At 44.2% G+C, this 253,233-nt stretch overlaps 75 protein-coding genes across 75 annotated transcripts in view; 44 read left to right on the top strand and 31 right to left on the bottom strand.

The window, feature by feature from the left end:
- Positions 1-1,929: 1,929 nt before the first annotated feature.
- On the bottom strand, positions 1,930-3,753 carry DSM5745_03702 (putative GABA permease; the record flags this gene model as incomplete). Its single annotated transcript, XM_026745718.1, has 6 exons — positions 1,930-2,720; positions 2,777-3,154; positions 3,204-3,286; positions 3,333-3,446; positions 3,505-3,575; positions 3,634-3,753. 6 exons carry the CDS (start codon positions 3,751-3,753, stop codon positions 1,930-1,932), a joined length of 1,557 nt encoding a protein of 518 aa, XP_026606584.1.
- Positions 3,754-4,153: 400 nt separating this feature from the next.
- DSM5745_03701 (uncharacterized protein) lies at positions 4,154-6,180 on the top strand (the record flags this gene model as incomplete). The annotated part of the gene is made up of 7 exons (XM_026745717.1): positions 4,154-4,420; positions 4,495-4,646; positions 4,715-4,923; positions 4,990-5,135; positions 5,183-5,401; positions 5,453-5,595; positions 5,664-6,180. 7 exons carry the CDS (start codon positions 4,154-4,156, stop codon positions 6,178-6,180), a joined length of 1,653 nt encoding a protein of 550 aa, XP_026606583.1.
- Positions 6,181-9,923: 3,743 nt separating this feature from the next.
- DSM5745_03700 (uncharacterized protein) lies at positions 9,924-18,003 on the top strand (the record flags this gene model as incomplete). The annotated part of the gene is made up of 11 exons (XM_026745716.1): positions 9,924-11,463; positions 11,510-14,166; positions 14,814-15,425; positions 16,137-16,419; positions 16,481-16,601; positions 16,769-16,890; positions 17,019-17,106; positions 17,153-17,246; positions 17,295-17,354; positions 17,404-17,640; positions 17,698-18,003. The coding sequence occupies 11 exons, from the start codon at positions 9,924-9,926 to the stop codon at positions 18,001-18,003; spliced, it is 6,120 nt and encodes a 2,039-aa protein (XP_026606582.1).
- Positions 18,004-18,147: 144 nt separating this feature from the next.
- Positions 18,148-19,149, bottom strand: fmaE (monooxygenase fmaE; the record flags this gene model as incomplete). Its single annotated transcript, XM_026745715.1, has 1 exon — positions 18,148-19,149. One exon carries the CDS (start codon positions 19,147-19,149, stop codon positions 18,148-18,150), a length of 1,002 nt encoding a protein of 333 aa, XP_026606581.1.
- Positions 19,150-19,806: 657 nt separating this feature from the next.
- On the top strand, positions 19,807-20,716 carry DSM5745_03698 (Rieske (2Fe-2S) protein; the record flags this gene model as incomplete). The annotated part of the gene is made up of 3 exons (XM_026745714.1): positions 19,807-20,052; positions 20,134-20,310; positions 20,459-20,716. The coding sequence occupies 3 exons, from the start codon at positions 19,807-19,809 to the stop codon at positions 20,714-20,716; spliced, it is 681 nt and encodes a 226-aa protein (XP_026606580.1).
- A 150-nt stretch (positions 20,717-20,866) lies between these two features.
- Positions 20,867-22,180, bottom strand: DSM5745_03697 (glycoside hydrolase 5 family protein; the record flags this gene model as incomplete). Its single annotated transcript, XM_026745713.1, has 3 exons — positions 20,867-21,663; positions 21,731-21,872; positions 21,932-22,180. 3 exons carry the CDS (start codon positions 22,178-22,180, stop codon positions 20,867-20,869), a joined length of 1,188 nt encoding a protein of 395 aa, XP_026606579.1.
- Positions 22,181-23,131: 951 nt separating this feature from the next.
- Positions 23,132-24,064, top strand: DSM5745_03696 (putative DSBA family oxidoreductase; the record flags this gene model as incomplete). The annotated part of the gene is made up of 5 exons (XM_026745712.1): positions 23,132-23,168; positions 23,217-23,295; positions 23,346-23,386; positions 23,471-23,595; positions 23,651-24,064. 5 exons carry the CDS (start codon positions 23,132-23,134, stop codon positions 24,062-24,064), a joined length of 696 nt encoding a protein of 231 aa, XP_026606578.1.
- A 170-nt stretch (positions 24,065-24,234) lies between these two features.
- On the bottom strand, positions 24,235-24,578 carry DSM5745_03695 (CFEM domain-containing protein; the record flags this gene model as incomplete). Its single annotated transcript, XM_026745711.1, has 2 exons — positions 24,235-24,272; positions 24,344-24,578. The coding sequence occupies 2 exons, from the start codon at positions 24,576-24,578 to the stop codon at positions 24,235-24,237; spliced, it is 273 nt and encodes a 90-aa protein (XP_026606577.1).
- Positions 24,579-25,121: 543 nt separating this feature from the next.
- Positions 25,122-25,905, bottom strand: DSM5745_03694 (glutathione S-transferase family protein; the record flags this gene model as incomplete). The annotated part of the gene is made up of 2 exons (XM_026745710.1): positions 25,122-25,682; positions 25,756-25,905. 2 exons carry the CDS (start codon positions 25,903-25,905, stop codon positions 25,122-25,124), a joined length of 711 nt encoding a protein of 236 aa, XP_026606576.1.
- A 6,253-nt stretch (positions 25,906-32,158) lies between these two features.
- On the top strand, positions 32,159-33,280 carry DSM5745_03693 (uncharacterized protein; the record flags this gene model as incomplete). The annotated part of the gene is made up of 1 exon (XM_026745709.1): positions 32,159-33,280. The coding sequence occupies one exon, from the start codon at positions 32,159-32,161 to the stop codon at positions 33,278-33,280; it is 1,122 nt and encodes a 373-aa protein (XP_026606575.1).
- A 72-nt stretch (positions 33,281-33,352) lies between these two features.
- Positions 33,353-34,177, bottom strand: DSM5745_03692 (uncharacterized protein; the record flags this gene model as incomplete). The annotated part of the gene is made up of 2 exons (XM_026745708.1): positions 33,353-33,856; positions 33,914-34,177. 2 exons carry the CDS (start codon positions 34,175-34,177, stop codon positions 33,353-33,355), a joined length of 768 nt encoding a protein of 255 aa, XP_026606574.1.
- An 885-nt stretch (positions 34,178-35,062) lies between these two features.
- Positions 35,063-36,052, bottom strand: DSM5745_03691 (uncharacterized protein; the record flags this gene model as incomplete). The annotated part of the gene is made up of 1 exon (XM_026745707.1): positions 35,063-36,052. One exon carries the CDS (start codon positions 36,050-36,052, stop codon positions 35,063-35,065), a length of 990 nt encoding a protein of 329 aa, XP_026606573.1.
- An 828-nt stretch (positions 36,053-36,880) lies between these two features.
- Positions 36,881-37,859, top strand: DSM5745_03690 (ankyrin repeat domain-containing protein; the record flags this gene model as incomplete). The annotated part of the gene is made up of 2 exons (XM_026745706.1): positions 36,881-37,052; positions 37,108-37,859. 2 exons carry the CDS (start codon positions 36,881-36,883, stop codon positions 37,857-37,859), a joined length of 924 nt encoding a protein of 307 aa, XP_026606572.1.
- A 16,079-nt stretch (positions 37,860-53,938) lies between these two features.
- On the top strand, positions 53,939-55,536 carry DSM5745_03689 (Zn(II)2Cys6 transcription factor; the record flags this gene model as incomplete). The annotated part of the gene is made up of 3 exons (XM_026745705.1): positions 53,939-54,302; positions 54,352-54,799; positions 54,852-55,536. The coding sequence occupies 3 exons, from the start codon at positions 53,939-53,941 to the stop codon at positions 55,534-55,536; spliced, it is 1,497 nt and encodes a 498-aa protein (XP_026606571.1).
- A 332-nt stretch (positions 55,537-55,868) lies between these two features.
- DSM5745_03688 (putative MFS multidrug transporter) lies at positions 55,869-57,532 on the top strand (the record flags this gene model as incomplete). The annotated part of the gene is made up of 3 exons (XM_026745704.1): positions 55,869-56,036; positions 56,086-56,903; positions 56,953-57,532. The coding sequence occupies 3 exons, from the start codon at positions 55,869-55,871 to the stop codon at positions 57,530-57,532; spliced, it is 1,566 nt and encodes a 521-aa protein (XP_026606570.1).
- A 669-nt stretch (positions 57,533-58,201) lies between these two features.
- On the bottom strand, positions 58,202-59,599 carry DSM5745_03687 (BTB/POZ domain-containing protein; the record flags this gene model as incomplete). The annotated part of the gene is made up of 1 exon (XM_026745703.1): positions 58,202-59,599. The coding sequence occupies one exon, from the start codon at positions 59,597-59,599 to the stop codon at positions 58,202-58,204; it is 1,398 nt and encodes a 465-aa protein (XP_026606569.1).
- A 1,581-nt stretch (positions 59,600-61,180) lies between these two features.
- On the top strand, positions 61,181-62,422 carry DSM5745_03686 (uncharacterized protein; the record flags this gene model as incomplete). The annotated part of the gene is made up of 1 exon (XM_026745702.1): positions 61,181-62,422. The coding sequence occupies one exon, from the start codon at positions 61,181-61,183 to the stop codon at positions 62,420-62,422; it is 1,242 nt and encodes a 413-aa protein (XP_026606568.1).
- A 1,306-nt stretch (positions 62,423-63,728) lies between these two features.
- DSM5745_03685 (Phosphotransferase family protein) lies at positions 63,729-64,679 on the top strand (the record flags this gene model as incomplete). The annotated part of the gene is made up of 1 exon (XM_026745701.1): positions 63,729-64,679. One exon carries the CDS (start codon positions 63,729-63,731, stop codon positions 64,677-64,679), a length of 951 nt encoding a protein of 316 aa, XP_026606567.1.
- Positions 64,680-65,118: 439 nt separating this feature from the next.
- On the top strand, positions 65,119-65,382 carry DSM5745_03684 (uncharacterized protein; the record flags this gene model as incomplete). Its single annotated transcript, XM_026745700.1, has 2 exons — positions 65,119-65,258; positions 65,319-65,382. The coding sequence occupies 2 exons, from the start codon at positions 65,119-65,121 to the stop codon at positions 65,380-65,382; spliced, it is 204 nt and encodes a 67-aa protein (XP_026606566.1).
- A 192-nt stretch (positions 65,383-65,574) lies between these two features.
- Positions 65,575-67,078, bottom strand: DSM5745_03683 (flavin monoamine oxidase family protein; the record flags this gene model as incomplete). The annotated part of the gene is made up of 3 exons (XM_026745699.1): positions 65,575-66,326; positions 66,396-66,696; positions 66,758-67,078. 3 exons carry the CDS (start codon positions 67,076-67,078, stop codon positions 65,575-65,577), a joined length of 1,374 nt encoding a protein of 457 aa, XP_026606565.1.
- Positions 67,079-67,661: 583 nt separating this feature from the next.
- DSM5745_03682 (putative C6 transcription factor) lies at positions 67,662-70,338 on the top strand (the record flags this gene model as incomplete). The annotated part of the gene is made up of 7 exons (XM_026745698.1): positions 67,662-67,711; positions 67,779-67,901; positions 67,966-68,300; positions 68,360-68,925; positions 68,978-69,257; positions 69,314-69,489; positions 69,541-70,338. The coding sequence occupies 7 exons, from the start codon at positions 67,662-67,664 to the stop codon at positions 70,336-70,338; spliced, it is 2,328 nt and encodes a 775-aa protein (XP_026606564.1).
- Positions 70,339-71,241: 903 nt separating this feature from the next.
- On the bottom strand, positions 71,242-72,994 carry DSM5745_03681 (DUF3176 domain-containing protein; the record flags this gene model as incomplete). The annotated part of the gene is made up of 2 exons (XM_026745697.1): positions 71,242-72,335; positions 72,400-72,994. The coding sequence occupies 2 exons, from the start codon at positions 72,992-72,994 to the stop codon at positions 71,242-71,244; spliced, it is 1,689 nt and encodes a 562-aa protein (XP_026606563.1).
- Positions 72,995-74,344: 1,350 nt separating this feature from the next.
- DSM5745_03680 (uncharacterized protein) lies at positions 74,345-75,543 on the bottom strand (the record flags this gene model as incomplete). The annotated part of the gene is made up of 3 exons (XM_026745696.1): positions 74,345-74,695; positions 74,750-75,089; positions 75,158-75,543. 3 exons carry the CDS (start codon positions 75,541-75,543, stop codon positions 74,345-74,347), a joined length of 1,077 nt encoding a protein of 358 aa, XP_026606562.1.
- A 4,128-nt stretch (positions 75,544-79,671) lies between these two features.
- Positions 79,672-80,555, bottom strand: DSM5745_03679 (F-box protein; the record flags this gene model as incomplete). Its single annotated transcript, XM_026745695.1, has 2 exons — positions 79,672-80,059; positions 80,143-80,555. The coding sequence occupies 2 exons, from the start codon at positions 80,553-80,555 to the stop codon at positions 79,672-79,674; spliced, it is 801 nt and encodes a 266-aa protein (XP_026606561.1).
- A 673-nt stretch (positions 80,556-81,228) lies between these two features.
- Positions 81,229-82,965, bottom strand: DSM5745_03678 (Alternative sulfate transporter; the record flags this gene model as incomplete). The annotated part of the gene is made up of 6 exons (XM_026745694.1): positions 81,229-81,463; positions 81,517-81,729; positions 81,790-81,986; positions 82,039-82,703; positions 82,750-82,799; positions 82,856-82,965. 6 exons carry the CDS (start codon positions 82,963-82,965, stop codon positions 81,229-81,231), a joined length of 1,470 nt encoding a protein of 489 aa, XP_026606560.1.
- Positions 82,966-83,826: 861 nt separating this feature from the next.
- On the top strand, positions 83,827-85,172 carry DSM5745_03677 (uncharacterized protein; the record flags this gene model as incomplete). Its single annotated transcript, XM_026745693.1, has 4 exons — positions 83,827-83,959; positions 84,011-84,096; positions 84,147-84,935; positions 84,996-85,172. 4 exons carry the CDS (start codon positions 83,827-83,829, stop codon positions 85,170-85,172), a joined length of 1,185 nt encoding a protein of 394 aa, XP_026606559.1.
- A 517-nt stretch (positions 85,173-85,689) lies between these two features.
- DSM5745_03676 (uncharacterized protein) lies at positions 85,690-92,527 on the top strand (the record flags this gene model as incomplete). Its single annotated transcript, XM_026745692.1, has 4 exons — positions 85,690-85,828; positions 85,962-87,252; positions 87,307-91,323; positions 91,378-92,527. 4 exons carry the CDS (start codon positions 85,690-85,692, stop codon positions 92,525-92,527), a joined length of 6,597 nt encoding a protein of 2,198 aa, XP_026606558.1.
- Positions 92,528-93,166: 639 nt separating this feature from the next.
- Positions 93,167-95,108, top strand: DSM5745_03675 (bifunctional metallophosphatase/5'-nucleotidase; the record flags this gene model as incomplete). Its single annotated transcript, XM_026745691.1, has 2 exons — positions 93,167-93,416; positions 93,463-95,108. 2 exons carry the CDS (start codon positions 93,167-93,169, stop codon positions 95,106-95,108), a joined length of 1,896 nt encoding a protein of 631 aa, XP_026606557.1.
- Positions 95,109-95,371: 263 nt separating this feature from the next.
- Positions 95,372-96,472, top strand: DSM5745_03674 (HpcH/HpaI aldolase family protein; the record flags this gene model as incomplete). The annotated part of the gene is made up of 1 exon (XM_026745690.1): positions 95,372-96,472. One exon carries the CDS (start codon positions 95,372-95,374, stop codon positions 96,470-96,472), a length of 1,101 nt encoding a protein of 366 aa, XP_026606556.1.
- A 754-nt stretch (positions 96,473-97,226) lies between these two features.
- DSM5745_03673 (MDR family MFS transporter) lies at positions 97,227-99,035 on the top strand (the record flags this gene model as incomplete). The annotated part of the gene is made up of 3 exons (XM_026745689.1): positions 97,227-97,442; positions 97,505-97,891; positions 97,953-99,035. 3 exons carry the CDS (start codon positions 97,227-97,229, stop codon positions 99,033-99,035), a joined length of 1,686 nt encoding a protein of 561 aa, XP_026606555.1.
- Positions 99,036-99,600: 565 nt separating this feature from the next.
- DSM5745_03672 (uncharacterized protein) lies at positions 99,601-101,094 on the top strand (the record flags this gene model as incomplete). The annotated part of the gene is made up of 1 exon (XM_026745688.1): positions 99,601-101,094. The coding sequence occupies one exon, from the start codon at positions 99,601-99,603 to the stop codon at positions 101,092-101,094; it is 1,494 nt and encodes a 497-aa protein (XP_026606554.1).
- A 324-nt stretch (positions 101,095-101,418) lies between these two features.
- Positions 101,419-102,951, top strand: DSM5745_03671 (uncharacterized protein; the record flags this gene model as incomplete). Its single annotated transcript, XM_026745687.1, has 1 exon — positions 101,419-102,951. One exon carries the CDS (start codon positions 101,419-101,421, stop codon positions 102,949-102,951), a length of 1,533 nt encoding a protein of 510 aa, XP_026606553.1.
- A 680-nt stretch (positions 102,952-103,631) lies between these two features.
- DSM5745_03670 (uncharacterized protein) lies at positions 103,632-105,277 on the top strand (the record flags this gene model as incomplete). Its single annotated transcript, XM_026745686.1, has 8 exons — positions 103,632-103,840; positions 103,897-103,960; positions 104,024-104,100; positions 104,159-104,178; positions 104,235-104,445; positions 104,501-104,577; positions 104,632-104,658; positions 104,712-105,277. 8 exons carry the CDS (start codon positions 103,632-103,634, stop codon positions 105,275-105,277), a joined length of 1,251 nt encoding a protein of 416 aa, XP_026606552.1.
- A 2,318-nt stretch (positions 105,278-107,595) lies between these two features.
- On the bottom strand, positions 107,596-109,102 carry DSM5745_03669 (uncharacterized protein; the record flags this gene model as incomplete). Its single annotated transcript, XM_026745685.1, has 6 exons — positions 107,596-108,083; positions 108,137-108,204; positions 108,272-108,389; positions 108,444-108,625; positions 108,685-108,884; positions 108,953-109,102. The coding sequence occupies 6 exons, from the start codon at positions 109,100-109,102 to the stop codon at positions 107,596-107,598; spliced, it is 1,206 nt and encodes a 401-aa protein (XP_026606551.1).
- Positions 109,103-110,472: 1,370 nt separating this feature from the next.
- DSM5745_03668 (uncharacterized protein) lies at positions 110,473-112,161 on the bottom strand (the record flags this gene model as incomplete). Its single annotated transcript, XM_026745684.1, has 4 exons — positions 110,473-110,951; positions 111,021-111,832; positions 111,881-112,023; positions 112,075-112,161. 4 exons carry the CDS (start codon positions 112,159-112,161, stop codon positions 110,473-110,475), a joined length of 1,521 nt encoding a protein of 506 aa, XP_026606550.1.
- An 850-nt stretch (positions 112,162-113,011) lies between these two features.
- On the top strand, positions 113,012-113,857 carry DSM5745_03667 (SDR family NAD(P)-dependent oxidoreductase; the record flags this gene model as incomplete). The annotated part of the gene is made up of 2 exons (XM_026745683.1): positions 113,012-113,605; positions 113,663-113,857. 2 exons carry the CDS (start codon positions 113,012-113,014, stop codon positions 113,855-113,857), a joined length of 789 nt encoding a protein of 262 aa, XP_026606549.1.
- A 253-nt stretch (positions 113,858-114,110) lies between these two features.
- On the top strand, positions 114,111-115,060 carry DSM5745_03666 (SDR family NAD(P)-dependent oxidoreductase; the record flags this gene model as incomplete). Its single annotated transcript, XM_026745682.1, has 2 exons — positions 114,111-114,189; positions 114,252-115,060. 2 exons carry the CDS (start codon positions 114,111-114,113, stop codon positions 115,058-115,060), a joined length of 888 nt encoding a protein of 295 aa, XP_026606548.1.
- A 16,518-nt stretch (positions 115,061-131,578) lies between these two features.
- DSM5745_03665 (uncharacterized protein) lies at positions 131,579-133,062 on the top strand (the record flags this gene model as incomplete). The annotated part of the gene is made up of 3 exons (XM_026745681.1): positions 131,579-131,833; positions 131,884-132,306; positions 132,571-133,062. The coding sequence occupies 3 exons, from the start codon at positions 131,579-131,581 to the stop codon at positions 133,060-133,062; spliced, it is 1,170 nt and encodes a 389-aa protein (XP_026606547.1).
- Positions 133,063-135,977: 2,915 nt separating this feature from the next.
- On the bottom strand, positions 135,978-136,581 carry DSM5745_03664 (uncharacterized protein; the record flags this gene model as incomplete). The annotated part of the gene is made up of 2 exons (XM_026745680.1): positions 135,978-136,151; positions 136,222-136,581. The coding sequence occupies 2 exons, from the start codon at positions 136,579-136,581 to the stop codon at positions 135,978-135,980; spliced, it is 534 nt and encodes a 177-aa protein (XP_026606546.1).
- A 671-nt stretch (positions 136,582-137,252) lies between these two features.
- DSM5745_03663 (uncharacterized protein) lies at positions 137,253-137,863 on the bottom strand (the record flags this gene model as incomplete). Its single annotated transcript, XM_026745679.1, has 2 exons — positions 137,253-137,441; positions 137,519-137,863. 2 exons carry the CDS (start codon positions 137,861-137,863, stop codon positions 137,253-137,255), a joined length of 534 nt encoding a protein of 177 aa, XP_026606545.1.
- A 987-nt stretch (positions 137,864-138,850) lies between these two features.
- On the bottom strand, positions 138,851-139,447 carry DSM5745_03662 (uncharacterized protein; the record flags this gene model as incomplete). Its single annotated transcript, XM_026745678.1, has 2 exons — positions 138,851-139,033; positions 139,100-139,447. The coding sequence occupies 2 exons, from the start codon at positions 139,445-139,447 to the stop codon at positions 138,851-138,853; spliced, it is 531 nt and encodes a 176-aa protein (XP_026606544.1).
- A 793-nt stretch (positions 139,448-140,240) lies between these two features.
- DSM5745_03661 (uncharacterized protein) lies at positions 140,241-140,817 on the bottom strand (the record flags this gene model as incomplete). The annotated part of the gene is made up of 2 exons (XM_026745677.1): positions 140,241-140,408; positions 140,479-140,817. 2 exons carry the CDS (start codon positions 140,815-140,817, stop codon positions 140,241-140,243), a joined length of 507 nt encoding a protein of 168 aa, XP_026606543.1.
- Positions 140,818-142,134: 1,317 nt separating this feature from the next.
- Positions 142,135-142,685, top strand: DSM5745_03660 (uncharacterized protein; the record flags this gene model as incomplete). Its single annotated transcript, XM_026745676.1, has 3 exons — positions 142,135-142,212; positions 142,270-142,633; positions 142,678-142,685. 3 exons carry the CDS (start codon positions 142,135-142,137, stop codon positions 142,683-142,685), a joined length of 450 nt encoding a protein of 149 aa, XP_026606542.1.
- Positions 142,686-143,273: 588 nt separating this feature from the next.
- Positions 143,274-145,149, bottom strand: DSM5745_03659 (Zn(II)2Cys6 transcription factor domain-containing protein; the record flags this gene model as incomplete). Its single annotated transcript, XM_026745675.1, has 2 exons — positions 143,274-144,987; positions 145,043-145,149. The coding sequence occupies 2 exons, from the start codon at positions 145,147-145,149 to the stop codon at positions 143,274-143,276; spliced, it is 1,821 nt and encodes a 606-aa protein (XP_026606541.1).
- A 2,401-nt stretch (positions 145,150-147,550) lies between these two features.
- On the top strand, positions 147,551-148,564 carry DSM5745_03658 (phenylacetaldoxime dehydratase family protein; the record flags this gene model as incomplete). The annotated part of the gene is made up of 1 exon (XM_026745674.1): positions 147,551-148,564. One exon carries the CDS (start codon positions 147,551-147,553, stop codon positions 148,562-148,564), a length of 1,014 nt encoding a protein of 337 aa, XP_026606540.1.
- Positions 148,565-149,506: 942 nt separating this feature from the next.
- Positions 149,507-151,543, top strand: DSM5745_03657 (uncharacterized protein; the record flags this gene model as incomplete). The annotated part of the gene is made up of 4 exons (XM_026745673.1): positions 149,507-149,544; positions 149,598-149,804; positions 149,930-150,471; positions 150,534-151,543. 4 exons carry the CDS (start codon positions 149,507-149,509, stop codon positions 151,541-151,543), a joined length of 1,797 nt encoding a protein of 598 aa, XP_026606539.1.
- An 806-nt stretch (positions 151,544-152,349) lies between these two features.
- On the top strand, positions 152,350-153,816 carry DSM5745_03656 (uncharacterized protein; the record flags this gene model as incomplete). The annotated part of the gene is made up of 1 exon (XM_026745672.1): positions 152,350-153,816. One exon carries the CDS (start codon positions 152,350-152,352, stop codon positions 153,814-153,816), a length of 1,467 nt encoding a protein of 488 aa, XP_026606538.1.
- A 558-nt stretch (positions 153,817-154,374) lies between these two features.
- On the top strand, positions 154,375-155,155 carry DSM5745_03655 (methyltransferase family protein; the record flags this gene model as incomplete). The annotated part of the gene is made up of 2 exons (XM_026745671.1): positions 154,375-154,515; positions 154,595-155,155. The coding sequence occupies 2 exons, from the start codon at positions 154,375-154,377 to the stop codon at positions 155,153-155,155; spliced, it is 702 nt and encodes a 233-aa protein (XP_026606537.1).
- Positions 155,156-156,052: 897 nt separating this feature from the next.
- DSM5745_03654 (uncharacterized protein) lies at positions 156,053-157,816 on the bottom strand (the record flags this gene model as incomplete). Its single annotated transcript, XM_026745670.1, has 4 exons — positions 156,053-156,247; positions 156,317-156,636; positions 157,171-157,369; positions 157,442-157,816. The coding sequence occupies 4 exons, from the start codon at positions 157,814-157,816 to the stop codon at positions 156,053-156,055; spliced, it is 1,089 nt and encodes a 362-aa protein (XP_026606536.1).
- Positions 157,817-166,521: 8,705 nt separating this feature from the next.
- On the top strand, positions 166,522-167,129 carry DSM5745_03653 (uncharacterized protein; the record flags this gene model as incomplete). The annotated part of the gene is made up of 2 exons (XM_026745669.1): positions 166,522-166,811; positions 166,898-167,129. The coding sequence occupies 2 exons, from the start codon at positions 166,522-166,524 to the stop codon at positions 167,127-167,129; spliced, it is 522 nt and encodes a 173-aa protein (XP_026606535.1).
- A 14,981-nt stretch (positions 167,130-182,110) lies between these two features.
- On the top strand, positions 182,111-182,704 carry DSM5745_03652 (uncharacterized protein; the record flags this gene model as incomplete). Its single annotated transcript, XM_026745668.1, has 2 exons — positions 182,111-182,452; positions 182,525-182,704. The coding sequence occupies 2 exons, from the start codon at positions 182,111-182,113 to the stop codon at positions 182,702-182,704; spliced, it is 522 nt and encodes a 173-aa protein (XP_026606534.1).
- Positions 182,705-184,712: 2,008 nt separating this feature from the next.
- On the bottom strand, positions 184,713-186,547 carry DSM5745_03651 (uncharacterized protein; the record flags this gene model as incomplete). Its single annotated transcript, XM_026745667.1, has 3 exons — positions 184,713-185,254; positions 185,311-186,358; positions 186,428-186,547. 3 exons carry the CDS (start codon positions 186,545-186,547, stop codon positions 184,713-184,715), a joined length of 1,710 nt encoding a protein of 569 aa, XP_026606533.1.
- Positions 186,548-194,648: 8,101 nt separating this feature from the next.
- On the bottom strand, positions 194,649-195,445 carry DSM5745_03650 (O-methyltransferase; the record flags this gene model as incomplete). The annotated part of the gene is made up of 2 exons (XM_026745666.1): positions 194,649-194,860; positions 194,923-195,445. The coding sequence occupies 2 exons, from the start codon at positions 195,443-195,445 to the stop codon at positions 194,649-194,651; spliced, it is 735 nt and encodes a 244-aa protein (XP_026606532.1).
- A 906-nt stretch (positions 195,446-196,351) lies between these two features.
- DSM5745_03649 (putative Siderophore iron transporter mirA) lies at positions 196,352-198,525 on the bottom strand (the record flags this gene model as incomplete). The annotated part of the gene is made up of 6 exons (XM_026745665.1): positions 196,352-197,027; positions 197,096-197,773; positions 197,847-197,872; positions 197,935-198,030; positions 198,101-198,266; positions 198,341-198,525. 6 exons carry the CDS (start codon positions 198,523-198,525, stop codon positions 196,352-196,354), a joined length of 1,827 nt encoding a protein of 608 aa, XP_026606531.1.
- Positions 198,526-198,984: 459 nt separating this feature from the next.
- DSM5745_03648 (alpha/beta hydrolase) lies at positions 198,985-199,981 on the top strand (the record flags this gene model as incomplete). The annotated part of the gene is made up of 2 exons (XM_026745664.1): positions 198,985-199,142; positions 199,192-199,981. 2 exons carry the CDS (start codon positions 198,985-198,987, stop codon positions 199,979-199,981), a joined length of 948 nt encoding a protein of 315 aa, XP_026606530.1.
- Positions 199,982-200,348: 367 nt separating this feature from the next.
- Positions 200,349-202,460, top strand: DSM5745_03647 (fungal specific transcription factor domain-containing protein; the record flags this gene model as incomplete). The annotated part of the gene is made up of 2 exons (XM_026745663.1): positions 200,349-202,283; positions 202,335-202,460. The coding sequence occupies 2 exons, from the start codon at positions 200,349-200,351 to the stop codon at positions 202,458-202,460; spliced, it is 2,061 nt and encodes a 686-aa protein (XP_026606529.1).
- Positions 202,461-203,129: 669 nt separating this feature from the next.
- On the top strand, positions 203,130-204,866 carry DSM5745_03646 (fungal specific transcription factor domain-containing protein; the record flags this gene model as incomplete). Its single annotated transcript, XM_026745662.1, has 1 exon — positions 203,130-204,866. One exon carries the CDS (start codon positions 203,130-203,132, stop codon positions 204,864-204,866), a length of 1,737 nt encoding a protein of 578 aa, XP_026606528.1.
- A 581-nt stretch (positions 204,867-205,447) lies between these two features.
- On the top strand, positions 205,448-206,515 carry DSM5745_03645 (aromatic alcohol reductase; the record flags this gene model as incomplete). Its single annotated transcript, XM_026745661.1, has 2 exons — positions 205,448-205,516; positions 205,571-206,515. The coding sequence occupies 2 exons, from the start codon at positions 205,448-205,450 to the stop codon at positions 206,513-206,515; spliced, it is 1,014 nt and encodes a 337-aa protein (XP_026606527.1).
- Positions 206,516-208,123: 1,608 nt separating this feature from the next.
- On the bottom strand, positions 208,124-209,569 carry DSM5745_03644 (nucleic acid/nucleotide deaminase domain-containing protein; the record flags this gene model as incomplete). The annotated part of the gene is made up of 1 exon (XM_026745660.1): positions 208,124-209,569. The coding sequence occupies one exon, from the start codon at positions 209,567-209,569 to the stop codon at positions 208,124-208,126; it is 1,446 nt and encodes a 481-aa protein (XP_026606526.1).
- Positions 209,570-210,425: 856 nt separating this feature from the next.
- Positions 210,426-211,115, top strand: DSM5745_03643 (uncharacterized protein; the record flags this gene model as incomplete). The annotated part of the gene is made up of 2 exons (XM_026745659.1): positions 210,426-210,649; positions 210,725-211,115. The coding sequence occupies 2 exons, from the start codon at positions 210,426-210,428 to the stop codon at positions 211,113-211,115; spliced, it is 615 nt and encodes a 204-aa protein (XP_026606525.1).
- Positions 211,116-211,725: 610 nt separating this feature from the next.
- DSM5745_03642 (RTA1 domain-containing protein) lies at positions 211,726-212,689 on the bottom strand (the record flags this gene model as incomplete). The annotated part of the gene is made up of 3 exons (XM_026745658.1): positions 211,726-212,141; positions 212,209-212,451; positions 212,599-212,689. The coding sequence occupies 3 exons, from the start codon at positions 212,687-212,689 to the stop codon at positions 211,726-211,728; spliced, it is 750 nt and encodes a 249-aa protein (XP_026606524.1).
- Positions 212,690-213,286: 597 nt separating this feature from the next.
- Positions 213,287-214,457, top strand: DSM5745_03641 (FAD-binding oxidoreductase; the record flags this gene model as incomplete). Its single annotated transcript, XM_026745657.1, has 5 exons — positions 213,287-213,460; positions 213,516-213,940; positions 214,008-214,028; positions 214,073-214,244; positions 214,293-214,457. The coding sequence occupies 5 exons, from the start codon at positions 213,287-213,289 to the stop codon at positions 214,455-214,457; spliced, it is 957 nt and encodes a 318-aa protein (XP_026606523.1).
- Positions 214,458-214,517: 60 nt separating this feature from the next.
- DSM5745_03640 (uncharacterized protein) lies at positions 214,518-215,485 on the top strand (the record flags this gene model as incomplete). The annotated part of the gene is made up of 2 exons (XM_026745656.1): positions 214,518-215,255; positions 215,315-215,485. The coding sequence occupies 2 exons, from the start codon at positions 214,518-214,520 to the stop codon at positions 215,483-215,485; spliced, it is 909 nt and encodes a 302-aa protein (XP_026606522.1).
- Positions 215,486-215,857: 372 nt separating this feature from the next.
- DSM5745_03639 (uncharacterized protein) lies at positions 215,858-216,910 on the bottom strand (the record flags this gene model as incomplete). The annotated part of the gene is made up of 2 exons (XM_026745655.1): positions 215,858-216,432; positions 216,496-216,910. 2 exons carry the CDS (start codon positions 216,908-216,910, stop codon positions 215,858-215,860), a joined length of 990 nt encoding a protein of 329 aa, XP_026606521.1.
- A 2,224-nt stretch (positions 216,911-219,134) lies between these two features.
- Positions 219,135-220,113, top strand: DSM5745_03638 (lytic polysaccharide monooxygenase auxiliary activity family 9 protein; the record flags this gene model as incomplete). The annotated part of the gene is made up of 2 exons (XM_026745654.1): positions 219,135-219,431; positions 219,481-220,113. The coding sequence occupies 2 exons, from the start codon at positions 219,135-219,137 to the stop codon at positions 220,111-220,113; spliced, it is 930 nt and encodes a 309-aa protein (XP_026606520.1).
- A 7,812-nt stretch (positions 220,114-227,925) lies between these two features.
- Positions 227,926-228,710, bottom strand: DSM5745_03637 (uncharacterized protein; the record flags this gene model as incomplete). Its single annotated transcript, XM_026745653.1, has 3 exons — positions 227,926-227,955; positions 227,989-228,087; positions 228,255-228,710. The coding sequence occupies 3 exons, from the start codon at positions 228,708-228,710 to the stop codon at positions 227,926-227,928; spliced, it is 585 nt and encodes a 194-aa protein (XP_026606519.1).
- A 1,165-nt stretch (positions 228,711-229,875) lies between these two features.
- DSM5745_03636 (sugar porter family MFS transporter) lies at positions 229,876-231,839 on the bottom strand (the record flags this gene model as incomplete). Its single annotated transcript, XM_026745652.1, has 6 exons — positions 229,876-230,193; positions 230,258-230,658; positions 230,714-231,159; positions 231,209-231,289; positions 231,340-231,457; positions 231,515-231,839. The coding sequence occupies 6 exons, from the start codon at positions 231,837-231,839 to the stop codon at positions 229,876-229,878; spliced, it is 1,689 nt and encodes a 562-aa protein (XP_026606518.1).
- Positions 231,840-232,763: 924 nt separating this feature from the next.
- DSM5745_03635 (uncharacterized protein) lies at positions 232,764-233,810 on the top strand (the record flags this gene model as incomplete). Its single annotated transcript, XM_026745651.1, has 3 exons — positions 232,764-232,986; positions 233,042-233,709; positions 233,760-233,810. 3 exons carry the CDS (start codon positions 232,764-232,766, stop codon positions 233,808-233,810), a joined length of 942 nt encoding a protein of 313 aa, XP_026606517.1.
- Positions 233,811-234,217: 407 nt separating this feature from the next.
- On the bottom strand, positions 234,218-235,468 carry DSM5745_03634 (uncharacterized protein; the record flags this gene model as incomplete). The annotated part of the gene is made up of 4 exons (XM_026745650.1): positions 234,218-234,284; positions 234,319-234,806; positions 234,869-235,134; positions 235,183-235,468. The coding sequence occupies 4 exons, from the start codon at positions 235,466-235,468 to the stop codon at positions 234,218-234,220; spliced, it is 1,107 nt and encodes a 368-aa protein (XP_026606516.1).
- Positions 235,469-236,092: 624 nt separating this feature from the next.
- DSM5745_03633 (magnesium transporter CorA family protein) lies at positions 236,093-237,257 on the top strand (the record flags this gene model as incomplete). Its single annotated transcript, XM_026745649.1, has 2 exons — positions 236,093-236,631; positions 236,678-237,257. 2 exons carry the CDS (start codon positions 236,093-236,095, stop codon positions 237,255-237,257), a joined length of 1,119 nt encoding a protein of 372 aa, XP_026606515.1.
- A 915-nt stretch (positions 237,258-238,172) lies between these two features.
- On the bottom strand, positions 238,173-244,784 carry DSM5745_03632 (putative polyketide synthase; the record flags this gene model as incomplete). Its single annotated transcript, XM_026745648.1, has 1 exon — positions 238,173-244,784. One exon carries the CDS (start codon positions 244,782-244,784, stop codon positions 238,173-238,175), a length of 6,612 nt encoding a protein of 2,203 aa, XP_026606514.1.
- Positions 244,785-245,743: 959 nt separating this feature from the next.
- On the top strand, positions 245,744-247,674 carry DSM5745_03631 (GMC family oxidoreductase; the record flags this gene model as incomplete). The annotated part of the gene is made up of 3 exons (XM_026745647.1): positions 245,744-246,085; positions 246,136-246,218; positions 246,267-247,674. The coding sequence occupies 3 exons, from the start codon at positions 245,744-245,746 to the stop codon at positions 247,672-247,674; spliced, it is 1,833 nt and encodes a 610-aa protein (XP_026606513.1).
- Positions 247,675-248,755: 1,081 nt separating this feature from the next.
- Positions 248,756-249,685, top strand: DSM5745_03630 (uncharacterized protein; the record flags this gene model as incomplete). The annotated part of the gene is made up of 1 exon (XM_026745646.1): positions 248,756-249,685. The coding sequence occupies one exon, from the start codon at positions 248,756-248,758 to the stop codon at positions 249,683-249,685; it is 930 nt and encodes a 309-aa protein (XP_026606512.1).
- Positions 249,686-250,996: 1,311 nt separating this feature from the next.
- Positions 250,997-252,544, top strand: DSM5745_03629 (FAD-dependent oxidoreductase; the record flags this gene model as incomplete). Its single annotated transcript, XM_026745645.1, has 2 exons — positions 250,997-251,654; positions 251,715-252,544. The coding sequence occupies 2 exons, from the start codon at positions 250,997-250,999 to the stop codon at positions 252,542-252,544; spliced, it is 1,488 nt and encodes a 495-aa protein (XP_026606511.1).
- Positions 252,545-253,151: 607 nt separating this feature from the next.
- DSM5745_03628 (uncharacterized protein) overlaps positions 253,152-253,233 on the top strand; it is a gene marked incomplete at both ends in the record, with an annotated part of 1,034 nt that continues 952 nt past the window's right edge. Inside the window, one exon of the mRNA XM_026745644.1 lies at positions 253,152-253,214. Within this exon, the coding sequence (XP_026606510.1) occupies positions 253,152-253,214 (63 nt within the window). The remainder of the gene's footprint in view (positions 253,215-253,233) is intronic.

Here is a 253,233-nt window from a genome sequence, read left to right as displayed (position 1 = left end):
TTACTAATATATATTAGGCTTACTAATATATATTATTATAAATATAAATTATTATATAATAATGTGTATTATTATTAAATATATATTAATTTTAATAGTTTAAATCTTATTAAATATGACTTTTCGACTATATTGAGCTTTGATATGTATCAGCCGGCGGATACGAATGTGGGCGTGCTGATACGGTATCACAACCCCCCCCAGCGCCTGCATGGTTGCATGGTGAGGGTTCCGAGGAATTCGATTGTGTGAGGGGGGTATGTTTCGACGAGGGCGGACCATTTTGCCTGGAGGGTGTCCATTTGTGTTGCAAGATCTAGATTGGCGTAACTAGGTACGGGTCATTGCGCTTTGAGCTGGAAACTTGTTGCTTTATATGCATGGCCCTGCGGAATGCGGTCATTACTGTCAGATGATCCGCGATGTTGGTGAGGGGCATACAGAGGGCTGTCGTCCATTTAGACGTCTGCGGTTTACCTTGGTCAAGGGCTCTTGACAATGTGTGCAAGTCTAATTGGTTAAGTATGGGCTTCATGAACTTGACAGGTTACATATCAGTGGCTGCGTGCTGGAGGAAGAAAAGCAAATACAGAATCACTGCATTAGTTCATGCTGAGAAGGCGTAATCACACATTGCTTACACTGTATCAGGCATGATGACGTCTGGCAGACTGCCCACTGCCTGAATTCATAACCCGTCGCGGGGAAAATATCTATGGTTAACATAATACCAGCTGAAAATGCGGATGTCTATAGAGAAGGATATGTACAGGCTAGAAAGAGGCAGCTCTCTTGGGATATAGCAAATCAATGTTGAGGGAGGTAAAGAGCGTATATTAATAGACAAACAGCGTAGAAAACTAAAGAATATAGAGAGCAGAGTTGGAACACTGTCATAAGTAGAGGTTACCAGGGCAAATACTGGCGAACCAACAATGAACATCAAACAACTGAACCATAATAAACAAGCAAACTCTCTCACGGCCCCAATGTCCCAAAGGATATCCGGCATCTCCAAATCCCATTCAGCAACCCAACCGCATCCGAACAGTCCAACGCAAAGAAGCAATCCCACTTTGTAACCTTGACGCCAAAGCGGCTCCCGAGAAAACATTTGGTCTCTGGACGCAGAGAGCCGCGCCTTCAGGTCCGTACGTGCTCGAGCAGAAGAACGCCGACGATGCGCCGCGAAGCAGCTGGAGAGATGGGAGGGAGAGGTCCGGGTCCGAGGCAGCGCGGTGCAGGGCTGCTGCCAGGCACGAGCCCGTACGCCACCAAGACCGAGTCCTTCCTCCCCGCGGCCGTCAAGAGGTGTCCTAGATCCGGGGCTCCTCGCTGAAACACCCCCCTACCCCCCAGCTAGCCGCTCGGCCGTGGTGCAATACCCGTTCTGCATCCACCACCGCGCAGCCCTCTTCAGGGACCGCCGGCGCGTTAGGTATCCCCAGGTATACAGGCCGGCATTCGCCTCGTCAGTGCCGCCGCCCCGTCTCGGATGCAGGACGAGCCGCACCATCTGTTCTAGATGGTTATGTGGCGCTTCGTCATTGCATCGTAGGACGCGTCCTCCGGGGCGCGGGGGAACTTGCAGGGATCGAAAATCGGCTTGTCGGCGTAGTGCTCTTCGTAGATTGGAGTAGATATTCAATTATCAGGTGCAACTGTTGGAGGGACTTGGACGCTTATCATTTGAGTTACGGCGGCTCCTCGTGTGCGAGGCTCCATCTGGTCGACGTAGAAAGAGGAACGAATCTGTGAACTCTTGACCATTTTTGATTTTGCCTGAATGGCATTCCCTATCAAGTGATACATGACAGGCCCTTTGTAGCAAGTTACATGGTCTTGACTTTTGAAATGGGAATCCGGAAGGTCCGGAGGACTCCACGATACCTTGAACATTGAAGACTACCCAACGTAGGTTGCAGATTCCTACTCGACCCTCTCCCTCTGCACAATTACCACCGGGCCCGTGTACTCCTGACGCCCCTTCACCACATACATCACAAGACTAATCAAAAAGACGCCGCCGAAGATGACAACACTCCAGTTGAACGTCTCGGCCGTAACATGCCTCTCGCCAGGCCAAAGACTCCAAAAGAGCGCGAAGCACGAGTACACCAAACCGACGACATTCACCGGAAGTCCCCAGGCCCCCAGATCCCAACGCCGCGCAGGCAGTGTCTCAGGACACCACACCTTTCGGTAGATCACGCAGCTGATCGAGATGATATAGCTGTACATCAGCGCAGCGACATTCAGCGAGATAATGGCATTAAACGCAGTCTCGGAGCCGATGTTGATGAGCGAGAGGAGGCACGAAATCACGCACGACAGGAAGATCGCGTTGACGGGGATCTTGCGGCGGGGGTCGACGCGGGCGATCCACGAGGCGAAGGGGAGGCCGCGGTCTCGAGCGAAGGCGAAGGTCTGGCGGGACGTGGAGGCGTTGAAGAAGATGTTGCTGAAGATCACGGGGATGAGGATGATGGAGGTCAGGCCGTTGACGCCGGCGGTGGAGGTGGCGTTTTTGAAGACGTACAGGAACGGGAAGCCGGTTTCGTCGGACAGGGCGTCGTCGACGGACGGGATCGAGAACAGGTACGCGATTAGCAGGATGATGGCCATGATGCCGTTGGTGAAGTAGCCCCAGGCGATGGCGAGGGGGACGTTGCGGCCGGCGTTGCTGACTTCTTCGGACATGTGGGCGGTTGCGTCGGAGCCTGGAGGTGGGCGGGGGCTGTTAGGATGGATCTGGAGAGGTTGGGAAGGGACGTACTGAGACTCCCGTAGATGGCGCTGATCTGGCCGATCATGGCGCTGAGGCCGAGACTGCTCCAGCCGCCTTGGTTCGACCATTCGGTGAACACTGCTTTGGCGGTGCGATGCGGCGCCATGGCCCAGAGGACGATGAGGATGACGCACCACGAGAGCACGTGGAAGATCATGAGCATGTTATTGAGCACGGGCATGGCGTCGGCGGCGTAGACGTTGAAGATGTAGATGACGAGGATCATGGCGAAGACGAAGAGCGTGCCGTGCCAGCTCTCGGGGACGTAATCCGGGTTGCGGATCGTGATGAGGCCTTGGATGATCGTGCCGGTGAGGAAGGAGCCCGATGCGGAGCCGGCCTGCCAGGCGAGGACGGACATCCAGCCTAGACGAGAATGGTTAGTGGGCTCTCGGTGAGGAGGAGGGACTCGTACCGGTGATGTAGCTGAGGAACTTCTGGTAACGGGGCGACGAGAACTCGGAGACCCAGTGGTATTGCCCGCCAGAGGTCGGTGCCCTACTTGGTTAGTAGAGCAGAGGATACAGTAGACTGGCAGACGTACATCGAGGCCATCTCCGACAGCGACGCGATGATGAATCCAAAGCCGACGAATGTCCAGACCATCGACCAACACATCCCAGCGAGTCCGCCATTTTCCAAGCCCTGGGTGTTGGATCTATCGGCATCGCAAGTCAGTTGTCTCTATCCGGACGGGGAACGGGAAGAGGTCGCACATCAACACAAACTCCCAGGTCGCCTGTAAGACAGAGGCAAAGCTCAGTGCCGCGACCGGGCGGAGGTTCCTCTAGGAAAGAGTGTGGGGTTAGAATGGCATTGACAATCAGATTGTAATGTGAACACACCTTCAATTCCTGGACCTTTCCCATGCGGTGCATGTCGGTGTCGTCCAGCACAGTCCCTCTCTGTCTCATTCCATCCTGACTGTTGACCTGGGGATGGACCTCGATGTCCATGGCCCCCATCTGGGATGGCTTGGGGAGAGCCTGCATGGTAAGCAGTCAACCACGTTTTGTGCTGTGTTGCGACCAGAGGCAGGGGAGAGTAAGATAAGGACGGGGAGAAGAGCAAGGGGAACGGGGTCAGAATGGGACGGGGAGTCAGCCTGGAAGCAAGGGGCAGCCACACGGCAAGGAACGTGAATGCTCCGAGATAGGCGACTGGAGGCGAGTGGAGGCCAGTGAAGGAGGGAGAGAGTGAGCTGGCGAGGAGGCTGGCTCTTTGTATTGGCTGCCACAGCAACCGCCAAGGAAGCTTGGGTAACACAACTGGCTTGGAGCTGCAGCAGTCATCTCATTCCTGGTCTGATCAACCTGGCAAACTTCGCTAGCCTCTTATCAGGGCCGATCGCTGTGTCGCGGAGCCATGGCACTGCATCAGACATCCAGAGTTAGGGTTTGCCCGGGCGCGGAGTATGGATCTGGTCCAGGCCACGAGGCTCGCAATTTAACAGTCCTGGCCAAGTTGAAGATCGGCCTGCTCGAAAAAGACTACTTCTCCCCTTGCTCCGACCCTGTGCAACCATACGCTCAACAACGCAAGGCCGTTGGCTGGCTCAGCCACGCCCGGCAAGTGAAGGGATGCGAGCAAAGGAATGCGTGTCACCGTCCGGCTCATTTCGCAACCACCACAGTCCAGCTCGTGGCCCAACCCCTCTTTGCCCACGAGGACTCGACTCTTCAAGATCTCGATTCGCCCATCTGCAGGACCCCTCTTCGCAGTCCTACCTCGCCCCTGGCACTGGCACTGGCCCTGGCACTGGCAGTCAGCATGCTCGCAACGACGTAAAAAGCAAACCTCTCCCTGCAGAATCCATTCCTGTGCCTTTCCAGCCGGAGCGCTCCTGCGAGGCTGTGACGTGAGCCCAGCTGTTCGTTAAAACCTTGGCTGACCCTCCTCGTGCTATGCGTCTGTTCTCTTTTCCAGCTCCGCTCTCCGTCCATGCCACCAGGTAATTCGTCATGTCGACCTCCGTCTCCATCCCCATGACCTTCCCGCCCGGCGTGAGGGCCCCGCTTACGGCCGACAACGCGAACGACCACAGCGGGCTCGTCGTCGTCCTCACCTCGTTTTACGTCGTGCTGATCTTGGCGAGTGTTTCGGCGAGGGTGTTTTCGCTGCATCGGAAGCGGATCGTGCAGCGCGATGACTATGCGTTTGCTGTGCTGGTGGTAAGCTCCATCCTCTCACTATCTGGTCAGGTACGGAGTATGGGGTTGGGTCTGATAACCGAGACCGACAGGCTATAGCAGTCACCCAGGCGTCGGTTGTCTTAGCCCAGGTTCATTATGGCTGGGGGACTCGGCTGCGCCCTAGTTCGGGCCGGGATGTAGAGGGGATGCTCAAGGTATGCCCTTCTGTACCTGTTTGCTATGTCTTCTCTGATTTGTTCAGACCGGATACGCCGCCGACATCCTCTCCATCGTCGCCCTAGGCCTGTCCAAGATATCGACCTGCCTATTCTACGAAGCGCTCTTCTCCCAGTTACCGCGCCGCGTCATCCGAACCATCCTCGTCGCGATGATAACCTGGACGGCACTATCTATATTCCTCGTCGCGATCCGGTGCAGCAGTGACCCATGGTACGATATCAGTGCACGATGCGACGGCCTAGTATGTCCTTCCCCTTCATCTCTGTCGTTCGGGCTCTCTAAGAAACAACAGTGGCCCCGCTGGCAATCCATAACAGCCCTCGACATCATCACAGAAATCAGTCTGATCGCCTACTCCGGCTGGGCAGTAAGCACGGTCCAGATCTCGCCGAAGAAGAAACTCGTCGTCTTCCTGGCGCTGGGATGCCGCATCGTGTATGCCCCTTCCTCCCTCATTCTCCCGTCTTCCCTCTCCAGTTGCAACATACTCATAATGATACCAGCCTCATCCCCCTCTCCGCCCTCCGCCTCTACTACATCAAGCGCCAACTCACCGCGCGCTCGCCGGTCCTCATCGGCGCATACGCCACAACCAGCACCGAAATCTACCTCTCCCTCAGCATCGTGTGCCAAATCACCTCGTCGCTGAAATTCATCATCGCCGTCTACGAGGATAAAGACGGCGTCTCGTATACGGACCGGTATGCGCGCGCGTCCGGCTACAAGAGGTCCGGCGGGACGGGGGTGTCGAGTGAGTCCCCGTCGGTCGGGAAGAAGAGTCGGAGTTATAGCCATAGCCATAGCCATAGTGCTAGTTTTGGCCAGGGTGCAGGGGATCGGGCACGGCTTGTTGGGACTAGGGAGGAGAGCGAGGAGGGGCCGAGCGGGATGCAGATTCTTCGCTCTGTGCAGTGGACTGTGGAGGATGAGGCGATTGAGCTTGATGAGAGGACGTGTCCGAGTTCGAGGCCGGCTGTGCCGGTGGCGGCGAGGCCGGTTTATTCGTCGGCTAGGTATTAGAATGGTTGGAGGAAGAGTATAGCAAGTTAAGGTCACTGAACTGGTTGGGTGGATTGGGATGGTTGGAAATCCGTATCCCTCTTCTCGGGCTTGCTTGGCTTTGCTCTAGAGACCGAAAATATATAATTGTCACAAGGACGAAAACAATCCAATGACACTGCCTGGATTCAAGACCCGGACTCACAACCAATCAGTTCACTGCTGTAGTAAGCTGACCATAAAGTTTGGTGGATGGAAAGAGAACTGGGATATCCCTGCTAAGGAAATGACTACCTAATGAACACCAGCAGTCAAACGCCCATACAAACTTCTAGCAAGTTGATTCCGAGCCGTGGCGGGGCTGACAAACAGAGGCTCAGGCACTTTGCACCTCCAGATCTGTGCGAGATCCGACATTCTATACAACGGCCGTACATATGCACGGAGTTTTTGAGCAGGCAGAGTGCTACCTTAATGCTAACCTTCAAGTACCGCGGGATCCTGGGACTTGACTGCTCTGGAGCGCAAGGAATACGCCGGCATCGAAAGGCTCATCTGACTCAACAGCAAGTAAAGTTGCTGGTTTCGGCGGAACGGCTGAGGGCTCATTCATTTTTCTCCCACCTGCATTCTTATACGAGGTGATCCGTGGGCAAAACACTCTGTCCCACCTAGGGAAAAAGACGATTTCATGGATGTCGTGCGTGCCACCGCTTGGACCCAGCCTTTATGCTCGTGCTCATGGGGTTGGATTGAAACTTGACATAGTACACGCTTTGCATGAAGCATTTGAGGATGCAAGTTTCACCTTGTTGTTGAAGCGACGTTTGACCTTGATGCCCTGGGTATTCTACCTCTGCCCAGCCATGTCTTTGACGTACATTGTATTATCCTACAGCCTGGACCTTGCCTGTAGCCTGAGCAGAATCGATTCCACTCGTTGGGACTGATCTTTCCGAGATATCTCACTTCACGACCACTCAGAGGACGATTCTAGATTCTTGCACACTGTTATCTAGGTATGGTACCTTGGCGGCCATTGCGATTCCCGGAGATGCTTCACGATCTAATCGGCTATTCGGACGAAAGAGCTGGTTTACGGAGTATGCAACGCGTAAGCTGAATGCATCATCAAGCCTATTCAATGCACTGGCCCCTTGTGCAGTGTGCTGTACAATAAGCCGCAATCCCTGCTGTCGTGCAGGGTCAATGGTGTGGACAAGCGATAGGCGCAGGCCTAGCTTCGATATATGGGAAGTTTACGGTACACCCTTGTCAGTGCGGCTGGATTTCTTTGCTGTACGCGTGGTGCTTTTCAGTCCCGATGGTAGCCTGCCAGCGGCGCCCAAGCCACCGGGTTGAACAACCGTGTGACTAGCTCTACGCCCAGGTGGGGTGTCTTTACCCGGACTCCCTCGAGGCGTTGGGCTGAGTATCGACTATCGACACGATGGGTCGGCCGCGGGCTTAAGCAGTGCCATCAAGCTTGTCCTTGCAGTTGGGTCATTAGAAAATAACTAGTACTTGGCGCTACGTTCTTACGAGGGATTACTAAGGTCAGTGAGGTAGATCAACTAAGCCTCTTGGTCACTTCCCTGCATTCCGATGCCCGGGGATGCCCATCCATGTGTCATCGAGGCTGTGAGGAAATGATGTGGGTAGAACCACTGTGGTGGAAGATGCTGGAGGGGGATGGAACCAGCAGGACGGAAGTATGCGGAAAGGAGAATAAGGTTTGGTAGCTGGAGGATGACAGATCCAGCAGAAGATGCGAGAAGGTTGGAAGACCCGTGCCCGTCCCTACCACCCACCAGGGCATGCGAGGAAGTTGGAAGGGTCGGAAGAAAGAGAATAAGGATGGAGCTGGAGGAGGACGGAACCAGCAGGAGAGCAGGTGCGTGGAAGTGGTGAGATGGGCTGGAGGAGGACGGAACCAGCTGGTGAAGAGGTGCGTGGAAGTGGTGGGATGGGCTGGGGGAGGACGAGACCAGCAGGAGAAGATGTGCGTGGAAATGGTGAGATAGGCTGGAAGGAGGACGGAACCAGCAGGTGAAGATGTGCGTGGAAGTGGTGAGATGGGCTGGAGGAGGACGGAGCCAGCAGGAGAAGAGGTGCGTGGAAGTGGTGAGACCCAGGCCCGTCCCTGCCTCCCAACCAGGGCGTGGGTGAGGAGCTGGAAGGGGACGGGACCAGCAGGAAGGTGAGGTAAGCGTGGCAAAGGGTAAGCCGGTGGAGGACGGAACCGGCCGGAGTGTGGAAGGGTTTATCGGATTTCAAAGCATGCTGGAAGGGGACGGAACCAGCAGAAGAGGTGATATCGGATTTCAAAGCATGCTGGAAGAGGACGGAACCAGCAGACGAGGTGATATCGGATTTCAAAGCATGCTGGGAGAGGACGGAACCAGCAGAAGAGGTGATATCGGAAGACAGGAAACGCTGGAAGGGGACGAAACCAGCAGACTTAGGTGCTATAGGAAAGAAGAAATGCTGGAGGGGGTCGAAACCAGCAGCGGGAGGTGCTATCGGAAGGAAGAGAAACTGGAGGAGGTTGAAACCAGCAGCGGGAGGTGCTATCGTAATATAAAGAAGTGCTGGAGGGGGAAGACACCAGCGGAAAATGAGGTGGTCGTGGTAATAAAATGTAGAACCTGGAGGAGGACGGAACCAGGTATGGAAGTAGGGAGTTCGTGGAAGTGGTGAGACCCATGCCCGCCCAGCCACCCAACCAGGGCATGGAAGAAGAAGGGGAATGTAAGGGAGGGTAGGTGTAGGAGGAGGATGGTAAGGAGAGGATACAAAGGAGTGGATACAAAGGAGAGGATAGGAGGGAGAAGAGAGGAAAAGAGGATACAAAGGAGAGGATACAAAGGAGAGGATACAAAGAAGAGGATACAAGGGAGAAGATAGGAAGAGAGGATACAAAAGAGGAGATACAGGGAAGAGGATACAAAGGAGAGGATAGGGAGAAGGAGAAGGAGAGTCGTAGGATAGAAAGAAGAAGAGGAAGAGGAAGAGGAAGAGGAAAATAGAGGAAGGATGTAGGAGAGATGGAGGAGGGATGGAGAGAAAGAGAAAAAAAGGAAGATTTTATAGCTGGGTGTGCTGAGAGAGGCTTGCTAAGAGAGGATGGATTGGTAAGAGAGAATTACTAAGAGAACGTTGGTAATAGAGGATTGGTAATGGAGGATTATCAAGAAAGACTGGTTAGAAGGCTCAATGGAGTTGAGGTCTACTAAGTATACTTTCGCAGCAAACATCCGGTGCTAAGAATAGATTGGTTGGCAGTTGACGGAGGCTCGTCCCGAACCGCTCGGAATAGTCCTAATTCTCAGTATCTCCGGTACTATAGGCAATTGGACCGGTGCCTATACCGGCCGCCATTCCACGAAAGCCATCCCGTGTTGACCCATTCTCGAGACCTGGCCCTGCTGTATGCCAGAACGGGAAGGCGCGGTGGACTAGGTAGATAGGTCTACTAAGGAAGGAGCATCTCGTAATGGCCTTCCATGCTTTCCGCCACCGGCGAAGTGGTGATTTACCACTCTGCTCATGTTCGTCAACCCCCAGGCATGTCTGCCCCAGCGCTTACTTGTGCTATGATGGCCTCTCAACCTGATTGGTCAGTTCTGCGCCTCGTCGGCCAATTCCAGGAAAGGAAAATGACAAGGCTGCAGCTGCAGGACTCAGCCTCACATCTCGAGCTGTTTCCTTCCTTCTTGCTTCCTCCAACATCCAGCGATGCGGCAGAGACTTCGCAATGAACAATGTCTTCCTCCAAGCGACGACTAACGCGCAATGACTACACCATCGGCTGGATTAGCGCCCTGCCGCTCGAGATGGCCGCCGCGATGGCCATGCTCGACGACAGCCATGCCCCGCTTCCCCAGCCCCGAGGCGACCATAACAGCTACCACCTCGGCGAGATCGGAACCCACAATATCGTCATCGCATGCCTTCCGACCGGCGTCTACGGGACTACCTCCGCCGCGATCGTTGCAAAGCAGATGCTCCTCACCTTTCCCTCAATTGAGATCGGGCTCATGGTCGGCATTGGCGGGGGAGCACCAAGAGAGGGAATTGATATCCGTCTAGGAGACGTCGTTGTTAGCACACCGACCGATCGGTTTCCAGGTGTGGTACAATATGACCTCGGGAAAACGTTGGCAGATGGGGGTTTTCAACGCACGGGAACCCTGAACAAGCCCCCCGAGGCCTTGTTGACGGCTGTGTCCAATTTGCGAGCACGGCATAAAATCCGCCTGAACAAAATGTCTGCCTTCTTGAACAGCCCTCCGAGTACTGGAAACTCAACAAACGACATGTTTACCTATCTTGGCGCCTCTCACGATGTCCTGTTCCATCCGTCATATGTTCACCAAACGAAGGGCTCATGTGCCGGCTGTGATCGAACATTTGAACTCATACGTTCTTCACGAAATTCCACAGCGCCCGACATCCACTACGGTCTTATCGCTTCGGCAAATCAGGTCATGAAAGACGGCCAGTTGCGCGATAAGCTCGCTGCTGAAATGGGGATTCTCTGCTTCGAGATGGAAGCCGCCGGTTTGATGGATCGCTTTCCTTGTCTGGTCATCCGAGGCATCTGCGACTATTCAGACTCGCACAAGAACAAGCAATGGCAGGACTACGCAGCCGCTACCGCTGCAGCGTATGCCAGAGAGATATTGCTCTTGATGCCGAAGACAATTGCACATTCGGGGTCCGGTGGTGCGCAGAGCATCCGGTCAAAACTTCCCATCTCAACCTCTGTCTTCTTTGGCCGTCAATCTGAGCTCCAACAGCTTGACGAGCACTTTAGTAACTCAGCGTCGGCTAGACAGACTGTAACCATATGGGGCAATAGTGGATACGGCAAGACACAACTAGCCCTGCACTATATTACAGCCCATCAGTCAACGTACGGGTTCATACTGTGGATTGATGGTTCTTCGCTCTCGACGATCGAACAGACTTTCCGGGAATTTTCCGCTCAATTAAGGCCTCAGTATCAAAGTCAATGGGGTAGCGGCCTAGTACTGGACTGGCTCGAACAAGATACGAACCAGTCGTGGATAATGGTTTTTGACGGAATTGAAAGTGGGGATGAATCTGACCAGGCTGACGACTTTGACATACGTTCGTTCTTCCCTCGCTGCGCTCATGGCCACATACTACTTGTCACTACCTCTTCTGATCTGCATTTGCGACTGGGGCTTCCTGCCATTCATGTGGAAGGGCTCGATGAACAAACCGGAGCAAATATGCTCTTGAGATGCGCAAGAAGCAAAACTACAAACCCGGCTGGTCAGTCAAACTATGAGGTCTTGTTGAGCTTCACTAATCCATTCAGCCGAACGCTCGGCTAGGTACATATCACGCAAACTTGGAGGTATGCCACTTGCCATAGAGCAAGCAGGGTCTTTCTTGTCATACGGCCTGATACCTCTGGGTGAATACAACAAGGAATTTGAATCGCGGTATAGCAACATAACTCTAAAGACCCCTACGAGAAAGTTCATGGGCTCCTATGACAAGAACCGCACTGTTTGGACAAGCTTTGACATGCTTTACTGTGTGCTAGAGGACAAGTGCCCAGATGCTATTCGGATTCTTCACCTGATTGCTTTCCTTGGACGAGGACGGATACCGTTCGACATCATATACGGCAAGCAAGTCGACCAAGGGGATGTCGCAGAGCTCACAAACTCAATTCCACCGATTGTACCCTGGCTGACTAGTCTCCGCTCGGACGCCATCAGGTTTGCGACGGTGCTTGATGAGCTCGAGGTTACAGGATTTCTCTCACTCTATCGAACCCCAGATGACAGTATCATCGACAGTGTTTCTTTGCACGGCCTAGCATTGGCGTTCGTAAGATCCAAAATGACGCTGCAAGAGACGGTGGACATGTCAGCTGCGTCATATTTCCTCAACGGACAGGGGCTTTATGGTACTGGCTGCAAAACAAATGATTCTTTTTTGATTTCACACATGGCAAGATTAAGCTACGTGCTCGATCTTTTCTTGACTCACGTCCCTAATGAGATGATCCAGCCGCCCAACGGCAGATATTTTGAGCTTTGTGCCTCATTCGCCCACTTATACGCTAGGGTATGCCAAAGTCAAGGAAGGATGGATGCTGCGGCCGACCTTTGGACTCTTCTGCTGCAAGCCAGGTTTCTCGCGACTGGTGGATGCCCACCTACATGTGAAACGCACGTTCAGGACATGATGGAAGCCGCCGAGATCAGTTACAGAGTTGGCAACCTCCACAGTGCAATTGAAAGATACTCGTTAGCTGTCACCTGGGCCGAGCATCGGGGCTTCACTGAAACCGCCATTCGAGCCGCTGGTTTCCTGCGAGAAGTTCGTGAGAAGGAGGAACTTCTTCAGAGAAATGCCCAGCGAGCCATCACTGCACAGTCAGCCCCGAAAATGACTCCAGAAAGTGCCATGTGTCCGCCAGATTTGGATGATGAGGAATGGGGGCTCAAGGCAGCGTACGAAGAAACATTGAGTCTATTTGGGCAGAACGACCAGGAGACTATTGATAGAGCCCAGGCACTGGCTTCTTACTACCAAGCCCATGATCGCCCCGCGGACGAGTCTTCCTTCCAAAGGATCATCTGGACTTACTATAGCGATAACTTCGGGGAGCTGGATGTTCGGACCAAACAATGTTTCGAGAGGCCGTGCGATTGTTACGAAGCGATCGACGCCCTCGGAATCAAAATCAGAGAGAACTTGGCCTTTGCGCGGTGTTGGGCAGCAGCGCTTGAGTCAAGAAAATTGCGTGCGCTGCTTGAGTCGATATGCTCGCTCGACTTCTTGAAAGCTTACAGTGATGGTAAAGACATCATATACCACGTGCTCCACATAGGTGAAGCTGAAAACCCTCATCTTGCATTCTACTGGGCGGCGTTGCAGCCATTGCCTCTTAGAGGGGGATTGCTGGACCACATGAGGCTCTCAAGTGCAAATGGTAACAACCTTTCCCTCTGCAATGTGGTCCAGTTACCCTGGAGCCGCAGCGCGGTCAAGCTGTTATTGCAAATGGGCGCCGACGTCCACACCGAGAATGACGATGGCATGACGGCCCTTCAACTCGCCGCCGTTGCACGCAGCACATCATGCCTCGAGACCATGCTGTCGCATGGCGTGGATGTTTGCAAACCAAGCTCCGACGGCGAGACAGCCCTACATCACGCCGTCTCCAAGGGCCACGCGCAGGGCTCACTCGCCGCTTGCAGACTCTTGCTTGAACATGGAGCTGATCCATCACAGCGAGGTAGTTCCGGTATGACCGCTCTTCATATGTCAGCAGTTGTGTTGGACAGCGATGTGGTCAAGCTCCTCCTAGACCACGGTAGTTCTGTCGGCGAAACCGACGCTGCGGGTCGGACAGCCCTCCACATCGCAGCAGAGCAGGACGACATTGATGTTGCCCAGGCTCTTCTAACGCGCATCACCACCATCGACCAGCTCAACGCCGAAGCAAGTTCCGCCCTCCTCGCAGCAGCCGCCGCAGGAAACTCCCATTTCGTCCAATTTCTGCTCGACCGCGGTGTCAGCGTCAATGCAAGCGATCATTGGGATTGTAGAGCGCTGCATCTTGCCGCAGCGCACGGCCATCCCACACTCGTTCAGCTTTTGCTTAGCCGGGGGGCAAGTATATTTGATGTCGACAGTGATGGTAAAACGGTGCTCCACTATGCTGTTAGTACTGTCCACCAGGAGCACTATCGTTCCATGCCTGCTGGGCAGACAGAAGTCATCGAGCTTCTACTTAACGAGCAAATCGTCGGCACTCTAGGAACCCGCGCCTTGATGCGCTTGGTGGAATGCCGCGACAATGCAGGCAGGACGGCGATGGACGAAGCCCTGGCTTCCGGGAACACAGTCGCGTATCAGATTCTCCTTGAAGCTGCGAACCCCCGAGGCCGACATTTTGACCGTCGTGAGAGGCTGGAACCGCTGATTCTTGGTGTATTGCAGGACACAGAGCTGGTACGTACATCCATGTCCATAGGTTGGCGTTTCACTTGTGCCCAGTCACTCGTCACTTACTTTTTTTTTTGTCTTTTATGATATTGACCTTTATCAGCCTAGACCGAGTATCAGGCGGCGTCTTAAAGATTGGTTGGGGCCTGTTGTGAGATGAAGAGTTCATTGGTCTGGTTTGTGGAGACTTTCTCCAAGTAAAATCACGTTCAGATATGGTTATTCGCATGGCATGGGCGGGTCAGACTCCTGTTGCTATCGATCAGTAGATATATATTTCTGATTGAGAGTGGCATTCGTTCGCGTATACCACTAGACCATAAAAACCACCTGATTGGCTATATAGCCCGTCCATATACTCCAACAGCATTCACCCTTCCAACTTCCCTACCTTGACCAATCGATCTGAAATTAGACGATCGAAAAGCAATTATCTTTGAACACACGAAGGCTTATTATTGATATTGCGTCGTTGGCCGTGATGTTGACGTACCTTGATCCAGCCCGAGGCATGATCAGTAATCCGATTCCCTTCAAGGTTGGCGTCCAGCCTCGGCTTCCGACCGACCTATATCACCCCACAGTCCGCATCCTTACCTGCGATATCTAACACTACGACTGGAAGTCCATCTACGCACATACAACTATCTCAGATAATGTCGTCAAACCCCACCTCCAAGCCCGTCCTCGCCGTGATAGGCGTCGGCCCCGGAATCGGCGAAGCCGTCTCCCACCACTTCGCAAGCAAGGGCTTCGCCGTGGCTCTAATCGCACGGACAGAATCCAAGCTGGCCAAAATCCAGCAAACCATCAACGACGATCTCGGCCAGAATGCATCAAAGTACTACGTCGCCGACGCGCGCTCCGAACCCTCCCTCCAATCCACCTTCACCGCGATAAAGTCCGACCTCGGCCCCGTCGCCGTGCTCATCTACAACGCCGGCTCGCGCCGCTTCACACCGCGCACGATCCTCGAGACCTCAAGTGACGAGTTCGAGAACTTCACGCGCATCAACCTCTTCGGCGCTTTCTTCGCGGCCAAATGTGTCCTCCCTGATATGCTCGCCAACTCCGGCGGGACGATCCTCTTCACGGGCGCGACGGGCTCGATCCGCGGGAACGCGGGGGTGTCGTCGTTTTCGCCGGGGAAGTTTGGGCTCCGCTCACTGAGCCAGATTATTGCGAGGGAGTTTCAGGCGAGTGGGATCCATGCCGCGCATGTTATTGTTGATGGGCCGGTTGAGAGTGACCTTGTTGGTGGGGTTGTGAGGAGGCGCTGGGAACGCGAGGGGGAGGAGGGGGGGCGACGAAGTTGGCTGAGAAAGAGCTGTATCTTATGCAGCCGAAGGATTTGGCGGAGATTTATTGGTGGTTGTATAGCCAGCCACGGAGTACGTGGACGCAGGAGTTGGATGTTAGGAGTATGAGGGAGGGGATGGTTTCGAAGCTGTGAATCTGTGATGGAGGAGGCGGGGATCTGCCGGGCGGAGAGGAGATTAGTCAGAATGCTCGCTGACTGATTGCTCCACGTGACATTGGGATGAGGCTGCATTTCCCACTAATCAGATGCAGTGCACTCTAGCAAGGTTTGAGGTTAAATGAGCTCGAAAGTCAATCAAGAAAGCTACATCTATCAATTTAAATCTGTATCAAACTCGACGTATCTCGTAGCTCGCTCGCAGATTCAGGGGCCGCCAAGCCCAGGCAGACGGGCGGGCTAAGACAAGCGGACCAGGCCGCCCAATTGATTGCAGGCTCGTTCGCCAACCAGGAAGGCCCCTGACCCAGCGGGGAAATGAACAGTGTCCCCCCTTTCCCTCTCACTGGTGTTCTTGCCCTCCGCCCCATAGGGCCAGCCTATCGCCGATCGCGTCATCAGCTAGCGCTCTTCCTGATGGCCAGTCGCACTCGGACTCTCACTCGCTGGACCCTGACCTCCAGAAGTCGGGACTCCGCCATTGAATTTTCCCATTCAGTCCAGCTGGCTTCCTTCTCATGTCGCGCCGCCCCGTCCCCGTCGCCGACCTTCGCTCGTTTCCGACCGCTGCTGCACTGCGATAATGTGGTTTCGTTTCTTTTTGACGCTGGCTTGCCTTGCGTCGATGGCTTCGGCCACGATCATGGAGAATGGCCAGCCGCGTCTTGATCCGTGGCCCGGGCAGCTGTCGACCATCGACCTCGATAGCAGTTGGCGGAGTTATGATGCCGATGCGCCTGAGATCTCTTATAAGGGGAGGTGGGATAGCAAACATATTTCTTGTACGTCTCTTCCCTTTCCGATGATGATTGGGGTCCGCTAACTGACTGGTTGTTTGTCTAGGGTGGTCGTGTGTCTACTGTCTCTCCGCTCCCGCTCCTTACGTCCTCCGCTTCGTCGTTCACTCACTAACTCTCGTTGGTCCAGAGCACCGGGGCTCAAATTACAATTCTTGGGGAAGAAGGTTCGCTGTCATCCATTCGCTTGTTTCGAACCGCTCCGATAATAATGTTTCTGCCTGTCTAGCTTGCGCTGAGTTTCGGTGAACACACTAGCGAGGGAACGCTCGTCGCTTACCGGTACGCATTTCGGTGAAATCGGACGGAATGGGCTGGTAATAATCGGTTGCAGGATTGGAACGCTCGACTGGCTTTTTACCAATGTCACCGCGGACGCGACGTACCAATTTGTCGGAGAGGGAACACACTATGAAGAGTTACCCGGCGATGGAGACCACATCTTTGAGATGAGAGGTGTGTCTATTCCTGGGACATTGCTCTTTGAATGGAAAGAAAGTAATACTGACAAACGCAGTCACAAACTGGGGCATAGGATGAGTACACCCGACCGACGATCGCTTCTCCGCTTACCCCCCGCACAGTCCAGATCGCCGGAGCCTCCGTTGACGTCGACGACCACCTCACGAAACCGCCAGCGTTTAAGAGAAAAGTGGAAATCATCGGAGGATCGTATGTTCGCCTGGATGATCCGTGCGGGCCGCGCTAATGGTTCCAGGCTCACGGGCGGTCAATATGCGACGTACGAGACGATTTCGTCGTGGTCGTTTATCTATGCACAAGGGCTGGGAAATGTTGAGTTTGGAATCACTGTTGGTCCATCGGTTCGGCTGTGAGGAGATGATTGTTAACGTGGACAGGCCTACCCTGGCGCATGCCTGGTCGACATGCAGTGCTACGGTGGAGGTGTGCACGGAATGGTAAGCCCCTCGACTCTATCGGCTAGACGACGATTCTGATGCTTGGTAGATCTGGTACTGGCACCGCGCCTCCGACCCCGGTTCCCGCGCGCGCGACATGTACGGCCATGAGCCCGAGGAATGGGACGTGACCGCCGAACAACCCGCCGACCTCGTCATCATCCAGATGGGCGGCAACGACCATCGCCATCCGAACGAGATCCCTGGAGAGAATTTCTTCCAGGGATATGTTGACCTTATTGAGAACATCCACAAGCATTGGCCTGATGCGTCGATTGTGATTATGGTGCGATTCTTCTTACTATCTCAACAACTCATGATCGGCAACGCTAATTGGTGACAGACGCAATGGGGCCTTTGGAACAAAGAAGACACCGAGTACGTCCAGACAGTGATCTACGAAGAAGAGATCCAGCGCGTCTACGAGCACTTCAAGGACCGCAAGTGGCGCTTCGTCTACCTCTTCCACACAGACGGCATCCTCGGCCACAACGACATCAACCCCAAGAACCACCCGACGGACGTCGGACATATCAAGATTGCGAGCCATCTGTTGCAATGGACGAATCTGATGCTGGGCTGGGACCTGAATCCCCGAGGCGAGATGCAGCACGGCACGCTGTACTGGAACGATATGGAGCAATATTGATTTCTTTTCTTTTTTCTGAGGACGCGCTTAGTGGACATATTCTTGCATATCGCATATTTGCATGTTATTACCGTTGTATTTAGAATAGATCTCGATATGCCGAGATTCGAGGCAATGTACATTATGATCAACCACCACCTACCTTTACTGAGCAACCTCATCAAACGCTCCGCCCCCATCCGTCATATCATAATACCCCTCCAACTCTTTCTCCTTCTCCTCCAAATGCGCCATCCTCAACCTCCTCGACCCCGTCCTCAACGCACCACCCCGCGCATCCACAACCCCCCTCGCCCACTCCTTGACCTCCCCATCCCCCTCCTTATCAACAACCGGGAAAAACGTATCCCCCATCCCCGTAACCCCAGCCTGCGCATAGATATTCTCCCAGCACCCGCGCGGCACAACATACGTCTCATGCCAGATCGCCAAATGCGGATGCCGCTTCACGATGCCCGACCACCACCTCACACTCTCCGCATGCATCAAATCATGCGCAAACGCATGCAGCCCCTCATAATCCCGGAAATACATCACGCTCAGCGTCTCGTTCCCGCTCGCCTCCGCGGCGCCGACGAACCGCGTCATTCCCAAAAGTCCGTACTTGCTCGGGTTCACCCGCAGACTCTCGTAGAGTCTCTCCGCCCAGTCGCCGAGCTCTTTGAAGCCCGGCGCGAGGAGGCCAAGCGGGTGGTTGCATTTTGCGCCGAGGTGGAAGACCACGAGCGGGGTTGAGGCCGGGTCGCCGTCTTCTTGCCCGGTGTTTGGGTTTGTTGTGCTGGCGAAGGATCCGTTGGTGGGATACTGCGCGCTGTATTTTCGCATGATCACGTCGTCCATGTAGTGGTTTTTCTTTAGGGACAGGGTCATTAGGGCTGTGTCGAGCGCGCGGTAGCTTAGTATTAATGCGGCCGGGAGCAGCGACTTGTAGCCCATTGTGCGGATTGCGAGGCCTTGCAGGACGCCGCCGACCAGCAGCCAGGTTGAGAGGGTGAGGCCGTCGCGGAGGATCACGGTTGGTGAGGGGCGGCGGATTGGGAGGGGGGCATTTTCGCGGGGTTCCAGCTCTGTGGTGGAGGGTTTGTAGGTGGCTTTGCGGGCGTGTGAGGTTGGGATGTTTGGGAGGAGGGGTTTGAAGGGGGCCATTGTGACGGCTGCGATGGGTTGGAGTTTTAGGGGCAAGACTCAGACTCAGAGAAAAGGCGCGACGCCTGACTGGCAATAGAGCTATTTATATGCGCGAGGGGTGATTGGAAACGTCCACGTGGAGTGGGGAAGCGGCTGGTGCGCTGCTATAGTAGCTTGCCGTATATCCACTGTGTACGTATGGCCGGTCTCCTATTCGCGTCTTATCTATCCATTTTCCATGGGGTGATTGGACGCTATAATGCGCTTCTTAGCAACGCTTCATGCCAGTCAGCCTGTAATGCGAGGAGACCAATAGCATTGGGATCATCTGATATGGCCGGCTGGGCTTCTGCCAGGCGCTGGCCGCCTTACTTACGGTGATGCATGCTCCAAAGCAGCCCACGGCCTGGCGGTCTTCAGCTCCTCCAGAAACTGCGCCCAACGTCCAGGGTTTAACCCGCGAGCATTTAATCGCAGCATCCAATGGGTGGCATACAGCCGGATATATCCCCGAATACTCCGGAGTAAAGCCGAGACCCAAAGCGGACTAGCGCCTCGGGCGGAGTGGGTCAGGCACCGGCACAAAAATCCATTCCGGCCGGCATCGCTTCCGGACTCCGAACTCCCATCTTCAACCTCCAATAACGATCAAGATATAAACAATTTTGCTCAGACATGTTCTCGAACCCCTTCTTCCGCTCCGCAAAGGCAGACGCCGCCTGGCATCGCGTTGGTCTGCTCTCCGAGTTCCCCGAGATCTCCCCAGACTCTGATTGCACTGTGACGGCATCCTGCAAGGCCTTTCGCATCCCGGCTGGAACGACAAATAAACCAGAGGAGACGGATATTGACTTGCCAGGTGATTTGAAAGATCAGGTCCTTGTGTTTAGGTATAAGGGGAATGTTCATGCTATTGACCATGTACGTATATCTTTCAGTTTTACTCAGATAAAGAGTTAATTGAGACAGCAATGCCCTCACTCCTCGTATCCCCTGTCCCAGGGCAGCCTCTTCGACATAGAGGACTTTGGCATCACGCTCAGTGCGGGGATCACATGTCCTAAGCACGGCTGGGGTTTTGATATCTTCTCTGGAAAGGCGGACCGAGGGAATTACAAGTTGAAGATCTGGGAAGTGCAGGTGAGGGATGTGGCGGGTTCTGAGGAGAAGCAGGTCTTTGTGAGACGAAAGCAAAGGATTGGATAGATCCTGCAGGAGGAATCTGGGTTTGATCTTGATGGATGAATGTCCAGTCATGCCGCAAAGACCTCGACATCCATGTCGTGTACCTGAGCTCATGCAGCTCGCTCACCGGTGACTCCTATAGGCGCCAATCATCCTGTCGACATTCCACCGCGTCAGGCTCGAATCCATGACCAGTCCGACTCAGCTGCCACTGCTGACATCCGACCGTTCTAGCCCATACGGAGCCCATGATCACCGGTTCCGCATCGGCGCCGCGTCCTTGTGCGCTCAAACTGGTCAGTCGATTCTCGCAAAGCCTGATCTGGATCAATTGGTGTCTCTAGATGTCGTTTTACGGCCCTGGGCGGTACAATTCGTCATTGGGCTGATGGGAAAATGAAGGACATGGGCTGGGGGGCATAAATTGCATGCTCATAAAGCGTCTACCGGTTATTCCAAACATAAAGATTCCGATGGATCTGTCTCGTAGGTCACGCCATCATCAAGGGTGTTCTTTGTACCCCCGCCTGATATAGTATCATCTGCGCTGCTAATGCCTTCGCACCTTCTTCCTCTCCATCTCCTCCACATGCCCAAACCCAAGAACCTCATACTCCTCCGTCCCATAATAAATCGAATTGACATCCCCCCACTTGACCCCCTCAACCGGCAGCACCGTCCCAAACTGCCAAATAAAGTCCGCCGCCACCTGCGTCTCCTCCACAACCGTCACCTGCCACGGCCGCTCCAGCTGCGTATGGTTAATCGGCGTCCCGTACTCCTCGAAGACAACAGGCTTCCCAACCCTCTTCCCAATCGCATCGTGCTGCCGCACCCACTCGCTCCCCCAGCTATACTCGTACCCCCACGACTCGGGGTACAGATGGAAGGTCCCGTAGTCCAGCGTGTCGATCTCCAGGTTCTTGACAAAGTCAACGCCCTCGCTGCAGTCGTACGCGTAGCTCCCATCGCCCTGCGGCGGACACAGCCAGCCCTCGTCGCCGAGTGTCACCATGTGTTTTCTGTCAAGCCGCTTGATGTAGCGGCTGATCTCCTTCGCCCAGTTGTAGATGACGGACGGGTCGCACCCCTTGCAGCGCGGCTCGTTGCCGAGTTCCCAGGCGAATATCGCGGGGCTGTCCTTGTACCGGTTCACGATGAACTTGACGTACGCTCTATATGCGGCTTGGGCCTTTTTGTCCGTGTAGAAGGTCGTTGCGTTGCTGCCGAATGCCGCGCTGTAGATGTTTATCCCGCCGAAGTCGTTCCAGTTGTTCATGAGCGTGGGCACGAGCTGCAGGTTGTATTTTTCTGCGAGGGAGACGACCACGTCGAGGCGGTGGATTCCTTGTGGACGGGTCAGTGAGTTCGGTTCTGAGAGAAGGAAGGGTTGTTTTGTTAGGGAATAAGGCACCATTTGGACCGTAGTTTATCCCCAGTCCCCCTGTTTCTGGGTATAAGGTCTCGTTGAGGACTTGGTAGAATGTAGGCTGGCCTGGGTTCGTGGGGTCGTTGACGCCGAAGAAACCCCAGGTGCGGACGACTTTGTAGCCGGTCTACTCATGCTCTTTAGTCTGGTTGTACTGTTGATGTCGGATTGTGAACGGGGACATACATCAGCCATCTGAGAGATTGCCAGCTCGACTTCGAAGTCGTTAAGCAGGTTCCCGAGCCACCAGCAGTTCGTGCCTGCGAAGTACTGCACCTTCCCGTCAATCTCGAAATGCCGACCTACGGGCTTGGAAACTCGGTTGCGGCCATGACCGGCTGGGGGCTTATAGGGCGTAGGTGGTGATGCAGGGATTGCTGTGGTTAGGCCGGACAGTGAGGAGGCCACGAAGAGGAGGGTGCTGAGGAGCCTCATAATGAAGTAAAATAGGTCTATCGATCACAACAGTCCTTCAAAATATCCAATGGTCAATGCCTATCCACTTTGCGCACCTGGTATTCATCTTAAGTACGCAAGCTTTCCCCTCATTTCCCCTCATATACTCAGCCAAGATACAGCATGCAATTCTTCCGACATAAGACCACCAATTCAATCTCGAAGCTAGGGCAATGATCTGGGCCCATCTTGCACATAATGCTCTGGATCGGCGCTAGCTTGTTCTGGAGCGGCGTTTACCCGAATAGGAGCGGAGTGAGGCTATCCGGGATCTCTTCCCGAGCGGCAGCGATTATATAGGACTTGGAACAACATTCTCGAGAAGTGGGAACCTGTTAATGCCGGACTAGAATGGCAGCGCTTTTCAAGCGTCGGTCTTAGCAATACCCGTGCTTTCGGTGATTCGCAGGAAAATGCCGAAGGCCAAGTCTTCGAGCATGTAAGACAGCAATTTACTCAACCTGAGCAATACCTAGCTTATGGGTCATTTGGCGATCTCATGGGTAGAAAAGATGGAAGATTCGTGCTTCTTTCTTTATCAAACCGGTGTTTACATTTAATGGTCCCCATTCTCACCTCCGAGGTTTTATACGCGGCAATGATGCAGAGGGCGAAAATATATATCACGGGGACTTTGCTGGACAGGCCCCAGACAGCACTGTGGCCTGGAGTGCCTTCGATTAACGAGTCTCTTTCTTGCAGCCTACCGAGTAACGAGAAAATAAAATTAATCTCGAGAATGAATATGTTCTTTCGGCTCTCTCATCGCCAGTTTCGACTAATCGAAAAGACCGCGAAGGAACCTCGGCATGTCCCCGCATTTTCCGCACCTGGCGTCAGCAGGAGCCCCGGTATCTGTTGTTGAATAAATCATTGAAATAATCACCACGCCATTCGATCTTTCCAATTGTCTCACTGTCTGCATCGAAAATGGGCGGAAAGAAGATTGACTGCTATATTGACATCGGTGCGTCAAGCTGGAGATCCTTCTCACGCCCTTGCTGAAATTGCTTAGTGTCGCCATACAGCTTCTACGCGTTCTCATATCTCCAAGCGAACCGTGCTCGTCTTCAAGCTTTAGATGTGAAAGTAGAGTATGAACCTTGCACGCCAGCAAATTAGATATCATTGCTGACTGACCCAGGTACATCCCCGTCTTCCTTGGCGGCATCAACGTTGGTAGCGGTTTGTCACCCATTTATCAACCGATGACCGATAATCATCATAAGATGCAGGGTATCGTATCGCTCAGTATCTAATGTGATGTAGGGAACAAACCCCCCTGGACCCTCCCCGCCAAAGCCGCATACAGCCAATACGACGGCAAACGAGCGCAGCGCTACTTCGGCCATGATTTCCAGATTCCGAGTTTCTTTCCTATTCTTTCGCTCTTGGTATGGCTGCTTGTTCCTTGTTCTGTTATGAGAACTATTTGCTGAAACTTGACAGCCCCAACGTGCCTTGACGTTTATCAAGCAGACGCACGCAAAGGAGCAGTATGAAGCGGCGTTCCTCGCCTGTTTTGAAACGATGTGGTACAAGCATCTCGACATCTCAGTACCCGAGAACCTATCCATTGCGCTACGAAAGGTCTTTGATGAATCCAGTGTCCAAGACATCCTAGTCGGCGCAAACAAGCCTGAAACGAAGCAAGCGCTCACGGACACCACTGCCAAAGCCGTGAAGGAGCTTGGGGCATTCGGGTGTCCGTGGTTCTGGGTGTATGATGGAAAGGGCAATGCCGAGCCATTCTTTGGCAGTGATCGGTTTCATTATATGTGGGATTATCTTGATCTGCCGCATCGGGATCTGGAGCTGGTGCTGGGAGCTGGAGGGGATAGAAGAGGGAAGGGGAGGTTGTAGGGGCATTAAATCGAGGAGATGACAGGCGAGATGACAATCAGGTTGAGGAGTAAGATACAATGACATTGAGCGAGTTGACTACGGTACAAAATATACTTCTTCAGCTTAATTGCAGCCAACCGGCGAGTTAAAGCATTTAGACCAATACCAAACGATGAGTTTGAACGGGTTTATCCACAGATCTTCTGCGCCGCCGGAAGGACTTGATCTAATGGAGCTTCAAGTTAATACGCCAACCCAATCCATGCGGACAAGATAAAATGCAGTAGTGAAACTTACTCAACGCAGTATCACTCCCACAAGCATCAAGTACACAACCCGTCGCCGCACCCTGGACCTTGCTGAAGTTGTCGCCGCTGCAGACGCAGTTGGAGTCCGTGACGGCGCAGCTGGTCTTGCTTTTGATGGCGTCTTCGAGACAGGGGCGCGCGCATTGTGGGATGTCGTTGATTGAGGCGGCTGATGTTAGAGCTGTCAAAGAGGCGAGTAGAAGGGCGGAGATGGAGAGCTTCATCTTGGGATTTGGATGACAGAGGTTGGTACACAATGTAGTGAGGGATTGATAGCGAACGGTGGTGTCTATGGACTCCAGCTGCTGTATCTTACTCGGGGCTTTATACGTGGCTCATGGCCATGTGAACGGAGCAGCTGATGACGCGTATGTATATCGATCAACGGGTCTTTGGGCTTTCCCCGTGATCTGAATAGTTATTGGGACTTGCCAAAAAATTAGGTTGGATACTGGGGTATGCGCATGTCCGTCGGTGATCATCGCGATCTCCAGCTGCTGAAAGCCTGAAACAGCCGCCCTCCACACGTCACCCACGCTGCCGAATTTTTAGGACAGGGACTGAGGCTGGGGCAGAATGAACTTGACTGGATACTGGAATTGAAGGCCGTAGTGATCTCTCCTTGACATTACGCGTTGTATCCCCTGAGTCGTCAATGGATTGACTGCCTTCAGACAAAATAATAGAAATGCCATTTGTCCCATTGCGTCAAAAGAGCGATATGAAACTGCTCGTCCATCACCATCTCAATCCCACCAAGCAACACCCTACTTCTGCGCAAGCGCCTTGATCTTCTTCGCAGTCCTCGTCCCAACCCTCTCCTCATCCCAAATATAGTTCACACTCTCCTGCTTCACAACCTCACTCGCCCACTTCCAGAACCTCGGCGTGCGCTCCTCAAGCAAACACGGCAACTCCGCCGCCAGCAAACCATACCTATGCAGCGACAGCAACCTCAGCAAAAAGCTACCCGTGAGAACCTCCACCTGCGTCAATTTCTCTGCGCCGCGGAAGAAAGGTCCCGACCCCGCGCCCTCGGGGTACAAAAGGTCCTCGACGTTATTATTCTCGATAGCGGCAACGAGGGCCTCGGATGCAGCGGAGCGCTCTTCGTCGGAGCCTGCCTTCTGCGCGGCGAAGGCGTGCGGCCACACCTTGGTGAAGAAGGTGTCGACGAAGAAGGAGATGCGGGCGCGCTGGATGGCGCCGGCTTCGGTGTTTGAGGGCGGGACGAGGTGCGAGGGGTGTGCGTCGGCGAGGAGCTGGGCGACGATGCCGGACTCCGGGATGATGGTGCCGTTGTAGGAGATTGTGGGGACGAGGCCGCGCTGAAGGCATTGTTAGTAACTTTCCCTCCGACCCGGGGAAATTGCGCCTGGCTTGGTGAGAGAATGGGCGTACCGGGTTGATCTCGAGATACCACGGCTCGCGAGGCGTGTCGAGGTCGATGATGACCTCTTCGTAGTCGAGGCCCAGCTCCTTGAGGGCGATGTGGGCGCGGTGGGCCCAGGGGCAGATGTGGTTTGTGTAGAGGATGATCTTGGGGGCCATTGTGTTGGTGGTGGTCAGTGAGTGTAGAATTTGTGTGGACAGCGGATGGGTGAGCGGGAATATATAGAGGGTAGCACCGGGGGATTTCTAATAGTGTTGTGTCAGGTTGGACAAGAATGATGACATATGGGGTGCTGCATGCCACAATGAGGGGAAGTGGGAGGGGAATCCGGCTTGTATTCTCGGCTTTAGGCTTGGCCTCCTTATCGATAGGCGATAAGATAACAGGGTATATCGATTGCTGGCGTGGAAATACTTGATCTTTTTGTGTTGTTGGATCTTTCTTCCACATCCTTCGAAATGCCAAAAAAGCAAGACACTCGACATCAATTGATCTTGGCCAATCCATGCGTTGTCTCCACGCCGTAGCTGCCAAGGGTGCTTATGCAGTCTGATCCTAGTCACAAGATGAGGCAAGGCTGTACGGTACCTCAGCTTCAGCCTTGCCGCCCTCCGTCTTGAAATATGAATCGCCTCCAAGTTGCCGTTGTTGGTGTACACCTACCTACCTTCATCACCAACCCAAAAAAACTATAAGGCCCTTTGAATACCGTGCAAAGGAAAGCTGTTAATTAAATAGATACTAAAGAATTAAATAAGGAATGTAATAATATTTAAAAGCTAGAGTTAACTAGGGTTTTTATAAATAATTTAAGCTTTTAAAAATAGTAAAAATTTTAAATACTTTAATTAATACTTTATAATATTTAAAAAACTATAAATATTATAATTATACAAGCAAGTAATTTAGTAGTAAGTATTATAATATTTTAATTAAAATTATTTAAGGTATTTAAGCGCTATTAAAGCGCTATAATAGTTTTTTATTAAATTAAGTAATTTTTATTATTAGCTAATATGCCCCCTTAATACCTACTTACTTTTAAATTAGTTAAAAATAAGGCTAAAAATATTTATTAAACCTAGTATTTTAATAAATCCCTAGTATTATTATTTAATAAATATTTTTATAAAGCTATTTATAATTATTTAGTTAATAAAAGTTTATTTAATATAAAGGTTTTTATATTAAACTTTTTACTTAAGCTATAAATTATAAATATTAATATAATAAAGCTTTAAGTAAAGTTATATATTAATATTAATAAAAATATTAATTATTTATTTATTATTATATTAAATTAAAAGCTAGTATTAAAAATTAAATTATATAACTTTAAAATTTTTTTATTATTAATATATTACTTTAAAGGCCTTAGTAAAAGTAAGTAACTTTACCTTAATAATAAAAATAGTAATTAAGTGTTGCTTTATAGCCTTTTATTTAATTAAATTTTTATATAACTTATAAATATAGCCTATATTAAAAAATTAATTAAAGTAATTTATAAATATTATATTAAAGTATAACTTATAAATTTTGTATTTTTTAATAAAAACCTTATTTTTAAAATTATTTAAACTAAAGTATTTAAAAGTAAGAAAGCATGTATTATAAAAATAAAAAATAAGTTAATTTATTACGTGTTAATAATAATTTATAAAATTAATAAAATATTTTAATAAGTAGTTTATTATATAAAAATATTTAAATAAGTAAGGGTACTAGCGTATTTAATAAATTTAATTTTTAATTTTATTTTTTTAATATTTTTAAAGGTAGTTATGTTAAAATTTAAATAAAGCTTACTAAGTAATAAAAGCGGGGTAAAAGGTGGCTAAATTATAATATTTCAATAAAATTAATTTATAATAGCTTTAATATAAAAATCTTAAAAAGTTAAAGCTTGCGCTAAGGCCTATTTTAAAAAATTTAAATTTTTAAAAATTATTTAACTTTACTAAAATACTAAAGCTTATATTTTACTAAAAGTTTTTTTTTAAAAGTAGCTATTATAAAGCAGCCTTGCTTAGTAAAAAAATTTATAAAAATAAAATTATTTAAATATACTAGGAAAATTATTAACTTACTAGTAAAAAAATATTTTTTTTAGGTATTATAATAAAGCTAAATTTATATAAAGTAATAGTTAAATTAAATTATTAAAGGTAGGGAAACTTCCTAAGGCTATAAATAATTTTAAAAGCTTTTAAAAGCTTTTTTTTACTTATAGCTATTTAAAAATTAAAAGTATATAAGTTTATTAAGGCTTATATTAAAAAAAATATTAATAGTATTATATTACCTTATATTTATATTAAAAAAGGTAATAAGTATTATAATAACTTAAAAAAAATAGGTAAAGGTTATAACTACTTAATTATTTTTATAATTAATTAATTTAAAATCTTTATATATATAAATTTAAGCTTTAGCCTTAATAAAGTAGCTGTTTATATTAAACTTATATATAAATACTTATAGTAAGGGAATTAATTTATTTAAACCTGCTTTTTATTTATTAACTATTTTTTATATTTTTATTTTTTTAAGTTTATTTAATTTAAGGTTAATAGCTTTAAAAAACATATTTTTTAAAAAATAATTTTTAAGATTTTTTTAGTGCTTAAAAAAAGGTAATAATTTATTTTAATAAAGGCATTTTTTTTAGGGTTTTAATAAAAAGTAAAAAAGGTAAATTATATATAATAATAAAAAGTAAAATTAAAAGTAATTATAATAATAATATAGCTTATATAACTTATTAAAGTACTTAAATAAAACTTAAAGTTTTTTTAATTACTTTAAGGTACTAGTTTTTATTTAATTAACTATTTAAAAAAATAATAGGTTTAATTTTTAGTTTTTTACCCCTTTTTATATTTTTAGTAATAAAATAAATAAAAGTTTAAAAATAAGCTTACTTTACTTTTTATAATAATTATTAACTAGCCAGGTTTAAAAATAAATTTTTTTAAGTTTAAAAGCATGTAATTTATTATAAAGGCTATAATAGCTTATTAAAAAAACTAGCTAATATTAATTTTTATATAAAAATTTTATAGTATTAAGGTTTTAAAGTAGGGTTTAAAGTAAAAAAAGGTAAAAAACCTTTTAATAAATTAAAGGCCTTAGTTTTACTAAAATTAGGCCTAGGTATAATTTTATACCTAAATTTTTTTTATTTTTATTTTTTTTTTAATACTTTTATTTTTAAATATTTTTACCACCCTTGGCTTGCTTGTTATTAAAATACCCTTATTTTTTTTTTTTAAAAAAATTTAATAAAGTTTAAATTTAAGTTTATATTTTTAGTAATACAGCGGCGAGAGGGCGGTTTAAAAACCTTAATTAATAATTTAAAAAAATTAATTTAAATATTAATAATAAGAAATAGTTTTTATAAATTATAAAGCCAGAATTTATTAAAAATAATATTTTTATAAGCTTTAATATATTAATCTTAAAAAAACTAAATTTACTAAATATTTAAGGCTTAATAATTTATAAAATATTTAAATAAGGCCCTTAGCTTTATTTTATAAAGGCCTTTTTTTTAGGATCTTCTTGCCCAGGAAAAATACCTAATAATTTAAATACTTAAAATATAAGACTTTTTACTAGTAAGTTTTTTTATAAACTTATTTAATTAATAGCTTTAATAAAAATTTAATTATTAATATAAGTTATTACTTTTATAACCCAGGGCTATATATTAAGTAAAATATTTTTATATAAAATTATTATTTTAACTTTTTAAATTAAAATACCTTTGGAGCGCTTAGCTATATTATTTTAAAATAAAAAATATAAAGTAAACTAGTTTTAAAAAATATTTTTAAAGGTAGCAAAGTTAGGAATATTATTACTAAAAATAAGTTTATTATTATTAAATAAAAACTTTAAAGTAATTTTATAATAGTTTTATATAAATTATATAAATTATTTAATAATATTTTTATAATTACTTTTAAGCTAGTAAGTATAGGCCTAGTATATTTTAAAAAACTTATTATAAAAGTAAGTTACCTATTAATTTTTATTTATTACTAACTTTATAAAAATAAAATTAATATAAATATAAATAAATAGCTTAGTAATTAGTTTTTTAGGCTATTTAAATATTTATTAAAAAGCTTAATTAACCTAGCAAGTATTATAATGCTTAAGTAGTTAAAAATTAAAAATACTAATTTTTTATATTACTATAAAAATATACTTAAGCGCTTTATTATTAATATATTTTAGGTACTAGTAAAAAGCTTTAAAATTTTTTTTAAAGCTATACTTTTTAAGTTAAAATTTTAATTTTTTATTAAGTTAAAGTGTTGGCCTTTTCTAGCTTTAAAAAACTTTTTTTTTAGTTTTATTATTTAAAGGCCTAAAAAATAATTTTTAAGGCAGAAGACTAGTTTATTATTTTTAAGTATAAGGGTGTTAAAATTTTAGGTATATCTAGCTTTTTAAAAAGACCTTGTTATTATAATATTAAGGTAAAATTTAAAAATATATATAATTTTATATAATATAAATAATATAATCCTTTTATTAAATACTTTTAAATAAATAAAAACTAATTTATAGCCTTATATAACTATAATTATATTTTTAGCTTAAATATTATTACCTTAAAAGTAATTTAAAAAGGTAAAATAATTAAAATTATTATAAATATAAATAAAGGCACTAGTATTAAAAATAAAAATATTTTAAAGTTTTAAATTACTTAAAATACTAAATACTAGGGCTACTTTATAATATTTTTTAAAAATTATAAATTATATATTTTTTTAGCTATTTTACTAAGCTTTTTAGTTTTTAATATTTTTTTTTATTTTTAAAAAGCTTGGTATTCTTAACCTTTGACTTTTAAAGCTTTTTATTATATTTATTATTTTTTTTAAGTATTTTACTAWTTTTTTTTTTTTAGTTTTTTATTTATTTTATAAAACTTTAAATAGCGTGAATATATAAAGTTATAGTAAAACTTTATAATATATTTATATTTATAAAAATAAATTAATTTATTATTAATTAATACCTAGGAAGGTTTATTAGTAAAAAAACCTTTAGTATTTAAATTATTAGTAAAAGGCTAATCTAACTTTTTAATAAGTGTAGTAAAGGCTATTTTTTTTATAAAGATTTTAGTAAAGCTATTAATAATAAAAAAATACTATTAAAACTTAAAAATAAAGGTAAAATAATTAATTTTATTAAATTTTTTATAATTTAATTAATTTATATAACGCTTTGCATAAGCTATTAAATATTTATTAATAGCCTTTAAAAATATTATATTAGCTATTTTATTATTAGCCTTAGGTTACTTAAGGTATAAAATTTTTTAATAAGCATGCTTATAATTTTAAAGCTACTAGGTAACTTTTTTTTATTAAATTAATATAATAAGGGTAATAATATAGCTATTAAAGGCCTTAAATTTAATTTTAAAATTAATAAAAGTAAGTTACTACTTTAATTTAATAAAAACCTTTATAATAAGCTTATTTTCAATAAGTTACTAAATAAAAAGTGTAATTAACTTTTATATAATATTATTAATATTTTAAATTTTTAAAAAAATATACTTAGCATGGTTTTATTTTTAATTAAATATTTTAAATACCTTTTTATTAATATTATTTTTAAAAAGTTAAGGGAGCTTAAAAAAAGAAGTCTAGTAAGTTACTTTTAAATTAAGATATTTTTAAATTTTTATAATAATTATAATATATAAAATATAGTTATACTATACTAGCTAGTTTTTTTTATTTTTAAAAAAATTATTATATTTAAAACACTAGTAATAAAGCTTATAATAACTTTTAAATTAATAAATTAAGTATAAAAGTTAAGGTTTAATTAATATTTAACTTTTTAAATATAAATATAAGAAATAATTAATTATAAAAGGCTTTTATATAATAAAAGGGCTGGTACTTAGGGGATATAAATAGTTTTAAAAAATTTAAAAAAGGTAAGAATTTAATAAACTAAATTATTAAGTAATTTTTTAGGCTTATAATTATAAGGCCCTTTAAATATTATATAAAAAAAAGCTATTAATTAAATAAATACTAAAAAATTAAATAAAAAATATAATAATATTTAAAAGCTAGAGCTAATTAGGGTTTTTATAAATAATTTAAGCTTTTAAAAATAATAAAAATTTTAAATACTTTTATTAACATTTTATAATATTTAAAAAATTATAAATATTATAATTATACAGGCAAGTAATTTAGTGGTAGGTATTATAGTATTTTAATTAAGACTGCCTAAGGCGCTGTTAAAGCGCTGCAGCGCTTCCTTATCAAACTAAGCAATCTCCACCATTGGCTGACAAAAACAAATTGGTACATTCCTATGTCTGCTCTCACCATCCGCGGTGTAGGGTCCGCCAGCACCATGACCGCGACGGAGCAATGCTGCTCCTCTGAAATCGCATGGCCAACTCTCTTCTTCTGGATGGTCTGCTTCGCCATCAACTCAATGGCACAACCAACCGGGATGGTCCTGGGGCTGCGATACCGCCATCAAGCCATTCTACGGAGCTCTCCCATTCTCTCTGCATGTGATATTCTCGGTGTCATGGCGTCCATGGTCTACTCGGCCCCCAAGTCGGCTACGGATGTACGAGAGCAAGCAGGCCGTATCCTCATCGATCGAACCGCTGACACAGACGGCAATCCAGATACCCGAAAGATAGCAGATCTAGAACACCAGGCAATATCCCGCTGGGTGGGCTTTATTCTCGGCGCCCTGCCGCAGTTCATCAAGCTATTCGCCAGCAAAGGGATCCCTTTCTCGCAAGCCCTGGGCGCAATGTACTTGTCGTCTTGGTTGCTGTTTGAGCTCGTGATCGTCATCGCCAAGATAGACGCCGACAATCTGACAACGACGACCACATCGCCGGAGAGCAGGGGTACCAAGCGCCTCGCCAAAATCTGGGCGTTAGTCGCACTAACCCTCGACATCGCCATTTGGTCTCTACCAACCTGGCTCATGTGGACAAAGGCCACAGCCGATTATGTCTCTGGTCCGTCCGTTTCAACTCTGCATGTTGCAACCATCATAGGCAGAGAAATCGTCCGCATAGGGTGGATTCTTGTCTCGCTGTTTGCACTCTGCTGGCCTATGTGGACTGAAGTGCGCGCTATACTAGGTGACCTAGGTGTCCTCACCGTATCGGAATCGGCCACACACAACCGCCTGACTCCAATTTCGCTTTTTGGTAGGATGGCCATGTGCGCCCATTGTCTGTCCCCTGCGTGGGCGCTGCTTTATGGGTGGAATCACCTCACGCCTCGCGTGGGGACTACACTGCTGATAGCCTTGCCATTGATCTACATTCTCAGTCCGCTGGGCGCAGGGGCTCTGATGGTGCTTGAGTACAGGTATAGGACAAGGAGGGTTGTGGGTGCTGCGTTTAGGTTCTCAGCGCTTTTCGTTCAGCCGCTTGTTCTGTATGCGTTGGTTTACGACCCGGAGGGGACGGAACAGCCGGAGTGGTCAAAGTGGCTTGGATAGACCTTCAGGACTGGGCAATATGGGGTATTTTGTTACTGCTATTCCCGTTCCTATAAGTTCCCTTTTATCTCGTCATCTTGCTACACAACTCTGAACGGGGAACTCGATACCGTCAAACAACGCCTCCCATCCCCTCCACTGATGGCACATCCGGTGAATGGCCCTCCCACCCTCTGGGAAGAACGCGGCCCTCTCCCAGTCAATCACACCCGCTACCGCATCGAGATTCGGATGAAGTACGATATTGGACAAATCCCAGTCCATATGCGAGAAGACCGGCAGACAGGTCGCGTTGATCTCGTGGACAAACGGTACATCATTGTCCTTGTACGCGCTTAGGAAGTCCTGGGTTGAATCGAAGGGGCCTCGATGCGGAAGCTGGTTGTGGATGATCTCCCCCGAGTCCGAGAGTGATCGCACACTACCGGGGGCGTTGGGAATCTTGGCCAGCTGCTTGATGTACTCCTGGACTTGGAGTTTGATGCCTTCTTGTTGCCGGGGTGGGACGTTGTCCCATACTGATCCCTCGAAGATTGTTATTCCTAGAATGCGCTCGAAGACGTTGAACCTATGCCTCTATATTAGATTATTCCGATCTCACTAACATTGCGTTCAACCTTTTAGGAAAGGTACTTGCCTATCTCCCTCGTGAACAAGTTTAGGAACTGGGATGGTGGTATATTCCTGAACAAGCTCCAATGCACGTATTTCATTGACATCCCGCTGCGCAACAGTCGCGGTATCAGGGACATAGCCATCGAATCCACGCTCACCAGGTTGCAGGGCTTTCTTCACAACATGATTTTTGAGGATGTAGACGCATCGGTCAAAGGGCGGAATGGGAAGCGCCTCGGGCTTGCACTTCTCTAGCCAGATTTTATCGGAGGGAGAAGACATTTTTCTCGTAATGGTGACCAGGCATTGAGCACAGTCCCGAAGGTAGGGACCTGGGAATGTGAGAACCAAGAGACCCGGGGCGGCTAGGGGCCTCTGCCAATGCCCCTCCAAAGTCATGTGCTGGCTGGGTAGACACTGGCGGTTTGGGCATCCCTTGCAGGGTAAATGCATGCCCAGATTGAGTTCCTTCATGCAAGGTGATACAGGACATTACGCCGTTCTTACGGCCCAGGTGCATGTCACAAATCTGGCATTGACCGTGGACAAGTGGTCCCACAGCATTTTGTCCTCATTGGACGACTGACCTTGTTATCCAAGCTCCATGAACTTGATCCGACATATCAAACTATATGCTCTAGCGCCGAGGTTGACTTTCACTGGCTAAGGACTTCGCCTAGTCTTGACTACAACTGGTAACAGGTCCAGTGGTCTGGCACCCGTGAACGGGGGTTGACGTGGAGATGCGGGTAAGTATGTAGTGCTCATGGGCCTTTTCTGATATTGCTTGTTTTAAGTCACCTGTTTACTATGGGAAATTAATACGATTCATTTTCATCCTGCACAGGCCTCGGTCAATATCATGGTCCTCAATACTGTATTTATTGCTGCGCGGCCTTGTACCTGTCATCAGATGTCACTGATTTCCGGGCAAAATCTGCTATAACACATTGTGAATCCAGCACCAGTTACACTACTCTAGACATTTGAGATTCCTACAAGAGAATACACATTGATATTTAGAAGAGAATTGGAAACGCGTTGATTTTGATTCTGTGAAATTGTGGATTTATATAGAAACTGCCCTGTGAAACGACTGTAAGAAGAGAATGGGGCGTGTTTGACTGTTTGCTATTTGAGTAAAGTCCCCAAATATGCCAATCGAATTTAGGTGTGAGGAGTATCACGCACTCGAGGTGCTTTTGCCAGCTCCTGGGCAGAGGTAGTATAGATTAAGAACTTAGCGTAATAAGCTGCGGTGAAAGCAGCATAGCCCTCCCACTCCTCGTTCTTGTGGGTGTCGCCATAATCCGCTATACCCCGAATGACGAGCATGGGGTAATTGCAAAAGAACGATTCTGCCTCGCGGTCGTAGCAGATGCCGCCGAGGGTCGTCTTGATCTTGTCTCGGATGTTCCTCATACGGAAGGTCGAGGAGACAATGGTCCCGTAGTGGATGGCAGGCGCGTCGTAGTCGCGTTTCCACCTGTCCCTAGGAATGGCCTGGGTGGCGTTGCAGCTTGTGCAAGGCTTGCTTTCGTCGGCATGTTGGTAACTCGAGCGAAAGAGCTGATCGGTCGAGGGATCAGGCCGGTCACAGCCGTGTTGCGTCACCATGTGGTGGCAGTCCAGGTCTTGTTTAAGCAATGGACTGACCCGGGAAGCGGACGGCTCATTGCTCACTTGCAGTTTGTCAAGGGCCGCACGCAACGCAGTGGGGACGTTGTCCAGAGTTCGCTTCAACCGAAAGCCACTGAAGCCTTCGTAGTAGACACGCACGTCGCCGTCGACATGCTTACTTGGCGCGCCAACCACGACGTCGGCGAGTCGGATGTCCTGGACGGGCTCGGACTCATAGTCGGGCATTCCGGATGCAATGCCGACCACGAGGAGAACACGGATGTTGGGGAACGTTTCCAGCAATTCCCGTACGACGTTCTTTGGAGCCCCGGTCAGTGCCTGATTATGACACTGCACGATCGTAGCCGCAACCTTGTGTTCCCCAATTTCCCCCATCATAAAACCTTCCTGCTTACCAGTCGGACAAGTCTGGGTTAGAAGCCAGCTTCCTTGCTGCATTGCCGCGGCAGCAAGGAGTGATTTCTTTGAGTTGCATATCCAGCCCACGGTATAATCCTCATTGGGGAAGGGGGACATCGGTTGACGCTCCATCTGACTGGTGTCAATAAAAGCCGTCGTGATGAATAAGCTTGAGGTATATGAGGGAGACCTGAGAACTCTTCGGGCTGGCCTGCGTCGGTAGAAGGAAAGCAGGATCTGTATATCGACTAGGTGGAAAGAGAATGAAGAACAAACAGAAAAGGGTGTACTTATAGACGATGGAGAGGAAAGAAGGAGCCAATTAACAGTGCATTCCCTCACTCTTTCACAGCCCTATTTCGAAATCGAGTACAATGTCTTTGTGCCAGGCTGTCTGTGAAAGAGATCCGCATTTCCCTCGCATTGTATTTGGACTCGGCGCCCTTTGACAGGCCTGGCCACATCAACCGGCCCATTGAACTCCCAACGGTTAATAAGGGCGCAGAAACAACATCTGTTTTGGTCTGGGTCATAGTCTCAGCACCGCTGCTTTGTTAGCGGGACGACGTTTGTCATGGCTATGGTTCATTCCATAGCAAATTGTGGACGCTCCTGTCATCAAAGGATGTTCTTTGTCACTTCATGGCCATCACGGGCAATCAAATGTAAGACGGGGACGATTATGATGGAGCCTTTGATCATATAGCAGTATTGGCCTATTGAGAAAGTACACCAAGAAAGTCGGAGGAAGAAGCAGGGTTCTGATTTTCGGCCGAGGCAGGTACCATAGGTATCATCTTAAGGGGTACCCTGTGCCTGCCACATCCTGACAGTCACCATAGGCCGGGAATTGCACCTTTCATCCGTGCCGAAACTGGCTCATCGGACCGAGAATCTCAATCCCAAACATGACTTCCTCACAACTTCCAACGAACGACCGTCACCATGGGTTGGAGCAAATTGCCATTTGAACTACAGGTTCTCATCTTCTTGCACCTTGTGGACATCGACCTGGAGGTTGACACAGCCTATCCTGCATCTGCCAGTGAATCACGGGTTGCTATGAAACTTCGAAGGCGACTGTGGCACGAAGCAGTCGGTTACATGTCTGTCTGCCGTGAGTATCAGCCCAAACACCATGAGGGATACGAAGATACCAACGCCTTTTCTAGGATCATGGAGGCTGAATTTCCGGTGGGCCCTCGTCCGAGGGATCTGCGTCGACACGCTGCTATACCTCGGCCCCGAGGATCTCGCCTTCCAGGCACTACAGCTGCTTTACGACCCTGAGAAAGGAGACACCCCCCTTCATTACGCCACAACTCAACTTATAATGGCCACCCGACGAGGCTTTGCGCAATGCATGCGCCTGCTAATCGACGAAGGTGCCTGCGTCAAGGTCCTAACGTTCCCAGGTCCCCGCGGCCTTCTGTCGTTAGCCGTGGAGAGCAATAGCATGGAGGCAACAAGGCTTCTTCTCCAGTACAATGCGCCTCTTGAGGAAGGTGGTCAGATGTGTGGCGCTAGGTGGGGGTGGGGTAACGTGCTGGAAAACACTCCTCTAGGCACAGCAATCTTCCAGCGAAAATTGGCGATCGCAAAGATCTTGCTCGAAGCCGGAGCAAGCCTAGATATACAAATCGGCCACGTCGGTGGTGTCGATGATCCCGCACAGCTTTTGGCCGGCCGGAAGTACGAGACTGCTATGCTGAGTCTGCTCCTCCAGTATGGTTTGCGGATCGACAACGACAAGTACGATCCACTTAATGGACGAAATCACCCTCTCGCTACCGCAATTTTAGGTGACGCTGTGCAGCAAGCACGATTGCTCCTTCGGGCTGGGGCGAGACTGCTAGATATGAGCAGAGGGATTGATGCTGCTGTAAGCGAGGAAATGAAAGGGTTGCTGCGTTCGTACTGCTGATGGCGAGGGGTGTGGCAAGCTTCTGTCTCTCCAAGGGATGGACCACTTTTCAGACATGTACTTCCTATCCATCCCAATGGCCACCAAGTGTCATGGCCGTGCTTAATCGGGCCACTGCGGGTTGGATCTGCTGGAAGTGGGTGCCTGAGGCCACCGGCGGCCTTAGGGCTCCAGTAAAGGAAGGTTTTTCTGGCCTAAATGGCCACTATAAAACTCTTTATTTATTTTTAGAATACCTAGCTTAGTATACTATATAATATAAAAGACTTTTACTTACTATAACTAGTTATTTTTTTTAATAGGTTATAAGCCCGGGTTTACTTAACTTATATACCTAACTAAAAGTTTTTTTTTTAAGTTAACCTATATTAACTAAATATATAATATTTTTTTATTTTACTATTTAACTTTATTATTTTTAACTTTAGTAGTTATTATAGTAATTAAAAAGCCTTATATTTAGGGTAAGGCCTTTATTATAAGGGTATAAATATTATAGCTTTATTTTTTTTATCTTAAATTTTGTATTTTTTTTTTTACCTTTTTAATTAACTTTTAATTTTATAAACGCCTGCTTCCTAGGGCTATATATATTTAATTTTTTAATAAAAATAAGTTTTTTTTAGTGGCTAAAAAGTTTTAAAACCTTTAAAGGCATTATAACACCTTTAGGTTTTTTAATTTAAACTTTAACTTTAATTATTTTTTAAAAATTTAAACTAACCTTTAAATATTTAACTAGCTATTTTTAGTTACTAGCTTTTTTTTTTATAATTATCTTAGTATAGGCTTTAGCCTATTTAACCTTAATTTTATTATAATAATTTTTTAGGGCTTACCTTTTTTTATTTCTTAATTTTATTTTTTAAGTAGTTTAATCCCTGGCACCTAGATTGCTTTAATTTTTTTATTATTTAGTTTTCTTATATTTAGTTTTTTTATACCAAGCTAAGATAGGAGAAATAACCTTAATTAAAGCAAAGAATATTCTGGTTTTAATATTAAAAAATTAATAAGTTAAATAAAACTAGCAGGTATTCTTAAAGCTCTGGAAGGCTAGCTATAACCACCTTTTAAAATAGCTAAATTAAAGGCGCCCTATAAAAACTATTTTTATTATTTTAGCTTTTATTATATTAGCTTTAGTAGGCAAAGATATTAAAACCCCTAGCTAATAATTTATTATAAGTTAAGTTAAAAATATAAGTGTTAATAGCAAAGTTTTAGTTACTATTATACCTTTTACTTAGCTTATTATTAAGATTATTATTACTAAGGCTGTTATTATTAAGCCTACGCCCTTAATAAATTATAATAAGGCTAAGATTTAGTAGTAAAACTAGGACCGTGCTATGGCCTTAATTTTTAGCTATTTAAAATTTAATTTATAAAACCTTTTTATTAATAAATAAATAGTTTATAAGTTACTTAATAAGATTAAAAGCTATTTTAAACTTAATATTAATATTATAATTTTTAAGGCCTAGGCTAACTTAATATTTTTATTTTATAATAAAAATATTTTTAATTTTAATAAGAAACTTAAAAAAATTTAGTAAAAATTTACACGTGTTAATATTATTTTTTTAGCTAAATTTATTATTATTATTTTTTACTAAGCCTTAAATAATTAATTTAATTACCTTAAGGCTATATATTTTAATAATTATATTATTAAATACCTCCCGGGGGATATTACCACGCTAATTACCTTTTTAAATAACTTTATAATTATTACTAAGTTTATTAAATTAAACTAAAACTAGGGCACTGGTACCCTAGCACTTTTTTTTAGTAAGGTATTTAAGCCTAATATTAAATATTATAAAAATTACCTTAATATTATTTAAATATATAAAAACAAGGGTACTATAATGTCAGGGCCGACATTGATCCGGGTCACGCCATCAAGCGATGCCTGAGGCACCCAGGTCACGCCACCGCGAAGCATTAACGTCACCCGTGCGGGATGCCTTAGGCACCTATTTAGCTTAATAAACCTTATTATTATAAATTATTATATAAAACTTAATATAGTATTAAATTTAATATAATATTAGGTTTAATATAATATTAACTTTAACTAGGGACCTTAGCTTAGGAACCTTGGGTTTTAGGTATTATTTAAGTAGTAAAATAAAGGCACGCCTTATACTAAATTACCTTAATAATTAAAAAATAGTTATAAAAAGTGTAAATACAAAAATATTTAAATACCACCTATTTTTTAAATAAAAATAACTTAAAAAATTACTTAAAGGCCTTAAGCCTTTAGGCAAGGCCTATATAAAAAGGCTAAAGGCTATAATATATTTAGTTTTTTAAGTAATTTTTTTAGTTAAATTTATTAAGGTTTTAAATACTTTATTTTTATTAGTTAAAAATACTTTACTAAGCTTTATTATTATTAATAAAAAAATATTTAGGTGCTAGGGCGCCCTTATAATTAAAATTATTTTTTTTATTAATTTTTAAATATTATTAATATGGTATTTTAAACTAAATTTTTAAATAAATAAAAATAAACTAGAGCTATTTTAGTTAAGGTTTTTAAAATATAAACTTAAATATAAAAAAGCTTGGGATTATTATCCCTACCTAAACCTATATTATTAATATATAATAACACCCTTGTTATTAAGGTTAATAACTTAAATTATAAATTAAATAACTTATTTTTTTTAGTAAGTAAGGCTTAAGAAAATTTTTTATTACCTTACCTTTTTAAAAATCCTATATAGTATATTAACCCTAAATATATTATAATAAGTGCTATTTTAATTAAAAATATTACCTTAGGGATGCCTGTGGCTAGGCTATTTATTATAATATTATAATAAAATATATTATTAAAATTAAAGCCTAATAAAGGCAAGTAAATAGCTTAGTAAATTAAAAAAAATTAATAGCTAAATAAGCCACCTTTACCTGCTAGAAATCTTAAAAAGCTATTTAACTTATTAAGCTTAAATAATAATAATAGTATTATAAGTAAAATACTACCTGGCCAGGACTAAGCGTATAAATAACCTTAAATATTTATTAAAAATAAGGTTATTAAAGTATTAGCACGGTAATTATTATAAAATAAGCCTAAGTTAAAAAAATTAAAACCTTTAAATATTAAGATTTTTAATAGCAAGAACTTAATAAAATTAAAAATATTTTTTAATAATTTTAAAAATATATTTAATAAAGCCCTTATGTAGTATAGCACTAAAATAAGTAAAGTTATTTATTTAATAAATAAAGTTAAAAAAAATATATAATATAAATAATATATAAAATAAAAAAAGCTTATTAAGCTACCCACGTGGGCAATATTTAAGTAATTTATATATTAATAAGTTAATTTAAAAAAAGATTAAGCTGGTTAAAAAATAAAGTATTTTATAAATAACTAATAAAATAGCTAATTACTAAAAATATAATTAATAAAGTTTTAAAAAATAGTTCCTAACCCCCTCCGGGGCACTGCTAAAAAAGCTATTATTTATATTTATATATTAAATAAGCTATATTAATAGTATATAGCATGCCTGCAGAATTTTTTAACTATTTTTAAAGGTATTAATATAAAAATAACTTAATATAAGTTAATTTTAGCACGCGAAAAGTAAAGAGCGCCTAGAAATAATAGCTAAAAAAAAATAATAAAAACCCTTTTATTATAAAGAACAAGAATCCAGTAGAAGGTACTAACTAAAGCTAAAATAAAGGTATTTTAATAAATAGGGAAAACTAAAATTTATTAGGGCAGCCCTTAAAAAAGCAAGGTTAAAAAAATTATTATAGCTTTAAGAGTAAAACTAATAAGTAAAAGCTAGTGCAAGCCAAGCGTTAGCTCTTACTTAAAAAATAAGATAAATAAAAAAAAAATTATTATTATACATACAGCGCGGAAGGGTATTTTATAAAAAATTACTTAATTAAAATAAAAGTAAATAAAAAATTAAAAACTAAATAGTAATTACTAGGCCCTAAGTTATTAACTTTAACTAGTATAAATAAACCTACCGCATTCCCTATTTTAGTAAATCTATAAGTTTAAAAAAATAATTTAAATAAATAATTTAAAGCTTTACTAAATACTAGGGCTAGTGTAAATTTTTTTTTTAGTTTAGTTTTTAAAAAAGTAAAAAATTAAAATAGCTATAAACTAGATGCTGCAACTAGTTTAGTATACTAATAAAAAAATTACTTTATACTATAGCTAATTTAAGGCTAAAATATAAATTCGTGATTTTGTTAATAAGATAAAGATATTTAATATAATATTTTATATTATTAATCTTGTTTATAATAAGTATTAAGCCGTGCTTGAATAGCCTTAAATAACTAAAGTAAATTTAAATATTTTTTTAACTACTAGTTAATGGTGTTAGCGGTATTATACCCCATGCTTTTAAATTAAACTAGTAAAAAAATTTATTAAAATAATAAAAAAGGGTCCTGTGCTTTTAATTTTATATAAACTAAAAAAAATTAAAGGCGTACTAGTTATAGTCCTGCCTTTTTAATATACTAAATAAAATTAGGTCTTTTTTAAAAAAGGGGTGTTTTAACTTTTAAGTAAGAAAGTATATTATAAGATTTTTCTAAAAAAAGGCAAAATACCTTTTTAGGGGCTTATTTATAGCCTTTTTTATTATAAATTATTAATTTTAAAAAAGTATTTTAATAAAATGCTAGTAAGGGGTTAAATATAGCTATTTTAAAGTTTAGTAAAAGTACCTGTTTTTTTTACTTAAAAAGTAAACAAATTTTTGCATTTATGTATTAATTATTAAGGTTTAAATATAATAACCTAAAAAAATTATTATTTATTACCTTGTATTAATAAACTTATAAATTAATTAATAAATATATAATACTTTATTAAACTTAACCTTTATAACGCGTATTACTATATTTATATTAAGTAAAAAAATAAGTAAAAAATAGTATTTTAAACCCAGTATAGCTATTATAAATATATAATTATATTATTTAGTTTTATTAATATACCCGCGATATTTTAGTCCTATATTAATATAGTAATAAGCGGGGTTTTTAATAATTTTTATATAATTTACCTAAATAATATCCTAATTTTTTTAAAAACTAAAAAAAAGTATATTTAACATGTCCAAGAAGTCCTGGAATGCCTATAAAAGTATAATTTATATATAAAGTTATTAAAGTGTAGTTTTTATTAAAAAAAGGTAAAGTTTCTTAACTTTATTATTAGCCAGGGCGGAATATTTATTAATTTAGTGTAAAATTAAATAGTTATTAATTAACTAGTGCTAATATTATATTATAAGTTATAAGTTTTTTTAGGGTTTATAAATTACTTTAAATAATTTATTAAAAAATATGCTAAAGTAACTTACCCTATAATATAGCTTTTAAAAGGCATGGTTAAAAGGTATAAAAATAGCCCCTTTTTATAGCTAGATAATATATAAAAAGCTTTTAAAAAGGTTAAATTTACTTTTACCTAGCCTTTAGTACTGCAGCATTTTAACCTAAAAAAAAAATTTTTATTATTATAAATATATTAGGTTTTGCTATAGCTAGTATTATTATGTAGTTAAATTAAAAAAAAACGCCTAGTAAAAAAAATAAAACTAGTAGTAGCTTATTACCTTTTATTTTTAATAATTTTATAAACTAAAGCTAAAATACAAGATTTATAATTAAAAATTATTTATAATTATTAAATTTTTTAAAAAATAGTAATACTACCTAAAGGGCTTTATATATTTTATATATGTTTAATATAATTATAATAACTTATAATACTTTTTTAAAATAAAGGTCTTAAATTAAAAATAAGCTTATTAAATAAAATTATTAGTAGCTTATAACTTTAAGATTAAGTATAGGCTAGGAAGGTTTAATTTAATAAATATATTATTAAAGCACCTAAATTATTAAGCAAGAAATAAAAAGTATTAAGTTAGTTTACTTTTAACTTTATAAAAAAAGTTAAAGTTATTTTTTAATTAAATTAATACTAAATAGGTGCTAAAGGGCCTAGCTACCCTTTTAAAAAAAATTAAGAAAAATATTAGCTCCCGGGGCTAATATATCTTAGGTTATAGGTTATAAAGGCAGCCTATAAAAAAAAACCCGCCGGACTAGCTATAAAACCTTTTTAGTAAAAGCTACTTAAAGCTTAATATAAAAATACTCACGCTAGCTATATTTAATAGTAGCTAAAAAAAATAATTTTAGTTAAAATAGGGCAGGGCTCCTATTTAAAGTATTAATATATAAAAAATAACTTTTTTTTTTACTAAAAGGTTATTTATATTTTTTTTATATTTATATTATAGCATAAAATTATAAGAATATACTATAATAATTCTTATATAAGCTATTTTAATTATAGGTGTATTATTAAGTTGCTTAAGCGCAAGTTTTAATAAGAAAATCTTAATAAAAAAGTGCAAAAGTATATTAAAAAATATTCCTTATATTAAAAGTTTAAAGCTTTATAATAACTAGCCCAAGGCTAGCTTACCTTCTTACTAGTTTTAAATATATTATAAAAAATTTTTTTTATAAACTTTATTATTAACTTATTTTTATTAAAGTATAAAGGCCGCGTGTATAACACAATATTAGTAATAGTAAATTATTTTAATAAAAAAGTAAAATATATTTTTACTACCTAAAGAGTTAATACTAAAGAGCTAGCTAATAAGTTTATTAAAAAAATAATATATAATACAAGGGCGCCTAGGAGCCTAGTTATTAATTAAGGCTTATTATTTACTTTAGGTTATTAGTAATTATTTTATTAAGTATTATAAATTAAAAAATGCTTTAGTACTATGTACCATTTATAGTTAAATAATTAAATTAAATAATAAAATTAAATACTTAAAATATACTTATATATTTATTATAACTTTTAGTAAAATAACTAGGTTATATTTTTGCTAGCTATATTATTTACCTATAATAATTTAAAGTATAATATAATTAGGTATATACCCTAGATGGCCTTGCGCGGCCAGGAACCTATTATTTTCTTATTAAAAAACTATAAAAAAAAATATTATATTTTTTATTTAAAAAAATAGACTTTATTAATTACAAAAGTTATAAAATAAATTATAAAATTATATAAATAAGGCCTAAAAAAAGCAAGCCCTTTATTATAATAAAAAGCATACCCTTACTAAATTTAAGGTTAGGAATAATATTTTATTATTACTACGTAATATTAAAATAATCCAGCTAAGTAAAAAACTTAACTAAAAATTTAATAATTTTTTTAAAATTATTAAACCTATTAAAAAGCAGGTATATTAGCTCTAGCTTACTAATTATTATACTTAGTTAAAAATTTATTTAATATTTTATATATTTTTGCTAAGGCCTTACACCAAGCAACCTAAATTTAAAAAAAATAAAAAAATACTTAATATAAAACTTATTAATAAAGAGTAAGAATAAAAAGTTAAAGCTATTTTTACTAAATAACATGCTTATAAATTAAACTAATTTTTAGTTAAATAAAAAGGCTAGCCTAGCTATAAAAACTTATAAAAGCTATTTAAAAATTTTAAGCATGTATAAAAGGCTTTAAAAAACTATTATAAACTAGCTAAAATAGTGCTGGAACACCCCTGGTTTAAAAAAAAGTAGTAATAATTTTTTGCCTATTAGGTTTTTATATTACCAAAGCTAAAAAACTAGTAAAGTAGTTACCTTTTTTTTATATTTTAAAAGGTTTAAAGGTTTAATAAACTATTATTATAAATAAAACACCTTTTAACAGGATTTAGACTACCTGTAGCCCTAAAAATAATATTAAATTTATATATTAAAAACCTAGGTAAAAATAATTACCTTTCTTTTTTTATTTTATATAGTTTTAAGATTTAACAAACTATAACCTAAATAGCTTTAAATTATTAAAATTTATAAGTTATATTTACAAAAGTATATTAAAAAGGGAAAAGAGTCTTTTTTTAAAAATAAAAAATAAATAAAATATTAAAGTAGCATAAGGCCACTTAAAAGCTAATTATATAAAACCCTAAAAAGGGGCGCGAACAAAGATATAAAGCTTTTAAAAAGTAAAATCTAAGATTACTATAATAATAAAATTAGTTATATTAAATATATTTTTACTATATATTTTTTAATACCCTTTATTAAAAGCGGCCAGAAACTTACCGGCGGATAAGCAAAGCTTATTAACAAGTATAAAAATAATATAATATAAGTTATTTATAGATTAAACTTTTACCAGCACCTTATTAAAAGCCTTGGTAATATTTTTTACATGTTTATTAAATATTTTTTATATGCTTATATATTTTTTTAAGCTTTTATTAACAGGCAAGTATTATAAAATATTAATATTACTATATATATAAATAAAAATAGGCTCACACTTATTATTATTACTATAACACTAGACACACGCTAAACCTAGACCCTAAAAAATATAATTATAATAAGGCCCATGAAGGTTCCCCTTAGGGAACACCTTTAATTTATTACTAGTAGTAAAAATCCACTAATTATTTTTATTTTTTATTTTTTTATTATTACAAAAAATTACCTTAGCGCATTTAGGGCATATTTAAAAGCTATTAGCTATTTATACTAAAAGCTATTTAAAAGGGAATAAAAAAAACTTACCTTTATTAAAAGGGCGGGGCTGGCTATAATAAAAATAAAAAAAGTTAAAGTAAAAAAAATAAAACTAAAAAAGGTAATTATAAAGGGCATGGTATTGCTAGTATTATTATTAGTATTATTATTATTATTATTATTTAAGATATTATTATCTAAAACACTTAATAAGCAAAAAAAAAAAATTAAAAAATATATTATTAGGCTTAGGAAGCCTAAAATAATTATATATATTATTTATAAGTTAATTAATAACGGCCCGGCAGGGAATAAAAAATAGTAATAAAATAGGTTACTAGTTTTAATAAGTTTTAAGTTAGCATGCTTTAACAATAATATACTATTACTAAAATACCTTTAAATAAGCTACTATAAATAAGGGAACACTTACTATTAAAGTAAAACCCTATATATAAATGCGGGCTAAAAAAGGGATTATTTTTAAGATTAATAAAATAAAAAAATATTATTTATAGTTAGCTATTTGCTGCTACTTAAAAAAAAGCCTTAAAAAGCTTTATTTAAAATTATTTAGGGGACTTACTACCGGGGGAGTAACTAGGTAAGTAATTAAAAAAGGGTAATTTTTAAAAGCAAGGGGCCCTTAAGGTTTTATTTAAATTTTATTTTCTTAGTTTTTAATAAAAAAAGTTACTAGCCGTGCTTTTTTAGCATTAATAAAGCGCAGCGCCGCACTAAAAAAAATAATTTTATTTAAGTATAATTAAAATAAAAAATAAAATAAAAAAGTAAAATAAAAGCTAAAATAAAGTTATATAGTCTAGTTATACAAGAGTAATTTAAGGTTTAAAGTTTTAAAAAAACTAAACTTAGGTTAAATTAATAAAAAAGCTATTTTTATAGTTAGGCGCCTTTTTAAAAGCAAATAGGTAGTAAAGTATTTTAAATAAAGTATTAAATATTATTTAATATCTTAAACTAAGAATAATAAATAACAAGAATAATAATAATAAAAAACATTATTATATTATAATATAATAATAAGTTAGTATTATAAATTATTTATTTATTATTTTTTTAAGATAGCTAGCGCTAGATCGCGGACAATCTATTTTTTTAAAAGGGGAGGAATTATTAAGGCTAATATTAATCTAGGTTATGTTATTAAGTAATACCTAAGGCACCTAGGTTATACTATTATAAAGTATTAATATTACCCGTGCAGGATGTCTTAGGCACCTATTTAGCTTAGTAAACCTTATTATTATAAATTACTATATAAAACTTAATATGGCGTTGGATTTAATATAATATTAGGTTTAATATAATATTAGCTTTAACTAGGGACCTTAGCTTGGGAACCTTAAGTTTTAAGTATTATTTAGGTAATAAAATAAAGGCGCGCCTTGCACTAAATTACCCTAATAATTAAAAAGTAATTATAAAAGGCGCGAATATAAAAATATTTAAATATTACTTATTTTTTAAATAAAAATAACTTAAAAAATTACTTAAAGGCCTTAGGCCTTTAGGCAAGGCCTATATAAAAAGGCTAAAGGCCATGGTGTATTTAGTTTTTTAAGTAATCCTTTTAGTTAAATTTATTAAGGTTCTAAATACTTTATTTTTATTAGTTAAAGATACTTTGCCAAGCTTTATTATTGTTAGTAAAGAACATCTGGGTGCTAGGGCGCCCTTACATATAAATATTACTATATATTATTATTTTTATTATAACATGCTTTTTTATAGCTAAAAAACTTGCTATTAACTTTATTTTAAGCTTAAAATTACTTAAAAAAACTTTTAGGGTAGTAAGGGCGCTAAGCACTTTTAAAAAGATTTTAAATTTAGGGAAAATATAAAGCTTATGCTTAAGCTAGTACTTATAATTTAAATTAACTTAAATTTAAGTAAAAAACTATTTAAAATAGTCTTATTTAATAAATTACCTTAAATAATAGTTATATATAATATATTACTTATAATTATTTTTTATTTTAAAATTTTAAGCCTTATACTAGCCCTAGTATTAAAAATATTAATTTTAAAATTTTTAATACCTAGGGTATTAATATTATTAAAATCCTTTATTATATTAATAGCTAGCTTAAGATTTTAGCTTTAAATAATATTTTATATTATTTAAATATATTTTTTATATTAATTTTTATTTTTTAATTACTAAATAAGCATTACTTAGTTAGCTTTAATTAATAAAATATAAAAGCTAAAAAGCTATAAGGTACTAATATTATTACCTTATATAATTATAGTTTAATATAATATATAGCTACTAAAGTTTATAAAATATTTTTTTTTTAATTTTTACTAGGGGCTAGTAATACTAGCTATTTTAATATTAATAGTTTTTATTTTTTAAAATAAATTTTCCTAGCTTTAATACTAATAAATAAGCTATATTTTTAAAAATTAACTTAATAAAATAAAAAAAATAGTCCATGGCATGCACATGCCTAAAGGTTATATTTATAAATTTTATATTATTATATACTAGCGGGCTAAGCCTTATAAAAGTATTATAATATTTATTAATTAATTATTTAAACTTTTTTATATAAATATTTTTAGCCTTTATTTACTTTTATTTAATAAAAAGGTATATATTAACTTTATTATAAATAATAAATTTTATTATTACTAGGTTATAATACTAGCTAGCAAGAATAAATTTATTACCTAGGCTTTTTTTATTATTTACTAATATAACATGCCTAAACTCCCGCTGCGCCATGTATGTTATAATTAAAAAGGAAAAAATATTTATAACTTATAATATTTTATTTATAGCTTTAAAGCTATTATAAAAATATTTAATATAAACTAGTATAAATAAAATAGCTATATTAAAGTACTTATTAATAAGCTACTTAACCTTATATAATTTATATTATATAATACTAAAGCCCTAGCTAATATATAATTTAAGTTTTATAAAAATACTAGTTAATTATATAATTAAAATTTATATTTTATATTAAATAATATTATATTATTTAAAGCCTAGTACGGCCACTAACTAAATATTTTTTATATTTATATTTTTTAGTTTAAGGTTTATATTTTAAACCTATTAAAAAAGTAAAAAAGCTTTATAAAAATGGTAAAATAAGAACTAAAAGGCTAGTTAGTTTTAATAAAAAAATAAATAAGTTATACTAGGTTTTTTTAAATAATAGCCACGTGGTTTTAATGTATAATATTAATATTATTAAGAATTATTATATTAGGCTAGATTTTTTAAAAGTAACTACTTTAATGCCTTTAGGGACCTTTATTCCCAAGGTTTTAGTGCCTTTAAAAATTTCTATTTTTAAGGCCTTACCTTTAAGCCCTTTAGGGATTTTTATCCTTAAGGTACTGCCTAGAGCTTTAAAATTTTTAAGAATTTTTATTTTTAAGGTACCTAAAGCTTTAGTATCTTTAGAAATTTTTATTTTTAAAAACTTACTAGTTAATGCTAACCTAGATACTAAAAAAAACCTTAAAAATAAATTTTTAAAAAGCCTAGCTTTTAAGGACCTTTTTAGGTATATAAACCTTAAAAATTTAATAATAAAAGTTATTAACTTAGCTACTAAAGTTAATATATTTTGAAAAAACTTAAATTTTAACTTTTATAATACTAGCCTAGTATATTATATATATACCTAGCCTATTATTAATTTTAAAAGGGCTTTTTTAAATTTTAAATAAGCTAGCTTATTTATTTTATTTTTAAAATATTATTAAAGCTATATAAAATAGGATTACCCTAGTAAGTAAACCTTATTTAAATAATTTTTAAGTACTAACTAATAAGCCTAGCTTAAATAATATTTTAGTACTAGTTATAATACTTTATAAATAAATTTTTTAAAAAAAATAAATTAATAGTTTAGCAAGCTAAAGCTAAAAGTAAATAAAATAAGTAATTTAAAAGTATATAAAATAAATATAATTTTTTAATAAAAAATAAGACCTAAAATCTTATTAACTTACTAACTAAAAAATACTTACTTTCTAGTAAATAAGTTTTAAAAGTTAAAAAAAAACTAAAAGGCTAGATTTTTTATTATAAAGCTTATTAAGTAATTTATAATTTTAAGTAAGTTTATAGGCTTAACTATTATAAAACTTTTACTAAAATAATAAAGTTAATAAATTATAAGCTTTTTTTTATTATTACTACCGCGCTGGACCTTAAAATTAAATAAATAAATATAAAAATAGCTTTTTTATATAGGGATATTAATATTATAATTTTTATAAAGTAACCTTACCTTTTTATTAATAGTTTTAAGTATGTTTACTAGCTTTAAAAGGCTTTTTATAACTTAAAGTAAGTACTATAAATTTAGTACTAATTATTTATAAACTTTTTAACTATATTAGGCTTTTATTGTATTTATTTAAATTTAAAAGTTTTTATTAATAATAAAATTTTTATTATTATATATATAAATAATTTTTTGCTGGTTAGCAGGAATAAAATCTAGATTTAAAAAATTAAAAATACTTTAAGTAAATATTTTAAAATATTTAATTTTAGCCCGTGCTATTACTATCTTAGTATAAAGGTTTATTAAAATTAGGCTAATTAAATATTTTAGCTTTTTTAGCTTAGCTATATAAATAAAAATTTTTATTAATTTAATATAAATAACTTTAAAATTTATAGCATGCTAATAAATCCCTGCTTAAAGCTAAAGCCTGCTTTTAAAAAGTACTTAACTTTAATAAATATTTTAAAGTAGTATTAAAATACTATTAAGTTCTTAATATACCTTATATTAAGTACTTAAACTAATATTACCTACCCCGTGTTTATTTTAAGCTATTTTTTTACTAAATTTATAAAAAAAACATGTAATAGTTATTAAGCACGTGTTTTATTATTTTTAAGGCTTTATAAACTATAAATTAGTATTTTTTAAAAAATTTTAGCTACTAACTAGCTATACTAAAAACATGTAATAGTTATTAAGCACGTGTTTTATTATTTTTAAGGCTTTATAAACTATAAATTAGTATTTTTTAAAAGATTTTAGCTACTAACTAGCTATACTAATGCTAATTAAGGTAATAACCTAAAAATATATTATTTTACTTTTAAATATATATTTCACGTGGGCTTTATAATTATTAACTAGTTTTTTTAAGTATTAGCCTATTATAGCTTTATTTTTTTATAAAGCTAAATATATAAAAAAAACATAAGTTATTAAAAAAGCTATTTAACTTTATTACTTGCTAAAAAAGCTTATAAATACCCAGGAGGTAAATTTTATAGTTATTATAATTTATAAAAATAATAAAAGTATTATAGTACTAGCTAGTAACCCCTAGTTTTATATTTAAAATAAGTATATTAATATTTAGTATTACTTTATTTAAAAAAAAGGCTAAAGGTGTTATTAATATTTAATTTATTTTTATTAAAAAATAAATAATAAATAGCTTTACTAAGCTACTAGGGCCTAAGATATTTAAATACTTTAAAACCTTATTAGGGATTTTTTTTAAACTTATGTAAGTAGGTTTTTTAGTAATTTTTATACTAAAATTAGCCTTTTTTATACTAAATTTATAATAACTTATATATTATAAAACTATATTTAATTATTTTTATTTTTAGCTTATTATTATTTTATTTTTATTTTTAAGAATTAACCCTGCGGTAAAGGTAATATAATATTACCTTATTTTAAAATTTTACCCTGGTTTTATATAATGCCCTAACCATGGCATTAAAAGTTAATATATTTTTAGCCTAGTTTAATAAAATTCCTAGCGCTTTTTATGTTTACCCATGGGAAATATTATTTTTAAATACTAAAATATAAGCTTATTAATATAACTAGCTTATTAATTATTTTAATTAAAACCTTTATTTAATTTTTTTTTAGGCTTTAAAGCACGGTTATATTATATAATTAGTGGCTTTTAAAACCCTAGGACTTTTTTAAATTAGGTAGCTAAATAATATTATTAACTTTTAGTATATATAAGCTATTATAGTAATTTTATCCCCTAATAAAAAAAATATTATTATTTAAGATTATAATTCCTGCTATAATCCCGCTAGCTTATGCCTTAAAAACTTTATATTTAAGGCTTAATTATGCTTACTATAGCTGCTAAGCTAATGCTATACCCTTTAAAATATATAGTATTATACTAGTACTAAATTTTTTAAAAAAAATTAATACTTAAAATATATACTTTAATAGGTTTAATATATTATTATATTAAGTAATTTACCTTATATTAAGAATTAAGATCCCTGGATAGCTTACTATATACTAGTTTATTATTATTAATTAATAACTTTTATATAAACTAGGCCTTACTCTTACCCCTAAAATAGCTTTTATATATTTTAATATTTATTATTATTTTTTTAGCTATAAAAAAGTTATAAAATTTATAAAAAAGCTAGTAAACATGCTAGCTAGCCCTTAAATTTATAAATTATTTAATTTATTACTTATTATTTATTTTATTTTTAGGCCACCTAGTGCCTAAAGCTTTTACTAAAAGTTTATTATTTTATATATTTTATTATTATTTACTTATATTTTTAAGAACTACTCCGGCTTATTAATATCTAAAGCTTTTATTAATATTTACTTTTTTTATTATTTTAATTACTAGTTTTTTAATACTTACTTATAAATTATGCCTTTAGGGGAGCCTTTTTTTAATATTAATAATTTATAATTTATTAATTTAAAAAAGACTTTTTTTATACTAGCAGCTTATAGCTTATTAATTTAGGAAAGTTTTTAGTATAAATAAAAAAAAGTACTAAAAATAAATATTTAAGGCTATTAGCGGCCTTAGGGCTTTAGTAAAAAAAGGTTTTTTTAGCTTAAATAATTACTATAAAACTCTTTATCCATCCCTAGAATACCTAGCTTAGTATACTATGCAATATAAGAGACTTCTACCTACTATAACTAGTTATTCCTTTTAGTAGGATCCAGGTATAGCCTGGGGTTTCTATGGTTCTGAACCGCGGCGTTCTTTCTGCATAATTTACGGTCATGTAATACTATAATCTGAGTGCTTACTCTGACCATTCCCATGTGTCTGATAGCTTACAGTACCAACTCTCCGGACTTATTCCACCTCGGCTCACATGTCCTGATAGGAATTTCTGCATTTGACGGTTACCCACCAGAAGCTCAGAGACGAATATCTCCAGGAACCTCTGCAAACAAAGTGTCACAGCTCACTCTGGTCGATAACCTCGTATGCAGCATTGACTGAACCATTGTATGTACTCCGGTCTGTCCCAGTAACTTCGTTGTACTCCGTCGACTGGTTTGACACCTCAGGCACTAAGAAGCCCAAAGGGGTTAGCCTGCGCCGAGTCACGTGCGTGCGTTCCGTCCAGGCAGGCAAAGTTGCATCCATCCATCTCTTTCCATCAAAAATGACCGCATGATCATCAATTAGATCCTCAATCAATGCAGGAAGCGTGTTATACCTGCCGCCGACGCCATGTCCAATGCGATCGGTCCGGAAACCCGTGTCGGAAATGTGAAACCGCGGGGCTGAAATGCCTCGACAAGAGGCCCATCCGATGGGTACAGGGCGTCGCTATCCGAGGAGCTATGAGAGGCCGATCTCATCAGAACGACCTGGTCTCTGCAAACCCCGTTGCTACCCTCGACTTCCGCCAAGGGACATCGGGCAAACCTCTAGAACCGTTGGAGCAGAGCGCCTCGAACGAGCTGGTCCCCACAATTCCGCCATCAAGCATACCGGTCTCGCTAAAAGATAAGCCGCTCACCAAATTGGATCCGTCTGCTCAATACTACCTGGACTATTGTACGTTTCTTTTGCAGCATGGGTGTCTCGCTTAACTGATAAGACGCAGACAATGACCGGATATGCCAGCTCTTCATCGTATATGACAGCGTAAACAACCCGTTTCGAAGTCTTATACCACTTGCTTTGAACGACTCGGTCCTTCTTGATGCTGTTCTAGCTCTAGCTGCTCGTCATCGGGCGAACTTTGAGCAGCCGTTCTCTACGACCAGCAACAATGCTCTTACCATATCTCCGGCGGCTGATCGTGAGGCGCTTCGCTTCAAGTATCGTGCCATTCAGGGACTGTCAACATCCCTTGGTGCTGGAAACTCGTACCGGGATACAACCGTGGCTAGCGTGTTCCTTTTAGTGTTTCTTGATCTGCTCGAGTCTGGGTGTGATCGCTGGAACTACCATCTGGAAGGGGCGAAGACTTTAATGGCCTTGACCCCGAACCAGGACCCCGGCCGCACTGTCGAGCGGATACGAAGATTTATCATCAAACAACTCCACCTGTACTGGCTTCCCCTCCTTGACTTCACTCACGATAACTAATCTATCGTTCAGGATTGAGGCGCTTGGAGCGACCTTCGTCCGGCCAGACCTACTCTCGAAATCATCCTCTGTTGAAGAGTCCTACACCCTGTTGGAAGATGTCGTGGAGGAGTCATTTCTCGGATGCCCGGAGTTCATCCTCACAGCCGTGCAGCTCTTCTCTTTGCAACGTGATATTATCGCGCGGAATGATGCCTCTAATCGCTCTCCGACTGAAGACATCACCTCCGTCCTCGATGCCGTGCGAGACTTCGACTGCCGCACCTGGGCTTCGACACTGCCACGAGAATCAGTCAAACACGATATCAATGATTTGACAAGACTGGCAAAGGCGTACCAACTCGGTGGGATACTTTACGGCCAACGGGTGATCGACGCCGCTCAAAAAAGTCAAACTAGTCAAATGAGCGCGACATCTGAGCTCATCCAAGTCATCAATTTATTACAGCACACCAACCTCCTCAAGTGCACCCTCTGGCCGATCACAGTGGGAGGCTTGGAGTGCCAAGCACAGCCGGAGCGAGACATGCTGATACAAGCTCTGGAGAAGTTTTGGCAGGACACCAAGTGCTTGAACGTCACGAACGCCGCCAACATCCTGCAAGACTACTGGAGGAAAATCGACAGCGGCCCGAACGTGGCGAACGATTGGATCTTCGAGATGGGCCGGTCGAGCCATGACTGGCTGCTTATATAGCAAGACGCCCCACTCCCCTGAACTTCCTAAAACGGCTTACGGGATTCGACGTCAGCGTCCAGAATCCGGGTCTTCCCCACTGCACCCTTTGTTCGAGCTTCCGAGGTCCTTTCGCGTGGCCGGAAGCCAAGCCTGAGCCAGTCTTAGGTCCCTTCGCTCAACTACTCAAAGCAGAAGGTCTGGGGAGAACGCCGTTTTCATTACGAAACCTAAACATGACTTCACGCCATCGCGGACTATAAGACCTGCAAGTCTGCCGTTTTGCGAAAAAAAGCATCAACGCAAATTATGGATTGCCGCTTGCGTTCCCTCACACCTATACTAATCGGACGATGACGGTTCGTCAAAAATGCGAGCAGAGCTCGCCAACACGGGAAAATGGCGGGGGCTTCGACGAAATATCACTCGAGAGGCTTGGGCGTGAGCGACCGCCATCATTCTCGGGAGCATGGCCGGAAGTCGCATTTTGCTTCTCTATTATCATGTCGCAGATTCTGGCGGTATGCCCACTTGGAATTAATTGTGTCGAACAATGCTAATATGCTTCAGGAATACTACATATCAGGATCTAATGTCCTCCTTCCGACATTGATAGAGGAACTGGACTTTCCCGCTGCGTCTGCCATCTGGCCCTCGACTTCCTTATCTTTAGCAGTGACCTCTACTCTCCTCATCTTCGGCCGACTAACGGACATGTTCGGCGGCTATGCGATTTATATTGCCGGCGCCGGATGGCTCACGATATCTTCTATCCTATGCGGCGTCTCGCAGTCGTGGCTCATGCTAGTCATCTTTCGTGCGCTGCAGGGCCTCGGCCTCGCCGCGTTCCTCCCATCCGGTGTCATGATCCTGGGGAAAACCTATCGACCAGGCCCGCGAAAGAACTTTGTCTTTAGTCTCTATGGTGCCTGCGCCGCGCTCGGCTTCTTCATTGGCATCTTCTTCTCCGGTCTTTGCAGCCAGTACCTCACGTGGCGGTGGTATTTCTTCATTGGCGCCATTCTCTCCGCCATCACCACACTGTCTTCAATCTTATACATTCCGCGTGACTTGAAAGAGACGCGAGGGAACGGCGCCACCATGGATTGGGCTGGATGTGCATTGTCTGTCGCAGGATCCGTTCTTTTTGTCTTTGCTATCGCCCATAGCTCCTATGCCCCGGAGCAATGGCGCACGCCATATATCCCCGTCTGTTTCGTGCTCGGTGTTGTATTCCTAGGGGCTTTTACGTACGTCGAAGGATGGGTGGTCAAGAATCCACTTCTTCCTGGTGACATTTTTGCCGTCAAGTATATGAAGCCGCTAGCGATTGCTCTGCTATTCCTCTACGGCAGTCTCGGGGTATTCCTCCTCTACGCCGTCCTATAGTACGCTCCCCAGCCAACTTCCATGTTTTCATCGCTAACTAGCACAAAGTATGTCCGAGTACATGGGCGCAACCCCCTTCCAAATGGTCGCCTGGACGGTACCCATGGCCGTCGGCGGTCTCATCCTCTCCTGCATCGGCGGCCTAATCTTCCACCTTATCTCCGGCACAATCCTGCTAATGATCTCCTGTCTCGGATACCTCGGCTCAGGCCTCTTCTTCGCCGTCGTCCCCCTGGGCGGGAACTACTGGGCGTTCGTCTTCCCGGCCATGATCTGCGGCACAATCGGGATAGACATCTCCTTCAACCTAGCGAACATCTTCATCACGACGAACATCGCCAAAGCGAAGCAGGGTATCGCTGGCGCGCTGATCAACTGCACTCTTCACATGGGCATCGCGGTCATGCTGGGCTTCGCGGATATTGTGCACACTGAGACGGGGTATCTGGGTGCGAGGGATAGCTACAAGGCGGTGTTTTGGTTCGAGGTTGGGCTTGCGGCGTGTGGGTTGGTTCTTGTTGCGCTGTTTGTTAGGATTAAGGAGGCCAAGAGCGAGTTGACGATTGAGGAGAGGGAGGCGCTTGCTGCGGAGGCGCGGGGCGAGGATACAGTCCAGGATGGGGTTTGACGGCTTGTCGTTTGGTTCTGTTGAAAAAATTGACCAACCGACATCGGGACTCGTTGACAACGAGCTTATCTTTATTAGAGTAGAAAGATACCCACGTTTATCCATGATTTCTATGAAAGCGCGCTGTTGAGAACCTGCTGCATGACTACGACAAATAGTCATGACTCTAAGGAATAGCTGCATCCACCCTATCCAGTGATCTTTTGCGTATAGCATAACCCTGACTATGGGCTGGCGGGGATCTTGAGGATTCAAAGATCAAGTCCGGTCGATTATCATGGGAAACATGGCTAAATCTACAGCAACACCACGCCTACAGCAGTAGTAGGGGCGAGAAATGAACTAAACTGATTTGAATTTGAATGATCGTGAACTGGACAAAAAAACCTGAAAGTAAATGAACCCGAAATTGTAGTAGAAATGCTGTAACCCATATGACGGCCGAGCGAGCTTGAACCCAACAGCAGCCTAAACTGAAATCCGTATCGAAGACAATTGACCTCCGATACCCAATGGATGCCGTGTCATGTCATGTCATGTCACATAAGCACAAGCGTTCTGCCGAACACCATGCTGAGCAACATATTCAAGAAAAAAAAAGAAGAAAACAAAACCAAACATAGGAAAACCGAAACCCGCATTTCATCACCATCACTGAGCATCCAGGCCCTAAACCTGAGCGCCATCGGCAATCTCCTCTGCATCCCCAAATACCCCCAGCATCTGAGCAACCAGAACCCTCACGCCCGGCATATCCAAGACCTCGGGCTCCGCGGCATCCCAAAGATCATAAAGGTCCTCTCTACCCTGGGCCCCAACCCCAATCATCCCAAGGTCAATCTCACCGGTGTACATGTACTCCAGAAGAACACGCATAATCTTATGGTCCACACCCTCCGGCGTCCGCAACGGCACACCCGCAATGCGGCCAAGGAGCGCAAAGAACCGGCTATGGTGGGCCAGCACGTCCCAGTGCACGGGGTACTCGCGGACGGGACGGCCGGTGAGGATAGCAGAGAGCTTGGGGGTGGTGTTTTCGAGGACGTCCCGGATGACGAAGCGGAGGAGGCGCGGGAGGCGGGGCTCACAGAGGAGATGGAGGCATTGCTCGCGCGTGAAGGTGGTAGCGTAGACGTGTTTCGCGAGATTCTCGAGCACGTCGACCGTGTCGGATCCGTCTGTGTATTGGTTTGCCAGGGCGGCGCTGATGGGCTCGAAGAGCAGGGCTTTCACCATGCCGTATTTCTTTGCCGAGGCGTGCTGGAAGGATTGCGCGACGAGGCTGGCGCGGTGCAGGGCGTGGTGGGCTTTGATTTGGGCGGTTGAGGCGCTGGCTGTGAAGGGGGTGGGGGCTGCGAAGAGGTGTGAGATTGTGATTTCGGTTTTGTCGCGCGTGTGTGTGAGGCGCGGGATTAGGAGGGAGAGGATCTCGGTGTTGTTGTTTGTGGTTGCGGTGTAGATGGGGAGTTCGAGGAAGTCGATGCCGGTGTTTGTTTCGAGGGATAGGATCAGCCGGACGAAGACGACGTCGTTGAGTTGCGTTGCGGCGTCGAGGGCGGCGTTCAGGACGATGTTTGCGTGGCCGCGGTTGTTGAGCCTGTTGGCTTGTTCGATGAGGGCGCGGGCGTATCGGTACTGCTTGTTCAGGATGGCGTTGGTTAGGGTTTCGCTGAGGTTTTCCATGCCGCGGATCTCGGTGTCGGTTTTGACGGCGCCGGGGGCGACGATGTTGTACGCGAGGAGGTTGGAGGGTTGGTAGATGCTGTTCTTGTCAGCTCGTTGCGATGTCAGGTGTTTGAAGGCCTGGTGGACTTGCTCTGGGTTGGACGCGGCCTCGTCTTCCTCGGTGGTTTCGCCATCTTCAGCGCCATCGGAGTTTTGGAGCCAGTGGTTGTTCAGGTTGACTTCGCCGTCGTCCAGCATTTCCTCGTCGCTTTCGTCTTCGTCGACCTTGAAGACTGTGAGCTCATCGGATGGCTTCTCGCGATGCCCGTCAGTGTTGCTGTGATCCTTTATGGTCTGCTGGCAGCGGCGCTTGTAGAAGCGTTTCAGATTAAGCTCGCTCATCTTGATGGGCACTTTGAGCAACCTCAGAATCACGTTACTTGGATATGGAAGTATGTGATGAATGTGGAAAATGGAGTGATCAAAATTTGAATGGAACGGAGGCCAAGGGAAGTTGTAGAAAGGAAGTTGAAGAAGGCACCACGAAAGTATTTATACTTGCTGTTGATGCCGCCTTAGGACGGTGACAGCTGTTTTATTCACCGCACAGGTGAAGTTATCAGTGTTCCAGTGTTATTATTACTCCAGAACTCTTTATATCGTGCATGGGTAGATAAAATGCCGCATATGCACAGGGCTACCCTGACTCAGCCAGGCCCATTGGGGTCCAGCCACAAGCAAGGGATAAGGCTAGTGTGCCTACCAGTGAATTGACAGTGACTTAAAACCAATTAATGGCTTTGGAATCTTATTCACAGCTTTGGACATATCCGGGAGTGTCAACCTTGGCTTGCCTGGGAGACTTGGCGCTCCGCTCCGCTGGCAGGTTGAGGTATAGACAGGGCCCGAGGGAAAAGAATAGACGGGCATGAGAGTAACCGAAAGATCTACAAAGTTGATGCGATGGCCTGCCTCGCTAGTTGTCTTGCGAAAACCTGTCTTGCATTTTCAAGTTCTATTTCAGTACTCACCCCCAAGACTGACACGAGCCGCTCGTAAGAATAATGTTTGATCACCAGCTGAGCTGGCTTTGTAGGGGACTTTGCTATATCCAGTCACGGAGCTTTTGATTGGAGATGGTCAGTTTGAGTGCAAATAGGAGGGGCAAGTCTGTTGCGACTACCGGGATCGTTTGATACTGAAGCGCCAGGCTGGCGGGGAGAAATTGAGGTTTTCTTTTCGGCTCTTCGTAGAGGTCATTGGGTACGGAGTCATGTCTAGCCTCGACTACTGCATTCTGAGCCTGTTGGTGGAGGGTGTCGGATCTCGCACTGATGAGATCTGGAGGTCCAGGGTGCCTCTGTTTGACCCCCATTGCTTGGAGTCAACTTTGCTAATAGTTTCTATGGGCATCAGATTGCGCTGTATTGGTAGTCAGTCCCTACCAAGGATGTCCTGTTTCCCTTTCCAATCCATCGAATCTGGTAAATTTTCATTCTCTCCCTTGATTGATGGAGAGAAGGGGAGAGGCTTCGATGTATATATCTCAAAGCTTCGGGTATACTTACGACAGAATGGCCCACACTTGATTGATGCCGAGAAATAAAAGGATCGGAAGAATTCTAATAAAAGCTTAACTGTGTTTGATCTTGCCAATGATAGTCTGAATTTGAGAGGTCGATCCCGTGGACCGTGGATAAAATTAGGGCTTCCAATTAACAGCGAGGATCCCCCATCCAGCAATTATCTCGTATTCGTTGCCTGGAAGACCCCATTCGTTGATGCGTAGCGGGAAAGGCCCACGCTACAACCCTGGTCCCTGGATCAGCGTGCTATAAATATATGGGCTGTGGGAAAGGCTTTTATGATTTATCAACCTATAAATGCAGTCAATTGTCCCGAATTTGCATTCTGATCATACTTCATTCTCAAGCTCCTGAATATACCCTAGAAATCGCGACTCGCGGAGAGTCTGGACACAAAATGCCGCTCACAATCTACATCACCGACAAAAGGCCATGCTACTTCGGCAACGAAACGATCCGCGGGCGGGTTGTTTTCGAATCAACAAGTATAACAAACCTCCACGACATCCGAGTAACATTCACCGGCCGATCCAAAGCAAAAGTCCAGAAAGTCAAAGGCGCCGGCGCCCCGGCCGGGAATTACCGCAGTCGATGCGCGTTGTTCGAGAAGGAGAAAATCCTGCTTCATATGAACGGCGAAGCCCTTGCACCGGGCAAGTATGAATGGCCATTCGAGTTTGAGTTTCCGACTGCTGCTCAATCCTCGACGAAATGGCCCGTCAAGATTCCGTACAGAAGTGACGAGAATCATCCTTTGCCACCGACTTTCGCGATCCAGGCCGGTGACGAAGCGAGGAAGGTTTCCTGTGCGATCGACTATCGGATTGAAGCGAAAGTCATGAAGCCGCAACGAGGCCTCTTCCCAAGCAAGGCGCCTTTGTTCTCAGAGGAAGTCCGGCTGAATTTCATGCCTGATTTCGCAGTATCGGACCCTCGCGAAGACGATCAGACTGTTCAGTTATACCGACAGCAGAAAGAACAAGTATTTAACATCCGCAGCATCCTCCTCCTCCCAGAGAATAAAGGTCGCAGTCTAAGCGTTGGCGAGAAGATCCGGGGCTGGTTTGCGCCGGGCCAACTGCCCAAATTCAGTTTCACGGCTTCCCTCTCATATCCCACTCGCGTGGTCCAATCTACGCCTCTACATTGTTTCCTCAATATATTGCCTCATATGGAGGACTCATCTGTTACTTCCCATCCGGACATTTTTATTAAATCCGTATCCATCACGGCGATCAGTCAGACTGCGGCACGAGCCGCGCCATCGATAAAGGGTGCGATATCAGCTGAGTTGGACGATAAAATCGAGATCCTGTCACGGCCATCGCTGCATATGCCTGTCTCGGGGACGGTCAATCTGGGACAGGCGTTTGGCCCTCTGGTGCTTAGACACACGGATGTCTCGTTCCGGACGTTCAATATCTGCAGGACGTATAGACTCTGCACGTCTATTTCTTTCGAGTGCGCGGGGAAGACGAACGAGTTTAAGCTGGTGGATTTACCGTTCGAAGTCGTTGCTAAGGTTGAAGGGTCGGAGAAGAAGGATTTGGCGTATCAGTTCCCCAGGCCTGTTGAAGATGCGCCGCCAGCGTATGCGTCTTCGTCGGTTGACTCGCTGCGTTCGGTGGAGGAGGTGTGAATAAACAGGGTATAGATGCGAATCTTTGCTTTAGGAGTCATCCTAAGAAGAATAAAGCTTCCATCCTATGTGGTCTGGAGATAAACTAATTAGGTTCTCCGTTCAGGACAATAGAAGTTGAAAACTGATTTCTCGTTCATATATCCAGTTTACCAACTTCAGAGCTTGCGTTCAGGTCTTATATGCGTAAGCGGTGCAGGTACGTGTCTCGAAAAGCTACCCAAAACTACATATATGATGTAACATGGTGAATTCGTGATGACCGGCATACCTGGGTAGCAATAGCGTTGCCTTGCGGACCTTCCTGAATACATAGAGTATTTACCATAGATGCATGGATGACTCGAGCCTATAGCCCTGATAACTGACTCGAATGATGCTTTGGAAACCATGACATGTCTATCTTCCACACTATCGTACAAAGGTCACTAGGAAAACGCGAAGATAGGTGAAACATACCCGTATTTCCTTTCTCACCTAACGATTTGCTTCCAAGTTCCTCCCATCCCACCACCATCATATCCCTCTTTCCTCGCCGCTCCTGACCTAATCTCCATCTAAATTGCCTAATATTAATCTTTTCCTGCCCTACCCATCCCAACGCACCCACGATGCCCTTCCACACGATCATAAGAACCACCGGCCAGACCACCTTGGGCGTGGTGAGCAGCACATGGTGAGTCATATGAAAACCGCGGGAGTATTCATAGATGCTAGATTTAGAATGATTAACGCTGGGAATAGTGGGCGTGTATTAAACCTTTTAGATGTCTTTCATGCAGCACCCCGGGTTTGAACTGACTGCAGGCATTCCGTCCATGGATGCATATGCATTTACCATGCGAGTCGCCCCATGAAAATGTTTAGGGTTTGCATAAACTAGACACTCATACGGGAACAAATAATTGTCGAGTCACACGGCATATCTCAATGTGTTTTCAAGGGTTCTGTCTTCCCGTAGGATGCATGCCCCGGCAACGGTACCGCGGGGCCTTGGACGGGGAGCAGCATCAGGCCTCGAGAGTCTTTACACGACAAGGGCTTAGTAAGGCCAGGTAGAAATCCCAGGATGTCTCTCCAACAGCCTAACCCCCTGTGATAGGGGTACTGCTATACACTGTCCTGATTCCAGCCAATCATAGTCTCCCGTTGTGCCGTGCGGATCAACAATCATCCGGCCTGTTTGTTGTCCTTCGAAGTGGCTCATTCAAATCCCTTCATCATCTCCCGGCGGATCCAAAGCATCATTCCCTCCATAGTACAGCCCTTCAATCTTGTACCTGGAGTTCACAAAGCGTTTATGAGGATGGGGTGGTCGCTCGTTCCTTCCATTTTGACACCAGACTATACCTGGCCCGCACCACTGTTGTCTTCCGTCCAACGATCCACCCCGCCAGTCCCACCTATACCGAGCAGCGCCAGCAGGCGGATATGGGGAATCATACACAAGGGACTGGAATACTTCTCTCGCTGGTACTGTCATTGGTATGGCATCTATGACCCCTACATCATCCACCTACCCTTCGGCCTGGTTCTGAAATGGACAAACCGGACAAGTCTCGGCGAGGTTGCCGCGATGCAGATGGTCAGAGCTGCTGGCATTCCTGCTCCGAAAGTGATCAGCGTTGGCGAACACCCAAATGCTTTTCTCAACAGAAATATCTCCATCCTGATGACAAGACTGCCTGGTATCACGCTGGACTATTTCGACGACAATCCGTTGGACGACGAGATCAAGGACCCATGGCTGGAGGAACTGAAGATCTGCGTCGAAGCCATGCGGTGCTGGGAACCGCCCTGTCAGGACGCCATTTGTTCGCCTATTGGTACGGAATTGCGAAGCTCGAGGGTCCCCGACCATGTTATGGGCCCGTTTAAGAACCATACTGAGTTCTACGACCATCTTTTCTATCCCGCCTCGAGGCATGGATTCGACTCGGATGAAGAGTACGAGGAGGCTTTTTTGCTGGCGAGTCGGCTGCGACAACGTCCGTACCAGCTCAAGTTTACTCATGGGGACTTCAAGAGACATAATATCCTCGTGGATGACGACGGACATCTCGCGGGGTTTCTCGATTGGGAGTCCGGAGGCTGGTACCCGGAGTACTGGGAATTTACTACAGCGATGCGCTTTGGAAGTCTTGGCTGGTGGTATCAAGTTGCGTCTTGGATGGGCGGAGATCAGTACCTTGATGAGTTGGCGTCCGACAAGGCCTTGAATGCGCTGACCGTCGATTCCTATATCTTCATGCCCTGACTGTTTCCCAGCGCAGCTTGGGGTCAGATGTACCGGCCGTGACCTTGCCACAGTAATCACAGTAAAGTGCAGAGCTAGCTTTGTCATTGCTGACAGATGGACCCTTTCCAGGCCACCTGCATGATCCTGCGCCGAATCCCCATGCTTAGCGGGAATCCTTCTTAGCCCTGATGTTCGATGTCCAGTCACTGACGCCCCGAGGCCCTTAGCTCGCAGCGATAGGGTTGTGGTATCGATAGTGCTCACTTCTTCTGGGAAAAAGCAAATGTTCGCCCTGACTATAACCAATCGCCAAGTATGCCCAAGTTCATGATGTTGGGGGCGGATAGCCTTGTCCGCTGAAAAGAGGGTATAAATAAGCCTTTGAACGAACGATTGTAAAGGCATCAACAACAATAATCGCGCTCCATCAAAGCCTTACCCTCTACAGCCATCCATAATGCACATTTTCAAACTCCCTTTCGCCCCTGTTTGTCTTCTCGCGGCCCTGGCCGTCTCTGCACCGGTTCCAGGCCCCAATGCCATCATCGACGCCGCACAGCAGTTCGATAAAGTTGTGGACAGCACTGCAACCGCCAAGTACGCTTTTCATCCTCCGTCTCACCCTATACCAACTACACGCCTCTAACTCTCAAGAAGTGACCAAGCCAAGGCCCAAGTCGGGGTTGCCAATGCCCATGCCTATTTTAACTCAGGCCGCTGAAATTCCGGGGATGCGCCACAGTATGTCTCGTTACCTTAAGCTATAACCGCTCTATTTGATGTGCCCTGAGAGCTGACGGTCAAGCAGGGGGAACCCAATCAAAGTACTTTAAGATATCCTTGAACAGCAGGACCCTAGCGATGCAATACACAATAGAAATCTTGAAGATATGCTAGCACAATGATGAGTTCACTACAAATTCGCCCTCTCCCTCCCCTTCAACGCCTGCACAACCTCGCCCGCCCCAACCTCCCCCGAACAAATCGCCCCCTCCATATACCCCTTCCACTCAGGACTATATTCCGTGCCCACAAAGTGCAGATTCCCAACAGCCCTCCCATACACATCCACATACTCCACCAGATGGCCCAACGCCGTAATCGGCGCCAACGCCCCCCGACTATACCTCTCAGCCTGCCAGATCTGGTCAAAGAACTCAATCGGCTTGTACACCTCCTCCTCATGCCCGAAGATCTGCGCAAGCTGAGCAAGCACCGCAGCCCGCCGCTCATGCGCCCGCAGCCTCCCCCACCCCCGACCGGGCTTCCCATTCACAAAGCACGTTAGGCAGTAGTTGCCCACTTCGTCGACGGATGTATCGCGTGCGAGAATGACGGGCCCAACGTACGAGGCGAAGTAGCCGTTGAACCCGTGCTCGCGCCACCAGGGGCGGTCGTAGCACACGATCGCTTTGTTGTAGTCGCCGAGCGTGGTGGCGTTTGTGATGGCTTGTAGACGCGGAGGGAGAGGAGGCTGGATGTTGAGTTCTTTGTACATGGTGCTTGGGATGGAGATGATGGTTTTGCGGCCGGTGAAGGTCTGTCCGGTTGTGGTTGTTATGCTTGTGTAGGAGCCGTGGTCGGTTATGCTGGTCACGGGGGAGGAGAGGTGGATGTTTGGGGCGCCGACGAGGGCTGCGATGTTGGTGGCGAGGGATTGGGCGCCTACAGTCATTAGCTTCTCATTTCAACGGTGACGAGGGGTTGATATAGATCAGTGGAGGCTATACTCACCATCCCTGAACCGCAAATGCTGCCCTCCACTTGCATCGTCAGCCCGGATAGCCAACAGCCCCCGATTCTTGCGACAGTAGTCGATAAACCAGGCTGCCGAGTACTCCGTCGAGTCTAAGCCGTGCATGACCTGCGCCCAGATATTCACCATCTTGATGGTCCCCGGTAACGCACCCAGATCACGCACATACTGATCCAAACTGACGTTGTCGTCTTCGAGCCTCGGCGGTCCGGGCTTCAGCGACTCAGCCTGAATATGGTCGCGCACCATCTCGAGGCTCTTCTTTTCTTCAGGAGAGAACTGCAATCCATCAGCCTGAACCACTTCCCCAAGAATCGGCTGATTAGAACAGAGAGCATACATCACTCGGCGTAACGCCAAACGGAAACTCGAATCTCTCCCCGGGCGCCTGCTGCATGACGGCTTTGCCTTCCAGCCTCTGAACAACTGTCTTCAGACCGAATTTGTCCACGTACGCGCCCACCCTTTTTTGCAGCGACTTGTTGATCCATGCGCCTCCGAGATCAGCGTACCCGCGCCCTGAAGCAAGAGGCACACTCCAGATTTTGCCGCCGACGCGGTCGCGGGCTTCGATGACTGCGACGGTGAGGCCTGCTTGTTGGGCGGAGAGGGCGGCTTGCAGTCCGCTGAGGCCGGCGCCGACGACGAGGAGGTCGAACATGTTGGACTGTCAATATAAACCCAAGAAGATTCAGAATTGGGGGTTCAGTATGAAGGGGATGTTTATGGCGAGTATATATCTCGGCTTCTCCGCCGCGTCGGGTTCTGAAGCCGAGCGTCCAATGAGAACTGCATTTGCATCGCAGAGTACTTACGCGGAAGGGCTAGTCTAGCTCAGGCTTCTTGTCCACTATGATTCAAACGAGAGGAAGATAAGAGACGTGAGATAACGCTGTCTTTAGCGAACAGCCTTCTCTCTTGTCCCCTCTCTCGCAATCTCCCCTCGCCAGGATGCACCAAGCCCTACGACACACACCTTACATTAGTAGCATAGTCGGCCTAGCCTGATGCTTGGACACAACTAGCACCTTTCAAGCCAAGTCCGGGCTTCTTTGACTAGAATCGGCAAGACTTTCCCCACGCGGTCGATCTCCAACACGCCTCGTGCGGGGTCCACGCTCATCAAGCGAGCTGTCATCGGAGAACGCCCGCGATAACACGCTTTTCCAACCTCACTTCGTCATCTCCATGTCTCGTTCCTTCCCATATATCCTGTTCCCGCTGGTGCTACCGCTGCCTCCACGATGGCAACCGCCCGAACTGGCCCGCGCAAGCTGAAGCGCACTTCCAACGCGTATGCGCCGCCTCCAGCCTCTACGACACAGACAGCGGGGAAACACGTCACTAACAAGCTGTCGCAGATGCATCGCCTGCCGCACCAGCAAGATCAAATGCACGGGCGAGCACCCCTGCGCGAACTGCCAGCGCCGCCGCGTCGACTGTCGCTTCCTCGAGACTGTTAGCAAGGTCATGGTGTCTGAAAGGTGCGACAAGCTCTACCATCTGAATCCGTCGCCATGCTGAAGCTGAGATATGTTATCGCAACAGGTACTTGCGCGAGCTTGAGTTACAGAAGAGGGCCACCGCCGGTGAGCGACAGCGGCAACCGTTGCAGCAGACATCGCCATCGCAGAGCCATAGTCTCCAAGACCAACCGACGCGAACGTCCGTGAAGAGAACATCCACGTCGGCGTTTGGAGATGAGGTCGAGGTGGATATTGATGGGATTCTCGGGAGCACTGGCAACACTTGCTCTGCGAGCACCCTCACCTCGCCACCAGAGATACCGCTGGCCGTGGACTCGGAGCGAACGATCTGGACGAGCCCGTTCACACTGCCCTCTCGTATTATCAAGAAGAACCACAAGTCGAAGCGGAATTGGAGTACGCCGCACCTCTATCTTTCATTGACCCTACCAGAGGTATACCGCTAACGGTCGCAGCATGGCTAGCCCCAACATCAGCCTGGTCCTTCACTGCCCGGCTTAAACTTATGATCGCCGAGAAACTGCACGTCGAATCGCACTATAGCAGTGCGGAGCTCTTTGACGGCGATCTATATCCCATTCAATGGTCGCCCTTACCCGTGGGCTCAGTCCCGGACATCAGCAATCTCCCATCCCTCGACCACGCCCTCTACTTCTTCAACACGGTCAAGTTCCACCTAGGGCACAATTTCCGGCTTATCCATGAAGGCGAGTTTATCGAGCACATGCACGCGTTCTACTACGAAGACGCCATCAAGCAGGTGAAGGAATGCCGGTTGTGGTTCGTGCAGTTCTTGCTTGTCCTGGCGTTTGGAAATGCATTTCTCTTCCCTGGGCAGAAGGGGAGCTCAAGCTCTAGTACGGACAATGACCCGCCAGGCTCGAAGTTCTTTATCCGCGCGATGAGTCTGATGCCCGATCATACGAGCTTGTCGCGAGGTGGGTTTGTGGCCATTGAGGTTCTGGCGCTGACGGGGTTGTACCTTTACTCCATTGATCATCGGAGTTCGGCGCATGTTTATGTACGCCACCAGTTTCATTCTTAGGGACACAGGTATCTAACGAGTCGGGCAGGTCGGACACGCAATCCGCATCGCGCAAATGGACGGCATGCACACGCAACTCCCCGAAGACGAGCTGGGCTCTGAGACGGTCGCGCGGTGCCGCAATCTCTGGTGGACGCTCTACGTGCTTGACCGGCATATCTCCTCCTCTGTTGGCGCGTCCATGACGCAGGAGGACAGTGATATCACGACGTTGCTAGATCCGCCGACGGCTATTGCTTGCTCGCAGAATGACACGACGCTGAGTCTGTCGGTTAGGTTGAGTCATCTGCTTTCGTATATCCTCTCTTGTATGTCACACCCTTCATGTTGGGATCAAGGCAGTATGAGATCCTAATGGCCGCAGCTATCTACAAAGGCACTGAAACTCAGCTCGGCACGTTCCTGGAGACAACGCGGTCAATTCTGCATGTGCTTGCCGGACACGCGCGTGAAATCGAACGGATCATCCAGCTGAAGTTCCAGAACTCGGTCGATACCATGCCCAAGGGGACGAGGCACATCACATTGCTATACCACCAGGTGAGTCCCTTCCCAAACCTTTCAGCCGGAGGACTCTAACGATGTACCCAGTGCGTAATCGTCGCAACCCGGCCTCTCCTCCTCTCCGTCCTCAAAGAACGCCTGCAAAAGCTCGACCACGGCGCCGAAGACTGGCAGAGCATAGTCGCGCCCACAAACGCCCTCATCTCAGCGGGGATAAAATCCGCCGCGAAGACGCTGCAGATCCTCACGGACGAGGACAGCCTCCTAGGTATCGTACCTACCGCCAACCCATCATCACACACCCGCTCTAACCTCGATTCCCATGGATGCATAGAAGTCTTCCTCCCCTTCCACATGGAATTCACCTACGCCGCCGCGCTCCACGTCACAATGGCCGGCGCGCTCTTCCCCAACGTAACCGAAAGCCAAGAATACATCCAGATCGGCGACGCCTACGCGATTCTGGACCAGATGGTGTCGCGCGGGAATAAGCTCGCCGGCGCACGGAAGACGGAGCTCGTGCAGCTGGAGACCCTGTTCCGCGAGCTCTCGGCGCGGATTGAACGCCGGGGTCTGGAGACGCTTATCCTCCCCTGCCCTGCGCCCTCGGAGTACGGAGGCGTCACGGCGGCGGAGTACTTTGCGCGCATGGAGGGGGCGGAAGAGACCGGTGTGAATGTGGATTTGGCGGATGGTGCTGGCGACGGTATCAACATGGCCATACCCGAGTCGCCGTCTGTGTTGGCTGCGCAGGCGGCCAATATGGATATCCTGGATAGCATTGGGATCTCGTCGTATGAGTTCTTTTCGCTGGTGAATCAGATTGCGCCGGGGAGTTTGGGCGTGCTGGATGGCGGGGAGCAGGAGTGGGAGGGGACCATGTAATCAACCCTAGAGAAGAATACCATATGCACCTTCACTTGACAAGGGAACAGGAGGAATGAGAGCTCGGGCTGAATGGTACCATATTATACTCCTTATCTCGATCAAGCAGAAGTGTATGAGACGCTGTAATGAGGAGGGATAGCTACGTGCTCTCCGGTAGTCTTGGTAGTGCCTATCCCAATCTCTCCGCTTCCCATCGTCTCGGGATCTGTTCCCGATGCATGGATCTGTACCTACCCTAGGTGAGGGCTGTCTCCGCCCGTGGACACAGATGCACACTGACGACCAGGCCTCTCCCCGCATGCCCTGTCTCCAATTGACTCGACACATGACGAGCATCAGACTCCCGGTCAGATGGACGTGATGCGATCGGCGCTTGATATGAGGATTTCCCCGCATTCATCAACACAGCCTGGCGATCATTCCAAGCTTAGGCAGTTACGGCATATATAGTATACCTTGTAGAGTATGCTAGGCTAACAAAGACAAAAGGCGGGCAGCCAGTTGAACGGACAGTTGTCGTTTTCTTTTAACTCGGAGATATAGAGCATGGTAAGCGGGCGGGTTAAAACGTAGGCAAGAAATGGTCCGTCCACCAAGCAAATATATATTGGCCGATACTTTATCCAGGATAGACTCACAGATAACTTTAGACACAATGACGCATTCCATATACCAGGGGATAAGTTTACCTAGTGTACACGCTATGGTTATCATGGCTATCCGATGGCATCGAGGATCCCCTCTGTACTCAAAATGCAAATTTTTGGTGGCCACTTTGAAGCAGCATTGTCAGGACACGGCATTGCTATAGACTTAGGGAGAAGAGTCATGAATATAAAATCGTGAATAGAATGGCCGAAGAATAATCTCTACCTAGTACATGTTGACTTCCCAAATTGCCTACAGTAGCTGCACTTTTACCTTCTCCGCTGCCGTCTCAAGCTCTTCAACATCCTCACTGGAGCCACGCAGCACTCCAACCTGGTCGTCATAGTGGCAAGCCAGCACGGCCAGGGTTGAAGACTTCCAAAGCGGAATGCGTTTGCTCCCCCTGTTACTTAGGCAGGTTAAAGCAGCGAACAAGAATGCGAGTGCCTCCGTCAAAACAGGCACGATGAAATAAGGCCACCGGCATGACACAAACGGCACGCTTTCAACTCGATCTCCATGGGCCAGGAGTGCATTTGGCCCCGTGGATCGCAGATAGTCCGTCATGGCGCCGGCCATCTGCTCAAAGCGGGCGGGGATATCAACGTCCCCAGCCAGCGCCGCAGCCAGGCCGGAGTTCTTGTTCACGTAGTTCCCCTTGACCCACTCGGTGACAATGGCAGAGGACTCGAAGAAGTTCTCCAACGCAATGAGAGTTGGGTGGTTTGTTCCCAGCTCGGGAACCAACTTGTCGCCAAACTGTGTTTGGTTTGTCTTGTATTGAGGATAGTCCACACTCCCATCTGGAGCCCAGGGGTTCTTATCTTCGAAGTTGAGCTCACGGACACGGCCAAACGTGAATTCCTGCCCGTTGGCATTGGCATCGACATACTCGTATGCCGTAAGGAACAGCGAGCACTGGGTCACATTGATATTTGTTGCATTAAAGTTGTCGTCTGGTGTTGCTCTGTAGATGGCGAATCGCGTGAGCTCGGGGAATGTGTCCGGCAGGACGGAATATTGAACGCCTGATTTGTTGTCCAGGAGAGAGGTTGCATTCATGTAATAGCTCGTTGCCAGGTCGGTGTACCAGTATCTGGTGACAACGCCTACTCCTCCCGGTGTCGTCATAACACATGTCGAGTTGTGCAGCCTTGAATCAAATGTACAGTCTGCTGATCTCAAAGTAGCTTCGGTGACGTTTCTGCATGAGCTCTTGAAGCCAAGGGTGATGTATGAGCCTGTCCATCGGCACGTGCTGGGGCAGGTAAAGATTGCGGGCGAGATGATACCATAGAGGCCCTGGACTATGGCGGACTGCAGGCTAGGGTCTTGCGGAAAGGCCTCTGTTACGCCAGGGGGGACTTGTTAGTAGACAGGATACACGAAGGGTCTCATGGGGATGCTTACCGACACGAGTGTTGGCTAGTTCTCCGTCAAAGTTCCGACTGTAATTGTGCGTGTACCCAAACGTGACGGTATCGTCCGCAGTGATAGTATCCCGCTGCTCTATCAGGATGACCTGCTGTGCGAACGGCGAGAAGGCAAGTCTCAAGATGGTGATGACTGCCCCGATCGTGGCTATGTCCCATTTCACTGTCGTTAGGAGCAAGATGGATCCCCACACACCGCGACTTGCTTCATCGAATGTTTCAAGATGGGAGAGCTTTTGTGGGCTCTTCCTGAAATGGCGCCACTTGAGCTGACCGATGAACGTGCTTGCACCGTGCATTAGAGCCGTAGCGCACGTGGTGGTAAGGACGGAGATCGACGCACTGAGAGACACAGGGCCTCTCCATGCTGAAAGGGGCTTGTTGTCCATGTACCAGAATATATAAGCAATTCCGATCAATAACCCCAGAGCAAGAATGGAAGTGGCTGTTTCTAACAACCATTCGCTTGGCGAGAAGATGTGATGACGCTTGTACTCTGGTGGCTCGGGCGCCTGAGCAACATCAAGGGCCTCATAGGGGTACGACATCGGTTCATTCTGATCGGTGGCCATCATGAGAAACTCTCGACGTAGGCGTCCTTCTGAAAAGGCTGGAGCGGCAAACGCTACTTAGGGAACTGAAGGCAGCCGGTGGGCCCTTGGAGGATTTAAGCATAGGCTGTGAACCAACTCTGATGGCTTAGGGTCGTACATAAATCCATTGGCCATCTCGACAGGGCGGTTGCTGTGCCACGTCGTATTGACTCAGAAGAGTTCTGGTCTGGGTGAGAGAGGCAAGCAGGCTTTGGAAGAGGAAATTCAGCTCCCTTAAGGTCGCTCCTTCTCTGAGAGCCCCGTCGAGTAGCAACTTCCCAGTCCAACTCTGTAGTTTGGCAAACGGGTCCTACAATGGATCTCCAGACTTGTACCCGTTGGAGGTGAAGACGAGATGGCTGGGAAGATAATCGGACCCTCGTTTCAGCTCGCTCGTATTCCCCCTCCCAATCTCCCCATGGCAAACTGCAGATATACGCGCTACGCAGGGTCAAGTTAGCCTATCAGAGTTTTGTTGCTTACGATCATTATGACAAGCCAGGTGGACTCCTGAAATTTGGCGGCATGTGGGAGGATGTTGTCTTGTTTCGTGCTACGGTTCAGGTCGCCAATGTCAATGTAGCGCATGCATGTATATCTTCTGTGCGGAGCATGTACCACTGCCATACGCAAAGCTATTGCTAGTACAAAGACAGGTTGACTACGCGACCAACACCAGGTTGGACATCACGGCGGAGGTTCAAAGCTAACCCATCCCGTATCCCCTGTGAGCCAGGATAATTTCCCTGTGAGCCAGGATATTCCATCCATTCATCGAACTATCTCCGTTGCGATCTTCCCTGTCGCGGGAGATGTTTTGCCCACGGCCTTCTATCCCTCAAACTTTGATCCCAATCAGACAAGTGCCATAGGTCGGCGTTCAAAGACCTTATGGGATTCAGGGTTGCCGTAATTGCGCTTTTTACCACTGGCAAGGTACTCGGGATGGCAATTATGTGGCGGCAATGGAGGCACCTGCGCAGTCTTGCCAGGGACAAATTTCAGGATGAGTGCCCTCTTTTACGTACCGAGTTCAGAGAAAGCCTGCGACATGGACTGGAGACGTTGGAACCAGTTGCCAAGTGCGCTTCTCTCGCCAAAGGCTCTCAAACACAATGGGACACAACCAGTCTTCGAGGCGTAGACTGGGATGAAAGAGCAACGCATTCCCAGGTTTTCACCCCGAGCCAGCTTCCCAATGGGCAATATCAATTCCAATCGGGCCCTTACGACGTCGACGACGAAACGTACAAAAGCAAGTAGAACCAGGACAATTCCATTCAACGAAAAGGCTAAAAGCATAACACCCTTCCAATCCAATTCAATCAGCTACTCGGGGACGATCATCTCCCTCAGCATACTATCAATAAACCCCCTCTGCTCCTCCAACCACCTGCGCTTCCCCGCAACATCGAACGGCTTCCGCGCACGTTCCCTGTCCCGTTCTTCCCTCCGCTGCGCCCGAACCCGCTCTTCCAGCACATCAAGCCTGTACTCAAAGTACTGCGGGAACAGCTCGCCCAGGTTACTGATCCCCCGAACACCAACGAGTATCGACTCGTCGCGCGCAAGCGGGTCCTTAGGCCGGAACGCCGTCACCATGGAGATCCGCTCGCGTCCACCAAGCGCCTTGAGGGCTTGGTGGTACATGTAGCGGCCTTGCATTACGATCGCGTAGCCCTGCAGCAAGCACCATTAGATCTGCGTTTAAGATCGGGATGGGAAGTGACACACCATGGCCGGCCCTCGGACTTTCTTGATCTCGCCTGAGGGCAACTTGATCGCCGTCTCGCCGCCGACCATCCCGGTGCAGTCTGAGAGCATGGTCACGCAGACGAAGGGGAAGCTGTCGTAGTGCCATGCGAAGGCGGGGGCGTCGTCGTCTTCGCCGGACTTAGCGCCGGCTGGACCATCTGCTGCAACGGAGTTGGACTCGACTGGGTCGTCCTTAGCGGCGATGTTGATGCTCGCGATCTCGTAGTCGTAGGCCGGGACGAGGTCAATGCCTGCGATCGAGGATACCTTGGACAGGACCTCGGGGGACTTCCAGGCGTCGCAGATGAAGGGGGCTCGCCTGGAGTATCCTTAGCATTATTCATGGCTTTCTGTGTTTACTCAGGGAGTGAAAAGGAAGCCACATACGCATGCCCCATCCCCCTTATCATGTTGGTGCAAAAGCTACTCGCGTACTGACAATCCGCTAACACAGGCTCACTGAATACCTCAGCTCTCATCTGGCGAATCGCTCCCTCCGTGAACAGCGGGAAAGGCTCGGAGATGGCGTTGGGCGAGATTCCTGCGCCTTCGAGGCCGAGTTCAGCCATGGTATGGATCTTAGATGGCGGTTCGTAGATCAGGTCGTCCTGAGGGTTGAAGGGGCGTCGCTCGGTGAGTCTGGCATTGTCGATGATAGACTGGGGGATCTTCTTGGTTGGTCTGGTTGCTGTCTTTGTTGTTGGACCGACGACTGTTGGTGCGGTGGGAACTGGATCCGTGATGGTTTGAGAGAGGAGGGCTGCTGGGGCCATTTTGGCTGGAGGTATGAATTGAGTGGAGATGGTTTGGAGTTGTTGTGAATGCAGTCTGGAGGTTGTGGGATCAATGATGGAATCTGTTCCACTCCTCGAAGACTGACAGTCCCTTATATCTTCATCCTGTCCTTGATATCACTGATTTCTCTTCATCTGACCCCGGATATCCTTATCTCGACGGATGGAGCAGAGGGTCACAATCCCGAAGGATGCAAAGCTCTGCATGCATTGACACTGCTCTGGGGAAACACAACCCGTATTGGAAATCCTCCTGACTCGAGTAGGTTTGGGCTGTGCGCCGTCGACAGATTTGGGAGCCGATGGACGCCACTCGGATTTCTATCTAGATCATGTTGACGATATGCCAATGTTTGCTTCTAGACCCCGAGATAAAGGTGCAGGTGCCCTGGCATCCAATCATGTGCCAAAGACCCTCGGATCAGCCATGTATATCCCGAGCCGAGATGCAGCTCATGACACAACGCTACGATACATAGCTCGGGATTCGAACCCTAGCGTTTCCAGCTTCATGCCGTCCCTACGTGCTTGAGCAGATTTGCTCCGTTGTGCCGCTGTTGGAAAAAAGTCCCGAACGCGTCAGAGTACTATAGTATCTTATGCGTAATGTACGCAAACTGCCATCAGAACATTGAGCGCACTTTGGCAGCACCGACCGAGGGTTGCCTAGACTTTGGAGCCTTCTAGGGCACCTGATATCGACCCCGCAGCAAGAGGTCCTAGTCATACGCAAGCATAGATGGCAAACAAACAATCCAGGTTGCCATCTTACGGGTATCATGCCCGGTCAGTCCAGTCAAAGGACTCTCTTTCCCTTGCTGTTTATCTCGATGGGTAGATGTTCGCAGTGGGTTGGAACACGTCAGCTGGACAGTCGAGTCAGATATTTTGGCTGCAGTTTCATCATCACCTGCTGCTACAGACGTTGAGGGCTGTTTGCGCTATATGAATTGCCTTATCTGCGCCAGGAAGCCGCTGCCTGTTGCCCTTATTATTTGGTTGAAATTAGTAACGTATTTCTCAATCACGGTTCCAGACGGATGTTCTCGATGAAGTGCACTGATTAGTCCCATGACCAAGATGTCCCCCACGCTATCATTCGCAGATGAGCCTTGCTAATCCTGCCATTCCAGATAACGGGTCCTTTAAGTATCGGATGATAGCCGATATCACGTTGAGGATGTTAGTCACGAGTAGCACAATGGCACCCCGGTCTCAAACGCAACAACCACATTCTGGACGACTGAGCTCCACGAGCTGGACAGCCATCGCTCTACCTCAGATCCACCGAGCGAATGCGATGTACTTATTGTTGGAGTGGCTTTGCTGGGACCGCCTTGGCTTATTGTTTATATGAAGAGCCTGAATACATGAAGTACGGGGTGAAAGCTGCAGTCGAGGTCGCCAAGTTCAAAGCTTCACCAGTTCATGCCGTCAAGTAGCTTGTTGAGAAAGAGGATATCGACTGTGATCTTGTCCTTACCAGGTCCTGCGATGCGACGCTGGATCCGAAGCTCTCTGACGATACTCATCGCGCCTTTACAGAGCTGGGAATTCCCGGAGTTGCTAATCTCCAGGATGTCCTTTATGCCCACGGAAAAGATGCCGAGACCGTCAGTTATCGGAGGTCAAAGGCGCCCTGTCTTGCTATACATTCTCCGCAAGCTATATCTGACAAGATGGTCCTAAACCTACACCTGAACGCAGTCAAATAGGGGCAAATATGCGATCGCATACACCTGCAACCAGCATCTCAGAAAGTCCATTACCAGACGGACGTTGGGTCGTCTACACGGAACGAGGAGACATCACCGAAAGTGCTCTTAGCAACAAACGCGTACGCATCCCATCTGGCACCACAGTTCAAGAACCACATCATCCCTATCCGCGGCATATGCAGCCGCCACCGTCCCCAGGCACCAGTCTCCCCAGTCTCTGCCCTATACCTACAGCATTCGATACGAAGCTGGAGAGTACGACCATTTGATTTCCCAAGCTGACGGGAGTATCATCGTGGGCGGCGCAAAGCCAAAATTCTGGCATGATAAGTCGCAGTGGTACAATTCACCGATAATAGTAAGCTCTTTGATCCCGCGGTCTCGCACTTTGATGGCTTAATGCCGAGGATGTTCATCGGGTGGGAGGAGAGTGGTGCGAAGACGGACAGGGTCTGGACGGGGAGTAAGTTCAAGCTTAGTACCCCTTTACTCTACTATGATATATGTTAAGCCCTGTATTCAGCCATGGTTGGGCTTCTGACTTTATGCCGTATGTTCGCAAAGTTCGAGGGAAGCCTAACTAGATAATTCTCACGGTGTTGTCGGGATACGCTATGGCGTTGATTCTTCTCTTGCAAAGGGCCTTGTCCATATGCTGCGGCATGGGAGGATATTTGAGGAAACGGGCACTCCTGGGATATTGAAGGCTACGAAGGAGCGGCTCGCTTCTTCGAAGAGTGAAATTTTGAAGGGGCATAGTAGTAACCAAACGAAGCTATAGACAAATGCATGATAAGCGTGTTAAAGGACAATCGGAGCTTGTATGGAATAGGGAGATATCTTCATCAGCACCAACCTCATCATCGGCGTAGTCCCATAGGCTTGTCATCTATGGACACGGTTACGTTGAATTGATAAAGAAGCCCGGACCCCAACTTCTACAATACTATAGCAACTAGAAGTCACACATTAATGCGTCGTTCGAATGTTCCATATTATTCAAAATGTCCAGTCCGACCACATTCTATAGTTTCGAGAACCCAACTATACCGTCTGCCAATCCCGGAAGATCTTCAGCCACAACATCCATCCCTTTCAATATACACAAGCAAGCCTCCTTCTCCGAAACCGATATCCGGGCGCCCTGGAACCTGCAACTCACACAAATTAACACTCCTTGCTTCTCCCAAATAACACGGGATCACCCCTATCCTCGCCGGTCGGGAACTTATCCCCGATAAACCGATACGGAGTCGGCTGCGGCTTCCCGGCTCCAATCGCATCACAGCTCACGAAGATATCCTTCCTCGGGGCGATTCTAGAAAAAACTCTCTGTCCTCGTCGCTTGCGAGTTCCCTCTGTTCTGCGATCCCTGTTTGTCACAATGTCCCGTAGAATACGCCCCGGAGCACGTCGAATACCTTGACATACTCACCGGGTATCAGACTCAGATAAGCTGGAGGTGTATTCTTTCTGGGCGGCTGCCATCCAAGCGTAGCCGAAAATCCGAGACCCCATGTTTAGTGCTCGGAGGCGTTCGCAAGACGGGACCCCAGGCCTTGAAAGAAAACTTTGTATGTGATTTAACAATCCTGTTCATCCTTAAGAATCCAATTACCAATGAGTATGGAAGCTGCGACAGTGTTCTTATAGACGACGTCGAAGACGACGCGCCTTTACCGCGTGGCGGCCATTGCTCGGGGTTGAAAGTCGTGTTTGAACTGGGTCAAGAAAGAGTCCAGCTATCCCGACCATCGCTGGTGGGTTGGTTTAAATCGATTCGTTACCCCATATTGTTCACTTTCTGGGGGTTTGATCTCGTGAGTTGGAGACTTGGAGAACTCTGACATCCAGAATCCAGGCCCAGATACTGGCCCATGCGTCGTTGCAGCGGACAAAGCCGATCGATAAAGCCGCTTTGATCAATAAGATCAGTGCTAAATATAAGGTTTTGAAGCTTGTCTTATCTCTAGCTTTCGGGCCGCTTTGTGGGATATGGTGCGCACCAATCAGAATGGAACGGGATCTTCCCGTCGGGTTTCTTTCCGAAATGCCGTCGGGTTTCTGTCCGAGATCCCGTCGGGTTCCTCTCCGAGATCCCGTCGGGAATAACTACCGCACATCCCGTCGGGGCCGCCATCCCGATTCCCGAGATGAAACTGAGTGCCACGCGATCAAGACATGGAGAAAGCTTGACTTGACATACATATGGGACGTTTGCTGGACTATAGTTGCTTGACAGCAGCAGTATGAGTCTGAAGAGTGAGATACTTATTGCTATGCATCTCCTGTGACGTCCGATATCAAGCGAAAACCATCCCTGCAGAACGAGAGATACAATTCTCGATGTTTCTTAACTACCAGTAAGTAGTTCGCGTCGTACCTCCACTCACTCCGGCTCTTCCAGTCCATACTCCCACCCCCACGCATACACACTCCCACCAGGCATCACCATCTCATGCACAATTGTCTCATGCAGGAACGCATTGCCACCGATCCCCTGGACCCGCCGAAGCGAGAACGCAGGATACGTCCCCGACCCAAACGGCAGGTCGACAGCAACTTTAACCGAGACATTGTCATCTGGCATTCCTTCCAGCGTACCCCAATGGTATTCTGCCAGATAGTTCTCCCTCCATTGGACTATGCCGCCCGTGCGGTGCACCACACCAGCCCAACGATCAACGCCGGACTGCTGTCTCTTTTGGCATTCCGCAAGCACGGCCATGATGTCGCCCATGAGGAGAGGCTCCTTGGGAGATATGACCATGTACAACCTGGATCAAGGATATCAGCTAACTCAAAACTTCGCTTGGAAGGAAACAGCCAGCGTGCAGGAAACTTGGGATTTGGTCCGTACATTGTCGCGTCGTAGACACCTTGGTAGTCGTAACATTCGACCATTATTCGCTGGCACGGAGGGTTGGTGGCATGCATGGTCGCCCATGACCCCGGCTTGTGGTAAATGCGCCTCTGTAGGTCGAAATCACCCGAATGTTTGGATACCGAGACACCGATGTGGTTGAAGGCGGGGTTCAGCGACCAGGCTTGCTGGTCTGGAAGCGAACCAGGCTCCGTCTCAGCGTTTGTGGTTCTGTAGGGCTGAACTTGGTACCAGCAGGCGGTTCGGAGCGCCGGGGAAGATTGGATCACATCTCTCCATGTACGGCATACGCACTTGGCCCGAATGATCTCTACGGGGTCGTTTAGTTGTAGGAGGATTTGCTCCGTGATTTCGTAGATGCTGAAGGCTTCCGCGGCAGTCAATGGCATTTTCAGCGTTCCTTCGTGCTCGGCGGGGGTATGTCTTCACTTGCGGCTCCAGATGGGGCTGAAGGCTGCATTCCCACGCTGAATCTCATGGAGAGGTGTCAGACGTGGTCTATTTGCCTTTTCGATGTCATGTGGATGCTGTTCGACCAATGAGAGGAAAGTACTTTTCGTGTCCGTCCCACTGGGATGAATACTCCGTTGTTATTTTAAGGGTACCATAGGCAACTGGAAAGGTTGACGAGAGGCGAGGCGATATTGGAAGATACATCGCTTAATTCCATGATTTATGATGCATCTTCATAATATTTTATCCCAGTTGATCTTGACTTTTGCAAATATCAATGTGATTGAGAATGTCGCAGGTATATATTTATCATCACACAGCGTATAATCCTTGTACCAAAATATCCAGAGCCCCCTACAGATTCAAAACTATTGACCACGGAAAACTCGAATTATGCATACGAGACCAATCAAGTCTGATTAGGAGCATAAAGGCCGCCAAAACCTACTTCCGTTGGTAAGATATCCCAGTCTGGCGCCCAAGCGACAGATCCCGTACTGTCGGCAAGCATATCACCTCAGGGTACGCATAAAAGCAAATAACAAACCAGATACATTTAGACTCTAGCCGCCGGTCAAGATCGCCGGGATTCCAGTCTTGCAGAATGTTCTAGGTCTTGCTCGCACCAACAACACCCTCCTCCCCATGCTCGCTCTCACGCTCAACAGCCCGCAGCTTACGACGACGATGGATAAGCGTATCCACATACCGCACGATGGCAAGCAAAAGACCAAAAGCAAGCACGCTGATCGCAACACTAAAGCCGCGGCGGTACAGCGGCTTATCATCAGAGCGGAAGATCTGCGCTCCGTAGATGCCAGCGATGTTCGCGCCCATTATAACCCTAGACAGACCAAGATTAGCCAACATCCAAAGGACAGCAGGTTATCAACTCACCCAGCCATGGAAAGTGCTCTCTGCTCTGAATCATGGCACGTCAGCGACAACCACGCGATGTTCAGCGGGTGCGAGAATGTCCCGAAGATTTGCGTCCAGACGACGCCGAAGTAGCGCACGCCGCGGAGGTGCACGTCCGTGAAAGCTCGGTTGAAAATGTAGCCGAGTAGGTGGCAGAAGAGGCCGAGGATGACGGTTTCGCCGCGGCGGTTGCTATGAGAAGATTCCATGGTCAGAGAGGGAGTATGGTAAGAGTATGATAGGCGGATTCACTAGTTATCCGATACGTAGCTGAATGCAAACGACATTGGGACCTGTAGCCACAGACCAACAGACGCCATGGCGTTACTGATGAGGCTGCCGAAGCCGAAGCTGGTGACGATCGAGGGGGCGTAGGTGTCGAATGCGCGCTGCGGACCGTTGTTGCAGAGGGTGATGAGGAAATGGATCCAGATGCGCCAGTCCGTAAACTAGAAAGCCCATTAAACCACGCGCAATGAAGGACGTTGAAGTTGGCCTTACTGTTCGCTTGAAAGCATCCCCTCGAATCTTCTTCTTCTTCTTTCCCTTCATCGGATCATCGAGTAGGACCCTTGTTTGCAATATATGCAGCTCCCTCTCTGTGAACCGCGACACCTTCGGCAAGAACGTACTATGCGGGTTCTTGAACGAGTCAAGCAAGAAGAACCCAAAGATAAAACCACTGAGAACGGTGAACGAACCCATAAGGGCAAACAACCAGAACCAACCGGCCTTCCCGCCGACACCCCGCATATGCAAAATGCCATACGCAAGCAGCTTCGCACTGGCCTGCCCGATCTGGTTCCCGAAGTAGAAGATCATGACGCGCTTGGCTGTTTCGTCGCGGGTATACCATGTGGAGAGAGTCCACAGACCGCCGGGGATGAATCCAGACTCCGTGATGCCGAGCAGGAAGCGGGTTATGATAAACGCCGCGTATCCGTGTTGGAATGCTTGGAAGGTGCTCACGATTCCGAAGAGGAAGAGTTGCAGCGTGAGCCATTTACCGGGTCCGACGCGGTAGAGGATCATGTTGGAGGGGATTTCGGTCAGCACGATTCCGAGCGAGAGCATTTGTTGTCCGACGTTGAACTGGTCTTGGTCGATGCCGACGTCTTCCATGAAGTTGTCGGTGATGGCGTTGGCCATGTTGCCGCGGTCGAGTTCTGAAGGCATTAGAGAGTGTGGGAGGTATAGAGGGCTGGGGCTTACGGAGACAGAAGAAGCCCAACGTTAGGATGGGCATGATCATGAGGTCCAGCCTGGAGAGAAAATCTTATTACTTCTGGGTGGCACTGTAGGGTCTTCGCATACTCACTTGCGTTTCGCCTTCTTCTCCTCCTCGACAGTCCAATCCACCACATACTCGGGCACGTTGTCCTCGTCCCTTCCACGGACGTTGAGGCTAGTGGTCTTGAGGTCAACCATGTTTCTCGATGTTCGATTCGACGAGGACAATAGATCAACCGAGTACTCCCGACCGAACACCCGGAGATGCGGGCATTTTATCCCCAGTTCCCCAGTCGCAGCAGCCTCGCGTTAACGACGAATGTTATGGCGTGCTCAAGCAGAAAGAAGCAAAACGCTGGGTGGGATCCTTGGCCGTGGCCGCCAAGCAGGAAAGTCATGGCGGAATGGCGAGATTCGTGGATAAGGGCTGTGGCTTGCTCGGAACCGCTGGGCGCCCGGCCCGCCATTCGACCAAGCTTCGCCATAGCGCCTTTTGATGGCGACATCGGGTTACGCTCATGATATTGGGAAATATTAGCAGACGTGGTGGGCGAAGGAGGCTTTGTGCAGCGAGGTCGTGGGGGCTCGCATACAGCCCCGGGGATGAGGGGAGTGCATTGAAACGATGTTTGACCAAGAATCCCAGTGAGATGCTTTAGGTTCAGATGGCAGTCATGCACTCGTTTCCACGCGTGATATCTCTTAGCAACGCCTTATCATCTGCCTTGGGGTATCACGAACTACAACTCTTAGATGGCGAACTACGCCCCTTGAATGGCGTTTGGGTCTAGAGACATTGATGCCGCCTTGGTGGATGGGAGTAGCACGGGTACATGGACAAAGGAGAACGGTGGTGCCATGGTCACGATGACTTTGCCCAGATCCCTGTGCAGCTGGACCATGGCGAATACTGCGGGATGCTGCTTGGCAGGGTGTGCCAGCTGACGCGGTGCCAACGACAACGCCTCTGAAGCAGAACGCAGCCGGGTATAATGTCTTCGTTGGGGAACGATATGTGGCTTGTATTCGATGACCGTCGGGTCTCTCACTGTTGTCAAAATGGGAATCGAACTGGATGTGCAGGGACTTGACGATCACAGGAATTTTAGTCCTGGAGACGCCGTGGCCGGATCGGTCTTGCTGAAGTTGGACTGTTCGACTGTTATTTCAGCAATCGCTGCTCGCCTTGAAGGTCTTGCCGAACCGGTTATTTTGACGGTACCTAGCTGATTTTCCTCATTAGGCTGGGTGAGCACGTCGCTCGTCGAAAAGGGCTCGCCATTCGTTCTGGGGAATGATGTGCCCACGGTGGCGGAGGAGAGCCACCAGGTTCGTGCAAGCGATTGCGGTCTTTCTCATAGATTAACCGCTCGTCGTAGCTCTTTGCTATTTCTGAAATCGTTTTCCCTCCACCGGACATACCTCAGCTCTCTCGAGAATATACGCTCCCGAAGGCTGAATACAGGTTTCCATTCAAGATCACCTTTCCCCGGGCGCTCAACTCTTCGGGCCTCCAACTTCCCCCGTCGTTCAACGCTCACTCAGTAAAGCACCGAGCAACAGCGGAAATCAAATATGCCTTGACGATAGAGCTTACCCGTCCTGGCCGCTTGCGAAAATGCATCTCAATCCAACGCCAACTCCAATTTCGCCCGTCTGAACCCGATTCCTCCTTGCTGCCTTCAATGAGGCCTGTATCTCAGATCGGACAAGCCGCACTTTATATCGACTCGTCGGCAAATCATGTTGCAGATCCTGGAATCCCCGTCTTGATATTAGAGGGGGTATTACCATGCCCACCCGTCGTTCGCCCGGGTATGAAGTTGCCGTTATCATTGCGCATCCGTCATCTTCCTGTCCATTTGGAACATAGCATCCCGATCAAAATGCGGAGTCTGATACTGACTCTCCGAGGAACGACCACCATCACCGCTGGAACGCATCATGCCTCTTGGGTGTGTTCAGAAAAACTCCTTAGCCTTGACGCAATGAATCAAGACTGCAGCTGTATTCCCGGCGTAGAGAGCTTCACTGGGATAGATGCTGGGTTGCTCGACAATCTTGTCGTTCCAAGCGGCGCATCAAGCTTTCGTTGCAGTATAGTGGAACAGAAATACTCACTCGGGGTGGAGGCTGGGTTTGCTGTAGGCGTCGCGAGCAAGTTGAGAGTAAGTTACCGTCGGCCGGCTAAGTGTCGGGGATGATGCTGATTTTTGGTTTCTCTGTAGGCCATCGGTTTTGTCATCAATCTGGAGATCTGGTCTGGCATTTGTACCGATGTAGGCGAAGATCCTCTTGTTCTTGTTGATGGCAGGTCTCGGATTCCGGAGTTGTTTGATGGGTTTGTAGAAGGCGCTGGAGCGGAGACCTTGCCATGTTACTCGTCTGGCCTGTCATTCAGCTGAACATCGGTGGTTCACTTCATAATTGCACGCTTTGCTTTTGCGATTGCTGAAATGATGTTAGATGGCATTTGGGTATTATAATGAGTATGGCGCGGTCAGTGTAGGTGCACCGGTTACACAAGCCAGAGCATTCTGGCTCGAATATATATTTCCGGTACTGGTCGGGCGCGATAGTGCGGCTTGTCGCTCGCAGATAACCTGATAAACGCATTTTACCGGCAAGAAACAAGAATATACTCCGTAGACTCGAGCAATCGAGCCACCAAGTTTCGGTTATGCCCATCGGTCGATGAAGACGGAGAAGCAGAGACATCGCGAGATGGCATCATGTGACTGCTGTTCAGCCAGGTGGCACCAGCCACGCTCACATGATCGGGCGGTGCCAGAGCTCCCGAATCGGCGTAGCGTAGTGTGGCTTGTTATCGGAGGTTCCCCGCGTCTCCGGCGCTCTTTCCAGTGTCCACCTCCCTTCTCATCGAACACTTTCTCGTCCCTTCGTCTCATCTCGTGGCATAAAATGCAGATAGCCGCTTCCAAACCCTACCTTGAGCAAGTACGAACTGAATTGTCATTATTTCCGAACCCAAACGAGGCTATGTTGCCCATCCTGCTCGATGATTCGGCACAGTCCGATGCAGCCGCGGAGAGTGGCTGTGGTGCGCCAGCCCAGCGTATCAACGCAGCCTTGTCGAGGCAACTTTGACATATAACGCTTGTCGCTGCCCCCAAATCCCTGAAAGTATGTTTATGACCTACTTTCACACCCCACACTCATACTTCCGACTGCAGAGCAAATGGCTGACCCTCTGTCCATCGCAGCAAGCATAGCAGGTCTCATCGCGCTGACCGAAGAACTATTTCAAATTGTCTGCAAATTCAGCCGCGAAGCCAAGGACGCCAAGAAGGACATCACATCCCTCTCTTCCGAAATCCGAAGCCTATCCGTTCTCCTCTACGATCTCTCGTTGCTCGCTCGATCTTTCGAAGACGATCGGTTGGATACATTTTTTCGGCTTCACCATGTCAACGCCTGCCGCCAGACCGTGCAGGATGCGAAAACACGGTTGGAGAAGGCGGCTGCTGGAATGAACGGCAGCCTCACTCGGGCTGTCATCACCCGCTTGAAATGGCCGTATACGAGCGAGGACGTTACGAAACTGGTGGAGGAGATCTCGCGACACAAGGAAACTATGACCCTTGCGCTCTCGGCAGACTCGATGAAAACAATGTTGAAAGCCCTATCTAAGCAGGATGAGCTCGCCAACGGAATCGAACAGCTTCACAACGTACAAACTCGAATTGTGGTGGACAAGTACCGACTGGATATCTTGGACTTTTTCATGCGCTATAATCCCCAGCCGAATCTGAAAACGAACCTCCAGCTCCGACACCCATTGACGGGGTTATGGTTGACGGACGGGAATGAGTTTCAGACCTGGCTTCACTCTCAGAATGGCAAGCTCTGGTTGAGCGGTATTCCCGGGGCTGGGAAAACGGTCCTGGCGGGATCGATGATTGAAGAATGTCTCAAGAAGGCACTGCATGGGTGCAGGGCTTGCTGTTTCTTCTTCTGCGATTACCAGGAGCCTCAAACCCAAGACCCGATTAACATTTTGAGTTCCCTGGCCTCCCAGCTCGCCAGGCAGAATGATGAGGCCTTCGAAATCCTCGCAGCATACTACGCGTCTCTCCACCCTCAGAAGGGGCTTCCCAGTACACCGGATCTAGCCTCGCTCATAGACACGCTCAGCGAGATGTCCGCGGTCTTTGATCAGGTCTTGATGGTTGTCGATGGCCTGGATGAATGTGGTCCCGAGTCCTCAGTGACTGAGGATCTTTTCTCACTGGTGCAAAACTCACCGACCATCTCCATGGCGCTGCTCAGCCGCCCATTGCATGACATTCGCCTTGTACTGCAAGAAACGTTCAGCCATATCGAGATTGCCGCACAAAGCGGCGATGTGCAGCTTTATGTGCGAGCTCAACTAAGGGACAAAATTCAGAGGCGTAAGCTTTTCCTTCGGCGGGAGAGCTTGGAAGGCGAGATAGTCCAAGCATTGATTTCCGGGGCGCAGGGAATGTAAGTTCTCCAATCTTCTTGATGGAACGAGTCTGATTATAATGTCTTTACCAGGTTTCGATGGGTTAGCTGCCAGTTGGACTATCTCTCCAAGCTACACACCGATGGGGAAATAAGAGAGGCATTGGGAAAGCTGCCTCCGACCCTTAATGCAACCTATGAACGAATTCTGCATGACACCCCCCCGGCCTCAGTGCATGTCATGCAAATGACCCTCAGGCTTGTGGCCGCTGCCCCACCCCAACTTACCGTTGCTCAGCTCTGTGATGCGTTATCGCTCAGAGATGGTAAAACGTACATAGATGATGATGATTGCCTCGACGAAGAAGTAGTACTCAGGGTTTGCGGAAGCCTTCTCCGAAAGTCGAGCTACAAGGAGTCCTTTGAATTTGCCCACTTCACCGTGCGGGAGTTTCTTGAATCCACTTCGTTGCTGCAAACATCCCTGGCGTTGTATCATATCACGTCGAATGACGACTGGTTTCTCATCCAGTTCTGTCTTCGTTTTCTTTGTCTTGATAACTTCAGACAGCCATTTTTGTCACCTCGAGACGTTTTCGATCGTGTCCACAAGGTGCGCAGCGAGCATCCTTTCTATAACTGCGCAACTTGGATGTGGCCACCCTTGTTTCGATACAGTCGCGATCGGGTAAAGGCCTCATATGATCACCATCGGCCGGAAGGTTACGAGCCTCGCGCGTGCATCGTCGAGGCCTTGTCACTTGCCCACCAATTGTTTCATCCCGAGAAAACCCCAGAGTTCCTGCTATGGTCTGCTAATTATACCCGCATGTTCCGGGAGCGTCTCAATTTTAGCGACAGTTTTGGGTATTCGGAAATGGTCAGAAAGCTTTTTCACGGTGACTTCCAACCTTTACACATGGCCAGTATACTAACGCTGGAGGATCTCATCACCCCATACCTTTCTTCCCCTGAGTCCTTCATGGTCAAAAATACCTTCCCTTCCCCGGCACAGTGCTTTCTCCTCGGTACGCCTACGCTTCTGCCCGATGCGCCGGGCCACTTGGCCGATAAAGACGCCGAGAACCATCCCCCAGAATTGCTGAAGCCGTTCTGCGACGAGTGGATGGGTCCCTCGACATCAGCTCGCATTTGGATTGAGCTCTTGAAAGCGCTTGCCGAAGCAACTCCTATCACACAGCAGCAGGTCACGTTTACTTCAATGACGTACTCTGTCCTGGATCTGCTCTGCCACCGGTGCCGTGAAGATCCAGTCGACCTTGCTCAACAGTTTCTACATTTTCTGTTGCCTGGTAGCAAGGTCAACCACCGTTCGCTCCGGCATCTACGAAGCACATTTGCGGATAACTATTGGCGATACGAAAATGATGGCCTGGAATCGGTGTTATCGGAAACGCTAGATGGCATATATGAAAAGTCAAAAGCAATGAACTGGGACGATGGCACTTTATCGCTCCTGCGTGACCAGCTAGATGACATCCGAATCATCTGTCACCTGCCTGCGGACCAGGAATCACCCGCGAAGGGCTTGGACCTTGGTGACAAAGACTACGACTTGAGGCTCACCAAGTCTGTGAACTATGAGAATATATCCAGGCTTGATGAACTCTCTTCGGATCCCAGACTGAAGACGTATCATCAAAGGAACAGGCTAGGTGGGTCTTTATTGCACGTAGCTGCTGCCAAAGACTCCTTTCGAGCACTTCAGTATCTTCTTAACCTTGGCCTGGACCACGAGTACCAGGATAAGAGTGGAAAGCGCCCTTTGCATCTCGCAGGCCCGCAGTGCATACGCGTTCTCATCGACCTTGGCGCCTCGGATAGTGTACCAGACCACGAGGGTAATTCCGTTTGGCACCTGGCAGCGGAGGGTGATGGTGGGCAACTCAGTGCTCTGCTGGATTCTGGCCACTCATTGCCGATGGCAACTCGGTTGCAGGATATCAACAATGCAGGATACACCCCCATGGCGCTTGCACTGTCGAAAGCAAACGTTGAAAACGCGCTTCTATTATTACCTCATTGTCGTAGCCTTGCCTGCTTCGCCGGACCACTGAATCCGTACGTCGCAGCGCTCCAGGCCGGATTACATGAAGTCATGGAGCAACTTGTCGCAATGAACAGTCCTCTAGAAGAGGGTACATCGCCTATTCATCATGTTACCCCTGGGTCTTCTACAAAGTGTATTCGCTTATTGAAGACGCTTCGTGCCGATTGGACTAGCACACGGCATGGAGGTATACTCCCAATCGAGGGCCTTTTTCGACAACTGCCCAAGTTTCGTGGTTGCCTGGAACAAGATTTGTTGGTTGAGCTCCTCCCGGCGGTGGACTCCCTGAAGGTGGAATGTTTTGAGTACTTTTGCTCCCACGTCATTCCGAGGTTTGGCTTGGACAAGGACCAGGAGACCAGCCATGGCTCGAAGGACGATGGTGAGGACGACGCTGTTCTTGTCTTCGCTGCCTCGCTAGAGACTGTGTTTACTGTTTTTCTTGACCACGGCGTCCTTGATGCGTACGAGGACCGTCATCAGCAGCCGGCTTTCCAGCCACTGCTCGACATGCTGCTTGACTGTACTGGCAACAAGACTTTGGCCTGGGATACTATGAGCACTCTTGATTCCATTGTCCTTCGCATGTTGAAGTCATCTGAAGCCGAAAGTAACATCACACCATTGGCTAATCCCTTGACTTTGATCTGCGTCGCGGCTTATGCAGAGTGGGATGATGTTTTGAGTGAGGTGCTTGGTTCTGGCGCTAAAGTCCAAGGGCAGGTCAAAGGACAGTCACCTATCGAGTTCGTTTGTCAAGCGGGCAGCCAGTGCTCACTCTCGGCATTTGAACTCCTCCTCTCTCGGACTAATATCGAAGAATTAGAGAGACGAAACCCCCGCTCCGATCCTAGCTTGATTCATCTTCTCGCCACCAACGACGTACGAGGCAAGGTGAAGAAGCTGAAAGTGCTTCTAGACAAAGGCCTAAACCCAAACGTTTGCCATGATTATGACCTCACGCCGGCGGTTGTCCATCACGTCTGGGAATCTTCCCACGCGACCACCATGGCTCTACTAAAATCCGGCGCTGACCCGGACCTCTCCTGCACCGATGGGCTCAATGTGATGTTGGCCATGGTGTGGATGGACGATATTCGTGGACTCCGAGCACTACACGAGATACACCCGAAACTGGATTGGCACAGAACGGTCTCATTGCATCCGCGTTTCTGTAATGATAAGTTTTCGACCCTTGTTAAGGAAAGGCAGATTCCCCATTGCAATGCACTGCATCTTGCCGCGGCTGCCGACTCGCCAAGGTGCCTCAAATACTTAATTCAACAGGAGTTGTTAACCGACATCAATGCAACAACGGACCTTGGGTATACCTGTGCGCACTTGGCAGCTGGGCTTGACAAGGGCCAAAAGATCCTGAAGTATCTCGCTTCAAAATCATGCGATATCAATGCATTGAGCGACCTGCGGGAGACGCCACTTGACATAGCAATCCAATGCGACGTCCCGCAGGGTGTCATTGACTGCCTCTTGGAACTGGGTGCGAAACCCGGTGTCGCGACAGATGAAATGCTCCTACAGGAAGACGATGACGCGGACGACATGAGAGTGCTTGGACTACTTGAAGATGGCAACCTGGTTCAACTGTACGATAAACGATTTATTACCACGCAGAGGCTGCGTCTCTTGGGCAAGGCTATAAAAACCGCTGATATTCCCACATGCATACGTCTGCAGGCCCAGGGATGTCCGCTCAATGTTCCCCTACCGATACATGATCGTCTGCCGATCATGTGGGCTCTGCACTACGCGCAACCATCCATGGTCCGGTGGCTACTGAACAACGGCGGCGGCGATTGGGCACTTAATCCGAAACAGCCAGGTGAGGGTCCCGTTCAGTTTGCCTTGCGGGATCCCGAGATGAATGTGGTCCTCCCGATGTTGATGTCGCATTACGAGGACTTATGGCCCGAGTGGCTTAGTGGAGACTGGCCTGCTCTCAATTCAGCGATAGCAATGTCCAATATGGATGGATTGAAAGAGATCTTGCGGTTCCTTGACCAATTTCCTCACCGTCCTAGGTACAATGTCCCTCATCTCTGGTGTAGGCGAGGCTTGGCTAATTATGTTTGCAGGCGCATGAGCTCTATGGTTCCGAGCGCGGCGGAAATCATCAACGCATACGAGCCGCTTCCAGCCGTTCATGAAGCCGTCTATCGAGACGACGTAGAGGCCTTACGAATTTTGTTGAATCACGGGGCTGACATCAACATCAGGGACAAAGAAGGGCTAAGTCCTTTGCACAAAGCAGTCAAGCATAAGGCACATGAATGCATGCGGTATCTGCTCCAACATGGCTGCTCCTGGAACGTTTCTGCTGCAAGTTCAACCTTGCGACCTGGCACGCCTCTGGAGTATGCTGTCGTAGACGACGATCTGGAAAGTATACGGCTTCTGCTGGATTACGTGCCAAACTCCGCCTGGAGTCATGCCAGCGTTTCTCCCTGGAATTTGGTCATGTCCAGTGAGGCCCTGGCGCTCTTACTCAACAACAACCTTCCTCTCCCTTCGAACCTCCAGGACAAACAAACAGCCTTCGCTGCAGCCCTGCTAAAGCCCGAGTTACAAAACTATATCCTCCACAGTAATCTCATTGCGGAACTTGGAGTTGATCAGTACGAGATGCCCGAGCATTTCCACTCCTACGCCATTCCCTACATACCACGGATGCTCCGTGTCCTTGGAAAGCGCACAATGCGGACTATGTTCCCGACCGAGCGCCTCAATCGCGACAGCCTCCTCTGCGTGGCGTCTGCGCAAGGACTCCTCAAACCTTGTCAGGCTTTACTTTTAATGGACGCAGAGCTGGACTTCGAAGGCCACCAGCTCGGCTCTGCACTCATGGTTGCATGCGCGGGTGGCCAGATGGACGCTGTCAAATTCCTTGTCCGGGCCGGTGCCAAAACGCGATATTTCAGCACCAGAGACAACCAGTGGAAGTCGTCGCTCTCTTGTGCTGAGTTCTATCCGCTCATCCAGCGCTGGCTCCTGGTCGATCGGTATCTTGATCAACGGAAGCTTACCTCCGCGCCTCATTCAGCATCGCCTCGGGACATACGGCCCTGGAGCGGCGGGGCATATGCTGAGCTTCCTTGTGTCGGAGATCGTGTTTTGCGGGGTAATGAGTCGTGTTTTCATTACGCTGTTCGTCTTGCTGCGATTCGGCGCTCGTATCGCGGGAAGGTTGTTTATTATCCGGTGCGATTTGGTGGAATGGCTGGGTAGGACAATGCCCGTGCTCTTGGGCTCATCACTGTGGAACACTTGAGGCGACGAGAGATCTGACAATGGTGCTAGCAGTTCCGATGTCGGGTATTGGATCGCATCACGGAGCGGCGACAATCATCTCATCTTGGTCGAATGATCCAACTACAATGTAATACAGCAATTCGTCGCCAAACGCTGTCTCGAAAGCGACGACGGTCAACGACCAGCTTGCGGCAGACCAACAACGGACTCTACCTATTTAGAGGACCTTCTTCAAACGCATTGAGGGTATCGATGCAGTTGCTAACCCCTTGTCTGCGAAGCATTCTGCGGTTGTGCTGGCCTCAATCGAGCCTCATATCTCGATGAAATGAGCCCGCACCGTACGGCTCTTCAGTCGAGGGAGATAAGGACCGGAGTAGGGTTGTTTTCTCGCGAGACTGCGGGGACCTCCGCTGAATCAAGATCAGTAGATATGGTATAGATTAAGGAACAGTTGGGGTCGCCAGGGCTCTTATGAGTCTTATCACCCCTTGCATCCAGTTCCTGCATGCCAAACGCACCCTGATTGGTGTACAGGGGCCGGTGCCAAGCTCGTGCCAAGGCCAACCCAGCGCAAGGTTGCATTCGGGCTCCTCCGCCCTGCTGGGGGGACCAATGGCCGTTCCCACGTGTATCACAGCCAAGCCTGGCAGCCGGTGGTGGCTGGCGTATATCAGGCTTGCCGATCCCCCTCTTTTGCTGCACTCCAGCACCGTTCACCTAGCTGCAGGAGCTCTGCCAAACATGAAGTCCTCGCTATCACTGGCCGTCCTTGCGGTGGCTGGCACGGTTGTCGCCGACGACTACCTCTACAGCAAGCGCCTGGCTAAGCGGTTTGTCGACGATGACGGCAACTACAACGTTTGTACGTGGCCGTCTAGTGTTAATGATGCTTCAGCTAACCCGATCAGCCTTCTTCCATGTTAACGATGTCCACGCACACCTCGACCAATTCGCGTCCTCGGGAACAACCTGCGAGGACCCAGAGGAGGGCTGCTATGGCGGCTATGCGCGTATCAAGACCAAGGTCGACGAGCTCCGCGAGCAATACCCGGACAACTTGTGGCTCAATGCCGGCGATGAGTTTCAGGGCACGCTCTTCTACTCGTACTACGGAGGCGAGAAGATCGCCGAGACCATCAACGAGCTCGGATTCGATGCCATGACGCTGGGGAACCATGAGTGGGATGGCGGCGACGAAGCTCTCGGCGAGTTCTTGCTCAATTTGACATTTCCCGTCGTGTCGTGCAACGTCAAGAGTGAGGTCAAGTCGCTTAATGAGACGATCAAAAACTACGTCATCTTCGATGAGCATGAAATTGCCGTTATTGGCGCCACGACCACCACGACACCGGGGATTTCGAGTGTCGGTAACACGACCACCTTCCTTGACCCCGTCGAAGAGATCCAGAAGGCTGTCTGGGAAATTCGCAACGATACTAACGTCAACCGCATCGTGGTCCTCTCCCATCTCGGCTACGATGTAGACCAGGAGCTCGCAGCGCAAACCGAGGGTCTCAGCCTGATTATTGGAGGCCACACACATACTCTTCTCGGCGACATGGAAGATGCCCAGGGCGATTATCCGACCATTGTCGAGGACTTAGGAGGCCACGAGGTGTTCATTGTGACCGCCTACCGCTGGGGCGAGTACATCGGCGCCATCGACCTCACGTTTGATGATGAAGGCCATGCTCTCGCATACCACGGCGCACCAATCCACATGGACAACAGCACGGCCCTCGACAAAGAGCTCGACGCCAAGATCCAGGGGTGGGCTGAGGCCTTCGCCGGTTTCGCAGCCGAAGTCCTAGGCGAGACAGACGCTGAGCTCGTGCAGGAGACCTGCCAAGAGGGCGACTGTCTGCTAGGCCAGGTCATGGCGGACGCGATGCTCGAATACCGCCTCAACCAGACGGAGGGCATGGACGAGCGGCCTGATCTGGCGCTGATCAACTCCGGTGGTGTGCGTGCAACGATCGACGAAGGCGAAATCACCCGCGGCGAAGTCCTAACCGCATTCCCCTTCGGCAACGCAATCGTCGAGCTCGAATACTCCGGCTCTGATCTCCGCAAGATCCTGGAAGGCGCAGTTTCCTACGTCAATCAGTTCAACGACGCCGAGATCTCATCGTGGTTCCAGGTCTCGCGCGGCGTCAGGATCGAGTTCAACCCTGATAATGACCCCGGCAGTCGCCTGGTGAATGTTACCATCAACAACGACGCGATCGATGATGAGCGCGACTACCGCGTTGTCACGCTGGACTTTTTGGCCGGCGGCGGCGATAACATCTTTGTTGCGACGGATGACTTTATCTCTCTTGATACGCAGGATGAGGTGTTAACGCAGTATATTGAGGCGCGGACGCCACTAAGCCCGGAGCTTGAGCAGAGGGTTGTCGAGAGTGATGGGCAGGCGGGTGAGGGGAGTGAGGGTAGCAGCGAGGAGGGGGCTGGGGCTGAAGATGAGGATACACCTCCTGATGCTGCGGGCATGCTGGCTGTTCCTGTCTGGACGGCTGTTGTTGGGACTGTTGGGGTCATGTTGATGATGTAGACGTTTGAAAAGACACGAGACAATGAAATAGTTACGCGTTTCGACCTCGTTTCCATCGAGATTCCCTTTGAACCTTTCTAATCATCCCTAATATGGTTTCTCATCGTCGGCTCCAACATCAAAGGTCTTCTAGATGACCACCTGCTCTGTTCACCATAGCGATGCGGATGGTGCAGCCCGAGAACATTCTTCTTGGACTTGGACACCAGCCTTGGAGAAAGCATCCCAGCTCCGACCGTGATCATCGGGTATGAATCAGGTTCATGGCATTTGTGGACCTCAGCGTTGACTATCGGCTCGCGACTTCATCCCGAGTCGCCCTGCATCGGCTTCGAGATCCGATGTCCTGTCCAGTTCAGCAGCGGGCGTCAAGCCAGGTACCCTTCACCTTTCTAGCATTCCCTAAAACCGGTACCTTACCCATGTACCAAATTCGCAACCCAGCCTCAGGTCCAACATCCTTCCTCCCCAAATGCCTAAACCCGCTCTCCCAACCCACCGAACAACCACATTGCTGCGCCATAACCATGCAATCAGCAAACCACCTCCAAAAGACCCTCAAGTCCAACACCCCCGCCTTCGGCGCCTGGCAAATGCTCCCGGGCCCAACCCTCCCCCGCACAATCTGCCGCGCTTCCCCAAGCATCTCCTGGCTCCTCATCGACCTTGAACACGGCAACCTGCACGACGACAACATGCACGAGCTCGTTGCGGCCGCGGCCTCATGCGGCGTGTCGCCCGTTGTTCGTGTCGCCGATGCCCAGCACTGGATGATCAAGCGGGCGCTTGACGCCGGCGCACACGGGATCCTGGTCCCCATGATCGAATCAGTGGATGATGCAAGGAGAGTCGTGGAGTGCGCTAAATTTCCGCCCAATGGAAAGAGAGGGTTTGAGAGCCTGCTGGCCGTGGACAAATTCCGGAGCCATGTTTATGATCCCCCGACGGGGGGCGTGAGCGTCCACGAGCCCACCGGGGCAGAGTATCTAGCTCAAGCGAACGACGCGCTCGTCATAGGCGTGCAGATCGAGACGAGGGGGGCACTAGAGGACGTTGAGGCCATTGCTGCTGTGAACGGAATCGACGTCCTCTTCATCGGGCCCTTTGATCTAGCCGTGAATATTGGATTCCCGATCACCGGTCCTGGGGAGGAGAACTATGCGCCTGAGTTGCGGGATGCGATTCAGAGGGTTTATGAGGCGGGACGGAGATATGGGAAGGCTGTGGGGATTTATTGTGAGACTGGGGCTCAGGCGAGGAGTTATGCGCGCCGTGGGTTTGGGATGGTGAGTGTTGTTACTGATTTGGTTGGGCTGGGGATGCTGGTTAAGAGGGAGTTTGGTGTTGCGGCGGGTGTGGAGTAGTTGCAGTGGTTAGGGTTAGCATAGATAAGGTGATTGTATTGTTGAAGCTGGGAGTTGAATGCAAGGTGGCCGTGCTGCCATTGTATCTATAAGGTTACGACACCCAATGACATGCCTCGGTTAGGGCTTGGTTGGCTGGTACGGCCCGGCCGTGTGCAGGGGCCAGAGGCTGAATAGCTTGGCCAATACTTCAATAACCTACAGTGTATAGAGACATGATACAAGGATTATTATAGTCCTTGTGATACTCGACCTCCATTGAGACTGGAGGGACTCGAGGGAGGCGGCTAACTTGAAGCAATGATGAAGCGGATTTTGTCTAGTCCACGAACGTCGAACGCTATGCCGTTCTCGAATGGTTGACCAGTAAACTAAGCCCTTATTGACTAGTTGTCAGTAAGCTAGGCCCCTCTATACTAGTTTCGCCCTCGGGCCACAGACCATCCGCCGGTCGGACACGGTCGGGCTACAGTTGGCCCGACCGAGTCGGAAGGATCAGCCTCAGCCCCAACACACCACCGTCATCGCCCTGCTATGGCTCAGAGCTTGTCCCGCTGTCAGAATGGATGGCTTGTTCCTCCGCGGGTCGAATCCATCCGCTGGAGGAACTGAGAGCCGCGACGGATTTCCTCAGCACCATGGACGTATATATCAGCCCTTGTATGTCGGGCGTGAGGATGAGATTTACAACCCACAGATTACCTGCTTCTCTTCATTCTCCTCCCATAGGTAAAGCCAAACGATCGTCACAATTATGGTCAATCAGAAGGCGGGTGTCTTGGCCGACGCGGAGGCCAGCCAAACTATATCTCCCCCTCGACCGTCTGAATCCAAGTCCGAGACGCTGGACCTGGAAAACGAGAAGGATGAATTCGTGCTTGGCCGTCGCGGGATCATGGCGTTCTTTACACTGTCCGTGTTGACCCTCATGGTTGCGCTGGACGGGACGAGCATCTCCGTTGCGTTGCCGGTAGTTTACCCTATTTACCTGCTCCACATTGGAAACGTTGGCATTTAACGTTGTCTATGTAGATCATCACACGCGAACTGAAAGGAACAGCCATTGAAGCATTCTGGAGCGGCACTTCGTTCTTGCTTGCTTCGACAGTCTTCCAGCCGAACTTCGCCTCCCTCTCTAGCATCTTCGGGCGGCGACCGCTTGTCCTCGTTGCGCTGACGTTCTTCTTCGTCGGGACGGTCGTCTGCTCTGTTTCTAAGGACTTCACCTACCTCCTTGTTGGCCGGACGGTCCAGGGTGTTGGGGGTGGCGGCCTGATCGCCCTGAGCGAAGTCATTGTCACCGACCTTGTCCCACTAAGATTACGAGGGCAGTACTTCGGCATCCTCTCTGCGATGTGGAGTGTTGGCTCTGTGACTGGGCCGATTCTAGGTGGTGGGTTTAGTCAGGATGTTACCTGGGTACGTTTCCCTACCAACACATCACCCATACAAATCAAAGCTAATACCTATGCCCGGGTAGCGCTGGATCTTCTACATAAACTTCCCCTTTATCGGCGTCGGCCTCGTCACAATCCTCCTCTTCCTAAAGCTCAACATAATCCCCACCTCCCTGGCCGAAAAACTCCGCCAAATCGACTACATCGGGACCATCATCTTCGTCGGCAGCCTCTCCTCCTTCCTGATCCCCCTCTCCTGGGGCGGCATCCTCTACAACTGGGACTCATGGCGCACCCTCGTCCCACTGATGATCGGCGTCGTTGGTCTTGCCATATTCGCATTCTACGAGTACCGCTTCGCCAAAGACCCAATAATCCCACCCCGCATTTTCCAAAACCGCACAGCCTCCGTCTCCTTCGCCGGCTCGTTCCTACAGGGCCTAGTTCTCTGGTGTCTCCTTTACTACCAGCCGTTATACTACGAGGCCGTAAAGGGCTACACGCCCATCATGGCAGGCGTGGCCTTATTCCCCGCAACATTCACAGTCGCGCCCTCCGCAGCAGTCGTCGGCATCCTCGTCACCAAGTTCGGCCACTACCGCTGGGCCATCTGGCTGGGCTGGATCCTGTCGACGTTCGGCCTGGGCCTGCTGTGCTACATGGACGTGGACACCAGCATCCCGGCCTTCATCTTCATCAACATCGTGCCGGGCATCGGCCTCGGTCTGCTGTTCCCCAGCATCGGGTTCGCGATCCAGGCGTCAGCCACGAACGATACGCTCGCGATTGCAGTCGGGATGTTCAGCTTCTTCCGCGCGATGGGGCAGGCTGTTGGCGTGGCGATTGGGGGTGTGGTGTTTCAGAATCGCATGTTTGCGAACCTTGTTTCTTCTGCTATCCCCGATCTTGCGGCCAGAGCGTCAGAGTATAGTCAAGATGCCGCCGGACTTGTCGAGGTTATTAAAGCGATGCCTGAGGGCGCGGAGAAGTTGGCGCTGCAGACGGCGTATACGGATAGTCTGCGCATTGTGTATGCGGTCTGTTGTGGGGTTTGTGGGGTCGCTTTGGTGCTTAGTGCGGGTACGCAGAGTTATGATTTGAATCGGGCGCTGGAGAGTAGCCAGGGGCTGAGGAGGGAGAGGAATGAGGGTGGGGACAAGGTGTAGGTGGTTGCACTTCTGTTTGGTGCGCTTTATTGAGATAATGGATGGGGTGGGTGGGTAATGTGTAATGTGGTGGCATATAGATATCTCCTAGACTTGCAATAATGGTATCAACGAACCTTGGATCACTTGCCATTATTATTAACCCGAGCCACTCGCTGTCCTTCGGATTCGCTGTTGTTTGGGTATAGATAGGGATGGTTTGGGGATGGGTGGGACAAAAATATATATCTGACTTCAGTCCAGGCACAAATCGCTTTTTCAAGAGCCATGCCAAGTATGTGACAGGAATGCAAGTGAGAAGTAGTACCAAAACCACTTTGGCCATTGAGATCATATGCTCCTCCAACTCACGCAGTCCAGGCAAGAACAGGCAGATGGCAGCACGTGACGAGCGAGTCGGCGAGCCAATCAGGACTAGCGCTCATCCAGCAACTCCAAAAACCCTTTCGTTCGCCCGTCGAGGAGATTTCTAACTTGTAGACACTTCTGAATTGAACATCCGATCATATTGGCAGATATGGCGCATCAAGTGGAAGGAATCCGTTGGGATGCCCTGGTGGCCAACATGAGATACCAGGCGGGCAACATGCCCCGACCCTGCGACATCGTCTTCTGCTTCAAGCCAAACCAGGGAAAGCATATTGACGGTTTCGCCGAGTCATTTGTGCAAGCCCTTGAAGACCAAACCACAGCCGAGCGCGCAAAATACCCTGCAACATATCAACCCCCCAAGCCAGAAGACATCCTCATCAACGATGCAGCAGCCCAAAGAATCAGCCAGACAGTGTACAAATGGCGCAACTCATTGTCAACAGCGGAAGGAATCCAGCTCCCGCAAGCCACAACATGGGCCAGAAGCAAGCATCTCTGCCCGCACACCAGCAACATCAGCGAATGCCGCAGCGCCGACGACCCAGCCCGCGAAGAGGAGCAAGACGACGGATACATATTCGGCTGCCCCTGCGCATTACCCTTCAAGGAGCGCAAGGCATCTGCGTTCATGCGGAGAAGAATCTATCCTGACTGCTACACTTTCTACGAGGCCAACCGCGCCTGCTTCTTCCACATGGAGCTTGTCAAAACCCTGCTGCTCCACGGCGAGACAGACACCGTCCTGCGCGCTTGCTCGGACCCAGCCATCAAAGACGAGTACGCGAGATGGCACTCAAAGGGCGAGTGCAATTGCATGCCCCAAACGCTCGGTTGGGACATGGTCTACAAGTTCGCGCTGGAAGCTTATCTTGTGCTGAACATCATCAAAGTCTTTCCGGCCCTATGGGAGCCTGCGCCCCGTGGGAAGAAGAGAAATAACACACCCGGTGCCCTGAGGGAAGCCGATTACCGGAATACGGCCATGTACCAGTATATGCTGGGCCTTGTGACTATGGACATCACCACACCGGCCACTGTGCTCCCGCACCAGGAGTTCTTTGGCGTCCCGGACCGCCACTTCTCGGATTGCTTTCGCTTCCCCGCGGACATCGCGGTGAAGTACCCGGTCTTCAGGAAATTCGTAAAAGACGATAAAGCAACTGGATGGGCTGCGGGGACGGGGACAGAGGCGAAGAAATCCGGCTACGTCGCGGCATACAAGTTCCCCTACGGCCATCTGCCCTTCAACCGCTTTTTGAACTTGGAAGAGACAGTCCCGCACCTCCCGTCCTCGCAAGACATTGCACAGGTTACGCTGATATTATATGCAAAGCGTCTGCCCACTGAACTGGTCATCCCCATCCTTAAGCTCGCAGACTACGATACGCCGCGGCGCCGCCTGCCAATACCGCACGACCCCCTGCATGCTCAGAACCGCAACGAGCTCAACAAGTACCTAGAATTGTGTTGGAACCTTCTTGTCCGGTACAACCTCCTCGCACAAGAGCTGGGGGAGGAGATTGACTGGAAAGGCATGATCTTTAACGCGCTGCGTCGCCACGTCGGACGACCACCGCGCTGGGAACTCTATAAAATAAGATATCGCCGGAACCCGGAACGCAACGAGTATCATTTCCTCAATGATAAGAGGCAGACAACGCATGTAGCGTACGCCTCCAGCTGCTGATCAGACGGGACACGACACACGAGACCACGTTAGAACAACCATTATGCGGATCACGCATGAGTTGGTCATCTAGAGCTGCCATATCTTCTTAGCTACTAGAATGACTCATCCAGCCCAGCCCGGCTAATTAACAACCAGTCCGTTGCTTAGTTCCCTACCTAGTGCAGCCAAATGACTCAGGGCTGCAGGCTAATGCACGGTCCTCCGTGGCTGAGCCATCCTGGACTCACACCAACGTCCTCAAAACTCGTCGTTTTCCATCCAAAACCGGGATTTCGGGCCTGCAGAAACTTTCCGATCATATCTTATAAATTGTAATTTATCATGGCGCACCAAGCCCACAACATCGCGTGGCAAGTGCTGGCAGCCAATCTACGCTACCAAACGAGCAACGCGCACAAGCAACGGCCCTCGGATCTTGTCTGGCGCTATACACAAACACACGCAAACGACATTGAATACTTCGTCGAGTCGTTCGTCCGCAATCTGCACGATCACACTGTGACAGAGCGGGCAAAATACCCGGCCACATATGCTCCCCCCAGTCCAGACGAGATCCTGCTTGACGACGCCACCGCCAGAAAGATCAACCGCACCGTCTACAGATGGCGCAAAGCGATGTCAAGAAACTGGACAGTACGCGACGACCCTCCTGTAAAGTGGAATGGGAGCAGAGCGCTGTGCCCGCACGACAACAAAGCCAACTCCAACTCCGACTCAAACCCAACCTGCTCCTGCCCCCTCCCCCTCAGCGAACGAAAAACCCCGGCCTTCCTGCGCCGGTACACGCGCAACGACTGCTACCGCTTCTACAAGGAGAACCAAGACGCCTTCACCAACATCGAGCTCGCCAAGACACTCATCCTGCACGGGCAGATGGACCCCCTCCTACGCATCGCCGCGCATCCAGAAACCGACTATGCAACCTGGACCGGCGTGACCGCGTGCCCATGCACCTCTGAGCAGCTGGGCTGGGAATCACTGTACAGACGCGCGCTGGACGCCTACATAACCCTCAACATCATCGCCTGCTTCCCTGAGCTCTGGGACGCCGAGTGCCGGACGCAAAACGGGCTGTTGGGCGCGAGCTGGGGCAGTCTCATGGAAGACGAGTACCGCAATACTGCGCTCTACCAGCGCATGCTGCAGAATTGCACGGCGACCGCCGAGTCCGCCGTCTCTACGTACCCGCATCTGCAGTTCTTTGGGATTCCCGAGCGCCATGTGCGGCATATGTTTGAGTTTGATATAGGAGTTGCGATGCAGTGGCCTGCGCTCGTGCAGTTCGTCAACAAGGAGCAGGAGAAGAAGAAGAAGAAGAAGAAGAAGAAGAAGAAGAAGAAAGAAAAGCGCGTGCTCGTGGAGAAGAGAAAGTTCCCCTTCGGCCAGGTCCCCTTCGACGTCTTCCTGAACAGCACCGCGCCCCCGCCCCATCTCCCCTCAGACCACGACATCCAGCGCGTGTTTGAAATCCTCCACTCAAAGCGCCTACCCCCCGAGCTCGTGCAGCCGATACTGGAAATGGCCGAGTACGATACACCGCAGCGTCGACTCCCCGAGCCGCACGACCCCTTCCACCGCGCGAATCGCGACGAACTTACGCGGTATCTGACGTTCTGCTGGGTCACGCTCGTGCGGTGTACCATGCTCGCGCAGGAGCTCGGGCTGAGAATTAACTGGAAGCTTGAGGTCCTGGACTGTCTCGAGCGCGTGGTTAATGTGAGGCAGGGGAAGGGGCTGTATGGATACGAGTGGGTGGATAGGGGCACGAGGCGCGTGTTCTATTTTGTGGATGCGGGGGGGAACATGCTTCGTGAGTTTACGGTGCTGGAGGGGGATGTCCCGGGGTTCATGTAGCTGTAGCCGTCCCATAGGAAATAATGGTTAGTTCCAATGGTTGCAAGCCCGTTGATGGCTTGCATGGACGCGGGCGTCACCGTTCGGGTACAGGCTCTTCCCAGACGCCTTGTCAGCCCCGACCCCACCCTTATCTGTTAGGCCGGTCAAGCATTCAATAGTTTCTCATCATGCTGGGTATGATTGGTGGTGTATCAGGCTCGACCCACAGGCTATACACGATCGTCACGGCAAACAAGATCTGGATCAGGCGGCAGGGTTTGTTGTAGTAGGGATCAGCCAGTGAAGGGGACAGCCCTACGCGAGGAAAAGCTTGAAAACCCCTCTCTTTGCCATGGGCAGATATCAAAAGTGAACAACTAAGATTTTGAGGCAGGAGAGATTGAGAACAGACAGCATGCAAGACTGCTCCTTCACCTGCATGTCACCATCGCCCGAATTATAGCCGCCCCTTGCTGCATTGCTATTTATACTTGCAGCTGCTGTACCAACTTGGCTGCATTCACTCCTTGCTCCACTCACGTACCCGTTCAAAAAGGTGTTTGACACTTGGCCCTTGGTTTATCTCCCCCTGCAGCCTCAACCCTGATAGTCCCTGAATATCACCCACGCCCACACAGACAACCTCAACAGCTAGCATGCGCTTCTCAACCCTCACACTAGCCCTCTTGCTAGCCACCATGGCCAGTGCCACCGTTCCACCGGAATACCTGCAAGCAAACCACAAAAAAGGAGACCCGCCTCCTTTCGGGGCCGTTGACAATGTCCAGACAATTCGACTCAGTGGGCAGCCAGACGCAGTCGGCGAGACACAGCCAGCTGATTGTCCGACTATCATGATCAGCACTGCGACGCCGGCGGGAGACCATGTTAATGGGTGGAAGGAGATGTATGGATTCCTCCCCCACCTGGGCTTTTGCTGAGGCTGTTGCTGATAACATTTAGCCCAATAGTTGCGGGCTTTGACCTGAACAGGCTCGTGGTTGACCAAGACACGGATGCTACCCTGGTACGTTCTCGAGGGTACCACGCCCCGTGTTGTTCGAGGGACGGAGCTGATGTTCAACTGTAGCCATACTACGTCGAGAACACCAAAGACCTGACACAGATTAAACGCGTCGTGATTACGACGGCCGGTATATGGAGGAAGTATGTCTCCCCCTTGTCCTATTTGCATCGAAACCCTGCTAACCCGTTCCACACCCAGCGGCTGGAAATACGCCAACAGTAAAACCCCTGAAGCACACCCTCATCTATCAGCCCTATGCTAACATGGGGCTCAGACATCCGCAACGCCCTCATCTGCGCCGCCGGCCGCGAAAGCGTGAACGCAGACATGGACAAGATCCTCGTCGCCGCACCGCAGTGGCTGAATAAGGAAGACGTCGCTATGGGCGCCGCGCAGCCGGACGATGTCTACTACCATAAGAATACGTACCAGCGGGGCGGGCCTGCCGTTGGGCCAGGAGATGTGCGGATGTCGAGTTATGAAGCGTACGTACTGGTCGAAGATCGTTAAACGGGGTGTGGATCGTGCTGATCAGTGTAGGCTGGATAAGTTCATCGCAATGTTCTGGGATAAGGACGTTTACCCAGCGGTGGAGAGTATTGCGTTCGCGAGTCATTGTATGCCACTTCCCCTTCTATCTGTTGCTGATGTCGCATACTGACCTTCTATAGCCCTCGGTGCTCAGACCGTCCAACGCTGTACGAACCACTCCTCCCCGTCTCCAGAAGCTCCTAGCTAACAACCTATCCAGACGCAATGCTCCGCCCCTCCCAACCAGAAGACAGCCGAATAACCTACGGCATCATGAACCCCGGCTCCTTCGCCTGGCCCGTGGAATCTCGCCCCATCCCCCCCTCCTCCCAACCATCCTGCTCCGACCCGGCAGTCTACGACGCCTGGCACTACGGCATCGGGCCCGGAAAGCCGACCCGGATCCCGAAGTACGTGCGCGACGAGGTGCTCGAGAACCGCGGGCTCATCACGGAGCGGTTCGCGTTCAGACATGTCTTCTATGGCTTTGGGCTGGACGATCATGGCAAGGGCGATACGCATTGCGAGGCGCAGTTGCAGGGGGGGACGCACCTTGAGCGTGGGCGGAATTTCATGAGTATGCTGCAGAATCTGCCCGGGGGGTATCCGGTGAATCATTCTGTGGAGTATGTGGAGGGGGTTAGTCATTTGGATTATCATATGGTGTGTTCTTCCCTTGCTCTGCGAAGGGCTGGTTTGGGTTGCGTGGCTGACAGGGATGCAGATGGTTTCGGAGCAGATGCAGAAGAAGATGTTTCTGTTGGATTAGTGAGTCGAACTGGATGAGGAAGAGGACCTCGACTAGGGGTTGCCACATATTCACGGCCATTTTCAGAGACGGCTTGAGTTGGACTCTACTCGTCAATCGCCATCCCATCAAGCGCAACAATATCCCGCCAGACAAGGCCCAAGCTTCTGTAAACGGCAGACTCCCAGCCAGGAGGGAAGCAAACATAGTTCATTTTATCGTCGATTAGTGGTGCGACATGTTGGGCTTTGAATGGATAGCCCGGCCTTGGAAGTTGGAGGACTTGTGTCATTTCACTTACAGGAGATTGAACATGGATAAACACGTGGGATATGGGGGATCATATACCGTCCACTCTAATCCACGTCCCGGAATACTATCCTTTCCCCCGGGGCCAGAGATACCAAGCTTAACATACGATCCATCTACTAGTATTACGCACCCATTCTCCATCTGCAAATATTCTCAACATTTCACAAAGATCCCAGACTACCAGTTGGATGAATGGGGCCCAAATGGACCTGTTACAATATCCTTAGGCCCATTGGTGGACATCAAACAAGCACATAAAGTAACTGCACTATGCTGTAGGATTCAATGTTAATCGAAAGAAGCCTCTAAGGTCTGACGTTCTATGCTGTTGCTATAAGGTAAACGTGCCGCACCTAAATATTCATGGTCTGCTCAATGAGTGAGGAATATACAAGGACAGACCGTCTAAAATCCCGACGCCGTGCCTCAAAACCTCCAGTCCAAAGGCGAAAATGTGCTGTCTATACCCAGTGGGAATCAACAGGAGGTCAATAACCCTCACAGATCCATTACAGATCACAACTGCACCAACAATCAACTTCCAAGAGGTCCTACAAACCCCACGGAATAAACCTCGCCGTCTCCTCATGATACTCCACCCACTCCCGCCCAAATGCCTTACAAAGCAACTCTTCCTCCTGCGGGATCCTCGTCGGAATATTCCACGATATAAAAACCGCATAGTAGATCATATTCCCGCACAACAGGACCTTCCCCACTGCATCAAGTACCGGATGGTGACCTGGCGATAACAGCTCAACACGCCGCCATCGCGAAAGATCAGACCCATGAACCCAATAACGATTGCAATGCCGCCGCTGTACGAGGGGTGCTAGACGTGTTTATACAGGCCTGTCGTGATGAGTCTGCCTGGCTTGGCGACGGCGAATGTGAAATTTTTCTGGAGTTGGCGGAATGCGATGATCCGGAGTGTGGCCACGGCTAGAAGGTGGATAGGAAGAGGGTTGATTGTGGGGTGGATGTGAAGATGTGTTTGTTGTAGCCTGCTGGGCAGATAAAGGCTTGTGTTGGTTCCGGGGGAGTGGGAGGATGCCGTGGCATAGCCCGATAATGGCGATGATGCGGCCGTGAGCGCCGATCCACCAGCATAGTCGGGGCAGAATGTCAGCTGGAAAATTGAAGGAGTTGAGCTGTGAACGGTATGTATGTTACATTCTTGTTTCTTAATGGGTCTGCCTCGACTGTCTTGTCCGGGTTGCGGTTGGGATTTGGGGCTTGTAGGGCTAGTTGGATGAGGTAGGAGCCGTAGATGATAGCGAGGGAGAAGAGGAGTTGTAGCACCTTGATCGAGCCGACCCAGTATAGATAAATTTCGGTACGGTATGCTACAATATGTCAACAGGATAGGCTGCCTAACATGCTCTAATGCGTTAGGGAGCTACCCCGATTTCCCTCGGGGTTGCTGGACCTTTTTATACCATTCTAAACCGGACGCGTCTCCAACTCACCCTGTCATTTAATACACTACCTGGAAAGGTACGTTCGTGGTATTTATCCTATATCGTCTTATCCTGTATATCAATTTACCCCTGGTGTTTGATTGGCCTTCCACGCGGGGTACGACAGGGGTATACAGAGCCATAGTATGCGACACATCTGTCATACTGTTTACGTTCTGCTTGTCAACTGAAACTCTTGACTTGGAAACGTATGCTCTGACGGTGTCAAAAGGACCTCTGATGCATCAGAATGCTGCGCAAGGGGCGGCTGTCAACAAGCACGGACTACTCCCTATACTAGCTTGTCCACAGCGGACAATACCATATATATATATCACGCGACGACTTTGGAAGACTCGACACCATGCTATCACAACACACAAATTATATATTCTCCCTACGACTCAGAAACGCTTATCGAAATCAACAGTCAGCCATCCAACACAATCCTTTGATTACCAAGGGGTATATCCTAGAAAGAAGCATCGACAAGGCAGAAATAACGCTTTCAGAATAGATCTACCAGAGGCGACTGACAGCGTAAAGAAACACAGACCCGCGAGTGAACCGGAGCCGCTATAACATCAAAGATGCTGCCTCACCCTAACCGGCACAACGGGGCTCGCCAACCCCTCGTTCCCCAACGAGCCCACGGATCCCCCCTCCCCGACGTCCCCAGGCCTGCGCTCTTCATACGAAACAATGACCTCGCGCGTCTGGTAAATATTACGATTCTCACCAACCGCACCGGACGGCCTCGGTGACAAGATATGCCTCGTATCCACGTCCTCCTCGTCGCCCTTTACCCCGTCGCTGCTGCTATCGCCGCGCTCGTGGCCCTTCGGCACGACAGATGTCACCAGTGTATCCATCCCGTAGCTTTCCTTCCTTGTCCTGTTGCCCGTGGTCTTGCCGTAGGAGGAGCCGTTGATGTTGTTGTAGTTCGAGGCGTCTTTTGAGGAGACCTGGCCGCGGAGGGAGCGGTAGAGGGGGCGTAGGGCGGGGGCGGAGACGCAGAGGATTGTGGTGGTGAGCTCGGAGTTTGTCCAGATGACGGAGTCGGTTGTTGCGTCTGTTGACGGGTTTTGTTAGTGGATGGGTGTGGGGGAGGGAATGGAGACGTACAGAGGTAGTCCGTTGAGACTTTCAGGGCGCCTAGACTGGTTGTTCGGATGACGCCGCAGATTCCGGCACTGACGGGAGTTCCGGTTTAGCAGTTTCATTTGCAAAGAAATGAGGGGTTGATGTGGATGCACGTACAAGATTCCCAGACTCAGCGACATGCAGATTGTGATCTTCTCCTTGCGCTTGATGTTCAGGTTCCAGAGCGCATACCACGGGAACAGGGCGAGGACGAAGTCAAGGACGGCAGACCATGCTGGGTACGCGTTAGGCTTCATGGCAAACGCGGTGCAATGGGTGCGATACTCACCACACATCACCGTTGCAATCTGCGTGAGATCCAGCGGACAGCTCTGCTGCGGAATGGTCGAGTCCCAGATCGACTGGACAGGCGTGCATTGCGCAAAGACACTGATCGCCAGCAACAAGCTCAACGCCATGATCGTTATATTCCAGAACCACAGAAACGCCTTGTGCCTATTCCGGCGGACCCTGGGTCAGCAACCTTCACTTCGGTTCGCGGTAGCGATTGTCTCGGGCGGAAGACGCACCATTTATTGACAACAATCCTCATGAGAAACGCCGTCACCGCGCACTTGCTCAGGCCCATCGCGATCGCAATGACCGTCTGACCAACCAGAAGCAGCAACATGCCATGGCTGTTCTGGTGCAGCGAGAGCTCGTCGGCGTGCACGCCCATCCCGTACGTCGCGGATACGGTACAGAGTGCAGCAAAAGCGACCATCAGCACCTTGCCCACGAGCGAGTTAGTTGTGCTGCATGTGAGGCGCGATATGGTTGATTCGAGTTGGGGCTTACCCATGTCAACACAAGAAGCAAATCATCCCACCCCGTATTCCGCAGGATCATGAACCGCGTATACAATCGCGCACACAGGATGAGAAGACACAGGAATACTTCCATCCACAGGACGCCCACGAGCGTAGGGCCCTTCTGACGCAGCGCCATTGTGTGCTGGCAATTCTGGAGTGCAAAGGGCACAGTACCGAGTGTCTGGGAGATGGTGTTTCAACGGTCAAAGTTTAATATATCAGCAGTAGTACTAAACTGCCTTTGTGCGTGCAGCTGGCTTGGAAAGGGGTCAGGGGCCAGGAACCACGAGGCAGTTGGTTGGCTAGTCTGAATACTTGACCTAACGATCTTCAACCCTATGGTATGTGCATCCTTTCAGCACAGAGGGCTCCGTAAGAGATAGCTAGTTGGATGTATCATGTCAGAATTCTTCACGGCTGCGCTTGACCAAGTCCTGAGCCCGTGGCCCGTGAGCTGAGGAATTCAATGCCATGGTGGATGCATATCAGAGGTCGTGGCCTATAGTGATCACGCTGGAAGAAAAAGGAACCGGGACTGTCACAAAGTGCGCTTGTGAATGCTGGAAAGCTATACCAGCAGCTTGCTGAGACGCCATCACATGCTCCATATTCTTCATCGGGAAACGCAAGAGCAATTCCGACTACCCACTCGAAATCCTTGCACCTTAGCCCCGTGGGGGCATGTGGACCGGCGGCCCCCAGCCCGACAGCCAAGACGGGACGTCGTGTGACAGCTCACAAGCTTGACTGCCTTCTGCAGAGCCGGCTTGGTTTCATAATGAATCCTTGGGACCGCTAGACGAGCGTTGAAGGATTTCTACCCCTGTTAGTTGGGGACCAGCTACATCCCTAGGATGCGCCATTCGGCATTGGGCAAGCCCTGCAGAAGAAGCGACCCGTGTCATGGCGCTTCAGTGTGACAGGGGACGCAGCGCAGTATGGTTGGGTTATGAAAAAGTACGAAGTCTATGTCCGCAGTGGACACGATCTCGATGTGTCCCGACTCCCTAGCTGCCCTGTCCACCCTCCACCAGACAGAGACCAGGCCTTGCCCGGGGCAGATGGGATGTCCATACGGAGCGGGGTATACCTTCCTTTCCAAGAAAGAGGTGGGCTTCTGCAGTCCCATTCTGCGCAGTCTCGGTCCACAGATGCCCAGGCCATGGCCGGCTCTTCTGATGCGCGGCGTACCTTCCTCAGCAGGATCGGAAACGCGTACCGTGTCAGCCAAGGCGACTAGGATTGTCCAGACCGGGATTGATAGTGAGATCGGCGGGGCGGGCCGGCAACTGACAGCGGACGGTGGGGACACGTCCTCTGCAATGCTCGGAAAAGCTTCAATGAGTGTGCCAATTAGATTAATCACTATTTCCGAGAGCTAGACTAGACTACGCATCAACCAGGTTAGCCTGTCCACCACCATGTCCACACTTGTCTCGTCGCATGTCTCGTTTCGGCCTTCACACCTCATCCTACAAACGGCAATACTCACGATGCCCACTCTGCTCACACATTCGCCGAGTCAGAGCTTGAGCTCATCGGCCCCTCAGCATCCAGCGCATCTTTCAAGTCCAGCTCGACCCGGTCGCCGAACTTGGCGTTAATCTCCTCCAGACTCAGCCCCATGGTCTCAGGGAAGTAGAAGACAATCATGACCGTCGACACGACCGTCACAGCCACGAAAACCATGTAGTACTTCCAGCCGATAGTCGCAAGGGCCGTCGTAACAGGCGCCGTGTATGCGACCGCATTGCCGAAGAAACTGGCAAAGGCGATGGTGGACCCTTCGCTGCGCAAATGCGTAGGCCAGATCTCGGCGGCGTAGACATACGCCGTGCACTCGATTGTGGAGGTGAAGTACGCGCCGAAGATGAAGTAGAATGCCACGGCTGCGTTCACTCCGGGCGTATACGTGCTGTTCAGGTAGTACTTCTCGAGAACGCCCATGATGGCAATCATCGCGGCGCTACCAAAGCCACCAGCAACTATCCACGATCCTGTTAGCCCAAAGCCTCCAAAAAGGGACACAAGAAGATCGGAAAAGATAGACATACCAAGCAACTTCACCCTCCCAACCCGATCCAGCAACAAAACATTAATCCCACACCCAACAACCGCACAAACCGTCCACACAACCCCAAGCCCCAGCTGCATCGTCGTCCCAAACCCCAACGTCCCCATCAGCGTCGGAATCAGATTCGCAATCGCCGTGATCCCCGTCCCCTGCCCCATAACCCACAGCAGAATCGAGCACAGCGCCCGCTTCCGATGACTCGCGCTCTTCACAATATGCACATACCCGCGCCCCGCGGTCCGCTCAGCCTCAACCTGCGCCTTGATCTGCTTTGCCTCGGCGTGCGCGAACCTCGCGCCACGGTCGCTCTTCGTGCCGTGCAGGTACTCGAGCACAGCGCGCGCCTCGTCGTCGCGCCCCACCTCCGTCAGCCAGCGCGGGGACTCGAAGATGAAGAACAGCGAGGCGAAGAGCAGGACGCCGATGGCCGTGAGCACGATGTATACCAGCCGCCACTGGACATCGCTCGTGACGAAGCTGAAGGCTAGCGCGCACAGCGCGCAGATGATGTAGCTTGTGACAACGCTCACGCCGTTGAGCCCGACCAGGATCCCCCGTGTATGGGGCGGGGATACCTCGGCGAGGTAGACGGGGGTGTTGGCGAAGACCATCCCCGCGCCGATGCCGCAGATCATGCGGGCGACGATGAACATCGTTATGTTGACGGCGCTGGCTTGGAGCGCGCCGGAGATGGTGACGATTAAGGCGGCGGCCATGTTTGCGGGGCGGCGGCCGAGTTTCGTGGAGAGGGGGGCTTGCAGGATTGCGCCGACGAAGGCGCCGCCGAGGAAGCTGCTTGAATTGTTAGTTGGGTGAGGTTGAGGCGGAGATGTGGCATACCCGGAGAGCAGGCCATCCTGGATGTCGGTTGAGTCGGGGCCGCTGAGGAACTTGGCGATGAAGGTTGTTTGGGAGAGCGTGCCGGATGCGGCGTTGGCTGCGAAGCCGTAGGTGAAGCCGCCGAGGCAGGAGGTTATGATGACCTGGGTAGTGGGTTAGAATTATCAGGAGACTGAGGGTGGAGGGTGGTATACTAAGATGTTGATCAAGGTCGTCTCCGGAACCTCGCCCTTGATGCCGCGCACACCGACAACAGGGTTGTCTTTCTCTGAGACGAACATGGTGAAGATAGGACACCCCAGGCCTTGCCCAACAATGCTACCGAGACAAAGCTGAAGGAGAGAGAAAGGACACAAACCCAGTCCATCTCTGCCGCGGTAATTAAGTATCAGGCCGGTTGAAAATTCTGCAGATACCAGGGCTTACCCCTATCCTGTCCCCTTCCAGACATAGTACGGTATAGATTGTCAGCCCATAACTGTCCTAAGTTAGAACCGTGCGCCGTTCACAGAGCGACGTCCTCGCCGCGTGGCCACCGTGGACAGGGGATATGGAGATGGCGCCAGCAATGCCCCAGGGTGGTCGTTGAGTAGTCCGAGCTAGCTCCAGCGTCAATCTACGGGGCCCGGGCTGCAGCTGCCCCAACTAGCACCCTAGCTGCAGTAGCAATGTCAACGGCGGCTTCTTCTGCCTTGCTTGGTACATCCACGGCCTCTTGGCACGGCATAAAGCCATCAACTATCGCAGTCTGGTATCCGTGAACAGGCAGACTCCGAGACTAAGGATTTAGGGCTCAATGACTTATACGGCAATATAAGACATCCCCACAGGTGGCGCCGCCACGCCAGCGGGGGCAAGCTAGGGCAAGCCGTCCCGCCCAGGTAGCGGCACGCCACGCCCACCGGTGTCTCGCCCCGTGCCGCCTCTCCCCATCGGCCGCCAGGCACGGCTGCTGCAAATGTCGGTCAAGATGGCCAGGCCGCGGGGCACATAAAGTGCTTTCGCGGCCAGGGACAGCTTTGGTCGCGCTTTACCAGGCGATCCTTGTCTTACCTCCTCATATCCCGTGTTCTATCTGCCACATCCAACAATCAATCTACGCTCCTTCGAATTGCCCAGCAAACCAGAGCAATGGACTTCCCCGAAGCCCCCATCTTCCCGGTCCTCAAGGGCAAAGTCGCCATTGTCACAGGCGGCGCCCAGGGGATGGGCAAAGCCACCGCCAGCGTGTTCGTGCGCGCGGGCGCAAAAGTCGTCATCGCGGACGTAAAAGCTGAGGAGGGCGAAGCGGTTGCATCTGAACTCGCCAGCCTCGGCGAAGTGCGGTTCGTGAAGACAGACATCTCGAACTCCGACGACGTCCGGAATCTCATTTCCCAGACGGTCGCGTTCTTCGGGCGGTTGGATGTAGCCATCAACAATGCCGCCATGAGCCCGGATCAGACGGCGCTCGTTGAGACCGATGAGGAGTACTGGCGCCGTTTGGTCGACGTGAATCTTACGGGGACGGCGCTGTGCTGCAAGTATGAGATGCAGCAGATGCGCAGCCAGGGGACGAGGGGGTCGATCGTGAACATTGCCTCCATCAACGCGTTCATGCCGCAGCCTAATATGCCGGCTTATACGAGCACGAAGCATGCGCTGCTTGGGTTGACGAAGCATGCGGCGACGGAGGGAGGGCCGTTGGGGGTGAGGGTTAATGCGGTTGCGCCGGGGGCAATTTTTGTAAGTTGACTTCTTGCATTTGTTGTTCTTATGGTGGTGGTGCTAACGAGTGGTAAGAGCGAGATGTCTGCTAAAGCGCTCGAGATCATGGGCACGACGCACGATGAGTTTGCGCCCAGAGTTAGTAGTCTGAATAGGTTTGGTCAGGCTCATGAGGTTGCGCAGGCGAGTTTATGGCTTGCGAGTGATAACTCATCGTACGTCAATGGGATTACGCTGCCTGTTGATGGAGGGTTCTTGTCAAAGTGGTAGAGAGCATCATGTACGTAAACACGAGGAGATGAAAAACTATACCCGTATAAGTAATGCTCGCCGTGGCAGGGACACAGCCTGTGGGCCACGAGGCAGTGCCTAGAAGTCTCAGTAATGCAGGATTACATGCAATGAAGAGCCCATTCGGCTCGGGGATTTTAGATCCATCCAGACCGATATATCAGCACTATTCCCCCCCTAGATTGGTCTGCACTCTTTCTTCTTACTCATATCCTACGCAATCTCAGTCATCATGGGCAGCATCTCAAATGGCCACAACATTCCCCGGATCTACGAGGGCAAACTCGCTCTTGTCACTGGCTCGGCACGAAGTATGTCTTAAAGCCCACCATATCAACCCAGAAGTTCCTCGATCTAATCGATGAACGAGCAGGCATCGGCGCCGCCATCGCCCGCAACCTCGCCAGCAAAGGCTGCAACGTGATAATCAACTACGCAACAACGTCGTCCGACAAATCCGCCTCCTCGCTCGCGCAAGAACTCACCGAAACGCACAAAATCGCCGCCCTCCCCCTCCGCGCAGACATCTCCAACAAAGCCGAATGCGAGCGCCTGGTCTCCACCGCAAAAGAATTCTTCGCGTCCAACACTCCCGGTGCCGCTTCATCACCCTTCCAAATCGACATCGTCGTCCACAACGCCGCGATCCTCTCCCTCGGCCCCCTCGAATCCGTCGTGCCAGACGACTTCCACCGCATCTACGAGGTCAACGTCCTGGGCCCTATCCTCCTCACCGCCGCCTGCAAGCCGTACCTCCCCACCGACCGCTCCGGCCGCATCGTCATGCTCTCCAGCATAAACTCCAAGGTTGGGACGGAGAGCACCACGCTTTACGCCGGGACAAAGGGGGCCATTGAAGCCATGACGCGCGTGTGGGCTCGTGAGCTGGCTGAGCGTGCGACCGTCAATGCTATTAACCCCGGTCCGGTCATGACGGATATGTATCTCTCTGCGCCGGATGAGGTTAAGGAGGGGTTGGCGAAGTGGAACCCGTTGACGCCGCTTGTGGCCGTTAGGGAGAATGATAGTGCAGAGGTCAAGAAGTTGGGGGAGAAGTTTGGGGGGCGCGCGGCGTACGCGGAGGAGATTGCGGGACTTGTTGCGACGATCTGTAATCCCGAGTTTGGGTGGTGTACTGGCAGTATTATTTCGGCGAATGGGGGGTTGGCGTTTAGTATCTAGATGCTGCGCTGCTCCTATATACCCAGGGCTTGATGTATTCGGATGTTTTGTTCCAGGCCAATGCATCGATAGGTGCACTGTGAAGGGGAATATGGATGGGTCTAAATATGTCAGATTAACGAGATTAGAACGGCGCCCGGATAACGCGCAGAAACCGCAATGCCGTTATTTGTGTTCTTTTTTCATGCACTGGCTCTTGCCTTCTGATTACCGCGTCTTGATGCCAATGGCATGCATCATCGAAGTGATATCCTGTGAGGCCTCCTGTGACAGCTGGTCTGGGGCCTCACTCCCATATCCTGGATAGATAACAGTTATCTTTGCCACCATTCCACGGCAGGCAAATGGGAAAGTATCTGGTGCACCTGGAAAGCCCGGACACTATGACCAACTATCTATACCCGGATGGTGGTATTTCTAAACTACACCTGCAATATTCCCCGTCCGAGCCTGGTTGATATGCTTAGTTCGGTCCCAGAGCGACTGATTTGCATTCATAGAATCCGACGTGGACCTCCGTTCTGTAGCTGTCCCCCTCACCTCAAAACTCCTAGGGCGACCCAGAAGATTATCTCAAGCTTTCAAAAGACCGCGCTTTTCTGCGGTCAAAACTTGCTCTGCTGGTGCGACATCTACGGGGTTTGATGGTCGCTCGGGCTAATACCAAGCCACTTTGTATTCAGCTATTGAGCACGCAATGGAAATGTCACTCACCCTGATAAAAACACATATCAAGAGCCAACTGTCGGCTATATATCATCGTGTTACCAAATGCCTAGTATCCAACAGCCAAATCCCACCGTGTTGGCAACATCCCCAGACCGCCTCTGGCCTGCAGCGCGTGGACCAGAGTTGACCCGTGCGCCTGGGAGATTAGAGGGCACTGCGAGCTTTTATAAGAAGGCTCCCTACGGTCTAGATTTTGATGAGGCCTTGGTAAGTACTTCCGAGTAGCTTTCCTAGTAGTGCGATTGGCCTAAGCAGGGGCGGATGCACCGAGAAGTATTGGTGCCTACATGGATGTCTACCTACCATCTATGGAATATTCAAGTTATGATTTAATCTCCAGAGAGTAGAGCCCTAGAGGGGTTGGTAGACATATGCACCATCCAAGGTTCCACATGCAACGGTGAGAAGTGGGTAACTGGTATGTAGGTCCTGTTATTTCTTAGGCGCAAGCTTTAATACCGGGAGTAATGCGCGTGGCCGGAATAAAGTTTATCCTGCCTAAAATATTAAAAATACTATTATTAACAGCCTGTTTAATATTTAACACTTTTATTAATAACCTATTTTAAATAGTAACACTTTCTTTAATAACCATAATAATAGTAAATTTAATAAAGGTGTTTAAAAAATAATAAAAAAATAAATTATATAAGTAATATATAGCCTGCTTATATAAACCTATAATTTATAAACCCTTAATTTTTTATATTTCTTTTATTATAATAGTTAATACTAAAAATAATAATAATATTACCTTTTTTTTTACTTACTTACTTACTTACTTATTTTTACACTAACCTAGCTACTAGTAGCTTATATTATTAATATAGTAAATTATTTAGGCTATAAATTAGTAATTTTAAAAAAACTTTATAATTAATTGATGAGCAAAGAACTCTAATAGTATTAAGAGAGTACTAAGAAACTAAGAATAACATGGCTACTAGATAGTGGGCGGTAGCATGGGGTTACTTAACCTAAATAACTTATTTTTTAATTTTTAACTAGCTACCTTTAACATGGCCCCCTAGGTAAAAGGTTATAAGGCTAGTAAGATTTTTTAAATAAAAAAAAATAAGTTTTATATAATAATTTAAATATAAAGTATTTTTATATTATATTACATGCTATATTTTAAAATTAATATATATAAAAAATAAAATATTAAATTTTTTAATACTTATTATTTTTACTAACTAGCCTAAGGGCTTTTTAAAATTTATTAAAATTAATTATATTAAGTAGCTTAATAAAATTATTAGCAAGATTTTTTTTATTATTAATATAATTAAATATAATAATGCCCTGTTTATAAAGGTTTTTAATAAAAAAATATTAGTTATTAATTTATTTAATTATATTATTAAACCTAATTTTTTAAATAATACATACGCTATTAGCGCTATTTATATTAATAATTATTAATTTAAAGGTTTTTTTTTAAATGCCCAGCGCTATGGCAAGCTTTTAAATATAAAATATTTTTTTAATAACTTTATTAAATATAATAAATTTTATAATAATAAATAATAAAGTAATAATAGTTTACTTTTTTACACCCTAGTAAATTAGTAAACTTATATAATAAATAATAAATCCCTTAAATAACTTCCTATTTTTATAATTTTAATATAAAGTATTAATATAAATCTCCTTATTTTTATTAGGTTAAAGGTCTAAAACAAGGTTAAACTTTATATATTAAAGGTATTTAAAAAGTCCCTTTATAGCCTTTAAATTATAATTTAAAGGTAAATTTATATAATACTATAGATGGAATATTATATAAGCTATATTTAATTAAGTTTTAGTAACTAGCTAATTTAACAAGCCATAAAAAATTATATACTTTTTAAAAAACGCTTTTAATATATTTTTTATATTTACTTATTTAATTTTTATATTTTTTAAAGCAATCTTGCGGTAATATAAATAGTATATTAAATTTATAAAAATAGTAAAGTTATTATAGTTTTATAAACCTAACTTTTTTAAAAAATTTATAACATATAATTTTTAACTTATTAAAATTATTTTATTTTTATAGCTATAAGTAACAGCGTATTCTAAAAACTTTACTAGCTTATTAATTATTTTAATACTAAAAAACTTATTAAGTTCTTTTTAAATCTTATTAATAAGCTCCTTAGTATTATTAATAATAATTAAATTATTAATATAAACTATTATAAACGCTAATCCTTTATAATAAATGCAGGGTTTAACTAATAATAATTTAAATCTTATTTAAATAAGCTTTTTTTTAAGTTTTTTAAACTAAAAATAGCCTAATTAACATAAATTATAAAGTATTATAAATAATAGTTAAATATTACTTAATTTACCCTTAGCAAGGCCTTAAGGTTAGTATATATAAATTTTTTAATTTTTTAATACCGCGTGAAGATAGGTAATAATAATATTTATTTATTTAATATACTTATTAAGTATAATTATTATTATTTAAAATATTTGCATGGTAATATTTAAAAAAATTAAAATAATATTATTTATAAAGTTAATACCTAGCTATTATTAATTATTATATATAACCTAGCACGCCTTAAAGTATTTAACTTTATTATATTTATTTATTTTAAGCGCGAATACCTATTTATTATTAAAAAATTTTACGCCTTTTAGGCAGTAAATAACCTTATAAGCCTTTATACTAGTAATATTATTAATTTAATACTTTATTACCACTAGCTATTAGTTTATATACTTTAACTTTATAACTTACTTATAGTTATTTAGTATAATAATATTACTAGTATTAATATTTTTATTATTACTAATAAAATCTAACGCTGCGCCTATTATATATTTACATATTTTATACTTTTTTACTAGCTTAGTAACCTACTTAGCCTTATTAGCAGCCTAATTATTACCTAGCTATTACACCTTACAGCGCTAATAGCTTAAATAATAATTTACTAGTAATAATAATAACGCTAACAGCCTTTTAATAAGTACTAATACTTTAAATTTTTTATAGTATTATACTAATATAATTTTATTATTTTTTACCTAAGTAATATTAAATTATTAAAATCTAATTAAAAAATATATAACTATTTAAATATTTTTACTTTTTTTAAATAACTTTTAATATTATTTTTTACATGTTATATTACTTGTAATTTATAAGTTTATATTTACTAATTATAAATCTTGCTTTTATACTTTTTACTTAATACAAGCTTTAACCTTACCTAGTAGGTGTTTATAACCTTACTATTATAAGTAAATATTAAAATTTAGGTATTAATTATATAGCACTTCTAAAGTTAATATAAAATTTAAAAATAGTATTATAAAAGTAAAAAATTTAATAATAAATAACTCTTATATAGGTATTTAAAAAACTAATAGCCCTTTTATAAGTATTAGTTAAATTAATAACCCCTTTACGGGCGTTAAATAAATAGTAGGTGTAAAAAATAGCTTTAATAATATTTAACTTATATTCTTACTTAAATTATTAAGGATTTCTCGCGCTATATTAACCAAGAAATTAACTTATTTTTAAATTACCTTTTATAATAGCGTAGTTTATTATATATATATATTATAATTATAAGCGCCTAATTTTTTAATTTCTTAGGCGTATTTAAAGGTATTTCTAGCTTTAAAACTTTATAAATTATATTTTTTCCTGCTAAGTAATAATATATTAATAATTTACCTTAATAGCCTTTACCTTCTCGCGGGTAACTACATGCTTAAAATAATATATTATAAGCACCTCGCGGTTAATAATTTAAATAATTTTTAATATTACCTTATTAATAACTATAATAATAACGCCTGGATTTTTATTTATAGGTTTTTTAATAAGATTTGCGGCTGTTAGGCGTTTATTAATATAATTATTTTTATATATATAGCTTTTATTAATAATAATATCTTAAGATTTATAAAGCTTACACTTTAATAATATATAAACATGTTAAATATAGCTATAATTTTTTTATATTTTATTTAATATTTAACTCGCGCCCAAGGTATTATTTTTTTTAATTAAATATAATTTTTTTAGGAATATAAACCCAGGCGCGGTATTTAAAAACTTTAAATATACTTATTAAAGGCTTAAAATCTTTAATATATTAATACTCCTGCTAAATTTATATAAATAATTTAGGATTTACATGTTTTAGGCGCGGGAAGTAATTTACTAAATAAGTTATATTATTTATAATAAAGGGCTATAAATACTTTAATAAATTATTATTAATTATTATTACGCGGGTAATATTATTAAAATACCCTTTTAAGTACTTAGCTTTATTATTTAGCTTAGGTATACGCGGAGGTGTTACCTTGCTTTAAATACCTTTAGTTTTAGCCTAATTTAAAAAGTAAAAAAACTCTAATTTCTTGTTAATTTACTACTAATATAAATAGTAACTAGTTAAAGTTTTTAATTTTTTATTAAAGTTAATTATTATAATAAAAGCCTTAGGTTTATTTTTAAGTAGTACCTATATAATAAAAGTAGTTATATTATTTACTATAATTAGGTAGTATTTAAACTTATTAAAGCCTATTAAAAAAATTATTTAAAAATTTATATACTAAATTAATGCAGGATTATTATAATCTAGGTTATTTTATTATTATTTTTTTTATAAAACTTTACGCTTAGCGTTTGCCGTATAATAAATATTATAAATAAACTTTAAAATATTTTTTTTATTAGTTACACCGCGCAGTTTAAAAACTTTATAATATTTTAACTATTAATATATTTATATAATATCCTCGCGGACGGCTTTAATAATAATTTTTAACTTATTTTTATTAAATACCAGCGCTCCAGCAAATATTTTATTTATAAATATATTTAAAAAAATTATATTAATAATAGGAACTCCGTATTTAATATACGTTAATTTAATAATAATATTTATTTTTATATTATAAATAAAAAAATCCTTAAAACTTTACTAAATCCCTATTTTCTCTCGCGCTTGGGTTGTTAATAAAAGGTTAAAATTTAGGTTTAAATTAAAGTATACTTTAAAAAAATACTTAATAAAGCTTTTATTAACTTAGCATAGGCAAATACAAGCATTTTTAATACTATAAATAATAACATTACCTATACTAGTAATTTTATAAGTATAGGCTTTATTATGCGGCCTGTACTTATAAAGTATAAAAAATAATAAATAATTACCTATAAAATAGCGGGCCGCATTAAAGTTAAAAATCTAGCTTTAATTAATTAATATTAAAGCTTTAATAGCTATATAAAATATAAAGCTATAATTATAATTATTAACTGCCTATAAAGCAGTATTTTAACCTATATTTTTAAATATTAACACTTTTTTTTAGCGGCTTATAACACTAAATATATAATAATAGCTTTTATTTTTTAGTATAAATAAATAATACTAAATAAAAATACTTACTTAATTTATAGCTAATAAAATAATAATACATGTAATATTTATTATTTATACACTACTTTTTATACTTAATAAACTTATTTAAATATGCTTTTTTTAACTATCCCGGGCCGGGGCCCTTACACTTAAAAAACTTTTTTTTATTTTTATTTAATTTTTTTATAATTAGTTTCTTGTTATTTTTATTATTATTTTTATTAGGATTAGGCAAGGGTCTACCTTTAGGTACTATAGTACTAACCTTTAATACCACGGCTATATAAGTAATAATATTATTATAAAGCTTTAAGAAATTAGTTTAATAATAGCCCTTAAGTAACTTATTAATAAATATATATTAATAATTATTTACCTAGTTTAGAAGATTATTACAAAGATTTATAAAAAAAATAAAAAATAAATAAAACATGCTTGTTTTAATACTTAAGCGGGTATAAACCTTATTTACCTATTAAAATATATTAATATAATTAATTATATTAATATAGTTATTATATTTTATATTAAACACGCGTATACTAGCTATTTAAGCCTAAATTATACCTTAATTATTTACTATTTTTATAATAGCATTATATAAATTATTAGTAAACTTTAGGGTTTTAAAAATATTATAAATCTACTTATTAATCTTATTAAATACCTAAGTAAATAGCTAGTAGGTAATATATAAAAAAGCTGCCTTTTATTATTTATAAATATTATTATTTTTTTTTCTAAGGCAGGGAAGCATCTTGTTAATAATAATATTAATTTTTAATATTATTAAAAAATAACTAACCGCGTAGCTTTATTATTTATAATTTTTTTTATCTTTTAAGCGCTGCGTAACTCCTTAAATATTAAGCTAAGTAAAAAATAAAATAATTTTATTATAAAATATTTTTTAATAATATACTATTAATACCTAAAATACCTAAGTAGTTACTTTAGGCCAAAGGCTAGTAATACCTTTATTAATTATAAAAATAAAAATAAGAATAAAAGTATTAATAACTTTATTTTTTAAAAAAGTAAATATATTAAAATAATAATATAGCTAATAAATAAAAATAATAGTTAGTAAAACTTAAATTTAATTAATAAAATTTAAAAGTATAACTTTAACGCGTAAATATAGCCTTAAATTATAAAAAAAATAAACTAAATTAAAATAAAAAATAAAACTTGCTTAAAGGTTTTTATACATATTAAAAAATTAATAAAAAATAATAAAATAGTGGCTAACCGGGCTACATAACCTAATAAGTAAAAAACTTTAATAATATTAAAAAAGTACTAAAAAACTAAGAATAACACAGCCACTAGATAGTGGGCGGCGGCGCGGGGTCACCTGACCCGGATAACTCATCCTCCAACTCCCGGCTAGCTACCTCCAACATTAATTATATTATTTATAGCGTGAGCTTGTGCTCCGCAAGCCTATTAATAAAGTTAATATAATAAAAAAATTATAACCCGCCCTATTAACTAGGAAGCTGTTATTAAGTAGTGTGTTAGTATACTTATTAAAAATAATATAATTTATAGGTATTACGCCCAAGGCCACGGGCTATTTATAAAATATATTATTATATTAAGCTAATTTAGTAATAATTATATAAACTATTATTAAAATAGTTTTAGTACATGGTGCACTAATAAATATAAGTTATAACCCTTATTTACTTATAAATATATTAACTAATATATTTAGCTTCTATGCTAGGCAATAATAATAATAATAATAATAATAAAATAAAAAAGGAGGAGAAAGAAAAGGCCAAGAAGAATAAAAAAAAAGGCTAAAAAAATTATATAAAAAAAAAAAAATAAAAATAAAAAAAATAAAAAAATAAATATTATTACCCTGCCTATGTATATTATTTAGTTTACCTACCGCCTGTACTAGCTTATAATWATAATAATAATAAACTTTAATATTATTATAGCCGGGCTAGTTACCCTATCCCATGTTATAATTTTTATAATAAATAACCTTATTAATAAAGCTAGTTTTAAGGGTGTTAAATATAATAATAATAATAAATAAGTAGTTTTTTTTAATTTATTTTTTCTGGGGCTAGACCCTAGTAATAAAAAAGTTTAAATTTATTATTATTTATTAGGTATAATTAACCATAAATATTATTAAAAATAGCTTATATAAACCATAGGCAGAGATCTAGTGTTTAAAGGTAAGTATTTAATAAAGTATTAATATTATTTTAGTTTATTAATACCTTTTATTTAATTTTAAACTAATAAATTAACTACTTAATAACTTTAAAAGCCTTATATAAAGCGTGTTATTATAATTTATGGCCTATTAATTAAATACCATAGCCTTATTTTATTATTATTTAAGTTATATTTTACTTTTAATAGGTAATAAAGGGCTATTACCTTATTTATTTTTATAATACCTAAAACTTAACTTTATAATATTAAGTTATATATTAACATAGCCACCTCCCGGGATTAAACTTAATTATATTATTTTTTTAATATATTATTATAAAAAATAATTTATAATTATATTATTTATTATATTTTTATATTTTATTATAAAATTATTACCTGGTATGCTAGCTATATAATATATTATAAATTATATTAAAATTATAAGTAATTACTACTAGTAAGTACTAGCTAAAATATTATTAATATAAAAGCTAAAATTATAGGTTAAGCACCCGGAAGCCACCTTTATATTACCTAGTAATATAAAAGTAATTATAATATAAATTATTAAAAAGCGCCCTTTTACGCCCTATATTTAGTATATAAAAAAAATAAATTATTTATAAATTATATTATTATTAATAGGTTACTATCCAGCGCCTGTGCTAACTACTATTATATTTTAAAAGGTAAATATTATAACTATTATAATAAGTACCTTAACTAATAGTTTACAAAGCTAGTAACTAATTATAATAGCCTAAAAATTAATATTAAAAATATTACCGCCGCCGCCCGTGCTATAAAAAAAATATATATATAAAAAAAAAAAAAAAGTAATAACCACGCTGTAAAGTAGTTATAATATTATTTAATAAATAATTAAGTATTAGCCTAAATATTAACCTTAGCCTAACTATAAACCCACGGCCGCGCTAAGTAGCTTTATAACTTATTTAATATAATAGTTATTTAAAAAAACGCGTTTGCTGCTACCTAAAAGGTATTTACTAAAATATATTTTAATATTATAGTTAAGTTTATAAAAAAAGTGGGTTTATTAATAAAAAAAAAAGATAAGGATAAGTTTCCTAGTTTATTAAATAATTTTAATAAAAAGTTATTAAAAAATAATTAATATTTATAGGGCCGGACCCTAGTTAATAAAACTAGTTTAAATTATTATTTTATTTTTAAATTTATACTTATATTATTATTACTTTTATAGCAAGAGATATTATTTATAACTATAATAAATATATATTAATAGCGCCTTAAATAACTATTTTTATACCTTTATTTCTTGGTGTTAAATAAGCTGCTAATTAATTAATTATAGCTAAAAGGTTTTTTAAATAATAATTTTTTAAGTAACCGTACACGCGATATAACTATGTATATAAAACCTAGTAAAAACTTTTTATATATAATAGGGTTTAAAATAGCTTGCTTAATAGTAATACCCTAAGCTTTATAAATTATTATTATATATACTAATATAGCTAAAAACTACATGCAGGTATAAATAATATTATAATAATAAAAGTTTTACTTTATATAAAAAATTAATATTATATTATAGCTATTATTTTTTTTAGCATGTAAATTATTATATTAATTAAAAGCTATTATTAAAGCAAGCGGCGCCTTTTAAGTAGGATTTATAATTTTTAATAGCTATATAATATTTATTAACATGCTTATAGTATTATTTATAAAACCTTTTTTTATTTAAATATTTTATATTAATATAATATAATAATTAAAAAAAACTATAAGCTTTTTAGCTAGATTTCTAGCCTAGTTTATTTTTATAATTATAGTACTAAATTTAATATAATTAACTTATAAAATAATTATAGGTTTACTAAAGTTTAACACATGGTTATAGTTATACTAGTATATATTATTTTTTTTTATATATATAAATTATATTTATAAAAGTATTACTCTTGCTTATAAATAACTTAGCCTATACTTATATTATAAAAAGCTTTTAGTTTTTTATTATAGTAATATTTTTTAAGTACTTTAATATAAAAATAAATATATAAGCTATTTAAAAGCTTGCGGTTTAGTAATAAATAATATTTAGCTTAATAATAAGGTTAAATTAATTATATAAATATTAACTAGCCTTTTTTTTATTTATAAGTAAAGATATGGCCTTAAAAAAAGGGCTTTAGCTAACTAAAGGTAGCTAGTAAAAATTCCTAGTTAAAATAATATTTAAGTTATTAAAGGGTTTAGCTTTGCGGTCTAGGAAAATTTTATAATATTATTAATTAATATAATATAGCTATTTTAAACCTACTATAAACTTTTTATTAATAATTAAATATAACATGTTACGGAAACTTGCCTGCAAGGCTAATAATATTAAAAATTATAGGTAATTATAACCCCCTTACCTTTTAATATAACTAGTAATTAAAATAATAAATATAAGGTTTAGCTATTAATATTATATATAGTAATACTAGTTAAAGCAGCCTATATAATAATAAAGGTTTTATAATTACTAGCATAGGAAGCTATATATTTTAAGGTTATAAATAATAAATTAATAATATAAAATTTGCTAGTGCTAGCCTTGCTATTTAAATTAATTAATAACTATTTTAATAAGGGTAATAAATATATAAAAATAAATTATTATTTATTATTTAAATAAAAAACTAGTAAACCGCGTGACTACAAGATACTTTTATAATATTTAATTATAATATTATATAGCTAGTATTACTTAACCTTTAAATTATTTAAATAAACTAATAAATAAGCTAATATATTCACTAGGTAATTTACCTTTGCTAAATTTTAAAATTTTAAATTAAAACTAGGTTTTTTTATATATTAAGTTTAGTTATATTATTAATTAATATTACGCTGGCCCAGGCCATTAGGTTTTATAAAAAAATTATTATTATGGCCAGGCTGTTAAGCAGCCATGGCCTTTTAAAAAAGCACCTTAATAATTAGGCTAATATTATTATTTTAAGTTAGTAAATTAATTTTATTTTTTATATTTTTATTATCCTACATGTAATTATTTTTTTTATAGCTGTGGTATTTATAATAATATTTATATATATTATAAAAGTTATTAAATATTAATTTATTAACCGTACGCGGGTTATTTATTTTAATAAAAAAATAATAAAGTATTAACTTAACGCAGGTAAAATTTTTTAGGTTTATAACTTAGTTATATATTAAGTAATAATAAATAATATAATTTTTTATTTTACTTTTAACTTTTTTATATACTCTAGGCTATAAGGTATAGCAGCGCATGTAATATAATAATATTAAATTAATAAGTTTTAGCGGCTGCTATATATACTTTACTATTATATTTAAACCCTTTTTAATATTATTTTTTTTATTACTAGTATTATTATAGTCTGTATTTAATAATAAAAATAGGTTATTTTATTTTTAATTTATAAAATATAAAATAATAACCATGCTATAACTTAATATTTAAAGTAATAAGCCTAGTAAATAATAATAAACCTTTTATATAAATTAATCTTACTTTATAATTAGGGTATTTATTATTTTTTGCACTAGTAATAATAAAAAATAGCGTGTATTAATATATTTAAAAACTAATTTTATAACTTTTTTATATAACTTTGTTTTTTTTTAGGCTTTATAATATACTTAATAATATAATAAAGTAAAAAGCGCTTATTAATATATATAGCCATGTTTAAGTTTACAAGCTACCCTAAGTTAATAATTAAGTTAAATATATTTAGGGTTATATTATTACAGGTTAAAAAAAAATAATAATATATACTATTAGTTAGTTTTATTAACTAAGAATTATACCATGTTGCTATAAAAAAATAAAAGTAATAAATAACTTTTTTAGTTTACTTATTTATTTATTAATAATAATTTATATTATAATAATAGCGTAGTACATAATTTATAACTTATATAAAATAAGTAAGTATATTTTTTTACTAAAACTAGGGTAGCTAAATAACCTTATAATTTATATTAATAATAATAATTTATATATAAAAAGGGTAAATAGCTATAATATACATGCCTTAATAAGCCTTAAATAACTACTATAGCTTGTTAAACTATTAAAGATTATTAAAAATAAAAGTAAATTATATTTAATATATACTATAATTATAAATTAAACCTTAACCTTGCTATTTATAGCAAGACTAATTATTTATAATATTAAACTTAGGCTTAATAACTATATTAAAAAATATATAATAGTAGTAATAAAACCATGCTATAATAATATAAGGGTTATTTTATAAATTATATTATATAATTTATTTATAAATAGCCTTTATATTATTATATTATACTTTATACTTAAGTAATTATTATATTAGGTTATTTTAGTATAAATTAGTTATAAAAATATTAGGAACAGGTAAGCCATGCTTATTTAAAAAATAAAAAGTTAAAATAACACGCATGGTAACAAAAAACAGGCCGCTTATTAATATTTTTAATTATGGCTTTTAAGCTATTTTTTTTACTATACTAAAATAGCCGCGTACCGCGAATAATTTTAAAAAAACTAATAATAAAACTTAATAATATAAATAATTTAGCTATATTTAATTAAAAGGCTACCTATAACTTTTTTATAAAAATATCTTACTAGCTAGGCGCGTGGTTATAAATATAAAAACTAGCTTACTAATTTATTTATTAATAATAAATTATATTAAAATAAATATATTAAAACCAGGGATGCCGTGCAAAATAGCCACTTTTATATTTAAGTAGGTATTTAATATAATTTATAAATAATACCTCGCGCGGGCATGTTATAACTAGCTTTATATTATTATAAAAAAAAAAATAAAAAATACTAGTAATAGTAATTATTATAAGTAGTTAAACTTAAATAATAATATTATATAAAATAAAAAAAAAGTTAAATAAGGGTTATTATATACTAGCTTAATAATATTATTTACTATGGCCTGTAAAGCCTTAAGCTTTATAATTATTATAAATAAATTAAGTATTATAACTATATTAGGTGCCTGTATATTATTAGGGTTTACCTATTAATTATTATTTAAGGTAATTAGCTTACCAGCCAGCTCCTAGTTTAAAATAAAATAATTAACTAGTTTATTTTTTAGTAACTATATAAGGTTATAGTTATTTTTAATTATATTTTAGTACCCTAAATAGTTTACCTAAAGGTAATTTAGCTATTATTTAATTACCTAGTACTATATTTTAAAGTTATAATAAAATTATAAATATATTTTTTAATTTATACTAAAATTAAATAGCTATAAAATTAATATTTTAAGTTTTTTAGGTAAAAACAGGAGCTATTTATATACTTAATTAATATTTTATAATAAGTTAATAATATAGCCTTTATATAAATACTAGTAACTTTAAATATAATAAACCTTAATAAATATATAAACTCTTATTATTAGTATTTTTTTAATTTATATTAATTTTAAAAGGTAAAAAAAAATATTACTAGGATTTATTTTATTTTATAAACTAAATTTAAAATTTTTTTAATTTTAGTTAGCTAACACGCAACGCTTGCAAATATTATTTTTTTTTTAAAAAATTTATATTAAATTATTATTTTTAATAATAACTATATGTTTTTAGCTAATATATATTAAGCTAGTAATAAAAGTTATTTAATAACTTTTAATTATAATCCGCAATAACTAAATATATAAAATTAATTAAAAAAAATAAACATAGTAAAAAAGCATAATTTAAATTTATATGTATAAAAGGGCTGGAGTTAACTCTAGTAATTTATAAAGGTAAAAATAAATTATTTTTAATAATAAACTAGGAGCTTATAATAGTTAAGTTATTAATATTTAATTTAATATTATTTTTTATTAATAATAATAGCTAGCTATAGGTGCCTACCTAGCAGGCAAGGTATAAATAATAATAAAAACATGGCCATTGCAGGTGTGAAAAAGGGTATAAAAGTAATAAATATAATTAATAATAATAAACATGTTAAAGGTAAATAAAAAAGCTAGGGTTTACTAAAATTAATTATATAAGCTATTTAATTAATTACTTATTATATATACTATTATTTTATATTTTTATAATATTTTTTTACTTATTATAAGTTATTAAAGAAATATATACTATAGTATTAATAATCTAGCTTTAGCTATAGTAAGCATGCTTAATATATATTTAGGTTAATTATATTAAAAAAAGAATATTAAAAAGGTAAAATAAAAAAACTTATAATAATAATAAATTATTTACTTTTTTTTTATTATATATTAGTAGCTATAATATATATATAAGGTAGTATAAACATGCCTAATTTTTATAATTATTATAGGTTTAACAAGGTTTATAGCCCGGGTGTTATTAAAATTATAATAAAAAAAGTATAGTGCTATAACAAGTATAAATTATAATTAATTTTATAATTAAACTTATTTATATAAATTATAAGTAAAAAAGGGATTATAAACCTAAGGTTTAAATTATTATATTATTAAAAAAATTATATTATAAGGTTAAAGCAGTAAGATAGGGTTATGTAACTACCCTTTTTTTTAGCTAATTAATATTATTTAGCTTAAGTAATAAAAAAAGGTTATATAACTACCCTTTTTTTAATTAATTAGTATTATTTTACTATTTTACATAATCCCTAATAAAGCTCACGTGACTAGGAGCCGGGACCTACAATTAACATGCGCTTAGGCCTCCACTTTGTTTCAGCCACGCGCAATCATAATTTTGTTTTCAACGGCGGACATTTTGAAAGCTGATGGAATTATTCTTACAAGCTCTACTGGAAAAGGGAGATTGTTTCTGATGGTGCCTTTTTTTTGATGAGGATTCAGTGACATATACATGTATATATAGCTTAGCCAAGGACTGCGGTACATTAAATTGGGATGCTAATGGTTATCAGGATAGCACGGCGTTCATTGTCATATAGTCCAGTCCTCGAACTCTTCTTCCGCTGGTATTTCTATTTTTAACATACATGAGATTATTTACGAAAGCAGCATATTTCCGTTACTACCTTGGAGATTTCCTGGCAGGGGCATGCTGGAACGGTTACAGGTCATGTAACTGCCACCCGACAACGCCTATGGTTGTCAGCGCCTACCGTTATGGTAGGATGCACAATCCCCAGACCGCAAATGTCATGCCGGTTGGTATTGATGCTTTAGTTTAGGGATTCAAAAGGGCTCACGGGTATGGCCAATATACCAATTGTCACTGCTATGGCAGCATCCATTCAGTTTCATGGTAGCTTGTGGCACCAGCGGCTTCATAGCGGACGCCCTGTTGATCATTTTGTCGGATCAAGACTGCTTGGGCATTTTCGACGTTGTGTAACAGTAGTGGGCAAACTTAGCGCCCTAAGTGGCATGGTTATCACTTGCATACAGTACGTGAAAGCAGTTTAAGTGCGGGTCCTGACGAAACACCTATTGAGATTTCTAGTGAGTTAAGTGTTTACTAAGACACTTGCATTCAACTTTATATCTGCTTGAAGCCATACTTACTCTGAACACCAGTACTACCCACAGTAAGCTCTTCTAGGCCACCATTGTTGCTTGATTCCTCAGGCTACACATTATTAACCGTCCAAGGTAGTGTTTTATCTCGCCGTTTTTCACTCCCCATCAGTATTTTGTCTTGGTTACAGCAGTGATGGCTGGATGGTTGCGCAGGGCTCGGCACCTCGGGACTGCCTGGGTGTGTATCCTGTGTACCTCAGCCCTAGTTGGCCGGATGACCTAGGTATGGTAGCGTACGTAACTACAAGGAGCTGCCCGTAACCAAAGTGTCGGTGCATTAGTGGCAGAGTTCTTCAGGAGAGTGGCGTCTTTACGTTTCGTCCGGCGAAGGAACAGTTCTGGCCAGCCCTATGTGTGGTTCCTGCGGCAGGCCCGTCGATCCCTCGGAAGCTTCCCCTTCGCCGCACGATGGTAGCGTAGCCGGCCAACTTTTCAGCACAGGAGATCGCGGGAGAAAAGGAGATAAGCCCAGCTCGGCATTTGTCGTCTGCTCGCTGGGACGCCGCATCAAGTAGGTTGCTAAAAATGGGTTGAACACACACCTCCACCGCAAACACGGTGTCCGCTCGACTGTCAACTGCCAACATGTCGTCATTCGGTGCCAGGCGGTTCCTTATCGGATGGATCGGACTTGTATCCTCGGCATGTCCTATGGGCACCATTTGCGTGGTCCTCCACCTTTACGACGGAGAACCGAGCATAACACTCATTGTCGCAATTTAGTGGATCGCTACCGGCTCCAAGATCTGCATCATCCCGGCCAACTCGGAGATCTTGGGACAACTCAAGTGGGTGTGGTTTTCGGACAACGAGCGGGACATCCGTCAGCTTGGGACGTTCGACGCCGCCAGTCGGGGGGTGGTTGGCGCCGCGCAGTTGCTTTGGACTCTGCGAGGCAAGTAAGCCAGGCGGACCATGGTTGCGGAAGGCTTCGCTAACAATGTCGCAGGCACCTGTCAGTCCTGAGCGCTGTGGCCACAATCCTGGCGTACACCATGGACCCCTTTGCCCAGAACCCTATCTGGTGCGCTACCAGTCCGCCTCGATTCTCGACAGATCCCAATTTGCCCTGCTCGATGTACAGTTCAAGCCCACAGAAGCTCTGGGGAGTTCCGAAGTTCAATTGCCCGTCGAGCAACTGCACATGGCCGTCAACCGCGTCTCTGGAGGCCCAGTTCCTCTGTGCCAATGTCACCGACCAGCTCCGGTAGTGACGTGGACTATAACGGCCCTCGCGCTTGCTTGCACCATGCAGAAGACCAGGGGGAGGGTCCCGATCTCCGTCACAACCACCGGCGTGGCCATGGAGGAAGAGGATAGCCCGTCGAGAGACGACCGCCCGCCGTGGAGGCTGTTTGAGAGTGACGGTCGGGTGTTCTTTGGGGTGTCCTGAATGCCTTTCCTTGTGCAAAGAACTGTGCGTTCGGGCTGGTCATGCGGCCACCCATGGCTACGCCGCTTCCCTTTGACGCTTTGATACTTTGATGTTTGGTTACGTTGTTTTCAACCCTGCCTCCAACGGACCCTTCCACCATTTCCTTGTTCCTGATCCTATCCCCGTTTCGCATTCTCTTTGTCCCCTTACTGCCCCCCAAACACGCAATGGCCCGGTCGAGTATAAATGTGATGCCAGCAGGCCTCGTCTTCTGTTTCCCCAACTCGCATCCTCTTTCCTTCGATTACATACACGCCGGTCGTGCCATTCCGACAACCATTCACCATGGTTTCCATTCTTCTTCTCTCTCTTCTCAGCACTGCGAGCCTTGCATTTAAGGAACCTGCTGCCGATGTTGCTCCAAGTACGTTATCTGCTTCCACTGCTCCAGACACAGCCCCGACACCAATGGGTTCGACACCCACTGCGTGCCCCAATACATTCTCGACCTCCACTTCCAGAACTACGTCTACTCTGACGTCTACTGTGACATCTACGTTGACCTCTACGTTGACCTCTACGTTGACTGCTCCTTCTTCAACGACCCCATCCTCAACCCCCACTGCCTGCCCCAACACCTACACCGGCTCTGCCTCGAGCTCCACGCCTCCCACTACCAGCGCGCCAACTACCACCCCCCCTACTGGTTTCATTACGACTGTCACAGAGACATTCACCATCACCCTTGATTAAACTCCTGGCTTCCGGTCGTCTCTCATGATCGAGAGTTGTTCTTGCCGGTGTGAGACTCGGCACCTAGAATTCTTGTTTGGGCTCGGCGTATTTTCTTTATTATTCATTTTTTTGTTATGTACCTATCTTGTGATTTGACCTTGTGAAAGACTGCATTACATCTTGATCAACCCCCTTGCTGTTTGGTTCTATGTGGCATGAGATACCCTATTCCCTAGTTTCTGTTTATTCCACAAGAAGAGAATCCATGCATTGAACTGTTATTGCCCCTGTAGGTCCATTACACACCGTATCACTTTCTCCTTCCAACATACGCAGACAAAGCGGGATGCACAGGGACGAAACAATTTTTGTAGCTTCTTGCTCAATCCGGGGAAGGTCCGACATACTTATGGTATGTACCATCATTCTTTTGCCCATGATATTACCCAGGCCACGAGTGCTGCTGCCGCCACATCGTGCTGATGCACCCCTACCCATCATGTAGGGTCTTTCATACTTGTAGAAAACATGTATCAGTCGGTATACATGCTTGTTCTTATACTAATAGGAAGTAGCAGGCATGGCTCTGTGCACAAGGGCCCATGTCTGACTATTGCGTTCTAGCGCATGGGCTCAGGGCCCTATGGGGGTGAAGTGTGAATTGTAGTGCATTCAATAACTAAAAGATCAAAGGAGGCCCCATAATGTTGGCTCAAAGCCCGAGTCTATCTTTGATCAGGTTTCAGAGTACTGTGGTATGAAAGCAGAGACTTGATAACACCTCCGCCACGTGCAAGAAATCATGCTTTTAAGTTTATGCAACAATGGCAGCAGGAGTCGTCGCACAGGGCACACCAGCTCCTTGGCCTCCAACCGCACCTACCAATCCCACTGAATGGCCATTAACAGTCCTTTATTACGGTATGTATCCCCCCATTTCAAGGCGGGAACTCTGATATTACTGTCGGACTGTCTCACACTCTGTATACATAACCACGGGATATCCCTCCATCTTCTGGACTAAGAACACTTCCAAGGTTCTTGAACTGTCTAGGGGGTGCGTCCGTCACGCGCAGAAGGTAAATAACTTATAATTCGATGTCCAGAGAGCTGTCCTACCTCCACCGGGGATGAAAATGTGGACTCTATACTATGAACCTGCTGCCGTTGCCACGAGTTTTAGACACAGCTTCTTGTTGGCGTCTCCTACTTCAGTCTCTGCCAACCCTCTCCACACCAGCCACAACCCTGGGTAACTCGCTCATTTATCAGATTACTCTAGAGCTATAAGCACCGGCGTAGCTTCAGTCTCTCTACTGGACATTAAGCAGCTGTCCGGAGTTTAGCCCCGACTATGGGGGAGTTAACTGGCGAATGCTGCTTTGTATCAATGCGTTGGCATCCGCTCTTAACCTGACGCCCCTTGCCTCCAAGCCCAGCGAAGAGCAGGTCGGTTGTAGCATGGGTCAAGCAATCATCATTCGGGTTTGATTACCCCAGGGCCTCTGCATGACCGCAAATGGCTCGCCCTATAGGTACCTGTCATTGTTGATTGCCATTCCGCGGCTCGCGGCGCCAGCCAGCCAGGGTACAAACTGAGGGTAATATTTCTCAAACCATTCACAGTCATTTCTGAAACGCCCTGCGCCGTGAGATGTAGACGACGTTTATCGAGGTCGCCGACAACGCGTACTGTTCTCGAGCGTTGAACAGACTCACACGGGTCCGAGGGTCCGAGAACCTAAATAGCGCAGCCCCCCTACCTGTCGAGTACAACGTTACCCCGGCGCGTCATAAACAGAAGGCGCTTCCAAATTAAAGGCTGCGTTCTGTGCTCAGCGATTAGGGTACTGCAAACAGCCGGTGGGTGGCATACCCGTACCAGTTGCACGATAATAACTGTGGGCATCGAAGTTTAATACACGCGCCTTAAATAGTTCGGTTCAAACAACTGTTGCAAGTTTAGGTAGATGGGTAACTGTACGGGCAATTCACGGGATATAGGTAAACTGTTCCCTCCGCCCTAATCGCGCGAGTCCCTGTGCATATTTGAGTTTGAACATATCACCCTAATATCCCTGATCCAGCCCAGGCCAAGTTATTTTGTTTCCTGATTGTAGCAGCACCACCGGAATCAGTGGGAGGATTTTGTTTTCGATACCATCACCTGCATGTACTTGTCAAGGGCTTTGAAATTGCTCTAAGAAATTAGCACGGAACTACTAGGGCGCAATTCTCAAGTGCTTTGTCAGGCGAAGCCCGCGGCGCATAGGCAGGTTCATATGATAGCCATGTTGGAGGACAGCGGGCGCAGATCAGCGCATGGTCGGAGTGGGGTGCTGACATTCTGGCCCGAGATTGCACTACGACCCGGCGCGCTTCTTGAGGAGAGATGCCTGTGGCTTGGTTTGGATTGGACGCAGGCACAAGGGATTGATTGGGTATATTATGTCAGGGACGCTTTAAGTGGCCACCCGGTGCTCGTGGGGATGGGGACAGTCGGTGGAACTCATGTTGCCATGGTTGTAATAGAAGCGACGGTAGTTGTTTGGAAACCCCATTTCGGAGATCTGGGCTTGTTGCTTAGACACACTGAGCCTCGCACTCCTATACGTCTACAGTATAATCCCGCGCAGTCCGCCGGGTAACCACAGTGCCGGAGTCACTGCAATTGATCTCCAGGCTCATGGTTCCCCTGGTTTCGGACGCACTTACCAGCTGTACAGAGTCCGGGATGGGTTGCTTTCTTTCTACGGTTTTGAAACAAATAATGATAGGGAAAACACACTCCGAAGTCATATTGTAGTAGACCTTAGCTCCCTGGTATTAATCACCTCCGACTGATATTATTAATAAAAGCAACCCCCAGCACCTAGACGCAGTATGAGGCCCCAGCCCATTCCAAAGCCCGAGGAGGATAGGACCATGGAACATCACTCTGTGTCTCTCTCAATCAATAAAAGAGCAACAGTGCTTTCGACGTTGTCTCCTTCCACAACAGGAGCGAGGGTGGTGCCATCCGCCCGAACCCGCCAGTCGGGCCCGAAGCTGGAGCGAGGATCGGAACCATCAATACTGTAGTAGAGGCGGGGGTAAACCCCGTCGCCCTGGTGTCGGATGTGTCAGTAAAACAGAGAATGTAAACAAGAAAGCGCGAGTGGCAGTTGGCAAGCATACCAAGACCGCTTCATCATAAAACCACTGCGGCTGTATCTGGCCCCGCCTCGGCTGGATGAAGGAAAGCCGAAAGTTGCCGTTATTGTCCACGTCGAGGCCAAGATAGAGCACACCAGTGTCGTCGTTGTACTCGGCAGGGTAAATGTCGCCTTGGCTCGTGTTGATGCTAACGCAGTTTGAGAGGTCGTCATTGGGGACCACAAGGGAGGCGTCTGCGGCCAGACAGTTACCGTTTGACACACTGATGTAGGCGTTTTCGACCGATGGGAGGACGGTCGCAGTGTCCTGCGCCTGGGCGGATGAGAGGAAGCCGAGGCCAAGGGCGAGGGCGAGGGCTGGGTTGATGCGTGGGAGAGGCATTGCGTTTTGGTGTCGGAGTGGTCTATAACCTCGAGGGTGCAAGGGGTGTGTGGAGAACAGCTGGAGGCGATAGATATGGCCCTCAAAGTTAAGGAATTGATGTCCACGGGGACAAGGGAAACAGTTTGGACTTTATAAATCAACAGGTCGAATAGAAACTCCGCATCTCGGACTAATGGGGACGTCACAATCGGCTTCCAACAGTGGACCCGGTTGGTTGGGTTGGGCAGGCCTGGTCGTCTTAGCTCGATGCAGGAGAGGGCACATCGAGTCTCGCAATCCCAGAGGTACGTCAAGGGCATGGGTCCGCGCAGTCCGCCGTGTAACCGCAAGCCCGAGGGTACCAGGAGTCACTGCAATTGGACGCCGGAGCCCTTTGTTTCCCTAAGGTCAGACTCAAGAAGACCCTACGCATGGCGGAAGAATCGTCCCACAGCCTGGCCTGGTTTTGTTCCAATCAAAGAGTCGAAAGGAGCGAAGGAACACAGTGGAAAGGCATAAAATCGGAAACATTGATGTCGTAGTACTTGATTTGTAGTACCTACATACATATGTCGAGACCGCTCAGCCTACTGGAACAAACTATTCCATTCTCCAATAAACTGTGGCGGACCCTTTAGAATAGTCCCCTGCTCATGAGACCCTGGGCAAGAAGACCCTGGGCAAGAAAACTAAGCAGCCTCACCCCCCGCGGCCGCAGCCCCGCTCGGCTCAACCAGCGCAAGTCGCACTGGCTCATGAACGTTGTCACTCTCCGAAACAGGAACAAGGGTCGTGCCATCCACAACCTGCCAATCGGGGCCGTAGAGAACATCGTCACCATCAGCACTGAGGCAGAGGTCGATGTAATATCCCCCGCTCTGGTGCCCAGCTTGTTAGCAAAATGGAGAATGGACAATAACAATAAGAAACATAGAGTCGCCATCAACAAGCATACCGAATCAGGTACATTGTAATACCACAGCAGACGTGACTGGCTCTCTGTAAAGAAAAGACGATTGCTGCCAGAGTCCTCGTCGACGGTAAGATAGCGCACAGGGCCCTGGTCAATATCGCCGGTGTAGATGACACCGCGGTCAGTCCCGGTGACAATGATGCAGTTGGATCCGTTGTCGTTCCGTATTACAGGGGAGGCGCTTTCGTCCAGACAGTAGCCGGTTGATGTTGCGACGTAGACATTGTTGGTGAATTGAAGAAGGTTCACAGCGATGTCCTGTGCCAGCGCGGAGGAAAGGAGGCCGAGGGCACCTGCAAGGGCTGAGTAGATGCGAGAGAGGAGCATTGTGGTTTGTGGTGTGTCTGACGGCGGAGGTATGGTATATTGTACCGAGGGTGGAAAACTCACGTAGACAAGGTCAAGTGTGAAAGTGGTTGTCTCGACCTCTTATCTTTGCAGCACGAAGTAACGCAATTTCGCAGTGACCCCTTCCCTGAGCTCAAATTCGATGACCTACTGGAAAAAGGCCGTTGTTTCATCCCGAAAGTCTGCTTGAATCCAAAATCATCTCAAGGTGACATGCCTTCTTAATTTTTGGGCCCTGTTAATGTCTGAAAAAACAGACTTCGGGGTTACACACAAAGTATTGCTCTACTAAGCCGAACTACTCTCAGCACATCACTGGTAAGCCCGCCTCCAGGGTAAATTTTTACTTTTTGCTGCTCCGATTTTCTCAGTCTTCCCCACTGTCAGATGTGCCCGGTGTGTCTATACTCCGCAGTTTCCCGGCTGAAACGCAGGCATGACGCTATCTTGCAGCGCAGGGCGAGGATCTGTTTGCAGTATCCAATCTACACGGCTTACATGCAGATACCGTGGCACGACTCAGAGTTCCGATACAACCTGCCGTGCAGCGGAATATGGTCAATTTCACAATAATTACAACGCTCAGCGTAGATCTGGGCCTGACGCTTTCTGCAGGTGACGTCTGCATCATTGAGATCTGGACTTCAAGTCAGGGGAGGCTGCGATGTAGCACTGCTGGACCACAATCTGTCATACAATACTTACTGTCCCGAGTTGGAAGGGCAACCTCCAGACTTGGGGTACCACGTCTCAATTGCCGTCATATTAGCTTCCTCGTTGCCTGGCCCGGGGAAGGTGCCGTCGTACACTCTCTGATGCTTCCTCCCTGCGCAAACTCTACAGATTCCGCCATGAACATCACACAACATTGAAGGTGGAAAGGGTTGTTTTAATCCAATAGAACCTTAGGAAAAGACTTCATTCACTATAATAATGCATATATCAACTGACTAGTAGTTGACAGTCTCATAGGTCACTGACGGCCGCGGTCTCATCCTCGACGGGCAAAACCAGGGCAAGTTGCACGGGATCGTCAATGTCCGAATCAGGAGCGAGAACCGAACCATCCGACAAAACCTGCCAGTCGGGTCCAAAGACAGCGTAATCCTGATCGGCTTCGATAAAGAGGCCTCCGTAGTATCCCTCGCCCTGGGAACACAGCTCAGTTAGTGACAAACACAACTTAGAGGAAGAGCAGCCAGTGAGTACACATACAGAAGACTTGACAGTGTAACGCCACGACAGGCCCGGCCCGCGCTCGTTAAAGGAAAGGCGGGTATTGCCGTCAGCGTCCTGGGAGACAGCCAACCAGCGCACCGGGCTGTGGGTGGTAGCGCGGGTGTATATGAAACTACCAGGTTCAATAACGCCGACACTAACGCAGTTGGATCGGTCGTTGGTGGGTGATACAACGGAGGCGAACTCGTTAAGACAGTCGCCGCTCGCGATTGTAATGTAGGCTTCGTTGATGGATGGGAGGGGCTGAGTTTTGAGCTGCGCCGTGGCATAGGAGAGGAGGCCGAGGCCAATCGTCATGGCTGAGTAGATGCGTGGGGGGGACATTGTGGTTTATAGTGTGGTAAACAGTGTAGCTGCGTTGTGGTAGACCGAGTAGTAGTGAAGTGAAGTGAAGTCCTTGTCTTTGAGATTAACCTGCCGGACTTGAGAGCTGCTTTATAGCATTCTGCTAGTGGATCCTTCCATGATAACTCACGGACTGGTGTAACCGGTGTATCTATACTCCGCTGCTCTCTCTGTCAATTAGCACAATGACGTTATGCTCCCCGACGTGACAGGGCTTGGATCTAAAAGCACTGTCTGAAAAAACTTGCATGCAGATGCCAAGGAGCAGATCCTGGTTTGTGAAAAGGCATGAGCCTGCCTGACGCATCCACAGGGTTCTGTCCATTCTGCCGTGTAACAGCTAGAAGGTTATGATTGGAAATAAGTAAGAATGCTCAGTCCTAAGTCCTCACTGCGGTCAGCGTCAGGGAGCAGCTACTGGTCTGCGAGAAGCCTGGTCCGCCCATTCCACCGTGTAACTGGTAGAGGATCGTTGTACCCAAAGGTGCGCCGACATTATCACCAGGCTTGGTCTTTGCCCTCCTTGTCCATTATTCTATTTGATCCAAAACCTCTCTACGGGTTCGTGGGACCTTGCTGGCTAGTTACCGCAACCTTGACGTTAAATTCCTACTACTTGATGTACAGTACCTATGTACATCATGGAGGTATAGAGACCGCACCCGAAGCACGTTTGACTACCTAACAAATCCAGGCTCTCCTAATCGCTGATATACTGTGCCCTTCCTTTCAAACATTCCCCTGCACAGGAAATCCAAGCCAAGTTGGAACCTTAAGCAGCCGCAGCCGCGCTCCGGTCAACAAGCACTAGTTGCACGGGGTTCTGAGTGTCCGAATTCGCAGCAAAGACCGTGCCATCTGGTGAAACCTGCCAGTCTGGTCCATAGACAGGGTCATTGGAAGCACGCCCGAGGAAAAGGGCTCCATAGCGTCCGTCGCCCTGGAACAGAGCCGAGTTAATAAAGTGTACAAATCATAGGTAAATGGAGGGTGGGAGCAAGTAAACATACCGAAGATGTTCCGTTGTGAAACCACCACAGGGTCGGGAAGATCGGACCTGGATTGAAGATAAGGCGGTTATTGTTGCCGGTGTCGACATCCAAGTAGCGCGCCGGGTTGCCCTGGTTATCGCGGTCTTCAATGTAACTACGTTCAACTATACCGACAGTGACGCAGTTGGACCGGTCGTCGTAGGGTTGTCCCAGATCGGCAAATGCGTTGATGCAGTAGTCGCTCGCGATTTCGATGTAAGCTTCCTCGAGGGATGGGAGATTGGTGCCTTGTGCCAGGGCGGATGGGAGGAGGCCAAGTCCGAGGGCAAGGCATGGATAGATGCGTGAAATCAACATTGCGGTGTGTAGTATCGTTAGCAGTGTAGCTGTGTTGTAGGGTAAAGGTTTTGGGAACTTCAAAACTGTAGACCAAGAAAAGTGAAGTCAAGTAAATTCCAGGATTCTGCTTGCGGATATATCTATGGTTTATTAGCTGACTCGTGTGACCGGTGCATCTATACTCCGTCGCTCTTTCTTGTACCACTTGAAAGGCAAGTTTTGAAAGATGAACTACTTGGCAAGGACTGCCAAGTCAATAGTTCAGATATAATATTGATGAATCCCACCACATGACAGTGCTCGGACTCGGGGGGCAGCACCTGAAATGTCCCAATTGTAGAAGATCCCCAAAATAAGTGAAAGAAATACCCTGATAATGCAGTTCCCTCTCGCGGCAGCATCATGGCAGACCGCCACCTTTGACACAGCCTTTTCCTCCGTAGGGTGGTCCCTAAACACCTCACTATGATGGTCCAGCGTCCTATCCCAGCCCGCACATTGCTAAACCTGCATAAAAAGCAAGACTATCGTCACCATTGCCGGCTCGAAAATACTTACCCCGAGGTTCCCGAAAACACCTTGGACAGGGGACACCCCTGCACAGGCAAGACAGGTGTTTTCCAGATCGGTTCTCGTGTATGTACTTGACCCAGTGGACATTGTGTCACCGTACTCAGATCGCCTCTCCGCGTGGTTCACGCCCAGCAAGCAAATGACGCCAGTCTCCCGATTCCATCCTAGATATCGAGGACAAGACTAATCACAGCACGGGATCGAGATAGGTTGACCCCAGGCCCCTCACAAATATCTCCCATCAATGGAGGGATCTCCCTGCTCCACATATAGACCGACGTTCTCCGTACATTAGACAGAAACTGGGTTCTGTCGCTCACCAAGTCAGCGCTGAAAGAGGGATTGGCGGTAGAACTAGCTCCCTGTCCTCTGGTACGTCATCAGGAGCAGTACCTGAGAAAAGTAAACATAATCCATCGAGTGACATTGCCGTACAAAGTTTGCCGGCTAGTCTACGCCCCCGTCAGAGAACATAAGGAGATACAACAGTTTCCTGCTGAATAAGATATCCTCGGCGTTCGTTGCCTTGTGTGGGGTCTGATGTTGAAATCATGCCAGAATGCCGGATGTATTCCAGCGCTCCCGCTGAATGTTTCATCATGGGTATTATTTTCAGGCGGCGGTGGTACCAAGCCTGACCCTGAGGCCATTCCCAGCTTCTGGTATACGCGCCACGAGATCGCTCTCCGTCAATGCATCTGGTACTCCTCCCTTGGCTGGGCAGGGATAGTTGACTCATATTTGTTCTTTGGTATTACGAAGATGTCTCCCAACACGACGTCCGAATGCTGGGAGGTATTGACTGATATTCTTGGTGGCATCACCCCCCTGTGGGCGCTGGTATTCTTCGGTTCCCCGGACTCCCCATCAACCGAGTTCATCCTTAGCAAATAGCAGCGGGTCATCGCCGATAGGAGAGTCTCTGCCAACGAGACAGGAGTCAAGACCAAGGTTTTCAACAAGCAGGAGGCCCTCACAGGATTCATCGATCCCAAGGCCATCCTCCTCTTCATCTCCGCTTTCGCCGCGGCCATTCCCAACGCCGTGGTCAACTCCTTCTCCACAATCATTGTCCTGGTCATGGGCTTCAGTACCACCAAGACAAGAGAGCTCAAATCTGTCGGTGACGCTCTTCAGATCATTGCCCTTCTCATCAGCGGGACGATCACGCTTAACGTGCCAAACAGCCGTCTGCCCACGGCGACAGCGGCCAATATCCTCTGCACCACTGCAGCAGCATGCATAGCTTATCTTAGGCATGGTACTTGGGTGAGGCTGGCTTGCTTAGGGTTTGTTAGTTCTCAGTCCGTTGAGTTTACAGTGTCCCTACTGATGATTTGATCGAATGTGGCTGGCTACACGCATCGACCGATGCCGAATGCTATGGTGCTGTAAGTCTGCCTCTTCAGTCGGAAAACATGCAGAGTAACACGAGACTAATCTGGTCCAGTACTGCTTACTACTGGGGCAAGTGCCCTGGCCTATTCCTGGTCAAGCAGCCGCAAGCTACGAAGGTGCCACGATCGGGTTGCTCGTAGGGTACCATACTCGATGAAACCTGCATGCCACCTCACATGATTATGTATTTGCCCGGCCCAGGAATGATATAAGAGGACATTCCCTGAGATGTTCGTAGTGCAGCGTCTGTGTTTACTGTAAACCGCTACCGTGACCCCCACTATGGGCCAGCTGATAAGGCTCAGAACGATGAGGCTGGCATGGAGGACAAGACGGGGTTTGCGAATATTAACTTGCCATATGTTCTGTAGTTCTTCTGGAGTTTAAATTAGAAGATCATACACTGTCTCTTCGCGGGGCAGGGTATTAACCAGGGGTCATTCCCATGTGGAAATATATTTAGGGCTCGGCGCATGATTCCCTTACAATCAAGTCCTCTATCATCATAGGACATGGTCCAGCAATCCCAAAGCTCTAACGCATGGCCAATCCCTCGAGCCATCAATAGCAAGCAAATCAGCGACCAGCGCCTCATTCCGCTCCAGGACAACAACATGCTCTTTCTCCTCCCCATGAACATCATACAAAATCCGCGCCGTAACCCTCCCATCACCCCGAACATCAAAGCTCACACCCTCCAACACCTCCCCTGCCCCCTCGAATCCCCTCTGCAGCCGCATCCTCAACGCCTCCTCCAGAATATCCGCACACATACTCGCACTCAAGAACCCCTCCTCAGCACCCCACTCCCTCGCCGCCGTGATAGCACGACACCCCACCCCGATATCCGGACACCTAAGGGCCGCCAGAAAAAGCGCCGGCACGATCTCAGACTGCGGCGTCAACGTCGGACTGTCGCCATGCATATCAGCCTTCACATTGCGCATCGCGTTCTCCGCGGCGTCCAGCACGCCGATTGATTCGGCCGTGTACTGCGGCGGCTGGGCCTGCGCGGCTCCTAGCAGCGCGTTCTTGACGCTGAGGATCGAGCTCAGCACCGACAGACGCGTGAGCTCGGCGCCCCGGCGGGCCCGTCGCTCAGCTGTGTTCACCTCAGCTCCCGACAGACCCCGGCTGCACGCGGACTCGAACGTAGTCGTCCCATACGTGCTCAGGCAGAACGCATCGAAGACGTGCAGGAACCGCGTGAAGTATGTCAGGAGCAGATGCTGCTGGTTCTCGAGAGCCGTGTACATCGCAGCGCGCTCGGCATCGTCGGCATGCATGCACTTCGCGACGAAGAGCCACAGGGTATGCTGCAGCGGGCTAAGGACCTTTCGTGCTTGCTGGAGGCTGCTGAAACATGATCCCGCCCCAGCCCCAGTCCCGTCTGTGCAATCACCCAGATAAACGCCATACGGCTGCGTGAAGACAAACGACTGGTCGACGGGGAGTGGTTCCCTCGTGCCAAAGAACACGCTGCTCCCCTGCAGACTGAGGAAAGATTCCACGACCAACTCGTCGAAGGCGCTTGGGCCGGTGAGGTTCAGCCCGCACACATGGCGTTCGATCTTCAATGCGTTGAGGATCCGCAGCCCGCTCTGCACGTGTGTGATGGCGGTCGCGATGTTCCGATGGAGGAGTTCGCACATCACGAAGAGCAGACAGCAGACCAGGATCACGGTTTGGAGGTAGGGGTCTTCGGACATGCGGCGTTTATTGAGCAGCGCAAATGACCGGCCTGATTGTTCGAGCGCGAAGAGGTACCATTCCTCCTGACTCTGGAGGGTCTTCCGGTGTGCCGGACGAGGATTGTGCGCCAGGCGTCGTCTAGCGCTTTCATGGCCTTGATTCACGGCTCCTAGGGCAACGACGGCGTGGAAGACCGCGGGCTCATTGTAGCACAGTTGCAGAATCAGGCGCTGCCAGACGGGCGAGTCGAAGAACGCCACGAGCTGCGGGACGGAGCGGTATTGGAAGAATGAGAGGCACCGGCTTTCATCCGATGTGACTTTCCACTGCACCCTGGAGGAAATGTCTCGCTGCAGAGTGGCCAGGCTGGGATTTTGAATGCAGACGGAGGCTGCGGAGGCCTTGGCCGTTCGGGGGCCGCGCGCAGGTGGGATCCGGCAGACCTCGTACCCCTCGCAGATGCGTTTCGTGCTGGTGCAGTTGGTGCATTGCCCGGGGGTTTCGTCGCACTTGATTCGGCGGGCGCTGTAGATGGGTTTAGTTTTAAGCCACCTGCAGCAGGGATCGATGGTATACTCACCGACATGTCCGACAGCCTGTGCGGGAGCGTTTCGAAAATCGTTTGACTCGTCCATGGCCATCGACGTTATCTGAAGGTGTAGCGCTCTTCATTGTTACTGGAGCCATTGTGAATCCCTTGAGCGGGTATAAAAAAGTTCAACGTTGGTTGCAAGTGTCCCCTTAAATGGCATCTCCGGATCGACACTGACCCCAACGGGGCAGCCGATGGCGGGGACCTCGGGACAAGCATTGACACTGTGCGGCTGTGCCTCATTGCAAGATCTCCCAAACAGCCAATGACAGCTTCGACACAGACCTGCACTAAAGCTTGGTGTCTAGGCGGCCGGATTGTGCGCGATTTAGTGTCGATTACCACACGACGGAGCCTCAGCTTCGGCGAATCCGCCATGTCCGCCATGTCCGCGAATTTGCCGAATCCCGATGGCTCGCAGGGAGATACGATCTCGCAAATATCATAGGCTACCACCAGGCCATCGACATGGCTGGCTGAAATCCGTCTCGCGGGATGCACCCATGCCATGCCCTAACTAAGCCGGAGTAGGGATGGATCAGGCCTACCCCAATATATGTGGCCCACTTGGCATCTGAAATAGACGATGGAGCCAATGACAAGGACGCTTATCTGCTGGGCAGTATTCTAATCCCTCCACCTGGGTAGCGGCTCAGGGCAGGCTGCCATATAAACCGGAATCCCGCCTCTTACAGAATGGGCCAGACATCGCACCTAGCCCTACGCAGCCGGCAATCCCATAAACCTGTGCTGCCCGTGAGGGGCTTCACCTTTACTTCCTCCGTGCGAGACCTGAGTTCCCAAACTCGCCCGACCCCGTCGAAATCACAAGAGTTCCTGAAACTCGTCAAGGTGAGGGCTGCTGTGGTAGCCCGTGAGCTACCTATATTTATGGACGAGTTAACAGGCCTGCCCTGTTCCTCGATACTGAGTCCATTGACATTTCGGTATTGACTTGGCTCGCAATGTGACCCTGTCCTCATGCTCCGAGTACTACTGCCATGTCCGCTGTGTACCCTTACCAAGTCGCCGGGATGGTACTAAGGATTCCGAGACTTCGCCCCGACAGGGAACCATTGCATACGCAAAACATTTCGCACGATATATGTCGAGTCCTCCGACATGAATACAGATTAGCGCCACGCCTTGTAAGCTCTCGACCCTGGAAGGCGGATAGGGCCGGCCCGGCTGCTGCGGCGAACTCCGGGTCGAAATGCAGCGGCATGATGAAGCCTGCCCGGCTGCTGCGGCGAACTCCGGGTCGAAATGCAGCGGCATGATGAAGCCTGCCCAGGGGTGGGAATGTGACACGCCGAGCAATATTCTTAAGCACTAAGGGTTGGCACTTGGCGTCGGTGTCCGAGGACATACATGTCATGTCCTTGCTCGTTGGCAACGGCCAACGTCCAGCTGGAGCTGCAGTATCCCTAATGCCAGGCTCACGGGCCTCCATTGCTGACATGTGGGGGGAGGAGAAAATGAGCGGGGGCACCAACTGGCTTTAGCGTATGCGTAATCCACTTAAGCCACTCGCCCAAACCCTGGGACGGGGAGCGGGAAAATGAGAGACCTTACCTGCACGACGTGATGGAAGTCGTGAATACCCTCGCTGCCACAGATACGGTGTCCAAGCCTGTGCCATCGCAAAATCTCCAGAGTCACTATAGTAGGTAGGTAACTGCTTAGCCTCCACCGCCGCACGCGGCTGAGGCTATACCGGGCGCTTAGATTGCTCGCTCTGTAATGGTATCTCTTGATGCTGAATGTGTTGATCACCGCGGCCTATCTAGCCCTACCAGAGACCCTACTTAGGACTACCATGTCACGACGGGCTAGTGTGCAAGCACGGAGATGAATTTGGAAGACGAGTGTGCACGTTCCATCCAGCTTCGGGTTTCCGTCAAGTCCTACACCTTGGCTACCGTAGTACACATCGCTGCGGTTCAGGCACCGAGGTAGTTATATCCGGAGACGGTGGAATCCAGCTGTTACATTGTCTGGACCAAGGGCTGCAGTATAACTGCCATATTAGGAATACAAGTGCAGATACTCGGCCAGCGGAACGAGCTGTCAACGCCCGGTTATGGTGACGTTAGGCGATTGGCGTCCGTCGGCGTGTGCAACAAAGCCCGGAGTATGAGTGGATAGCCGAATCTGCAGCACAAGGATGACCCATGGATGCACCCCGTATGCGGGTTGTCCCCGGACCTACCATACCGCTGTCCTACCATCCCTTCATGCAGACCCAGGCTCTGCGTGTGCAGCATTGCTTGGAACGCTGTCAATAGCCTATTGGCCCCCGCCTGACAAGCGGAAGTCCAGCCGTCATCTACTTATAATGGCTCGGGTGCTCACCTTGTCTAGACAGGAAGCCTTGACAGCAACTCACCGTTGTGTCTTCTCCGTCTCTGGAACAGCAGGTACCATCCCCGACCGTGATCAGATATCGCACCGCCGAAGCCATAGACCAGCAAGTTCAAGCACACTCCAAGAACAATGTGGGGTCTCAAGCTCCCATCCGACACACCCATCGTCCTCGCCGTCTTCGGCATCCAGGCCCTGCCCTCGAACAACGCCGGGACTCTCATCGAAGCCTTCGACACCCTGATCTCCCCCCATGCCCCGTCCATCGAGAACCTAGAGCAAAACGACCCGGTCGCAACACGGCTCTGGCTCTCATACTGGCCGTCCCGCGCATCGTTCGACGAATGGTGGTCCAGCCCCCCCGTCGCATCCTTCTGGTCCTCACTCCCCGATGACGCCGGCGTATACCGCGAGATCATGACCGTCCCGCCCGGCCGCACACAGCACGGGACCAATGTCTTGAAACAGCACAACGGCATGGCAAAGCTGGGAGTCTTCGAGGATATCGGCGATAAGTCGGGGTACTGGGGGTGCTACTACGATCGGATGGCGGACGTGACAAGGGAGAGGAGGAACGAGTTCCGGTCGTCGACGGAGACCCGACCTGCCCGTGTCTCTGCTCTCGCTGGAACCCCAGCGAATCTTCACCGGGGCAGGGTCACGATCAACGACCTGCCAGAAAACATCGCCTTCGTCGTCGAAGGCCAGGACCACAGCCTTATCCAGTCCAAGGAGAAAGAATACTGGATGGAGCACTTTGATCAGCCCGTCACGAACTGGATAAGGGACCTCGTCGACGCAGGGCCGCAGGCAGGCATCCTGGAAACACGCCTCTGCTACGACCCCAGCAAGGGGCTCTACCGATCTCCAAAGGCACAGCCGCCCGCGCTCAACTACAACCGCAAGGTGCAGCTCTTCTATTTCCAGGACTTCGAGGCTATGGAGAAGATCGGGCGCGAGAATAAGGGGCATATCAAGTTGAGACGGGAGTTCTTGCAGTCTTATGGGCCTGGGGGTGCGATGGGGGAGTTGCCGGGGAAATTGTGCTTGTGGGTTGAGGCGAGTTTACTCAAGGCGTCGGAGATTGAGGCTGAGTATGTGGGCTGTGTTGAGGGGACCGGGTTTATGGGGTTGAGCTGGGAATGAGAAATATAGTCAGGACAATTTCGGGAATCAAGGGCTAGATTCGCTTGATATGGGAAGGGAGGGGATATATAGCCATGCGTGTCTAACTATGTTGTATACCGCCATTGCCCCAAATAGCTCTTGACGCGGCATATTTGAACACACTCGACGCACCTAGTAAGCGAATGCCAGAGGTAAGATATCATGACTCGTAGTTACGGAGTAGCCAGTTCCAAATAGCAAAGCAGCGGCGGCCCTATGTCACCATCCCTCTGTCGGCCTGCATGGCAACATCGTACCTATATGTGCGAGCAATGACTGAGACGAAGAACCAGATTCCCTGGGTAGGATGGCTGCAATGAAGAAGCGTCCCTGAGACGTGATGGTTCCTCGGCGCTTCAGCCCTTCCACCCCGCGCCCCCCTCCTTTCGGTCTTGGGCCGACTGCTGCATGAGCGGGCTTCGATAGCCAGTAGACGGACTCGACGAAAAAGCAACGCCATTACCACAGCGCCCAACTGTCCACGAAGGACACCCAATCATGTTTCGCCACGCCTGTGGGAAGTCACATTGCTCGGTCTCCGGGTCCACGGGTGGGAACCCTAGTTCCAACCTTACCTTTGGTATCAAGGCCAGTCCCCAGAGACTCCTGCTGCCTATTATCCAACCATATTGACCTGTTCATCTCTTTGTCGGTACCCAAGCCACTCCTGCCGGATGCTTTCACTGGAAACTGCATGTCGAATTAACCGACCCCTGCGGACGCCTTCGGGGTCGCGTCGTATAGGTTAGAGCTTAAACCACACCCATGGCGGCTGAGACAGTGGCTTGCCTTTGACTCACCTTATTTACATGGACTCTGCTTATACCTGCAGGATCTGTCACGTGCAAGGTGTTTGTTTACAGACGCGAGCCTTGCAATCCTTCGCTCATCCCCCGCCTTTTTACAATCATCCTGCTGATCATGGCCTCGCCGTCCATCCTATCCAGAGGCTGTCTTCGGTACGAGATCCACTCCCGTTCCATCATGAGCCTCGTAGCCTAACGTTCTATAGGACAATTATCGAAGATCCCTACTATGCATCATGGTTCTGGCAAACGCCCAGGGTACAGTGCATCCACGTCAAGACATCCCCACCGGGAGATGAGAACGCCGGCCGCAAGATCGTGGTCCTAAGCGACGGCATCAATTTTCTCTGGGCCATGCTTAGCTCGACGTTATGCACCCTCCTCGACAGGGACGGCGAGCATGTGGTCAAAGGGTGCATCTGCCGGATTGAGCATTGTACGGCGATGACCATCAAAAATAGAACGCGCGTTGGCCCACACATCCGCACCTTGGTCATTTCCATCCATCTCTCATGTTCTCCCGCTGACTTGTCCCAAGCGTACTGGTAGTCACGACCATGCACGTTGCCACGCGTTTCGGGGCCTTGCCTAAGATTGGCAGGCCTGGACGCCTGGATGTCGTGCTTCCACTGCTCGATGACCAGATCTGGTTTGACGCAAGGCGCACGGGTGCATCAGATGGCGGACGCTTGTTTTCTATGCTTCCGACGGAGGTTCTGCATTTGGTGCTTGCGCATCTGGACCAGGTTGATACACTTTCCCTTGCAATGACCGCGAAGATGTTCCATGCACTTGTGGGCGGCTTGATCCCCTCGCAGGTGAGCTTAACAAGCGAGCAGGGAATATCAAAGTTTGCAGAGGCTATGAACATTCAGCCTGGTATCCGCAATGTTGTCAGGAGCTATTCGGTGAAGGTAAACGGGGCAGCGCCAGCAGCTCATGTACAGATTGTGCAAGACCTCCCGTTGCTCCGTGATTGTCATATTGAGGTTGAGCACACATCTGGGAGCAGCTTCCTGGACATGCTCCCAGTCCTGCAAAGACTATTATCAAGCCAAACAAGCCAGTGCCTAAAGTCATGTACGCGCAACCACACCCCTTGCCCGGTCTTCTCTTGATCTAACGCCCGGCACCCGTGCTAGTCCACCTTGTTATCAATCCCAGCGGCACAACGGGGTGGACAGACGATGCGCAGAGCAACATCCTGCACACCCTCTTCCTAGCTCCATCCATCCCGCATCTAGCAGTATCCTATCGCACGCGCAGCGAGGACGAAGCCAACCATGTCCGGGTCCGACCACTCACTTTCAGGCCCCCAGTGGTCAGCGCCCACGTTGCCAATGCCACACGCCTGCAAAGCCTGAACCTGCAGTGGGAAGGCCTGCAGCTCCCCGCCCTGGCCATCCTCCTCAGGCTCCATCGCAAACTGCACACTCTCAAACTCGTATTCAGCAGCCGCGCCCGTCGTGTGTCTACCTCGCTCGACGCTGCGCTAGCGCCGCTCGCGGAAACACTGCAGACCCTCCATATTCGCATCACAGACCTCCCTTCCATAAAGCTGGTGGGACTGCGTTGGGGCCCACGCTTTCTATCCCCGTTCGGCACCCTGCAGCATCTGCGCCTACCAGCGGCGTTCCTGGCCTACGTCATATCGCAAGACCATGTCAACACCGTGGATGGCGATAGCGGTTCCATGGCCGAAACGGCGGATAAGACCAATGTGCCCCCTTTGTGGCTTCCCCCTTCGCTCATTAGCATATGCTTCAACACGGCCACGCTTGATGAAGCACCTGCAGACAGAGACCCAGGCAACGAGAGTATCAGCACGAGCTCGGCCACCAAGTCCCAGAATCGCTCTCGCCAGCCGCAGAGTGTCACCACCGACCCCGCAACCACATCGGCCCTGACCTACGTCTGCACCCTGCTGCACAATAACCTCCTCCCCCGTTTCCGCGATGTCGTCTTCGACCCGGACAGCCACCAGCACACGCTCAACCCCTTGACTCTGCGAGTCCGCCCACCAATACTGTGTCTGGAGGAGGGGCTACGGCCACTTGTGGACCGGGGGATCCGCACGGTGGTTGAGTTCGAGTCGTTCGAGGATACTGTGTTGCAGGTCAGGTGTGGGAGGCATGTGAATAAGCACCCATAGCTGGGAGCCCTGGCATATGACCTGTACAGTGCGCGGATGCGATGAACATGTGCTCTCTAGAAAACATCACTGAGTTCACGTGGTGTGCTGGACTTCCAGTGGCAGATATATATAATGTGGACTCTCGTCCTCAGATCTGGGAATTGCCTGTGTAAAGATCACTGTTGGGTACTAATCGAGTCGAGCTTAAACTCGAAAGATGGATGGATTGCTGAAACGACGTCATGGCCTGGGCGAGCTCAGATAGAATAGCGAGTTTAGTTTTACAATGTATCGTTCCATTCGCTCCGTTTTTTATGGAAGTGGAGACGGCCGCTGGTTGGGTTCAGGGTGCTACGGTTTGCCGTTCGAACTCATGCAATCCGATGCGCGCTCTCAGGCGAACCGTGGCTCTTTCCCTTTTCAATGTTTTCTTGATATTCGTTATTCTCCCTGTTCTGGGGCATCTCCCTGGGAGACTGATGCTTCTATTCATCACATATTGATTATCTGCATATATTGGCGTGTTCTCCTTAACCCCTGCAAAATATGGCAGGCTAATCAACTCCCTGAACACCAAGAATCACACGACTCTCTCCCAGTCCACCGCGCCTATGCTGCGGTAAATGACGAAAAGTTTCAGGGTGCATCTCTGCCCCTGTTTTGAATCATCCTGACACAGCTTGGCAGGGCGAAGCGGGCCCTCACCCTGAAACAGCCCTAACTCGGTATCTCCTCCGCCTTGGCTCATTCCACAAGCCTTATATAGATCAGGAAACCCCCAGGAACTGAAAGGACATCAGTGCAGGCACAGTCATTCTTTCAAAATGTCCCCTTCCACCAAATACCGCTACGCCCTCGCGGCCCTCTTCACCACCGGAGCGCTGGCCGCTCCAGCGCCCCAGTTCTGGCCTCCCCAGTGGTTCCCACAGGCACAGGCACAAGGTCAGGGTCAGGGCCAGATCACAACCCAAGCCCCAACCGAAGCAGCCAGCACAAGCACCCTCTCCACCGCAAACTTCGCCGCCGCAACCACAACTCCCACCGTCGCAACTTCCAGCACCCCCAGCAGCTCATCCTCCAACTCAAACGAACCCAGCGAATTCACAGCCAACCCCTCCATCGGCGGCGGCGGCACAACCTACACCGACTCCGCGCGCTTCCGCATCTACGGCGCCACCGGGTCCTCCGCCGACGCAGCCCTCCAAATGCTCGAGGCCGCATACACCTGCTTCGTGACCGACCTGGGCTGGCGCTCCTCAGGCCTAAGCTACAACTCCGACGCCGACACCGCAGCCACCTGGTACAAGGAGAACGTGTACAGTGTCTCTTCTCTCGACGGGAACGCCGCAGGCGTGATGAACTCAGATATGAGCAGCGGCTACAGCTACGTCAACGTGGTAAACACATACCTCACAGACCCCAGCGTGACAGTCCACGAATACGGACACGCGCTCACCTACCACGTGGGCAACTGGGTGGACCAGACGTACACGGGCGCGTGGTGGGAGCCGCTGGCGAACTGGTTCGCGGATACGTTCATGACGAGCGAGCTGTGTGCGCGTGCGCGCGCGGAATACGGGCAGAGCGCCGGGACAAGCGTCATTGAGCTCGCGAAGGTCGTTGGTGACAGCTACCAGGTTATTGTTGACGGGTCCACCGACACAGGCAATTACTACCAGGCGTGGCCGCTGCTGACGTACATGACCAACAACCCGGATAACTTCACGGGACTGGGGACCGACGCCGTCCTCCAGCTGAACAGGCAGTATGAGGTTGGGAGCAACGAGACGCCCCTGCATACGTTGCAGCGCTTGCTGGGGGATACGCCGATCGGCAGTGTGATTGGGCGGTATTGGGCGCATATGGCGTATGTGGATATCAGCGAGGCGGCGAATGAGGTTTTCTTGCAGCAGCGCGACACCCTCACTTATGGGAATCTTGAATCTTCGGGGTCGGGGAGCTACAAGGTTAAGAGCGCGCGGCAGCCGCAGTATTTCGGGGCGAACATTAACCCGCTTACGCTTGAGGGGTCGGGGAGTGTGAGTGTGGAGGTTTCGTCTGATGCGGCGTTTACGGCGACAATGGCGATTCGCAATACGGACTCGGGGGTGGTGCGGTATGTTGATTTGGAGGGTGGGAAGGGCGAGGTCACGGTGGGCGAGAGCGAGGAGGCGAGTCTTGTTGTGGTGAACACGCCCGAGGAGCTCATTCAGTATAACCCGTTTGAGCTGAGCAGTGAGGTGCAGGTTGGGCTGGACTATTCGGTTACGGTTACTGGGGCGAGCTTTTAGGTACGCCGCGGTGTGGTTGTGTATGTGGTATCTCCGATGTGTAGAGAAGGTGTGTGGTTGTGTTTATGTACTGTTAGAGATCTTCGGGAGACATGGCAGACGCCTGATACCATGTATGCCGATGGCAACAAAGTATCGCCTACTCATCGATAAACCCGTTGGTCTGAGTGTGATGAGCAACATAGGTAGCGGTGTTTATTGTCTTAACCAGGGGATATCTATCGATTGTCGGTGAGGTGTAGTCTATGCACCATCGATTAAAAGACCGCCCAGGCAAACGAGAGCTGGCAACAAACGCTTTGCTAAGATGCACGGCGCCTAGAGTCCGTGACGTGGCAGTCCTCTAGCGAGACCTATCCAATACTGAGTCATTCAGCGCCCACCCACTCGATGATCTGGATCTGCAATCGCGAGGATCCATTGGTCCGCAAGGGAAAGTCTATGACGACAATTGACGATCATGCAGGACCCCAAGTCAAGCCACCAGGGAGAGCATGGCTATAAAGAGACCAAGCCTCCCCTTGTTCGGCTGCGGTCGATCGACCCCCTACATCAACAATGTCTCCAGACATTCCCCAAACACTCTTCTCTGCCGGCGTCCTCCTCGCCTCATACCTCACCTACCGCTGCCAGCAACCGCCCAACCCGAATCCCAGTGCGGCGAAACAATCAAATGCGGACCCCTTCACCCGCACCAAGGTACGCCTCCAGCTTCATATTCCCGTCCGCAGACAGGGATAAAGCTCGGATGATCAGAACCACAGCTAACATACCACAGTTCACCCGTCTAATCGCCTACCAAGGCACCCTCTTCCTCCTCCTCGGCACCATCCACGCCCTCCTCCCTCTCCTCCCTCCTCAACCCCACGCATCCGTCTGCCCAGCGCAAAACACCCTGAACCCCTCCCTCTTCACCTGGTCGCCACGCTCAACAATCCTCCTCACCCTCACAGTCCTCGGCGGCACCCTCCGCCTCCTCTCCTTCGCCCACCTGTCACAGAACTTCACCTTCGCCGTCGCGCGGCCCTCGCGCCTAATCACGTCCGGCGTATACGCCTACATCCAGCACCCCGGTTATACAGGCGGGATCCTCGCGCTGGCTGGGTTCAGCAGGCTGGTTCTTCGCACGGACGGCGTGTTTGCTTGCTGGTCTGGCACCAAACTGTGGTCCTGCATATGGGTATTCGTGTATGCGAACAAGGCGTTTGTTGAAGTGTTTGTGTTCTGGGTTGTTTTTGTACGCGTCCCGAGTGAGGAGCGGATGCTACGGGATGCGTTTGGGGCGGAGTGGGAGGGGTATCATGCGCGGACGGCGCGGTTTGTGCCGTGGGTGTTGTAGGTGTGGATGAGTCGGGTGGGTGTCGTTGTTGCGTGCGCGGGTTTGGGGATGAGAGTCTGCCCGGTGATGAGGTCGTATTATTGTGCTTGATCAAGATGTCAGCAGTCTAGCCAGGTCAATCTTGCCAGTCAGGCAAGTGTTCTCCACTCCGTACTGGCCGTTTGTCCATTAAAGCTGCCAATCAAGCAGGCCATTATTCTGTTCAACATCCACGCCGGCTGTGATATGAGATCACGTTGATCTTGAGGACGAAATGAGCGGCTGGTTGCTGTTCTGCCTGCTCTTGGACTCTCAAAAGACCGGTACTGTCTGAGCGCTGTATGACTATAGATGGAGCATGTTGCACAGAAGCCCACCGAATCAGCTTCACGGATGAGCACAACCGAGATATGAAACCCAGGTACCTAGGCGCAATGACAATGTCACCCGCACTGCGGCTAAAAGCACAGGGGCTTGGACTCCTGTCCGTATGGATTCTTATAAACAAGGTAATGTTACGTCAAGGACGTTAAACCAGCGATGATTTCCGTATCCTCCAAGGAATAGAAGTAAGGTTTTCCTTGCTACAGGAGACAATCAAGACCATTATATATGGTACCATGGCTTCCGCTGACCCTGAGCAATTGTATAAGCGCCCAGCCTCTCCTATAACTGAACGACATCAAACATGATCTCACAGGCAGAGAGAAAACAGATATTTCATGTAATACTTCCAGACCTTGAAACAAAGACCACCTCCGGTCCATCCTCGGATAGATACCACTGGGGTATGGATGTATGCGTTCCAACATTGAATTCCTACACAGGTGTCAGAGAACATCGGCCAAGGTAGCACGCGATACATCCATTAAAGCTCCCAACGAACCAACCATCGCAACCTCCAATCCCCTTCGCCATCTACTCAACTTCCTCCGCCGTAAACGTCAGAGTAACTCGGCTAGCCCCCGAGATATCCTCATTGAAAGCATAGACGCGCCCGCCGTCGCTCCCATCCAGCCTCGTGGACCAGGCAGGTCCATAAACCGGCTGCGCGTTCCCACTCTGCCGGGCATCGAACAGCGCAAGCTCGCGGTACGTGTTGCTTTGCTCATCCTAGTCCATGCCTTCGCGTTAGCGTGTTCCTTGCCGTGCGATATACACAATGGTACCCACCACACGTACGCCTCTCCACTGCAGTCCATCTGCGCGGTTGTTGAAGACAAGCTCGTACAGAGCAGATCCGCCTGCTGAGGCCTCGACGGTGAGGAACTCGCGTTCGTCTTCATCACCACCAGGGTTGGGGCGGAGCTCGAAAAGTCCGCCGTCCGCGGTGTATAGCTCCTCGCAGACGGGCCCGTTGGTTGCGGTCGGTGAGATGAGCGAGGCGTTGCCGATAAGGCAGTAGGTGTTTCCGCTGGAGTCGGAGCTGACGGTGGCGGTGATCTGCCCGTCCAGGTCGGCTGGGAGAGCGATGAAACGGGGGGAGGGGCTCTGTGCGCTTGCTAGGGTGAATAGAGTCAGGACAGCGGTTAGGTGGGTGGGATGCATGATTATAGTGTTTAGACTTGGTACTGTTGTGGCTGAGTGGCAGGTGGATAATATGCGCAGATGCCGGTGACGGTAGGTAGGATTTCGGAGAAACGGTGGAGGGCCCTGCAAGTGGGATGTTGCTCTCCTATATAGATTGACAGGGGCGGCGTCCTGACGAAAAAAGCACTTAACATGTAGGTTCAGCAATACTGGGAAGTACGCATGCATTTCTGTGAATGATGGGCTTGCTTATGCTTTTGGATGTCAATGTTAATTTTGTCACCCAATCCCTGCACAATTTCAATCTGTGGCATGGCACAAGGGATAATAGCAGTAATAACTGGCATTAAACAAGATAACATTGCATAATCAGACATCAATATGGGCCTTCAGCTTCCTACACCTAGGTACAAGTTTAAGTGAAGGAACCCAGGAACCATCCATTCATGCAAACACAATACCAAACACAGCACACACAAAGCCCTCAACAAATCAAATATCAATACCTGGAAGTTGCAGCTCCCTAAATGTCAGACTAAGTTGTCTCATCCCCGGAATATCCCCAGGGTCATTATCATAAGCATAGACGCGCCCGCCTAGTCCCAGAGGCATGTACCAGACAGGTCCATAAACCGGCGCCGCTTCCTCGTCCAGGTTCTCGGTATTGAACACCGCAAGCTGCTGGTATGTATTGCTTCCGTCATCCTGTAGCCAGTGCCTTAGGGTTAGCCTTTGTTCTGCAGGTCCCGTCCGGTATGCACTAGGTAGGGTACTTACAGCGCGAATGCCCCTCCACTGCTGCACAGACGGATCAAACTGGTTGCTAAGGAAAATCTCGTACGCATTAGATCCGCTGCTTGAGGGGCGGACGGCAAGGTCGTTTGGCAGTAGATCAGGTATGATGCGTGAGATCATTCCGACAGCAGGGGTGTCAACGGGCGTGCAGACGAGACTGCCCGCCACCGGGATAAGATTGATACTGAACCTGCCGTCGGCAAGCAGGCAGTATTCAATTCCGCTCGAGTCGCTGGTCTGGCCACGAACCTGCCCGAAGATGCCGAGTGGGAGCGCGGTCCATTGGGACCAAGTCTGGGCTTTCGATAGAGCGCATAGGGTCAGGATTCCGGCCAAATAAGGGCGTGTGAAGAGCATCGCGAGGTTGTTCAGGTTTGGTGCTCCTGTCGCTGGGGGCTGGGTGTATCAACCGGCGTGGTTGGGGATGGTGCTATCTAGGTAACCAATGTGGAATCAAGGATCTGTGGGAAACAACTGGCTGTCATACCCACTGAGGTCTCGCCACTTTATATCTTGACTCCGGGGCGGCGGCCTGGGAAAAAGCACTTTTCATGGGCCTCATGACCCTTGCCAACTACAGGAGCCACATCAGATCAGGCCGTGTGACTCGATCTGACCTCGTAAGTGCTTACCCATGATCTGATCTAAAAAGTAATCTACTCTGTTGTTCATGGGCTTCCGCAGGTCATCATAAAAAGCAATGAACCAATCACCAACATCTCGTGACCCCCGTCAGACGTACCCCGGCTTGAAGGAACAGGTTGCACAATTGCATCACCCATGCAGGGGTTCCCCGGGGGCCCCGCTAAAGATTACCCTATCTCCATAAAGGTGATGCCGCACTATGCCCAAAGTGACAGCTCTATCAGTTGCATAGATGTCACCGACTAGCTCAGGGAAGGGTGGTCTGCTAGAAACTAGTTATCTCGTCGACGGCAGAATCACCCCTGGCTTATGTGGCAAGCATGTTGAGCTTCCAAGATTACGCAGTGCTGAAGTAGTGCTTATGTGCCATGCACAATTCAAGGCTATCTCACGGCGTTCAAACATGGCCTATCACGCCGTAAGGTAAGCGGTGCAGATCGACCAGTAGGTGAGCGTGATGAGGCGAGGGATAGATCTGTGAGACCCTGCAGACCCCGAGTTGCTGCCCCTAGACAAGGTGTCCGCAACCACCTTCCCTTAGCCACTATCCTTATCCAGCTGGAGATACGCAGGAAGTCACCTTTGCGATCACCCCTGTTCCCAGTGCCCAAGACTATAGTAGTGCCATGGATGAGCTCCTCGTCATCACTTGCCCCCCTTCGCAGGTCATATGCCCGTCTCCTTATTCCTGTTGCCAAAGAATCGGCTCGTATCGCCCAGCGGTAGATCCAGGAGCGAATCTTGCAGTAGTAGATGGAAGCCGATATACCACCCGATCAGACCCGCAACGAAACAGAAAGCACCCCCAGCTTTCTGCAGCGCCACAGCTGACCCCGCATGTCCGTCAGCTTCAGCGAAGTAGCTTGTAGCCACAGTCAAGAAGCCCAGATCCACAAAGAGAAAGACCATTATATACGCAATGTTACTCGGCAGCGAGGCAATCAGGAATGTGAACACAAAGACTTTCAATATGATCATAAAGAAGCCGACGGCGTTGTCGTACTCGGCTGTATCGGACCCGCCATATGCCGGCGCGACGCCGAAGGCAGGGGTGAGACGGGCGCCGTAGACAGTCTAGAATTACTCTCCATCATATTAGAAAGCGTCGGCTCATGTCCTCTTTCAGGCTCGCGCAATGCACGCACCAAACGCTGAACACTGTGTAGGCGAACACATTCCCAATGCTCGACCCCCACTGCGCTGAGATGACGAGGCCAAATGCCGCAATGCAGGAGACGGTCCGAGTGTCATGGGCTTTGCATGGTGACGCGGTAGCGGGTTACCCTGGCGCTCGACGTCCACCGTTGGGAGTTGTATCTTCACTAGGCCCTGTTGACGGCATCCTGATAGGTGGTATTGTGTGTGTTTCGAAGTAAATAGATTGGGCAACTCATAAGCAACATTTAGAGCAAAATCAGTGGGCGGTATATGGACACACATATGCGTAGGTATGCACGAGCGATGAGGTGCAGAAGCACCAATCTGATGGAATGTTCGGGCAGATTACCGGCGGAGTGGGGGACAAGGATACGATCCACGGCAGCAGATGCTGTTGGGTATGAAATCCTGAACATTGGACATCGGAATTAGCACAGGGACTTGGCTGTGTGCGGTATGATAAACGTTAGAATGAGATGCTTTGTCTTGGCCATGCTTCTGTTCTGTCCTAGCTTTGATATTAGCATGTTTCTCTTGGAGATAAAAGCTTAGAGATTGTATCTAGCTAGGCCACGATAGTGAAGCTATACTTAGTGTGACTAACTAAGCTAATAAGTAAGGGCTATAATAAGGCAAGTAATATATTATATTTTAATACCCCTTTTGTTATAAGCCCTACTAAAAAAATAAAGTTAAATATATTTTTTTAAATAAAAAGTAAATAATAAAATATAAAGTAATAAAAAATAAATAAGGTATTATAGTAGGCTATTATTATATATAAGTAAAATAAAAATTAAAATAAAAAATAATAAAGCTATTTAAAAATTACCTTTTTTATTAAAGTGTTTTATACTAAGTTATTTAATAAAATAAAAATATTAAACCTACTTAAGGGTCTTGGTAAGGTTATTAATAACTTATTTTTTAATAATAATATAAATAAATTTAATATTACTAGTAGCTATTTTTTTATAAATAAAATAATATTTAATTATTATATATTTTATATAAGTATAAAACTTTAAATTTTTTAATAAGGTAATCACGCCTTAATTATTTATATAAATAAGTATTAATTTAATAAAAAGTATTTATATAAGAGTAAGGCACGAGATATTAAGTTTAATAAAAAATAATTAAAGTTATAAAAGTTTTTAAGTTATAATTACTTAAAAAATATATTTTAACTTTATTAATAAAAAACTATAGCTAATTTTTTTAAAAAAAAAACTAGCTAATTAGCTTATTAGTTATTTTAAAAATATATTTAAAAATAAAGGTATAGTTATTAATATAAGCACTAGCTTAATTAATATTATAATATTTAATAAAATTTTTACTTTTATATTAATAAAAATTATAAGATTTTTTATTATTTTAAAAAAATAATAAACACATGTTAGGGCTATAATATAATTTTTTTAAAAAGTTTATTATATAATAAAATAAAAGTATAATAGTAAAAAAATATTCAGGCGTGTATTAATAAAAATTTAAATAAAAGTATTAATTTATTTTTAGTATAAAAATCTTTTTTATTAAGGCCTTGCTATTAAACTTTTATAATATAATTTTAAAATTATACAAAGTTATAAAGTTTTTATAGTTTTTAAAGCTAAATTACGTTAAAATATTTTTAATATAGTATTTTTAAAAAAAAATAAATACTATTATTTATATATTAAATATTAATATTAATAAAATAAGTTAGTACTTTATTATTAATAACTTTAAAAATATTTTTAAACACCTTAATAACCTTTATAATATTATTTATAAATAAAAGAAAGCATAATATTATTTATATAAAAAAGAATAAATACCTGGCCGCAGGTAAAGACTAAATAGATTATATATATTTTAGTAAATTTAAGTAAAATAAAAAGGCTAGTAAGTATTTTATACTACTTTTTTAGTAATTACTTTAGGTTATATAAGGTCTTTAAAAGCAAGCTATATTTACTACTAATTTTATTACCTTTAAGTAGTTTAATAAAAAAATTTTTAAAAAGATTTATATATAAAAAAGTAGTAATAATATTAAAAAAATATAGTACCTAGCTATAAAAGGCAGCTAGTATACTAAAAAGTTTAAATAATATTAATTTAGTAATAACTATATATATATTAAAAATTTTATAATTATAGCTAATAATTTAGTAAAAGCCCTTAATAATTAGGCAAGCTTTATAGGTACTATTATATTTAATTTTAAAATACTTATTTATTTTTAGTAATTAAAAACACGCTATATATTATTAAAAAATAATTATTAAGCTTTTTATAAAGAGCTATATATTATTTATTTACCTTTAAATAAAAAACTATATTTATATATATTTTTAGCTTATAACTAGTATTATTTAGGGTTTTAAAAGCAAAGTTTTATTTATTTAGTTTGCTAAAGTTTAATATAAAAATAATATTATTAATAAAGTTATTAAGGGCAAGCTTATTATTCACAAGTAATTATATAAAATAATTTAAAAAAAGGTTAAAATTATATATAAAAAAAGTTTATTTATGCTTATTAACTTAAAGTACTTTTTGATAATTTAACTTAGCTTTTTTAAATAATTTCAGTGGTATATCTTATTTTTTAAAAGTAAAAAGTGCTAAGTATTAGCCCCTAAGGCGCGGGTGTGTCTTACTAAGCTATTATAATTTTTATTAATTATTTTTAAATTTCCCTTTTAGGAAGGAGGGGGGGTTTAAAGTAGGATAATATTAAAACTTTATATTATATAACTTTTAAACTAAAAAGTTTAGTACAGGTATTAAAAAAATATTAATTAGTTAGTATTTTTAGAGCCACTCCGGGTTATAAGTAAAATTATTAAAAAGGTTTTTTAAAATAGTTCTTCCTATTTTATATTTATTTTAAAAGGTGAAAAAATAAGGTTATAAAAAGTAAAAATATTTTTTTAAGAATTTAATAATATTTTAAAGCTAGGGGGTGTATATTTTTACTTTTAAAAATATAGTTTTGTTTATTTACTTTATTAGTAATAAGGTAAAAAGTATTAAAATTATATTTATTAATAGGTAGCGGGAGGGAAGTACTTAAAACTTTTTAAAAATAATATTATAGGTAGTAATAACTTACTTTAATTTAAAATTATAAACTTTATATAAACTTTTAAAATATTTAATAAAATAGCGCTTGGTTATATAAAAATTAATTTTTATTTTATATATTTTTTTAAAAATAAAATAAAAATATTTATATTTTAGCGCGCGCTGGTAAAAAATATTAAGTTATATATTATAAAGTGCTTTATAAGGTATTTTACTAATAATTTTATAATAAAAATAGTTATAAATATAAATAATAGCAAGAACTAGGTAATTTTAAAAAATTCAAAAAGTTAGTTTTTTATTATAATAGATATAACTAGTTTAATAATATAATAATTTTTTACTTTAATAATTAAATCTAGTGTTAGTAATATCTTGGTACTAGATTAAAAATAATATTATAATTTTTATAGTATAACTTAAGTGGTTAGTATTTTAAAATGTTATTATAATAAATATGCCTTATTTTTAACTTTAGCTATATATATAGCTAATTTTAAAGTTAAAAAATCTTTTTAATTTTTTTTTATAATAAATACCTAGTAAAACTAAAAGGCTTTATCAATAAATATAATAAAGTATAAGGTGCTTATTTACCCGCGTATTAATATAGGCCTGTAAATATTTATATATATAATATTTTTTAGCTAGCGGCTAAAATTCCTAGTTAAATTTTACCTTATTAAAAAAGTGTTATTTTTTTATTAATAATACATGGCTTGTACTATTTAACCAGCAGGCCTTTATATAATTTAAGGTTAATAATATATTTAAAAAAATCCCTATTTTTTTTAAATCCGTGCGTAGCTTGTTAATAAGCTAAATATATAAAAATTATTTTATTAAAAACCTTTACCTAGGCTATTATTAAACCCTTAAGTAAAATTATATTTTAATTAAGTATAAAGGTATTTACAAGCACGGTAATTATTTTAAAAAAAGTATTAATATTTAAATAAAAATAACAATAAGATTTAAGTAAGGTAGTGTATATAACTAGGAGTTTATACTAGGTAAGTTTAATAATAATATTAATATTAAATATTATATGAATATTTTTATTTATAAGTTATTTAATTAATACTAAATTATAAGCTAAGCTAGGCGTGTAGTAAATATTTTTTAATAAAAATTTTTTAATTTACTTTATACTAAATTTATTAATAATACCTAGTATAATATTACTACAGCCTTTAATAGAAAACTTATTATTATTAGTTATTTTAACTAGAACTCTGGCGTATTTAAATAATATAAAATTATGCTTAAAGTATATTATATAATAAAAGGTATTAAAGTTAAGTATTTAACTATTATTAATAACTAGTTTAATATTTGCATAAGTTAATTTAATATAAAAATTTAGCTTATTAGTGTTAAAATCTAGTAATTATATAAATATAAAGTTTATATATATAAAGTTAAACTTAATACTAATAATATTAGCTTTTAAAAAGGCCTGTAAAGTATTAAGCAAAAATACCAATAAAAAACCTTAAGTTAATCCTTAAGCTAATTATTATGAAGCACTAGTAGTAATATTTTTTATTTATATAATATTTATAAAAATAAAGGCGCCATGGCCTTTTTTACCTTTTTTTATAATATTTAGATTTACTATCACGGCCTTAACAGGCGCTAGTACTAGTATTTTTAAAATTACCTTTATTTTATAACTAGGTATTTACTAAATTTTTAACATAAGTAAAAAAAAATAATTATTATATAACTAGTAATATATATACCATATAATACTATAATTTTTAATAAAAATAAAGTTATTATAACTAGGGTGGCTAGTCGTGTTAGTAATATATTAAATAATTTTAAATATTTATATTTAATTATAGGAAAAATAAATAAACATTATTAATATTTTAATAAAATATTACATATAGCTAAGTAATAAAGGGCTATATATTATATAAATCAAAAATTATTATAGTAAAAAAATATTATATAGCTTATTAATTAAGGGTCTGTGTAATTACTAGCTTAGTAATAATATTTTTAAACTTTATAAAAAAAATTTTTAGTTATTAATTTATATATTTTATTATATTAAGTATTTACTAGCTTTTTAAAAAAAAATTAGTGCTAGATAAGTTATATAGCTTTTATAAGTAATAAAAGGCTTAGGTAGTACTTTAAAGGCTAAAAATTTAGTTTATATATTATATATAAAGTATTAATTATAAAAATAATAATAAAAAATAATTATATTATATTTAATGCTTTTAATTTGCTTTTATCTTAATATTTTAAAAAGTTTAAATACCTATTTAATTTTTAATAATAAGCTTAGTAACTTAATCCTAAGCCATGTTATTTTTATTAATATATTTAATAATAATAATAGCTTGCTCTAGTAAATACTTATAAAAAAAACTTTTATAATAATAATAAGCTAAAAATAAGGTAGTTTAAAATAAATTATAATTTTAAAAAATTCGCGTTATAAATAATAGTTTTTTTAATTATTAAATTATATAAAAACTTTATAAAAGTTAAAAGTAATTATAATGATATTAACTATATTATAAATAAATTTTTATATAGCCTTAATATATAAAAATAGTATAAAAGTTATATAAAGTAAGTAATTAAAAAATTTATATTAAGTAATTAAAAATCTTAATATTATATAAAAATATTTTTAATTTAATAAATATTTAAGGAAAATAAATTTTAAAAAAAGGTAGTAATGAAAAAAGTAATTATATATAAATAAATATAATATTCTAATAAAAAAAGCTACCTGGAGTAATTATATATAAATAAATATAATATTTTAATAAAAAAAGCTACCTGGGGTATATAATTTTTTAAAAATAAAAGCTTAAAAATTATATTTAGCTAGGCCATAATAATAAAGCTATACTTAGTATAGCTAACGAAGCTAATAGGCAAGGGCTATAATAGGGCAAGCAGTATACTACACTCCAACAGTTTCCAGTACTCACATTCCCATTTTCAAAGATGACGATCATCGTCTTGCCTTGGAGGCTTTTTGTTGACAATTGCCGTGGTGGGGAATATCTCTCTCGTGCGCAATGAGGGCAAGGTTACCCTGGCTCTGATGGTACAGTGGACAAGCCCTAAGCGGATTGAAGCTTTACCCAGGGAGCTCAAATCCCCTAGCGAGGAGAGCAGGTATGCATGAACCAAGCTAGGTAAAACACCTTTGCATCCAGTCACAATTCATAGCTGCACTGGTTACACCTGTCAGCCCAATCATAATACTCGCATGTTTTTTGCGTGATGATTAAGGGAAACGGTGATGTTAGGTCAGAGCGCGCCTGTGTGATATCTATCCAATAGTCTCTTGCTACACGGTACTGGGATTCAATCCGCATGAATAGAGTTCCAAGTGTCCGGTGCAGTGAGGTGTGATATCCAATCATCACTTGGTACTTACGATTCCGGGACTCGATCAGCATCAATAAAGTTCCGAGGGTTTAGTGCAGTAACCCTGCCAGACGTGGGTAGGTTCCGCAATGGATATCCAATACTAGTCCGAAAAGTCGAGCCGGACTCCGTATTGGCATATGGATATCAGCTCATGGAAGGCCTATAAAGCCTCCAATCAAGTTCCCACTGCGGAGGTGCTTGGACTAGGCCATGGCAAGGCCAGTAAACAGGGTAGTGTGCACTATGAAGATCATTCACGTTGGATCCCAATGCGCCATATGGACAATTTTAGGGCAGGAATTGTAATAAGATTGTTCCAGCCCCGTGGGGAACACAACGCAGAGACCATTGGACCCGAATTGGAAGATTAGTGGTCAGTAAGCCTGCGCTCACATCGTCACATTTCAATAACTTCACATTGCTTTTGTGTGACTACGCGTGGGTGATGCTGACTTTCGATCGCAGTACGCACTTATTTCCTTCCACCCACGTAGATCCATGGCGTCAGACAGGCCCTATTCATGGCCTCCGAACCTCTCACTTCCAGTCGGATGGCTCGGGTCAGCAGCTGTAAAGTCAACGACTCTTGGGAAAGTTGCTCCGAGCTCCGCGCTTACATAGCATACTATGGTAGCAATTTTAATGGCTATAAAGCAGACGCTGGACGCACCCGGCACATAACTCAGAACAATCTCATTAATCGCAACGCTTTTGTTGGAAACCCATTGACTCTTCACACTGAAAACCAGGCTTCAGCTACTGCAACCATGCGTCCCTCCCTCCTCCCCATTATTCTCGCCGCCTCCCTGGCTCCCATGTGCCTCGCCCAAGCCCCGGACGGCACAATCGAACTCCCATACGGCTCGACCGGACGCATCTACAGCGGTGATCGCTGTGTCACTCAAGACGGATGGCTGACTACACCTGATTCGCCCGACACGCCCTGTTCCACCTTCATGGTCGAGAGGAACGGGTGTCTGATAAGTCAGGGGTTTCGCAGGAACACCCTGATCGTCGTCCCCGGTGCACCCCATACGGTGGTTGGCACTCCCGATGAGTGCGATCTGCGTGAGGGGTGGGCGGCTTTGCGCGGGGTTTGTCTCTGATTCCTCCCTTGCTGTGCCTGTGTATTTGTGGACCTAGACTCACAATGGATATCTGGTTGCAGGTCCCCGGCCCAGAAGGCGATTCCTACCGCGACCTTGTCTGGTTCACCAGTCGCGAGCAGGACGGGCGTTCCATTACCTACGGCCCAGAGTGGTGGCTTAACCCCGGAGTCGAAGACGGTCCCAATTATCTCCAGGGTGATGCTCGGAGCGCTGGTGTTATTGTGACTTTGGAACTGAGGATTACGCGCGACCCTGAGCAGGCGTAGCGAAACTCGCGGTTGGAATGTATGCCTCTGCTGGGAGTACGCGGTACACGCAGTCGTTCTTTCTTCTTTCGGTGTCTTGTATGCCCTTTGCAGCCAGCATAACCTTATTCTGAGGACCTTGTTGTTGAGATCTTGCTGTTTGAAGTTGGTGGGTTGCCCTCAACGGCAAGCATCTATGTAAAACCGTTCGCGCTGGCAATTCAACATTGCCAGTTCAGGATGGGTTTGGGCTGAGTCTTATTTTCTTGTATTTAAAGCTCCATAGCAAGGCCATTGGCCAAGCTTTATCTTCCTCAGGTTCAAGCTTCACTACCTTGCCATTTCGTCGACATATTGCTGTTTGGACTGCTTTATCCTTGGAAACTATAGTTGATCCGTTAATCTCATCACTCTGTGGCTGACCCACTAAACCTCTAAACTACGGGCTACAGGACATCGACGAATACCTCAATATGCTAGAGCAACCTCTTTTCGTTCACCGAGCAGGATGAAGTTAGGTAGCTAGGAGTAGGCTGTACACAAAGTTTGTTCTTGGTGGCTTTCATGCAGTTTGTATCCGGTATTACCTTTTCCGTCTTCTCCATGGTGCCATGTAGGTACTGCGGATCTGGTCTATAAATAAGATATACATAGCGTTTTTATATTGCCTTTGTTCTACTAGCTATCCATATTTGTTGTACTAGATATCCATAATCAATAAAGGAACCCTCGCTTCGGCCGATGGGACCACTTACCAGGCACAGATATTATGAATTGCCAATGCCGGCATTCAACTCTCATGGATTTCGGAGACAGCAAAAAGAACACAATTATTATATAATTAAATGAGCACTTTTTGAAATTAAGAGCAGTATTACTACACAGGAGTCCCGCTCCATCATAACTAAAACGCCGCAATGAAACAACCATCCCGCCGTTGGCTGTTCCTGGGATATAGTTGCGCCAGGTTAGATCTAGTATATTAACTTTAGTTATATAAAGTATTTTATAATATATACTTTAGTAAAGTAAAATAAAAATATTTATTAATTGTAAATTTTTATAAAAAATAGTTATATTATATTTATAATAAAAATATATTATTATTATTATTATAAATTACTAGGTAAATATAATTTAATTATAATTCATTTAGGTTTGCTAGGTTATGTATTTATAAATAAAATTTAAATTTAGGTTAACTTATTACTGCCTGTTAAACCTGTTACTAAAAGTATAATATATAGTACTAGTATTTATATATTATATATAATATAAATTAATATTGATATAATATAATTATTGTTAATAATATATAATTAGCTAAAAAATTATATACTACAAAGGTAATACTTAATAAGTTACTTTAATAATTTTAATATAGGATTATTTACTGCCTAGGCTAATAATATAAGTTAAAAATTTTTATTATAAACATAAATATAAATAAAAATACTCATTTAATCCTAATATTAATACTAATTTAATACTAATTTAATACTAATTTAATACTAATTTAATACTAATATTAATACTAATATTAATACTAATAGTAATATTAATATTTAGTGTAAATATTAATATTTAATGTAAATAAGAATTTAAAATATAAAAGGCCCGCGGGCTACTACCCAAGTTAATCCTACTTTATTAAGTTGATACTACGTCAAAAGCTACTAATATAATTTTTAAAAAAACCCTTAATATTATTAATAGAAACTTTTCAAGATTACTATCCTACAGGTAGTTAATTAAAATTACTATTTAATAATATATATTATATATTAAGTTTAAATATTATAAAACATTCTTTTCAAACACAAGCTTGTATTTTTAAAAGGTATTTTATGTAATATTAAAAAGATAAGTTAATATATTATTAAATTACTATTATATTACCATGTACTAAGTTTATATACTTATAGATATCAAAGTAGTTAAACCTTAATAAAATTGGCTTTTTATATAATTTCAGTATATGTTTTTAATACCTTGAAATATTCTTATTTATTTTATAAGTTATTTTTTTTAATTATGGTATATATTTAAAGGCTAGTAAAAATTATTAAGATTATAATATGTAAGGTAGCTAAGGTTATAAAAGGGTTAGATAATATAGTAGAATTATTTATTATTTATATGAACTTATATTATAAAGTAGTCTTATAACCTCAATAGATAAAGGTAAGTTTAATTATATTAATTCACCCTACATAAAGTAGGGATAACGAGTGTTATAACGTAAAATAAATAAAAAGAATTTTTATATTATAAGGTATTTAATTTAAAAAATAAAGTAGGGATAACCTATTAAATATTAGAATAGTATTAAGTATATATATTTTAATAAAAAAAATAAGTTAGGAACACATTTTTATAATTCATAGATATATAAAAGCTTTTTAAAATAAATTTCATTATAAAGTTAACTTACTATTTTTATTAAAACTATAATTAGTAGTAAAAAGAAACCAACAAAAGTAGGCATAGCATAATATATTAAAATGAAATTATACAATACTTTAAAAACCTACTATATTAACACAGGCAAGTTAGTACTAGTAATTATTATATAAGTTTATAAACTAGTAAAATACACCACTACCTACCTATATTAATCTTTTATTATTATTTATTTTTTATGTTATCCTTTATATTATCCTCTTGGATGGCTATATGATTTTTAGTATTATTTTTAGCATTATTATTATTTATCTTATTATCCACCTTATTGTCCGCTGGGCAGCATCTTTAGTATTATTTATATTACTATTTATATTACCCTTGGTATTATTAACACCTAGGCAACATTGGTATTATTTTTAATATTATTTGATTTATTATTTACACCTTGCTTAATATCTTTAAAGCGTTCATAAAGTAGTAAAGCTATTGAGTATTAAGTTTTATTATTATAATTTAATATTATAATCCACTTTTTTTTATTCTTTATTATATTTATTACTATATTATATAATTCAAAAATAACCTCGGCCTATTTAGCTTGTTTTTTTATATTATAAAAAGTTAAAAACATATTAAGGGGTATTTATTTATATTTTTATTTAAATTAAATTATATAACACCTGTATAAATAAAGTAATCTTATGAAAAATTAAAACTTATGTTGTTATAATAAACGTTTATTACCCTGCTTATTTTCTGAATATTTTATTTATTACTTAAATAAAGTTAACTTAGCTTTGAATTTTTAAATATATTAAAATATTTATTCTTATTATAGGAATTTTAAAAATAATTAATTATTATTGAAAACTAAAATACAAGCTAGCTTCAAGCTAGGTGCTTTTAAAAATAGGTTAATAAAAATTTTAAAATCCTGGTTAGAAATACTATAAAAATTAAATATTATAATAGAAATTTAAGGCCTAAATAAAGCCTAGTAAAAAAAGACCTAATAATATTTAATAAAATACCTTAAAATTTATTTAAAGATTTTAATTATTAAGATATATTTGTAAGGGCGCCCTAGCAACTAGATACTTTTTACTAATAATAATAAAGCTTGGTAAAGTGATTTAACTAATAAAAATAAAGTATTTAAAACCTTAATAAATTTAACTAAAAGGATTACTCAAAAATTATATATATTATAGCCTTTAATTCTTTTATATAGGTCTTGCCTAAAGGCTTTTAGCCTTTAAATAATTTTTTAAATAATTTTTATTTAAAAAGTAAGTAATATTTAAATATTTTTATATTTATACCTTTTATAATTACTTTTTAAATATTAGGGTAATCAAGTGTAAGGCATGCCTTTAATTTATTACTTAAATAATATTTAAAACTTAAGGTTTGTAAGCTAAGGTCCCTGGTTAAAGCTAATATTATATTAAGTTTTATATAATAATTTATAATAATAAGGTTTATTAAATTAAAGAAATACTTAAGGCATGCAATATAAGTAAAATTAATATTTTATAATAGCATAACCTAGGTACCTTAGGTATTACTTAATAATATAACCTAAATTAATATTAACCCTAATTATTTTTTTTTTTAAAAATAAATAAATTATTTATAATTTAGCGCTAAGCCATCTTAGGTAAATAATAAATTAATAATTTATTATATTAACTTATTATTATATTATAATATAATAAACTTTTTATTGTTACTATTTTTATTATTTATTATTTTTAGTTTAGAACCTTAAATAATATTTAATACTTTATTTAAAATATTTTACTATTTATTTATATTTAAAATAGTACTTAACTTTAAAATAACTTTTTTATTAGTTTGCCCTTAGTCTAGTTTTTTAAAAAATTTTCATTTTAAACCACTTTTATTATATAACTAGCTTATATAACTTTGTTTTGCTTTTCATTGATTTTTTATTTTATTTTTTTAATAATAATTAAATAAAACTACCCTTTTTTTAACGCCGCCTTATATTTAATAAATATAAAAGAATTAAGGTTTATACTATAATTAACTATAAATAATATTTTTTTATTTTAAAATTTTTAAACATTTTTTTAATATCCCATGTTTATATATAAAACTAAAGTTTCATAATAAATATTTTTTACCTATAATAGCCTATTTAAAGGTATTTAAATAATAGTATATTAGTATTAAAGTATACTAACTTAAATTCATTAAAATATATAACTTATTTTATTATTATTTTTTATTTTTTACCGTGCTGCTATAAGTAAGCTTTTTTTTTAATTAATATAATTATTTTAAAATATTAAACCCTAATAATATCTTTTATAGTATATTTTTTTTAATAAGTAATAATAATTTTCTTAGCGCTAGTTTATTCAGTATTTTAAATAAAAATATTTGAAATAGTAATAATAATAATACTAGTAATATTATGCCTTTTATAATTACTTTTTTATTTTTACTTTTTCTTACTTTTACTTCTACTATTTTTATTTTTTTGATTAAGGTAAGTTTTTTTTTATTTTTTTAAATAGCTGTTGGTATAAATAGCTAATAGCTTTTAAATATATTTTTATTATATAAAGGTAATTTTTCGCGATAATAAAAAAATCAAAAATAAAAATAATTAATAAATTTTTAATAATAATAATAAACTAGTAATATTTTTTTAAAAAAAATTATTATAGGCTTTATTATAAATATTTTTTTTGAGATTTTAGCTTGGCTTGTGTTTGCTACCACGCTAATAATAATAAATATAATTTTATTTTTATTTATATATATCATAATATTAATATTTTATAATACCTGCTTACTAGTATAAGCTTATGAAAATATATAATAATATTAAAAAGGTTTAACAAGCATGCTAAAAAATATAAGTAAAGCTTTTAATAAAGTATTTATAAATATTTACTTAATAACTTATACTAGGCTATTTTCTTCCTTATAAATAAGTTTTATAAAACTAATAAAAAGTTTTTAGTTAATTTTAATAAAAAATACTTAAAGATTTATAATAAAAATATATTAAATATAATTAAAATTTTTTATTATAATAATTTTAAATATTACTTTAAAAAGCTTTTATATTTTTATTTATACCTTTTTTTAAAAATTTATAGTTCTATTCATGCCCTTATAGCATGTAGCTAGCTTTTTTAAGTTAAGTAATTTTATATTATTTAATATTTTATTTATTTTTTATTTAAAAAAAAAAACTTTTTTTTCTTTTTAACATGCTTTTATAAATATAATTTATAGATTTTTCAGTAGCTTAGAGCTATTTAAGTTATAGTTTATTAAATTTTAAAATAATATAAAATAGAAAAAAAGCAACTATTGTTTTTAGGTTTTTAATATATAAGTTTAATATTATTTTTAAGGCTATAAGTAATTTAAAACCTATTAAAAGGCATTTGATTAATAATTATAGTTTATCACATCTTTAAACCTTTTAAAATATAAAAAAATAACTACTTTCCTAGTCCTTTAGATTTAATAATATAAAAATTTAATAAATAAAAAAATATCATTATTTTTTTTAAACCAGGGGTATTTTGGTGTTATTTTAATTAATTTATAATATTTTTTAAAGCCTTTTATACATGCTTAAGATTTCTAAGTGATTTATATAAATTTTTATAACTAGGCCAGCCTTTTTATTCAATTAAAAATTACTTTAATTTATAAACATGTTATTTAGTAAAAATTGCTTCAATTTTTTTATTTTTACTTGCTATGAATAAGTTTTATTTTAAGTTTTTTTTTTGTTTTTTTGTAGTTTTAGCTTGCTTGGTATAGGGCTTTAATAAAAATATATAAAATATTAAATAAATTTTTAATTAAATATAATAACTAGTAAGCCAGAGCTAATATATCTACTTTTTAATAAGTTTAATAATTTTAAAGGGACTATTAAACTTTTAGTTAAGTTTTTTACTTAGTGTATTATTTTAATATTATATAATAATAATAAAACAGTATTTTTTACCTTCAATTTAATAGGGGTATGTTTTTTATTATAATAAAAGGCTTACTTTTTTAAGCCTTATTTATATAATTTTATAATTTATCCCGCAAGTTTTATAATTAATAAAGTTTATTTTTTAATAAAAAATATAATATTTTTTTTATAATTTTTTAATAGAAAAATAATAGGTTTTTAGCCGCGCAAGGTTATTTAGGGTGTATACCTAGTTATATTATATTAAATATGACCTAGTAATTTTGCTAAAAATTTTAGTAAATATATAAATATATTTTAAGTATTTAATTTTATTATTGAATTTAATTATTTAACTATAAATAATATATAGTGCTAAGGTGTTTTTTAATTTATAATACTTAATGAAAGAATTATTAATAACCTAAAATGAATAATAAGTCTTAGGAACTAGGCTCCTAGGCGCCCTTATATTATATATTATTTTTTTAATAAATTTATTAGCTAGCTTTTTAATATTAACTTTCTAGGCAATAAAAATATATTTTACTTTTTTATTAAAATAATTTTTTATTACTAATACTATGTTATACACGCGGCCTTTGTATTTTAATAGAGGTAGGCTAATAATAAAGTTTATAAAAAAAATTTAATATATTCAAAACTAGTAAAAAGGTAAGCTAGCCTTGGGCTAGTTATTAGAAAGCCTTAAACTTTTAATATAAAAAAATATTTTTTAATATATTTTTGCTCTTTTTTATTAAAATTTTTTATTCAAACTTATATTTAAATATCTTAATAATATACCTGTAACTAAAATAGCTTATATAAAGATTATTATAATATACCCTTATAATTTTATACTATAATATAAATATAAAAAAATAGAAATACCCTTTTAATAAATTTTTTTTTTTGATATACTAGTTCTTTAAATAAAAGCCCTGCCCTATTTTAGTAAAAATTATTTTTTTAATTATTATTCAATATAGCTAGTATAAGTGTTTTTATATTAGGCTTTAAATAACTTTTATTAAAGGGGTTTTATAACTAATTTAATAAGTTTTTTTATAAGCTATTTTTATAGCCTGCAGCCTAAAATATATTTACCCTAAAAGTTAATATTTTTTTAATTTTTTTTAAAAGCATAGCTAGGCCCTCCAGCGCCTGTTTGATATTAGTTTAATTAAAAAATAGCTTTAATTTCTTTTATAAAATTAAAAGTAAACTAACTTAAGACTTTTTATTTTTTACTTAATAATTTGGTGTTTTAATAATATATTTACTAGATTAAACCTTCCTACCTTATACTTAATTTTAAATTTATAAGTTATTAATAGTTTTACTTAATAAGCTTAGTTTTAATTTAAAACTTTATTTTAAAAAAGTACCACAAGTTATTAGAATTATATTAAATATATATAAAATATATAAAGCCCTTTAGGTAGTATTACTATTTTTGAAAAACTTAATAATAAAAATAATTTATAATTATAAACCTTGTATTTTAGCTTTAAATTATAAAATTATTCAAAATAAAAGGTAACAGGGTATTACTACTTTACTTTTTTATTCAGTATTTTTTTTGATTTAACTACGTAATAATACTAGTTATAATAAAATTTAACATGTTTATAATAATAAAAATATTTTTTAAGTTAAAATATTATAATATTAAAGGCTAGATAAAAGTAAATTCAACCCTTTCAAAAGCTTTTCAAAGATTATTTAGTTATAAAAAGGGGCTATTTTTATGCCTTTTAATTATATTTTTTAAAGCTATATTATAAGGCAAGTTACTTTAATATATTTTTTAATAAAATATATAAAGTAATCTATAATTTTTGTTAAAAAAATATAACTTATCATATAATATTAACACTAGCTAATTAATAATTATTAAATTTTATACTAGGTTAATAAATACTTTACCCTAGCTAATAATAAAATAAAAAAGTTTATTTTTTAGTAAAAACTATACTTTAATAATTTTATATATAAATTATACTTTTATAATTATTTTAAAAATTTTTAAATATATTAAATATAGTTTTTTCAATTTTTAAAAAAAATTGAAATATTATTAAAATAAATTATATAAAAATTATTAAAAACCCTGCTTATTACTATATTAATATAAAATTAAAATATTATAAGTATATTATTTAAATTAAATAATATAACTATATACTTATAGTAGCTGTACTAGGTTTATAATATTTTTTTTTATTTTTTTTTACTTTATATAAATATAATGATACGCGTTATAAAGGTTAAGTTTAATAAAATATTATATATTTACTAACTAATTTATAAACTTATTAATATAAGGTAATAAATAATAATTTTTAAGTTATTATGTTTAAACCTTAATAATTAATATATAAATAAAAAAATTTATTTACTTTTTAAGAAAAAAAAACAGGCACTCCTACCAAACTTTAAAATAATTATATTTATCTTTTTAGTAATATTTTATTAAAAATACTTTTTTAAAATCAATAATTCATAATAAAAAAGGCTATAAATAGGCCTTTAAAAAGGCATTTTACCTTTTTTTTAAAAAAAAAACTTTATAACATACATTTTTATTTAAAAGTTAAAACACTTTTTTTTTAAAAAAAAGACTTTACTTTATTTAATATATTCAAAAATAGGACCCTAATTAATTTACCTTTAGTTTTTTTAATTTATATAAAACTAAGAGTACTAAACCCTTTTTCATTATTTTAATAAACTTTTTATTAATTTAATTTAAAAGTGTGGGGTATAATACTACTAACACTATTAATTAATAGTTAAAAAATATTTAAATTTATTTTAGTTATTTAAGGCTATTTAAGCATGGCTTAGTATTTATTATAAATAAAATTAATAATATAAAATACTATATTAAATATTTTTATTTTACTAATAAAATTATAAATCTATATTTTAGTCCTAACTTAGCTATAATATAAAGTAATTTTTTATTAATATATTAAACTTATTATAGTATTTAGTTTCTATTTATTCTAATCTTTTACTTTTTTAAAAATTAAATTAAAAAAAAATTGTACTAGCTCTAGTATTTAGCAAAGCTTTAAATTATTTATTTAAGTTATTTTTTAAACTTGTAAATCTACTAAAATAGGAAATATAGTAAGTTTACTTATATTAATTAAAATTAATAGCTTAGGGCCTAATAATTATTATATAGTTTTAATTAATTTTTTATTTACTTTTATTTTATTAAGTAATTTTTTATAAAATACCCTTTCGCGCTGTATATATAATAATAATTCTTTTAGGCAAGAGTTAATACTTAGCTTATACGAGCTTTTACTTATTAATTTTATTTTTAAAGCTATAATAATTTCTTTAACCTTCCTTTTTTAAGGGCTATTTAAATAAATTTTAATTTTTTTTATATACTTAAATATTTTTAATCTAGCTTTAGTGAATGCCTTTTACTAGATTTTTATTTTTTATAATAAGGGGGTTTTTATTATTTTTTTAACTATTATTTTCAGGTACTTTGCCCTTTTCGCGTGCTAAAATTAACTTATATTAAGTTATTTTTAAATTAATACCTTTAAAGGTAATTAGTTAATTTTTTTAATATATAAATATAGAGGATAGCCTTTTTATAAGTGCCTTAAAAAAGTTAAAAATTATTTTTTAAAATTTTATTAATTATACCTTAAATAATTAACTATTTTAATATTTATTCATAAAGCGCTTTATTTTTTAACTCACTTAATTTTTTTAGGTTAATTTATTAATATATAAACTTTTTAAATATTACCTAGGTAAGTAACTTAGTAAGTAAATTTACTTTATATATTATTTTCATTATATATTTTTTAAACTTTATTTATTAAATATATAACTTTACTCACTTTAGTGCTATATTATATAAAAGCTTTATTAAATATATTCCTAAATTTATTAAAAAAATATTTTTAGTTTCATTAAGTCCTTACTATTAAGAATTTTAATATTTAGGGGTTTTCATTTTTTTAGCCTAGGGTTACTTTATAATAATTATTATATTAATATTTTAATAATTTTATTTTTAATAAATATTTAAGGTTATTTATATGCTTAGTCTTAATTAAGTAGTGTTTTACTTATAGTGCTATTATTATTATTTTAGCTTAATAAATTAAATAGCTTTTTTAAATTTCTGGTGGGTAAAAATAGCTTATTTAGTTTTTAATACTTTTTAATTTACTAAGCTATTTACTTGCCCTTATCAAGCTCTAGTTTTAATAATATATTTTATTATAATATTATAATAAATAGCCTAGCTATAAGTATTCCTTAAATAATATTCTTAATTAAAATAATATTTATTATAATATACTAGGGGTTAATACACTACATAAAATTTTTAAAAAGGTAAAATAATAAAAAAAAATTTAGGCCTTACGTATTAAAAGGGGTAAGTTATTTAGTTTATTATTTAAGTTAATAACTTTAATAATAAGAGTATAATTAAATATTAATAATATAAATTTAAGTAAAAAAAGTAGTTTTAAAATTTTTATACCTAAGTTTATATTTTAGGGACCTTAAGTAAAATAGCCTTTATTTATTTTTATTTATTTAAATATTTAATTTAAAGTACTATATAAATAATATTTCAAAATTAATAAAAAAGTAATTTTAATTATAAGGGCGCCCTAGTACTTAAATAATTTTTATTAATAATAATAAAGCTTAGTAAAGTATTTTAACTAATAAAAATAAAATATTTAAAATCTTAATAAATTTAATTAAAAAAGTTACTTAAAAAACTATATATATTATAGCCTTTAATTCTTTTATATAAGCCTTATTTAAAGGCCTTAACCCTTTGAATAATTTTTTAAGTTATTTTTATTTAAAAAATAAATAATATTTAAATATTTTAATATTTATACTTTTTATAATTATTTTTAAATTATTAAGGTAATTTAGTGCAGGGCATGCCTTTAATTTATTATTTAAATAATATTTAAAACCTAAGGCCCCTAAGCTAAGGTCCCTAGTTAAAGCTAATATTATATTAAGTTTTATATAATAATTTATAATAATAATGTTTATTAAAGTAAATAAATGCTTAAAATATCCTATACTAGTAATATTAATACTTTATAATGGCGTGACCTAGGTGCCTTAGGCATTGCTTAATAGCATAACCCGGATTAATGTTAGCCCTGACAATATTTGGTAATAATACACTAGGGCATTTTTAAGTATTAAAAATAATTATAAATAGTTATAAATAAACTTAGGTATAGCTAAAAATCTTTTTAAATTTTTCTAATGCTAATAGGTGTAATTGGGCTACAAGTAAAATAAAGACAAGTAAATAAAATAACCGCAGTTATTATAGAAAATATAGAATTTATATTTGCTTTAGCGTTAGCAAGGCCTTTTTAAAAAATATAAAACTTTATATGGGCTTGCTACCTAATTTTTTATTAAAATATTATTTACTAGCCCCTGGGATGAAATTTATTACCTAGTTATTATATAAAATAAAAAGTTTTTTAAAAAAAGTAATTGAAACTATAAGACATGTTTATATATTATACTAAGCTTAAAAAAATATAAATTATTATAATAAAAAAGTATTCTATATTTAAAATAGGAATTAATTACTAATTTTTTAAGTTAAAGTTTTATATTAAACTTAATATTTTATATATTATATAACTAACCTCTATCTTAGCGTGTGGTTAGATTAGCACTAAAGTTTCTTTATTAGGCAGCCTTAGGCTGCTAGATTATGTTATTATAACACTATATAATAATAATACTATAGCAGTGATAACATATTATAACTAAAATACTTATATATAATTATATAAAGGGTAGGAAGTATTAATATTAGTATATTAATAAAAAGGTATTTCAATTTTATAATACTCTTAATATTACCCTAGTTATTAATAAGCTATAAAATATTTTTAATACTATTAATATTATACATGTGGGAGCAAATAATTTATATGTTTATAAAAATATTACTATTTTAAAAATAGCTTATAATATATTTAAAGTAGGTATTATAAAAATTATTATAGCTAATGATATATAAATAACTAACTTTAAGGGTTTAGTTATATTTTTATTTAACACTACTTTGTAGGCCAATACCCCTTTTAATAAGAATAATAATATTTTATATACGTTAATCTTTGCTTTACAATACCATCATATTTTAGTTTATTAACTTATTATGGCTATTTTTATTGAAAGTTTTAACTTACTTTTTACTATTACTTTAATACCTATATTTTGTTATGCTAGCGCGGCTTTAGCTACTAAGTATATATTTATATATTTTAATTTACCTTATATTATATTACTAACCCCTTTATAAATTTTTATTATTTTTAATACAGGGCTTGCTGGGCTTTAGCGCGATTAAAAGTTTTTATTAAAGTAGTACTTATATTTAATATGGGGGTTAGTGCCCTAGTAGGCTTGGTAGTAATTTTATATATTTTAGGTCTTGTATACCGCGTGGTTTAGTTGCTTGTTTAAGTTTTTTTTTTATTAAAAGGCCCTGCGGGCGCTGCTAATCCGTAAAAATAAATTCTTTTTATAATTCTGCGTAGGTTATAGGTGTAAATATTGATAATTAATATTTTTTTACTTTATATAATTTATTTTTATAAGTTTTTTTTTTAAAAAAATTCCTAGATACCGCGGTTTTAGCTATAAAGGTTTTTAGTTTTTAAATATTATTTTTTATATTATTTTACTCTTGCTATTCTATAATGGATTATACCTTACTCTTAAATTTATAAATATTAAGAATTTTTTAACAAAATATTCTTTCTTATTGGTTACTAGTATAAGGCTAATATTTAGTGCTTAGCATAGGTTACTATAATAAAGTTTTAAAAATATAATATAAGAAATATTATATAATTAATATGTATTTAATAAGAGTAGTAGTTTATAAAACTATTTTTCCTATTTTATAATTACTAAAGAAGGCTAATAAGTATCTTACTTTATTTATAGTTCAGCCTTGTAAAGTTAAGTTTTTTATATCAAGTATAATATAATCAATAACTTTGAAGTTTATTTTCTTACATTTTTTCTTGTATTAAATAGCTATTACCTTTTTTTGATTTTCGCATCTATTTTTTAGGATTATATAATTTTTTTAGTTTAAATTACTTTAAAATATTTTTGTTAATAACAAAAACTAGTTTTATAATTATTTATTTTCATAAATTTATTACTACTAGGTAGTTTGGCGGAGGTAGCCTTATTTTATTATATTTAAACATTAATTTTATTTAAATATATAAAGAATATTTTTTTTAAATTTTTACATATAGCTGGTGAACCAGCCACTTAATAATATAAACTCATACTTAAATTTTCTATTTATAAATTAAATTCATATCTAAATAAAGTATATATTAAAAATTTTATTATATATTTATTTTAATGTATTATTACTTTGTAACAAGTATATTTAGTTATATATTAAAATATATTAGTTGAAAATAAAAAAAAACATTAAAGTTTAACATATATTTATCTAATATATTGTCTAAAATAATTTTTAATAAATTTTTAATTTGAAATAATATATAATATATTCTTAATAAGTAATTATATTTTATTAATATTTTCCTATGTTTATTATATATATAAATTTTAAAAAAATATTATAATATTATAATTACTTATTATACTATTATAATACTATTCTAAATCACGTGGTTATAATAAGACTATACTAACTCCACCATATTCCCAAACCAGCCAACGGCGGGATGGTGATACAGTTCCAAGGATCCGGTGTGTTGGATCTTGCGGAGAGCTGGACGTGCATGTTGCCTCTGTTTGACTGCCATGGCACCTCGCTATTTCTCGGAATTAACTTAGCTGGTAGCTTTTACGAGCGTGTGGTTGTTTGATATCAATAAACAGTAATTGGAATAGGATTCGTGCAAAGCAGAGACTATTAATCTGGATCGGCAAATTAGTGGTCAGTACGCCCTGCGGTCACTTGGTCATAATTCAATAACTTAACATTGCTTTTGTGTGAGTACACATGACAGACGCTAACATTTAACCGCGGGACGTGAGATATCCACGCTGCCTACCATACTGGGCGAGAGTAAGTACCGCTAGACTTCCACCGAGGAGATCCATGCCGTCATACAGGCTCGTACATGGGTTCCAAACCCGCCGACTCCTATTGGAATGCTCGGGTTAACTTCACATTGCTTTTGTGTGAGTACGCATGACAGACGCTAACATTTAACCGCGGGATGTAAGATATCCACGCTGCCTACCATACTGGGCGAGAGTAAGTACCGCTAGACTTCCACCGAGGAGATCCATGCCGTCGTACAGACTCGTACATGGGTTCCAAAGCCGCCGACTCCTGTCGGAATGCTCGGGTCAGCAGCTGTAAAGTTAATGGAATAAAGCCACTAGACACGAATCTTGGAAAGGCTGCTCCGAGCATTGCGCTTGGATGCCGAGAATCCTAGCAGTATATTTTGGAATACTGGATATAAAGGAGAACGCACCCAGCACATCTGTTAGAAGAATCTGACTCCCCGCACCTCCCGTGTTGGAAATCCATTAACCCATCATCTTGCAACACCCACCTACCATCCCTACTGCAGCCATGCGTCCCTCCCTTCTCCCCACTGCCCTTGCCGCCTCCCTGGCTCCCATGTGCCTTGCCCAGTTCCCGATAACCGCAATCTCCAACGGCTCGACCGGGTTCATCTACCCGGACAACGATTATCTCTGCATTGGTAACGCCCGGGGAGAGGTAGCACTTGTGAACGCACCGCTGCGCTGTGCAAGCTTCACAGCCGACGAGAACGGGTGCCTGACGGCTCTTATTGAGCCCTGGGAACCGGAGTTTGGCTCCCATGCTGTTGTTGTTGACCCCGACGCACCACATCGGCTTAGGTATGCCGATGGGTGTGCTTCCGGTGCGGGGTGGGCGGCCTTCGGCGACGTGAGTCTTCCCACTATCGAATCCTGTGTCTGTATTCGTTGTCCTGGACTAACAAGCGTTGTATTCCTGCAGGAATCGAGCCTAGATGGCGTTGTCTACGCCGGCCTTGTCTGGTTCACCGAGCAGGGTGGGGAGCGCCGCGTTGCCTACGGCCCGTCGTGGTCGGTTGTCAATGAGAACGGTGCCCAGTTTCTCCAGGGTGATCCTGTGGACGGTGAGGCCGGCGTTACTTTGGAGCTGAGGGGTTCATAGTATTATGCTGAAGCTTCCTTTTGTTGAGATATGGGCCTTTTGAAGTCGTTGGGTTGCCGTCAACGGCAAATCTCTACTACAACCGTTCGCCCTGTTTGGAAGTTGGGAATTCAACATTGCCACTCCAGGAAGGGTATTCCACAGAAAGGCCATTGGCTAAGATTGCCTTTATGTATTTAACTGCGGTAGCCTCCCATCTTGTTGAAATATTGCTGTTTGGATAGCTTCATGTTTAAAAATATGGTTTATCCGTTGATCTCATCTCTCTCTGTCTGACTCACTGGACCCCTAGACTACGAAACCTCACCAGGCAAAGGCCTGCTATTTATAATCCAGATAGCGTCTACAATGCTCTCGTGTACTGCGGGCATGCTCTAGCGCCGAAACTTCAACACAAACCCCTTGACTTGTGCAGGATGACCTACCCAATTCAGGGCAGAAACCCACCAGACTGGAAGAATTTGGGAAATGAAAATCTAGGTCCATCACCAGCCATAAGAGCCTATAAAGCAGAAGGCGCGGCGATATCAGTCAGAATATTTCCATGCTCTAGTCATTCCTCACCACGCAACCCTTCCAGCTACTGAAAACCATGCGCCCTTCATTCTCTCTGCTGCCCTCGCCTTCCTCGCCCCCGTGTGCATCGTTTAACGCAACCAATAAACTCCCACATAGCATAAGCAAAGTAATCTACAGCCACAGCGGTAGAAACTACATCTATGCGCGGCAATCTTATTCAGGCTGGTTAGCCCAACAAGTGTGCTTCATAGCCAACAGCTACGCGGGCGGGTGTCGAAGGGCTCCAACCTTGGCAGACAAATCCTCTTGCCTTTATCAGGGTTCTTCCACTATGCTTCACTTACTTTGGCTAGTGCTGGGATATAAAACTTGTTAGAAAAGCTGGAATATATAAATTTTATAAAGCATTCACGCGACCATACAATCTTGTTACTTCCATTGCTATATATAAATATTATAAGTATTTTATGCATTTTTGTAGTCAAAGTTGGGGTTGGATTGTATGTCCATCTGGACATAGGGAGTACTCACAGTTCTTATTCTGAGTGGCCTTCATACAATTTGTACCCAGTATCACCCTTTATACTTTCTGCATGGTACCATGTACGTGCCTGGTGGGAGTGGCCGAGTGGGCGGTCACAGGGGCCTTATATACTAAGGCCGTGGGTTCGAATCCCACTCCTACCAACAAACAAACTCCCACGTTGAAATTTGGCCTTTTTATATAAAGAGGCCTTGATAACTACGCTCCCCCCGGAGCCACGACCTCCAGCCCCCCCCCCTAGGGGCTTTTACACCTTCGCGCCTTCTTACCCGCTACCCTAAGCCCTAAGAAGGCCTTGAACCACCAAGTCTTTCTCGGTTAGGAAGACATAACCTCCGCGCCTTATTAAAGGCCTCGAAATCCGCGCTCCCCCTGAGCCTCGACAAACAGTGCAAACGGCCATACGTAGGGACGGTTGCACATAACAACCCACGAGAATTCGCGAGTGGCTATCTGGGCAATGGATATTGTTAAGGGAACTTAGAATTAGGGGAACTTTGGCCTGTATCTATATCTATCCTAGCGTCAGCCCGCCTCCATACCCCAAGGGAGGTTGGGAAAGGGTGTCAAACCAGCCTTAGTACCCCCGAGGCGTTAAATATCACTACTACTACTACTACTACTACTACCATGTACGTGCTGCGGATCCGGTGTATGAATTAGAGATGCATAGGGTTGCCATGGTGCCTTTCTTGTTACTGGATCCTACCTATGTATACTTGATGATGGAGCCCTCTCTTCGCTCAGGTACAGATGCCATGTGTCGCTAATGCAGCTATTGAATGCTCATTGAGTCTAAAGGGCGGAAGCACACAATCACACATAGACTTCAACGTGCATTTTTTAAAACCACCAATAATCTTAGCACACAAAAGTCCTGCTCTATCATAACCAAAACGCCGCCATAAAAAAGATCATCCTTGTCCACATCCAATGCAACAGACATTAAAGGTACTTAACAGCAACATGCCCATCCATCAAACTACCCAAATCCTCAATAAACACACTCGCAACCACAGCCGCTACCCCAAACCCAATGGAGATAAACCACACCCTCTCAAACGCAAGCCTAAACGCCTCCACAATTGCCGGCCGGATGATGGCCACCTGCTCCGGGCTCACCTGGTCCGCAACCGTCCCAATCCACTCCTTCCACGGCGTCGTCACAAGCGTCTCCATCATCGGCGCCAGGAGCTCGAAGTTATAGAATTTTGCTTCCAGCGCAGCAGGCACGACGTGGCTGTACGTGTTCTTCACCAATGCAACCGTGAACTGGTTGAAGAATATACTTGTCCCAATGACCTGCCCCACAGCGCGGAGGCACGCCGTTAGACAGGTTGCTGTTGCGAGGAGATCATCTGGGCAGATGACTGTCACGATGATCTGGTTGGGGACGAGGACGCCGCCGATGCCGAGGAGGCTGAAGATCAACGGCGCCCAGGCGGTGTTGATGTCGGAGGTTTTTATGGCGGCCATGCAGCCGATTCCTGTTCACGTCAGCGGTCTTAACCTTGGTTATTTGGGAAGGACACAGCGGGCGTACCGATAACCTGTACAACGCAGAAGGCCGTCATGATGAGCCGCAGGTGGCTCTTGAACGCCGAAATCAAAATGGCAGAGATGATTGCGCCGCCGACGATACAGAACCCGTATGGCATTGTGCGGACGCCCAGCTCGACCTGGTCCGAGTCGTACACGCTCACGGCCTCCAAGACCCAGAAGATCAGCAGCGCGACGTAGTTGATGCCCGCCAGCAGGATGACGACCATGAGCGCGGTGAATGTCCTCGGGTGTCGGAGTAATGTCGACGGGAACATAGGGTACGCCGCGAAGAACTTCTCGTACGCGAAGAACGCGAGAAGCAATGCGATGCCTAGTGTCAGGAACGCAATGACCTTCCCGTCGTTCCAGGGATACTGCTGCCCGCCCCAGTTGAGCGCGATGAGAAGGAAGACTAGCCCGCCTGTCATGATCAGCCCGCCGATAAAGTCTATCCGCTTGACCTTCTCTATCCACGTTAAACCGGCGGTGTTCTCCCGCGCAGGCGGGTTATAGAACCACCAGATAACACCCGCCGTCAGGAAGTTCCACACCGCAATCAGACACGCACAGTACCGCCAGTTGTGCTGCGCTATCAAAGCCCCATACAGACTGCCCGGCGCGAAGGGGAGGAAACTCGCTACCACAATGGCGATGTAGTACCCGCGGTACTGAGTGGGCACAATCTCCGCAATGGCCGCAATAGCCATGAGTTCCTGGATCGCCATCCCAATCCCATTGAATATCTGGCCAGCGAGATACCCTCCTGCCGTGGGACTCGCGGCGCAAAGAATCATGCCGAACATGGCGGAGAGGATGCCGGCGATCGTGATTGTTTTGCGGCCGAAGAGGTCGGCTAGTGAGCCTGCGAATGGGGCGATTACACCGGTTGCAATCTGCTGCGTGCATGTGAACCAGAAGAGGAGGTTTGAGGCGCCGAAGGAGGCGGAGACGAGGGGGAAGATGGAGGCGAAGAGGAGAGGCTGGATTTGCGAGCCGACGAACGACATGCCAAAGCCGGCGAGGACGCCGATGAATTGGATGTTTGTGAGCTGGTTTATTCATGCTTGTTAGGCTTCCTTTGTTTGATGAATGAGAGCGATGGATATGGTGTGGTGTACCTTCGGTCGCTGACCATAACTAATCTCGCCATCCTCGGCCGTATGCGTGCGGTTGATGCTGCCCTCCTCGCTCGCGCATTGCATCTGCACCTGCGTCTCTTCTGTCTTGTCGGTGCCCATTTTGCCTATGTCGCGCAGCGGAAAAGGCTAGGTAAGTGAGCAGAGTGGTTAGACGAGACGAGCTCGAGCCCGGGGTTCAGGCTCGGATTTTATTTAAGTATATCACGCGGTGAAAAAATTAGACATGGGGTAAAACAACCAATTGTTCCAGTTGCAGCGTCCCAAACATGGCTCGTTCCATGTAGTTTTGGTTCGCAGCGCTTGCCCAGTTCGTGCTTGATCCGCGGCACAGTGTGCCCTGTGCGTCGATCCCTCGGTCTCTACCGAGATATCAAACATTTGGCTGCTGTTCCACGCTGAGTCTAAAACACTCCGATCCAGTCCTCGGTTGGGGTTTTTGCATGGATCTGAAACAGGTGGGCTTATCATAATTCTACGATCCGGCCCCTGCGTCAATTTGTGTTGAACCAGTCCACGCAGTGTGTATCATGTTTGCATCATATCAGCAGGGACCGAGAAGTGCCGCGTCCTCGGTTTAAAAATAGTAAAGGATATACTGTACTCTGCGCAAGACCTAAAGCTTGGACCTAAAACGCGTTAGATTTGTACGTACTACGTACGTGGGGTAGGTTGTGCCCTCTACCTACGCCGGCTTCAATTGGATGCGGAATGGCACACAGCAAACGTCCGGGGTATACAATCGACGAAAGTCCATTGGAACCTTAGGTATCGGTCAGTAGTACTTCAAGCACGTATGGATTATGCTTGAACATCTTTCAAGCCATGCCCCGTCCTCCATGCCCTTGCTGGAAGTGGGTGCCTGAGGCCACCGGCGGCCTTAGGCCTCCGGTGGAGGAAGGTTCTTCTGGCCTGAATGGCTACTATAAAACTTTTTATTTATCCCTAGAATATCTAGCTTAGTAAACTATGTAATATAAAAGACTTTTATATATAATAATTATTTATTTTTTTTAATAAGTTATAAGCCCGGGTTTACTTAACTTATATACTTAATTAAAAGTTTTTTTTTTAAGTTAACCTATACTAATTAAATACATGGTATTTTTTTATTTTATTATTTAACTTTATTATTTTTAACTTTACTAGTTATTATAATAATTAAAAAGCTTTATACTTAGGGCAAGGCCTTTATTATAAAAGTATAAATATTATAGCTTTATTTTTTTTTATTTTAAATTTTTTATTTTTTTTTACCTTTTTAATTAGCTTTTAATTTTATAAACACCTGCTTTTTAGGGCCACACGCATTTAATTTTTTAATAAAAATAAGTTTCCCTTAGTGGCTAAAAAGTTTTAAAACCTTTAAAGGTAGTATAACACCTTTAGGTTTTTTAATTTAAATTTTAACTTTAATTACTTTTTAAAAATTTAAACTAATTTTTAAATATTTAACTAGCTATTTTTAATTACTAGTTTTTTTTTTTTATAACTATTCTAGCATAGGCTTTAGCCTATTTAACTTTAATTTTATTATAGTAACTTTTTAGGGCTTATTATTCTTAATTATTTTAGGTTTTTAATTCCTAAGTACTTTAATTCCTAGCTCCTAAACTACTTTGATTTTTTTGTTATTTAGTTTTTTTATATTTAGTTTTTTTATATCTAGTTTTCCTACACCAAGCTAAGATAAAAAAATAACCTTAATTAAAGTAAAGAATATCCTAGTTTTAATATTAAAAAACTAGTAAGTTAAATAAAACTAGCAAGTATTTTTAAAGTTTTAAAAGGCTAGTTATAACTATTTTTTAAAGTAGCTAAATTAAAGGCACCTTATAAAAACCCTTACTAATTTTTTTTTATTATACTAGCTTTAGTAGGTAAAGATATTAAAACCTTTAGTTAATAATTTATTATAAGCTAAGCTAAAAATATAAGTATTAATAATAAAGTTTTAATTATTACTATACTTTTTATATAATCTCCTGCTTAGCTTATTACTAAGGCTATTACTAAGCTTATACCCCTGGTAAACTATAATAAGGCTAAAATTTAATAATAAAACTAAAATTATACCATGGCTTTAATTTTTAGTTATTTAAGTTTTAATTTATAAAATTTTTTTATTAATAAATAAATAGTTTATAAGCTGCTTAACAAGATTAAAAGCTATTTTAAACTTAATATTAATATTATAATTTTTAAAGCCTGGGCTAACTTAATATCCCTATTTTATAATAAAAGTATTTTTAACCTTAGTAAAAAACTTAAAAAAAATTTAGCAGGAATTTACCTATATTAATATTATTTTTTTAGCTAAACTTATTATTACTATCTTTTACCAAGCCCTAGGTAATTAATTTAATTATTTTAAGGCTATATATTTTAATAACCATGTTATTAAATACCTTTTAAAAAATATTATTATATTAATTACCTTTTTAAATAACTTTATAATTACTACTAAGTTTATTAAATTAAACTAAAATTAGGGCACCGGCACCCTAATACTTTTTTTTAATAAAATATTTATAAAGCTTAATATAAAATGCTATAAAAATTATTTTAATATTATTTAAATATATAAAAATAAGGGTATTATAAATATTACCACATGCTATTATTTTTATTATAACATGCTATTTTATAATTAAAAAATCTATTATTAACTTTATTTTAAGCTTAAAACTATTTAAAAAAACTTTTAGGGTAGCAAGGGCGCTAAGCACCCCTAAAAAAATTTTAAATTTAAAAAAAATATAAAGCTTATGCTTAAGCTAGTGCTTATAACTTAAATTAACTTTAATTTTAAATAAAAAATTACTTAAAATAGTTTTATTTAATAAATTACCTTAAATAATAACTATATATAATATATTACTTATAATTACTTTTTATTTTAAAATCTTAAGCCTTATACTAGCCTTAATATTAAAAATATTAATTTTAAAGTTTTTAATATTTAAGGTATTAATATTATTAAAATTTTTTATTATATTAATAGCTAGCTTAAAATCCTGGCTTTAAATAATATTTTATATTACTTAAATATATTTTTTATATTAATTTTTATTTTTTAGCTATTAAATAAGCGCTGCTTAGTTAGCTTTAACTAGTAAAATATAAAAGTTAAAAAGTTATAAAATATTAATATTATTATCTTATATAATTATAAATTAGCCTAGTACATGGCTACTAAAGTTTATAAAGTGTTTTTTTTAATTTTTACTAGGGCTTAGTAATGCCGGCCATTTTAATACTAGTAATTTTTATTTTTTAAAATAAATTTTTTTAGCTTTAATATTAATAAATAGGCTATATTTTTAAAAATTAGCTTAATAAAATAAAAAAGGTAGTTTATAGCATGCATATACCCAAGGGCTATATTTATAAATTTTATATTATTATATATTAGTAGGCTAAGCCTTATAAAGGTATTATAATACTTATTAATTAATTATTTAAATTATTTTATATAAATATTTTCAGCCTATATTTACTTTTATTTAATAAAAAGGTATATATTAACTTTATTATAAATAATAAATCTTACTGCTACTAGGTTATAATACTAGCTAATAAAAATAAATTTATTACCTAGGCTTTTTTTATTATTTACTAATATAATATACCTAAGCTCCTGCTACGCCGCGTACACTATAATTAAAAAAAAAGAATATTTATAACTTATAATACCTTATTTATAGCTTTAAAGTTATTATAAAAACCTTTAATATAAACTAGTATAAATAAAATAGCTATGTTAAAGTACTTATTAATAAGCTATTTAGCCTTATATAATTTATACTACATGATACTAAAGCCTTAGTTAACATGTGGTTTAAGTTTTATAAAAATACTAGTTATTTATATAATTAAACTTTATATTTTATATTAAATAATATTATATTATTTAAAGCCTAATATAACTATTAATTAAATATTTTTTATATTTATATTTTTTAGTTTAAGGTCTATGTTTTAAACCCACTAAAAAAGTAAAAAAAGCTTTATAAAAATAGTAAAACAAAAGATTAAAAGGCTAGTTAGCTTTAATAAAAAAATAAATAAGTTATACTAGGTTTTTTTTAAATAAGAGCCACATAGTTTTAGTATATAATATTAATATTATTAAAAATTATTATATTAAGCTAAATTTTTTAAAAGTAACTACTTTAGCGTTTTTAAAAACCTTTATTTTTAAGGCTTTAGTGCCTTTAGGAACCTTTATCCCCAAGGCTTTACCTTTTTTAAGGATTTTTATTTTTAAGGCCTTATTTTTAAGCCCTTTAGGGATTTTTATTCTTAAAACACTGCCTAAAGCTTTAAAACCTTTAAAAATCTTTATTTTTAAGGCACCTAAAGCTCTAGCTTTTTTAAAAATCTTTATTTTTAAAAACTTACTAGCTAACACTAACCTAGATACTAAAGGGAACCTTAAAAATAAATTTTTAAAAAGCCTAGTTTTTAAAAATCTTTTTAGGTATGTAAATCCTAAGAATCTAGTAGTAAACGCTATTAATTTAATTATTAAAATTAATATATTTTTAAAAAACTTAAATTTTAGCTTTTATAATATTAACTTAATATATTATACATGCGCCTAGGCTACTATTAATTTTAAAAAGGCTTTTTAAATTTTAAATAAGCTAGCTTATTTATTTTATCCTTAAAATATTATTAAAGCCATGTAAAATAAGATTACCTTAATTAATAAATTTTATTTAAATAACTTTTAAATACTAGTTAATAAGCCTAGCTTAAATAATATTTTAATACTAGCTATAATATTTTATAAATAAATTTTTAAAAAAAAATAAATTAATAGTTTAGCAAGCTAAGGCTAAAGGTAAATAAAATAAGTAATTTAAAAGTATATAAAAAAAATATAATTTTTTAATGAAAAATAAAACCTGGGATCTTGTTAACTTGCCTTTTAAAAAATACTTATTTTTTAATAAATAGGTTTTAAAAGTTAAAAAAAAAACTAAAAAACTAAATTCTTTATTATAAAGCTTATTAGGTAGTTTATAGTTTTAAGTAAGTTTATAGGCTTAATTATTATAAAATTTTTACTAAAGTAATAAAGCTAATAAGCTATAAGCTTTTTTTTATTATTACTACCGCGCTAGACCTTAAAATTAAGTAAATAAATATAAAAATAGCTTTTTTATATAAAAATATTAATATTATAATTTTTATTAAATAGCCTTACTTTTTTATTAATAGCTTTAAGCATGTTTACTAGCTTTAAAAGGCTTTTTATAGCCTAAAATAAGCACTATGTATTTAATATTAATTATTTATAGATTTTTTAGCTATGTTAGGCTTTTATTTTATTTATTTAAACTTAGGAGTCTTTACTAATAGTAAGATTTTTATTACTATATATATAAATAATTTCTTGCTAGTTAGTAAAAATAAAGCCTAAATTTAAAAAATTAAAAATATTTTAAGCAAGCGCTTTAAAATATTTAATTTTAGCTTTTATTATTATTATTTTAGTATAAAAGTTTACTAGGATTAGGTTAACTAAATACTTTAACTTTTTTAGCTTGGCTATATAAATAAGATTTTTTATTAATTTAGTATAAATAATTTTAAAATTTATAATATATTAATAAATCCTTATTTAAAGCTAGAGCCCGCTTTTAAAAAGTATATAACTTTAATAAATATTTTAAAGTAGTACTAAAGCGTTATTAGGTTTTTAATATATTTTATATTAAGAACTTAGGTTAATATTACCTACCCTATGTTTATTTTAAGCCGCTTTTTTATTAAACCTATAAAAAAATATATAGTAATTATTAAGCACATGTTTTACTACCTTTAGGGCTTTATAAATTATAAACTAGTATTTTTTAAAAATTTTTAACTATTAATTAACTATATTAATATTAATTAGGGTGGTAACTTAAAAATATACTATTTTATTTTTAAATATATATTTTATATAAGTTTTATAATTATTAGCTAGTTTTTTAAGTGTTAGCCCACCATGGCTTTATTTTTTTTATAAAGCTAAGTATATAAAAAAATATAAATTATTAAAAAGGCTATTTAGCTTTATTACTTGCTAGGGAAGCTTATAAATACTTAAAAAGTAAATCCTATTATTATTATAATTTATAGGAATAATAAAAATATTATAGCACTAGCTAGTAATCCCTAGTTTTATGCCTAAAGTAAATATATTAATATTTAGCACTATTTTATCCGGGAAAAAAAGGTTAAAAATGTTATTAATATTTAGTTTATTCCTATTAAAAAATAAATAGTAAATAGCCTTATTAAGCTACTAGGGCTTAAAGTATTTAAATACTTTAAAGTTTTATTAAAAAAAATTTTTAAGCTTATGTAAGTGGGTTTTCTAGTAGTTTTTATATTAAAATTAGCCTTTTTTATATTAAACTTATAATAACTTATGTATTATAAAATTATATTTAATTATTTTTATTTTTAACTTATTATTATTTTATTCTTATTTTTAAAAATTAACCTTATAGTAAAAATAGTATAATATTACCTTATTTTAAAATCTTACCTTAATTTTATATAATACTTTAATTATAATATTAAAAGTTAATATATTTTTAGCTTAATTTAATAAAATTCTTAGTGCTTTTTATATTTACCCGCGGGAGATTTTATTTTTAAATATTAAAATATAGGCTTACTAGCGTGGCCGGCTTATTAATTATTTTAATTAAAATTTTTATTTAGTATTTTTTAGGCTTTAAAGCACGGCTGTATCACGTGGCTAGTAGCCTTTAAAATTTTAAAACTTTTTTAAATTAAGTAGCTAAATAATATTATTAGCTTTTAGTATATATAGGCTATTATAGTAATTTTATTTTTTAATAAAAAAAATATTATTATTTAAAACTATAATTTTTATTATAATTCCACTAGCCTACGCCTTAAGGACTTTATATTTAAGGCTTTATTATATTTATTATAGTTACTAGGCTAATATTATACCCTTTAAAATATATAATATTATACTAGTATTAAATTTTTTAAAAAAAATTAATACCTAAAATATATATTTTAATAAATTTAATATACTATTATACTAGGTAATTTACCCTATATTAAGAATTAAAATCCCTAAATAAATTATTATATACTAGTTTATTACTACTAGTTAATAATATTTTTTATATAAACTAGGCCTTGTTTTACCCCTAAAATAGCTTTTATATATTTTAATATTTATTATTACCTTTTTAATTATAAAGGGGTTATATAATTTATAAAAAAGCTAGTAAATATATTAGCTAGCCTTTAAATTTATAAATTACTTAACTTATTATTTATTATTTATTTTACTTTTAGGCTACCTAGTGCCCAAAGCTTTTATTAAAAGTTTATTATTTTATATAATTTATTATTATTTATTTATATTTTTAGGAATTACTCTGGCTTATTAATACCTAAAGCTTTTATTAATACTTATTATTTTTATTATTTTAATTATTAATTTTTTAATACTTATTTATAAATTATACTTCCAGGGAAGCCTTTTCCTAGTATTAATAATTTATAACTTTTTAATTTAAAAAAAACTTTTTTTATACTAGTAGCTTATAATTTATTAATTTAGGGAAGTTTTTAATATAAATAAAAAAAAGTATTAAAAATAGGTACCTAAGGCTACTAGCAGCCTTAGGCCTTTAATAAAAAAAGGTTCTTTTAGCCTAAATAACCACCGTAAAACTCTTTATCCATCCCTAAAATATCTAGCTTAGTAAACTATGTAATATAAGAGACTTCTACATACAGTAACTATTTATTCCTTTTAGTAGCCCTAAGAGACGGCTCCCAGGTATGCCCACGAGGTCGACTAAACAAAACAATTCTTTTACTCTGCAATGGCGGGCTGTTCCTCGTGTCAGTATTGTCGAATGCCATAGCTGGGCGGTTGTCCTTGGAACCCTAAGTCTCCGACCGTGCGAAATCTTCAGTCTGTTTAACAGTCCGTTACTATGGATTCTGCTTTGTCTTTGCGGGGAAATATGGCTTGGGCATTTTGATCTAGGTAAGAAGCTACCATACATTGCAACATGATCCATTTATGGCTCAGATCCTCGCTTGAAGTTAGATTTCGATGAGTTCGGAGATGATATACCGCAAGGACAGCCGCGCTACACCTCATCAGGGATGATCAAAGGTTTTTCTCCTCATAATGACCGCCAGGCTACTGCTGCGTCGGCATGTAAACACACATCTCAAACCCATTCGTGAAGGGCAAAGTCATATTGCGGAACCCACTTCCAGGCGCTCTAAGGTAAGCCAGCAAATCCGCATAGCCCTCAGCGCCGGAGATGGTATTATCAACCAGTACCACGGCGCCATGCCGCAGGCAAGGCTGAACGATCTTCAGCGTGGGAAGAGCGAGCTTGGACCAGACTGTGCTCGGATCCCATAGTTAGCAGGGCGCCAGTTAATCCAGAAGCCAAGGGAATACGCACTATCCAATAACAGCAAATCAACCTCAGGCAAGTCCTCCTTCAACGTCTTCAACAGATCCCCCTCACGCAACTCAATCTGATTCTCAACATCAGGTCCACACTGCCGCCAGTACGCCCTCGCGAAATCCGCCTTGCTGACCTCCTTCTCAGTCCCAATAACAACGCCCTCTTTCCCCGTCGCAGCCTTGGTCCTGGCCACAGCAAGAGCAAGGTAAATGGTGCTAACGCCAAAGCTTGTTCCTGCCTCCACAACATTTGTAGCGCCCATCGCGTTGATGAGCTGGTACGTGAACTGGCACTTGTCTTCATCGAGCGCAATGAATTTGTCCAGCATCAGCTTGTCGAACGCGGCGGCCGGATCGTTCTTGTCATCCCCGGATAACTCGTCCATCACCATTGAGGAGAAGATCTTGCCCTCCTTGGCTTGGGCGATGGCGGCCTCCTGCTCGAGGGACTTCTTGTGGAGGTCCGAGAGGAGCTGTAGGATGTGGGGTGGGGCGTCGACGGGGTTTGGGGCGGACATGGCGGGGTTGGGTGGTGGGTAGGATGAAAGTACGATCTGTGTACAAGACAAGGAGAACGGTGCTATTTAAATTTAGGATGCTACCGAATCCAAATATGAGTCAACAGTTTGCACAGATGTCATCGGGCTGGCCTCGGGTATTGCGGATCAGCAGGCTTGGCATATTGGGGTAAAGTCATGCCAAATCGGCCCAAGACACGACATCGGGTTTGATGCGGGCATTGAGCTTTACTGCGTATGTCCAAGACCGAGCCTGCGCGGCCGCTCATCAATCATCCACCGGCAAACTGCACATAGCAGTCGGGGAGAAGCCGAGTCTACTCCAGTTCCCTAGGTGGATCTCCCCATGAGTCTCTGCAGATTCGCCAGATGTCACCAGGGCAGGTGCTGTTGACCTCATTAACTCCTGCTTGCCTGATCGGGATCTGCACACAGTCACGGTGGCAGGCTGTGGCTATAACATAAGGTCATAATCCATGCACTGGAGACTCACGGGCAAACCCACCTTAATAAACCAGAGTACCTGGCTATAGCGTACATGCTTTATTTATACTTCCACCTTGATGAACAGGTGCTTACCTCTCCTCCTCGTTCTCGGCAACGGACACCACACAACCCCATAACGGCATAAACCCCAACAACCCGGGTTCAGCACCATAGTCCCAACCCTCTGCGCCACTCCTCAGCGCCGTACCAGAACTCAGACTGTGAAGCTGGACCCACCGCGGCAAGAGCATCGCACAGACAGCTGGTACGACGCAGTGATTGTGCTCAAATCCAATCAACCTTCCATATATATACAAACAAACCCACACCGGGATCCCTATCTAGCCCTGGATGGCCATATCTACCTAAGTCCCCAGGTAGGACTGTTCTGCTTGTAGCTCAGAAAGAGCTGAGAACTCGTCACGACGCTGCAGCTTCCCGTTCCTCCTCATCCCCGGCCTCCTTGACGTCCTTCCTATCCTTCTCCGTGGTGTCCACCTCCGCCGTCTCCCCGTTCAACTGCACATTCTCCAAGAAAAGCATAACAGCCAACATCGGCGCCAGCGCACACAGCGCCGCAATCCCCAACAACCTCTGACTCTGCCTATAACTCAAATCAATCGCCTCCCTTGCCTCCGTGCCCACCTCATACCCCTGTGCCACAACAATACTCCCAAAGATCCTCTGCGCCTGGCTCTTCAAGTCCTCCGGCAGATTCTCCTCCAGCTTAGTAGGCAGAGTGCTGCGCCAAATCGCCCCCGCAACACTGGTCCCAATGGCACCGCCCACACTCATAGCCGCGAAGAACACCGCCGTGACGACCGAGACCTCGCCGCGGGATACACTCGCCTGGACCGAGACCTGCGACGCGGTCTGATAGAAGCCGCGCCCGATTCCGATGAGCGATTTGGCTGCTACGAAGGCTGCTTCGGTGCCGACTTTGGCGCCGCCCAAGTCGACGAGGTGCAGGAGGACTCCCATGCCCAGCACGCAGAGTGGAACGCCGGCAAGCACCCAGATCTGCGAGCGTTTTGTGAACTTCATGAAGTAGGCTGCGAAGATGCCGGAGACTTGGAAGGCGACGCGGAGGGAGTTGCTGCGTCCGTTAGGATGACACGCTGCATTCCCAGGTATGGTATAGGTGCGGAAAGGAAGAAGACTTACTCGATCCTCGTGGCGCTCCCTGCCCCGTAGTGCCCCGCAACCTGGAGATAGCTCGTGAAGAACACCGAGAAGACGGAGTAGTGGAAGAAGTCGAGGGCGCCGAGGATGCATGCCGCGGCGACGGTGCGGTTCTTGATTAGTCTGTATGGGATGAAGGGCTTCGCTGCGAACCATGTATCCCATGCAATGAAGAGGATGAAGATGACGACGCCGACGACGAGCATGGCGATGAAGGAGGGCTTGTGCCAGTCGTCGCTGTTTCCGGACCCTGTTAGTGATAGCGGGACGAGGAAGAGCGATAGGCCGAGGAGGAGGAGGACTGCGCCGAAGGCGTCCAGTTGCACCCAGAGGAGGTTGTAGACGCGCTTCCACCACGGATCCGTCCCCTTCCACCCGAAGAGCTCGGCTGCGGATTGACTCTTTTCTTCAGTGTTGCGACGTTGGTAGTATAGCATCGCGCCGACGAGGAGAATCGAGCAGGCGGGCTGGATGATCGCCCACATGCCGTACCCCCAGCGCCATTTGTTCTTCTCGAGCATAGCTTCGGCGATCTCGGTGCCGATGTAGAGCGATGGGATCACGGTCAGGGAGTCTGGGAGCGTCGACCAGATGGCGCGGTTGATGAGGTTCGTGACGTCTGCGACGAAGACTTGTTGGGTGAGGCTGAAGCCGGTGGATCTGTTTATGTTTCCTGTCAGTGAAGTGCAATCATGTTGAGAAAGGGACTTGGGGTATTATGGTAGAGACTGACCCGATGGCGTCGAAGATGCCCCCGGCCTATACATAGCCCTGATGTTAATCACGGCACCATCGAAGCATGTAGGTAGGCGCCTGCTCACAATATATTGACCGACGTTCTGGCAACCTGCATAGATGGCGTTCGCAATGGCTTGGAACAGGATGGAGAGGATGAACATCTCTGCTCTGCCGAAGACCTTTAACCTGTTAGCTCCACGCACCAAGGATATGTAGCAATGCAATTCAACGCCAACTCGACGCACGTACATCACCCAGTTTAGCAATAATCGGATACGCAGCGATCCTTGTGATATTCCCCACGACACGTGCAGCAGACATGGCGGAGTGTTGTTTGAACGAAGAGGTTGCGTACGGGGTGTAGACTTGAGTCGAGTAATCACCGAGATTGATAGCGAGCGTCGCGAGAAAGAGCCTGTTTATACATATAGCGTTTGTTAGCCAGCCGTCTTTGGGTATGTCGCAAAATCTCAAGGGAGATAAATGTACCCAGAGAAAGTTATGATGAGTCCCTGCTTTGTCCAGCCTTTGCGCAGCATCTCGGCCCTACGAACACCGGCCTGGAGGCTCTCTGAGTCCCCGGACCTCTCTTTGAGAGCGTCCTCTGGGGTTTCCTCAGTATTTTCGGTACTTGATGGGCCTTTCGGCGTCACTGATATTTCCTCGGCCGCCATGGTGCACGTTGTCAGAGGAGGAAACGACGAGGCAAGGTAAAAAGCTGTAACAAAGAGAAACCTGACAAGAAACCTTACCAACCGTCCCTTAAATACCGCAGGCTGTACCTGAACGGGCCATAGTGCCTCACAAACTTCCCGCATATATCAGGCCACGCGACTCCGGCCGACGCACGGCGATACCCAACCTATGGAGGCCCCAGGTAAGCGAATCTAATCTTATCTAGGCCGGGGCCGAGGTGGAGCTTTGCTGGATCAAGCATCAAGGCCCGTTCCTGTGGGGTATAGTGTCTAGAAAACAAGATCAGATAACCAATGCCAAGGGCAGCCAAGGCCTCCGCTTCAAGCCACCGCGCCGACCTCGGCCTTTTCCCGGCGAAAATGGTGATATCCCGGCTTAAATAGCTGCTGCTGCTGCTTGGACCTGCCTGTGGAACGTGTGATCTAGGGCACTGCACCATGGCTGAATGGACGTTTAACCCGAGTGAGCCGGGTACGGCTAGGAATATGGCCTCGTGGCAGGTCACCGCTCCGAACCAAGAAGCGTACCAAATCGACGTCTCGTGGCCGCTTGGGTGGTCGGGCCCCAACGATGGGGAGGCTGTGGCAGACGCCCTGTAAGTGAGCCTACAGCTCACCACCGAGATAGGGCTGACGTCGCACCAGCTACCTCGTGGACGGCAACGCCCTCTTCCTGACAGCCACTGAGACCCTCCGACGGTGCGAAGCTCAATCTCATCGGCGCCACAATGTAGAGTCAGAGCCAGGAACCATTGTCGTGGCAGTCGGTTACCCGCTCATGGACACTGTCTTCAGCCCCCAGCGGAGCTATGACCTTACGCCACCCTGCCCTCCTGAGCAGTATACACCACCGTGCAGACCAGATGGAAAGGCGAAGGCCGATGACCCTCATGGGGGTGCTGATGAGTTCCTTTCTTTAATCACGGAGGTCGTAAAGCCCTTCATCGAAAAGACCGTATTTCCACGCGTGACCTTCGCTCGGACCGCGCTGTTCGGTCACTCATATGGTGGGCTTTTCGTCCTGCATGCACTCTTTACCAAACCATCATCGTTTGACGCATACCTTGCCGCAAGTCCGTCGGTATGGTGGAGTAACCGACATGTTCTGTCTCAGGCAGAGAGGTTCTACTCTGTGTCTGCCAATCTCGCAAGTCGTCCGGCTCTGTGGATGTCGTTTGGATCGAGAGAACAGGCTCCTGTTCGTGGACCTGGAGAGTCACTGGAAAGGTTTCAGATACGAGAGGAGGCTGCTAGCCGGCGTCGGATGGCGGATAACTGCAAAGAGCTGAGGGAAATGCTGCTGGGACGGGCAGGTAGTCGCCTGCGAGCCGTGCAGCTCCGCGAGTTTGCTGATGAGGATCATGGGAGTGTCATCGCGCCTGCTTTGAACGGGGCGATAAGTTTCTTCAGTACCTTTACCAATACAACAAACTGATATCATGGGTCACACTGGCTCCTTGCATATGTTCAATGTTCACCTATTTTCCCAGCGACCCGACCGTATTACTTTGAGTAAGAGACCTAGGCAGGATGGCCAGAACACTTGCCAATCAAGGCAAGCGCGACCGAAAGACGCTGCGAATGAGAACGCCGTGTTGAGAGGATGGTCGTACAGTACTTTTGGTCAACGATATATCAACTTGGAAGCTGCCAAGTGATTGATCACTCGCAGCTGCAGAAGCAAACAACCCCCTGAGCGGGGTAGAAAAAGGTTCCCTCACCCCCAACTCCCATTATTTTCTTACCATCTCCCGTGCCCCAGGTGGATATCAGGAGACCTTTCCTCTGTCGATTGCTCCGTGATGTCTTCCTCGGCTGTAACGACCCGCAAACGTCGCTGTCACAGTGAACCCCCTACACTCTATCATGAGGACCTTGATGGCGACCGTGGGCTTTTACGTAAGGACGGTGAGGACGGCCAGCCTGAGTCGAAGCGACCGCGCCTCGAGGCCTTACCGTGCACCGAAGGCACAACTGGTCCTGGTGCCGTTGATGACTGGCTCCTGGAAGCTGCAGGGCTGTTGAAAAACCTAAGAAAGGCAGGGACAACAGCGCCCGCCGGTTCGGATGACGATTCGGGCCCATCAGACGCAGAGAGAATTGCAGCGCCAATGGCTCGGGAGTTGACAACGGACAAGTCTGTCGTCCGCCTTCAGACAGAGATCGATTTCCTCCAAGCGAAATCCAAGCAGCAGTTGGCACCATTCCCGCAATCGACATATATGGCGGCACGGGGCTCGGGCTGCCATCATGCGCACGAATACTTAAAGCATATCCTCCCACCCAAAGCAGTCTGCGATCATCTTCTCACTGTCTATGCGGCTACCTTTGAGCGGATATACCGAGTGCTGCACATGCCGACCTTTCGCCGACTGTATGAGGAGTTTTGGAGTTGCCAGATGCCAACCGACTGCCAGCCCCCTCCAGCCCCTATGGCACGGTTCTTACCCCAGCTCGCCGCAGTGCTGGCCATTGCCTCTATGTTGGCGAGTCAAGCCTACCGCGAGACCCATGCGGCGATTCTTGCCGGTTTCGACGCATTCGTCATCCCTTCTCTCCGTATGTGGCGCATCCATGCCACTCGGAACCGCGCGGGCGGGCAAGAATCCGAGTTCGCCGCGATCCAGACGAGGACCCTGCTTTTGTTGGCGGAGACCCTAAGATGTGATGCTCCGGCCAAACTGCACTCGGATTCAATGATGCTACTATACCAGGCAATGAACAGCAACCTCCCCCGCGCCCCCTGCACTTCTCCAAATCTGTCGGCGTTCGAAGCGGAGATGCGGCGCCGAGTTTGGGTTACAATCGTCGCTCTGGATCTCCAGGCCTCCGTGCTATCGAGTATGCCGCTTAACACTCCTGCCTTCGACCTTGGTCCCTTCTGCCCGCCGATGATCGATGACAGCGACTTTGATGAGCATTGCGCCGAGCTCCCATCTGAGACCACAAACTGGGCCCCCGCGGCCTTCGAAGCTGCAATGCTGTCACACTTTTCAGACCAGTTCCGCGCCATCGAAAGGGTAGCGGACTTCGAAGAACAACAGCAACTGCAATCCCTGGTGGACGCTCGCACTTGCGGTGTCAACCTCAAACGCCGCATCGACCAAATCCCGGCATCGTTTAAGGCAGATGATCCAGTACCCCACGAGTCACTACCGTCGTTGCCTCGCCTTCTTCACACCCTGCACATTCGCCGCCCGGTGGTTCGCGTGTTCCGAGCTATCATGGCTAGCGCTCATGCCTCCAGCATCGAACGGGAGAGCGCTGCGATGACTCTCCTTGATTCTTCAATGTCGGTGCTTCAGCTTCCAGGTTGGTTTGACCAGGTGTCTGGTTCTGGCTGTGACGCGGGCATGGCTCCCTCCCGACACAGTGAAACAATCTACAGGGTCTGCCGAAGGGATATCGTTAACGCAGCACTTGATTTGTGCGCATGCAAGGAACACCTGCACTATTGTTCTTCAGATGTATCCGACAAGTTCGGAGACGTGCTCGAATCCGTGGAAGGGGCGCTCGATGGCCTGTGTCGTACGCTCGACAATCCGACCAGGCCGGGGGACATGGACGATATTGTGCATGTGGCTGTGGCCCTCCATTTGGCTCGCTCGGGTAATCCCGAAAAGGTCACAAAAGAAGTGGTCAGGCCTGCAGTAATTAAGGCTTTGTCGTCTTGCCGCCAGCGCCTGGTATCATCAGTTCTTAAACGACGCACTGATAGTGACTCTGACGTGGATAGGGTACGTTCGTCCCGATTATGCTGTCGATTGCGGATACTGACTCCAACTCAGCAGCCGACGCCCTCCAGTCAGGCCTCCGATGAGACGGCCAGGCAATACGGACCGGATTTTGCTCGTGATGATCCTGCGCTGGCGGCGGAGTTTGCTGGCTTTGTGGTCAAGAGACTTTACGATTGATAGGTGGATATGGGGACGTGGTCTTTCCTTTGATCTCGTCTCGGGCTTAGGGTTACTTGTCTATGTGAAATTTTAAAGCCAACTATTCTGGAACTGCTGTCTTTATTGCCACAATCGTAAGAAAATAACCGCATGTTCCTGAAAGGATAGCAGACACGACCGTTTTGCAGACTAATACCCTGCACCTCGTTGACTATTTCCTCAGCCAGGCATTTTGGAAGAGTCGTGGCAATGTTGGTATTTCTGTGCTTGAAATAGCCACGATATATATCGGCGGGACAGCATACCATCTGGCACACGTTTTAGATCCTCGACGTCAAAAAATGCTGCAACCATGTATTAGATCTGTATCTTGGATGTCTAGCCTCCCCGTAAACTCCATCTTCCTTTGTTTTCCTTGTCTTACTTCCAGATCTTGGATGAACTGTGTCTGAAACAAGAACCCCCCATGAGTCACGTGATTACGCCAGCCCTGTGGCTGTGCGCCTGAAGAGATGGACACGAATCGAGAACTAGCTTACTCCAACACCGTCCCAAAGTCCTCTCCTAAAGCTCTCAATATACAGCCAGTCAGGCCTTGCACTATCGATGTCAACGGCGATCAGGAAGCGCAAGCGAGCGAGGAAGGCATGCATCCCCTGCCATCAGCGCAAGCGGAAATGCGACACCATGTACCCCTGTGCCATGTGTTCTACATATGGGTACAGTTGCACGTACAACAACGAGGGTGCGGGTGATACTACAACTGGTGGCTTACATTTCTCCCCTTTCGCCGAGTACGGTGCTTTGGACGGTGAAAGGCATTCATCGAACACGTCCCCGGTCCCGATCCCGGGCCCTGCCACTGCCCCAGTCTCTGCAACCCGCAGTCCAACCAACCAGTCGGACACGGGCCCAGGCCCTCAGTCGTCGACGCAGAGTCCCGCCGTCGCGGCTGCAACAAGCGCCTCGCCGGGCATATTCGACGCCCAAAAGTTCCGACACTCCGGCGCCTCAGCGGCCATGGCATTCCCGCACATCCTCGGCGTAGCGCTTGGTTCACACAGTCCCCCCAAAACACGGTCCTTTGCCTACAACTTCGGTGTTCGGCCCGAGGAGACATCGAATGCGCACTGCTTTCTGGCGAACCTCATCTCGCAGGACGACCTAGCCTTCTTCTCAGACGTGTACTTCTCGATCCTCGGCCCAATTGGGGACGTAATTGACCCGCAGATCTACGCACAGCGCTGTCAAGCTTACTATCTGAGCCTCGGGCGCAATGCCAACGGCGTCGCCTTCGCCGCCGTAGCAGCAGGCATCGCCGCCCTAGGCTCCTTCCTCTCACGGGCATCTCATACCAAACACCCCCGCGAATCCGAGCTCGTCGCCTACGCCAAGTCCATCCTCGACGACCCGGCGTCCATGCGCCTGCACGGAATCGACCACATCGTCGCCTGGGGCCTGCGCGTCCTCTACCTGCGCGCTACAACCCGCCCAAGCAATGCGTGGATTGCGTCCTGTACGCAGATGCATCTCGCCGAGGCGATTGGGCTGCATCTTGAAGAGAATGTAATGAAGATGGCGGGTAGTCCTAATGCGATGGCACGGGGCCATGATGCGGATAGGCTGCGGAGGATCTTCTGGGTTAGTTGGGCGGGCCATGTCATGCTCTGCTATGAGTATGACCGCGAGCCTGTGCGGTTTGGGGCTGTGACGTGTGGAGCGGTGGCTGAGGTCGCTGGGTCTGTTGCGGGCCAGTTTGTTAAGCTCATCCAGATTATCCCCAGCCCTAACTCGCCGTTCCAACTGGACAGTCAGCGTGGGACGCTGACTCCGAGTGAGGAGCTAATTCAGCGCCTCGGTGTTCTGGACACCTTCCACACAACGCATCCGTTCCTAGTGGTAACGAAAGCAGACATCGCGTTCGCCTTCTACCGCCGGCTCTACACGTGCAAGATTCGGATCCCGGACGAAGCCATAAACGTGATTATCGACGCCGGCAATGCAGCCGTGGATGCAGCGACACAACAAGCTACTCAGGGCCATCTATTCTGGAACGTCATCGGCAGTGTCTTCCAATACGCATGCATCCTTTTGGCCGTTGACACACCGACCGCATCTGCGCATCTTGGCACCGCGTTTAGGGGGCTGGAGGATCTTGTCCAGGCTGCGGATACGCCGCTGACGAGGGAGGCGTTGGGCGTGGCGCGGCATCTGCTGTGTTTAAGTAAAGCTAAGAAAAGAAGAGAGTTGGAGCTGTTGGAGGGTGTTGAGGCGGGGTATCGGTTCTCCTCTGGGCAGGCGGGTTTGGAACCGGGGACGAATGTTGATGCCGTGGCGATGCCGGATGTGGGTGTGGAATTGGACTGGGATCAGTTCTTCATTGAGCCGTTCTTTTCTCTGCCTTGGCCTGATGTTCAGCTGTAGTTCGGTCAGGGCCGTTTCACCTCGGTGGAGGGTGTTCAGAACGGGTTTGTCGAGCTCGAGCCATGTTGCAATTCCATGACACGGTCTATGGACTTCTATGATTGTCCAGATAATGAACTAGAATACCTGGAATGATGCTGATCTGGTGTAAAGGTCATGACCTTAGACACCTCGGGACATGTTCGACTGCGGGGGGGCTGTAGGCTAGCCCTAGGTGAACATATAGGGCCTTGTAAGAGGTGGAGGAGGTTCTATGAATCTTTGAGCTGAGAAGTTGAATTGATTGGACTTATTGTGGCTCTGGGAATCACGGAAATGGTATCAAGTAGACAGGGGTGATTTGTTACTGCCTGCGGCGTTGTGCGGCTTTACGTGCGGCTGCTGCGGAGTTATGTCTATCGCCGCACGAGAGCCCCATTAACTAGTCTTTAAGTTAGAGAGCACTGCAGACTATGGAACATATAAAAAGATCGATAATTCAGGCTCAGTAACAGACACAAGACATTCATCGCGCTCTCAAGCATAACCACACTCACCTTTTCTCCAATTGAACCCTAATCACACCAACCAACCAAACCACAATGCCCGCCTACACCAGAGACCAGACCATCGGCCCCAAAAACGCCATTGAGCGAGTAGCCATCGTCGGCGTAAGCAACCCAACCCATCCATCCTAAAAGCACAGCACCCTAACAAATCCCCAGGCCGGCGGCACAATCGGCTCCCACATCACCAGCGCCCTCCTCAAGACCGGCCGCCACACCATCACAGCCCTCACCCGCAAGAACAGCACCAACAAACTCCCCCCAGGCGTCCTCATCGCCCCCATCGACTACAACAAGCCAAGCACCCTCACCACCGCGCTCCAAAACCAAGACATCCTGATAATAACGCTCTCCCCAACCACCCCAAAAGACACACACGCCAAACTCGTCCAAGCCGCCGCGCACGCCGGAATCCGCTACATCATCCCCAACGCCTACGGCGCGGACATCGAGAACGTCAAGCTCGGCGAGGAAACACTGCTCGGCCCCGTGGGCGCCGCACAGCGCGCGCAGATCAACGACCTCGGTATGCACTGGATTGCAGTCTGCACCGGGTTCTGGTACGAGTATAGCCTTGCGGGCGGGGCGGGGAGGTTCGGGTTTGATTTCTCAAAGCGCGCTGTTACGTTCTATGATGATGGAACTACGAGGACGTCGAGTAGTACGCTGGGCCAGGTTGGGCGGGCTGTTGCGGGGGTGTTGAGTTTGCCGGTGCGGCCGACGCCAGGGGCTGATGATGGGTTGACGCTGGCGGACTTCGTGAACAAGCCGCTCTACGTGAAGAGCTTTGTTCTCAGCCAGCGCGATATGTTTGAGAGTGTGAAGCGGGTTACGGGGACGGGGGATGCGGATTGGAGCATCTCGTATGAGGACAGCGAGAAGAGGTATGTGGATGGATTGGCGCTTGTGAAGAAGGGGGATATGGGCGGTTTTAGCAAGTTGTTGTATGCGAGGGTGTTTTCTCCGGATGATTGTACGGATTTCTCGGGGAAGGCGCAGAATGAGATGCTGGGATTGCCGGAGGAGGATCTGGATGAGGCGACGAGGGCTGGGATTGAGCTGGTTGAAGAGTTGAAGGGGAGGGCTGAGCGGATGGCAAATTAGAGAACTGTGTGTACGATTGGGGATTCTGTGGAGGGTAATGCATGGATAGACGGTTATACATTGCTTAAATTAGAGGCCTTTTTAGTGTTGACGGTATTTACTTCCATGTCTATGTTTTGAATCTTGTTGTGGATGTCCCCCGTTTATATGATACAGGTTACCCGTGTGTTGATTATCCCACTATTGCAATCTACAAACGCTTTCCAGACCTTTCCACGCATTGCCCCCTCTCAACCGCTATATAGCATATACATACAGGGATATTCTGTCCTGCTCAACACTGTTGCTCACTCCACCACCCCCCACAGCAAAAAATGCAGAAACAAAAACATACAACAGCTGGGATTCGCATGTGGTCACCCACCATACTACTAACCAGCCGGCGTGTGGTTTAAGTACGGCTGAGCGGACGGGAAGCCCTGTTCTCCACACCCTGTGGTCGTATGTAGTTGGTAAATGTTTGATAAGACTCATGTAAAGCAGTATAAACGAGCACTCTTCGCTGGCAAAGCCGCACCTACTAACCCCTCAAGCCCATGTTGAGTAGAGAATGGGATTCGGGCATCAAGTTGGCCTCGGACAATGTTCTTGATTCACCCTCCCGTTGAATAACGTAGACCGGATAGCTGTGCAGTATCCCGGTCAGGCCACTTCATCTCCAGATTGTTTGGTACCTCTGGAAAGCCAATCCCAGTTCGACAAACGATCAACCCCGCGGCCGCCAACTGACCATACCGTCCTCTAGCCAGGACTGGCGGTTAAGCCTTTGCTTGCCGACTGTCGTGAGTCCGAGGACTGGAACAGTGTGAAGGTTGAGAATGGTCGAACGGTTCTGTTCGACGTGTGACTTCAATATGCCTTCAAAGCCAGGCTGGCTATGGCCCCAAGGGCAGAAACTGATACGAAGGTTTTAGAAATTCTCCAGCCTGACACCTGGGCTCATGCTCTGTTCTCGGCGCAGGTTGAATTGTCTCCCTGCAAGTGTGAGGTCCGCATTTCATACCCTGAATGGTTGCGTTTTGCAGAGAACGCCTTGCTCGAGATTTTCCTGAGCTTCGTTTACGTTGAAGGATTCAAATCTGTATTTATAAGTGGTATCCCTAGTAATAAAAGTCTTCATAGCATGGTACCATGCTATGGTGTAATTCTTTAGCAGTCTGGATAGGAGCCCACGAACTTCATGCCCATAGGCCCTTTAGACAGGTTAGTCACTACTGCGGCCCGTGGAATCTCTAAGGGGTATACTAAAATAAAGCCAGGCTCGTTTAGTTAAGACTATATTCATTATATTATCAATACTCCAATGACACCGCGCGAGAAGGTACAAACGGAGGAATGGGTATCAGTGTTTGATGGACAGGGAAAGGTTAAACGGAGGCTGAGTGAGCTTCGGTCTCAGCTGCCCGTGACGGACCTGGTGAGTTGAAATGGTACGGCGAAGGCATTGGATGTCTTCACGGCTGGATCGTATGCGACTCGGGATAATGCGATAGTGACTCGGGTGGAGAACAGTGGTGCAGGTGTTGAGGTAATCGTCAAGGCCATGTCTACTACGATGGCATGGCAATTGCGCAGGTCTCGCAGTCTCGCAACCAGAATCCATGACCATCAGGACAACCCCAGCCCGTCAACGCCGACCTCCAAAGCGTCCGCGTCCAAGCCGACATCACGGCCCTCCCGCAGGCCGTCTGCACCAGGTCCCAAAAGCAGATTCTGGCGACTCGTCATCGGCTCCGCGCGCCACACAACGGCCTCCGTCTCTTGAATCTGCTGCAAAACATGCTCGTCCATGTGTTCCAGCACGCTCGCAAACTTGCGCCTCGTGGCTGCGTCGTACTCGGCCAGATCTGGGACGGTCCATTGGTCGTATAGCCGCCCGTGCGTGCTGAGCATCTGGAACCCGCCGTGGTATCGCAGGAACAGGTAGCACAGGTAGCAGAGGTACTTGCTCGTGCCGATTGTCCGCGGTCGGACCACCGCAGACGCAGCATCAACCTGTTCATCTTCTGAGGCGCTCTTCGCAAGCTCCACGAGCAGTTGGATTTCAGCGTGGACGTGGCATGTATGGGCCCACGATTCGTATGCTATGCTGGTAGGGACGCTCGCGTATGGGGAGATGTATTCGACGGCGATGTTTCGGAAGACGTGCGGATATCGACTGGCCACTGTCACGAGGTCCTGGGCAATCCTCCAGTAAGCGCCTATCTTTTCGAGTTGTCGTAGTGTCTTGATTGCTGCGGCAACCTGGCGAGTATCACCTGCGGACTCGAGCTTGGATGCGTAATCGCCTAGCAGTGGCGCCTTGCACCAAGAAAATGTTGTTTTCACGAGCTCCTCGAGTGCCTGTGGAGTTGGGGTGTTGGAAGTCTCAAAGCTCTCATAAAGTTTACGGATTTCCTGCACAGATGTGGCGATTGCTTCCCGGGTTTTGCGCTCGGACTTCCTCGGATAGATGTGCTGCGCTCGGTGCAGGAGATTGTCAAAGTCTTGCCATAGAGGCTTCTTGTGTGTTCGGGCCAGATGCTTGGGCTTTGTCCACTTCTTTGAGCGAAGACGACCGAGGAGCTTCTGCTCATGTTGTTGAACGATTAAGCGGAAGATGGTCTCGGTGCTGTTTTGTCGTTCTAGCGTCATAGGCTGAGCATGAGACTGGAGCTCAGCTACAGTGGCTTGAAGCATGCGTTTCACATCCTCATTGATGACGTCCATGCCTGCTACACGGATGGCCAAGGTGGGATGATCCGGCACGATGGGGTTGCCAATGTGCTGTTCGAGGCAGACGGCGGCGACGCTCTGGGCCCCTTCGGTGACGGCGGCAATGTAAGCAAGATCATCGGCCACTTTCTTCTCTGTTGCCAGCGGCAGAAAGAGACTCGAGTTGTGGTGGTCAATGTCTGCGGCTGTCAGGACATCCATCGGCACGGCATTGGTCTGCTTCGCCAGGGTGACCAGGTGGTGACGGAAGGCATCTTCGGTGATTGGCGACCAGATGGTATTTGGATATCGGGCAGTCTGGACTGGGCGACCAGTGGGCGTGGAGGAAGCAGGTGGCATGAGGATTGAGGAGAGGAGAGGATGGAGATGAAAAGAGGAGAGAGGAGCAAAGCTTGATGGATGCGGAAAAGGCGAGCGGAATGGAAGATGATTGGTTGATACAAGAATAGGCCTCTAATCATACAGGGCAACTAACCCTAACAAGACATAATGCCAGTTGGATACCATACTGCAAAGATCTGCCCCCTTTTGTCATAAAAAGTCCCGGAACGGCTGCCGAGGATGTAAGCAGAGAAGAATCAAGGTACAGTGAATGCTAGTCTCGTAAGAGTGGTCAGTATCTAACACTCAGGCAGTGCAATGAGGTCTATCCCTGTGTAAATTGCTCCAAACATGGCATCCGCTGCAGCTACGTCTCATCAGTCAACAACCGGGAATTGCAAGTCCGATTTGATTCATATTCCACGTCTGTCGACGCATCTTCACCCGCGTCATCGCCACAGATCACGGAGATGGAAACAATACAACCATTCAGTTTTTATCTTGGTAGAACCAATAATCCATTCCAGTTCATCAGCATACTCTCCCACTCCGTTCCAAGTGCTCCAACTGTGCCTACCGGTAATAAGGACTGGGTTCGCGACCTCCAGTTGCTACATCACTTCTGCACCGTGACCACAGACACACTAGCTATAAGGGAAGACGCCCGATACACGTGGAAAGTCATGATCCCGCGTGAGGGGTACGAGAACGCATATCTCATGCATGGCATGCTCGCACTCTCCGCTCTGCACCAAGCCCATCTCTACCCGGCGCAGAAAGACCATTTCCTCGCCCTATCTTCCTTCCACCAGGCCGAAGGCCTCGAGACCTTCCTACCCTTGTTCAAAATGTCACGCCTGAAAACTACCCGTCCATGTTCTGCTATGCGTCGCTTGTGGTGTTCTATACCAGCGCTCTCCCCATCCGCCTGGGCGTCGCCGCCCGCCCGGATCCCATTTCCAACATCGTTGAACTGTTCACGTATCAAAGGCATAGATGCAGTTCTGGCGCCATTCATCCCTTCGCTACGGAAAAGCTTCCGAGCCCCTCTTGCCTTGCCTCCAGTGTTTGGCTTGAGAATCAGCTTCTAGGAACCAGGTAAGCAGGCCTTCATACACACCATCCCCGAACTGGTTCATGGTTCATCTAACCAGGATTGCTAACCCTTCCCAGGCAACCCCCCGTCTCACAATTACCCCCAGACGCCCTCTCGCACATCAACTCGCTCCGTGAATTCTCCGAAATGCTCGATATGGCAGCTGAAGAACGTAACGACTATAACATCGCTTTCTCCAGGCTAGAGAGCGTAGTCCGGCAAATCAATCTGGCAGGCCCATCCGTTGAAACGGGCACCTGCATGGTATACATCTGGCCGTTCGGTCTCCCAAAGAGTGTGACGACCGACATCCAGGAAAGGCAGCCTCTGGCTCTTATAGTGCTCGCGCATTACTGTGGTATACTGAATCTTTTGGACAATTCGTGGTTTCTACACGGCTGGGGCCGACAGCTATTGAGTGAACTTGGAAAGCAGTTGCCTTCTGCGTATGCGCACTGGTTGGAGTGACCGAATCGGCTTGTTTTTGGATGAGGGGACGGTATGGTGGTGGAATCGGAGATTTACTCGGTCTTTTAGAAGAGTTGGAATATATAGGTTTAGGAAGGGGGAGCTGGAATGCCTCCCCTTTCTGTGAATCGATATTAGCTTTCACCTTAATACTGTGTCGCCTTGATTCCAGGCTTGCTGCCCCGGTAACTTTAGACCTGTGCAAATGGAGTCCTATAGGAATGGATAGAGATGAGTCTTACCATCCTAAACAAGCGCAGCCCTGACTAGTCGGGTACAACTAATATGCAACATAGCTGTCCTGGATAAGCTCACAGTACCGACTTCGAGAAATGCGGCACCAGTGTGTGGATCCAGTGTCACCATTGACTCTATACATTGAATTATTCGTCCTCCATATACAAAAGCTTTATACTGAGGCTCAGTCCAGTCCCATTCAGTCAGGGTTTCTCATTAACAGGCAATCCAACCTTCCTACATCAATGCAGAATCCTGACGCCCATACCATGAAATCCCCGTAATCCATGTATTTCCGTGGTCCCAGGCGTGAACAGTTCAAGTAAAAGCGCATCATCAAAATCTCTCCCTAAAGTCGCACTCCCCACCCCCATCAGATCGGAACCCAGTCATCCTTCCCAGCTCGCCTCAAAATGAACGCAGGATGATACCTAACCAAGACCAACATCGCCAAAGCCATAAGCAACGCATCAAAGACGTAAAGAAATGCCCCGTGGGTCATAATATACCCTCCATACCCATCTACAAACTCAACGAGCCGGAAAGCCGACCGAACCAATTTCAGAAGCGAGACGACGTAAACAGCCTTGAGCAGTGTCCTCCAGTCCCAGGGTCGCGAATCCGGAACTAGACCGGCATGCCCAGTACCCGCTCTGTTTCCCAGGGCTCGTTTATGGAAGACGATGGAGGCGACGAGAAAAAACCCGAAGAAAAGGAGCTGGACGATCAAGCCGCAGATCGTAATGTTGGTACCGGTCGAGCTGCTCCCACTCGCCATCAGACCACCGCCTGTAGAATGGTGCATGTTAGACGGGACCTGACTCTGCAGCGGTGCGTGATAGCAAGAGAGACATACCAGCGCATTGTGCGAGGAAGGAGAGGACATCGCCCGCGACGAAGATCTCGGTCATCCAATTGAGCCGGATGATGCTTAGATGCTGCGCTCGGAGCGAGGTGATCAGCCGTCCGAGAACCATGTAGATGGACGCGGCGTAGAGAGCAGGCGCAAGGAGGATGAAGAGGTTCTGGATCGAGTAGATCGGGATTGAGTCTTCGTGGTTGTGCCCGGCGATTCGGGCGAGGTGTCCGATTATCTGGACTGGAGGGGAGTGGTATGGAATGTCAGCGGCCGTTTAGAGGAAACAGCTGGAGCATAGGCCACGAAAGCTTAAGAGGATGGACTCACAGATTCATCCGATGAAGAAAGGAGTCCAGTACCATGCTCTTGCCTTTAAGAGGCGGAAACCGTGCAACAGGGTGGCGATGATGAAGATGATCAGGAAGATGGCTGCTGGCGCGATCGAGGGATTATAGCCGCAGACACTGTTGTCCGCCATTTTGGTCTTAACAGTTGTTGATACTTAGACAGATGTACAGAAGTCTTCTTATATAACAAGACTACGCAAGTCACGCTTCTTCATCTTTCTCATGCTTGGCAACGAGAATGGAGGCTGAAGAAATAGCCCTAGTCGCATCCTTATTCGTATTCGCAATTTCAGGCATCAGGTATCTCTGGTAAGGCCAAAGGAGTCCCTGGCCCCGGGGCGCAGTGGAGAAGGCCCGCTGGAGAGCGAATACTACGAACACGACCAGCGCCTCAGAGTACGAGCATAATGGGGCTTTGCAATGGCGCTCCAGGGCTGCCAAGTGCTGAACCATGGACCAAAATAACCAGGACTTGGTCACATCGCACTATTTGGGTCTCCTTGAGGCTATACAGCATTTTTGGCGGTTCCACTGTATAGATGTCTGAGAGTTCACGATTAATGGTGTTGCGACGACAGGAGAACCGAATTACCGGGGTATGCCCCAGGGTAGGCTGGATGGGGTTGATTCCAATGGACACATAGATTCTGTTCATATAGTTGGAACGAATACGGCGAGTGAACCGGACCTCAAGAGTGTCTCCCTACCCTACATGTACAAGTGAAGTCATGTGCTGCTATCATATCGATGGATATATAAAAGAAACCTTCTTCTCATCTGATAGAGAAACCAAAGTCACAACACAGCGAATCTCAGCCTGTCATGCGCTCATCCTCCAGTTACTCCTGGCCTTGTCAACATTGGCAGCGGACGCGCTGGCCGCCTCGTTGCACTGCAAATGTGTAAGTTATGTCTCTGTTAGATTCACACAGGCGCTGAGAGATTGCCTAAATACAGACTCCAAACGACCCCTGTTGGCCATCGGCTTCGGACTGGAACTCACTAAACCACACCCCGGCCGTATCCGGCCGCCTCATTAGCACTGTCCCAGTCGCATCAGTCTGCTACCCATCCCAGACAGATTACGACGAAGAGGCCTGCAACGCTGTTCGTGGCAATTGGACAAGCTGGCCCTTCCACTCCAGCAACTCGGCAAGCACTGGCAACCCAGCCTGGGATCGCGCTTGCACCCCGATCTATCCCAATGGAACGAGCCTCACGGGAAACCCTAATGCTGGGGAAGAAGGCTGCTCGATTGGAAATTACCCACCGTATGTTGTCAATGCCACGGAGACTGCTCATGTGCAGGCTGCAGTGAGGTTTGCCAGAAAGTGGAATCTGCGTCTGAACGTCAAAAACACTGGCCATAGTAAAGGACGAAGGTAAGCCGTTTTCACTGTGGCCACCTCTGCAGTTCAGACTGGATACACGCACTGACGGGACGTACAGCATTGCCTCTGGAAATCTGTCGTAAGTAGCAGACCGCTTGAGCAAACGAACTCTGACAGGTGCAGGATCTGGACCCATCACATGAAGGACTTCCAATTCCACGAAAAGTTCCAGCCAGCATCTTGTCACGGTGAGGAGGCAATCATGGCAGCGACCGTGGGCGCTGGGACTCACGACGGCGAGTTATACGCCGCAATGGCGGAACATGATGCGCTGGCAGTGGGAGGCGAGAACACAGTCTGTACCCGGTGATCTTCACATACCCAGACAGTCTAACATCCGCAGGACGTCGGAGTAGTCGGATGGGCCACTGGCGGTGGACATGGCCTCGCAACCGGCGAATACGGCATGGGAGCAGACAACATCATTGAAGTTACTGTCGTAACCCTCGACGGAAATATCGTCACCGCAAACGCCTGCCAGAACGAAGACCTGTTCTGGGCAATTTGAGAAGGGGGGGGGGGGGGCACGTTTGGTGTCATCACCAGCCTTAGGGTGAAAGCTTACAAAATGCCATCCCTTGCCGCGGTCACAATCGATGTTGCTGCTCGCAATGCCACTTTGGACAAGTCGTGGTATACCCTCTTGGCGAACATGCATACAGAGTTCCCCGAGTTGCAAGATGCAGGATTGCACGGATATTACACCATGTCCGGCTCCCCGAGGTCCTTCTCCGTCACCCTGCTACAGTATAACCAGCCGGACGCAACCAGCGCGAAAAGGCTTATACAGCCACTACAGCGGACTCTAATTGCCGCCAATTCCTCGGCAACGCACCGTATCACCACTCAATGGTTTTCGTCCTGGTACACCATGGTAAAGGGTGTGCCTTGCTCCGGCTGCACGGGAACAACACACAGCGTCCAGGCATCAAGACTAATCCCCCGTCGCTCGTTGGAAGACGTCGACTTGCTCAGTGAAGTTCTAAGAACTGTGGCTTCACTCAACAATGAGACGGCACGTCATATTTCTAATCCGCCGCCCAATTCCATGACATCTGACCTGAATTGCCCGCAGAACGGTGTCTCTAGCCCCTCCATCTCGGGAACAATGACCGCCAGCAAGATGCCCGTCAACAATTCTCTGAATCCAGCGTGGAGGGATACTGTCGTCCATCTCATCACGAAACAAACCTGGGATGATACCGTCCCCGAGGAGATGGTCAACCAGGCAATCCAAAAAATGACGTACGGGAAAGGATATGCGTTGCGCCAGCTTGCGCCTGATTCAGGTGCCTATTTCAATGAGGTCTGCCCACTGTCGCGACCATCAAATGTATATTCGACTTCACCGCTAACAGCTTCCAGGCCTATGAATACGAGCCCCCCTGGCAGTCGTCGCTCTTTGGATCCAACTGCCCGCGCCTGCTCTTCGTCAAACAAAAGTACGACCCTGACAGTGTGCTCTGGTGTCCGCACTGCGTCGGCAGTGAAGCTTGGGCTCTACGGGGAGATGGAACGCTGTGCCAGGCTTTGTGAATGTTTTGACAACACACTCACCAGCCACAAACAGCTTACCCGATTCAGGACAGACTAAATTCATACTCTTTGGTCGCAGTCGGGGTGATAAAAGGTTTCAGCTCGCGATAGAAAAGCTTAGAGTTGATCCTGGGGTGTTTTGAGCGAAATTATATTGCCAATGGTATATTCGAGGAAGGAAGGGAGGTTGGACAGCCACTCAAGATTGATTCTGGCCGAAAGAGTAAGAGATTGAGAAAAGAAAATTCATCATGAATATCGATCTCCTGCCAACGGTTATAAACAACCGTGTGGAGGTCCTGCAATGCACGCGAAACCATCATCAAATCAGAACATCAAGATACATGTAGAAGAAACCCTACTCCATACGCCTCAAGCCTGAGCAACGCCCAATTGCTGATCCATTACACCCCGCACCATATCCTCCCAAGACCGCCACTGCATTCCCAACTCCGTTTCAGCTTGGGTAGTGTCAGTGGGCATGGAAGCACCCTCCGCCCGCTCTGACAACTTCACCCCAACACCAGGATACAATCTGCGCGCAATACCCGCCACCTCTTTCCACGTCGTCCGCGGCCCAGAGAGCAGATATCTCGAACCGTCTTTGATCGCAGGGGCAAGCGCCTTGACATGCGCCTCCGCAACATCTTGGATGTGCACCCCGGTGATTCCTCCAACCGGGACGCCCCCCATCACGCTCCCCCATATAATGCGATTCGACCCGCTCACTTCCTCGCCGGGATCCTGCACCAGATTGCGCCCGAAGACGAATGCCGGGTGGAGGGTCACGAGTGCGTAATGCGGGCGGTCCGTCTTCCAATATTCCCACGTCGCGTTGTTCGCGAGCAATTTGGACGCGCAGTACAATGTCATTGGTGTTGCGGCGGGGTTAGCGGGATCAACGAAATCGGCGGCTGGGTCGACGTTCAGATCCCAGTTGTTATCCTCTAGATGATGTTAGGATACTGTATACTCGAACCAGGTGAAAGCTGTAGCAGCGAAATCCATACCTCTCACAACGCCGCCATCCGGAATCCCAGAAAGAGGAACCAAGGACGCGATGGAGGACGTGACGACCACCTTCTTGATGCTCGGCACCCGAGCAGCCTCCTTGAGGACAGACAGCGTTCCTTTCACGGCCGGGGGAAAGAACGCTTCCTTGTCTGTTCCCTTGGCCAGAGGGGATGCGAGATGAAGGACGTAGTCTACGCCATCCAGCTTCCCTGCAAACGCAGCCTCGTCGGTGAGATCTGGGATAGTGACGTATTCCACTTGGCTCTGATGGTCTGACAATAACCGGTCGAGTTTCTCTGATTTTTTGCGAACGCCGATGCGGAGTCGGTAGCCGGACTTGAGGGCTTCGATGGCCGTGGCGCTGCCGATGAAGCCGGTCGCGCCGGTTATGAAGATTAATGGGGCAGTCATGATATATGGAGACTTGAAAAATAAGATTTTGTTGAATCGGGAATTGATTGGCTTTTATACGAGGGAGTAGACTAATCATTAATTCCATGCGGCCTCGGATTGGAACAGATCAGTAATCAAATAATCCATGCATGAATGGTGATGCAATTGAGAAATCTCATTCAATAAAGACTCAATGTTCCAGCAAGGCTTTTTGAGGATATTGATCATACATCAGTTTGATTTCCACTAGGAGCGGTCTTTTGTAATGTTGTTGACAACATGTTGCATGTTGCATGCTTCACGGAGTCCTCTCCCGAGGTCGGCCACCATAACTACTTCATATACAGCTTGTCCGTTTCAAGTCCTTGCTAATATCAATCAGCCGGCTGTATATATGTGAAGTCTGTCCGGGTTGCAAGGTAATTCTTTTCTTATTCACACCGAAACTACTCTATCAACCATGAAGATGGGTTCTAACCCTCGACTCCTTATTAGACAACAACATGTTTAGGCAATAACATTGCATCGCAGTAGTTCAAGCTAATGCAGTGTCGGGAAGATATGAACTCAATGTTCCAGCATCGGGCTTATCTTCAAATGACCTCCTCGTTCTCCATTTGAATGGCGGCTGGTCATATCTGATGCCTACTGCCACTGGGACTTTGTGGTGTAATATCCTACCCCTGAATCGTTTATAAGGTCAGGTATCCTACTGCCAGAGTTTAGGTCGTCCGGGTTGTGGGTGGTGCTGTACTTAGGTGTTGTGTTGCTGTCGTGATGATTCTCAGAAGCTTCCTACCTACTTAGTAGTGTTCTGCAGTGAGGAAGAGATGAGACTCCGCCCTAGGTAACCACCGCACTGCTAGGAAGTATCGCGGGAACATCCAGCTCCTACTCCATGACCTGTGGAAGACATAATTTACTGATGAAACCAAAACTTGGCCGTACGATCGCTTCCTCGACCATGTCATATCGAAAATCAATAACAACGGTCTGCCAGAAGGTCTCTACATCAACATTTGCAACGAATCAGAGTAGGGATGCTAGGAGCGGCCCCAAGCGCAATGGCTTGATCTGTATGGAAGGGCTGTTCAACGCTTTCGGTATGGCTTCGTCGTAACCTATCCATATTCAACCTACCCCCTGGAAAGTGTCAAGATTGAATTCTTCCCGTTACCTCGCGTCTAGTTTCGATCCCAACTTGGGGAGCCTTCCGGCTATCGGCTCATCGATTCCCCTCCCTTCGGCTGAGGACTCATACCGTACTGGGTGCACTTTCATGCGCACATTGCGGCTAGCGATACGGCCCCTGATCTATACACGTGGAACCACATTGAAGCCCTAAATAATCCACTTAATGGTCTTCAGCATAGTCTTGTCAGAATCAGGACTATGCGCGAAGCAGTCGGAGAACCAAAAAGACCAGTCAGAAGAATGCTGTCAAGGTCAATCCGGCAGCAACTGTATGGCATCTCTCGCACTTTGAGATATGACACGGCAGGCCTTTGACCAAACTGACGTGGCGGGCCTAATGGAAGCTATCTCCGAGACTTCCTGGCCAGTTTGGTATCGCAAGACAACAAAGATATCCCCATCGCCCCAACGGTGATACTAACGTGACGGCGTATCCAGTTGGGACCACTGGATCTAGCGATCACCAATTAAATGAGTATGCAATTGTTGGCGAAGACAGGTTCAAGCGCTGGATGATGTACAAGTGAACACTGGAACATGGGTCCTTAAATTGAAGAATCTCAGCGCCGTAGGGGTACCTTTTCCCGGCCAGCTGAGCATTCAGATAATATATAGGAAAATTAGGCGGTATTTCACGCTAGGGGCAACCCCAAGTAAAGATATCTTATTATAACGATTTATTTTGTCCGAAAGGAAACGCCCTTCCTTACAATAGTGTCGAGTTGGCGCATTCAATTTGCGTAGAAAAAGAAGGCCGATTCGCGAAACACTGCTACCTCCTGTAATCTTGGTTAGCCAAACATTGCCGAGCCGTTCTGGGTCCTGACAGGAAGCAGATCATCCATCCCGGATGCCTAGGCGATGCATACTGTGTACTGCTTGTTCTGCTGGCTCACAAGGCTGGCTGGTCTATCAAGACGGGCCAGCCCTGTGGGCGTTTCTTGTTTCCTCCGATCTTGTCACATTCCTTTTCAACCTTCATTCTTTATCTCGTTGCCTTTGTTGTTTCCTGCCTATATCGTTCTCTCCAAAGACCGGCCTTTTCATCATGAAAGCATTAGCAACTCTCCTCGCTGCTGGTTCAGCGCTCAACGGGGCTACTGCCCATTACTTCTTCCCCAATCTCATCGTCGACGGTGTGACGACCGAGTACTTCGAATACGTCCGCGAAGATACCCAGGGCTACATGCCCTACAAGAACGGCTACCAAAGCACAGACTTCCGGTGCAACGTTGGCTCGGAGGACTTTGCTCTCCAGACAAAGACCTGCACCGTCAAGGCGGGTGCCACCGTTGGCTTCGCAACCGATTTCGGCGCTCAAATCCAACACCCCGGTCCGTTGCAGGTCTACCTGTCCCGAGCCCCAGGGAATGTGTCATACTACGATGGGTCAGGCGAATGGTTCAAAAATCTACGAAATCGGGCCCTCGGCGTTCACCAGCGACGGGATCGAATGGGGGGTCACTGGTTTGGATCAAATTACCTTTGGAATCCCGGACGCGACACCGGCTGGACAATACCTGCTGCGGATCGAGCACATCGGCCTTCACGGGGCGTCTGTGTACGGAGGCGCCGAGTTCTACTTCAACTGCGCCCAACTTGAAATCCTCGGTGATGGTACGGCGACTCCAGGGCCTACCGTCCTGTTCGCTGGAGCCTACACCGGATACGAGCCTGGCATCCTGTTCGACATGTACAGCAAGCGATTTGTGAATTATACCATGCCTGGGCCGGCGGTTTGGCCGGCTGGGATCTCGAGCAATATTTCTGCTGACGGCGCCATCCATGTGCCTGATGATGATTCCTCTTGGTCTTTCGCGGCGGTTACTAGCATTACGGGCTTTGCATCCTCCACCTCTGCACGCATTTATCCGTCATCGGTTCCTCTGTCTGTCACCCCTACGTCTTCCAACATCCGTTCAACAGGCATACCTGAGCCGACTGAATCCGTCAATCCGGAACAAAAGTCCTCCCATGCCCACCTCCATGGCAAACATGGCCACAAGTCCCACTGCCGCGCCCGATAAACAGTCATTCCTAGTCCTCGTTTGTGGGTTCAGCCACGACATTTGCAAACCTTGCACTATCTACCGTCTCTCACCGTAGGTGATTTTGCAGTCGGTTGACTTGGCATTATCTATATGGAGACTCTAAATACATGAGCCACAGTAAAGCCAGGTTTTCGCCCTAACTTCAACTCGGCCTTCATTCCTTGTGTGCATTCTGCCTTCATTTTAGTTTCAGCGTGTACCCAAAATAGCCAGTTGCGGTTAGGGCGTGCTGGAAGTGGGTGCCTGAGGCCACCGGCGGCCTTAGGGCTCCGGTGAAGGAAGGTTTTTCCAGCCTAAATAACTACCTATAAAACTTTTTATTTATCCCTAGAATATCTAGCTTAGTATATTATATAATATAAAAAACTTTTACTTATTATAATTAATTATTTTTTTTAGTAGATTATAAGCCCGGGTTTACTTAACTTATATACTTAATTAAAAGTTTTTTTTTTTTAAGTTAACCTATACTAACTAAATATATAATATTTTTTTATTTTATTTATTTAGCTTTATATTTCTTTTTAACTTTACTAGTTATTATAATAATTAAAAAGCCTTATATTTAAAGCAAGGCCTTTATTACTAGGGTATAAATATTATAACTTTATTTTATTTTATATTAAATTTTTTATTTTTTTTTACCTTTTTAATTAATTTTTAACTTTGTAAACACCCGCTCCCTAGGGCTAAATATATTTAATTTTTTAATAAAAATAAGTTTTTTTTAGTAACTAAAAAGTTTTAAAATTTTTAAAGGTACTATAATACCTTTAGGTTCCCTAATTTAAACTTTAATTTTAACTATTTTTTAAAAATTTAAATTAACCTTTAAACTTTTAACTAGCTATCCCTAGTTATTAACTTTTTTTTTTTATAACTATCCCGGTATAAGCTTTAGTTTATTTAACCTTAACCTTATTATAGTAACTTCTTAGGCCTTATTATTTTTAATTACCTTAGGTTTTTAATCCCTAAGCGCTTTAATCCCTAGCTTTTAAATTATTTTAATTTTTTTATTATTTAGTTTTTTTATATTTAGTTTTTTTATATTTAGTTTTCCTATACTAAGCTAAAATAAAAAAAATAACCTTAATTAAAATAAAAAACATCCCGGTTTTAATATTAAAAAACTAGTAGGTTAAATAAAACTAGTAAATATTTTTAAAGCTTTAAAAGGCTAGCTATAACTATTTTTTAAAGTAATTAAATTAAAAATATTTTATAAAAACTCTTACTAGTCCCTTTTTTATTATACTAGCACTAGTAAGCAAAAATATTAAAACTTTTAGTTAATAATTTATTATAAGCCAAGCTAAAAATATAAGTATTAATAATAAAGTTTTAGTTACTATTATATTTTTTATATAGCCTTTTACTTAACTTATTATTAAGATTATTACCAAGCCCATGCTACTAGTAAATTATAATAAGGCTAAAATTTAATAGTAAAACTAGGACCATGCCGTGGCCTTAATTTTTAGTTATTTAAGGTTTAATTTATAAAATATTTTTATTAATAAGTAAATAATATATAAGCTACTTAATAAGATTAAAAGCTACCTTAAACCTAATATTAATATTATAATTTTTAAGGCCTGGGCTAATTTAATATTTTTATTTTATAATAAAACTATTTTTAATTTTAGCAAGAAACTTAGGGAGATTTAGCAAGAATTTACTTATATTAGTATTACTTTTTTAATTAAACTTATTATTACTGCTTTTTACCAAGCCTTAGGTAATTAATTTAATTATTTTAAGGCTATGTACTTTAATAATCATATTATTAAATATTTTTTAAAAAATACTATTATGCTAATTACCTTTTTAAATAACTTTATAATTATTACTAAATTTATTAAATTAAACTAAAACTAGGGCACTAGTACCCTAGCGCTTTTTTTTAATAAAATATTTAAGCTTAATATTAAATATTATAAAAATTATTTTAATATTATTTAAATATATAAAAACAAGGGTACTATAAATATTATTATATATTATTATTTTTATTATAATATATTATTTTATAACTAAAAAACCTACTATTAACTTTATTTTAAGCTTAAAATTACTTAAAAAAACTTTTAGGGTGGCAAGGGCGTTAAGCACCCTTAAAAAAATTTTAAATTTAAAAAAAATATAAAGCTTATATTTAAGCTAGTGCTTATAGCTTAAATTAACTTAAATTTTAAATAAAAGATTATTTAAAATAGCCTTATTTAATAAATTACTTTAAATAATAATTATGCCTAATATATTACCTATAATTACTTTTTATTTTAAAACCTTAAGCCTTATACTAGCCCTAGTATTAAGGGTATTAATTTTAAAGTTTTTAATACCTAGGGTATTAATATTATTAAAATTTTTTATTATATTAATAACTAGCTTAAAATTTTAGCTTTAAATAATATTTTATACTACCTTAATATATTTTTTATATTAATTTTTATTTTTTAATTACTAAATAAGCACTGCTTAGTTAGCTTTAGCTAATAAAATATAAAAGTTAAAAAGCTATAAAATACTAATATTATTATTTTATATAATTATAAATTAGTATAATACACGGCCTTTAAAGTTTACAAAGTATTTTTTTAACTTTTACTAGGGCCTAGTAATACTAGCTATTTTTATATTAATAACTTTTATTTTTTAAAATAAGTTTTTTTAGCTCTAGCACTAATAAATAAGCTATATTTTTAAAAATTAACTTAATAAAATAAAAAAGGTAATTTATAATATATATATACTTAAAGGCTATATTTATAAATTTTATATTATTACATACTAGCAGGCTAAGCCTTATAAAGGTATTATAATATTTATTAATTAATTATTTAAATTATTTTATATAAATATTTTTAGTTTATATTTACTTTTATTTAATAAAAAGGTATATATTAACTTTATTATAAATAATAAATTTTATTACTACTAGGTTATAGTACTAGCAAGTAAGAATAAATTTATTATTTAAGCTTTTTTTATTATTTATTAATATAACATGCCTAAACTCCTACTGCGCCGCGTACGCTGTAATTAAAAAAGAAAAAATATTTATAATTTATAATACCTTATTTATAGCTTTGGAGTTATTATAAAAATATTTAGTATAAATTAATATAAATAAAATAACTATACTAAAGTATTTATTAGCAAGCTATTTAGCCTTATATAATTTATATTATATAATACTAAAGCCCTAGCTAATATATAATTTAAGTTTTATAAAAATACTAGTTATTTATATAATTAAACTTTATATTTTATATTAAATAATATTATATTATTTAAAGCCTAGTATAGCTATTAATTAAATATTTTTTATATTTATATTTTTTAGTTTAAGGTTTATGTTTTAAACCTACTAAAAAAGTAAAAAAAGCTTTATAAAAATAGTAAAATAAAAACTAAAAGGCTAGTTAAGTTTAATAAAAAAATAAATAAGTTATACTAAGTTTTCCTGGATAATAGCTATATAATTTTAATATATAATATTAATATTATTAAGGATTACTATATTAGGCTAGATTTTTTAAAAGTAATTACTTTAGCACCTTTAAAAACCTTTATTTTTAAGGCCTTACTAGGAGTTACTAAAACTTTAAGCCCTCCAGGGATTTTTATTTTTAAAACCTTATTTTTAAGCCCTTTAAAAACCTTTATTTTTAAGGCGCTTAAAGCACATATTTTTTTAGGAATTCCTATTTTTAAAACTCCCGCCTTTTTAGGGATTTTTATCCCTAAAAAAGCACTAGCCAACACTAACCTAAATACTAAAAAAACCTTAAAAATAAATTTTTAAAAAGCCTAGCTTTTAAGGGCCTTTTTAGGTATATAAACCCTAAAAATTTAGTAGTAAAAGCTATTAATTTAGTTACTAAAGCTAATATATTTTTAAAAAATTTAAATTTTAGTTATAATACTAGCCCGGTGTACTATATATATATTTAAGCTATTATTAATTTTAAAAAAGCTTTTTAAATCCTGGATAAGCTAGTTTATTTATTTTATTTTTAAGATATTATTAAAGCCACGTGAAATAGGATTACCCTAGCTAATAAACCTTATTTAAATAACCTTTAAGTACTAGCTAGCAAGCCTAGCTTAAATAATATTTTAATACTAGTTATAATACTTTATAAGTAAATTTTTAAAAAAAATAAATTAATAATTTAATAAGCTAAAATTAAAAATAAATAAAATAAGTGGTTTAAGGGCATGTAAAAAAAATATAATTTTTTAATAAAAAATAAGACCTAAAATTTTATTAACTTACCCTTTAAAAAATACTTACTTTCTAGTAAATAAGTTTTAAAAATTAAAAAAAAATTAAAAAACTAGATCCTTTGCTATAAAGCTTACTAAATAATTTATAACTTTAAGTAAGTTTATAAGCTTAATTATTATAAAACTTTTACTAAGGTAATAAAGCTAATAAGCTATAAGCTTTTATTTATTATTATTACCATGCTAAACCTTAAAATTAAATAAATAAATATAAAAATAGTATTTTTATATAGGAATATTAATATTATAATTTTTATAAAATAGCCTTACTTTTTTACTAATAACTTTAAATATGTTTACTAGCTTTAAAAGGTTTTTTATAGCCTAAAGTAAATACTATAAATTTAATATTAATTATTTATAAATTTTTTAGCTATGCTAGGCTTTTATTTTATTTATTTAAACCTAGGAGTTTTTACTAATAATAAAATTTTTATTATTATATATATAAATAATTTTTTGCTAGTTAATAAAAATAAAGCCTAAATTTAAAGAATTAAGAATACCCTAAGTAAGTACTTTAAAATATTTAATTTTAGCCTTTATTATTATTATTTTAGTATAAAGGTTTACTAGGATTAGGCTAATTAAATACTTTAACTTTTTTAACTTAGTTATATAAATAAAAATTTTTACTAGTTTAGCATAAATAATTTTAAGGTTTATAATATATTAATAAATTCTTGCTTAAAGCTAAAACCTGCTCCTAAGAAGTACTTGGCTTTAATAAATATTTTAAAGTAATATTAAAGTGCTATTAAGTTTTTAATATACTTTATACTAGGTACTTAGGCTAATATTACCTATTTTATATTTATTTTAAGCTATTTTTTATTAAACCTATAAAAAAACATGTGGTAGCTATTAAGCGCGTGTTTTACTATTTTTAAAACTTTATAAATTATAAATTAATATTTTTTAGGAATTTTTAGCCACTAATTAGCTATATTAATATTAATTAAGGTAGTAACCTAAAAACATGCTATTTTATTTTTAAATATATATTTTATATAGGCTTTATAATTATTAACTAGTTTTTTAAGTATTAGCCTATTATAGCTTTATTTTTTTATAAAGCTAAGTATATAAAAAAAATATAAATTATTAAAAAAGCTATTTAGCTTTGCTACTTACTAAAAAAGCTTATAAATACTTAAAAGGTAAATTTTATAATTATTATAATTTATAAAAATAATAAAAATATTATAATACTAGCTAGTAACCCCTAATTTTATGCCTGGAGTAAGTATATTAATATTTAATATTATTTTATTTAAAAAAAAAGGCTAAAGGTATTATTAATATTTAGTTTATTTTTATTAAAAAATAAATAATAAATAGCCTTATTAAGCTACTAGGGCCTAAGGCATTTAAATATTTTAAAGCCTTATTAAAAATTTTTTTTAAATTTATATAAGTAGGTTTTTTAGTAGTTTTTATATTAAAATTAATTTTTTTTATACTAAACTTATAATAACTTGTGTATTATAAAACTATATTTAATTATTTTTATTTTTAGCTTATTATTATTTTATTTTTATTTTTAGAAATTAACCCTACGGTAAAGGTAATATAATATTATTTTATTTTAAAATCTTACCTTAGTTTTATATAATACCTTAATTATAATACTAAAAGTTAATATATTTTTAGCCTAATTTAATAAAATCCCTGGTGCTTTTTATATCTACCCGCAAGAGATTTTATTTTTAAATATTAAAATATAGGCTTACTAGCGTGATTAGCTTATTAATTACTTTAATTAAAATTTTTATTTAATATTTTTTTAGGCTTTAAAGCACGGCTATACTATATAATTAACAGCCTTTAAAATTTTAAAACTTTTTTAAATTAAGTAGCCTAATAATATTATTAGCTTTTAATATATATAAGTTATTATGGTAATCTTATTCCCTAATAAAAAAGGTTTAAAAAAAATATTATTATTTAGGATTATAATTTTTATTATAATCCCGCTAGCCTACACCCTAAAAACTTTATATTTAGGGCTTAATTATATTTATTATAGCTACTAGGCTAATATTATATTATTTAAAATATATAATATTATATTAATACTAAGTTTTTTTAAAAAAATTAATATTTAAAATATATATTTTAATAAATTTAATATATTATTATACTAGGTAATTTACCTTATATTAAAAATTAAGATTTTTAAATAACTTATTATATACTAGTCTGCTACTACTAGCTAATACTTTTTATATAAACTAGGCCTTAAACTTACCCCTAAAATAGCTTTTATATACTTTAATATTTATTATTACTTTTTTAATTATAAAAAAATTATATAATTTATAAAAAAGCTAGTAAATATACTAGTTAGCCCCTAAATTTATAAATTACTTAACTTATTATTTATTATTTATTTTATTTTTAGGCCACCCGGTGCCCGGAGTTTTTATTAAAAGTTTATTATTTTATAATTTTATTATTATTTATTTATATTTTTAGGAACTATTTTAGCCTATTAATACCTAAAGCTTTTATTAATACTTATTATTTTTATTATTTTAATTACTAGCTTTTTAATACTTATTTATAAATTATATTTTTAAAAAAGCTTTTTTTAGTGCTAATAGCCTATAGTTTATTAATTTAAAAAAAACTTTTTTTATGCTAGTAGCCTATAGCTTATTAATTTAGGGAAGTTTTTAATATAAATAAAAAAAAGTATTAAAAATAAGTACTTAAGGCTACCGGCGGCCTTAGGGCTTTAATAAAAAAAGGTTTTTTTAGCCTAAATAATCCCTTGTAAAACTCTTTATCCATCCCTAGAATATCTAGCTTAGCACATTATATAATATAAGAGACTTCTACCTACTATAACTAGTCATTCCTTTTAGTAGGGCGCATCTCATACACCACGAATCAATTCTCTTATAACAAATTCTGCCCATTTTAGTACACTGTGTCAGGAGGCAGAGCATCACCAATGCACAAATAAATCCAGACGCCAGATTACGCAACATAGACATAGAAGTAAATACCGTGAACATGGAAGAAACCTGTCATCTAACTAACATATGACCGTCCACCCATTCAATAATCTATACAACCCGCTTATTCCTACACGCAGTTCGCTCGCAGTTCCCCAATTTGCCATCCGCTCGGCCCTGCCCTTCAACTCATCCACCAGCTCAATCCCAGCCCTAGCCGCCTCGTCCAGATCCTCCTCGGGCAATCCCAGCACCCCCCAGGTCCCTCACAGGCACCAGCAGAGATCTTGGAACCCTAACATTCCTCCAATTACCTCTTTGAATCGGTCCATCTATTCCCTTGGATGAGCTTTAGATAATGGTACCTTTTGTTCTCCCGTCACCCTTGACCGCGCCGGCACAGGGGTAGGGTTGATTCTCTCCGTGCATTATGAGGAGGTCGGGAAGCTGCATGCCGGGCTTGAGCTGATACCAGGCCGCTATCGAATCTGGCAGGTATGTTTACTGATTTATTTAGTCTGGGCTCTTAGGCTTGCAGATCAGGGTCAGAGTTGCACTCCGAGGACACAGTATTGCGCTAGTCACGAACCTGGACTGGGCAATCACATGGAGAGGCATTGTTCACAGGAATACATGTGTTGCCCTGGGCCCAAGGTTGAAGCGGCGAAGAATCTGCGAGATGCTGAGGCTAGCATAGGGTTAGTTATCGTTGTGAAAAACCATGTCTGTTCCTTGCGCGAGTCTTGGCTTGGACGGAAATAAAGAATATCTATAACCGTACTGGAGAAGAAACTCACCTCCCCAAAGCCCCAAAAACCCCCAGAGATCACTGCAGCTCCTGCACCCCACCCTCACCCCAAGCTCCTGCGCCGGAGCAACCGCTGCCTTGGGTCCCTGCCGTCCAGAAGGACCCTCAAACTCATATACCTCCCCCGGTCTCTGTCTCTGCCCACCCCGAGCCCCCGTCCCCTCTATATGACTATACGCCTTGCTCCTCCCCGCCCGCACCCACATCGCAATCAACCCAACAGTCGCAGCTACCAGAGGCACACCAAGTCCAACCCCCAATCCAACACCCAACGCCACATCGTCACTGCGCGTAGAAGAGCCGTCCGTCTCCGTGTCTGTCTCCGTGTCGTTCGACGCCGGCCCAGCAGAAGCCCCAGGACTGGAGGAGGAGGAGCTGGAGCTGGAGCTGGAGCTGGAGCTCTCGACCAACTGCGCCACGGAAACATGCCCCTCCTGCCAGTTCACCGTCGATGCATTCTCCGCGCAGAAGCCCGTCACCCAGCCTGCCTTCCCGCACGTCATCACCTGGTTCGGGTTTCCGGGGCACGGGTAGATGTTTGCCCAGCCGTTGGGGACTTCTGCGGGTGTGGAGGAGCAGGGTGATCAGTATGATATCCGATTGTATGAGGAGAGGAGGGTAGGGTAGGGTAGTGGCTCACCGGTATGACAGACACGAGGACACTCAGCAGCAGGCCAGTTCTGGTCTGTGCAGGCACCGCGGTAGGCGATGTTGTACCGGGCGCCGAAGCACAGGCGGTTGCTTAGGCATGCTTCGCCGGTTAGGCAGCAGGCGCTTGAATTGGGGCAGGCCTGGTAGTCGTTTGCGACGTTGCCGTTGGGCCAGAAGCAGGGTGGTGTTTGGGCGAGGATTGGGGTGAATGGATGTGAATGTTAAGAGCAGCGAGGCTACCTGCATGATGTGGTCGGGTGGTTGAAGAGTCCCGAGGGAGTTTGCCGGGGATTCAATGGTTGGCGGGGCCCAGCTGGATCTTTATACGAGTTCGTGTTGCTGGGTGTGATGGTGATGGTGCAGGCGGTTACTCGGACAGCCGCATATAGGTAGGGGTATTGCTATGTCACTGTGAGCATCACTGACTTCTAGACACTGGCTAGTAAAGAAGATACGGGTTGACAGTGAACCCTGTGGATATTAGCCCAGGCACAGAGTGTACCCTAATGCCCGAATGACAAGGTATGGGATGAAGGACAAGCGGACTTTGCCCGGGCTGCTCACCTGGTTTGCAGTGTCTTCATCTTAAGCCTTGTGTGACTGTCTTGATACACGCAGCCTACCAATGGCAGTTGAGCGCTTATTGTTGTCCAACCGACTATGAGCCTCCTTGGTCGACCAGATGTCGTACAACAGGACGACAGGCGCCTAGTCACAGCCACTCAACAGCCCCCGTCTGTTGGTGAGTTCAGGGTAATCAGCTACTAGACGCCAGATATCTGTTTCCCAGGCTTTACCTTCCGACTGGCCCAAAGCTCCATTCCCAAGTGCATGGCTATTACATCTCCACTTCAATTTGCCAACAATCATAGCGAGCAAAGGCATGATTCATGGTCATTCATGCGCAAATGCCGATAACACAAACATAATGTCATTCCGGACAATATACATTGATTCAATTCATGTCGAGGCTATCAGGTCGAGAAGGCCACGAGCATAACCTGTCCAAGACATAATTCAGACCTTCTCTTCCTGCGAGACTCGTCCTTCGTCCACATGCACACTACCAATAGCCGCCTTCTCCGCCAACTGCTCAACACGCTGGTCGAGCCCAACATCCGCCCGCGCCTGCGCCATCATAGCAGCATCCTCCGCCCCAGTTCGACTTCCAAAAACCCGATCCATCTCCTCAAGCGACGCCCCTTTCGTCTCAGGCAGGAAGAACCAGACCCACAAGATGCCGGCGCTCAGGAACCCCGCGAACCAAATGTACGTCCCGTACGCCCACATGTCAAACATATCGGGCGTGTAGAACGCCACGGCGAAGTTGTTAATCTACACGCAATGCTAATTAGCTTTCGCGGTTGACATGGCGGGTGCAGGTGCAGGTGTCTCTTACCCAGTTACTCGACGCCCCGAACGCAGCGCCCTTCGAGCGAATCGACAGCGGGAATATCTCAGAGACCAGCGTCCAGCTCACGGGGCCCCAGGTGGCGCCGAAGCAGCCGATATACAGCCAGATGCACGCGCACGCGGCCCAGCCTGCTGCGGAGTGGCTGGCCCAATCGTGTCTGCATTTGGCGACGATTACCGCGACGATGATCATGAAGATGAGCATGAAGAAAGACCCGACGATGAGCATGGGCTTTCTGCCGAACTTGTCGATCACGAGCATGCCGGGGACTGTGAAGACCAGGAAGAAGACGCCCGTGATTCCGGTTGCGAGGAGGGCCGTGGTGCCGCCGGTCATGCCCAGGTCTTCGAACACGTTCGCGGCGTAGTAGAGGATTGCGTCGATTCCTGGTGAGCAGTGTTAGTTAGATTGACGTTGGGGGTTGAATTTGGCTTAGCGGACCACTCCATTGCTGCCAGAACATAACGAGCCACGCTGTCGAGACTCGTTTAAATGCATCCCATTTGCGCAGAATATGCCAGTACTGCGCCAGCTCGCGCATGATGACGCTCTGCTTCTCCTTCTCGGCGAGTCCGGGGAAAGCCTTGGCGAAGGCGCGTTGCTCGAAGAGGGTCTCGGCCTGGATCTCCTTGTGCTCCAGGTCAATCATGGGGTGGTCAACGGGGAGATTGCGGATGTAGGCCAGTGTCTTGCGCGCTTCCTCGTCCCTGCCTTTCTTCGCGAGCCATCGGGGCGAGAATGGGAGGAACCAGACCCCAACCATCAGTAGAGCAGCCGGAATGCCTTGGATGATTGATGGCAGCTGCCAGGCGAGGTTCGTTTGGGTCTCCCCTGTGCCGCCCATGTGCATGTTGCTCGAGTAGCCCACCCAGAACGCGAGGAACATGCTAGCGGCTGTCAGCGGGCATTGGGATTCATCAGGAAGAGCAGACATACCCGAGAATGGTTGCGAATTGATAGAATGAGACGAAGAAGCCGCGCATCGAAGGTGTTGCGAGTTCGGCGTTGTATAGCGGCCTGGGCCTCGTTAGTCACGGCCCGCGGCTAGGAAAATCAGGTCCACGTACCCCACGCCACTGAAGGTGCCAACACCGACGCCGGTGAAGAATCGCCCAGCATAAAGTAAAGAAGGGTCATGGTACTTCGCGCCGATGTATAGGTAGCTGCCGAGGACGACCCAGCAGGCTAGACAAAACATGAGCACAGAATCTCTAGACACTGAAAAGAGAGAAGAGAACATACAAGCCATGAACATGGTGTACTTCCTCGAGAAGATCTCTCCAAGTATACCAGCAGTAAGCGACCCAAAGAGACCTCCAAGCTGCAAAACCGAAGTCAACCACCCCGTAGCGCTAGTGGAGTTGACCACGGACGGAAAGTTGTCTTTGAAGCGGTACATGACGAGCGACTGGCCGAGGACTCCCTGCTGATACCCATACTCGAAGCCTCCCAGCGACGCGAAAAAGGCAATTACCAGCAGCTTCGGATTATCAAGGACATGGCGCCACCGGTTCTGGTAAAGAGACTTCTTGCGCTCCTCGTGCGCGGCAACGTCAACGGGATCCATGCTGCGGTTCTTGTGTACGGCGCGAAACTGGATTCATGAGCTGAATCTGGGGACCGGGGCCTTTTTGACTACCCCGTGGAGAAGCCGGCAATGACGCGGGGAGCAGCGACTCCAAGCGGAGCGAAACGCGCCATGCCGTGATTTCTGCACAAGCAGCGGGTGCCTGTTTTGCTCGAGTCTGGAGTCCAGCGTCTAGAGCTTCCCCTTTGGATAACTGGACGACGCCTCGTTGGAACTAGGATCAACTAGGGCATGATTTGTCTGGCCGGCGCATAGCCTCGGGCTTAATCCTGCCTAAACGATGGGGTCGGAATTCCCCCGATGTGACGGTCACACGGTGTCAATTGCGGAGCCCCGGGTTTCACCACCCAGGCTAAGGCCTTTTCCGCGAATGCTTGAGCTCGGACTTTCAGCCCTGACCCCTCGGCTGATGGTGGGGTGATCAGGTCAGGAAACCAGGAATCCTTGGGCCGACGCCCGCTTAAATACTCCACGTTGGTATCGTCGGTGCGGGGATGAGACACGCCAGGGAGCTGCCATTGGTGATTTTAGAGACTAGACGGCCGATGCATGCTTGGCAGTGTCAGTCCTGCGTCTGAGTGAAGAAACGGAATGATGAGAAGGGAAGGATTAGCCGCTAGCAGGGTTAGGAGAGGGAAGCCCTACGCTCGAAGTGTTCTCCCAGTCCTTTCTGGTTAACATCGCTGGTTATCCACGCCAGGCCATGCAAAGAACCATGGTTGAATGTCGACTTGGTCAAAGCATGACTTCAATAGGTTTGACCAAGACAGGACTGACAACTCCTGCTCGCAACTCTTTTCCGAGCTTGTGCCATGGTCGGAGACGGACATGTTGCCCGCGAGAATCATATATCCAATGGTAGGTGCCGCAGATCGAATGCCACCATGATTCACTGCCAGCAGGATGTCCAAACGGTCGTCAGGACTAGTCTGCCAGATCTGCAAGGATGTGTTCAGCGATGACAGCGACGCGTTAGACAAGAACCCACGCGTTCCCCGGATCTTCGACCAGCGGCCTGAGTGGCGCCAGGCGCTCACCGAGTCGGGATGCGTCGAGGTGGACATATCGGATCTTGCAACCACGTATTTCACTATCCCCTGGCATTGGAAATGCTTTGGCTTGGGAAGTATGCTTGTCGCCCAGCAGCTCAGCTAGGTTGTATAAGTGCTAACGCCGCAAAGTTGGAATAAATGAACACGGCCCCTTCGTTACGGGAGTCGGTCTCCCCAGCTCGCTCCCACAAGATCCACACGAATGTACTCTGATCGGAGACCGAGATCGAATGTTAGCGAAGAGTAAACGCGACGTCCACCAGACGGTCTCGCCCAAAAGCGCCACAGATCAACCGCACCATTGCGTCTACCTCATACACCAGCGATGCTACGCATTGTCGTTACGGGTTCTTGGGGCGGACCTGGTCGAGGAGTACCCAGTTGCGTTCGCTGAAGCCGCAAAGCAGGTGTGGGATTCGTATATCGCACACTTGATAGCTCGGTTTCGGTTTCACAAATACGACGACGAGTTTGAGTGGAAGAAGATGGGGAGGAAGAAAGGCAGATATTATGATCTAGTCCTCGACGATGAGGCAGCCATTATTGCGAAATATTCAAGGGGCTGGAGGTGCGATGACAGGGTTTTTGCCTTACGGGACCCCCTCAAGGTGGATGAGGTTTGGCACAGCATTCGAGCCGGGGAGAGAGCTTTCCGTGAAGCATCACAAAGGGAGCGAGCCATCACACTCGGGCTCCCATGCCCAGCGACCAGGCGGCGCAGCCGGAGACTACGACCCGCCTTCGGTCTGGAGATCCCATGCGAAATTATCCTTGAGATTCTGGACTATTTTCCGACGGTGCGCGAGGTGAGACTGCTCATGTGGGCGTTTCCTTATTGGGCCATCAGAGTCCCGGGTCGCTATTGGCGAAGACGCTTCATAGTGGACTTTATGATTGAGGACGAAGACGACCGGATTCCGGGTCCAACGGCGCTCAATTGGCGTCGTCTGTATTACAAGTCTGAGGGTATCTCATCTCATGGGCTGCGGAACCGAAAGCGAATTCTCTCAATCTTGGAAGACGTCAAGGCCGTCTTGGTGGAAAGGATAGCTAACGGTAAGATGAATCAGCTTGACTTCTCCATGTCTCTGTTGTATTCCAGCTGTCCCTCTGGGTGAATTCTTGGATTGGCCTTTTCTTCCTGTCTGGTTCTCAGGAGGATAAATGTAACCCAGATAGTCAAAGCCACGCTGCAACCAATCATTGCATACATTCCACGGGTAAAGCGCGGCGCGAGGTCCGCGGAGTAGAATAGGATGCTCCACCAAGCATTGACGGCATTATTGCCCAGATTCATGCTGGCAATTACAACAGAGCGATGTCGATGCTCTGACTGTCGCATTGCGTCGTTTGCCCATGCAAAGAACGTTGCCTGGCAAGCGTATACAGCGCCAGCCCAGTAGTACGCGCCCATGACTGTTGCGGTTTCGAATCGCGTCAGGATAAGGACCGAAGTGACGATCCCGGTGATGCCGATAAAATATCCCACGAGGTAGCGTTTTCCGCCAAGGTAGTCTGTAAGTGTCGCCCAGAATAGTGTCGAGATAATTCCCACCGCAGGGACTCCAGTGGGATAATTATTGAGCTGGGCGACGGAGTATTTAATGGTAGGATGAGCCTTCATGTACAAAGACAGCAGCGAGTTCGACGAAAAGGATTCTGTCTCGCCTGCAATGACCCAGAGGATGACAAAACCCCAGAAATACCATGTCGTAAAGAGCCGTTTCAAGAAAGCTTTGTTGATGGGTGCAGGCTTAGAATTGCTATTCGGCAAACGGGAGAGGGCCAGAGCACGATCCGACGGTGTCAGGTAAGGCGCCGTCGTAGTCGCCGGAGTGTCAGGAAATAGAAATAAGCCATAGAGAGCAATAGGAAGCGTCATTAACCCGTCAATCTAGACACGTCAGTTTCGTCCGAGTCCTGACAGCAGCTTGGCGAGATAGCGGGCTTACTTACTATAAAGAGCCATCGCCATCCAGACAGTCCTGCAGCGCCATCCAACGACGAATGGATTCCCGTTTGGATGAAGCCACCGAACATCTGCCCCGCGAGCCCGCTTGCTGTGAAGATCCCACTCCTCTTGCCTAGTTCACGCTCGGTGTACCATGAACCCAGAATATAATGAGTCCCCGAGAACGTGGATGCTTCGGCTAATCCAAGGAAGAAACGGATTGCCATTATTCCTTGGGGGTTGTGCACAGCTGCGGTGACCATGGTCAAACCTGGACCGGCAATTAGCAAGCTTCGAAGTCACAATAAAGTAAACTTACAGCCCCAGAGAAGGACCATTGCAGGAAAATAGATCCTAGGTGGCAGGTAGGTTAGGGCCAAATTGGAAGGAATCTGTCCCAAAATATACCCAACGGTGAAAATCGTGTTGATTTGGTTCAACTGGTTGCCTTTGAAGGACAGCTCCTCCTCCATGCCAGAGACATAGGCGTTGGTGAGGTTGGAGCGGTCGAGGTAGTTGAAGAAATAAGTGACGCAGCAGAACGAAAGGATGAAAAAGTCGATTTTCGTGAGGAGCTTTGCCTCTGGGTCCTTCGCCCACCACATTTTGTACGGCAGAGTCGGAATACCCAAGCTGTGTTGGAGAGGTGGAGGATTGTAAGCTGGATGAGATGGGTTCGCCTCCTATTGATTGCAGATCAAGACATTATTCCACTAGGCAGATACTGAGTTTGATGATGCAACATGACTACCACCTCGGTATTGATAAACGGTGATCTCCCTCAAGAAGCTGTACTCGGACAATCCACGAAAATCGACTGGTGGAGCTCGAATTACTTTCTGCCTAAGGCTGCAAGGCAACAAAGCCAAGCTTCCTTGGTGGCACGTGCACGGCTGGGCCAGGCGCTCCTTTGACACTTTTGTTCCGCTCAGCCCGTCCTCTGCTCTCGCTCACAATGTGTTTTCTCAATCTCCTTCTCAATATACTATGCGGTCATCCTTCAGTCCCTCTATTGATGTCGCCGTCGCTGGAACTCCGGGTTCCTCTCAACTAGTCGCAACCCCACGACCAACCGACACCCTCGCCTTGCAACTCCCCGATCGCAGCCGGGGATGAAGCCCTTCAAGTTGCCCTGGAGGGCCAAAGAATCATACTTGGTCGCGAATGAAAAGGAATACGTAACTCCGGAGCCGTCGCCGCCGCGGATGACGCCATTCAGATTACCCTGGATGGTCCCAAAGACCGCCAAAGAACCGCAGTTTCTTCCCGATGAAAAAGACACCGTGCCTCCGGAGCCGACGCAATTCACCTTCTGTTCCTCGACCCTCGACGGCTCGCTCCAGGCTTCAAGTCTGTCGGACCTCCAAACGCTCTACGAACCACTCAACGAAATACTCGATGACGAGCGGCAATACAATGGGCTGTGGTGGCTGGACGTGACCGCACCGTCGGAAGATGACATCGAGACGCTCTCTCGCATATTCAACCTCCACCCGCTTACAAACGAGGATATAAAGGTTCGGGAGAATCGGGAAAAGATCGAATTGTTCGGACCATACTACTTCCTGTCCTTGCGGCCGGCCCGGAAGGTGGAAACAGACGAGGGAGTGCGGACTTCGCCGATAAACGTTTACGCCGTCGTGTTCCGCGATGGTGTGCTCAGCTTCTCCATGGGGAGCAATCCCCATGTCGGCCATGTCCGGAACCGCATCAAGGAGCACCAGAGTCATCTATACTTGACTAGTGACTGGATTTGCTACGCGCTAATGTACGTTCCGACCCTTTGCATAAATGATCGTTCTAATCCTTGACAGCGACGACATCGTCGACGGCTTCGCGCCTTTCATCAGCCAGGTCGAGCGCGGAGTGGAAGCCATGGAGGATAGCGTATCCATCACACGCCCGGACGACATCGGTCTCGCGCTCCAGCAGATCTACCACCGCCGAAAAGAAGTCCTCCATATCCGCCAACTCCTCAACGACAAGACAGACGTGATCCGGTCCTTTGCGCGCCACTGCGATGCCTTTGGCGCCTCTTCTTCCCAGGTCGGGCTCTACCTCAGCGATATCCAAGACCACGTCTTGACAATGATGGCGAACTTGGACGCCGCGGAGCAGATGCTGTCCCGCGGCCAGTCAAAGTATCTGAGCCAGCTGTCGTTCGACTCGACGCGCATGCGGAACCAGATCTCGCACGCCCTCAGTCGGTTGACGGTCATCGCGGGCATCGTCGTGCCTCTGCAATTTGTCACTGGTCTGTTCGGAATGAACATCAATGTCCCGGCGAAGTCGGACAGGGTGGACAGCTTGACGGCGTGGTTTAGTATTCTTGGTGTGCTGGTCGCCCTAATTGTACTTTTCTTTGTCATAGCGCGGAGGATTCGTGTGCTTTGACTATATGGTCCTTCGCGGCTAATATCAAATAGATACCTTTTCTTTCTTGACTCCATTGTGGGATTTGTCGCGTTGGATGTAGTACTTTTTTTGCATCGTAGCGCGGACTGTGTCGAATCTCGTATAGAGGCGCGAGGTCCCTGCCACTGGAGAGCTAAGGTAAAGGCATAGGGAGTTACTGCCAATGATCTTTAAATATTTATTTATCCCGGTTGCTGAATGCGGCACGGCAAAAACTGCAGGGTTTATTGCGGGCGAAACCACTGTTGGTATATTTGTTGAGCCGGACAGCATCTAAATATATTTTCGCAGCTGAATTCCCGTTCGCACTTGACTGCTACCGAATCCTCACAACAACCACATTCTCCTTTTTATATCCTAACATACAACTTTGGACCTGACTCCAGGGACCAAGCCACACTCCTGACATTCCACAACTGGGGACTGTCGCCCGTGTCAGGTCGCTGGACGGCGGACGCGCTTTGCCCCGAGATGCTCACGTGACTGATCGATAAGAACGATGGGCTCGATCCTCGTCACTCTCGATCAGGATTGCAGAATGGGGGACACAATTGAACTTCTTCAAAAGTCCCGGGTGAAATGGTCCCTTCGATGGCTCTACGCGCCATGAGATACCTTAGGGCGGAATAATTGTCGATCCGGCCTGTTTAGCCTGGCTCTCATAACAATGCGGGGATGCGACCGACGAGCCATGCTGAATCTCATCTCAGTCTCAGGCTAGACCCGACTTGCGGTTCATATTCGGAAAGGCACAGAGAATCAGTCCTGCAAGTACGAAATCGCTCAATTTCTATTAAAGTCTAGATACTGGAAGAAAAGCAGCAAGATTGACCAAAACTCCAGCACAATATCGTATCCGAACCAAACACTCGGAGAAGATGACGGCGGAGCTAGTCATGGCCGATTAGCGAGGAATCCCATTTCCCTCCACCGTTTGATGTATTGCCTCACTTCCTCCGCGGTGACGGGTCCCTGAGCAGCCATCGCAGCCGAATGCTGCTGCGACAATGTCGTATCCAGAATCAACCCACCGCAAGCCATGTGCTCAAAGTCGCGCGTGAAGAAGTCCATGATCTTAGCTGCGGGAATCTCACGGTCCCGGTCCAGAGGCGAGGAGCGCAAGAGGTTAAGGAAGTCTTGATACGGGATGACTCTATCCGACGGGATGTTGAGAGCTGATGTGATGACCGGGGTCATTTCCTTCCACGGCTGCCCCACGGGATTGTCAATGTGGTAGACCGGGTATGCGTCGTGTTCGCGCTTGTCGAGGGAGCTCGAGTCGACGCCCGGGAGAAGCAGGTCACCCATCGTCTGGGCGACCGTGTCAACAGGAACCCAGTGCAGGGGTCCGTTGAGATCCGGCCACGCCTGGAGCGTCTGGGCTGTCTTGATGAGAAGCGGCATGTGCTCTGAGTGCGGCCAGATCCCCGCATGCCTGGAGCCGGTGATTTGGCCTGGCCGCACGACCATCGGCCGGAAGTGGTCGGGGTAGCGGTGGAGCGTTTCGTCGAGCATGCGCTCGCATACCCATTTCGCCTCTGGGTACCCGATTGGTAATGAAGAGCGGAGGTCAACTCGTTGCTCGAGCACGCGCTGCTGGGCAGCGGACCCGACGACACTGATCGAGGACACGAATTGGAATCCGACGCGCATGCCATTCGGGCTTAGGTTACAGGCCATTTCACGCGCGAGGTCGAGCAGATTTCGCAGTGCCTGGAATTGGGGTACGAATGTGTGGATCGGGCGCGCGAGACTCATAGGCCACGCATTGTGCACGATGTGAGTGGCGTTCCGAGCGAGCCAGGTGTATTCGTCTGCGGGGAGACCGAGGTGCGGCTCGCTGGTGTTCCCATCCAGCATGCGAAGCTTCCTACTTTCCGCCTCTGTTAACTCTAGCCTGCGCGATGAGAGTGCTTCGCCTTGTCGAATGGAACCTGGCGTGTTGCTGCGCCGGTTCAGACAGACAACCGTTCGTACTGCCGGGTTGCGGGCGAAGCTTGCCACTAGATGCGACCCAAGGCTGCCAGTTGCGCCGGTGATGATGACCACAATTCCCTTGTGGCCCTGCGAGGCCAATCGCGACGACACCGGGGGGATAAATCCCGCCGTGTATCGGGCCACATACTGCTCGGCAATCTCCTCGCGGTCAGTACTCCGACTTGGCAACTCGATGTTTGGCTTTTGCGGTCTAACGAACGTATCGTCGCTTTCCGCAAGGGACAGTATCTCGGTTTCATCTCGAGAAGAAGGGATGATGAAAGGTTCCCGGAAGTCATCAGTCGACGAATAAGCCACAGTAGGCGTTGCTGGGTTTGATTCGCCTGACGAGTCTGTCTCATGTGATGAACCTTGGTTGTCGTCGGAAGTGGAAAAGCCAGACAGTGAGCTTGAAATATAGCTAGTCAACTTCTCGACGGTGGTAGCTTCCAGCAAGTCGTTGTGATCCGGCGAAAACTTGAAAACGCCCTCAACCTCTCGCGCGAGTTCCATGGCCATCAGCGAGTCGACGCCCAGGTCCGAGAGCTCCGCACTTCGACTGATCTTTGCCGGCTCGATGCCGCAAACGCTGGAGAGCAGCTGGCAAACTTGATCTGTTATATCAGGCTTCTGAACCGATTTGCGTTTTCTGGGGGGTTCTGCCATGGTGATTTGCTGTTTCGTGCTGGAAAGTGGGCTTGGTGCTTGACGGGTAGGCCCCTTCTCCCGGACGGTTGTATCGGGTTGGAACTCGGAGAGGATCTTGCGCATGACCGTCTTCGGAATCCGACTAAACTTGGTGCCCATAATGACTTCCGTTAGGGCACCGGTGCGAGAGTCAAAAACAAACACGTCCGTCAAGTAGACCTTGTCGGAAACACGCGAGTGACGAGCAAGAACATGCCACATATCGGGGCCTTCGTCGCCCTTCTCCTTTGCATCAGCAACGCTTGGGGAGCGCATCCATAGCTCACATCCCGTCGCGATGAAGACGTCGTCAGGGCTGCGGTCTGTCATACAGCTGACCCAGATACCTCCCGTCTGCATGAAACATTCACTCAGCGGCACATCGAGCCAAGTGTCATGAGACCTCTTGCGCATCACGCACCCAGCGCTCTCGTTTCCATGTCCCACGAGCCGACGGAGACTGCGGTAAAGCGGAGTGTAGGAAATGACGTCGCTGAAGCCTTGGTACACGTTGCGCCCTTGTAGGACATGGATCTCATCTTCCATGCCGACAGGCGTCGCACCGGCCATTGCTAGGAGATCCGTGCATTGGCGATGTGGGACGAGGCGTTCAAGACGCGAAAAGTCAGCCCGGTAAATCGCGTCCTCTGGAGAGCGGATATGCAGAGAGCCCTTGACGTGAAGGAGGCTGGAAGTGCTGCTCTCGCGGGTGCTCGTGATGTTCCAGTCCCATAGTCTTCGTGCCTCGTCCGAGGCAGACAACTGTAGCCAGAATTTGCGGTAGGGATCAAGACAGACGGGCGCAGAGTTGACCATGTCTGTCAGCATGGGCTGGAGCCGTTCCGTTTTCCATTCTGGATGCAGGCTGAATAGGGCTTCGATGGCCATGTCGACCTCCAAGCCAGCAGGGCAGATTGCCGCCGTGCGGGCCATGACGTGTCCCTCGACCATGGCCAGGTATTTTTCGGACTCGCTATTGATTTGGAATCGAGGTCGCCTCTCGTCGTTGTCCTCATAGCCAACAAAGGTCCAAAGACCGTCCGGCTTTGGAGCCTCAGCCTGCTGCATCGCGCCCTGGTCTGTTTTCGGAGCAATGATATCCTGTCCGTGACGTGTCTTTGCAAACTGGCGCGGAGGGAGAATCAAGTGCGCATACTGGTTCATCTGCACAGCGTGGTGCTGCCAGAATGACACCCGCAAACCCTCCTTCCACAGGGAGAGTGTCGTCTCAGTCAGACTGTCGGAACCTCGACCGCCGTGCGTGATGTTGAGAGCCTGAAAATGGTGCTGCGACTGTCCCACTATGTCGGAGGTCGGACGAAGGGCCCGGCCTGCCATTGTGGTAATCGTCGAGTTGGAACCCGCCTCAAGCCATATGCTGTCTGGATATGCTCTTGCCAGACGCTCAATGGCATGGTAAAAGTATACGGGCTTGCGCAGGTGGTCGGCGACAAAGGTGGCCGATGGCCGTGCTCCAGTCGATGGCGTGGACGACGAGTGCTCGATATGGATGGCGGGGGAGTTGAAAGTCAGTTCTTCTCCCAGGCGCTTGAGAGGCTCGACAATGCCGTCGACAAGGCTACAATGAAAAGCGTTTGTGACGTTCAGCTGCTTGTGGCGAATGTAAGGGTACTTGCTAACCAGGGTTTCTTTGACACCCTGGATGGCAGCGGTTGACCCTCCAAGCGTGAAGCTCCGCGGGCCGTTGTAGCACGCAATGGACGCAGGATGACTGGATTTTGTCTGCTGCGATGCGTCTTCCAGGAGTTGGTGGATGATGCTCTCGTCGCCTTCGACTGCCATCATGGCACCTCGGTCACTACCCCATTGGTCGCGAATGAGACGCGCACGACCAGCGACGAGCTTGATTGTATCCTGGACGCTGAGAACGCCCGAGATGCTCAGGGCAGTGAGCTCGCCGAAACTGTGCCCGACTACCGCAGCGATCTTGGTCGAAACGCCGCAGTCTAGCCAACAACGCGCACAACTGTACTGCATTGCAAACAGCATGCATTGCAGTTTGACCGTATCCTGTACGGGACTGCTAGCGAATATTTCCGGGTAGATACTCTCCAGGCCCATGCTCGTCATTGCCGCATCGCATTCGTCCAAATACCGGCGCAGGAGACTGACACTATCGTACACCGGACGGTTCAGGCCAACAAAGGTCGAAACTTGGCCTCCAAAGCAGAGGATCACAGGACGCTCTGCTGGAACGACCTTGCTGCTACCATCGGCTGAAGCACCTTGAGAGATCATGGTTTGCAGCTCCGATACCGAGCGACAGCTGAAGACGAATTGGCGGGCTAGCGTGCGCGTGCACTGTCGGCTCAGGTTGAAGGAAAGATCATCCAGCTGTGTTGACGGCCGCGTCCGAATATACTCAGCAAGACGAGCACAATACGCGGTGACTTCTGCGTCATTTGTGCCCGAGATCCAGAAGGGGAGAGCTAAGCCATCGCTAGTTGCGCCGTGCTGAGCCCGAGGGATGTGATGCTTTCGAGGCTGCACTACTACCATTGACGTGTTGGACCCTGACGCTCCGTAACTGTTGACCAACGCTGCCTTTTGGGGTGAGTCCCAAGCGCGCAGCTCACTGGAAATGCGGATCTTGTCTGTCGCAGCAGTGATCCGTGGGCTAAGTCGAGTGTGACTTGCTTGCGGTGGGATGAATCCTTCGTTCATCATTGTCAGCACTTTGACCAAGGAGACAACCCCAGCCGCTGCTTCGGTGTGTCCGACATGCCCCTTGACGGAGCCGAGAAAGAGGGGGCTCGGCCGCTGAGCAACATCAAGGGCCTGGGCGATACTGGCGTATTCCGCTGGATCACCTACCGCAGTCCCGGTCCCGTGGGCCTCGACCAGTGAGATATCTGCTGATGTGAGGCCTGATTTGGAAACGACCTGCTTGAATAACGGGGCCAACGAAGGCTTGTTGGGAACAACCAAGGCAGTGCAGTTCTGGTTCTGATGCACCGCTGTTGCTGCGATGCAGCCGAGGATTTGATCGTTATTGGCCACCGCGGCGCTCATCCTCTTCAACATCACGCATCCAATACCTTCCGACCGGCAGTAGCCGTCTCCTTTCTCGTCGAATGGCTTGCATTGACCCGTGGGGCTAAGGAAACTAGCAGCGGCCAGGTTCTGAAACCAGAAAGGACTGCTCATAACGGCGACGCCACCGGCCAGGGCGGAGGAACACTCGCCGGCGAGGATGCTCCGACAAGCAAGATGGATGGCGACCGCGGAAGACGAGCAGGCTGTATCCAAAGTCAACGCAGGACCCGTCCACCCGAACTGGTGAGACACCCTGCCCGCAAGGAAGGCCCGCAGATTCCCCGTGGCAGTGTACGCATTGGGGTCATGGCATGCGACATGCTGGTCGTAGTCGGTTGTGGCGATGCCAACAAAAACGCCAACCGAGTCTTCGGGCAGCTTGGTCTCGTCGTGTCCTGGCTCCGTGAAATACCCCGATTGCTCAACCGCCTGATATGCGGCTTGCAGGAAATGCCGGTGCTGCGGGTCCATGGCGGCGGCTTCGCGAGGGCTCATCTTGAAAAAGCTGTGATCGAACTGGCTGCGGTCCTTGATGAGGTTCGAGTACCAAGTCCGAGTACCTTTGTCGGTTCGCCAGGGGGTGTTGAAGTTAATCTCGTCTTCCTTGATTGCCTGATGCTGCGATTTGCCCGTTCGTAGCATTTGGGCGAATTCGTCCAAGTCATCTGCTCCGGCTGTTTTGATCGACATACCCACGACTGCGATCATGTTATCTTGGTCGAGGCCAGCGAAGGCGTTTGGTTCTTGCTGGTGTCCGCTCTTCATTCGCCTAGCCAGCGATGGTGGGATGCATTTCTCGGAACCGAAGCATACTACCCGAGGCGGATCTGATGTCTCCGGATAGGCAGCGCTGAAGGTGTCATACCAGTCGCATCGCTGAACAAGCATACTGCGCACTGCGATTTCGTGCAAACTCAAGTTGCCAGGGTTTGCGTAGGCTAAAGACATGGATGGCGTGGAGGCATATTGAAGCGCAGGCGTCCGATCGCATAGATCGACCAAGGCGTCAGTATATGCCTTCCTTGAATCCGACGGATCATGGAATCTTCCCTGCAACCGCACCTGGGCGACTGTGAGCCCGTTCTTGCGCAGCTCCTGTGCTAGCGCTGCTGCGGCGCGCCCCGAACTCGTGAGGGTCGCCCGTGCACGATCATATTGAACCGAAAGATAAACCTCTGGGTGCCACTGCTTGAGGATATCCTGAAGTCGTCGCTCTTGGTCGTCACTAGTCCACGCGATTGAGTATGATACGGACCGTCCGTTCCCAAGCAGCTCCTGCCGGGCCTCCTCTGCGTCAACCAGCGCCCCGACCAACATGGCCAGCCGCACCGCAACGGGGCCACATGTCGCCAGGTCTTCAGCTGTCCGTGAGCTTGCCACGGCGAATGTGCTCAGCAGTCCGGTACAGAAGCCAGTGGCTGTTGCTTTATCGATGGGTTGATGCTCTGTCGCGAGATAGTGCTCGTATTCGGTCAGATGCGTTAGGACAACAAGCGGCGTGAGTATGATGTTCGATATGTTCAACTCGTCTCCGACATCACTGTCACCATGCTCCAATAGCCGGCTCAAGTCCTGGAGTCGGTCCTGAGGGGGAAGCACCTCGCTGAGCTCCGGCAGTGCATTGGATAAGATTGTCCAGAGCGCTGGGAGCTCCGCGATCGTTTCCTGAATCCACCGTCGATGGCTGCTCCGGCTTATGTCTTGTCGCAATTTATTTAGGGCCCGTTTGTCAAACGAGAGACTCTGGGGGCCAAAGGCCAAAAGGGTATGACTGGAGCCCTGCATGATGATGTTTCACAGGAAGAAAAGAACGGATGGATGGCAAGCTGTCCGGTCACAAAAGAAATGGTACGAGGGTTCGTCGCAGGGTTGACCTCTCCTAGAATGAATCGCATACGCTTTATACGAGGGTCTCGCGTACGGTTTGGCTGCTGTTTGTCTACGCCTACAGGCTCGCCTTCTTCAAGCCCGATTGGAGGACCGGACTTCTGTTGGGAAATTGCCCGGATATGGCCTGATCTACTGATATGGATCGAAAAGGAATAGCCGGGTCGCCGGTACTATTCTTGAGACGGTGATCGAGTCTCGCAATTCTTTTCCGCTGAGCCTTTCTCGATCCAGGGATACACGGTTGCCGCTGCCTACATGGAAAGTCCTACGACACCATTAGCGCCTGATAGGAATGCACCTCTACGACGTGGCTTCGCATGGTTCAATACAGTTCTGCTTGTGGGCCAGGTCGGTTCTGCAATAAGGCAGACCGAACAATCCGGGCTCCAAGATCTGACAGTGATCGCACGCGATAGTGCTTGATTAGCAGCCAAGCTTAAGGCCAACGGTAGGGACGCATCGGGACACCGATCTTCCTGATTCGGACATCTTGCAGCCATCGGCCATCCTGCGATCCATTGAATAACAAGACCGGACTTATTCAGTCGCCGCAGTTGCCTCACGCCGATCCAAAGCCGATGCACATTACCGGGCCTGCAGATGCAACTCAGCCTCAGCCGCACCGATCACGATTCGAATTACTCCGGACGATCCGCCCATGATCTCTTTCTGATCCACCCCGACACATTATCCCAATACGGACTGGAGGAAAGAGCGTCAGGCGAACTTACCTTCCTTCAGCGCGCGCTAATCCCAGTATCAACTCAGCAAGCGACTATAAATGATGGCCTGGACAAGCCAGGACCACGAAGCCTCGACCACTCACCAACCGATCGGTGGTAAATCCCTGCAGGATGCGTTGCACAGCCCTTCTGCCGCTCGTTTCGTCTCTTGCCATACCCGCGTTAGCCCAGCTCACTGGTCAGACAGTAAACGCGACAATCAACCAAGGCCGCTTCGGAAATGCCACGTACGACTACGTAATTGTCGGCGGCGGTACCTCTGGCCTGGCCATTGCCGCGCGCCTGGCAGAGGACCCGTCAGTCAGTGTTGCCGTTGTTGAGGCTGGGGGGTACTACGAGCTCGACGGTACGATCGCGAGTGTCATCCCCGGCCTTGCAGCTGGAGCCAACGTTGGGACTGATATCACCGACCATTCCGTGGTTGACTGGAACTTCCAATCGCAACCTCTTATAGTGGGTTTCGTACAATTTTGCAAGCGGACTGAGGCTGACGCACTGCCTAGTCAGCGCACAATCGATCCCTTCGCTATGCACGTGGAAAGACGCTTGGTGGCTCGTCGGCTAGGCATTACATGGTGTATCAACGGTGAGACCATCGCCTTACCGGATAGAAGCAACAACTGACTCCAACCAGCGGTACGAAAGGCAGTTACGACCAATGGGCCGAGATGACTGGTGATGATTCGTGGGAATGGGACGCGGTCTTCCCCTACTTCCAGCGGAGTATTAACATCACTGCCGCCAATATGACATCGCGCTTCCCCAACACCAGCGTTACCTACGACCCGGCAGGTTTCACGCCGTCTGGCGGTCCACTCCATGTGACATGGCCCAACTACGGATCACCGTGGTCCACCTGGATCGAACAAGGACTGGAGGCAATCGGAGTTCTTCCTGACACCGATTTCAATACTGGAAGCTTGAACGGCTCCTCATGGGCACCTATTACCATCAACCCGCAGAGCCAGACACGCGACTCGTCAGAAACCAGTTTTCTTCAGCAGGCGTTGCAGAACACCAACTTGACTGTATACCTCCACACGATGGCCCTGAAAATCGGCTTCGATGGTACGACCGCATCCAGTGTCGATGTGAGGAGCTCTGTAGGAAGATTTACGCTCCGCGCACGCAAGGAGATTGTCTTATCTGCAGGAACCCTCCAGTCGCCACAACTACTCATGGTTTCTGGAATCGGGCCCAGAGAAACGCTGGAGAGTCATGGAATTCCCATTATCAAGGAGCTTGCCGGTGTAGGCCAGAACATGTGGGAGCATTCTTTCTTCGGCATCACCCATCAGGTCAACCTCGTCACCGCGACCGAACTGGCAATCAACCAGCAAGCCTTGGTCCAGGCGCTAGCTGAATACAAATCCCAACAAGGCCCACTCACCTCAGCCGGATTCGGTGTTCTGGGCTGGGAGCGACTCCCGAACAGCACGTTCTCCCAGAGCACCAACGACGCCCTGGCCGCCTTCCCGTCTGACTGGCCGATGATCGAGTACCTCAGTATCGACGGCTATCTTAACGGCTGGCACAGCGCAGCAGACCAGGTTGTCGGCAACGGGCAGCAATGGGGCACCATCGCAGCTGCTCTTGTCGCACCGTTGTCCCGTGGAACCGTTACCATCGCCAGCGCGGACATGGATGACCCGCCTGTCTTCGACCTGGGCTTCTTGACCCACCCGGCAGACCGCGAGATGGCTGTCGCGGCAATGCGGCGGATCCGACAGGCGTTCGCGGCCGTTAGCAACATTACCATTGGCCCGGAGACCGTGCCGGGGTCTGGTGTCGAGACGGACGAGGAGCTCCTCGACTTTATCCGTGAGACTATTGTTCCCGTTTACCATGTCGCTGGAACCAATGCCATGGGGAGAGCGGATGACCCTAATGCTGTTGTCGATTCCCATGCACGGGTTATTGGGGTTCGGAATCTGCGCGTTGTTGACGCGAGTATCTTCCCCACGCTGCCTCCGGGTCATCCGCAGAGTACCTGCTACATGGTTGCTGAGAAGATTGCGGATCTTATGAAGAGTGGTAATTAGCTTGTCGCAGGCAAGGCGTAGAGGAGCGGAGATAGTTTACTTCCATTGTGCCTGTACCCATTAATCATAATTAGATCATTCCATTCGGACACTCTTTTACATTGAACCTTGACTTCTTACTCCTCAACTTCCCCGAGCACGTCTTAGACGCTGTAACCTCAAGATGATGGCTGCATAGCATTACAGTTAGAAGTATTGGATTTCAACCACCAGCATCCCCCTTCTCCCTGATTAGGAAGCCTCATAATCCATGGATCCGACCATGGATGAATGTGCACATGAACTGTACAAATGCACATAGGCTCGAGCATTCATTGGAGAGATACCTATGTATTAGTTCGCCCCCAGTAGATATGGTATTCTGTAAGAGTCCTAATCCTCGGTCTCTGCCCTGGCCATCAGTAGTCCTCGCAAGGTATGCCATCTTCGCAGCCCAGGTGAGGCTAGACTAAGTGACGCATTAGGCATTGATAGTCCATGAACAAAGCAACAGGATGCAGTATTGCCCCAGTAGGTCAAACTCTCGTCTTTGAGTTCTTTGTCTGCCACGGCTCCAGGCGTTTGGGGCAATCTCTCCAGCTGTTTGGTTTGGGCGCAGGCTCCTCCATTTGCTCCACAGACGACGATCAGGTGCTCTGCTTTCTACGTGTTTGCCTCGCTGCTATATTAGCTGGTCGTCATTCCATCACGCATCACCTCATGCCGTGGCTTCAAGCTATGATCCTCCAAGCTGACACTCCTCATTCCACATCGTCCTCGACTGGTATAGCCTCGGGTTATCTTTTAGTCCTACGTTGTCCCCTTCAGTTGCCTCTCCGTATCGTCAGAGCCGAAGGCAATATCTTGTCTTTTCTTTTTTCGGCCATCCTGCACCCCACAGCGCTGAGCAACCCGGTCGCGAATAACTCCGGCATCCCGACGCCTTGTGTATATCGGCGATACCCTCATACTCCTCGGTGTTGACAGCAATCCCTAAATAGCCCTAGTCCCTTAACACACCAATCCTACAGGCATAAAGATACGAAGACACTCCTCCTGGACCCGCGTCTCCTTCCCATCCAATTCTCCACCCATCACAACCATGTACTCCAAGTCCTGGATCCTCAACGCCCTCCCGGCCCCCCTGGTCCCCTACTGCGAGCTCACGCGCGTCGGCTACCTCCCAATCGGCGTGCTAGTCTCGTACCTCCCCGTGCTCGTGTCAATCCTGCACGTCGCCGCCGTCTCAGCGCTCCCGCAAGACCGTCTACTCGATTCCTGCCTCCAATGGCTGCCCCTCTGCTACGTGTACAGCGCCTACGGGTGCGTCGTCGACGACATCGCAGACCAAGACCTCGACGCAAAGGTCGAGCGCTGCCAGCACCGCCCTCTCGTCCGCGGCGCCGTCACCACAAGCTCCGCGTCCCTCTTTGCCGCGGCCCTCGCCTCCCTCGCCGTCTTCCTGACGAGCGCTTTCTTCCCCGACCAGCCGGCCGCGCATATCCCCGTCGCCCTTGCCGGGTCGGTGATCTACCCGTTCCTGAAGCGCGTGACGAATTTCGCGCTGCTGTATCTTGCGTTCTTGTATGTGGCGACGGGCTTCAATGCGTCAAGGACAGTTGGGTTCGATATCCTGGACGCCCCGGACCATTTACTGGCAAGTAACATCCTCCTTGCGTGCGGTGTGTTCATCGCAAACGTCACCGTGGAGACGATCTACATGCACGCGGACGTCGAAGACGATATCAAGTCCGGCATTGGGAGCTTGGCGGTGCGGATCCAGGGGTATTCGAAGGCTGTGCTGTTTGCTGCGGCGTTTGCGTATGGGGTTCTTGTGCTGGGGAGTGGGGTTGCGGCGGAGTTTGGGCGGGTGTACTTTTCTGGTGCGGTGATGAGTGCGCTTACGCTGGTGACGATCGTGGCGAGGGTGGATTTGAAGGATGGGAAGATGTGTGAGACGTTCTTTTTTGGGGGGAATGCGGTTGTTATGGGTCTGCTTGCTGGGGGGTTGTATGGGGAGTGTGTTGTTTGAGGGATGTGGGTATGGGGGTTTGCTCGGGATGATCTGGGTTGGGGTCTGGCTGGTGAAGATGTGCAGGCTGGAATATCAATGGCCTTTTGGATGGATGTTGTGTTGGCAGCGACTTCAAGCGCGTAGAGAGGCGGTTGCAAGGTTAGGGCTAGAGGCATGGCATGGATTGGTTCTGGAGGATTTGGCTTGGATTAATCTGCAATGTTTGTTCACACTGAGTCCACGAGACTTGTTTGTGTCAACATATACAATCATACTGCTGTGCTTGCATGTTGGTTTCTGTTGTTTCCCAGGTACCATTGTCCTGGAGGGACACTCATGCTACATCCCTATAGAGTTCTACGTTGGAGCTTGAGCATCACACTTATCACTGGGACTGTCCACTTTGGCATATACGGTCTTACTCTCCACCTAGCCAATGTGTATTGGATCTAGATGGTTATTATTCCATGCAGATTACAGCTATTCGACACCGCCAGACTATAAAAACCAATTGGCTATAGGCCCGTCCCTATACTCCAACAACAGCGTGTCTGATTACTCGTGATGCTTGCGGACAACAATATATATACTGAGGTTTTAACGTGGGGTACATATTACACCATCACTTCTACAAACTACTACCGTCAATGATAGCAATTGCGCCCACATATTACGCACACCAAGTGTTGCTACCCATCTTCTGGTAGAGAAATGGGGATTCCAGACTATTGATCGCTCTGGCTCTGGGAGACTCATACCGCCGGCGGCCTCGAATGCTGCATCTAGGACCCGAAGGATACGCTCAGACCCGCAACCAGGTTCCGGACCAGACGCACTGGACCTAGTTTCCGAGCTGCAGACCGCCAGGCACCGGCACCAGCTAGCCGGTTGCGCATGGCCAAGCTCATCGGATGACCGAAGATCCTTGAGACCCCGAGAGCAGGATCGCCGAGGGCAGCGTCGGGCATGTCGATCAGCCGGGCGTGGATCAGAAAAAGCAATGTCTCCGTCATACAGTACTAGAGATGGGCTGCCTCCGGAGTATGCTAATTCAAACCCTAGGTAGATGAACATGCCCGACGGCGCAAACTCCGGGCCGTGCGCCATGCGCCGTGCCCTGGGGCTGGTTTTGGTCACCGGGGGCATTGCACAGATGCACTGCGTCAAGAGGGGGTTCTTTGAGTTCCGGCTCTGAACTAAGGCTGAGGGCAAGGAACGTTGTTTTCTCATCCTATCTCGCACTTCTCAGATTTGTTTCCTTTGCTTCTGCTTCAGGTTTGACGGGAGAGTTCCATTGTCGTTCAAGATACCGGTACTACCCTAATGACCATGGGCTCAGCGTGGTCCTCACCAGCACAGAACCTCGAAGAAACAAACCACCTCTCACACCTCTTCAAACAGGACATGGAGGACGATATCCAGAACGACAAAGCGCCCGAGTCCTTCCCAGAAGACTCAAACAAAAGCCAAAGTGAGGCCTCGACTGCATCCAAAACGACAAGCACACCCTCCTCAGACCCAGACCCAGACCCAACCCCCGCCACCATCGCCATAATCGGCGGCGGGATCATCGGCCTAATAACCGCCCTGGGCCTGCTCGACCGCGGCATAACCGCCACCGTCTACGAGCGCGCGCCAAAACCCACCGAGACCAGCGCGGGCTTCACATTCAGCGCCAGCGCGCGCAAGGCAATGTCCGCCGTGTCGCCGCGGGTTCTATCCGCATTCCTGCGCGTCGCGGCGCCAAACGAGCACCCGTTTATCCGGTACTTTGATGGGTACACCCCTGGGGAGCATGAAGCATGGGCGATTCCGGCGGAGAGGCCGGATTACTATGGGTGTTTGCGCGCGGCGTTCCTGGAGAGTTTAGGAAAAGAAATGCCCGAGGGCGCTGTGAGGTTTGGGAAGAGCTTGGCGGGGTATCAAGAGATTGATGGGAAGGTGACGTTGGTTTTTGGGGATGGGGGTGTGGAGGTTGTTGACGCTGGTGAGTCCACCATACACTGACTGCGCAAGGGATCATGGGTCTGCTAACGAGGCGCGGCAGTCATCGGCTGCGACGGCATAAAGTCACGCACGCGCCAGCTCCTCCTGGGCCAGGACCATCCCGCCGCCCACCCCGGATTCACAGGGGTAGTGGCGTACCGCGCGGTCCTGCCGCTCGAGGGCGTGGTGCGCGCACTTGGGAGCGACAAGGGGCTCAGCCACTGTCTGCACGTCGGCCCGGGGGCGTACACGGTGACGTACCCCGTCGCGCACAGCCCGCTGACCAACATGATTCTGTTCTGCAAGACAGGTAGGCCGTGGACGGACAGTACGAAACACCTGCAGCTCTGCCAGCGGTCGACGGCGCAGGAGGCGGTTCAGGACTGGAAGAGCGACGTCCGCGGCGTGGTGGACTTGCTGCCTGAGACGCCGAACAAGTGGGCTATTTTCGACACGGCCGAGCACCCGGCGCCCAGCTATGTTTCGGCGTCTGGACGGGTGTGTATTGCGGGTGATGCGGCGCACGCGAGCACGCCGTTTCTTGCGTCGGGGGCGGCGATGGGCGTGGAGGATGCGGCGGTGTTGGGGGGTGTGCTTGGGGCTGCGCTTGGGGCTGTGAGGGGTGGAGGGAAGGGGATGGGGGAGGCGATTCGGGCGGCTCTAAGGACGTATAGTGATGTGCGGATGGAGCGCTCGCAGAGGGTGGTTAGGGATTCGCGCGCTGTGGGGGAGGTCTGCATGTGGCAGGATCCGGAGACCGGGAGGGATGCGAAGAAATGCTTTGAGTATGTTTGGACGTGTATGACGCGTGTTTGGGAATTTGATATCGTGGAGACGGTGGAGAGGGCCAGGGGGGAGTGTTTGCGTATGCTGGGGGAGATGGAGGATTAGCCCTAAGTCCGTATGTTTACTACCATATGCGTAGGTACCTATAGGCTATGATGCAGCGCCACAACGCAGAGCTTACATGATGACGACATTATAGTCTGGAGATAAGAAAGAGTTCCCAAGAAATGCGACCGTCCAAGAAACTGGAGCTGGAGGAAGAGCCATGCATGACCGGAATGTTCTCCGGCCGACCCCCTTGCCCCCTGCACTTGTCGCTGAGCTCGGACACGTCAGACGTGTCCAACCCCCGCCAGGAATGCTTCAGCTTCGTGGTCTGCAGCAGTCATCCTGCCAGGAGTAGGAGCCTCTACTGCACAGCCCGACAGCCTGATCCGGGCTCCGGATGCGTCAGTGTCTGAAACTACGCCGGAGATGCCCAATCTCCCGGAGCCCCGGAGTATCTGATCGCTGTCCGAGGCGCATTATTGCCTGCTAGCGCCACACTGGCCTTCTTGCTCGAGATCTGCGCCCGGCGCTCTGGCCGATCGGTCCAAGACGCAAGGGGCTAGCCTGGACGCTGCGTATATATGAGCTGGCTGCCCCCACGCTGACCTGTCACTGACTTTGTTGTTGTTGCTATCTCAAGCTCAATTGACTTCAATATCGCATCATGGTTTTCGGATCCAAAGCCCCGGCCCTCACTGAGGCCAATGTTGGAGATCAGTCTGGAAAGGTACCTCCCCTACCCCCCT

This window comes from Aspergillus mulundensis (assembly GCF_003369625.1).
Source record: "Aspergillus mulundensis strain DSM 5745 chromosome Unknown scaffold_2, whole genome shotgun sequence".
Classification (NCBI taxonomy): Eukaryota; Fungi; Ascomycota; class Eurotiomycetes; order Eurotiales; family Aspergillaceae; genus Aspergillus; species Aspergillus mulundensis.
This window is presented reverse-complemented; position numbering and strand designations above follow the sequence as displayed.